This window comes from Oncorhynchus gorbuscha, linkage group LG26 (genome assembly GCF_021184085.1).
Source record: "Oncorhynchus gorbuscha isolate QuinsamMale2020 ecotype Even-year linkage group LG26, OgorEven_v1.0, whole genome shotgun sequence".
NCBI classification, from domain to species: Eukaryota; Metazoa; Chordata; class Actinopteri; order Salmoniformes; family Salmonidae; genus Oncorhynchus; species Oncorhynchus gorbuscha.
The window spans coordinates 10,292,825-10,577,390 of NC_060198.1; the positions used below are offsets into that span (position 1 = coordinate 10,292,825).

The window sequence follows — 284,566 nt, forward strand, 5'->3', positions numbered from 1 at the left end:
CTCAACACAGGTACGTACACACAACAAACAAATGCACACCTCACAGGTACGTACACACAACCAACAGAAATGCACACAACAAACAGAAATGCACACCTCAACACAGGTACGTACACACAACAAACAGAAATGCACACAACAAACAGAAATGCACACCTCAACACAGGTACGTACACACAACAAACAGAAATGCACACCACAACACAGGTACGTACACGCAACCAACAGAAATGCACACAACAAACAGAAATGCACACCTCAACACAGGTACGTACACGCAACCAACAGAAATGCACACAACAAACAGAAATGCACACCTCAACACAGGTACGTACACACAACAAACAGAAATGCACACCTCAACACAGGTACGTACACACAACAAACAGAAATGCACACCTCAACATAGGTACGTACACACAACCAACAGAAATGCAAACCTCAACACAGGTACGTACACACAACAAACAGAAATGCACACATCAACACAGGTACGTACACACAACCAACAGAAATGCACACCTCAACACAGGTACGTACACACAACCAACAGAAATGCACACAACAAACAGAAATGCACACCTCAACACAGGTACGTACACACAACAAACAGAAATGCACACCTCAACACAGGTACGTACACGCAACCAACAGAAATGCACACAACAAACAGAAATGCACACCTCAACACAGGTACGTACACGCAACCAACAGAAATGCACACCTCAACACAGGTACGTACACACAACCAACAGAAATGCACACCTCAACACAGGTACGTACACACAACAAACAGAAATGCACACATCAACACCGGTACGTACACACAACAAACAAATGCACACCTCACAGGTACGTACACACAACCAACAGAAATGCACACAACAAACAGAAATGCACACCTCAACACAGGTACGTACACACAACAAACAGAAATGCACACCTCAACACAGGTATGTACACACAACCAACAGAAATGCACACAACAAACAGAAATGCACACCTCAACACAGGTACGTACACACAACAAACAGAAATGCACACCTCAACACAGGTATGTACACACAACCAACAGAAATGCACACAACAAACAGAAATGCACACCTCAACACAGGTACGTACACACAACAAACAGAAATGCACACATCAACACCGGTACGTACACACAACCAACAGAAATGCACACCTCACAGGTACATACAAACAGAAATGCACACCAACACAGGTACGTACACACAACCAACAGAAATGCACACCTCAACACAGGTACGTACACACAACCAACAGAAATGCACACAACAGAAATGCACACCTCAACACAGGTACGTACACACAACAAACAGAAATGCACACCTCAACACAGGTACGTACACACAACCAACAGAAATGCAAACCTCAACACAGGTACGTACACACAACAAACAGAAATGCACACATCAACACAGGTACGTACACACAACCAACAGAAATGCACACCTCAACACAGGTACGTACACACAACCAACAGAAATGCACACAACAAACAGAAATGCACACCTCAACACAGGTACGTACACACAACAAACAGAAATGCACACCTCAACACAGGTACGTACACGCAACCAACAGAAATGCACACAACAAACAGAAATGCACACCTCAACACAGGTACGTACACGCAACCAACAGAAATGCACACAACAAACAGAAATGCACACCTCAACACAGGTACGTACACACAACCAACAGAAATGCACACCTCAACACAGGTACGTACACACAACAAACAGAAATGCACACATCAACACCGGTACGTACACACAACAAACAAATGCACACCTCACAGGTACGTACACACAACCAACAGAAATGCACACAACAAACAGAAATGCACACCTCAACACAGGTACGTACACACAACAAACAGAAATGCACACCTCAACACAGGTATGTACACACAACCAACAGAAATGCACACAACAAACAGAAATGCACACCTCAACACAGGTACGTACACACAACAAACAGAAATGCACACCTCAACACAGGTATGTACACACAACCAACAGAAATGCACACAACAAACAGAAATGCACACCTCAACACAGGTACGTACACACAACCAACAGAAATGCACACCTCAACACCGGTACGTACACACAACCAACAGAAATGCACACCTCACAGGTACATACAAACAGAAATGCACACCAACACAGGTACGTACACACAACCAACAGAAATGCACACCTCAACACAGGTACGTACACACAACAAACAAATGCACACCTCACAGGTACGTACACACAACCAACAGAAATGCACACCACAACACAGGTACGTACACACAACCAACAGAAATGCACACAACAAACAGAAATGCACACCTCAACACAGGTACGTACACACAACAAACAGAAATGCACACAACAAACAGAAATGCACACCTCAACACAGGTACGTACACACAACAAACAGAAATGCACACCACAACACAGGTACGTACACGCAACCAACAGAAATGCACACAACAAACAGAAATGCACACCTCAACACAGGTACGTACACACAACCAACAGAAATGCACACCACAACACAGGTACGTACACGCAACCAACAGAAATGCACACAACAAACAGAAATGCACACCTCAACACAGGTACGTACACACAACCAACAGAAATGCACACCTCAACACAGGTACGTACACACAACAAACAGAAATGCACACATCAACACCGGTACGTACACACAACCAACAGAAATGCACATCTCACAGGTACATACAAACAGAAATGCACACCAACACAGGTACGTACACACAACCAACAGAAATGCACACCTCAACACAGGTACGTACACGCAACCAACAGAAATGCACACAACAAACAGAAATGCACACCTCAACACAGGTACGTACACGCAACCAACAGAAATGCACACAACAAACAGAAATGCACACCTCAACACAGGTACGTACACGCAACCAACAGAAATGCACACATCAACACCGGTACGTACACACAACCAACAGAAATGCACACCTCACAGGTACAAACAGAAATGCACAGCAACACAGGTACGTACACACAACCAACAGAAATGCACACCTCAACACAGGTACGTACACGCAACCAACAGAAATGCACACAACAAACAGAAATGCACACCTCAACACAGGTACGTACACGCAACCAACAGAAATGCACACAACAAACAGAAATGCACACCTCAACACAGGTACGTACACGCAACCAACAGAAATGCACACAACAAACAAATGCACACCTCAACACAGGTACGTACACACAACAAACAGAAATGCACACCTCAACACAGGTACGTACACACAACAAACAGAAATGCACACCTCAACACAGGTACGTACACACAACCAACAGAAATGCACACCTCAACACAGGTCCCGGGGATCACCCATACGTAGAATGTATGCACACATGACTGTAAGTCGCTTTGGATAAAAGCGTCTGCTAAATGGCATATATTATTTATATATTATGTACTTCAAGCATGCGCCGACCAACTGGCAAGGTCTTCACTGACATGTTCATGCATGTCCTGGTAATCCGTGTGGCCCTGTGAATGTTAACCTGTTTAACGGTCTTACTCACATCGGCAGCGGAGAGCTTGATCACAAAGTCCTCCGGGAAAAGCTGATGCTGTCATGCATGTTTCAGTGTTACTTTCCTCGACGCGAGCATAGAAGTCATTTAGCTTGTCTTGTAGGCTCGTGTCACTGGGCAGCTATCGGCTGTGCTTCTCTTTGTTGTCTGTAATAGTTTGCAAGCCCTGCCTCATCTGACGAGGGTCGGAGCCAGTGTTCAAGGGGTATATCAATCTCCCCAGGGTAGCAGTAATACGTTGAGAGATTGTCCGCAAAGGGTTCCGCCTCTTTCCATCCCCCACTGAAGCTGTTTCATCCAGCTCCTGCCATGTATTTCTGCAGGCATGGGTGTGCTATGGCACCTGGCATCAGCAGAATAATATTGTGTAGAGAGGACTGAGGGTCTTCCAAATATTGAAAGTGCTATTTTGTAAATGTAATCGTTTGATCCACCACGACCATGGTTTCCACTCCGTTTCAATCTGCTGTTGAGCTTCTTCAAATTGATCGACCCTAGCGAGGTCGAACAATGTGGTCTACATTTTGCCTTCATGTCAGAGTGATTAGAGGGACAATGGAGCGCTTGAGTACCAGGCCATTAGCGGTATGACATCGTTAACGAGTTGGGTACGACCAACACGTCGGCGCCTTTTCATGTAGTGGGAGCATAGGAGGAGAGTACCGTCAACGTTCACGTGGAATTTGACTGTGGTCATGACTCATGACTGCCGGTCACCGCAACAACCCTAGTGATGGGTGGTCTCTCTGCTGTGTTCCAGAGGCCATGTGGGCGGTGCTACGTGTCCTTCTGCCTGGAGAGGTTCAAGAGGAAAACCGACGTCCGGGAGCTGCTGAAGGGGAAGGTTAACATTTCAAACCGTGACAATCATTGCTGATGAGCACTTTTTTTGTTTTTGTGAAGAATATTGATAGAATATTGATGATCTAGTGTTAATGTGACTAGTATATTAGTGAAATGAGTGTATGGTTTTCTAAGACTGAAATCTGACCTGTGTGTGTGTGTGTGTGTGTGTGTGTGTGTGTGTGTGTGTGTGTGTGTGTGTGTGTGTGTGTGTGTGTGTGTGTGTGTGTGTGTGTGTGTGTGTGTGTGTGTGTGTGTGTGTGTGTGTGTGTGTGTGTGTGTGTGTGTGTGTTGGCATCCCTCAGAGGCAGGAGAGGCTGCTGGCAGTGCTTCAGCGTGCCCACGACTCCTCACTGCTGAAGGACTTCTACAAGAACTGGGTAAGAAGATGTCTTTTGGCAAGAGTAAATCTAGGACAGCAAGTGTATAAACATAGGCTTTCTAATGTACAAGCACACAGCATAGAAACCAATAGGATACACGAGGTTGACAAACATGTAACGGTTTGCTGTGCCTGTGTCCCTCCATCGGTCGGTTCAGCTGCAGGTCTTACTCTCATCGGGAGACTCGGAGCAGACCGCTGCGGTTGCCATGGCAGCCACCCAGCGCCACAGACAATCTGTGGACGTATGGTGCCTGGCCCTGCAGACGATGGTGCGTCTGGGGAGTGGCGCCACAGGCAAGCTATTCCAGGACGCCCTGACACGTGTGAATCCCAAGGTACACACACACACACACAGTCACTATGGGCTGCTGTGAAAGTGGGGCAGCTCCAACTCTGTCCCAGATAATTTCCTACAGCATATTAACTTCCTCAAATGACTGCTATTCCCTGCTAGAAAGCAGATCCAATATGACTGGAAGGGCTCAATTTAATCAAACCCACAGTGCAGTATTGACATGGTAGTTCCTTTTCCTGCGGTCAAATGACATGATAGAATGGCGTCAGGTACTGTTAAACCCCATTACTAATACCAGGGAGACTTTCCTTACAGGTAAATTCTTCAGGTACTGTTAAACCCCATTACTAATACCAGGGAGACTTTCAGGTACTGTTACAGGTAAATTCTTCAGGTACTGTTAAACCCCATTACTAATACCAGGGAGACTTTCCTTACAGGTAAATTCTTCAGGTACTGTTAAACCCCATTACTAATACCAGGGAGACTTTCCTTACAGGTAAATTCTTCAGGTACTGTTAAACCCCATTACTAATACCAGGGAGACTTTCCTTACAGGTAAATTCTTCAGGTACTGTTAAACCCCATTACTAATACCAGGGAGACTTTCCCCATTACTAATACCAGGGAGACTACAGGTAAATTCTTCAGGTACTGTTAAACCCCATTACTAATACCAGGGAGACTTTCCTTACAGGTAAATTCTTCAGGTACTGTTAAACCCCATTACTAATACCAGGGAGACTTTCCTTACAGGTAAATTCTTCAGGTACTGTTAAACCCCATTACTAATACCAGGGAGACTTTCCTTACAGGTAAATTCTTCAGGTACTGTTAAACCCCATTACTAATACCAGGGAGACTTTCCTTACAGGTAAATTCTTCAGGTACTGTTAAACCCCATTACTAATACCAGGGAGACTTTCCTTACAGGTAAATTCTTCAGGTACTGTTAAACCCCATTACTAATACCAGGAGACTTTCCTTACAGGTAAATTCTTCAGGTACTGTTAAACCCCATTACTAATACCAGGGAGACTTTCCTTACAGGTAAATTCTTCAGGTACTGTTAAACCCCATTACTAATACCAGGGAGACTTTCCTTACAGGTAAATTCTTCAGGTACTGTGAAAACCTGTAACTAATATCAGATAGACTCAAATGACTTTTAGTTGATTTCATGTTCGTAGGCGTTGAACGTCTGTGGGTAGTATGTAGTAGAGTTGGGATGATAAACCAATCAATTATCGACACCAACCATACCGATCCCTTATCGCAGGTATTTTGCTGATATCGTCATGAAAAGTAGCCTATCTTAGAGAAATGTGATAAGATAGTTTGCTAATGTGGGTGATTGTTTATGGGACAATTGATGGCTACAGTCAAACTAGTAGTAGTAGTAGTTTAAAGGAAGAAAAGAAACAAGTGGTGCACATCGTTATAAACGGTTCCAATTTATTGTTATTTTATCAATTCAGGCAATTTATTGCAATATGGCAATATGGCTCTTGTAGATTGTCTTTCATTGTTATGACGGGTGTTGCGCAATATAAGGGGCAGCTCACGGGAAGGGGCTGACTGTGTGATGTAATTATGTAGTCAAAGACATTGTTGATCCGGGGTGTGAGTTGCGAAATAATATGGGCTCAGTGGGATTGTCTCTGGAATGTAAAAAAAAAAAACAACATTTTGACTAAGATTTATGGGGGGGGGGGTATCTTATAAAAATGTTTGGAGCATCAGAGTGTGCAAGCCGTACTTACCGGTAACACATTTTCCAGCCCAGCAACCCATGACTATATTTTATTTGTTAAAAGAGCATCTTACCTGATGTTAACTACCCTGGTCTTGTCTGTTGACAGTCGAGTTTGCCCCTGTGGCAGCTGCAGGTGGAGTGGAGCATGACATCACAGAGCCCAGAGGAAACTGAAGCCCTGTTTCAGGTACAGAACCAAGCCCAACCTCTCAAAAATTACATTAGTTTATCACATTTTAATACAATACCAGTTTGTATTTGTCATAATTCAAAGCACTGTCCAGACAGTGCTTTGACCAAGCTCTTTCTGGTTCTATGTCGTTCTTACCCTCCATTGTGTCAGTGCAAAAGCAGTAGTGCCTCAAAGGCTGCGTTTACATCGGCAGGCCAATTCTGATCGTTTGACCAATCACATCAGATCTTTTTCAGAGCTGTTCTGATTGGTCAAAATACCAATTTATGTAAACGCAGCCATATTTCCCTACATACAATGTTGGATGAGAATTAGTTGTAACAGTAAGTTTTTCCCTCTGCTCTCAGAGAGGTCTGCTGTCTGTGGTTCCTGCCGTTTCCATGGAGATAAAGGAGAAGTACCTTGACTGGTCCTACAGGGCCGGAGGCTACAAGAAAGCCAGGAAGACCTTCACAAGGTACTGAATATTAATATTAATATTATATTATTCATTTCTCACCAGTTCTGCATTGTGAAGGCCAAATCAGTAAAATGACGATTGTAATTCACAGTAGTTATTTTGTACAAGGTATCCTCGTTTAGATGACGACTTATTAATATGCATTTGAGTTCAGCATTTTGAAGAAGGAAAAACAACGTTGGACCTTCTCTTATTTTCCAGTTTGCATGAGAGCCGGCCCTTCTCCAAGGCCTTTTTCACCCGAATGATCCAGATGGAGAAAGATCAAGTGAGTCGAGTCACAATGTATGGGGAAACGAGAACAAATCAAAATCAAATGTATTTATAAAGCCCTTCTTACATCAGCTGATATCTCAGTGCTGTACAGAAACCCAGCCTAAAACCCCAAACATCAAGCAATGCAGGTGTAGAAGCACGGTGGCTAGGAAAAACTCCCTAGGAAGGCCATGACCTAGGAAGAAACCTAGAGAGGAACCAGGCTATGAGGGGTGGCCAGTCCTCTTCTGGCTGTGCCGGGTGGAGATTATAACAGAACATGGCCAAGATGTTCAAATGTTCATAGGTGACCAGCAGGGTCAAATAATAATAATCACAGTGGATGTCGAGGGTGCAACAGGTCAGCACCTCAGGAATAAAGGTCAGGTGGCTTTTCGTAGCCGATCACATTCAGAGTATCTCTACCACTCCTGCTGTCTCTAGAGAGTTGAAAACAGCATGTCTGGGACAGGTAGCACGTCCGGTGAACAGGTCAGGATTCAATAGCCGCAGGCAGAACAGTTGAAACTGGAGCAGCAGCACGGCCAGGTGGACTGGGGACAGCAAGGAGTCATCAGGCCAGGTAGTCCTGAGGCATGGTCCTAGGGCTCAGGTCCTCCGAGAGAGAGAGAAAGAAAGAAAGAGCATACTTAAATTCACACAGGACACCGGATAAGACAGGAGAAATACTCCAGATATAACAGACTGGCCCTAGCCCCCCGACACAAACTACTGCAGCATAAATACTGGAGGCTGAGACAGGAGTGGTCGGGAGACACTATGGCTCCATCTGACGATACCCCTGGACAGGGCCAAACAGGCAGGATATAACCCCACCCACTTTGCCAAAGCACAACGCCCCCCCCACCACTAAAGGGATATCTTCAACCACCAACTTACCATCCTGAGACAAGGCTGAGTATAGCCCACAAAGATCTCTGCCACGGCACAACGCAAGGGGGAGTGCCAACCCAGACAGGAAGATCACGTCAATGACTCAACCCACTCAAGTGACACACCCCTCCCAGGGATGGCATGGAAGAGCACCAGTAAGCCGGTGACTCAGCCCCTGTAATAGGGTTAGAGGCAGAGAATCCCAGCGGAGAGAGGGGAACCGGCCAGGCAGAGACAGCAAGGACGGTTCGTTGCTCCAGTGCCTTTCCGTTCACCTTCCCACTCCTGGACCAGACTACACTCAATCATAGGACCTACTGAAGAGATGAGTCTTCAGTAAAGACTTAAAGGTTGAGACCGAGTTTGCGTCTCTCACATGGGTTGGCAGAAAATATCATAAAAATGGAGCTCTATAGGAGAAAGCCCTGCCTCCAGCTGTTTGTTTCGAAATTCTAGGGACACTAAGGAGGCCTGCGTCTTGTGACCGTAGCGTTTGTGTAGGTATGTACGGCAGGACCAAATCGGAAAGATAGTCCATGCTCAGACAAATATATGTTGCAACCAACCAAGGCATCGTCTCAAACTAGCCTGTTGTTCCAATATTTCCACACATTGTTGTGGCTTTATGTACAAAATGTTGCATAAAGGGTTTAACTTTTCACACTAATGTTAGGATTTTTGTAAGTCTGTTCCCAGATCTGTTTGTGCTGCATAGCCAACGGGCTATGGTCATTGGCAAGGCTGTTGTACTAACTGGAATGGTGTGACTGTTCTTTTAGGAGACTCCCAAGATGAGCAACCTGAGGGACTTCTATGAGAGAGCCCTGAGGGAATTCGGCTCCACAGATGATGGTGAGATTCTGAAAAGCTCATTCCAAGCAGCCCATTTCAAATAAGTCCCACAGGGATTTTTTCATGTCAGTTGCTACACTTAACAACTCAAAGACTTCCAATAGGCCAGTAGAAGAATGAACAAGACATACGTGGTTGGAACTCCAGTTTTGCAGGCTTTTATTCCAGCCCAACATTAACACACCTGAATCAACAGCAACTTTGATTAGCTGATTGAGGTGTTTTAGTATGGCATGAGTATAAACCTTTACTTCCATGTAGTTTTCTGGGATAAAGTAAGTTGAGATGGTCACTCAGGACTGTCTGTGTGGCTTTTCCCCTCCAGATCTGTGGCTGGAGTACATCCGAGAGGAGCTTGGGCCCAGCGGCCAGCCAGAAAGCCGTGGGAAGATCCACTGGAGAGCCATGAAGCTGCTGGAGGGGGAGAGTGTGGAGAGATTCACTGCCCAGTACACCCTGCTGCAGACTGGACACATCTAGAACACACTTCGAGTTCAATTTGTACTTTACATTTCCTTGCATTTTGTATTCAACGTGGTGTTTCATACAAGTTTACAACTTTAATCATTTTATTTTTTGAAGAGTTATGTTAGTGTAAACATCAGTGAAAATAACATTTATTACGTATTTACAAAACATGAATCTTGTCGCTGTTAACTTGAAATGAAAGCATCCCTACAGTCTCCTTGGTCAGGGTGTTTCTACAGTGTTCCATCTGTAGGTCAATATCACACATTGTAGCACATGGGATTATCGTTCTTCTGTTTCAATAACCAGTGCGTCACATGACTACTTAAATACATGTGAGTATTATGAGCATAACGACCCCTGACTTGCTTCCTCAGATTGGAGCCTAGGGATAGCAGTAGATCCACTGACCAACCAGTGCTCTGCAAAACCTTTTATTGATTAGTGTTAACAGATTCAGCTCTATACAAGACATTTATCTGCAGGCAGAACATTGCACTCTCCTGTACCTTAGTACAGACCCCTTGACTTTTTCCACATTTTGTTACATTACAGCCTTATTCAAAAATGTAAATCGTTTTTTTCCCTCAACAATCTACACACAATACCCCATAATGACAAATCAAAAACAGGTGTTTAGAAATTGTTGCTAATTTATACAAAATAAAAGTGAAATATCGCATTTACATAAGTATTCAGACCCTTTACTCAGTACTTTTGTTGAAGCACCTTTGGCAGCGATTACAGACTTGAGTCGTCTTGGGTATGTTATTTGTCACATGCACCGAATACAACAGGTGTAGGTAGACGTTACAGTGAAATGCTTACTTACAAGCCCCTAACCAACAATGCAGTTTAAAAAAATATATGAATAAGAAATAAAAGGAACAAGTAATTAAAGAGCAGCAGTAAAATATGGGGAGTTTCTCCCATTCTTTTCTGCAGATCCTCTCAAGCTCTATCATGTTGGATGGGGAGCGTTGCTGCACAGCTATTTTCAGGTCTCCAGAGATGCTCGATTGGGTTCTGGCTGGGACATTCAAGGACATTCAGACCTGAAGCCACTCCTGCGTTGTTTCTGCTGTGTGCTTAGGGTCGTTGTCTTGTTGGAAGGTGAACTTTCGCCACAGCCTGAGGTCCTGAGTACTCTGGAGCAGGTTTTCATTAAGGATCTCTCTGTACTTTGCTCCGTTCATCTTTGCCTCGATCCTGACTAGTCTCCCGGTCCCTGCCACTGAAAAAACATCCCCACAGCATGATGCTGCCACTACCATGCTTCACCGTTGGGATGGTGCCAGGTTTCCTCCAGATGTGAAACTTTGCATTCAGGCCAAAGAGTTCAATCTCGGTTTCCAGAAGATTTTGTTTCCAGAAGATTTTGTTTCTCATGGTCAGAGTTTTTGGGTGCCTTTTGACACACTCCAAGCGGGCTGTCATGTGCCTTTTACTGAGGAGTGGCTTCCGTCTGGTCACTCTACCACAAAGGCCTGCTTAGTGGAGTGCTACAGAGATGGTTGTCCTTCTGGAAGGTTCTCCCATCTCCACAGAGGTACTCTAGAACTCTGTCAGAGTGACCATTGGGTTCTTGGTCACCTCCCTGACCAGGGCCCTTCTCCCCCGATTGCTCAGTTTGGCGGGGCGGCCAGCTCTAGGAAGAATCTTGGTGGTTCCAAACTTCTTCCATTTAAGAATGATGGAGGCCAGTGTGTTCTTGGGACTTTCAATGCTGTATGAATTTTTTCGGTACCCTTCCCCAGATCTGTGCCTCGACACAATCTTATCTCTGAGCTCTACGGACAATTCCTTTGACCTTATGGCTTGGTTTTTGCTCTGACATGCACTGCCAACTGTGGGATGTTATATAGACAGGTGTGTGCCTTTCCAAATCATGACCAATCAATTGAATTTACCAAAGGTGGACTACTACAAAATAATTTGTAGGGTTAGGGTTAGAAACATCAAGGATTGTCAATGGAAACATGATGCACCTGAGCTCAATTTTCGAGTGTCATAGCAAATGGACTGAATACTTATGTAAATACGGTATGTTTTTCATTTGTTTTTTTATTAACGAAAAACACTAAGAACTTGTATTTGCTATGTCATTCTGGGGTATTGTGAGTAGATTGCTGAGGAAATGTTTTTATTTAATCCATTTTAGAATAAGGCTGAAGGCACTGTATATTCACACAAAGATCCAGGAGATTATTACATGTTGTATTGCCATGGAGGCCTTTGTCACATTTGATTTACCTGAAACATTTCACTGAGGCCCATTTTAGCAATCTGAACAAGATGATAGGGCAAACATTGTGTATTCGTCATATATTTTAGCAAGTGTACAATTTAAATGGATTAAACAACATTCATGGCTTTTTTTAAAGGCCTACAATGTGTTTAATATCATTTTAATGATGAGTGCAAGCATTACTGAAACTGAAGCATTTATAAACAATGTACCAAAACATTCAGGTTGATTCACATTTTACAGGTAAGGATGCCTCTAATTACTCTTTCCAGTGACGTAACCTTCACAGCTGTAGCCATGTTCAACTAACGCCACGGAATGCCACTACAAAGTCTTGCATTACAAGACCATCTACATTTATTTATTTTAGTCATCAAATAAACATGCTTTAAAGTTGTTTTATCAAAGAACATGTACTGTACTAAATGGCATTCATGACGACCAGTGTATTGACCTTTGAATGCTTCACAGAAACTCTCCTCCTACAGAGTAATTCATAGAACCTTGAGGCCAGTTTTCGACAGCAAATAAGGCCTTTTGAGAATACATTCAGCCCGTCCCATGATATTCCACTCTCCCTCACTGGGTGATATAATAGTTAACATCTAAGTGAACGCTTTCATCTTCATGACCAAGACTGGCACCTCATACAATCATGGTATTGAAGAGGGAATCCCCAGTTTACAGTTTTCCCATGCATCATACAGGCGGGATAAGCAATTAGTGCCAACATGAAAACCTATCTAACTAATACTGTTATTCCATCTGGGGAGTGAAACCACTTGAGGCATATTAAGGCAGGAAAACCTATTGATAGTTAGCATCCCTTTAGTGCGCTATTAGATTACAGTCTGCAGGTTGAGGTATCTCTGTGGTTTTAGCATCCCCCACATCCAGAGATGGGCAGTATTCCTGTTACATGTGTTTGAAATGTAAATTACTTTGGAATATTTTGTCATTTGCATTTCACCGGCCTGAACTACAATCCAATGTAGTTTGTAACAAGATACTTTCGAGACCTGTCATTTATATTTTCAAAATGCAAAATCATTTTCTAAACTATTTTTTATTTTATAGTGGTTCAACATTTGGTGGCCCCCTTTCACCCTGCATCGACATCAGAAGTCACGGCACTATGGTGTTATATGAGTGTCTGCTGAGTGAACATGTAAATGTAAAAAAATGTCCACCTGCAAAGCATGGTGGGTATTATTGATGAGCTCCACCCACAAAATGAGGCCAATAATAATACCCAGTGTGCTTTGCACTTGTTCATTTTTACATTTAGGTCATTTAGCAGACATTTATCCATAGCGACTTACAGTCAGTGCATTCAACCAAGGTAGATAAACAACCACATATTACAGTCATAGCAAGTTAAATGTTGTTGCTTTTGTTTCCGTTACTAAGACTATTGTTGTAGTGAAGGCGTGTACTTGCAAATGTATTTTGTATTAAAAAATAAATCATTCTAAATACAATATTTTGCAAAAGTATTTTGTATTTTAGTTTGATACATTGGTCTTTAGAGTAGTGGCCCACCGATTTAATTAGGGCCAATTTCAAGTCTTCATAACAATTGGTAATTAGCATTTATGGACGCCGATGGCATTGCAATCCACGAGGAAATTGTGTGCAGCAAGGAGCCAAGGTAAGTTGCTAGCTAGCATTAAACTTACCTTATAAAAAACAATCAATCTTCACATAATCACTAGTTAGCTACACATGGTTGATGATATTACTACGTTAACGAGCTTGTTCTGCGCTGCATATAATCAATGTGGTGGCTGTTAATTTATCATCGATCACAGCCTACTTCAACCACACAAAACGGGAGATGATTTAACAAAAGCTCATTGCCGAAAAAAGCACAATCTTTGCACAAATGTACCTAACCATAAGCATCAACGCCTTTCTTAAAATCAATACACAGAAGTATATATTTTAAAACCTGCATATTTAGTAATAAGAAATTCATGATAGCAGGCAATATTAACTAGGGAAATTGTGTCACTTCTCTTGCTTTCAGTGCAAGCAGAGTCAGGGTATATGCAACAGTTTGGGCCGCCTGGCTCGTTGCAAACTAATTTGCCAGAATTTTACATAATTATGACATAACATTGAAGGTTGTGCAATGTAACAGCAATATTTAGACTTAGGGTTGCCACCCGTTCAATAAGTCTGACTGAGAGCTGGTAGGCAGCAGCAGGCTAGTAAGCATTCATTCAAACTTTACTGCGTTGGCCAGCAGCTCTTAGCAATGTTGGAGGCACAGCGCTGTTTATGACTTCAAGCCTACTCCCGAGATTAGGCTGGCAATACTAAAGTGCCTATTAAAACATCCAATAGTCAAATGTATATGAAATACAAAATGGTATAGAGAGAAATATTCGACGCGTCATAATTTCTATAATAACTACAACCAAAAACTTCTTGTTGGGAATATTGACCCACCAGCTTTCATATGTTCTGAGCAAGGAACTTAAATGTTAGCTTTTTTACATGGCACATACTGCACTTTTACTTTTTTCTCCAACACTGTGTTTTTGCATTATTTAAACCAAATTGTGTTTGTTTCATTATTTATTTGAGACTAACTGGATTTTATGTATGTATTTTATTAAGTGAAAATAAGTGTTCATTGTTCATTCAGTATTGTTGTAATTGTCATTATTATAAATATATATATATATACCAATAAAAGCCGATACCAATTAATTGGCCGATTTATTTATATATAAATAAGTCGCCCGATTAATTGGTATCTGCTTTTATTGGTCCTCCAATAATCGGTATCGGCGTTGAAAAATCATAATCGGTCGACCTCTACTTTAAAGTAACTTGTATTTGTAAAAAGATACATTTTGATGCATCTTCTGTCCATGTCTTCTTCCATTGGTGCAAAGCGAGTGAAACTATTGACTCACTGAGACACACAGTGTCCAGCAACACCTCCGCAGTAGAATGATACAATTGGCAGTCGAGATAAAGGCCAAATAGTCAAAAACTTTTCTAGTTGCCAAAATCCCTTATTAATCATGTCCTGCCCCATCTCATCCATGTAGGTCTGGATGACTTTCCAGACCCACACTCTCAATGCTTCTGATCACTATGATAATCCAGTGTTGTCCTCAAAACTTGCCTCCTGGGCCCTGCGTGGCTTCTCCTTCCTCACTCCCCCTCAGTGCTTCCTCAACAGTATGTAGGTGAAGAGCACCACCACTCCAGCGGTCAGCGCTGCAATGACACACTGGTGGATGGTGGTGACGGTCTCCAGCGTGTGGATACGCTCCTCCATGGCGCTGGTGTGGATGTAGTCATAGACGGAGGCACTGATGCTCCACACCGCCCACGCGGCATCCACCAGTGTCTTCATAGTGGGGGAGACCATTTGGGTGCTGCAGGGCGCCGCTGGAGCTGGACCCCAGCCTCATCTGCCGCTCACGGGCCCCACTACACGGCCCTCACTGGGGGGAAAGGAGAGATAGGTACGCACAGGGCACACTATTGTGACCTCTGACCCCTTAAATGGAGGTAATAATGGCTAGTTGGAAAGGGGAAACTGAAGTAGCACTACATACAGGCTCTTTGAGCTAGTTCTCCTGACAGGTGATATATCTATGATTGTTCAGGCAACTTATCAATAGGATATTCATTCATCATCCACAACATGTTATGATTGCAGTTTTTTTTTTAGAATAGGTATCATTCTCATCTTTGTCAGAATGACCAGCTGTTATGTAGCCTCCCAGACTAACACCAGCTGACTGACTGACATCAGCGCACAAAGATAGCCTGTTGGTCACTCCTGACAATCTTCATCTTAGTAAATATGGAACTTTGCGATGGAATAAAACGATGCACGTGAAAATCTCATTTGATTAGTGATGAGTTCCCCATGAGAAAACATTTCGAAACTGGGACCAATTTGAATAGCCTATGTGCGAAAATCGAGGCGACACATTCCTAAATGTCTATGGTTGCCAGTGGCATTTAGCAAATATATAACAGGACGGGACAAAGGAAGGAGATAAAATAATGTTGATTTGCGATAATTTACTTGGCCAAAACAAGAGCTTTTATAATTTAAAAAAACGCATCAACATCATCCTTCGGTCGAAACTCAAGCCAAAATTCGCCAGCGTGACATCATGCGACTATTACACACAAACGAATAATACTCACCAAGGAATTGGCAATGTTATGCAAATCGTTGGTGGAATAAGGATGAACATCCGTATCTGTGGTTTATGAAAATGATTATACAGTTTAGAACAAGTCGATGTTGCAACTGTGACATTGCTCCTGCGTAAAATGCGTCATTACGCACAGAAAGTAGGGCGTGCTCTATAGTCCTGTTCATTCTTGTTACGACAATATTCCTCAACTATTTGCCACGTGGAGTCGCACCACACCACCAAAAGAAGTAGGAGCGCAAGGGAAATTATGGGCCAATATAATAATCATATAAAATCGTACTATTGGCTAGTGCCATGCTTACATACAATATAAAATGCCTCTTAATAACGGTCACTATGTATATTAGGGTATAATATGCCAATTTGATGACATTATTATGTGGGTTAAATAAATGTATAATTCGTATGAGAAAGAAACCACAGGAATGTATCCATTTTTCTTTCGTTGTGTTGTCAATAGTGCGCCGACTTCTATGAATGTCTACTCCATCAATATTAGCCTATAACAATATCAGTCAAGTGCTGCGCCCAACCTTGGCAATGGAAACCTATAACTTGGAGACATGTCGAAGTGACGCGCTCAAAATAACCAGGTTACCACTTAGCAGAATCCCATTTTGGGGAGGTCCCAGCACGAGGGCGCAACACCATATATCAAATCCTTTCAGCTCTTGGCGATGTCGTGGTCATATAGCCTACGACTGGGCAATAACATCAGCAAGTCCGTTTACAGAGAATGGATATTTTGAGAACTGTCGGCGGTGCGTAGCGCACCGGGGTAGCTCAGACTGGGAAACATCGCATTTATCCATGAAAAGAAGCTTAGGAGAATCACTGGCACCGTGGCACGAGTGCTACACTGTTGCGTTTTTCTTATTTAGGAGAAAACAACATTTCAAGTTATTTTGAAAGAAAATGGTGCAATTCGTCCCCAAGGATATTATTTCTAAATTTGGGGATTGTGCAATACCAGCGCCACTGATCAAAAAGAGGGGCGGTGGTGGTATGATGAGCAGCAGCGAACTTCAACTTCGCACACATCTCCAATCTCTCCCATACACTCCTCATCAAGCGAGGGTTTTGCGCGAAGTCATCTTGCTGTCCAAGGGATGCGGACGAGACATCACGGATCCTACCGTGTTGCGTGTTTATGCAGAACATGTTTGTGTCTTTGGAGAATATCAGGTAAAGACAACGTTAGCTCAGTCAAACAGTGAATATGAATAGCCTATTATGGTTCTGTAGACTTCCTTGAATTGATTGTTGCGCCTTCTTGTCTGGGTAGGAAGTAGTCGACAATATTGGGACAAATAATTTGTGCCAACTGCGTTTTTGAATAAGATATACTGAATGAATGCTAAACTACCAGGATTTAGGCTATTTTGTTCGTCATATTCATCATGCAATTATAAATCAAGGACAAGCCACAATGCATCACACAATTATAGAGTGCTCTGAAATCAGTGTGTGCCAGAGGCTGGGTCTTTGCGGGCAAGGTGAGTCCTCATTCATTCAACTGGCCTACAAAGTCCCAGTTTCTGACTCATGTGACCAACACGTTCAGAATATATTGCAAGTGAACTGACAAAATATAGGTTCTGTACTTGTGAACAATTTCGCACTAATGCAATTTGGGGAGACGACATGCAATGAACATTCCCCTGAATATGGACTACCTAACCAAGTGTATAACTTTTGGAAAAACGCACAGGCCTTGTTTATGGCCCACACGGTGATTGATATCAAAATATAAATTATAACACACAATATATAGCCTATATTGTTCCTTATTCTAGAAGTGAAGCGGTCAAATTGAGAATGTTTGATCATTGTTATAATAAGAATGTCCTAAGACATGATGACAAGTCAGCAAAACAATTATTTAATACCCTTTTACAACGCCGATCTATAACTACTTTTAGATGACATCACATCAAGTCCATATCTTTTCTACATGTGACACGTGGGCTTAAATCTCTATGACAGGCCTTCATGTGTTCTTCTCAACATTTATCAGGCCTACATCTTGGAAATAGTCTTGGCCCATAAAAAAAACAACGTCTTCGTGCAAAGATGCAATAACTTTTATGACATCTCTTAACGGTTTACTTGAGAATAGTTTGTACGTCTAAGATAAGAGATTAATTCAACTGAGGGGGATACAAAAAGTCCATCTTCTAATAAGCTTAAAGTGTGTTAGTCATAAAAGTAGCAGTGAAGTCAGTTACCAAAATTAGTCTCAGACATATTTTCACCAGCGAATGCCATAGTCCACATACCCCAACAGGGAATTTAGCATCTAAACTCTAAATGCTTTACGTAATTAATATTAGGAATGCTGATGGTGACATCTACATACTCAAATGACACATAGGTAAGACATATGCTGAAGCATGTGTTTTATTTAAAGATTGATGCAATACTATCTAATTATTATACCGTCGAAGTATAATGATCATTGCCATAGTGCTGTATTACAGCCTCTACTATTTAGGCCTACTATCTCACCATCTGGCTAAAATGCATGGCATCAATACATTTCTTTGCGGTGCTGTTTTATAAAGTTTAAGTAGGCGGTGTTCTTCTCGTTCCTTGAACACAGACGTCGTTTATTACAAGCCTGCAGCTCAGTTGAACTATTTTACACATCAGTGTACTTACTTTAACACTTCATTTGTTTGTTATCATCAGTATAAGCACGAAATACAATAAACCATGACGATTAGCATTTGTGAAACATTATCTTCTAACTGGAGAAATGCTATAGAATTTATCCTCAAGAGTGAGCTGAGTTTCAAGTTTAGATCGAGTAAAAATATTTTAAAAACGAATCAAAAAGATGACACCCTCAAACTAAGTGAGAAGTTATCATTAACATTCATATTCTTTGTTTCAGGTCACTTTAAGATATATGTAGGCATATGCTGATTTACATCCTACCACCATAAAGATGAGATGACTCACTCCAAAAACGAAATCAAAAACCCTGCATGACACAACTCCTCCTCAATACCAACCAGGTTAACAGCCAGTACGAATGAGTATGCCAGCATAGAGGGCCTAAGTAGGAAGGCTTGGGAGGCTGGTAAACACAGTCCTGGGCCTGTATTGAATAAGCACCATGGCTATGCTAGATATCTCAGATATCCACCAAGAGTGCTGATTAAAGTTAGGATATAAACCGTGCTCGTTGCAACCGCCTAACAAGCCTTTCTCAATGGAATTTTACATTGGTCCAGGTCCAGTCACTCATCTCGCGACTTTTGCAATAGTCTTTGCAGTCACTTTAACTAGACCATATCAGTCTCTAACCCAGGCTGCAGCTGTAACTAGGCCTGGGCCTACGCTACACGTGTGAGCGTATGCCAGGGAATGCTTGTTCAAGATATGTCAGGCCATTGGATTCGTTTGTTGAGTTTCCAACTTAAACACCGCAATTCCGAAAGCCATAACATATGTAATATATTGTCATTATGTAGTAATTGTGAATACAGCAAACTCCTGTAATTCAACTGGCCTAGGTCGTGTTTACCTTGTCTGCTGCAATAAAGCTGAAGAGCTAATGAACTAGACTAGGGACCCTTCTGAGAAAGACTGACGCTCTGAACTCATTCAACCCCTTTTAAAACGCCTACGCTAATCCCAACAAAACTCAGCCATTATAAATATACAATTCATAAATTGCTTTGTGTGCAAATATGCAGCCCTCTAGCCCCGTCCGTTTAAGCTCAAAAGTCTAATGTGTTGGGCCTATCGACAGGCTGGTTGGTTCCTCTTCCGCCTCTGTTTGTTGTTCCGAACGATCCAGCCACGGTTCTGCTGATACCCAACTAATCCAAGCTGAGAACTCCTCAGCCAGTCCACAAGCCAGTGAACGCTACGGTTCAATCTCAAAATAGTTGGATCAGACATAAGACAGAGGGAGAAAAAGCGAGAGAGAGAGAGAGAGAGAGAGAGAGAGAGCGGGAGGGAGAACGAGAAAAAGGCAGCAAGAAAAGTGAGGGACTTTTAGGGGCAGCTGTGTTTTATTAACCCAGTCATAATGCCCCTAAAAATCCTTATTGCTCTTGCAATGGTCAACAGAATCTCCTATAAGAACAAGTCTCTGCGTTATGGGGCCACGCACTCTTACGGACATGTTACAAGCTCTATGAAATCCATTGGTCACATGGTCAAGTCCCTGAAAGATGTTCAGACGAATCTTGGAACAAATTGGAGGGCATTGAAAATTGAATAGAAAATGCTTATTTATTATTCCCGACTGATGCATTTTGACATTGCGGCCGTCGTCGGGGTGTTTCCCTAACTTGTCAATTAATTAGTCAAACCAATCTAGTTAGATGCAACTCTAGGTAGATGCAACAGGAGTTCTTATCCGAAGTTCACGGCTCGGAAAGCATCACGATACTTTAGATGTGTGGGATGATTCAAGATCACAGCACACCTTGCCCAGACAGAACTATAGACATCTTCATCCTCACTAATGATAGCTGAGTACCGTGCAGGCTGGCCTTAGGATGTAATTATCTCACCGGTCTCCATTGTTTAACATGCAGACAAGTGAGCTATATCTCCTTCAGTTTCTTGACTTTGCGCCAAGGGCCAGACAGAGAGACGGGCGGAGGATTCTGATCTGATCCGGGTTGGGGTGTGGCGGGGTTGGAGAACTGTCTGAGAGGGGGAGGCTGGCTGGAGGAGGAGACGGAGAGGAGTGCTCCTCCGTGGGGGTGAGTCATCGCCTTCGGAGGCTATTCGGTGAGTTTCCTCTGGGAGGATCGCGAATCCTCGGTTGGTCGGTGAATCCGCCGTCCTCCTCGCCACAGCCAGAGAGGAGCTGGGAAGGAAAGTGTGGGGGCCTGGTTGGGCTGATGACTCAGGGCCACGCACCGCACAAGGAGTGAGGGAGGAGGGGGGAGGGAGGAATTACTCCAAGCATGTGGAATCTCATACAGCTATCACAGGACAGACACTGTGCTTCTACTAGGCTCAGAGGCTCTGTCGAAGTCTGTCCTTAGACACAGTGGTAATGGCAGTGGTAAGACGGCTAAGGGCCATTGGTTTCCTTTGAAGAGGAACAGAACAGAGCAGTATATTCCTGTCCTCGCACCTTGAAGCAAAGTCATGCCCCCCTTCTTATTGAATGAATGACTTTCTAGCACAGCAAGTCGGTGCAGGTTTGACGCTTTGCAACTCCAGCAAAGGAATCAAGCATTGCATGCTGTCAAAATATTCCATTTCAAAAGTCTTGAAGATTTGGGAAGTGTATCCGGTGACTGTCTAGATGGGGGGGGGGGGGGGGGTGCTCCTCCAGCTCTGTCATTGGAGAAATCCTTTCGAATAACCAAGCTTAATTGAGTGATGATGACAAACAAGAGAAAGCGAGTGGTGCGAGAACTACCTGTATGACATGCACCATGGACTCTCTATGCGCCCCCTCTAGTGTGAGTCATCAGGCCTAAAGACGCCGAGCTGTGAGTGGTGATTCAGGTGTTGATAAATGGCCAACGGTGGAGGGCTGGTCGGAAGACAGGTGTTGGATGCGTGTATTGTGTGCAGTGTGTGCATATATCGTCATGTGCATGTAATAATAATAATAATATATGCCATTTAGCAGACGCTTTTATCCAAAGCGACTTACAGTCATGTCTTGTGTGATGTGAGTGTGGAGGGGGGGTTATGGTGTGTGTGTCTCCATGAAGGGGGGTTGATGTTGTGTGATGCATGACTCAACAGGAGAGAAGGCCACACCCATGGGACGAGCCCAGGCTCCCTTCAGTGGCGGTATGGGCCTAGATCTCTATGGGTGCCATGATTAAGGTGTCTTGGCCTAACGGATGGAGCTCAAACACTTGAAGAGCCACTCAAATCCTGCACAAACACACCGACACAGGCAGAGAGGCCGGGTGAGAAAGTGGAGCACCCCTTCACCCTCCGCCATATCCCCCTTTATAAACAAACTCTTCCCACCTGATTTCAGCCAACCGGCTACTGAGTCTGAGACCATCTCATAGCAGTGCTGATCTAGGATCAGGTCCCGCCCTGTCCATACAATCATATTCATTATGATCTTTTAAAAGGCAAAAAAAACTGTACCTAGATCTGCACTCCTACTCTGAGACACTTTATGATAGGGACAACCCAGAGTAAATAGAACGACTAAGCCATGGCTTAACCATGTGTTGCATCTCCATAATGGTCATTTCCTCCAGTAATTACTCATCATTAAATGTCTCTCTCCCAATCACCTGGTTAGTGTTTATAATACGGCCTGCCTTGGTAAATCCCCATCATTCTGAAATAGCCTGATTGTGTTTAATTGGAGCGTTCACTAAACAGAGTCCACCCACCAGCATCAACAAATCCAATGTATTTTAACAGCAGGCAACAATTTAATCCGCTTCTATATATCACCATTGTAAACAAACAAGACGCAGAGCACAATGAGCCTGAGTTTAGGAGGAGGAGTTGAAAGGTCAGGTAAACAGTTGTCCCAGGCTTTCCCTGCCTTTTTAATCAGGACTCCCGTCCATTTTTTAAAATCTTGGTTAGATCTCTTGACTTATGGCTGTGTACACTAATGCTGCACGTCATGGCTCTTTAACCCAATGTTTGGTTTGGTTCATATGGACGGGAATGTCAAGTTGCTATTTGGCGTGGAGGCCTGTGCGCTGAGTCGCCGACAAAGCATGGAACGAATCCTTTTTTGTAGGCTAATGGGCGGGCCAACCTTTTCCAGTGTTTGTCACGGTGAGCTTGTTTGCCTATATGCATACCTCATATTCAGTGCTAACTTCAGTGCTTGTGTGTTTCCATTCTGTGAATATAGGACCTCAAAGCCCGAAGTGGTCCTGTCTCAGAGAAAACTGCCTCATTCAGCACAAATATTATGGAAGACCATTTAGATACTTCTCCACCCTCCTTGTCCTCGCCAACCAGCCATGGAGAGGTGCTGACAGATTTGTAGGTGTTTTCTGGCAATTTGGGGTCAACGATGCATGTTAGCAAACCTCGCCGGCTCTCTTAGTTTGCGTTGCAAAACCAGGAGGCCTCCGGCGTGCATTCTGCAATGTCCACAGCACTCCGTTGGGTGACTGGCATGTGTCTGATGTTGCTTTAGATATGGTTGTGGCCGTTGAATGAGGCGTTCACAGTAAACTAATGATGGCAGGGGTCTGTATTGGCAAGAATGCACAAAATCCCTGTCATTCAGTAACTAACAGACCACTTCTACGCTAAAACAGACTTCACAGAGTAAGCCACAGATGCCCAACCGTTCAAATCTCTGCACAGCATGTTGGAAAGGACTAAGGGGAGACAACCTTGCTACCTCAATGGCCTCCTGCAGTCTTCAAGGACTGAGTAGGGCCAGGGAACGTAATGAGATTTTCATGGTTTCAACAGCACAGCATGAAAGGTTACATCTTGAAGACCCACAGTCTAGTCCTCTTTGTCCAGGCTGGCTCAGTTGATAGGACGACATGACCGTCAGGGGAAATCCATCTTCCTCAAAACCCCTCTAAAATTAGTCTTCCGCCCCTCTATCAAAACTGTCAATGGAGCTCCTTCAAATCACAGAGAAAACATGACTGTTCCTCTTTGGTCTTTCTGTTGGCAAACCCCCTTCATCTTGAAGGAGAAGCTAAATCCATTTATAGTCCATTTCAGGGGGAAAATGTTTGTGTGGCACAACTGTTCTACAGGGCCGAACAAAGAGATCTTTTATGTTGGCACTAGATTGATGTCTGTGGATCACAATGTGACAAGGCAGACCTCAGAAGCAGCTAGTGATGTGCCTTCTCATTCTTGGAGCCACTCTCTCATTCCAGGACATGGAAACCCTTGGCCTGGCCATCCATACAACTCCAAAACCAACAGTGCTGCCCATGTGTAAGCAAAGAGGGCAAGTGTTTTTTTCACGTCACCTAAATGTCTTTTTATTTTGTGGACAACATGTTTCGTTGCCCACTTTGCTTTTTGCTATTCCACAAGTCTGTGTCTTGGCCAGTTCCTGTGCACATAGCTCTGCGGGATCTGAGGCGTCACACACTGTGGGGCTGTTTTTTTGGTCATGTGAAGTCTAGAGTTGACACTGGTATTGATCCCCCAATATAGGATCTTTTGACTTCCTTGACTTCCCTTTTAGTTTATAGTGGAGTAAAGTGGCTTTACAGCGTTTCTACATCGAAACCCTGTTTGGACCGGTCATCAACAGGTCGATCTCCAAGGCATTCCTAGTCGATCGCCAAATATTCTGTAAAAAACCCAACAATAAGCCTTGGGTTCTGATTTTTTTCTTTTTTGTCTCACTCTGTTGTTGGAAGGTTCGATTCAGCTGCTCTGCATGCCAGGTATGCGATGTGTTCCCCATTTTGTTTTTACACTGCTGCTACTCGCTGTTTATTATCTATGCATCGTCACTTTCAAATGACCTCGACTAACCTGTGCTCCCGCACATTCACACTGTACCGGTGTCCCCTGTATATAGCCTCACCGATATGCAATTTTCTTGTTATTTTTTTATTTTAATATTTTTTTAATCTTTAGTTTATTTAGTACATATTTTCTTAACTCTATTTCTTGAACTGCATTGTTGTTTGTAAGTAAGAATTTCACTAAGGTCTACTACACCTGTTGTATGTGACAAATAACATTTGATTTGAAGACTGTGTCCCTTTATGGTCAGTGTCAGCGGAGGCCCCTCAGTCGGCTGCTCTCTCCCTCAGCTGAGACTGACCGTCAGATGTAGGCTCCATCAGCCTAGTAAAAAAAGGTACGTGACCACTGCTTTAGATTATTCCGGGTGGTTCCTGCCTTCGTCTTTTAATGTTTATCTTCATCTTCATTGTCTTCATCTTCTCAATAAATAGGTTTTATTCAGTAGCCAACTGTTGCATCAATGCATGCCACCATCTCTAGAATATGGCTGTAGATTTCTTCTGAAGAAGGGAAATATTTATGATGTAACACACCACACAACTGCAGTCTTTTGAAACGTTAGCAGCCTCCGCCACGGCCATTATAGATATATAAAGTTAATAACGAAGTTGTATTGAGTAAACACTCGTCTCCGTTCCCAGAGGGAGAGAGAGAAGAAAATTAATGTAGTGCAGTAAATTTAACTCGACTTTGCCTCGTTCATGAACCCCCCTAAAAAGAACCTGTTCCAACAAGTGAAACACTTTCCAGCTAAGCTAACACCAAGGCCTTTTAACATAACATAAGATAATTGGTTTTCAATTATGAGATACCAATAAAAACCAGGTTAACGCCTCTGTCAAAGGCTGAGAAACGCTTAAAGTGTCAGACATAACCATATAAAGGTGATTTCGCGAAATATTTCGATACATTGCTTTCAGAAAGTATTCGCACATCTTGACTTATTCCACATGTTGTTGTGTTACAGCCTGAATTTAAAATGGATTCATTTGAGATTTTGTGTCACTGGCCTACACATTATACCTCATAATGTCAAAGTGGAGTTTTTTACAAATTTGTACAAATGAATTCAAAATGAAAAGCTCAAATGTCTTTAGTCAAGTATTCAACTGCTTTGTTATGGCAAGCCTAAATAAGTTCAGGAGTAAAAATGTTTTTAACAAGTCACATAATAATTTGTATGGACTCTGTGTGCAATAAGTGTTTAAAATTATTTTTTTATGACTACCTCGTCTCTGTGCCCCACACATACAAATTACCTGTAAGGTCACTCAGTCGAGCAATGAATTTCAAACACACAGATCGGGGAGGTGTTCTAATGCCTCACAAAGTCCATCTAAAAAGCATACATTGAATATCCCTTTGAGCATGGTGAAGTTATTAATTATACTTTGGATGGTGTATCAATACACCCAGTCACTACAAAGACACAGGGGTCATTCATAGCGTAGTTGCCGGAGAGGAAGGAAACTGCTCCAGGACTTCACCATGAGGCCAATGGTGACATTAAAACAGTTACAGAGTTGGCTGTGATAGGAGAACACTGAGGATGGATCAACAACATTGTAGTTACTCCACAATACTAACCTGAATGAAAAGAGTAAAAAGAAGGAAGTCTTCCCGTGTTTACAATGCTCTTATGTCAGGACTAACACTGCCTGGGCTAGATAAACCCCGACTTAGATGGGAGAAAGATCTGGGTATTGATCTTGATGAGGATCTATGGAGTGACCTATGCAGGGATGGTGTTACATCCACATTGAGCTCCAGATACAGACTGATCCAGTTTAATTTCCTCCATCAGCTCTATATCACCCCATCTAGACTGCACAAGTTCAACCCAGATATCTCCTCCCTATGTTTTAGATGTGGCTCAGATGAAGGAACATTCCTCCATTCCACTTGGCAGTGTTCAAAACTACACGGTTTCTGGCAGGGGGTATGCGATACCATATCCTCAATTCACGGGGTTGCATTCCCTTTAGACCCGGAGGTCTGTCTACTGGGTAACTTTACTAACACTAATCTTAGGCAAAGCCATACTATAAAGCTAACAGAAATATTGCTAGCGATTGCCAAGAAATGTATTGCCTTGAAATGGAAATTGGATTCCTCCCTGCCAGTTGCAATGTGGCTTTCGGAAGTTAATAGTTGTATCCCTTTGGAGAAAATCACTTAATGCTTGAGGAATAAGTTAAAGACATTTGACAGAATTTGGCAACCTTTTATTGACTATATGGAGAATCTCCCCCCACATCTCATTGATTGAATCTATATATAATCCTCACATAATGTTTCACACGTAATGTATAATATGTAGTCTACGGCAGGTGATCCAATGTCTCGTTATTTTTTTTTTCTTATTGTATGTTTGTTTATATAATTAGAATTATTATTTCTTTTTGTTACGCTCGTCTGTTAGTCACTTTGTCCTATCGTTGTCTAATATCTTTTCACTTTTGTTTTGAATGTCCTTAATTGGAAAATGCAAAAATATATATTTTTTTTTTAAAAGAAAAAATAAGGAAGCCTGTACAGAACACAAATATTCCAAAACATGCATCCAGTTTGTAATAATGCACTAAAGTAAAACATGTGGCAAAGAAATAATCTTTATGTTCTGAATACAAAGTGTTATGTTTGGGGTAAATACAACATCACTGAGTACCACACTTCATATTTTCAAGCATGGTGGCTGCATCATGTTATGAATATGATTGTCATCAGCAAGGACTAGGGAGTTTCTTCAGGATAAAAATAAACAGAATAGCGATAAGCACAGGCAAAATCCTAGTCCAACGGCTGGCCATTCCTTCCGCCTGGCTACTCCTACCTCGGCCAACAGCTCCAGCCCCCCCGCAGCTCCTCGCCCAAGCCTCTCCATGTTCTCCTTTACCCAAATCCAGATAACAGATGTTCTGAAAGAGCTGCAAAACCTGGACCCGTATAAATCAGCTGGGCTTGACAATCTGGACCCTCTATTTCTGAAACTATCCGCCGCCATTGTCGCAACCCCTATTACCAGCCTGTTCAACCTCTCTTTCATATCGTCTGAGATCCCCAAGGATTGGAAAGCTGCTACAGTCATCCCCCTCTTCAAAGGGGGAGACACCCTGGACCCAAACTGTTACAGACCTATATCCATTCTGCCCTGCCTATCTAAGGTCTTCGAAAGACAAGTCAACAAACAGGTCACTGACCATCTCGAATCCCACCGTACCTTCTCCGCTATGCAATCTGGTTTCCGAGCCGGTCACGGGTGCACCTCAGCCACACTCAAGGTACTAAACGACATCATAACCGCCATCGATAAAAGACAGTACTGTGCAGCCGTCTTCATCGACCTTGCCAAGGCTTTCGAATCTGTCAATCACCAGATTCTTATCGGCAGACTCAGTAGCCTCGGTTTTTCGGATGACTGCCTTGCCTGGTTCACCAATTACTTTGCAGACAGAGTTCAGTGTGTCAAATCGGAGGGCATGCTGTCCGGTCCTCTGGCAGTCTCTATGGGGGTGCCACAGGGTTCAATTCTCAGGCCGACTCTTTTCTCTGTATATATCAATGATGTTGGTCTTGCTGCGGGTGATTCCCTGATCCACCTCTACGCAGACGACACCATTCTATATACTTTCGGCCCGTCATTGGACACTGTGCTATCTAACCTCCAAACGAGCTTCAATGCCATACAACACTCCTTCCGTGGCCTCCAACTGCTCTTAAACGCTAGTAAAACCAAATGCATGCTTTTCAACCGCTCGCTGCCTGCACCCGCATGCTCGACTAGCATCACAACACTGGATGGTTCGAACCTTGAATATGTGGACACCTATAAGTACCTAGGTGTCTGGCTAGACTGCAAACTCTCCTTCCAGACCCAAATCAAACATCTCCAATCGAAAATAAAATCAAGTCGGCTTTCTATTCCGCAACAATGCCTCCTTCACTCACGCTGTCAAGCTTACCCTAGTAAAACTGACTATCCTACCGATCCTCGACTTCGGCGATGTCATCTACAAAATAGCTTCCAATACTCTACTCAGCAAACTGGATGCAGTTTATCACAGTGCCATCCGTTTTGTCACTAAAGCACCTTATACTACCCACCACTGCGACTTGTATGCTCTAGTCGGCTGGCCCTCGCTACATATTCGTCGCCAGACCCACTGGCTCCAGGTCATCTACAAGGCCATGCTAGGTAAAGCTCCGCCTTATCTCAGTTCACTGGTCATGATGGCAACACCCATCCGTAGCACGCGCTCCAGCAGGTGTATCTCACTGATCATCCCTAAAGCCAACACCTCATTCGGCCGCCTTTCGTTCCAGTACTCTGCTGCCTATGACTGGAACGAATTGCAAAAATCGCTGAAGTTGGAGACTTTTATCTCCCTCACCAACTTCAAACATCAGCTATCTGAGCAGCTAACCGATCGCTGCAGCTGTACATAGTCTATTGGTAAATAGCCCACCCATTTTCACCTACCTCATCCCCACAGTTTTTATTTATTTACTTTTCTGCTCTTTTGCACACCAATATCTCTACCTGTACATGATCATCTGATCATTTATCACTCCAGTGTTAATCTGCAATATTGTAATTATTCGCCTACCTCCTCATGCCTTTTGCACACATTGTATATAGGCTCCCCTTTTTTTTCTACTGTGTTATTGACTTGTTAATTGTTTACTCCATGTGCAACTCTGTGTTGTCTGTTCACACTGCTATGCTTTATCTTGGCCAGGTCGCAGTTGCAAATGAGAACTTGTTCTCAACTAGCCTACCTGGTTAAATAAAGGTGAAATAAAAATAAATTTAAAAAAGAACCTGGTTCAGTCTGCTTTACAAAAGACACTGGGAGACAAATTCACCTTTCAGCAGGACAATAACCTAAAACAAGTCCAAATATACACACTGGAGTTGATTACCAACACGACATTGAATGTTCCTGAGTGGCCTAGTTACATTTTTGACTTGTGTTTTTTATTTGACCTTTATTTAACTAGGTAAGTCAGTTAATAACTTAAATCTGCTTGAGAATCTATAGCAAGACTTGAAAATGGCTGTCTAGCAATGACCAACAACCAACTTGACAGAGCTTGAAGAATTATTTTAATAATGTGCAAATATTACACAATCCAGGTGTGCAAAACTCTTAGACTTACACAAACATACTTACCATTGTAATTGCTGCCAACAGCAATTCTAACAGGTATTGACTCAGGGGTGTGAATACTTGTCTAAATTAGATATATCTTTATTTAATTTTCAATACATTTACAAACATTTCTAAAAACATGTTTTCACTTTATCATTATGGGATATTGTGTGTAGATGGGTGAGAATAAAATCTATTGAATCCATTTTGAATTCAGGCTGTAACACAACAAAATGTGGAAGGGTATAGATGAATACTTTCTGAAGATACTGTATATCCGACAGAACACCTTCCCACACACACGCAAGTCGATCCTGGGTGTCTGCTGAGATGTTGACGGGGGATTGGCTGCCGAGGAACAGAGGCTGCAACCAATTAGCATACAGAGTAGTGATATGTGATGTATCCTCAAATGCCCCCCCCCCCCGGTTAACAGAGAGGATAGCATGAACACACCACACTTTCTCTATTCTCTCTCTCTCTCTCTCTAATCTCCGTTCCTTTTTCTCTCTCTTCCTCCTCTCTTTCTCTCTTCCTCCTCAGGTTCAGGTAGTCTAGAGGCCTTGTGATCCGACTGAGCCCCGGCTTTGTGGGATACTCTAGGACGCCAGCATTAAGACAACGAGACAGTCACGGCGGGTCTAGTTCTCCGGAAAGTAGTGAGAATCTTTAAACTACTCTCAAGTCTCATTCAGAGAGAGAGAGAACCCTGTGGTGGGCGTAGGTAAGAGGATGGATGGTTAAATTGGGCGAAGAGAATGAAATGGATTCATTTCTGGTTTGATTTAAAGGCGTAGTAATTAGAGGTGGGAACAGAGTAGTATTTAGCAGCAGAGGTGAGAGAGAAGGGAGGTGAATGCTCAACATTTCCCAATAGAAACTGCATCTAGGCCGGTCATGTGTGTTAAATAGCCATCTGATTGGCTGACTGACTACGGTTATATAGGTCTGTTGTACTGTACAGAGCATTATATAGTCATGAGCTTAGAGAATCAACCAGATGACCATCTCAGTGGGACTCGCCAGGTTAAATAAAGGATAGATCAAATAAATAAAGGTCGGGACTTTCCTCTCATGCAGGCTGCTGTTTGCAATGGTGTGGAGTGGGACATGGGAAGGGATGGCTGGGTGAGATTTATACTAGTAGATTCACAATGGGCTGGAGTGAACTGGTGCTTTTCTCTGCTCTCCTCTCCTCCCATTTTCTATGCAGCTGCCTGGTATGTGGGTCACACTATGATTGTGTGTGTGTACCTCGGCGTGCACCTGTGTGTGTGTGTACCTCGGCGTGTACCTGTGTGTGTGTGTGTGTGTGTGTGTGTGTGTGTGTGTGTGTGTGTGTGTGTGTGTGTGTGTGTGTGTGTGTGTGTGTGTGTGTGTGTGTGTGTGTGTGTGTGTGTGTGTGTGTGTGTGTGTGTGTGTGTGTGTGTGTGTGTGTGTGTGTGTGTGTGTGTGTGTGTGTGTACCTCAGCGTGCACCTGTGTGTGTGTGTGTGTGTGTGTGTACCTCGGCGTGCACCTGTGTGTGTGTGTACCTCGGCGTGCACCTGTGTGTGTGTGTGTGCGTGCGTTCCTTCCTCTATGTGAATGTATCTCTCGCCAGACAGGGGGAGATATTTAAGTGTGACACGCTGCATGGCCTGTTTGCTCCCAGCCGTCAAGAGAAGTGGACACATCCCTCACCCAGGCCAAGGAGGAAGGATGTTTTTGATGAAGTGGAGGGCTGAATTTAGGCCCAGGCATTCTCAGTATCTGTCACCCAACTCCAATAGATCACCTCTCAGTGTGTTGCCTTGAGGAAGTGTGTGTCCATGTTGACTACCTCCCTCCCAGCTACAGGTTGCTTTGAGCTAAGCCCAGTAAATGCACACAGTGCATTCAGAAAGTATTCACACCCCTGACTTATTCCACATTATTTATAGCCGGAATTCAAAATTGATTAAATAGATTTTCTTTTCACCCATCTACACACAATACCCGAAATACTTCCGAAGTGAAAACATGTCTTTAGACATTTTAGCAAATGTATTGAAAATTAAAGGCTTGTTAGAATCACCTTTGGCAGCAACTACAGCTGTGACGTTTTCTGGGTAAGTCTCTAAGAGCTTTGCAAGCCTGAATTGTACAATGTTAGCACATTATTCTTTTTTAAATTCTTCAAGCTCTGTCAAGCTGGTTGTTGATCATTTCTAGACAGCCATTTTCATGTCTTGGCATAGATTTGCTGCCTTATTGCAAACAGGATGCATGTTATGGAATATTTCTATTCTGTACAGGCTTCCTTCTTTCATTCAGGTTAGTATTGCGGAGTAACTACAAAGTTGTTGATCCATCCTCAGTTTTCTCCCATCACAGCTATTAAACTCTGTAACTGTTTTAAAGTCACCATTGGCCTCATGTTGAAATCAATTGAAATTCCATTTTGACATTATTGGGTATCGTGTATCGGCCAGTGACACAAAATCTCAATTGAATCGATTATAAATTCAGGCTGTAACACAACAACATGTGGAAAAAGTAAAGATGTGTCAATACTTTGAAGGCAATGTACACAGTGACACTTGTTTTCCCTTCCGAAAGTGTCCCTATATTTACTTCCCTACTAAATTGGAGTACATCACTTTAAACCTCCAGTATGTATTGAGATGTTTGGATGGACCTTAAAGTCCTCAGGTTGAGGTGGTCATGCACTGTATCCTACAACGTATTTTGAATATGGTAGGGAAACCGACTGTGCTGTATGTATGTTTGAACAATGCAATAACAATGTCATCTGCCTTGTTTAGAGTGGTTTACCAGATGGCTTCCATGGAGTTTCTCAACCTCCACCAAATAGGGAATTGCCATTGACAGCAAGTAAACAACCAGAACACCAACTGCCGCCAACGTAAACATCTTAAGGTAGCATGTGTCTCTGCTACATTCAAAACCACGGCTGCAGTTGTCAGGTAAAAACAACATCCTCCTTACACTACCTCTCAAACGCTTTCACAACACAGACTGTGTTGAATGTTTAATTAACGTTGAATGAATGTATTCACTGTATACATATTATCTGTATAGGCTCGGTTAAAGGTCATAAAGCATCCAATGACGGGTGGAAATGAAGACCACACAGCTTGAAGAGATCAGGTTGAAGAGGGAGGACATATTTAACTTGTGGGTCATAGGTCAAACTCTCCCCCTTTCCATCTCCCCCGCTCTCTTTCACTCTCTATCAAGGCACAAGGCGAGACCCAGATGCAGACACAGGAGGCAGATGGTTGGAGTCTTACAATGTTTAATAATGCAAAGTGGTAGGTGAGAGAATGGTCGTGGACAGGCAAAAAGGTGTAAACCAGATCAGAGTCCAGGAGGTACAGAGTGGCAGACAGGCTTGTGGTCAAGGCAGGCAGAATGGTCAGGCAGGCGGATACAGAAACAGGCAAGGGTCAAAACCAGGAGGAATAGAAAAAGGAGAACTGGAAAAACACGCTGGTTGACTTGACTAAACATACAAAACAAACTGGCACAGAGAGACAGGAAACACAGGGATAAATACACTGGGGAAAATAAGCGACACCTGGAGGGGGTGGAGACAATCACAGGAACAGGTGAAACAGATCAGGGAGTGACAGTACACAGTACATCAGACAGAGGGAGCCCAGTGACAAAGTCCAGAGATATGAGACCAGGGACGATGAGGGACCAGTAGTGACTGAAGGAGGCCAGAAGGAGCTTGCCGTGGAGTCTTGTTCTGAGCACACACTGTGCGTGCGGCGACGAAGGCAGAGATGTCAGGGACCATTGTGGGCCACCTGAAACGTTGTCAGAGGAAGGCTAGTGTACGACGGGACCCTGGATGACAGGTCAGCCTGGAGGAATGAGCCCATTCCAGGACCGGACTGGATTAGGGACAAACAGCCGGTTAACTGGGCCCCCTTCAGGTCCAGGCTGGGAGCGTTGTGGTTCTCAATACCCCAGTGGCAATCCACAGTGGCAGCAAGGCATGAGGTAGGAAGAACGGTTTCAGAGGTCGAGGGTGTGGCAGAGGAACTGTATAGGCGGGAGAGGGCGTCAGGCTTCACATTCTTTGACCCTGGGCGGTAGGAGATGGTGAAGTTAAATCTGATGAACAGGAGGGCCCACCGGCCCTGCCTGGAGTTGAGGCACTTGGCTGTATGGACATATTCCAGGTTTTTATGATCGGTCCATACCAGGAATGGCTGTTCTGCTCCTTCCAGCCAGTACTTCCACTCTTCCAACACCATCTTCACCGCCAGGAGTTCTCGGTTGCTGACATTGTAGTTCCTTTCAGCAGGATTGAGATGGGACTGGACGGCACAGGGATGAAGCTTCTGGTCCTGGGCAGATCGCTGGGACAGGATGGCCCCCACTCCAACATCCGATACGTCCACTTCCACCACAAATTGACGCGAGGGGTCCGGATGGATGAGGATGGGTGCTGTTGTGAACCGATGCTTCAGGTCCACAAAGGCTTTGTCAACAGCTGGAGACCATTTGAACTGTACCTTGGGAGAGGTGAGTGCCAAGAGGGGGGCCGCCAGGGTGCTGTAGTCCCAAATGAAACGGTGGTAGAAGTTTGCAAACCCAAGAAACCGTTGCAACTGCACCCTGGACATTGGTTGAGGCCAATCCACCACTGCTGTCACCTTTCCAGGATCCATCTGAACATTGCCCTCAGCAATGACATATCCCAGAAAGGTTATTGTAGAGCGGTGGAACTCACACTTCTAGGCTTTCACAAACAGTTGGTTCTCCAGGAGGTGCTGAAGGAACAGTCTGACATGAAGAACATGTTCTTGTGCAGATCGGTGGTGGAAAAAAGAGGATGACGTCAAAGTACGCGAACACAAACCGGTTTAGCATGTCCCGAAGCACATCATTGACCAAAGCCTGGAAAACAGCTGGGGCTTTGGTGAGTCCAAATGGCATGACCTGGTACTCATAATGTCCACTGGCTGTGTTGAAGGCTGTCTTCCACTTATCCCCCTCGCGTAGCCGAACCAGGTGGTAGGCATTTCGAAGGTCCAACTTGGAAAATATGGTGGCCCCCTGGAGAGGTTCAAATGCCGAAAAGAAGTGTGGGGGGGGGGGGGTAACAATTCTTGACAGTAATGTCATTAAGTCCCCGCTAGTCAATGCACGGACACAGGGTCTTGTCCTTTATCTCCACAAAGAAAAAGCATGCGCCGGCAGAAGATGCAGACGGACGGACAGCCCCAGTAGCCAGAGAATCCTCTATAGCTTTGGTCTCTGGACCAGACAGAGAATACAATCGACCCCGAGGTGCTGTAATGCCTGGGAGGAGATCAATGAGACAAGCATAAGGACAGTGCGGGGGGAAGGAAGTAGCACGTGCCTTGCTGAACACTTCCAGGAGGACATGGTATTCTGTGGGGATAGCAGACATCCACAGTCTTGCTAACATCCAGAGGAAGGTGACTTGAGGAAGGCTGTGCTGCTTGAAGGCAGTGGAAATGGAAAAATGGGCTCCAACCCAGGATGGAGCTTGTGGTCCAATCCATTGGATTGTGCTTTTGACGCCAGGAAAATCCCAAAACAACCGGAACATGGGGAGATGCAATGAGGAGGAACTGCATTGTCCCACTGTTATTACCAGAAACCCGTAATTGAACGGGCACAGTACTATGGGTGACTTCCCTTATAGAGCAGCCATCCAGTGCCCTAGCATCCGTGAGCACGGAGAGAGGCTTGAGTGTGAATACCATGCTCCGAAGCTATCGTGGCATCCATATGACTCTGGGGCTGATGAATGTCTGTAAGCACTCGGAAAGACTGAGATTGGTCTCCCCACAGCACAAGAGCAAAAAAGGGTGGGCGGGTGATGGGAATTAGGGAACTTCCATTCTGACTCACCATAGTGCTGGTACCCACTAGAGACAAGGGTTTCCTAATAGGGCAGGTAGCTATAAAATGTCCTGCCCCTCCACAGTACAGACAACAGTTATTATTCATCCTTCGTGAGCTTTCCCCAACTGATAACCTAGCTCTTCCCAAAAGCATAGGCTCAGGAGTATCCAACTCACCCGTCGTGGATTCCCGAGAGGGCTCGAGTGGCTTCCAATCCTCTCGTAAGAGCTTGCTTCGGGAAACTTCCAGATTCCCTTGGAGGTGAACGCGCCATAGCGGGTGCGCGAGTGTGCCTGAGACCAGACCGCCTCTCACTCTTGCGGTCCTTTAGGCGTCCATCAATTTTAATGGTAAGGCCAAGAAGGGAGTCGAGATCTATCTGCAATTCCCGAGCAGCTAGCTCATCCTTTACCGCATCAGATAATCCGCACAAAACAAAGTATTGGAAAGAAACTCCGGATTCCAGGCACTCTCGGCGGCCAATGTGCGAAAATCAACCTCGTAGTCTGCCACACTACGGGAGTTGGCGTAAGTCAAGCAATTTACTGGCTGCCTTTCTTCCGGAAACTAGAGACTCAAATACCTTTCTCACTTCTGCCATGAATTCCTCCAGATGACCACAAACGGCAGATTGTTGCTCCCAAACTGCCATAGCCCAGGAGAGCGCCCTTCCCGACATTAGTGTAATAATATACACTATCTTCGACCTGTCTCAAGGAAACGAAGATGGCTCTAGCTCAGAAATAAGCGAGCACTGAGTAAGAACCCCGGCAGGTACCAGGATTCCCTGAATATCGCTCCAGAGGAGGTAAGCGGAGTTCTCGGGGAGCCGGGATGGGCTGTATACACTCACCACAGAAAGGTGAAGAATTACTGGGTGATTGGGGTTTGTCAGAGGTAGCCTCTGAGCCAACTCCCTCATTTGCTCCATAATAGCCTTTAACCCATGTTCGTGGCGTTCCGTCAAGGACCTGAGCCCTTCCAAAGGGCCCTGTAGAGACACCTCATGTCTCCTAATGGTGGCTCCCTGCAGGGAGACAGCGTGGTGGAGCTGGTCCAAGTCTGCTGGGTGAGACTCACAAGGTGAGACCCAGATGCAGACACCGGAGGCAGATGGTTGAAGTCTTACAATGTTGAATCATCCAAAAGGGTAGGCGAGAGAATGGTCGTGGACAGGCAAAAAAAGTCCAAATCGGAGTCCAAGAGGTACAGAGTGGCAGACAGGCTCGTGGTCAAGGCAGGCAGAATGGTCAGGCAGGCGGGTACAGTCCAGAAATAGGCAAGGGTCAAAACCAGGAGGACTAGTGAAAGGAGAATAGCAAAAAGGAGTACGGGAAAACCACACAGGTTGACTAAACATACACACACCTCTTTCTTTCCCTCTACCCCGATCTTTCTCTATCACCCCACCTCTCTCTTTCTTCACCTACATGTATACTCCTCTCTTTTCCTCTTCGGACCCCCTCTCTCTCTCCTTCATTCTCACCCTTTCTCTCTCTCAGCCTGGCTGTTATTTCTCCGTATGTTTTGACTATGTGCTACCTGAGCTGGTCTGTGCTGTGGGCCTGTGGCAGGTCTCTGACAGGCAGCAGTGTTGGAGGGAGGCTTGGTGGTCTGTGTGTGACATGGAGAAGGGCCCACCGGCACCGCAGCAGCCCCGCTGAGGCCAGATCTACAGCTGTCCCACCCTGCCAGGGCCTCTGCTCACAGTCACTGTGAGTTACAACCGTTGCTCCTCACTCACGCACACGCGCGATACACGCTGACAGGCGCGCACACACACACAGAGAGGCGAATGCCCCCCTCTACTAGCAGCCACACACACTGCAGACACAAACTCTGAGGCAATATATATTCCTACCAGGAGCTTAAGCCCTCTCTGAGAAAGCCCATTCCCACTGGGCTTGTTAAAGACAGGCCATGTAGAAAGAGCACATTTAAAGCCCACACATCAAATACAGGGGCAATGTAATGTGTAGCTAATAGCTCTCTGTCCATTCACACCCACACACACACACCTCGTACCAGAGGGCACACACACACACACACACACAGCGTACCAAAGGGCACGCACACACACACACACACACACACACACGCCGTACCAGAGGGCACACACACACGCCGTACCAGAGGGCACACACACACACCCCTTATCAGAGGGCACACACACACACCCCTTATCAGAGGGCACGCACACACACACACCCCTTATCAGAGGGCACGCGCACACACAACCCGTACCAGAGGGCACGCACACAGACACACACCCCGTACCAGAGGGCACATACACACCGTACCAGAGGGCACACACACCCTGTACCAGAGGGCATGCACACGCACACACACACACAATGAATAACCCCCACCAGGGGCCAGACGCACACATAGACGAATGATCCTTAATAGAGGACACACACAAACTCCCAAAGCCCTCAATCACAGGCGTGTACAGGCCCAGCATACATGTTTATGTCCACAGATCAATCCAGCTGATCCAGCAGCAGTCCGACCTTGGCCTTACAGGTCAGCAATGCTCTCTGTCTCTCCATTATTGGTGAGATGTTTGGACACAGCTTGTAGCAGGTTGATGAGGCCAGAACTGATATCGGATTTCATAACCCTATAATGCTATAGCCCAATCATTGAAATGCTACAATTGTCTTGTTGTTTGTTCTACAGCAAGGATAACATCCCCTGAAGGTGTGTGTGTGTTTGTATCTAGTGTAGTCACGTGTGTGTGTGTGTTCATGTTCATGTATGTGTGTGTGTGTGTCTGAATGTAATGCAGTATCTCATGCAACAATCACAGGATGGATTGCTCCTTGGTCCACAGGAGAGGATGGATGGAGAGAAGATAGATGGATGGATAGAGGATAGAGACTAGATATGGATGGAGAGTGGATGGATAGAGAATAGACTAGAGATGGATGGATAGAGGATAGACTAGAGATGGATGGAGAGATGATGGATAGAGAATAGACTATAGATGGATGGAGAGATGATGGATAGAGAATAGATATGGATGGAGAGCGGATGGATAGAGAATAGACTAGAGATGGATGGAGAGAGGATAGACTAGAGATGGATGGAGAGATGATGGATAGAGAATAGACTATAGATGGATGGAGAGATGATGGATAGAGAATAGAAATGGATGGAGAGAGGATGGATAGAGAATAGACTAGAGATGGATGGATAGAGGATAGACTAGAGATGGATGGAGAGAGGATAGACTAGAGATGGATGGAGAGAGGATAGACTAGAGATGGATGGATAGAGGATAGACTAGAGATGGATGGATAGAGGATAGACTAGAGATGGATGGAGAGAGGCATGGGTATGGATGAATGGTGAGTGGAGGACCTGCGGTACTAAAATCCGGCGACCCAGACCACACACACTCACTCACAGGGACCGAACACCACTCACAGATCTGCTCCTTGGTCCACTGCTACCACATGCTAAAACACTTAGATACAACACACACACAAAAAAATTGCAGAATGCAAAATGTGAAGTGCCAAGCACATTCAAAATACATTCCCGAGACACAGACTGCCAGTCAGTCAGAGACATAAACACACGTTCTTGTGTGCGTTGTTGCCATGCGATGGCGATGAGCAGCACATGACATGAATGGGGCGTGGAGCCCAACCTCTTATCAGACAAAGGAGATACACAGAAAGGAGGGGAGGGGGAGGAGGGAGGGGAGGAGGAGGGAGGGGGGGAAGAGGGAGGAGGAGGGTAAGGGGGATGTGCCGCCCCAGACTGCAGTCATGAGGTCTCCATCCCGTTCGGCACGCCGGGTCCCGTGGGTAAAAGGCCATAAAGAAAACGTTCTGCCCGAGCTAAAATCCCCCTCACACAGTCTAGAGTCACAACACACACACAGGAACGGGACTGCGTAAACCAATGCCACTCGCCACCGGAGTACACCTCTGGCTTTGAGTTGAGGACATCCAGACAAGCTATTTCACACACACGCTGTTCATGTGACCCCATAAATTCACTTCCTTTTCTGTATGTCTTGACCCGAAAAGTTGTGTTTGTCAATAAAATGGATGATTTGCGAGTATATATGTTGTGTGGGAGTCATTATTGTGTTCACGCTTCATGCCCTTTCTATGCCATCCTCTCTTTGCATATTCTGACCTTGAATTTAAGCATGAGGAAACGCATGACAGCCAGGTATTCATTTTGGGCTGGAGATCATAGCTGGAGGTGTGTCTACCAATATGCCGTATTCTGCCCCTGACTCAATTCCCTCATAATTCCACCACCTTTACTTGTGAGGAAACCATGAACAAGGCCGAGCACCAGTCGGTTCCAGGTGGAAAAACCTACTACTTCCGATGGAAATAACACCATGCACTATAATGTATAATTGATAAGAGCTAGGTAGATGAGGAATCAGTTTGGAGAAGATTATTACTAATGGCTTTAGATCATTGTTCTTTATGATCGCTGGAGATGAACGTGAAACCAAGTCAAATGGAAGCAAACTGAAAATCATATTAACATGATCTGCATTTTGGCCCCTTTTCCAGAGTGAAGAAGGCTATAAATAGCTGTGCCATTATTCAGTATTTTAATTGTATGTCCTCCTAATTTGCCGGGATGAAATTTGGAGGTCCAAGCTATACAGTTCTGTAGCGCCGAACCTACCGGGTTGATTTATGCGCTCTAGAATGTTTTAATTATATTGCCCGGCTTTTCTCAATTTAAAAAAAACTACTTGTATGTTAAATATTAGCCACTATTGGTAGCCACCGTCAGTTATTTCCACAAACATTTAAAACTTTAGTGTTTGTTTCCTTTAATATGTACATTTGGCATCATTCCTTTACATTCCATTCCGTTTACCTTTCTTTCCTCTGTCACGTGCGTGTAGTTGTTCCTGAGGGTTGCTAGCAATAGTAGATCATATTAAGCTAATGCTGTACAATAATTTGAGACATGTAGCCTAAAGTGCATTCAGAAAGTATTCAGACCCTTGACTTTTAACACATTTAGTTCAATTACAGGCTTATTCTAAAATGAATTATATATATTTGTTTACCCCTCATCAATCTACACACAATACCCCATAATAACAAAGCAAAAGCAGGTTAGACATTTTTGCAAATGTATTACAAATAAAAAAAACAGGCACATGACAGCCCGCTTGGAGACACCTAAAGGACTCTCAGACCATGAGAAGCAAGACTCTCTGGTCTGATGAAACCAATATTGAACTCTTTGGTCTGAATGCCAAGCGTCACGTCTGGAGGAAACCTGGCACCATACCTACGGTGAAGCATGGTGGTGGCAGCTTTTTAAACCTGGAACCTGGCACCATACCTACGGTGAAGCATGGTGGTGGCAGCTTTTTAAACCTGAACACGGATCATGACAACTTGACCATTGTCATTCCAGTTCCATGATTAGTGAGGAATAGGTTATTTATAGGATTTTTGTTCAACCCCTATTGTACACTTTTCAACATTTCATGGTTTGAACAATTTGAATATGGCAACTTTCAAGATGAATCAAACCAATGTATTTTTTTATTCATCAATATATGTAGGTCGTAAAGGCTCTCCAAACCTGTTTTCTTTATGATTCATAAATACTTTCCTAATTCTAAATGATCTACAAGATCAGAGTATTTTTTAATCTACCAATTGGTGTAGAAATATGTCATTGATCCCTAACGTTCCCTCAATTATAATGAGTCTGTCGAGAAAATTCTAATTTAAGTACACCGTATTAGAAGAGTTGGCTTTAGATAAATGTACTGAAAGTCCCATTGAATGAAAACTCCATGAGGAAACTTGTTGGCCAGCAAGTGGGAGGGTTTTCAATGGTTTAATTAAATGTATTCCTCTCCCAAATAACTCCTTGCACGCCTGCATAAGTTAAGTCTGAATAGCAAATAATGTGAAGTGTTTAAGTGAAAATGCATAGGAAAGCCATATAAAATCTGAACCAGGCCCTTTTTCTAACAGAGCTAAACTCTCAATCTCTTATCCTGTGTCAACCTTTTTCTATGCGTGTCTCAGTGAATGTGTTTACATGCACAGTAAGTCGATATTAAAAAAGGTAGAGATGCAAGACTTCGCTCTGACGCGGTATCTGCGCATGATCACGGGTTCGCTTCACGCTCTTACCGAAGTTGAGCCTCCCGCTTCAAAGCTCTTGGTTGTGGAAATTGACCCGCTATGCAGTTTACTTTCTGCATCTACTTCGTATCACGGAGTCTACCTTTAAGCTAATTATGGCAAAACTCAGTTTGGCATAGGTTGCTCTGATTATCGTAAGCCTATTGCAGATGTTTTTCTCCATATCAAATCATGTCTGAGTAACAATGAAGTACCTTACTGTGATTGTTTTCAATTAAAATAGTCCAAAAGAAACAAAAATAGCTCCTTAGCAAAGAGCAATTTTTGGGAGTGGGCAGGGGACTGAACTAGCTGTTATTGGCAGAGCAGTTTGGAACTCTCTTTTTATTGGTCTATTAACTCATTTACCACATAGAGATGTCACAAGGCAGGCCAAAACTCCCCCACCAAAACAGGCTGACATTTCAAGCGGTCTTTTCAAACAGCTGTGACACTAAACTTCACTGTAATTTTCACAGTATTGTGGTGAGGGAGGACGTCACTTAAACATGAACTAATTGCTCACACTTGTGCTTGCTTGCAAGACTCTGCCCGGGACGCTGAGAAACTTTTAAGGCAGAGCCGAGAGCACAGGCTGGTCTTGGCAGGGGAGCTGTGCTTTGATGAATGTTGGGGGATTGCAGACTGTAGCTCAGTGTGGGGGTGGGAGGGGTGGGGGGGTGGTTCTATGTCTCTATTATCACCTGTGGGTCTCTGGACAGTGTGTAGGCTATTGTGCCCCTGCAGTGAATTGCATGTTTGTACAATTAAGCTTTTCATTGGGCTAAGCCCAGTTTGCAGTGAAGTAGCAGTAGATACTTCAGTTCTCCTTAAATGTGCAGTACCAGTCAAAAGTTTGGACACACCAACTCATTCCAGGGTTTTTCTTTATTTTGACTATTAAATGGTGATGGTCGGATTTGCGTTTATCGTCAAAGAAATGAGCGTTACACCGAGGCCTGTGCTCTGGAGCGGGATCGATTTGGAGGTGGAGGGTCTGTCATGGTCTGGAGCGGTGTGTCACAGCATCATCGGACTGAACTTGTTGTCATTGCAGGAAATCTCAACGCTGTGTGTTACAGGGAAGACATCCTCCTCCCTCATGTGGTACCCTTCCTGCAGGCTCATCCTGACATGGCCCTCCAGCATGACAATGCCAAAAGCCATACTGCTCGTTCTGTGCGGGATTTCCTGCAACACAGGAATGATAGTGTTCTGCCATGGCCAGAGAACAGCCCGGATCTCAATCCCATTGAGCACGTCTGAGGCATGTTGGATCAGAGGATGAGGGCTAGGACCATTCCCCCCAGAAATGTCCGGGAACTTGCAAGTGCCTTGTTGGACGAGTGGGGTAACATCTCACAGCAAGATCTGCCAAATCTGGTGCAGTCCATGAGGAGGAGATGCACTGCAGTAATTAATGCAGCTGATGGCCACACCAGATACTGATACTTTTGATTTTGACCCCCCTTTGTTCAGGGACACATTATTCCATTTCTGTTGGTCACATGTCTGTGGAACTTTTCAGTTTATGTCTCAGTTGGTGCATCTTGTTATGTTTATACAAACATTTACACAAAAAAGTGTTGATTAAATCAAAATATACTTAATATGAGATTCTTCAAATAGCCACCCTTTGCCTTGATGACAGCTTTGCACACTATTGGCATTCTCTCAATCAGCTTCATGAGGTAATCACCTGGAATGCATTTCAATTAACAGGTGTGCCTTGTTAAAAGTACATTTGTGGAATTTCCTTCCTTCTTAATGTGTTTTAGCCAGTCAGTTGTGTTGTGACAAGGTAGGGGCGGTATACAGAGATCGCTCTATTTGGTAAAAGACCAAGTCCTTATTATGGCAAGAACAGCTCAAAAAGCAAAGAGAAACGACAGTCCATCATTACTTTAAGACATGAAGGTCAGTCAATACGGAACATTAAGAACTTTGAACTTTTCTTCAAGTGTGGTCGCAAAAACCAAGCGCTACGATGAACCTGGCTCTCATGAGGACCGCCACAGGAAAGGAAGACCCAGAGTGACCTCTGCTGCAGGGGATAAGTTCATTAGAGTTAACAGCCTCAGAAATTACAGCCCAAATAAATGCTTCAAAGTTCAAGTAGCAGACAACATCTCAACATCAATTGTTCAGAGGAGACTGTGTGAATCAGGCCTTCATTTGTTACCTTTATTTAACTAGGCAAGTCAGTTAAGAACAAATTCTTATTTTCAATGACAGCCTAGGAACAGTCGGTTAACTGACTGTTCAGGGGCAGAACGACAGATTTGTACCTTGTCAGCTCAGGGTTTTGAACCTTCCGGTTACTAGTCCAACGCTCTAACTGCTGCAAAGAAACCACTACTAAAGGACACCAATAATAAGAAGAGACTTGCTTGGGCCAAGAAACGCGAGCAATGGACATCAGACCCGTGAAAATCTGTTCTTTGGTTTGAGATTTTTGGTTCCAACCGCTGTTTTTGTGAGACGCAGGTGGACGGATGGTCTCCGCATGTGTGGTTCCCACCGTGAAGCATGGGGGAGGTGGTATGATGGTACTTTGCTGCTGACACAGTATGTGATTTTATTTAGAATTCAAGGTACACTTAACCAGCATGGCTACCACAGCATTCTGCAGCGATACGTCTTCCCATCTGGTTTGCGCTTAGTGGGACTATCATTTGTTTTCCAACAGGACAATGACCCAACACACCTCCAGGCTGTGTATGGGCTATTTGACCAAGACAGAAAGTGATGGAGTGCTGAATCAGATGACCTGGCCTCCACAATCCCCCATCCTCAACCCAATTGAGATGGTTTGGGATGAGTTGGACTGCGGGGTGAAGGAAAAGTAGCCAACAAGTGCTCAGCATATGTGGGAACTCTTTCAAGACTGTTGGAAAAAGCATTCCAGGTGAAGCTGGTTGAGAGAATTCCAAGCGTGTGCAAAGCTATCATCAAGGCAAAGGGTGGCTACTTTGAAGAATCTAAAATATAACACACTTTTTTTGCCTATTACATGAACCATATGTGTTATTTCATAGTTTTGATGTCTTCACCATTCTATAATGTAGAAAATAGTACAAATAAAGGAAAACCCTCGAATTAGTAGATGTGTCAACTTTTGACTGGTACTGTGTATCTCACTAGTGTGTGTGTGTGTGTATGTAGTGTAACTTCATAGCACGTTATCACACTTAATAGCCTGTGTGCCTTACACCTTCAGGTCATTGCAGCCCTCCTGATTGGGTTACAGAGACTTCAGGAATTTAGTAGGTCACCTAGCATTTCATGCACGTCGTCTTGTGAAATGGTGTATTTAATAAAAGTTCATTGTTAGCTGTATCTGTGATGAGTTTTGGTGTGTCCTAACCTCCGCCGCCGGACCATACCGGTCAGACAAAGGGGGTGGCAGCCTCAAGCTACTCTGCTCAATCCAGTACTTGCTCAGAATATATATGATCGCTGTGATGGAACGTTTGTTTTGAATGGCGTTTTTCTGCAGGTAGCCTGATGGGAGTATCAGCTGTCCATGTCAACCAGATTGTAAGGGAAATCAGTCTTCTTGCAAAGCATGTAAACATTTGAATCAAACTATTATTACATCAGAGTATTCACAACGATCATATTATCAAAATGCATGTAAAAATGTACCCAATGAGAGGACAGAGCCTACATCTCATTGAGATGACTCAAAAGTCAACTACACAATATATTTCTCCAAACCAGCTTTTTAATGAATCACAAATACTAAATTATCTACAAGATCAGAGTCTTTTTAAATCTACCAATTGGTGCAGAAATGGAGGGGAATGTGCATATATTTAGATGGCTTCCTGTCATCGATCCCTAACCTTCTGAACCGTTCTCTCAATTAGAAGGGAAACCTTTCTTCTTGCAAAGCATGTCAACATTTGAATCAAACTATTATATTAAAATCAGAGTATTCACAATGATCGCATTATCGAATGCATGTCAAATGTAACCATCCCAAAAGTCAACTCCACACGTGACTGTCTTCATGAATGTGTCTGGTATTGACCTAGTGGAGTAGCAGCAGGAATTGAAAAGAGGGTCAAATCAAATTGAGGGGAAGGGAAGTATACAGTATTGACTGGCTGATCACAAGGCAGAGTCATTGAGAGGAAAAGCCCCAGGCAGGCAACCCAAGCTGGCACCAGGCCAGCCACCCAGAGCCCTTTTATATTTAAGGAACACTTAAAGAAACTGTGTGCAGTACAGGGGACTGGATTCACCAACAGACTGATATGAAAAAGGCCTGATTGTCTGTGTTGTAACTGTACGAAATGGTATTTAACATGGTGGAATCACTTGTCTATGGTAGCTTCTAGCCAGGTGACAAAAGCAGCTGTTGGGTGTGTTAATGTGTTGTTTTGACGCACTACGTGTCATGATGAAGTTAGCGAATAAAGATGTGTTGGAGTCCAGTGTGTACAAAGGTAAACGGCCTTGAGTGTCACGACTTGAGTTTTATGTTATGGGACAGACGCTTTGCTCTCACGGTAATGCATCTAGCCACTCTGCATGAGGTCCCTGTGCGGCGCAAATTAAATGGGGGTTCGGATTAGCTTATCGAGTTGCCCCTTGCACCTCAACACGCACACACAGTAAGAATAAAATGACAGTCGTGGGGGATCTGTGAGGTTTAACAGGGGGACGTGTGAAGAATCGCGTCTAGGTGAGGATTCAGACACCTGCTTCAATGACACAAAACCTGAGATTTCAGCTGCTATGTAAAACCAATGACACTGCATTTCCCATGCAAAGCAGATGAGAGAGAGAGAGGGAGACATCTAGGCTCTGAGGGGAAAAGCAATGTGCTAATCTTCTAACCTTGTCTACTTCCCCATCTCTTTGACTGGGTGACTTCTTCCTACTTATACAGACAAGAGGACTGACACACACACACACACACACACACACACACACACACACACACACACACACACACACACACACACACACACACACACACACACACACACACACACACACACACACACACACACACACACACACACACACACACACACACACACACACACAGTTCAGGTGAATGCATTCAGTTGTACAATTGACTAGGTATCCCCCTTTTCCTTTCACACACACTCTGCTGATGAGTCACCGGCATACCAAGCATGACAAGCACGCTGCATTCTCCGACTACCAAAAGGTCTAACACTTCAGAGTGGAGTTGAAGTGATGCATTAAGTCATGTTTAAATGCATTTCAGGCGACGCGCTTCAGCTGTTACCTTACAGAATCATCTTCCTGGTTCACACAGAGGCCAAACCATCCATTGAGTCTCATTCGCTGTGCTGACTTAGCCTAACTTAGTGCAGTGATACAATGTGGTCTGTAGGTATTAACCATGTGTCCATGCTGAGTGTCCTATAGACTCACAGATTTTGTGATAAAACCTACAGTACTAATAACTCTTAGATGAGTGGGAGGCTGGCGATGAGAGCCCCACCCTGGAGGACCATTCAGACAGTCCACCAGCCCCACCCTGGAGGACCATTCAGACAGTCCACCAGCCCCACCCTGGAGGACCATTCAGACAGTCCACCAGCCCCACCCTGGAGGACCATTCAGACAGTCCACCAGCCCCACCCTGGAGGACCATTCAGACAGTCCACCAGCCCCACCCTGGAGGACCATTCAGACAGTCCACCAGCCCCACCCTGGGGGACCATTCAGACAGCACCAGCCCCACCCTGGAGGACCATTCAGACAGTCCACCAGCCCCACCCTGGAGGACCATTCAGACAGTCCACCAGCCCCACTCTGGAGGACCATTCAGACAGTCCACCAGCCCCACCCTGGGGGACCATTCAGACAGTCCACCAGCCCCACCCTGGAGGACCATTCAGACAGTCCACCAGCCCCACCCTGGAGGACCATTCAGACAGTCCACCAGCCCCACCCTGGAGAACCATTCAGACAGTCCACCAGCCCCACCCTGGAGGACCATTCAGACAGTCCACAAGCCCCACCCTGGAGGACCATTTAGACAGTCCACCAGCCCCACCCTGGAGGACCATTCAGACAGTCCACCAGCCCCACCCTGGAGGACCATTCAGACAGTCCACCAGCCCCACCCTGGAGGACCATTCAGACAGTCCACCAGCCCCACCCTGGAAGACCATTCAGACAGTCCACCAGCCCCACCCTGGAGCTGCATCAGAAGGCCCACTCACTCATACAGGCCAGTGGGACCAGCCCAGGATCGTCAACCATGCAGACACTCCTCGTCTGTACTTCCCCTATCACTACTGCCAGACACAGAGCAGGCCGGCCCCCAGAGAGCTGGAAGATAAAGCAGATAATCGGGAGGCTAAAACCGACGTGTATTCTAAAAACACAGCCTTTGGGACACAACACACTGCTCCGTTGACATTAACATGTAGGTGGACAACAGGCTTGAGTCTCTCCCGGCTGCCTTCTCTTCTCCTCCTCTTCCCATGCGAATGCGTCCAGGATCTGTGTTTATTCTTGATAAGTACATACAGCTGTCAGCATCCAGCGAACAATGTTGGCAGCTCCACATGTGCAACAACAGGCAGGGGACACATTACAGATCCTGTTCTCAGAGGTACTACACTAGCTATCTACTCTACTCCATGTACAGACCTGTGTGTGTGTGTGTGTGTGTGTGTGTGTGTGTGTGTGTGTGTGTGTGTGTGTGTGTGTGTGTGTGTGTGTGTGTGTGTGTGTGTGTGTGTGTGTGTGTGTGTGTGTGTGTGTGACGTCCAAGCCACATTACAGTGTGTGTGTGTGTGTTCGGAGGGTTGAAGTGATTCACAGAAATCATTCAATGGTCATATGACGTGTATCCAGCTCAACTCAATGCTAACTTTTGGTTAGATACGCACTGTAGAATGTAGATTGGCCTACAGATGTTTTGGTTAGATACGCACTGTAGAATGTAGATTGGCCTACAGATGTTTTGGTTAGATATGAACTGTAGAATGCAGATTGGCCTACAGATGTTTTGGTTAGATATGAACTGTAGAATGCAGATTGGCCTACAGATGTTTTGGTTAGATATGAACTGTAGAATGCAGATTGGCCTACAGATGTTTTGGTTAGATATGCACTGTATAATGTAGATTGACCTACAGATGTTTTGGTTAGATATGCACTGTAGAATGTAGATTGGCCTACAGATGTTTTGGTTAGATATGCACTGTAGAATGTAGATTGACCTACAGATGTTTTGGTTAGATATGCACTGTAGAATGTAGATTGACCTACAGATGTTTTGGTTAGATATGCACTGTAGAATGTAGATTGACCTACAGATGTTTTGGTTAGATATGCACTGTAGAATGTAGATTGACCTACAGATGTTTTGGTTAGATATGCACTGTAGAATGTAGATTGGCCTACAGATGTAGGATCTTGATTCAGAATAGAATAAAACTTTGTCCATCCATCTAGGTTGGATGTTGTTGTTCTTTGGCATCACCTTCCATTAAAAGGATCACATACAGTCTCATTTCATACACATTTAAACCAGTCAGTCCATCACATTGCATACACTAAAAACACAAGAGGACATTTGATACATTCACTCACAACTGACCTCTGTCCCAAACTGCACTGGATAAATAAGGACATATACTGACACAATTGAGGAACACAAGGAACCAATAAATGTTAGAACACGTTCTTCTTGGCCATGGGCGCCGGCCAGAGGGAAGTCTCTCAAACGGAGGGTGTAGAGGGTGGGAGGGGTCGGCGGTTTGCTACAGCAGAAAAATAACCCTGTAGCAACAGGAAATGTGAATTATTACATGGATTATAATTAAATGGACATGTTTGTAGGGGTTGATACATTTTTTCATGAGAGAAAATAAACATTTCAAAGTGGAAATTAAACTCCAGAAGCCTTTTTGAACCTCAAATACACACGTTTTAAATGTTCTGCATTGTGATCAAATTAAGATGGTAGTTATATAGTATATGAAAACATATTTTAAAAAATGGTCATCTAAACCCATTTAAGTATAAGAAAACAAACCAGTCATTATTACATTATTCCCACAAAACCTCCGCCTACTATCAATCTAGGCCTCCTCAAAGTAAACATTGTAATATTTTCAAATCCCACATAAATATTACATGAGATTCTGTTATGTTCTGTTAATAGCTGACATGTTCCACTGCTGAACCAGTTGATCAGGAACAGAGAGAGGAGGCCTCGGGTTAAGTCCCAAATGGCACTCCATTCCCTATAAAGTGCACTACTTTTGACCAGGGCCCATATGTCTATGGCTAAAAGTAGTGCACTATATAGGGAATGGGGTGCCATTTGGGACACATACTCAGTGTGTACTCCACTTCATGACATTTCTGTCTACCTGGTAGGAAAGCAGACTGTAAATCAGTCCGGAAAACGATAATGCATGTGATTGGTTCTTGTAAGGTTGGTGCCGACTGCTCAGCGCTAAATAAACTGAGAAGTGAAGTTGTGGGGGTGATGATCTAGGACTTGTCGTGGTGCCATTTAAAGTGATACACCCTCAACTAGAGGTTGACTGATTAATGACTGATACCGAGGAGGATATATTTGTAATATTGACAATTACAACAATACGGATTTTTATTTATTTTTTTTTTTTTAAATGAACAATTAACACTTATTTTAATATAATATAATACATAAATAAAATCTATTTAGTCTCAAATAAATAAGGAAACCAGCTCAATTTGGTTTAAATAATGCAAAAACACAGTGTTGGAGAAGAAAGTAAAAGTGCAATATAATGTCATGTAAAAAAGCTAACATTTAAGTTCCTTGCTCAGAACATGAGAACATATGAAAGCTGGTGGGTCAATATTCCCAGTTCTTCAATATTCCCAGGGAAGAGGTTTTTGGTTGTAGTTATTATAGGAATTATGACGCGTCGACTATTTCTCTCTATACCATTTGTATTTCATATACATTTGACTATTGGATGTTTTAATAGGCACTTTAGTATTGCCAGCCTAATCTCAGGAGTAGACTTGAAGTCATGAAAAGCGTCGCGCCTTCAACATTGCTAAGAGCTGCTGGCAAACGCAGTAAAGTTTGAATGAATGCTTACGAGCCTGCTGCTGCCTACCATCGCTCAGTCAGACTGCTCTATCAAATATCAAATCAGACTTAATTATAATATAATAAACACCGAAATACGAGCCTTTGGTCATTAATATGGTCAAATCCAAGAAACTATCATTTCGAAAACAAAACGTTTACGCTTTCAGTAAAATACGGAACCGTTACGTATTTTATCTAACGGGTGGCAACCCTAAGTCTAAATATTGCTGTTACGTTGCACAACCTTCAATGTTATGTCATAATTATGTAAAATTCTGGCAAATTAGTTTGCAACGAGCCAGGCGGCCCAAACTGTTGCATATACCCTGACTCTGCGTGCAATGAACGCAAGAGAAGTGACACAATTTCCCTAGTTAATATTGCCTGCTAACGTGAATTTCTTTTAACTAAATATGCAGGTTTTAAAATATATACTTCTGTGTATTGATTTTAAGAAAGGCGTTGATGCTTATGGTTAGGTACATTTGTGCAAAGATTGTGCTTCTTTCGGCAATGAGCTTTTGTTAAATCATCACCCGTCACCGCATTGATTATATGCAACGCAGGACAAGCTCGTTAACCTAGTAATATCATCAACCATGTGTAGCTAACTAGTGATTATGTGAAGATTGATTCTTTTTTATAAGTTTAATGCTCGATAGCAACTTACCTTGGCTCCTTGCTGCACTCGCATAACAGGTGGTCAGCCTGCCACACAGTTTCCTTGTGGATTGCAATGTCATTGGCCACAATCGGCGTCCGAATATGACGATTACTGAATGTTATGATTACTTGAAATCGGCCCTAATTAGATCGGCCATGCCGATTAATCGGTCGCCCTCTACCCTCAACTACATCTTATGTAGGCTATACGTTTAAAAGATGCCAGTAGTTATGATCATGACGAAAAGGAAAGGACCTGTTTCACTGCCCGGCTACAATTGAGGGATTAGGGCATTGTGCCATATTTAATGTCAATGATGATGAAAGTGACAAGGCATAAACTATATTGCTCCATTACCCAGACAACTGTGAAAGGGACATCATTCTGGACATCACTGTTTTGCTACAGTAGGAGATCTCCAGTTCCAACACCAGCCCCCATTACCTAATGAAACACACAACTTCACCCCAAGACTTAACTGGGTCACAATCTCCAATCACCCAACTCCTCTCCAATCACATGCGCACACACACAAACATGACACCCTACTCAACAGTCCTGTTTTTTCCGACGGCCACTGCATTGCACACGGAGAGCAGACAGACGGTTTTGCCATCCCTGCTCTTAAAATAGCCCAGTTAGCACACCGGGGTCAGATGGTTTTGAAATGCTGCCGGAGCTGGAGGGGCTGGAAGGACACGTGGAGGGCTTCGAGTGGTCCCGAGGCCTCAAGGAGGAGGTATCGCACTCCAATGACAATGATAGAGAGACTAGAGAGAGATAGGGAGGTATGGGGGGGGCTCTATAAGCTGACGGAGGGAGGAGTGAGGCGAGAGAGGGGAGACTCGAGGAGAGGCTAAGAAAACACCTGTGGCTTTCTCCCTCAGGAGACAGGAGGTGAGCACTCGAAGGTCCTCGACGGGACTAAATATACGACCCACCAGTGGAAACAACATGGCCACTGGTAGTCTGATAAAATGGATGTGGTGAGGGAGGGGAGGAGGGGGGGGACGCCGGCAGGTGGAGAGGGCATTCGCTTCATTGATTATTCATTAGCTTGTCCGATGACAGTGGAATACCTTTCATTTCTGCTTACGGATAAGATCAGGCAGACAACATCCGTAGATAAGTGCAGTGTTCTGAATGTGGTGTTCTAAATAAGGATCCTTCTGGACCTACATCACGCAATGGTGTTTGAGAAAATACTCGGAGAATTGCAGAGTATCACGTGACTAGCTACAGTATGTGCATATCAACTACAACTCACGCTGCGATAAGTCAATCGACAGTATCCAGGCAGTACTGACAGAACTGAAGGGGAAAGCTGTTTGGTGAAATCTACTCTCACTTCATCATCATCCTAGGGACTGAGTTGGGCTATTGATTGGTCAGAAAGTAGGCCAACGCCTACCGTAGCAGGAGAACATGCAGTCTCCTAATGATTTGACCACATCAGTACCCTCCCCCTCCCTCTCCCCTCAGGGCAGCAGTTAGAAGAGAGTGAGTCATGGTAGAGACGGAACAAAAAGAACCATTCAAAACACCCAGTAACACCAGATCAACTCTAGCCAAGAACTCTTAAACCACCCCTCCTCCTCCCTCTATCTCCAGGCAAAACCAGCTCACCAGACTGCTATGGCTGCGGTGAGACCCAGCCAAACCGGATGTCTCTGAGTAACTGTCTCCCCTCCGCCCTCACCATTTTGACTGTTCTTTCTAAAAACCACCATGGAGACAACCCTCCCCTGGAGTCCTGAACCACATCAGAGAATCTTCTGTTATGGCATCCTGGCATTAGAGAGAGGAGAACCATACCAAATACCTTACCCAAATGTTGCTGAATCTTCTAATCTGGGATCAGTTTCCCCTCTCAGATCATATTGAGTAAGATTGTGTGGGCAGGGAGGACCTGATCCTAGATCAGCACTAGATCAAAGAGGAGAAACATACCAGATCCATTACCCAATCAAACTGCAGTCTTGACAGTTTAATTTCTCCCAGTTGGAAGGTACTTCCAAATACTTCCTTCCTAACCAACTAACTAGACCCTCGTCCCACGCATGCTGCCCTCAACGGGTTCCCATTGGTTCCCAGGCAGGCCCACGCTCCAGCTCCATCCACATTTGACAATTTCCCATGGTGACGGACGGCTGAGCGGCTGTGGACCGTAGCCGGACAAATCAGTCAGCTGGAATTTATAGGGATGCATCACAAAAGGGCTCTGGCCTAAAGTAGTGTACATAGGGAATAGTGTGCCATTTGGGACGCATTGTTTGTTTATAGCAATGAATTGGACAAGGATTGACGTCATCTGGTAACACTGACACGTACGAGGATGTTCTTCAGAACACGTACACGTCTACAGGCGCCACTTATTGCAATACATGTGTGTCTATGGTTGATAGGCATTAACTATAAAGACAGGTGCAGAGCCTGTTGTCTTGCAGGAACGCTCACGGTCTAATCACATGTTTCCTCCCACCGGAGACCCGGGTTCAATCCCCATGTCCTCCCTTCTCACCATCTCTCCAACTCGACTTTCTCCCCCTTGTTCCATCTAAATAAAGTGCAAACATACCTAAGGAGAGTTGAATTCCACAGGATAGCCAGTTCATTAGTCAACTTGACCCACAACCTCTAGGGCTCCTTCTTGTGATGATTAGAAGTATGCCTAGAGGGGCCTTCCGAGTGGCACAACGGGCTCAGGCACTGCATCGCAGATCCGGTTTCGATCCCGGGCTGTGTCACAGCCGGCTGTGACTGGGAGACCCATGAGCAGCGCACAATTGGCCCAGCGTTGTCCGGGTTAAGGGAGGGTTTGGCCGGCCAGGATGGCCTTGTCCCATCGCGCTGTCGTGACCCCTGTGGCGGGCCAGGCCCTGCACGCTAACGCGGTTGCCAGGTGCACAGTGTTTCCTCCGACACATTGGTGCGGCTGGCTTCCGGGTTAAGCGAGCAATGTGTCAAGAAGCAGTGTGGCTTGGCGGGGTCGTGTTTCGGAGGACGCATGGCTCTCGGCCTTCGCCTCTCCCGAGTCCGTACGGGAGTTGCAGTGACGGGACAAGACTGTGCCTAACAATTGGATACCACGAAATTGGGGAGAAAAAGGTTAAAAAAAGTCAAATAAATAAATATAAAACAATAAAAAAGTAGGCCTAGGTAGGCAGTGAAACGACGGTTACTAAAGTCGTGATAGAAATGAGTCAAGGAAAGGAGATAAGGAAAGGAAGCGATGCACGACTACTAGAACCCCGTTGCCTGTGGGAGCTCAGTGAGTTGGATCCTCTCAGCGTGTGAATCCAATTCCCAGTCAAATCAGACTTCATTATTCAACACATTTGGCTTGGAAAACCTTAGCGTGGCTCAAGTGGGAATGAAACCCCAGGGAATATGTGCAGTTTCTGTGTGTTTGTATCTGGGAGCAATTATATATGCTTACAGTTATCACCCGACCCGTTCTACCTGCCAAAAGGTAAAAAGCCTGCACGTCTTATTGTAAACGCTGCTAACCAATGAGATGTAGCCGACTATGCAAATAATATTAAATGTACTGTACATAAAGGCCTTTGGGCCTGACTTTGACACAAATCATGCATTCATGCCAATTTTAGCTTTGCATGGAATTTTGTAATGAAAGGTTTGTTGTATTACCAATTTCAATAGACTCAGGTGTGTCTTCTTGCTGGAGATAACTGCTCCGTCTCTTTCTGTATACATGTGATGGCGGTTAGAATGACTGACATGTAACACTGTGCCTGTGTTTGGTAAGCGTTGTTTGAAGGTGTCTGGGGCACGGTGGGTGTGTGTGTGGGGGACGTGAGAGGGATGCTCAGGGGATGACTCACCCTCAACCCTCACGACCCAGACTACACACACCCCCGACGCAAGGGTGGAGTGGAAACCTGTCACATAGGCCTCCAGGAGAAGAGAGAGAGGGTGTATACTGTACCCATTTCTCCAAAAAGTACAATCTTTGTCCCCATGGGCAGTTGCAAACCGTAGACTGGCTTATTAATGGCGGTTTTGGAGCAGTGGCTTCTTCCTTGCTGAGCGGCCTTTCAGGTTATGTTTATATAAGACTCGTTTTACTGTGGATATAGATACTTTTGTACCTGTTTCCTCCAGGATCTTCACAAGGTCCTTTGCTGTTGTTCTGGGATTGATTTGCACCATTCACACCAAAGTACGTTCATCTCTAGGAGACAGAACGAGTCTCCTTCCTGAGCAGTATGATGGCTGTGTGGTCCCATGGTGTTCATACTTGCGTACAATTGTTTGTACAGATGAACGTGGTACCTTCAGACGTTTGGAAATTGCTCCAAGGATGAATCAGTCTGTCTGGTCTACAATTTTTTATTTCTGAGGTCTTGGCTGATTTCTTTTGATTTTCCCATGATGTCAAGCAAAGAGGCACCTAATTTGAAGGTAGGCCTTGAAATACATCCACAGGTACACCTCCAATTGACTCAACTGATGTCAATTAGCCTATCAGAAGCTTCTAAAGTCATGACATCATGTTCTGGAATTTTCCAAGCTGTTTAAAGGCACAGTCAACTTATTGTATGCAAACTTCTGACCCAATGGAATTGTGACACAGTGAATTATAAGTGAAATAATCTGTTTGTAAACAATTGTTGAAAAAATTACATGTGTCATGCACAAAGTAGATGCACTAACCGACTTGCCAAATCTATAGTTTGTTAACAAGAAATTTGTGGAGTGGTTGAAAAACGAGTTTTAATGACACCAACCTAAGTGTATGTAAACTTCCGACTTCAAATGTACATCCAATGACAGTTTGTGAGTAAGTAGACGTTTAAACTAAGCCTGTCTAAATACAATGACAATACAGATGTCTAGTTTAATGACTAAATAGATAGACATAAGTCCTGAACGATTGACATATAGGAGCTCATACATAGGACATATGGATTTAGTAGTCAATATAAACATATCTGTAACAAAGACATGAGTCGGAGTCTCTGTCCCTCTGATTGTTTCACTGTCCCACTGTGAACGAGGTTTGGGAGTGAGACCGAAAAGTGATATGGGGGAGAAAACAAAATGGCCGCCATCTGGGCGTGTTTGATGTTGCTTATCGGTGACTGTGCCATCTCTGGTATGAACTATGAAGGGGATCAAAACTAGGTGGGATGCAAAGTGTGAGAGGAGGAATTGGTGTGTGTGTGTGTGTGTGTGTGTGTGTGTGTGGGGGGGAACGGGCTGAGACGGCTGCAGAACTGCCGTTTGATGAGAGGCTCAGTCGCAGACTTCAAACGAGTGGTTGCTCTCTCCCGCTCTCTGTCTCTCACACAGGGAGTTCCAGCCGCGGTGTGGCCACCATATTAAACACATCCATTCCTGCAGTGCTGCACGTACGTACACAAAGAGAGAGAGAGACAAAACATCACACACACACACAGTAAGTGACATACAGACATGCAATATACAGGAGGCCTTGGTTGACATACAGGACTACATGAGCCAAGTCAGTTCATCACGGACATCAATGTCAACGGTGCTGTGCATGTTCTCTTTTCCCTTGGAACATTTACAGACACACACAATAAATATATTTGACATATATTGGATACGTGCAGTTAAACGGTCCTTCTGTAGCTCAGTTGGTAGAGCATGGCGCTTGTAACGCCAGGGTAGTGGGTTCGATCCCCGGGACCACCCATACGTAGAATGTATGCACACATGACTGTAAGTCGCTTTGGATAAAAGCGTCTGCTAAATGGCATATATTACAATATATTAAACGTGTCGGCTTACAAGGTCAGCCATAGTCGTACGGCAGATCTGGAGCAAATTAGGGTTTAAGTGACTTTCTTAAGGGCACAGATTTTTTTACTTTGTCGGCTCAGGTATTCAAACCAGCAACCTTTCGGTTACTGGCCCAACTCTCTAACCGCTAGGCTACCTGCTGTAGATACCTGCCCAAACATAAGCACTCTGCCAGACATACACACACAAAAACATACTTGTCTCGATGTTGTTCGTTCCTCGAGTACAGTTGTCAAGATGTATCACTGTTATGCGGGGCCATACATACAGTGCATTCAGAAAGTATTCAGACCAGCGATGCAAACTGGTGAGGACCCAAAAAGGTGACTGAAATAAACAAAAAAATCCCTGCCCGGGAGAAATGCAGGTTTGAACTAATTAAACAACGAAGAATATGATCTACACGATCAGTCTTTGTGTGTAAAATAAAAAAAAGTTGTTAATGTGAACCTAACTCGCAGCTAAAACAATTTAAGAAAGCAATCCAATGTTATTTATTGCCTAGACTTTACTGTAAATGACACTCAAGTCTGGAGAAAAAAAAACAATACACTAATATTGCAGTTAGCCATGACAGCCTTTATTATAGAACACCTGTGACCACACACACATCTACATTTTGAAAAAAAAAACATTTTGAAGTAGATTCTTATTCTAACAAAACAGGCATTCTATATTTGCTCTATTATAATTGCCAATAGTAGAAGTTGATCAGGTGCATAAGGCTACGTGTGCAAGAATAACGCTCACAGAGTCAAATTTTTACTAGTACCCCCTTACTCACACACGTGTTACCGTCAAGTTCAACACAACAAAAAACAATATTTTGTCTCCACTGCACAGTATTACATTGTCCACTTTCTGCCTGTGGACATCTGTTCTACAATGTGCCAGCAGAACATGATGCCATTTGTTGGCATAACGGATCTCTTTCAGGCAGAGTACACCTGACACACCCCTTTACATCCACTGTCTTGATAAAGGGAGAAGGTGTGTGGTGCTCCTACAGTGGCATCCAGCTTAAGCCAAAACCAGCTCCAGCTCCACTGGATCCCTAAATCCACTTGTTTAACAAGCAACACCTCATTTCACCTAATGCTCTCATTCTGAAAAGTAACCACATACTGTAGAGGTTAAACATTAGTTCACAGATAGTAGTTTGTTAGCATTTCACACAGATTGCCAAGGTCAGTAAGCAACAAACTCGTTATATAACGGCAAGGAGTCGTATACCAGTTAATATATATATATATTTTTTAACTTAATATTTATTCAACTAGGCAAGTCAGTTAAGAGAAAATTCTTATTTAAAATGACGGCCATTGGGTTGACTGCCTTGTTCAGGGGCAGAACGACAGATTTTTTTTTACCTTGTTAGCTCGGCGATTTGATCTAGCAACATTTCGGTTACTGGCCCAACGCTCTAACCACCTGCCACCCCTATAGCAAATTGGTTAAGTTACTAACGTTAGCTCATCTGATGTAGCTGTCTGACTTTATTAGCCAACTAATGTTCACAACATAAACTCAATTATTTCATCAGTTAAGTTGACTAATGTTGCTCAACATTTCTCACGGAGAATTCGATCCCGCTAGCAAGATACTTAATGCTAACAATACTTGTTCCACCATCCCTTCTCCCTCAACTCAAACTTTCCTAATGCCAGTTGTTTTTTGGTTAAAGCTCACGAAGTACACTTCATCACCTTCTCACCCCTGTCTTTGTGGTCAGGCTTCTCACCTACCTCCTCATCATTGTCCAGGATGTAGCTGGTAAACTGCCATTCCACTCTCCGCTGATACTGTAACTAGCAAATTGGTTGTCTCATCTCTCTTCAGTCGCGTGCTGCATTCTGTTATGCAAACGATTGGCCCCAAACTTTTCTCATCGGATCTACATGAATCACGTAGGTCACCTATTTTGGATTCAAAACGGCGAATTTCGACAAAAGGTGACTCGTTTGCATCCCTGATTCAGACCCCTTGACCTCTTCCACATTTTGAAAGCCTTATTTTAAAATGGATTCAATTAAAAATGTTCCTCAATCTACACACAATACCCCATAATGACAAAGCAAAAACAGGTTTTTGGAAATATTTGCAAATGTTTTAAAAATAGAAAACAGAAATAACTTACTTATATAAGTATTCAGACCCTCTGCGATGAGACTCCAAATTGAGCTCAGGTGCATCCTGTTTCCATTGATTGGAGTCCACCTGTGGTAAATACTAATTGATTGGACATGATTTGGAAAGGCACACACCTGTCTATATAAGGTCCCACAGTAGACAGTGCATGTCAGAGCAAAAGCCAAGCCACGAGGTCGAAGGAATTGTCCGTAGAGCTCGACAGGATTGTGTCGAGGCACAGATCTGGGGAAGGGTACCAAAAAATGTCTGCAGCATTGAAGCATTGTTTTTCAGCGCCAGGGACTGGGAGACTAGTCAGGATCGAGGCAACGATGAACGGAGCAAAGTACAAAGAGATCCTTGATGAAAACCTACTCCAGAGCGCTCAGGACCTCAGATTGGGGCGAAGGTTCACCTTCCAACAGGACAAAGACCCGTAGCACAAGACAACGCAGGAGTGCCAAATCTCAATGTCCTTGAGTGGCCCAGACAGAGTATATTTCTATTTTTTTATACATTTGAAAAGATTTCTAAAAACCTGTTTTTGCTTTGTCATTATGGGGTATTGTATGTCGATTGAGGGGGGTGGGAAACAATTTGAATAATTTTTAGAATAATGCTGTAACATACTTTCTGAATGCACTGTAGATATGGCCACTGTGTGTGTTGACACTATTGTTTATAACCATGAGAGGGATGTGACATGAGGGATGATACCTCGGAACAGAAAACAAAGAGAATGCAATTCCACAAGAACATCGTTGGCCAGCATATTAGGCTTAACGGATCTCAACAAAACCATCTTAAGGGATTTAGCCAACTACTACTACAGCCAATACATTAAACCCCACAGCCAAGAAACGTGTGATCTTCCCATTTAGACCATCTGTGTGGAAGCAGTCGGTTGAGTTACAAGATTTATACCTAAATTTGATGGTTCTGTCTAAATGTCTAATGAAAAACAAAAAAAGGCTTGAGTGTATTCTAAGAAAGAAGGGTGCTGGATTCTTAAAGCAACTCAGGAGAATCCTGAGTAGAGAGCGAGGAAGGGGTGGGTGGGAAAGAGAGGTTTAGGAGAGAAAGTGATCCAGAGAGAGATACAGAGAGAGCAAGAGAGCGAGAGATACAGAGAGAGCGAGAGATACAGAGAGAGCGAGAGATACAGAGAGATACAGAGAGAGCGAGAGATACAGAGAGATACAGAGAGATACAGAGAGATACAGAGAGAGCGAGAGATACAAAGAGAGTGAGAGATACAGAGAGATACAGAGAGAGCGAGAGATACAAAGAGAGTGAGAGATACAGAGAGAGCGAGAGATACAAAGAGAGTGAGAGATACAGAGAGATACAGAGAGCGAGAGATAGAGAAGAGAGATACAGAGAGAGCGAGAGATACAAAGAGAGTGAGAGATACAGAGAGAGCGAGAGATACAAAGAGAGTGAGAGATACAGAGAGAGCGAGAGATACAAAGAGAGTGAGAGATACAGAGAGAGCGAGAGATACAGAGAGAGCGAGAGATACAGAGAGATACAGAGAGAGCGAGAGATACAAAGAGTTACAGAGAGAGCGAGAGATACAGAGAGAGCGAGATATACAGAGAGAGAGAGAGATACAGAGAGATAGAGAGAGCGAGAGATACAAAGAGAGCGAGAGATACAGAGAGAGCGAGAGATACAGAGAGAGCGAGAGATACAGAGAGAGCGAGAGATACAGAGAGAGCGAGAGATACAGAGAGATACAGAGAGAGCGAGAGATACAGAGAGATAGAGATACAAAGAGAGATACAAAGAGAGCGAGAGATACAGAGAGAGCGAGAGATACAGAGAGCGAGAGATACAGAGAGATACAAAGAGAGATACAGAGAGAGAGATACAAAGAGAGCGAGAGATACAAAGAGAGCGAGAGATACAGAGAGAGCGAGAGATACAGAGAGATACAGAGAGAGCGAGAGATACAGAGAGAGCGAGAGATACAGAGAGAGCGAGAGATACAGAAAGAGCGAGAGATACAAAGAGAGCGAGAGATACAGAGAGAGCGAGAGATACAAAGAGAGCGAGAGATACAGAGAGAGCGAGAGATACAGAGAGAGCGAGAGATACAGAGAGATACAGAGAGAGCGAGAGATACAAAGAGAGCGAGAGATACAGAGAGATACAGAGAGAGCGAGAGATACAGAGAGAGCGAGAGATACAGAGAGATACAGAGAGAGCGAGAGATACAGAGAGTTACAGAGATAGAGAGAGCGAGAGATACAGAGAGAGTGAGAGATACAGAGAGAGCGAGAGATACAGAGAGATACAGAGAGAGCGAGAGATACAAAGAGAGCGAGAGATAGAGAGAGCGAGAGATACAGAGAGATACAGAGAGAGCGAGAGATACAGAGAGAGCGAGAGATACAGAGAGAGCGAGAGATACAGAGAGATACAGAGAGAGCGAGAGATACAAAGAGTTACAGAGAGAGCGAGAGATACAGAGAGAGTGAGAGATACAGAGAGAGCGAGAGATACAGAGAGAGCGAGAGATACAAAGAGTTACAGAGAGAGCGAGAGATACAAAGAGTTACAAAGAGAGCGAGAGATACAAAGAGAGCGAGAGATACAGAGAGAGCGAGAGATACAAAGAGAGCGAGAGATACAGAGAGAGAGCGAGAGATACAAAGAGTTACAGAGAGAGCGAGAGATACAGAGAGAGTGAGAGATACAGAGAGAGCGAGAGATACAGAGAGATACAGAGAGAGCGAGAGATACAAAGAGAGCGAGAGATACAAAGAGAGCGAGAGATACAAAGAGAGCGTGAGATACAGAGAGAGCGAGAGATACAGAGAGAGCGAGAGATACAGAGAGAGCGAGAGATACAGAGAGAGCGAGAGATACAGAGAGATACAGAGAGAGCGAGAGATACAGAGAGAGCGAGAGATACAGAGAGATACAGAGAGAGCGAGAGATACAAAGAGAGCGAGAGATACAAAGAGAGCGAGAGATACAAAGAGAGTGAGAGATACAGAGAGAGCGAGAGATACAGAGAGAGCGAGAGATACAGAGAGAGCGAGAGATACAGAGAGATACAGAGAGAGCGAGAGATACAGAGAGAGAGAGAGAGATACAGAGAGATACAGAGAGATACAGAGAGAGCGAGAGATATACAAAGGAATGGGGTGACAGTGTTGTCCATGGAGGCCAGCAGGAGCTGGAGAGGCTATCAAGCCAGAGATGCCAGGGCTAGCACTTTGACATACTAGTGTAGATCCTTGGTCGTGTTCTGTAGGATGAAAACGTTTTGAAACGGAGCTGATCTGACTATTTTATTGTTTTCATTTACAAATCGTTTTGCTATGTCGTGCTCGACCGAACACGTCGTGAACTAGGCCACATGGGCATTGTAGTCCAGTGTAGCCCGGTTTGACCATGTAGACAAAAGAAATCCATACAAGACAACCAATCCACTTCTGTATCCTTAATGGAAGTGCAACTGCATTGGATTTAAAGTCACCCAACTGGCTCACATCCAAAGTACACAAAACATGAACAGACTCACTTGCTGTACCAAAGCTGCAAAGTAAACCCATTAGGAAGCTTTGAGACTTCAGTAAACCCAGTTACACATTTATGCTATTACTTATCAGATCTGGTTATCTGAGAAAGCTTTAGTCCCTATAATCCTAGAAGATTCTACCAAGGAATTCTCCCATCAAATTCAATGTGTTTTCATCCTGCCCAGTGCTTTGGCAGGACGGCCTGCCGGGAGGCAAGCACATTTCTCTGAGTCATCAGAGAGAAGGGGAGGACTGGAGTTCCCCTCTCTCTCTCCATTTCTTTCCCTCTCACACACGTCCAAACTCAACAAGCGCTACAACACACAAACACACACACAGTTAAGCTAACTAAATAAGAGCTGCAACCGACAACAAAGCTAAGCAAGCCAAACCCTATTGTTCCCGACCTCCCGAAGAAGTAAGACTTCCTGAAACACCACAAACAGTCGTTTGTAAGTGAGTGACTAGTGAGTACTCCCAACAGGAGGGTAGGGGGGGGATACATGCCGAAGGGCCGGGTCACATGACAATAAAAACAATCAATAACAAAATACATTTGTGAAATGTCAGATACGGAAGTGATGGTTTGGGGAAAATTGCATCGTTGTGTCCCAGTAAAAGCATAAGCCACTAATTATGATTATGTTTATTCCCTCCATTGAAACCAATCTGGATGATGGGATCTCCTTCTTCGCGGCAGCGTAGCCTAGTGGTTAGAGCGTTGGACTAGTAACCGGAAGGTTGCGAGTTCAAACCCCCGAGCTGACAAGGTACAAATCTGTCGTTCTGCCTCTGAACAGGCAGTTAACCCACTGTTCCCAGGCCGTCATTGAAAATAAGAATATGTTCTTAACTGACTTGCCTGGTTAAATAAAGGTCAAATTTAAAAAATAAAAATAAAAAGAATTACAAAAAAATTGCGTTCTTCCAGTTCAACGTCGGCTGAAGATTTATAGGGGCCGAGCTCTTAATGATGTATAGCAGGGCATGATGTAAGAGAGAACTTAAGTCACAATGACAGACCTATCTTCTCGCTGCATCGGATTGGTTCGGGTATTCCAGGATAAGCCAGGATAAGTAAATCGTGAGACATACTGTAGTAGGAACCTCTCTTTGAAGTAAGAGACCCTGTTTGTGGAACATTTTATTTTGACTATTCTTTTTTTTTTTTTGGTGGTGGTGGTGGTGGGGGGGGCATTTTTGGACGGGGGACACTTGTCTATTTTCTCCACCTGGCTGGAAGCCGGAGGGAAGGAGGTGGGAGGTAGGGGGGAAACTCAAGACTGCGTTTCCTGCTTCCTGGAAACAGTAAAGCAGAGGTCCCCCTCCGACCTGGTCTGTCCATCCATATTCAGTGCCTTCGGAAAGTATTCAGACCCCTTAACTTTTCCCACATTTTTTAAGGTTACAGCCTTATTTTAAAATGTATTAAATTGTCCCCCCTCCCTCAATCTACACACAAAACCCCATTATGTTAAAGCAAAAACAGGTTGAAAAAGTTTTGCAATAAAAATTAAATATCACATTTAGATAAGTATTCAGACCCTTTACTCTGTACTTTGTTGAAGCACCTTTGGCAGTGATATCAGCCTTGAGTCTTCCATTTAAGAATGATGGAGGCCACTGTGTTCTTGGGGGATCTTTTTGGTACCCTTCCCCAGATCTGTGCCACGACAATTCTGTCTCTGAGCTTTACGGACAATTCCTTTGACATCATGGCTTGGTTTTCGCTCTGACTGTCAACTATGGGACTGTGGGACCTTATATAGACAGGTGTGTGCCTTTCCAAATCATGTCCAATCAATTGAATTTAGAAACATCTCAAGGATGATCAATGGAAATAGGATGCACCTGAGCTCAATATAAGTCTCATAGCAAAGGGTCTGAATACTTCTGTAAATAAGGTTTCTGTTTTTAATACATTTGCAGAATAAAAAACATGAGCTGACGCACACCCAGACAAATGTGTTTGTGTGTGTAGGTGCTGTCGAAAGACAAATTGATTGTTTTTAATACATTTGCAAACATTTCTAAAAACCTGTTTTCACTTTGTCATTATGGGGTATTGCCGAGGAAATTGTTTTATTTAATATATTTTAGAATAAGGCTGTAATGTAAGATAATTTGGAAAAAGTCAAGGGGTCTGAATACTTTCAGAAAGGCACTGTATCTATATCGAGAGAGACATTCAGGAGAGAGCGAGAGTGTGTTAGTGTCAGAAAAAGAGAGCCAGAGCACGAGTCGGTGAGATAGCCATAGCCCATGCCCACGGAGATCAGTTACCAGTGGCCCCGCTGACCTCTCGGATGATGAGGAGGTGTGAAGGCCAAACCTCTCAGGTGAACCTACGTTAAACAGTCACACTGACCACATTCCTCACAGCAACACATGAGACCTGGGTTCAAATACTATTCAAAATATTTAACATACTCTAAGCATTTGTTCTAGCCTGGACTGTTCTGGGAAGAATCAAATTGGCCCACTAAGCCAGGCAAGCTCAAACGAGCACAAATAAACTATTTGAAATGATTTCGAATAGTATTTGAACCCAGGTCTATAATTGATACGTGGGGTCTCAAAGGGCATCGGGAGAGAAAAGCATCCGGTGTGTTTCCGAATACCCAAGTACCCCAAGCTTAATCGTGCTAGTGACTCGATAGCTCAGAATTAAAGATGGAGGCAGTTATGTAAGGGCGGAGAGAAAGGGCTAGAATGTTCCTCAGATATCCTTATGAGCAGATGGTGTGAAGTAGTGTCAGACTGAACACTAACTCATGTACACTGCCACCAGCACATACACACTGTGTGTGTAGATAAAACACCCAGTAACGGAGGCCAGAAGGAGAGGAGTGTGGGAGTTTCACTGGTGGTGCCAGGACCTGATGATACAGTAAAGAGAGAGAGAGAGGGGTGGGGGTCAGTTGGTCAAGCAGACAGGGAGAGAGGAGACAGGAAGACATACACAGAGAAAGAGCTACATATAACTTCATCCCTTCCCAGTCAGTGAACATCCTTCCCTCCAACCAGCCTCCCATCTGGCCTTCATTGAGGACGCTTGTCCTTTTCTCTCACACACACACACACACACACACACACACACACACACACACACACACACACACACACACACACAAAGTGCCTGCCTGGCAAAAGGCAAATAGAGTACATTTCAGTGGAAGAAGCCCTGCGATCCCGACTCAGATTTACACGCTGCTACGCACAAGGACTCCAACCAATTTAGGTCTGTCACGACTCCGTTTTATGTCTCAATGCCGTCATTGTGTGGCAGCGAGTGATGTACAAAGGTACTCTAGAGGGCTGAATGGCTGCTTCAAGATGAAATGGAAGTCATAAATAAACACAGGGTGTCGCTTTCATGCTGGGCAGTGGGGCGATGGTCCATTCTTTTCAGAGGTGGTACAGTACTGGAGAGAAATCTGCCAATCTCTTGAAGAGTCTGGGTGGGGTGGGGTAGTGTGTGTAGGCCAACAAAGTGTGCGTGCGTGTGTGAGAGAGAGCTAGTGTGTGTAAGTGTACCAGAGGGAGAGAGAAACTGGGACAGACACCAGTGATTTGAGCTCTTCCCTGAGTCTCCTGCTTTTCCTTTGTTGCAGATCGAGCGAACGAGGTCACCCACTCCTAAGAGCACTCAATCAACCACCAGCGACCTTGCCTGTCCCGGATATACATACACACACACACACTTTACATTTTAGTCACTTAGCAGACGCTTGTATCCAGAGTGACTTACAGGAACAATTAGGGTTAAGTGCCTTGCTCAAAAGCACGCCGACAGATTTTTCACCTAGTCAGCTCAGGGATTCGAACCAGCGACCTTTCGGTTACGCTCTTAGCCGCTAGGCTACCTGCCACACACACGCGGCTCTATTTTAACAAACCTATCGCAATGGTAAATTGAAGCACAGGCGGTAGCGCCATAGGTTCAAGCTATTTTCACTATTACAATTATCGGCACACTTAATGCCGTTGACGCGAAAGGGGTGGGTCTTGATGAATCAACAAGTTGTGGGTGTGTCCAGGCTTGGCCACTCACTGGCCAATCAGAATGTGTTCCATGGCGAAATATGTGGTTGCTTCAAATTGTGTATTTATGGTCTGATGTATAGACTTGACATCAACACCAATTCCAATGTTAGTCTGTTATAGTTGTTAAATGGTTTACAGAAACCAAATAACAAAATGTAGACCTATCTTTGCTAATTACGTTCACTTGAACCCATTTGCAGTCCACATTGCTCCAAGTAATTGCATGGCTTCAACAGCATTCACACTGATATAGGGGCTAGGCCTACTGTAAATTACATTATGGCTGAGCATGGACATACCAAACATTGTCAATAATCAAGATTCAATTATTGATAAAGCTTAAAAAGAGAAGGAATAATTCTAAACAAAACGAAGCAAAAACTTGTTTTAAATATAAGCCGTCTCACCCTAATTTCTCCCTGCGGGCATATAATATTAAAACACAGGCTATGGAGGGTTTTACGCACATCCTAACTAGTAGCTGGACAAAGATCCAATATAAAGAGAAAGGGAGAATGTCCACTCACCTTTTATACTGCTCCCAAATAGACTTATGTTTTATGAACAATAAAATCAGAACCATCTTACAGATCAAATCACATTTACACATCTCCAGAGGTTGCATTGCAAGCGTCATCACTCTAATAGGGTTGGTTGTATTTACATTAGCTGAATATAAATTGATAAAAAAGTCACCTTGTTTTGTAAATCTCTCTCTCTCTAGCGGTCACACCAGGGTAAGCCTACACGAAACACAGCCCTTATTTTAAGTGTTTCTAAAATCCCTTATGGGAAAAATGAATGGTGGAAAAACGAGTGGAACCAATTCCCTGTTTGACCGCTAGGTTTTATGGGTATTATGACACATCGACTCTGGGACTTAATAACCAGCTGGGTTACCACTAAAACTAGCTTTTGGTTGGTCTTAAATATCCCTATCAGCGCAGCCTGAAATGAGCACTTTGGATCATGTTTTTAAGGACACCTCCAATATTTCCACCCTGTCCATCTGAGCGCAGACGAGCTGATATAAGACAGGTAAATTGCCGAACCTGGCGTTAGGGCTGGGAAATGCTAATGCGCCAGTTTTTACATAACTAAATTGCAAACTAACGTGCATTAATGACAGCCTAATGACACACACCTGTGTGCATGCCAGGCTTTCAGTGCGTGCCAAATCACAACAAATCACAATCACAACGCTACCGGCACAGAGGTACCATTCTGCCTGCCTTGTGCCAACTGCCTCCTTTGCTTCCAAAATCTGCCACCTGCCAAAGGCCAGTATAGAAGATACAGTGACACATGAAACGTCCATGTTTATGTTTGCTAGAGCAGTGGTGTTCAATAGACGAGGTGACTTTAACATAGTTGACCTGTTATTGTACTATACGTAGGGCAAGTCATTTTCCCTGGTCACAGTGTGTCAGAGTAGGTTTGCTGATCAAAAGAAACACTGAAAAATAGTCATCGATATTTAGAAAACACAGAATCGCAAACACAATGGTCATAAATCTGAGTGTTGTGTGGTGTGATTTTGTCATGGCCTCCCTGTATGTGTACATTTCCTTCATAGTTTCAGGTCTCATTATTAATGAGGGGGCAAAAATGATCCTAGATCAGCAATCAAAACGGGCACAGGTCACATAACCAGGCTAGGTAAAATTCCATGCCCTGATTACAGTGGAATATATCAAAGTGAAAGCTAGGATTTTTTCCGGACCACACGACCTAAGCAGGAAAAACTGTGGGCCCCGATTGACAACAGTCCATCAGTAAACTTCCGGCGCCGACAGAGATGGCCGCTTCGCGTTCTTAGGCAATTATGCAGTATTTTTTAAATGTATTATTTCTTACACTGTTACCCCAGGAAATCTTAACTCTCATTACATACAGCCGCAAGGAACTATTGGATATCAGAGCAACATCAACTTAACAACATTATGACCAGGAATACAATTTTCCCAAAGTGGATCCTCTGTTTGGTCCACCACCCAAGACAATGAATCGGATCCCAGCAGGCGACCCAAAACAAAGGTGCCGCAGAAGGGGCAGATGGAGCGGTTTTCTGGTCAGGCTCCGTAGTCGGGCCCACCGCTCCAGAGTATACTACTCGCCAATGTCCAGTCTCTTGACAACAAGGTCGACAAAATTCGAGCAAGGGTTGCCTTCCAGAGAGACATCAGAGACTGTAACATTCTCTGTTTCACAGAAACATGGCTCACTCGGGATACATTATCAGTCGGTCCAGCCACCTGGTTTCTTCACGCATCGCACCGACAGAAATAAACATCTCTCTGGTAAGAAGAAGGGCGGGGGTGTATGCCTTATGATTAACGAGTCGTGGTGTGATCATAACAACATTACAGGAATTCAAGTCCTTTTGTTCACCTGACCTAGAATTCCTTACAATCAAATGCCGACCACATTATCTACCAAGAGAATTCTCTTTGATTATAATCACAGTCGTGTACATCCCTCCCAAGTAGACACCTCGACGTCCCTGAAAGAACTTCATTGGACTATGTAAACTGGAAACCACATATCCTGAGGCTGCATTTATTGTAGCTGGGGATTCTGAAAACAAGGCTCCCTAAGTTTTATCAGCATATCGAATGTGCGACCCGGGCTGGGAAAACTCTGGATCATTGTTACTCTAACTTCCACGATACATACAAAGCCTATAGACAGAAACTAAAAACAGGAAACGCCCGTGCTCAGGTCTGTTCAACGCTGGTCCGACCAATCTGATTCCACGCTTCAAGATTGCTTCGATCACATGGACTGGGATATGTTCCGGAAAGCGTTGAACAACAACATTGATGTATACACTGATTTGGTGAGCAAATTTATTAGCAACTGCATCGGTGGTGTTGTACCAAAAGCAACTATTAAAACCTTCACCAACAAGAAACCGTGGATTGATGGCAGCATTCGCGCAAAACTGAAAGCGTGAACCACTGCTTTTAATCAGGGCAAGGCAACCGGAAACATGACCGAATACAAACAGTGTAGCTATTCCTTCCGCAAGGCAATCAAACAAGCTAAGTGTCAGTACAGAGACAAAGTAGAGTAGCAATTCAACAGCTCAGACACGAGAGGAAGGTGGTAGGGTCTACAGTCGATAGACTACAAAAAGAAAACCAGCCCCGTCACGGACCACAATGACAAACTAAACTTCTTTGCTCGCTTTGAGGACAATATAGTGCCACCAAAACCTGCGGACTCTCCTTCACCGGAGCCAACGTGAGTAAAACATTTAAACGTGTTAATCCTCACAAGGCTGCCGGCCCAGACGGCATCCCTAGCCGCGTCCTCAGAGCATGCGCAGACCAGCTGGATGGTGAGTTTACGGACATATCCAATCAATCCCTATCCTAGTATGCCGTTCCCACATGCTTCAAGAGGGCCACCATTGTTCCTGTTCCCAAGAAAGCTAAGCTACCTGAGCTAAACGACTATCGCCCTGTAGCACTCACTTCCATCGTCATGAAGTGCTTTGAGAGACTAGTCAAGGACCATATCACCTCCACCCTACCTGACACCCACTCCAATTGGCTTACCGTCACAATAGGTTCACAGATGACACAATCGCAATCACACTGCCCTAAACCATCTGGACAAGAGGAATACCTATGTAAGAATGCTGTTCATCGACTACAGCATTTAACACCATAGTACCTTCCAAACTCGTCATTAAGCTTGAGACCCTGGGTCTCGACCCCGCCCTGTGCAACTGGGTCCTGGACTTTGAGGGGTCGCCCCCAGGTGGTGAAGGTAGGAAATCTCCACCCTGCTGATCCTCAACACTGGGGCCCCACAAGGGTGTGTTCACAGCTCTCTCCTGTACTCTATGTTCACCCATGACTGCGTGGCCATGCACACCTCCAACTCAATCATCAAATTTGCAGACGACACTACAGTGGTAGGCTTGATTACCAACAACGACAAGACGGCCTACAGGGAGGAGGTGAGGGCCCTCGAATTGTGGTGTCAGGAAATCAACCTCACACTCAATGTCAACAAAACAAAGGAGAGTATTGTTGACATTCGGAAATAGCAGAGGGAGCACCTCCCTATCCACATTGACGGGACAGTAATGGAGAAGGTGGAAAGTTAAGTTCCTCGGCGTACACATCACGGACAAACTGAAATTGTCCACCCACACAGATAGAGTGGTGAAGAAGCCGCAACAGCGCCTCTTCAACCTCAGGAGGCTGAAGAAATTTGGCTTGTCACCAAAAACCCTCAAACTTTTACAAATGCACAATCGAGAGCATCCTGTCGAGCTGTATCACTGCCTGGTACGGCAACTGCTCCGCCCATAACCATAAGGTTCTCCAGAGTAGAGGTCGGCCGAATTAATCGGAATGGCCGATTTCAAGTTTTCATAACAGTCGGAAATCTGTATTTTTGGGCGCCGATTTCCGATTATTAAAAAAAATAAAAATTACATTTACATTTTACATTTAAGTCATTTAGCAGACGCTCTTATCCAGAGCGACTTACAAAAATAATTTGTTTTGTTTTTTATACCTTTCATTTAACTAGGCAAGTAATTTAAGAACACATTCTTATTTTCAATGACTGCCTAGGAACTGTGGGTTAACTGCCTTGTTCAGGGGCAGAACGACAGATTTTCACCTTGTCAGCTCAGAGGTTTCAATCTTGCAAACGCACAGTTAACTAGTCCAACGCTCTAACCATTGCACTCCACGAGTAGCCTGCCTGTTACACGAACGCAGTATAAGCCAAGGTAAATTGCTAGCTAGCATTAAACTTATCAATCATAATCACTAGTTATAACTACTAATCCAGTTTAGCAGGCAATAGTAACCAGGTGAAATCGTGTCATTTCTCTTGCGTCCATTGCATGCAGAGTCAGGGTATATGCAACCGTTTGCCTGGCTCATTGCGAACTAATTTGCCATAATTTTACGTAATTATGACATACATTGAAGGTTGCGCAATGTAACAAGAATATTTAGACTTAGGGATGCCACCCGTTAGATAAAATACCGAACGGTTCCGTATTTCACTGAAATAATAAATGTTTTGTTTTCATATTAAGTCTGATTTGATAGAGCAGTCTGACTGAGCAGCAGCAGGCCCGTAATCATTCATTCAAACAGCACATTCGAGCGTTTTGTCAGCAGCTCTTCGCAAGCATAGCGCTGTTTATGACTTCAAGCCTATCAGCCTAATGGCTGGTGTAACCAATGTGAAATGGCTAGCTAGTTAGCTGGGTGTGCGCTAATACTGTTTCAAACGTCATTCGCTTTTAGATTTGGAGTAGTTATTCCCCTTGCGCTGCAAGGGCCGCGGCTTTTGTGGAGCGATGGGTAACGATGCTTCGATTCTGGCTGTTGTTGATGTGTTCCTGGTTCGAGCCCAGGTAGGGGCGAGGAGGGGGATGGAAGCTATACTGTTACACTGGCAATACTATAGTGCCTATAAGAACATCCAATAGTCAAAGGTATATGAAATACAAATGGTATAGAGAGAAATAGTCCTATAAATACTATATTAACTACAACCGAAAACCTCTTACCTTGGAATATTGAAGTCTCATGTTAAAAGGAACCATCTTTCATATGTTCTCATGTTCTGAGCAAGGAACTTAAACGTTAGCTTTTTTTACATGGCACACATTTTTACATGGCACACATTACTTTCTTCTCCAACACTTTGTTTTTGCATTATTTAAACCAAATTGAACGTTTCATTATTTATTTGAGGCTAAATTGAATTTATTGATGTTTTATATTAAGTTAAAATAAGTGTTAATTCAGTGTTGTTGTAAATGGTCATTGTTACAAAAATAAATAAATTGGCCAATGAATTAGTATCGTTTTTTTTGGTCCTCCAAAAAAAAAAATCGGTATGGGCGTTGAAAACAAATCATAAAACGGTCAACCTCTACTCCAGAGGGTAGTGAGGTTTGCACAATGCATCACCGGGGCAAACTACCTGCCCTCCAAGACACCTACACCACCCGATGTCACAGAAGGCCAAAAATATCATCAAGGACAACAAACACCCGAGCCACTGCCTGTTCACCCCACTATCATCCATAAGGCAAGGTCAGTACAGGTGCATCAAAGCTGGGACCGAGAGACTGAAAAACAGCTTCTATCTCAAGGCCATCAGACTGTTAAACAGCCATCACTAACATTGAGTGGCTGATGCCAACATACTGACTCATCTCTAGCCACTTTAATAATAAAAAATTTGATGTAATAAATGTATCACTAATCACTTTAAATAATGGCACTTTATATAATGTTTACATACCCTACACTACTTATCTCATATGTATATACTGTACTCTATACTAGAGGTCGACCGATTAATCGGAATGGCCGATTAATTGGGGCCAATTTTCAAGTTTTCATAACAATCGGTTATCGGCATTTTTGGACACCGATCATTGCACTTCACGAGGAGACTGCGTGGCAGGCTGACTACCTGTTATGTGAGTGCAGCAAGGAGGCAAGGTAAGGTGCTAGCTAGCAATAAACGTATCTTATAAAAAACAATCAATCTTAACATAATCACTAGTTAAACCAGCAATATCATCAACAATGTGTAGTTAACTAGCTTGTCCTCCGTTGTGTATAATAGATGCGGTGCCTGTTAATTTATCATTGAATCATAGCCTACTTTGCCAAACGGGTGATTTAACAAGTGCATTCGCGAAAAAAGGCACCGTCATTGCACCAATGTGTACCTAACCATAAACATCAACGGCTTTCTTAAAATCAATACACAAGTACATATTTTTTAACCTGCATATTTAGTTAATATTGCCTGCAACATGAATTTCTTTTAACTCAGGAAATTGTGTGTCACTTCTCTTGCGTTCTGTGCAACAGAGTCAGGGTATATGCAGCAGTTTGGGCCGCCTGGCTCGTTGCGACTGTGTGAAGACTATTTGTTCCTAACAAAAACAGCCAACTTCGCCAAACGGGGGATGATTTAACAAAAGCGAATTTGCAAAAAAAGCACAATCGTTGCACGAATGTACATAACCATAAGCATCCATGCCTTTCTTAAAATCAATACACAGAAGTATATTTTCTTAAACCTGCATATTTAGTTAAAAGATATCCAGGTTAGCAGGCAATATTAAACTAGGGAAATTGTGTCACTTCTCTTGCGTTCATTGCACGCAGTCAGGGTATATACAACCGCCTGGCTCGTTGCAAACTAATTTGCCAAAATTGTACATATTTATGACATAACATTGAAGGTTGTGCAATGTAACAGCAATATTTAGACTTAGGGTTGCCACCCGTTCGTTAAAATACGTAACGGTTCCGTATTTTACTGAAAGCGTAAACGTTTTGTTTTTGAAATGATAGTTTCTGGATTTGACCATATTAATGACCTAAGGCTACTATTTCTGTGTGTTATTATGTTATAATTAAGTCTATGATTTGATAGAGCAGTCTGACTGAGCGGTGGTAGGCAGCAGCAGGTGTGTAAGCATTCATTCAAACAGCACTTTTGTGCGTTTGCCAGCAGCTCTTCGCTGTGCTTCAAGCATTGAGCCGTTCATGACTTCAAGCCTATCAACTCCGGAGATTAGGCTGGTGTAACCGATGTGAAATGGCTAGCTAGTTAGCGGGGTGCACGCTAATAACGTTTCAATCGGTGACGTCACTCGCTCTGAGACCTTGAAGTAGTTGTTACCCTTGCTCTGCAAGGGCTGCGATTTTGTGTAGCAATGGGTAACGAGGGTGGCTGTTGTCGATGTATTCCTGGTTCAAGCCCAGGTAGGGGCGAGGAGAGGGACGGAAGCTATACTGTTACACTGGCAATACTAAAGTGCCAATAAGAACGTTCAATAGTCGAAGGTACAGTGGAGCAAAAAAAGTAAATAGTCAGCCACCAATTGTGCAAGTTCTCCCACTTAAAAAGATGAGGCCTGTAATTTTCGTCATAGGTACACTTCAACTATGACAGACAAAATGAGAAAAAAAAATCCATAAAATCACATTACAGGATTTTTAAAGAATTTATTTGCAAATTATGGTGGAAAATAAGTATTTGGTCACCTACAAACAAGCAAGATTTCTGGCTCTCACAGACCTGTAACTTCTTCTTTAAGAGGCTCCTCTGTCCTCCACTCGTTACCTGTATTAATGGTACCTGTTTGAACTTGTTATCAGTATAAAAGACACCTGTCCACAACCTCAAACAGTCACACTCCAAACTCCACTATGGCCAAGACCAAAGAGCTGTCAAAGGACACCAGAAACAAAATTGTAGACCTGCACCAGGCTGGGAAGACTGAATCTGCAATAGGTAAGCAGCTTGGTTTGAAGAAATCAACTGTGGGAGCAATTATTAGGAAATGGAAGACATACAAGACCACTGATAATCTCCCTCCATCTGGGGCCCCACGCAAGATCTCACCCCGTGGGGTCAAAATGATCACAAGAACGGTGAGCAAAAATCCCAGAACCACACAGGGGGACCTAGTGAATGACCCGCAGAGAGCTGGGACCAAAGTAACAAAGCCTACCATCAGTAACACACTACGTCGCCAGAGACTCAAATCCTGCAGTGCCAGACGTGTCCCCCTGCTTAAGCCAGTACATGTCCAGGCCCGTCTGAAGCTTGCTAGAGAGCATTTGGATGATCCAGAAGAAGATTGGGAGAATGTCATATGGTCAGATGAAACCAAAATATAACTTTTTGGTAAAAACTCAACTCGTCGTGTTTGGAGGACAAAAAATGCCGAGTTGCATCCGAAGAACACCATACCTACTGTGAAGCATGGGGGTGGAAACATCATGCTTTGGGGCTGTTTTTCTGCAAAGGGACCAGGACGACTGGTGGGGCCATGAATGGGGCCATGTATCGTGAGATTTTGAATGAAAACCTCCTTCCATCAGCAAGGGCATTGAAGATGAAACGTGGCTGGGTCTTTCAGCATGACAATGATCCCAAACACACTGCCCGGGCAACGAAGGAGTGGCTTCGTAAGAAGCATTTCAAGGTCCTGGAGTGGCCTAGCCTGTCTCAACCCCATAGAAAATCTTTGGAGGGAGTTGAAAGTCCGTGTTGCCTAGCAACAGCCCAAACCATCACTGCTCTAGAGGAGATCTGCATGGAGGAATGGGACAAAATACCAGCAACAGGTGTGTGAAAACCTTGAAGACTTACAGAAAACGTTTGACCTCTGTCATTGCCAACAAAGGGTATATAACAAAGTATTGAGATAAACTTTTGTTATTGACCAAATACTTATTTTCCACCATAATTTGCAAATAAATGAATTAAAAATCCTACAATGTGATTCTGGATTAATTTTTCTCATTTTGTCCGTCATAGTTGAAGTGTACCTATGATGAAAATTACAGGCCTCATCTTTTTAAGTGGGAAAACTTGCACAATTGGTGGCTGATTAAATATTTTTTTTGCCACACTGTATATGAAATACAAATGGTATAGAGAGAAATAGTCCTGTAATAACTACAACCTAAAACTTCTTACCTGGGAATATTGAAGACTCTTTTTAAGAGGAACGACCAGCTTTCATATGTGCAAGGAACTTAAACGTTAGCTTTTTTACATGGCACATATTGCACTTTTACTTTCTTCTCCAACACTTTGTTTTTGCATTATTTAAACCAAATTGAACATGTTTCATTATTTATTTGAGGCTAAATTGATTTGATTGATGTATTATATTAAGTTAAAATAAGTGTTCATTCAGTATTGTTGTAATTGTCATTATTAAAAATAAATAAATAGATAAAAATAAATAATAATCGGTATCGGTGTTGAAAAATCATAATCGCTCGACCTCTACTCTATACAATCTACTGCATCTTGCCTATGCCGTTCGGCCATCGCTCATCTATATATTAATATGTACATATTCTTATTCATTCCTTTACACTTCTGTGTATAAGGTAGTTGTGAAATTGTTAGATTACTTGTTAGATTTACTGCATGGTCGGAACTAGAATCACAAGCATTTCGCAAAAATCGCATTAACATCTGCTAACCATGTGTATGTGACCAATAAAATTGGATTTGATTTGAGTTGTGATTGAGGAAACAGCAAACAGCCGAGCCGCCGCCTGCCAGTGGCCCAGTGCTGACCTGATGATTAACAAAGACTCGTGGCCACAGACATCTCACTGGGCTATCACATGTAACATACCAGTGTTGTGTGCTGTTTAAATCTCTATGGAGGTCGGCCGGCCTAATGGATTCGTAAGCAGCTGTACAGGAGTTAGCTACACACATTGTTTCCACTGAAGAACTGGGCCGTGTTCATGAGGCACCAAACGGAAATAAACCAATTGAAACACGGAGGGACAGCCTGGACTTGCACAATAACAAAATGTGCATTTTCATGCAACAGAACACTTTCTGTTGCATGCCCTACTGAACACGACCCCGGCCAACCCAAAGCCAGTGGATGATCAAACAAACTCCCAAACAAGAGAAGAAAGACGAGTAGAAATGAGGGAGGAAACTGACAGAGCTAGGGGGGTAAGAGAACCAGAGGAAGTTTTTTTTAAATGGCCTGAGAATCCTTGGTAATGGTAGATCAGTGCCTGTGATAAACACTACCGTAATTCATGTAAAAGGCACATTCCTGGTGTTGTGATGTCGAGAGGGTGTTGGAGTCAGGCGGGCCGGCCGGCATGCTTATCACCACTCAGAGTAATGCACAGAATGAGGATGCAGGGTTCTACATTGCGATCAAAGGTTTAAAGACCATGAGACTTGGAGTAGGGAGCTGTACGGCTGACACAGCAGATAACAGGGTAGGAGTGGAGCAGAGGAGGCTGGTGGGGGGAGCTATATGAGGACAGGCTCATTGTGATGGCTGGAATGGAGTCAAACATGTGGTTTCCATATGTTTGAGGTGTTTGATACCGTTCCATTTATTCCATTCCAGCCAATTAAAATGAGCCCATTCTCCTATAGCTCCTCCCACCAGCCTCCTCTGGAGTGGAGATATTGTAGCGATACCAAAGCCACATTAGGAAAAGATCAATAGGATGGGAACAATAGGTTGCACTACATTTGTTAAATATATACCCTGGATTATCAGCTTCATACTAGTCAGTCTCATATGTGGTAAGAATGCTGCTAAAACAGACAGAAACATCAGACATTCATCATGATACAATCCTCATAGATTCACAGTCCTGCTGCTTTGGACTAAAAGTACCCATATGTAACAGCATTAAATGAATATGAAATGAATCCAACAGCTCAACTGAGTGCATGTGCTTCCTGTAGCATCTCTCTCTCTCCCCCCTCTCGAGGTTGACTCTTCAAGGGCTTTGTTTTAGCAGCACCTTGACCCAGACACCACACGGCTGCAGACAAAGACAGAGAGGTGTCACAGGACAGTGCACAGCACAGACACAACAGTATAGCAGCCAGCCAGCCAGGCTACAGCCTACCAGCACTGCATCCCAACAGGCCAGAGGGCACCACCACCACTGATACACTGATACAGCTACACTGCCCCCTTCTGGGCCAGGGGTGGTACTGCAGGCCAGGGGACAGGTGAACAAAGAGAGGGGATTGGTTTTGCATGCATTTCGAGTATAGTATTAGCAGGGTAAGGCTGACACGTTGCAATGCAAGGCACCTAAAAAAAAAGATAACTTCTAAAGTTGATTGTAGGAGCGTTGCTAAAATCAAGGCTATATCTAACTCTATGAGTTATTCCATTTTTAACTTTACTGTTGTTTCACAGTGTGGCAACACTCAGAAACACAGAAGAATTTTAATGGAAGTGACTCAGCAAAACATATCCATGTTCACCAGATGGTGGTGGTGACCTTTAAATTCATCAATACATGTTTGTTTTTTTAAACACCAATAAACAAAAACATTACTTACACAATGACCACAGCGATTAGCTTTGAAACCAGAAAAATCGAAGGGGTTTGTAAATGAACAGGGCTGGCCCACTTGGAAGCCCTCATGGCCAGTGTGTCTGTCCTGTCGCATTGCACCATTTCACTGTCCCACATGGACGTTAGGAAACATCTAACGTCTGTTTGGTCATCGGGTCAGCAATGTGCATGGAGACCTTTGCCAAGGATTTCCACAGACAAAGTAGACATGGAAGCCTAGAGTCAGTCTGTCACCCCAAACCCTGGAATGGATGATGGCATCCCACTGGGTCAAGTCACATTGAATTAAAACCTTTCTTAGGCAGCTCAATTCTGATATTTGTTTCACTAATTGGTCTTTTGACCAATCAGACCAGCTCTAAAACAAAATACCAATTAGTGGGGAAAAAAAGCTTAGAATTAGTTTGCCTGTGTAAACAGCCTTGGACAGTGGTATCTAGTGAATATACTAGTCTCATGTGGCAACTAAACAAGAAAAACTATAAGGTCTAATGAAGTAAGTCGCTCTGGATAAGAGCGTCTGCTAAATGACTTAAATGTAAATGTAAGACCCCACTGAACAAGACTAGGAAGACTAGCCCTTTGGTGGGTTAAGAGACCCCTGCTAAGAGCAATTAACACCATTTTTTTTAAGGACCTCCACATAATGTTCTAGTATCATAAATCCACGTGGCACATCAACACTGTCCTGTAAAGCATGAAACACCCGGAGAATCTCACTGCCAATGCGTACACAGTGGGAAGCCGTTCCTTCCCTTGCTAGAACAAAAGCGCTACCTGCTGCACGCCGACCCGGTAATGACAATATTCTACTTGTAAAATCGCATATTTCATCAGTGGTCAACAACTTTGAGCCAATCAGAGATCACAAACTCCGAAGTGGGGAAGCCAAAAGGAGTGACAACAAAAAGGGATTAGGGCATTTTCTCCACACATTCACAGTTAAATGTCATGAGCCACTCACACTCGCTATGCAATGTATGCTATGGGATCGTAGCTAGCTAAGTGCACAGGTGCAATGCACAACACCAAATACTTCCTCCAAGCTAGCTAACCACTGACATATGGACGTTATAATTAAATCACAATGGATTAGTTTCCATGAAACAGCTGCCCGTGTTAGTACAATGTCCTTAGCTACTTAGCGAATATGTTAACGTTAGCTAGGTAAACATTTGGCTATGGACTGGCACTGGCTGTAGTTTCTTGCCAACTCAAATGGGATTATGGAGAATTAATTATGTTATTTCTTCATCTTTCTAGGGAGTCATCTAGCTGTGTCCATCTGGCTAGTATCAACAAGGGCTTTCTACAACAATCTAGCAAGATAACCAACATTGGGAATCTAGACCATAAACTAAGCAACACACACCGACAAGCATTGCCAAACAACGCTACTGCCACCTCCAGGTTTGGAGTATTTTAACCAGGCTGAGTGGTTGACTACTTCAAGGTCTTTGCTGTGTGAACACAAAAGAGATTGACTGCCAACATTTTGTTCAGGGGTGTTTTGTGTCTAAGCTATAAGTGTACAGAAGGAGCAGTTTGCTGTAGGTCTGTTCTGGTCAGCTCTGGTTGCAACTAGCTACCAACAGCCTCTTCCTGTTCTGTGCTACAGCCTAAACGTGGCTATTAATACCAGATCAACCACCAGGGAGATCACATGGCTATGGCTGCTGAGTCACACAGTGGAAATGATGTGGAGCTGGTGCTGGTTATGTTGCGCCTACCTCGTCACTGATCTCGGTCTTTAAGTTTTCCACTCCTACTAGTTATGGATTGGGTTTGGGGTGGGTAAACTAATCCTAGATCTGTGGTTATAACCAGATTAGTTACCGGACTAAATGACTGGACACTTTGGATGGAGATCACAAAGCAATGGCTGCTGAGTCAGAGGAGAAATATGGATCTGCCTATGAGCCTACCAGGGGAAAATGTCCTTTTCATGCTTAACTCCTTTAAAGCTATGTTCCCATAGGGTATTGAAAACCCTTTTACACGTTATGCTCTTTATATAGCAGTTGATGAACTGACCTTCAGTGCAGCATCACACAGACTAATGACACGGCCCCTTGGAGCAACAACGTTCTCACAGATGATTATAGAAGCACATCAAAACGCAAGTGGTCTGCTTCGATGGCGATTGATCCAATCATAAATAATTGACTTTAAAAAGACGGAGGAGCCTCGTTATAAATTCATCTACAGCAGCTACTGGCACGGAGCAGAGAATTCCAAAGCATTTTATCACCCCTTTATCTTCTAACACCTAGTATCTGAGGACAATGCACACCACTAAGTCATGTTAGATCACATGAATCAGATTGGTTACAATAAATAATTGAATTTTTAGCTTATCAAAAGAACCGTCTTTGTGCATAATGCTTGGGAAAGTCATGTAAATTGGCAAGTGAACGTGTGGGCCTTGTACTCTTACTTTAGAAATGCGTCCTTCCTTCCTTGTTTCCTTGAGGTAAAAGACAGATTTATTAGAAATGGGTTAGGGCTGGAACCGGTTTGCTATTGGATAGGTCTGGACCCGGTTTCCACGATAGCAATGTAATTTAGGCTTAGAAGTGTTTTAACGATGCATCTTTCTTACAAAAACGGCCAAAGACGTAACATGCTTTTACCAAAACAACACGCAGAGAGAACGTTCTAAGTGCGTCGTTGGCGCATGCATCGTTACTGATTGGATCGAAAGAAAGCGAGCCCTGCTCTCGGATCAGCTTTCTCCATTGAAATCTTACCATGACATTATAATTATTTCACAATGCTGACGACGGCTCAGCTCCTAGAGATATTACCAACTGCGGCTGCAATATTGAGGCGGCTTATTCCAATGCTTACCCAATAAATAGGAAAATATATATATACAAATACACAGATTTGTCACATCGTTACGCACGTTAGAATAATAACAAAATCCCCATCAAAATCTGTCAGTTTAAACTAGGGATGTTTTTTTTTTTTTTTGCATTGGATGCTTCTCAATCCACCACATCCGCCGATGGCCACATCTGCGGTGAAAGGTGGCAGAGCTAGAGCTGTGTGTCAGGCCATGGGACATCCCGAAAATCCCGTCTGTAGTGTCTGAACGGTTTGGCCTACAGACTGTTATGAGCCCTATGTGGAAAGATGCCTCTCACGAACACGAGGGTGTCCTTCGTTTTGCTCTATGACCCCCACAAGCGTATTGGGACTCGTCTGAAGTCAGTAGAGCCTATCAGCCAACTTCTGTCTAGCGTCCGAACAGTTTGGGCTCCACACTAACAATACATTTAAGTGTTTTATGAGTGATCTGAGGCAGGCGTTACGATTACAAGCGTTTTCAAGTGCAACGTTGGTGAACAGCTCAGAGATTTAACGATGCTCATACGAAGGTACTAACGATGAACTTAACCTTAAAATGGTTTAGGGAAACCGGGCCCACAGCAAAGTTAGCTCCTTCTTGTTTTCACCAATTCAGATCTGTGATTACTTTCACGAAAGGTAGGAAGGAAGGGAGGGAGGATGGATGCATTTTTTTTAGTATTTGAACAGGGCCTATGAACTGAATGAACTCACTATATAAACCCAGAGCTGCATGGAAAGAATTCAGCGCAATGGAGGTAAATGTAATATTTAACCAACACTGCCACCTAGTGGGCATCTAATGCTACAATTTTCTCTTCTGAACTACTACCACTACAACAAAAACAGTGTGGGAATGATGCATCAGTGTAGAGTTTTGTTGTTAAAATGCATGGTTTATTTGCATTAAATATATATTGGATCTCAAAAGCTGAATTTCATTCCCACTGGGCGCACACTGGTTGAATCAACATGGTTTCCACATCATTTCAATGAAATTACATTGAACCAACTTGGAATAGACGTTGAATTGACATCGGTGCCCAGTGGGTGGTGTCTTACAGGGTGCTGTAGTCATGGCAACCTGACCTCTTGCTCTCCATGGGCTCAGAATCAATCAGGTAAGTCCATTTGAGAATATATCCAAACATACTTATTCTTGCACTGTGCACTCTCCATTTTAACACATATGATTTTAAAGGGAGTGACACTTGAACACATGGGCCTATATCAGTTGATTGCGTTTAAAACAAAAGTATTGAAAAATAAGATTTAAAAAATACAATTTATCTTTTAGTTAAGAGTTAGACTACACATCTATTGAAATGATTCACAAAAAAATATAATGAATTGTTAACATGTAACCCAACTGTCAACGAGGCTACAAATATGCCATCCTAATTCATTAACAAACCAAGGAACAAGTAATACTAACCCTAACACCTGAGAAACCAACTAAAATATCATTCCTAAGAGCTTACGATTAAAGAGTTAACTAATAAAAAGTATATCAGGACACACCGGACCTCAATCCTCTGCGTCGACAAACTGCTCCTCCACGCTGCGGATGATGTGGCGAACCCATTTGATGGGGGCTTGGTGGTGGGTGGCAGGGCTGTAGTCGGTTGCTGTCTGGGGGTGGGGAGGGCAGGGAGTCTGGTTCAGGGTCAACCCCTGTAGGGCCACTCTATCCACATCCTCTGGGCCTGAAAAGAGGAACAGAAGATGCATGGCAATACTGGCTCGTATTCAGTTGGGCAAACTGTAGCAAAACATATTGAAACGGACAACGTAAATCTGTGTCCTCATTGAGGTATTCCCTCCCAGGTTCATTCAGCTCAAAAAGAAAAAAAATTCTCCCTCCTGAACACAGTCCTGAGTCATGTTCTGGAGGAGCAAAACTCTGAATGCTGCAGATATAAATGTGTTGCATTCGAGCGGACATTATTCCCTATTCAGCAGGGCAGAAAAGCATGTCTGTTCTATAACATTGATATCTAAATGTTCTGTAGCGAGCAGCCCATATAGCAAAATGGAAAACAAAACGTCTAACTGAAGAAGTCCTCTAGCACCTGTTTCAGAAAAATGAGTTCTCCAGTGTGGCATTACTGAGCACCACCCTACATGAAAAAGTCCTAAGTAGAGAAATAATACATATATATAAAGTTGCACTGTTAGTGCTGCCAAAACCTTAATGTGTCAACATTTCTATACAAACCAAGAGAACAAGACAAGACTTGATATTAGGTCTGAAATAAATAATGGTCCCTTCCTTGCACTACCAATTGTCTAGTAATATGGATACATTGTTATTGACCTGGGAGTAATGGCAGTAAGTTACATACAGTATAGAGTCCAATATTTGAATCTAACTTGTCCTAGACCACTGGTCACTAACCTTTTCAGAGCTGAGATCACTTTGAGTCAATATGCAGGTGGAGATCTACTGCTCAGATATAATTTTTTGAAACATGACTTAATAAACGTAAGCCTATGCTACATTAACCTATGAGGTTTGTGCAGTAGGCTATAGCCCAATACATTATCACAGCATAGTGGCTATGCTTGAATTGCCCTGCCAATGGCATTAATGTTGTTCTTCTCAGACAATTGTATTATGTTTCAAAACTTGAGGTGTATGATCACACTGGTAATATTAGATAATTGTGTTACTTGTTATGCACAACACCGCTGAGTGAGCATAAATTGAAATAATTCACTTTAAAAATATATATATTTTACTGGACTGATGGTGCCTGCATATTACCGTCTTCCAGCCGATGGCGAAACTCGAGTCTCACTTCATTCTTTCTGCCTCATCCACCAATTCATGGGAGAAGGATAGGGAGAAGCGCGTTTTGTGAGTACTGACGAAAGTGTGGAGTAATAAAAGCAGGGAAGACTTAGGTTGCTGGACCCTGTGGCAAAATAAAACACGAGTCGTTGCTAAAACACAACTTCAGCCAAAAGCACATCAATTGCTGGGTAAAACACATCGAGGAAAGAGCTGCCGCAGACACAGAAATCCGGTCACATGCAGAGCTAACCGAGCTAGAAATGACATTTTATTTGCACTTTTAAATACAATACAGGTAATGTCAAGTCACACACACACATTATATATATATATGTGTGTGTGTGTGTGTGTTTGCTATCGCACTGTTGAATATAACAACAATTATGTTTTGTACGTTACATTTGTTTGTCCAAAATTACATATGTAAATAGGTTTGCTGTTGCACTTTTGAATAAAATGATTCAAAGTTTTATTTTATTGTAATGTCTTTCCCACTCTCGTGATGCGTTCCACATCAAGGTAACAACGGATGACAATTAAGAATGATAGGACAGCCATTTGTCTGGTTCTTCTTACTTTTTGAAGTTAGGAGCACCAGTGCTACAAATAAGACGCAACTTCTGCTTTTGGACGTTAACAAGGCAACACCTCATTTTAAATCCTCCTCCACATTTACTGGATTAGTTGTGCAGAAGAGAACCTCCCCAGACAGTATTATATTTTTCTCGTCAGAACCAGAAAGAAATGCTGCTCAGGCTTCTCTATCGTCTCATGGAAGCTGCACGGTGATCCGAGTTCTGAATGGCCTGCTGTTGGCCGATATATGTGCACTTGATTGGGGTCGCTGAGTAGGCGAAGTTTGTACCTTCAGACACATGCAATGGTTCAAAGGGAATAAGTAGTCTTCCCGGCGCGCAGGGCACCTGAATTAAGTGCACCTACTACAAACCGCGTGAAACAAATAAAACAAACAAAAAACAGGAAAGCAAGGCGATCGATTAGTAATTTCTTGGAGATCGGGGTCGACCGGTTGGTGACCACTGTCCTAGACGGTAGTCCTTGATGTACTATATAAATAGACAAATGAGGAAACGCACAACAGTGGTGAGTTTGGCCATAGAAAGAACAATGTATATGCAAAAAATACCTCATCTCTACTGTAAAATAATGGTGGTGGATTGTTGATGTTATGGGACTATTTTGCTTTCACTGGTCCTGGGGATCTTGTCCCAAATATCATTACATTTTAGCCAAAAACCTGGTTGCTGAAACTTGCCAGCAAGTGGATCTTCCATCAACACAATAACCTCAAGCACAAAATCCATGGTTAATTGACCACAAAATCATAATTTTGCAATGGCCATCTCAGTCTCTGGACTTGAACCTCATTGAAAACCTGTGGTGTGAATTGAAGAGGGAAGTCCATAGGCACAGACAAAGGATATCAAATATCTGGAAATATTATGTATAGAGGAATGTTCTAAGTTCCCTCCCAATGTGTTCTCCAATCTCATAAAACATTTCAGAAAAATTCTCAGTTTCCTTATCCTCAAAAGGAGAGGTTGCAGGAGTATTAAACAGCAGATACAATACATTTGACCCCCCCATCTTTCCCCCCCATTCCGAGCAATTGTATTAGTATAAAATAATACTTTCATACAATATAGCTCAATATTTGTATAAACAATTTTTTTTAAATGTATCTTTTGCTAATTTTTATCAAGGGGTCCAATAATTCCAGACCCCACTGTATCTCTCCCCCTCCTTACCATATGGAGCAAATCCATATGTCTCAAAGCTTCCCATCTCCTCCTCCCAATTTTCTTCCTCATATGATGGCAGAGGTGGGGCTGGTGGCGTTTGTTTTTTTGACTTCTTCCTCCATTTCCACCTATACCTGAAAGGATAGACCTGCTTGTACCTACGCCCTGGAGAAGGGTCCAGTATACCATTGCATGAATATATCTGCTTTCTCTCTGGAATGGTTTTGGCACCAATGCACAAGCCTTGGGGGTTACTCGTTGTCTGGGGCATGGTCCACTGTCACAGGTCTCCCTCAAGAGTTTACTGTAGGCCTGCAGAGAAAAGCATGAACACAGAGAAATGTTGTCATATCAGCTGATAAGCAGTGCTTGACTTGGGCGAGAGCTCGCCAGAGCCGCGCACCTGCACCTCAAATGTTTTATTGTTTGAGCCCCTGTACCTCTTATAGAATATATGTTCAAAATTATTGTTGAGCACCTAAATATAAACAGTTCCAGAACCCATTTCGGTCCAAGTCAAGCACTACTAACGTTTGAAACTTTTGCAAAAGGAAAATGCTCATCAAACGGTGAGCAAAGCTATCGATAGCAACACATTTAAGTAATATATGCTGTGGAAGTTGTCACTGTAATGTCATCTCCTTCCAAAAAAAATTATTGATTGGCGTCGGCCGTTGAACATTTATTTACTTAGAATATGATAAAATTCAGATTTCAACAATAAAAACAAGAGATTCATTCATTTTTGGTTCACTGCATCATTCTACAAAATTCCAGCCGTTAGACAGAGAAAGCTTGCACAATCGATATCACCTTGCTGCTACACATTTTGACGAGGCAAGTTCTCCTTCACTGATAATTAAACCGACATGGATTATAGGCTACATTTGACAAAATACTGCGTGCGACGCTAAATGAGGTCTTCCGGTTGCTAATATATTGATTGTTCGATAGTTAGCCAACGTCGCTTGCTAGCAAGCTCACTTTATTCCAGCATCAATTAACATATACATTTTCCCCCTTTCATGTACACTCAACAGCTCAATGTAACTACATAAACTTGGGTTTCAGAAAGGGCAATTCTAAAAAGAAAATCAAGGTAAGGTAAATTGCTAGCTAATTAACCAAATCCACGTACCTCCCGTGGGCTTCGAATGCAGTGTTAAACGTCAAGCGCACGGTGGAGTCTCCTCTGTTCTGACATCCACGTGGGTTACTGCTTGGTTTATTATTTTGTACCGATTCGTTTTTTTTTCTCAGTCCAATCCTATGTAATTCTCTGTAGGACAACTTATTGAAACATGCATATAATATAATTTAGTGCCCCATTCCCCCATCATAATCTTGAATCAATTGACACAGTATGAATCAGGGGTTTAATGTACGTGTTGAAGTACACTGATCTAGATAATTTCCATCTCTTTGAGAATTCTCTGGGTCCCACAAGTCATTTCTCAGAGCTGAGATTTAGGTCAGCATAGATAGAGGATCTACATCAGGCACACTGCAGATAGAGAGTTATGTCTATACAGGAAATCCCACATTAGGACCACATTTGATCAATTGTAGCAGACCTGTTTTACTGCATTTCTGAATCAATGGCAAACATTATTATTCCTAAAACAGGACCGAGTATTCCTTTCATCATACTGTAAGAAGTTTACATTTTCATTTCTGAAATTAGCATTCATCAGGTTGTAATCATGCCAGGGCAAATCTCTTTATTTACAGCTTAAAGTTGTTTGTACATCACAATTGCAGATAAGACCTCATACCATAAGTAGTAGGCTACTTACAGCCACATACAGTACAGTGCTTCAATGTATATCAGTAACAATGGTATGTGGTAGAGAAATAGGACAACAGAAACAAGGTAACAGAAAATCACAAGATATCACAAGCCCAAGCCATTCTTATTGCCACAATGCCACACCTTGGGCACTTTAAAATCCAACCTCTCAATATCTTGAAGAGTAGGAGACTACATATTTCATTGTGTTGGGAAGTATTTAGGAGCACACAAATGGGAAACGTTTGAGTTTATTTAAAATGTTGCAAGTGAAACTTTGTGACAGTGCTCAACAGGTGATTGGCTGTTGCACTGTCTGAAATTGGTCAACATCACCTCAAACGATAGGAGGGCTTCTACATGATGACGAGGTCAACGCTCAATTTGAAGACATTTCTCAATGTATCTCAACTTAATTTAAATTTGTGTGAAGTGAATCTTTCAAGGTTGTAGAAGTAAACCTTGTAGTGCTAGGTTGGTATGGTATAGAGAAAAGTCATATTTCTCAGTTTATTTAGTGTATAGGAAGACAGGGGGAAACCATATCAACATACTTTGAAAGGATGCAGAAACCAAAGCGATCTTAAAAGCAATGGACACCGCATTCATAGATAGGTTACCGCAGAAACAGAAAAGAATAAAAATATTGCCCCAATGTTTTTAAATAAAAAACCTTGTGCTGTGCCTCCCGAGTGGCGCAGCGGTCTAAGGCATCACTATAGACCCGGGTTCCATCCCAGTCACCAGTTGTACCGTGTTTCCTGTAACACATTGGTGCGGTTGGCTTCTGGGTTAAGCGAGCAGTGTGTCAAGAAGCAGTGAGGTTTGGTAGGGTCATTTTTTGGAGGACTGGCTGTCAACCTTGACCTCTCCCGAGTCCGTATGGGAGTTACAGCAATGGGACAAGACTGTAACTACCAATTGGATATCACGCAATTGGGGAGAAAAAAATACAAAATAAACTTGTGCTGTAACATTTTTATAAACTAGAGTTGATTACCTGGCCATTTCCTGATAGAACTGTATAAAATTGTATTTTTGTGGTCTCATCTGTAAAAGTGTGGTGAGTGGCACAATACAAATCCTAACTAAAGTATCTCTGTACAACATTTACAAGTCATGAACATCATTCAGACAATTGTTTTTAAAGCAACAGTAAAAATATTCATTATTAAGTTGTCTAAACAACATAGCTATATTAAGAAAAAGAAAAATAGATAAGTGTTTTAAAGGCACGAATACCAGAAATGGTGAAAACATGCAAAAATAAGAAAAAACAACATATTTTTGTGCAAGGAAGCAAAACATACGGTTAGAGCAATTTCATTTACAGCAGGTTATCCCCTTTGCCTATCAACATCCTCTCAAATACAGTAGTACAGCAAAGGCCTACTGTATGACATTTGAAAACTGTCTCAACAAAATTTGTACACAAAAACCCATTAGGTTTTAACAGAGAATGTTAGCTACGTGAGACATTCATGATATTTACAGTATACTAGCCAAAGGGCAAACACTACCCATATACTCTGTATAGACTCCAGTATGATTGCTATTCCAGTCTTATTAGTACCAAACTCTAGTCTACAGTAAGTGAACTTCTGATGAATATACTGCAGTATACTACAGTATCTTATATAGAGATGATAGGGATGATTCAATGAGCCAGACTGACATGGCTTAACACCCAGAGGAAATTCATAAAACACATTGAGATGTGGAATAACATAGAGATAAATACTGTATCTATCTCTATGCAGAATGCATTAAGCATTCTGTACATTCACATCCATAGGGTTACATTCGTGTGCTTGTACATTGTTATGCTGTTGACTTGACAGCCCTGTATGCTGGGAGGGTTTGTCTCTTGTTCAGTGTGGATATAGGGAGAGTGGAGTGGCAGTGTCCAACACAGAAATATAAAGCATATAGGCTAATGGGCTAATACCCACATACAAAAATACTACAGTATACTATAAAATACTAGAGTACCTACTATAGAATTCTATAGTAAACTGTAGTATACTATACTACACACTGTACTATTCCTTGATCATGTGTACAGTAGTACTTACTATAGAATGTTATAGTATACTGTAGAAACTATAGTAAATACTATAGTATTAGCCACAAAAAATACTGTAGTAAATACTACAGTATCTTAACTGCATATACCCTGCCCATTCCCCTCCCCCATATCGCAATTTGTACCACCCATAAGTCAGAAAACTACATGCCAAGTATGGACCATGTTGTGTGTTCCCTGCAGGTTATAGAAAAGAGCAGAAGCTCTGAACAATCTGTTTAGACCCCAGTCCTAGCTACAGGTTATGGAAAATTAGCTCTTTTAGTATTTCTCCAGTAGGTTTCCTGAAGGAGAAAGCCTCCATTTCTATGTCAAAGATAATTTTAAAAAACAATGTAGTAAATACTACAGTAATATCTGCAAAAACACTACAGTAAATACTACAATCCACAAAAACAATACATTATTACTATAGTATATACTACAGTTTTCGATTGTTACAGTATTTAATACTACAGTATAATACAGTAACTACTACAATAAATACTACAGTATAATACAGAATACTACAGTAAATACTACAATGAATACTACACTATTCACTGCAGTGTTTTTGCGGACTCCATAAGTCAGAAAAAAAGTCAACAAAACACTACAGTGAATACTATAGTATTTATTCCATAGTATACTATAGTATTTTTTTCATGTGGGTAGCTATAGCAGCTCTATGCAATGGGACATCCTTCATAGCAGATATCCCAGGTCTAACCAACTTATTTAGACAGACTTACCACAGAATGTCTGAGTAGAAAATAATGATGATTAAGAGGAATTGGCATCCGGAAATTCTCAACCAGCCAATTAACAACTCACTGTGTGAGTTAAGGATTCACTATATGGATTTATCATACAGTATTACTCTACACAGATCATACTGTACCGTCATCTCAGAGTTCCCTAGGAAGGCATTCTTCTCTTCTCTTCCCCTGTACTGTACTGACTGATACACTTCACCTGTTCCTTCTTGACTTCACAAAGCCATTCCATCCTCCTGAAAGCATTCCATCACACCAAGGTCTGCTGCCTCTCATTATCACTTCACATGACTGATATCTTCTTGAGTCAAAGCTAATACCTTTTGACATGGAGATGCTTGTACAATACTTTCTCTCTCCTCTCCCTCCTTTCATCTCTTTCTGTCACTCTTCTTACGCACAGAAACACGTGCTGCTTTACTTTCTTCATCAACATGCCTCAACCCACATACCGGTCTTCAGCGATCAAACACAGATCAACTTTAAGGAAGCAGTGGGGATAGGGTTGTCTGGAAGCTAAAGATCTCTGTTTGTCTATCTGCCAGTCTCTCTCTGTTCCTATCTTCCCCTATGGCTACAACACACGCTATTGAAGATCAATAGATTTGTGTTCACATTGTTTACTAGAGTACGTACATCCAGTGTTCAACAACCAGTAATGCCCTACATATTCAAAGCACCTGCCCAGTATAATTATTTTTCCCAGTAATAATTAATCTCGATTGTGTTTAAGACTAAAGATGAGGCTGTGAGAAAAAAATAGAGAACATAGAAGAAAGTGCATGAAGGAGACATGAGGGAGATACCAACATCTGTTGATGAGTCACAGAATAGAACAGAAGTATGATGGCGAAGTACCAAAACTTTAGTAGTCAACACAGAAATTCCCCTATAGCTTGTCGCATATTCATTAGGCCACACCGTAGCAAAACGTTTAGCAACGGAACACAAAAACTAGTGTTTCTAATTGGACAAGTCCAGGTAGTACCTCCCAATTTGTCTGTTTTCTTCTGTTTTGTGCCTAATGAATACACCCAAGTTCACAGTTCCACTCCTGGGGCAGCAGGGGGCAATGATGTCCGGCTGTCCCAGGGCCCACCGTGACTTGTCTTCCTTTCCCTTTCCCGGAGGGGGTTCTAGTCGTGGGTTTCTAGTTGGGGGGTTCTAGTTGGTCTTGATCTCCAAGATGGAGGGGTTGTGGTCCAGGATAGACAAAATTATCTTGTCCATGTACTGCCGCAAACGGAAGTTGATCTCCTCCTGCTCCTTGAGGGCCTCCATCAACTGTGGAGAAATATCAAATGAATGTTATGTTACCATCAGATATGGTGGTGCCATTATCTGGTTATACCAGCTAACCCTGATGTCATGCAGAATGCAACTCTTCAGGTCTTAGACAAGCGTGGTCACCATACCATCAGAACGGTTACACCAGCAATACATTATTTTATGATAGTAATGTAACCTACTGCAGGCCTAAGAACCTGATCACATACATGCCTACTGTCTAAATGCTATGTGTACTATGACCTTAATCAATGGGGTTACTCTTGCATGGTTACTCCGAAATGATCAAACCATCAAATGATGAGCATTAGGAATTAAAAACTCACGTCGTCTCGTGAGGCATTGTCTATCTCGGCAGCCAGCGACTGGGCCTTGGTCTGGGTGGCAAACAGGTTCTTAGCCTCATACAGACTCAGACTGAGGATCTGACCATTCAGGTCGTCGTTCTGTTCCCTCAGTTTCAGGTTCTCCTGTTGGGTGGTGTGGGGAGTGAAGGAGGGAGGAAGGGACAAAGAGGGGAGGGTGGGAGTTTGGGAGAGAGAAGTGGGAGGGGGAAGTAGAGGGAGAGAGGAGGGAAGGAAAGAGAGAGAGAGCGATGAGGGTCATAGTTTGATTTGGCAGACTGAAGCGATGGGTTTAGAGGGGGTCCACAGCTTGATGAGATTCATCTCAATTCTCCAAGCGCCCCACTTCATCCACACTGTTTCAGTAGGCAAGGCCTGTTAGATTAGACTACTGAAGCCTCACACAACTACACCCACGACAAACCATCTCTCGATTTTAACAGCAGCCGACACAGCACACTACATCTACGGTAACATCTACAGGACAGGACACGGGTTATTATGTTTATCAAGGTGTTATGGCACAAACTGTGCCCTGTGTCGACGGGGTGAAGCTCTATAGGCGCTGTATGGTGGTGATATTAGCTGTGGTTAATGGGAAGGGTCAAAGGTTAATGCTCACAAGAAACAACAGTGGGTTTGTTTACCGTCTGACCGTGACGGAGGCGTGCCCCAGCGGATACTACGAGGTGGCGGAGGTCAGAGGTCAGAGGAAAGTCCTGCGAGACAAACCGCTGGACACACAGAGCAGGAGCAAAGAGGAGCACAGGGAGACATGAGAGGGAAGAGACTCATTCATCCCTGTTTGGAATACTATCACATCAGCTAGCTGATCTGCATTCTCTTTTCAACCCTTTCTCAAATATGAAACAGTGCCATTATAAAATAACAGATTTTAAATAGTAACCTATGAGTGTTTTAAATAAGGAGTTTCAGATAAACACCATTTAATCTAAAAGTGTTGAGAAAAGAGAAAAAGGGCATCACATATCTGCCTGACACCAATTAGAGACAGAAGTAATGTTTCTCTTCCAGCCTTGTAGTTTAAACTTTGAATCAAAGCCTGTGACTGCAGAAAATAGTCTGGGTACCAGTCTTTTTAGCTAACATTCCACCCCTTGCCACTCCTGTCATTTGCCAAATGTAACAGCTGAGCAGAGACGGCAACCAGGCTAGTGTGAGAGCGAGAGAAAAAAAAAGAGAGAGAGAGAGAGAGCAAGACAGATCCAGATGAAAGCTGCAGGCAAGGCGAGGCATTGTGATTACTCTCCTAGCATTACTGTCAGTTTGACAGTATGTACTGACCGAAGGCAAGAAAGATGCCTACAGTAGAATATCAAATCTTTACACATGAAGATACCGCAACACTGCATGTCCCCAGCATTAGAGCCTCTTGCCTGCGTTTGCCTCGAGGCTTTGTGGTTTAGTATCATAACGTCTGCCTTGTCTGAGAGGACATCTTAGAAACACTTTCATCTTGATCTCTTATCTCATGTTTATACTCGGTCCGATGCTCCTAACAAGGTTGGGGAACAATAACAATGTAATTTCACTGCTCTTGACAGACAGATATCACTGGTTTTCACTGCCTAGAAATGGCACACTATCTAAAAAGTCGAAAGGACAACACCTACAGTAGATAAGACGCACAGATATGACTAGTGTATGCCACTCTCTATATTGAGAGTGTATTCACAGCATTTGACTATCACACAAAACACTGTTCACTCGCAGACTAGCAAATAGTGTTGGCATATACAATCACATACAGTATACTTAGAGGTGGAATTGAGGGGGGACATGTGTAAAAAAAAATTTTTTTTTTTTAAAACACTGTGCAAAAGATTGTTTTTGAGCCCCGCCTGCTTAATCGCTTGCCCAATTAAATCCTAGCAAATACCCCAAAAGAGGAAGTAACAATGCATTCATATAGAGTTAGCATTGGCCACTAGCTCTCAAGCCCACCTGTTTGAGTCTCTTGACCTCGTGCTCCAGCTCCATCTCTCTGGTCTTGGCGTTGAACTCCGTCAGCCCAGAGGAGGAGCTGCGGCCGCGGCCAGGCTTCTCTGTCTCCAGTTTGAACAGCTGCAGGTGTTCCAGCTCCCGACGAAGGTCCTCAATCAACTGCAGGAGGAGAGAGACAACCAGGGACGATATGCAGTAGCTGTCGTGAAGACTGTTTAGCATAAAGAGTACCTGGGGCAGCCACGTAGACCAGTCTGATGCAGTGGGCAGGACTGGTTTACGTGCAAACGTATTCTATACAAACACTCAGCTACTAGAGACTTCAGAGGAGAGGGAGCGGCATCATGAGCTTTCGTTTCACACTACATGTAAAAGTGTGTATAAGTGTGTGTACACGCAAGTGTGTGTGTACGCGTGTGTGCTATCCCTCCTCCCACCTCCTGCATGGCCTCCCTCTCCTTCTGGAACTCGTGTCTGTTCTGCCTCAGCTTGTCCATCATCTTCCTGTAGAGGTCCATCTCATCCTTTAGCCTCAGACTGGTGTCCTCCAGCTTGTCTGTCATACGCTGCTTCTCCTGACAACACACACGTATAGACACATTCTAATACATGTGATGATTCACAGAGAATAAAGCACGGATAGTTTTTCAAACGTATGCCCGATTCACATTACAGGCCAAAGCCAAGGCAATCTGTTCTGGGCTGGACTGGTTATAGTTTCTGGAACCTTGCTGGGAAGGACCGTGTGAATAGAAAAGACTCAAGCCAGCACAGTGCCGTTTGCGGCGGCCCTATAAGTCATGTACAACAGCTAAGGGAGAGGCAAAATAATACAGCAAGCTAGAGAGGGCGGAGTCACTCAATCTCAAAACTGACCCCGATTACTCAATAACCTCGGCTCTACCCCGAACCTCCAGAGTAGCTCGTCAAAAATTAAAGTCACATGGTGTTCACACAATAAAGGTCCCACAGTATGAATAAGGCATTAGGTTGTTAGGATGTATGCGGTAAGCAAGAACACAGTCAGTCTAATAATGCACAGTGAATAGTCCAGTAAGAAGAAACATTAAAGACACATACCTTAAAATTAACTATAATTTTAATGAATTTACAGTACTATGCATAGTGCAAATACTGCAACAACAACAAAAATACTGCAAAAAACAGCTATTCATACAAATATTCTCTACAGCTGGCTACCCAAACTCCTTGCTCCCTCCAAAGGATAGCTGTGTGTTCTCCTGCTTCAGCACTGACATTAGTTTCTTCTCCGCAATGAGTCTGGATCTGAGTGCCCCCCCAACGATTTTTAGAATTGAGCAACATTCTAGCCATTATGATTGGTTCCGGAAACCAATAGGTTGGGCCCGGAAACCAATAGGTTGGGCCAGAGACAGAATACACGTGGGTAAAGCCGCGGTTTGAACATCCGTCATTGGCTTTGATACAATCAAATCGCTGATGACTTTACAACACCCCTCATTTTGATGTCACCACAAACGACTTCAACGATGGCAGTCTCAGGCTGAAGTATGTAGTGAAAGAATTCAGTTTGAGTCATCAGGCAGCCTGACGTGTATAGCCTCGCAATTAGTTAGTTAGTTAGTGTGACTCTGTTAGGAGTTCACACAATCACACAATCAAATGATCATGCCAACTCCCTTGGATGTTTTCACCAGGCAGGCTGGAAATAGAGGTGTTGATATGAGCCCAGCTGTAGCCTTCACACTTCCAAACGTGTGTGTGTGTGTGTGTGTGTGTGTGTGTGTGTGTGTGTGTGTGTGTGTGTGTGTGTGTGTGTGTGTGTGTGTGTGTGTGTGTGTGTGTGTGTGTGTGTGTGTGTGTGTGTGTGTGTGTGTGTGTGGCTGTAGCAATTGGTCACGTGCTGTTGATGGTTGGGTGTTGATGTTTTTGTAACCAGTTATCGAGGTCTCTGTCTGTGTAGAGATAGTAGTACTGGAACCTACTGTGTCTCTGAGGATGATATACAAGCAAGCACATACCTCGTCCAGTTTCTCTGTCTGAGACTTCAGTCTGCACATGTTCACCGATATATCCCCGTTCTCCTCCTCTAGCTGTTGGACTCTGTAGGGGAAGAAGAGGAACACATTATGATAATTCATCCATGTTTAACATATGTCCGGGTTATTCAAAACAAGGCCACTAACAAAGAGAAATGGAAATTAGCAGTACTGCGGACCTCAAGGTCTGGATTTGGTATCTAACTCAAGGCCTAATCTATGCTATCTACCTAGCTCTATGGACTACACTCTTAGAAGAAAGGGTTCCAAAAGGGTTCTTTGGCTGTCCCCATAGCAGAACCCTTTTTGATTCCAGGTAGAACCCCTTTGGGTTCCATGTAAAAAACCCTCTGTGAAAATGATTCTACATGGACCCCAAAAGGATTTGACTTGCAACCCAAAAGGGTTCTTCAAAGGGTTCTCCTATGTGGACAGCCAAAGAACCCTTTCAAGTTCTAGACAGCACCTTTGTGTACACTTATAGACGTAAATATGTGTATCTACGATGTAGTGTATAAATGATTGAAGTAAGTGTGTGTTACCGGTTGTGTAGCAGCTCTAGCTCTGTGTTCTTGTCTCTCTCCATCTTGCTGTAGGCCTCACGGTGTCGTCTCTGCTCCTCCTCTGTGTTCTGCTCTGCCCGCGCCTCCTGGTCCTTCAACTGCTCCTCCAACTCATGGACCCTGTGAGCGACACACACACGCACACACACAAGCCAGCAGACACGCACATAAACAAACATAACCATCAATGAGATATGCAAAAACATGCTCACACACACATATATATATTTAAGAATAAATGTGTGTGTGCGTGCATTCGTGCATGCATTTGTTTGTGTGTATGTGTATATCTAAGTGTGTATGTGTGTGTGTGTGTGTGCATGGGTGGGCATGCATGTGTGTGTGTAAACCTCCTACCTGTGAACCAGCTGTGTGTTCTCCTGCTTCAGCTTGGACTTGAGATCTCCGTTCATCAGCGTGTCATTCTCCAACTCTGCTACCTTCTTCTCTAGGTAACTCACCTGTGTGTGGGAGAGACAGAGAGAGGAGGAGGGGGAGAGAGAGCGAGAGGTTAAAAGATGTTATATCATTCGTTCATCCAATGTCCTTACATCAGCCAGCACAATCAGCAACAAGCTGTGCCAGAGCCATTCATCTCCATTCACAGCAGAACACAGGTTGACAGTAGCAGCCAATGCAATCAATTTCCCAATTGGTATCCTATCAACTTTCACCTTAATGGAATGGAGTGCAGGTAGTGGAACGGTCACAGACAGAGACAGACACGATAAATGGCAGTCCCTTCCATAGAATTAAACAGAACACAACGTATCTCTACGGTACCTTCTCAGTGATGTCGATGTCACAGGAGTCAATGCTGTCTCGGAACAGGTCCTCCGTGCTGCCGTTACTGCTGCTGAAGTTACTGGTGTGGAGAAGCTGCCTGCAGACAGAGAGAGAGAGGAAGAGAGAGGAAGAGGCTGTTATACAAGACTAAGAAAAAAACAATAAAATCTCTTCCAACTGTGGTAGTCCTAGATCTATCCCTTTTTAGCTTCACCCTATAGGGCATCAATCTGAGCTTTACTGCTGAACCATAATGCAACTGTGTGTCCACTCTTGCAGAGAGAATGCCGCAGGATAGGATGTAAAAGGGACTATAAGCAAAGGGGCTGTGCCAGTGGGGGAGCTGACCATATTGCATAGAGTGCAGACACACACACATCACACACTATTACACTACAAAGACACACAGGCATGCATGCCCATATGTACACACACACACACACACACACACACACACACACACACACACACACACACACACACACACACACACACACACACACACACACACACACACACACACACACACACACACACACACACACACACACACACACACACACACACACACACACACACACACACACACACACTCAAACTGCCACCACAACAGCTAGCCCCACTCTAACTAATGGAATGGCTTCACACCAGCCTCCATTACAGAGACTATTCATTAATAAGAGGAGGAGGAGAAAGGGAGGGAAAGAGTAGGGGAGGAGAGGTAGGGAGTAGGAAAGGCAAGGGAGAGGGGAGAGGAGGAAAGGAAAGGGAGAAAGGAGAGGAGAGGTAGGGAAGAAAGGGAGAGAGGAGAGGAGGTAATGTAGAGAGGAAAGAAAAGGGAGAGAGGAGGAGGGGTAGAGTAGAAGAGAGGGTAGAGTAGAAGAGAGGGAAGAGTAGAAGATAGGGAGAGAGTAGAGAGGGAGAGAGTAGAATATATGGAGAGAAGAGAGGAGAGAGTAGAAGATAGGAAGGGAGAAGAGGAGAGAGTAGAAGAAAGGACAGCGTAGAAGAGAGGAGAGAGTAGAGAGTAGAAGAGAGGAGAGAGTAGAGGAGAGGAGAGTAGAAGAGAGGGAGAGAGAAGAGAGGAGAGAGTAGAAGATAGGGAGAGACGAGGAGAGAGTAGAAGAGAGGGAGAGAGTAGAAGAGAGGAGAGAGTAGAAGAGAGTAGAGGAGGGGAGACAGTAGAAGAGAGGGAGAGAGTAGAGGACAAGAGAAAGGAAAAGAGTGGAGAGGTTGGGGAAAACACTATACACATAGATCAGTGCTGGCAGGCCAATCTCTCTTTGTCAGTTTAATTCACAGGCTAGAGGAGGGAAGTAGGAAAAAGCCCTATAGACACAGACCACAATGAAAGGATATTCATATGATAGGCAAGCTATTCAAAACCTTGAAAATCAACCAATTGTTATGCAGGTGAATGAGGACCCAAAAGCGACTTGGCGAAAACAGAGTTTTTAATCCAGTAAGAAACTTTACAAAACAAAAAGCATAATACTACTCGTAAAGACGAGAACAGACAGGAGACTTGATCGAGAACTGCAGGTTGCCTCGGGAAGGCACTTGAACCTAGCAGACTCAGACACCTGCTCACCACGCAGCATCTGAGGGAAACACGACACGACAGGGCAAAACATAGACACAGCACGGTGAATTATAGATGAGGATCCGACAGGGCAGGTACGGTAAACAAGGAGAGAAATAGGGACTCTAATCAGGGAAAAGGATCGGGAACAGGTGTGGGAAGACTAAATGATGATTAGGGGAATAGGAACAGCTGGGAGCAGGAACGGAACGATAGAGAGAAGAGAGAGCGAGAGAGTGAGAGAGGGAGGGGGAGAGAGAGGGATAGAAAGAGGGAAAGAACCTAATAAGACCAGCAGAGGGAAACGAATAGAAGGAAGCACAGGGACAAGACATGATAATTAATGACAAAACATGACAGTACCCCCCACTCACCGAGCGCCTCCTGGCGCACTCGAGGAGGAATCCTGGCGGCAACGGAGGAAATCATCAATGAGTGAACGGTCCAGCACGTCCCGAGACGGAACCCAACTCCTCTCCTCAGGACCGTAACCCTCCCAATCCACTAAGTATTGGTGACCCCGTCCCCGAGAACGCATGTCCATGATCTTATGTACCTTGTAAATAGGTGCGCTCTCGACAAGGACGGGAGGGGGAGGGAAGACGAACGGGGGTGCGAAGAAAGGGCTTGACACAGGAGACATGGAAGACAGGATGGACGCGACGAAGATGTCGCGGAAGAAGCAGTCACACAGCGACAGGATTGACGACCTGGGAGACACGGAACGGACCAATGAACCGCGGAGTCAACTTACGAGAAGCTGTCGTAAGAGGAAGGTTGCGAGTGGAAAGCCACACTCTCTGGCCGCAACAATACCTTGGACTCTTAATCCTGCGTTTATTGGCGGCTCTCACAGTCTGTGCCCTGTAGCGGCAAAGTGCAGACCTCACCCTCCTCCAGGTGCGCTCACAACGTTGGACAAACGCTTGAGCGGAGGGAACGCTGGACTCGGCAAGCTGGGATGAGAACAGAGGAGGCTGGTAACCCAGACTACTCTGAAACGGAGATAACCCGGTAGAAGACGAAGGAAGCGAGTTGTGAGCGTATTCTGCCCAGGGGAGCTGTTCTGCCCAAGACGCAGGGTTTCTGAAAGAAAGGCTGCGTAGTATGCGACCAATCGTCTGATTGGCCCTCTCTGCTTGACCGTTAGACTGGGGATGAAACCCGGAAGAGAGACTGACGGACGCACCAATCAAACGACAGAACTCCCTCCAAAACTGTGACGTGAATTGCGGGCCTCTGTCTGAAACGGCGTCTAACGGGAGGCCATGAATTCTGAACACATTCTCGATAATGATTTGTGCCGTCTCCTTAGCGGAAGGAAGTTTAGCGATGGGAATGAAATGTGCCGCCTTAGAGAACCTATCGACAACCGTAAGAATCACAGTCTTCCCCGCAGACAAAGGCAGACCGGTAATGAAGTCTAGGGCGATGTGAGACCATGGTCGAGAAGGAATGGGGAGCGGTCTGAGACGACCGGCAGGAGGAGAGTTACCCGACTTAGTCTGCGCGCAGTCCGAACAAGCAGCCACGAAACGGCGCGTGTCACGCTCCTGAGTCGGCCACCAAAAGCGCTGGCGAATAGACGCAAGAGTGCCTCGAACACCGGGATGACCAGCTAACTTGGCAGAGTGAGCCCACTGAAGAACAGCCAGACGAGTGGAAACAGGAACGAAAAGGAGGTTACTAGGACAAGCGCGCGGCGACGCAGTGTGCGTGAGTGCTTGCTTAACCTGTCTTTCAATTCCCCAGACTGTCAACCCGACAACACGCCCATAAGGAAGAATCCCCTCGGGATCAGTAGAAGCCACAGAAGAACTAAACAGACGGGATAAGGCATCAGGCTTGGTGTTCTTGCTACCCGGACGGTAAGAAATCACAAACTCGAAACGAGCGAAAAACAACGCCCAACGAGCTTGACGGGCATTAAGTCGTTTGGCAGAACGGATGTACTCAAGGTTCTTATGGTCTGTCCAAACGACAAAAGGAACGGTCGCCCCCTCCAACCACTGTCGCCATTCGCCTAGGGCTAAGCGGATGGCGAGCAGTTCACGGTTACCCACATCATAGTTGCGCTCAGATGGCGACAGGCGATGAGAAAAATAAGCGCAAGGATGAACCTTATCGTCAGACTGGAAGCGCTGGGATAGAATGGCTCCCACGCCTACCTCTGAAGCGTCAACCTCGACAATGAATTGTCTAGTGACGTCAGGAGTAACGAGGATAGGAGCGGACGTAAAACGTTCTTTTAGAAGATCAAAAGCTCCCTGGGCGGAACCGGACCACTTAAAACACGTCTTGACAGAAGTAAGAGCTGTGAGAGGGGCAGCAACTTGACCGAAATTACGAATGAAACGCCGATAGAAATTAGCGAAACCTAAAAAGCGCTGCAACTCGACACGTGACCTTGGAACGGGCCAATCACTGACAGCTTGGACCTTAGCGGAATCCATCTGAATGCCTTCAGCGGAAATAACGGAACCGAGAAAAGTAACGGAGGAGACATGAAAAGAGCACTTCTCAGCCTTTACGTAGAGACAATTCTCTAAAAGGCGCTGTAGAACACGTCGAACGTGCTGAACATGAATCTCGAGTGACGGTGAAAAAATCAGGATATCGTCAAGATAGACAAAAACAAAGATGTTCAGCATGTCTCTCAGAACATCATTAACTAATGCCTGAAAAACAGCTGGCGCATTGGCGAGACCAAACGGCAGAACCCGGTACTCAAAATGCCCTAACGGAGTGTTAAACGCCGTTTTCCACTCGTCCCCCTCTCTGATGCGCACGAGATGGTAAGCGTTACGAAGGTCCAACTTAGTAAAGCACCTGGCTCCCTGCAGAATCTCGAAGGCTGATGACATAAGGGGAAGCGGATAACGATTCTTAACCGTTATGTCATTCAGCCCTCGATAATCCACGCAGGGGCGCAGAGTACCGTCCTTCTTCTTAACAAAAAGAACCCCGCCCCGGCCGGAGAGGAAGAAGGCACTATGGTACCGGCGTCAAGAGACACAGATAAATAATCCTCGAGAGCCTTACGTTCGGGAGCCGACAGAGAGTATAGTCTACCCCGAGGAGGAGTGGTCCCCGGAAGGAGATCAATACTACAATCATACGACCGGTGAGGAGGAAGGGAGTTGGCTCGGGACCGACTGAAGACCGTGCGCAGATCATGATATTCCTCCGGCACTCCTGTCAAATCGCCAGGTTCCTCCTGAGAAGTGGGGACAGAAGAAATGGGAGGGATGGCAGACATTAAGCACTTCACATGACAAGATACGTTCCAGGATAGGATAGAATTACAAGACCAATTAATAGAAGGATTATGACATACTAGCCAGGGATGACCCAAAACAACAGGTGTGAAAGGTGAACGAAAAATCAAAAAAGAAATAGTCTCACTGTGGTTACCAGATACTGTGAGAGTTAAAGGTAGTGTCTCAAATCTGATACTGGGAAGATGACTACCATCTAAGGCAAACATGGGCGTAGGCTTGTCTAACTGTCTGAAAGGAATGTTATGTTTCCGAACCCATGCTTCGTCCATGAAACAACCCTCAGCCCCAGAGTCAATCAAGGCACTGCATGTAGCACCCGAACCGGTCCAGCGTAGATGGACCGACATAGTAGTACAGGATCTAGATGAAGAGACCTGAGTAGTAGCGCTCACCAGTAGCCCTCCGCTTACTGATGGGCTCTGGCCTCTTACTGGACATGAATTAACAAAATGTCCATCAAATCCGCAATAGACGCACAGGCGGTTGGTGATCCTCCGTTCCCTCTCCTTAGTCGAGATGCGAATCCCTCCCAGCTGCATGGGCTCAGTCTCAGAGCCAGAGGAGGGAGATGGTTGCGATGCGGAGCAGGGAAACACCGTTGATGCGAACTCTCTTCCACGAGCCTGGTGACGAAGATCTACCCGTCGTTCTATGCGGATGGCGAGAGCAATCAAAGAGTCCACACTGGAAGGAACCTCCCGAGAGAGAATCTCATCTTTGACCACTGTGTGGAGTCCCTCCAGAAAACGAGCGAGCAGCGCCGGCTCGTTCCAGTCACTAGAGGCAGCAAGAGTACGAAACTCTATAGAGTAATCCGTTATGGATCGATCACCTTGGCATAGGGAAGCCAGGGCCCTAGAAGCCTCCCCACCAAAAACTGAACGGTCAAAAACCCGAATCATCTCCTCTTTAAAGTTCTGGTAATTGTTAGAACAATCAGCCCTTGCCTCCCAGATAGCTGTGCCCCACTCTCGGGCCCGGCCAGTAAGGAGTGAAATGACGTAAGCAACCCGAGCTCTCTCTCTAGAGTATGTGTTGGGTTGGAGAGAGAACACAATCTCACACTGGGTGAGAAAGGAGCGGCACTCAGTGGGCTGCCCGGAGTAGCAAGGTGGGTTATTAACCCTAGGTTCTGGAGGCTCGGCAGGCCAGGAAGTAACAGGTGGCACGAGACGAAGACTCTGGAACTGTCCAGAGAGGTCGGAAACCTGAGCGGCCAGGTTCTCCACGGCATGGCGAGCAGCAGACAATTCCTGCTCGTGTCTGCCGAGCATGGCTCCTTGGATCTCGACGGCAGTGTTACGAGCCTCTGTAGTCGCTGGGTCCATTCCTTGGTCGGATCCTTCTGTTATGCAGGTGAATGAGGACCCAAAAGCGACTTGGCGAAAACAGAGTTTTTAATCCAGTAAGAAACTTTACAAAACAAAAAGCATAATACTACTCGTAAAGACGAGAACAGACAGGAGACTTGATCGAGAACTGCAGGTTGCCTCGGGAAGGCACTTGAACCTAGCAGACTCAGACACCTGCTCACCACGCAGCATCTGAGGGAAACACGACACGACAGGGCAAAACATAGACACAGCACGGTGAATTATAGATGAGGATCCGACAGGGCAGGTACGGAAAACAAGGAGAGAAATAGGGACTCTAATCAGGGAAAAGGATCGGGAACAGGTGTGGGAAGACTAAATGATGATTAGGGGAATAGGAACAGCTGGGAGCAGGAACGGAACGATAGAGAGAAGAGAGAGCGAGAGAGTGAGAGAGGGAGGGGGAGAGAGAGGGATAGAAAGAGGGAAAGAACCTAATAAGACCAGCAGAGGGAAACGAATAGAAGGGGAAGCACAGGGACAAGACATGATAATTAATGACAAAACATGACACCAATCCTCCAATTGTTAACACAATGGAAAACACAAAAGCTTTATTATCTAAATGTTGAAAGTGTGTGGGCGATGGAGAGAAACACAATGGTGCAGTTTGAGGCCATACGGCGGAGAGTGATGCGGGCACTTGAGATGGGGGGTGTCAGCATGTGGGTCTGGCAGGTGTGATGTAGTTGATGTTTGTGTGATGTTGTCGTTGGTATGAGTATTGTAAAATCATCTATAATAATGCCTCCACTGCATTGTATACAGGTACACTGTATGTACAGTACAAACAAGCATCTTAATTTGATCACCCTGTTCATCAATTTCCTTCATTTGCCCATATTTCCCATTGCTGCAGGTTTATTTCCCTGCTGTGAGAAACTGGTCAAATTCATATCTGTACACAGTAGTAACTGTAGTAGTAAAGTGAACACAGAAGAGGTAGAGAGGTTCAGTATGCTAAAACCATTACCGTATTACTTAGGAAGAATTACCTAGATAGTAGTCTAATACACTGGTTGACATAATGATCACATGACTAACGGACAGGATCAACAAGGAAGTGGCCAACATACAAAAACAAACACACATACATATGGAGATATGACCGACCTGCCAAAGGCTGTGCTGGAGATTTTCCTATTGGGGCTGGAGAAAAAGAGTCAGAAAACATCCCAGTTAGTCTTACCCTTGTCAGATGTCATTGATATATGAGTTTATTAGTTATAACAATGAATTATAGATAGAACAGTTAATTGCTGTTTGATTGGTATTAAGGTAGTATTGTTAATCAGTATTTTTCACAAGAGGAGAAAGAGAGTGTGTTCCAAGTTCCCTTTATAGTGCACTACTTTTGACCAGAGCCCTATAGACCCTGGTCAATAGTAGAGCCCTATAGACCCTGGTCAATAGTAGAGCCCTATAGACCCTGGTCAATAGTAGAGCCCTATAGACCCTGGTCAATAGTAGAGCCCTATAGACACTGGTCAATAGTAGAGCCCTATAGACCCTGGTCAATAGTAGAGCCCTATAGACCCTGGTCAATAGTAGAGCCCTATAGACCCTGGTCAATAGTAGAGCCCTATAGACCCTGGTCAATAGTAGAGCCCTATAGACCCTGGTCAATAGTAGAGCCCTATAGACCCTGGTCAATAGTAGAGCCCTATATAACCTGGTCAATAATAGAGCCCTATATACCCTGGTCAATAGTAGAGCCCTATAGACCCTGGTCAATTGTAGAGCCCTATAGACCCTGGTCAATTATACCCTGGTCAATAGTAGAGCCCTATAGACCCTGGTCAATTGTAGAGCCCTATAGGCCCTGGTCAATAGTAGAGCCCTATAGACCCTGGTCAATAGTAGAGTCCTATAAAGGGAAAAGGGTGCCTTTTACGACACAACCAGAGAGTAGAGCATGAAGGGGATGTCAATGTTAATGAAATAATGTTCCCTGAGGATGCCTATGGGAACAGTAGTTTTGCGGGCTGAGCAATAGTTCAGTCTCAAAGCTTTGTGTCTGCTTCACCATTAAACCAAAGAGAGAAATCTCTCTCAGACACACACAAATTCACGTGTGCACACACACACATTTATGCAATTTCAAGCATCTCCCCAGACTGACTGCATGCTGACAAGAGGCCTTCAATCATCCATCTCTCCATCCCTCTTTTTCTGTCTCCTCCTGTCCCTCATTCAAGGATTGATCTTGTGAAGTCTTCCATCACTCTGCCAGCAACACTTCACTCTCAGCGACTCTGCATCATCCATCTTTGCTTTAATATATCCTTCTCCTACAATCCCTCTCTTTGTCGCTTTTTCCTTCTCTGCATGCCCATTCAACTATTTATCATTCCATGTTCTCTCGCCTCCCTCCTTTCCCTCTCTCACTTCTCACTTTCTCTCACCCACTCTCATTCCCCCTCTCTCCTCCCCATCCTCTCTCCCTCTCCTCCCTTTACTACTCCCCCTGTCTTTACTTGCTCTCCTGCAGAAGGTAGGGGTCTGACTAATTACTGTAAGCCCAGGTATTCATCTTAGTAGAGAATAATCTTTTCAGGCAGAAGAACTGCAGAGTCAGCAGAGACAGAGCAGCAGTTGAATGGAAGACAAAACGATTCCAGAGTCCTCACCACTTCATTACATTCATTACCGAGTTCTCCAGCCTAGGGCCACTACTGCTATAGCTTACATATGATAGGGCTGCAGGTGTGTGTGTGTATGTGTGTGTGTGTCTGTGTACAAGTAAGTTCTATGTGAGATGTGAGTGTGTCAGTCAGTGTGTGTCCATCAAAGCAGGGGTGTGTGTGTGTCTGTTTGATTACAGAGGAAGGGATTAAATCCATAAAGATCACAAAGGATAACATGTCTGAAAATAGACCTTCTACACCTCTCGCTGTACACACGCTGATGATGTGGGTCAATGAATTGTGGCCACCCATTCTGACATTTGGGGATTTACGTAAAAGGCTGGGTGTGCGTGTATGGGCGGGGACAAGATGTTTAAGCCCTTTGTGACATCACCAAAATAAACAGCAGGTCACTATGACAGTATTATCTAACCTATCTTACCTACAGTACAATAGTCAGTCAGGGTAAACATAGTGGACAATAGAAGTGTGTCATTTCCCAGAAGTAATGACCAGCTTCATTTTCTGTGAGAACACATCTCATTCTCAGCGCCAGGAGTTTTCCTGTCCACGTGATCTGACATGACCAAAATCCTGCTCCAGTTCTAGACCCATTCAGTCAGCCGGGCTCTATGCCCGTATGTGTAATGGTGTCTGTGGGTGTCCTGTCCTGTGTTACCTGTTGGCTTTGAGGTTCTTCAGCCTGGCCTCCAGGTCGTTTAGTAGGTTGACCTTCCTACAGCACTGGGAACAGTACACGTCCATCATCTCATTATTGTACAGGTGACGTGTCTTCCTTGGGGTCTGGCCAGCACTACACACACAGATAAAGATAACGCATTAGAGACAGAACACACACACACACACACACACACACACACACACACACACACACACACACACACACACACACACACACACACACACACACACACACACACACACACACACACACACACACACACACACACACACACACACACACACACACACACACACACACACACACACACACACACACAATGTAAATTGTGTATAACTGCCTTAATATTCCTGTACCCCAGGAAGAGTAGCATCTGCCTTAGCATGAATTACTGGGATCATCATAAATACAAAATACAGTAGACACACAAACACATGCAGGTGCAAACACACAGTGCATTGTATTCACACTACACCCATCCCCCCCGCCCGCCTGACCACACTCACAAAACACATTACATGCACGTGCAAACACACAGTTCACTGTATCCCCCCCCCACACACACACACATTGCTGTCTGGGTCTACACATATCACAGAGCACTAATTTAAACACAACTTAGAAGTAGGACAAACCAAAGAAAAGTCCATAGTAAGGAGTTTAGGTACTTGATATTCGGAGCAGGACCAAGAAAGCTGAATAGTGTTGGGAGTAAATCCTCCTTCAAAACAGCTCTATAGATGAAAATTAATCAAGAGAGGCCCTGGGGACCATATAGGCTACGTCTCCAATGGCACCCTGTATGGCACCCTGTATGGTGCACTAATTCTGACCAGGGCCAATAGGTCTCTGTTCAAAAGTAGTGGAATATGTAGGTAATAGGGTACATTGGGACACCATCATACTCAGTTCCAGTCAAGAGTAAAAACTAATGAGTTTGGTACGAGAAGCTCTGAGAGGAGAGAAGCAGACTGAAGTGGTTACACACACTAAAAAATACATGCAAATGCATATTAACATGCACACATACAAACACATACATATGTAACAGTATAGCTTCCGTCCCTCTCCTCGCCCCTACCTGGGCTTGAACTAGGGACCCTCTGACAACAGCCACCCTCGAAGCATCGTTACCCATCGCTCCACAAAAGCCGCGGCCCTTGCAGAGCAAGGGGAACAACTACTTCAAGGTCTCAGAGCGAGTGACGTCACCGATTGAAACTCTATTAGCACGCACCCCGCTAATTAGCTAAGAGGGTAACAGACTTATAGGACAGGAGGTATAAGACTAGACAGTGGGTGTTTTGTGAAAATATAACATTATGCTCTGTGGGGATCATCACCACTTGGATCTGAAATCGTTCAAACTCTTAGCTCTGTGTGTTCGTATTTCTGGGTTGGGTGATGCTGTGCATGTATTTGTCATCTTTCTTTGCACAGTGTTATGCAGATTTCTCTAGTTTATCAGTTTGCCTTTCTGGGTCACATGATATTTGACAGGTAATTGATTATCTTTGTGTTTGTGTTTCTGTCTCATATCATTTCACGTATACGTTTGTATTTCTCGTTGCATATGGTGTTCCCCAACTTTCTGTGGATGTTGTAATGATACTCTATGTAATAGTGTGTCTGTGTAATAGTGTGTCAGGGTCTCCTCTTACCTGGAGGGTACAGAGGAGCCCAGGTCAGAGTAGCCGTTGGTGCGCGTCTCGTCCTCGGGGCAGGGGCTGCTGGGAGTGTAGTCCACGTCCTCTCCCTCTCCATAGTCCTCAAACTGTTCCTCGTTCAGAGAGGCAGAGGAACGCGTCGACAGGTCAGAGGTCACCGATGGGTTTAGCTGACTGCACCTGCAAAAATAGGAAGTAGACTTTCAGGAAGTAACATTCAATAAGTATAAAGTGTCGTAGTGAAAAAAGACAAATTGTACATACATTTTCAATTATACGGGTGACTATTCAGATTCTGACATTGCAGATTTTTTAATAAGATTGCAAATGATATATTTCACAAGGTAGATGAGTTACATTACATGTACATTAACAACTCTAACCTCTACAGTTTTTTATAAAGAGAGTTCACTTATGAAGACACCATATGTTCAACACCACACAAAGATTAACAATTAAAAGAGGTACTCACTTGTCTCCAGGAAAGAAAAGTCCCCCCGGTCCATCCTCCTTGTCTACTCCGCTCCTCTCCCCTTCAGAGACATCTGATCCCGGGTTGCTCTCCACAGCACTGTCCATGTCTAACTCTGCCCTCTCTCTGCCCTCCACCTCTCCTTTCTCCTCTCCCTCTGGGAATAGATGGCACCCAGGCTCGGGGTTAACGGACACCCGCGTGCACATGATGACCGGATGTGCAAGCGCTTTGTCACCACGCTGTAGAAAGAGAGAGATATTTGATTTATTAGGATCCCCATTAGCCGACGCCAATGGTGCTGGCTAGTCTTACCTGGGTCCGAAACAAATAACGAAAAATACATGACAAACAAAATACTTTAACATTTACATACAGAGAGAGAGAGAGGTAAGCAGGACACACACACACACACACACACACACACACACACACACACACACACACACACACACACACACACACACACACACACACACACACACACACACACACACACACACACACACACACACACACACACACACACACACACACACACACACCTTTGTGCAGTCAACAGAACTACAGGACTACGCAAATAGTACTCTCAGACTTTCAGTCAAAATATTGATAGCGTCTAACACTGATAGACACATTTTTAGAGTTTCAGCAAAGGTTAGAGACAGAATACACACACATGTTGGTTATCAGTGAACAGTGAGCTCAGAGCTAAAAATCCAAGTGCTACAACAAATGCTCAAATGAGGTCTTAACTCATTCAAGGTGCTAAGTAAAACATTAAAGGGATTTAAATCAGGCTTGTGGATTCCTTCACTCTGGGAGTCACAGGAGGTCATGTAGGGTATAATCAGCCGAGCCGATATATCGGACCAATATTGGCCTTTTCTAGTTTATCGACTATCTGCTTTGCAGATAGTCCCTCTACATAGCAAAGCTGCTGCTATGCCAGCCGCCACTCACTGCCTGAGCACTGCACAATGCAGAGGAATGTCTAGCTAGGAAAATCAGCAGCAGCAAGCTAGCTCATTCTCCCAACAGAAAGGTTCAGTATTGAGAAATGGATGAATTGACAGTGACCAAAATCAAACTCCTGTTGCAAGTATTAGTTTAGTTAATTCACTAATAACATGGCTTCTGTCGACGTGCCTCGACATGCATGTAATATGCTAAGTAGATAGCTATGTGACCTTTTAGCAAATATAACGAAAACTAACCATTTCATCTGTGTTGTTATATTAGCTACTATGCTAGCTAGCTGGCTAGATAAACAAGGTGCTAAGATAAGATAGGTGCAAAGATCAGGTGCTAAGATCAGATAGGAGCTAATAGCCAACGTAGCTAGCTAACGTTAGCTGGTTATCATTTTGAACATGCACCCTTTTTCAGCAACGAGCCATATCTGACTTGCGGAGTAATGCTTTGACCACACCGACAGTGTTTTGCATTTTGGTACACCAGAATTACATTCATTTCCAATTAAACGCTGCGTTTGCCTTGCAGCATTGCTTTGCAGTGCGTTCGGTGTGCATAAACGGCTTGACAGAAATGGTAGCAGAGGGTGAATGTTGAACTTTTGTTGCATGCATATCCAGCTAATTATGCGTGCTATTTTGCGCATCCACTCTATGTGTTCGAAGCGTAACGTTAGCTATTTACAGTTGTGCTGATCTGACCAGCCGCAATCGAGTGATGCTTCAACGCAAATGCTGTTGATCAGTATGCTAATATAAGTCCCAAATGGAAGACAAACAGATTGTCATCTGTAGCACCATAGACTCCACTGATCAGCCAAAACAAGCTCAATAACTCAATGCATGCACACAATCCTATTGAATATGCATTCACCGGTAGTGTGAGTAGGCCAATGCCTTCTTAATGTGCCCAGTTTATCAAGAGATTTACCATTCGAATACAATTATTACCATTATGCCGTTATGTAGTTAGATTGGTAAAAACAAATTAAAATGTATTGTTTGACTTTAAAATGTATGCATTACTGCATACACGGCTATCTCTGGGACATTTTGTCAACAACATTTAAAAATGTAATTTGATTGAATATCGGCCTAAAATATCGGCCATTGGACTCCTTGACTCCCAAAAAATCAATATCGTCCCTAAAAAAATCGGTATCAATCGTTCTCTATAATAGAGGAACATTACTTTATTTCTACATTCCTGAGAAGTAGGAGGGAGGGAGAGAGAAATTGAGAGAGGTTGGGTAGGGAGAGGGAGGGAGGGAGAGAGAGGGAGGGTAGGGAGGGAGAGAGGGGGGTGAGAGAGAGGTTGGGTAGGAAGAGGGAGGGAGAAAGAGGGGGAGAGAGAGAGAGAGAGGACGGGAGAACGAGAGGGGGAGAGAGAACGAGAGGGGGAGAGGGAGATAGAGAGAGAGGTACAGAGGGCAGACCAATAACACACATGTATATCATCCCACACTGAGCATTAGAGGCTAATAAAGGCATAATTCTCTCTCTCTCCCTGTTGGGCTCCTGAGTGGTGCAGCCGTCTAAGGCACTGAATCTCAGTGCAAGAGGTGTTCCTGGTTCAAATCCAGGCTGCATCACATCCAGCTGTGATTGGGAGTCCCATAGGGTTTGGTCGGGGTAGGCCGTCATTGTAAATAAGAATTTGTTCTTAACTGACTTGCCTACTTAAATAAAGGTTATATTTATTTAATTCCTAACATCACTAGAGCTCTGTTGGAGCCTGTCTGCCTCCCAGAACACACACACACACGCACGTACACACTCGCTATCTGGAAAGCGCACACACATCTTTGTGCAGACTACAGGACAACGCAAATAGTACTGTCAGCCTTATTAACATCACCAGTTAAAACATTGATAGCGTGAAACACTGACAGATACATTCTTAGGCTTTCAGTAAAGGTCAAAACATGTTGGGTGATCAGTGAGCACAAAACCTAAAATGCAAGGTGCTCAAACGTGGTCTTAACTCAAACAAGGTCGTAAGTGAAACACTAAAGGAATTTCAATTAGGCTAGTGGAACCCGTCACTGTGAGAAGACCCAGAGGTCACGGGCGGTATTGAGGTGGGGGGGGGTTAATGATCATGAGACACTTGTCATTCATTCAGTGTCGCTCCAACAGCTCTAATCCAGTCTAATGCTAATAGAAGAACCTTACTTTATCTCTACATGCCTGAGAAGTAGGAGGGAGGGAGAGAGAGAGAGAGAGTGAGTGAGAGAGACGAGGGAGTGAGAGAGACGAGAAAGAGTGAGAGAGAGACGAGAAAGAGGGATGTACAGAGGGCAGCCCAATTACACACAGGTACATCCTACACAGAGCATTAGACAGCTTTAGAGAATAGTAAAGGCAATATCACTCAAGGGCTGTCACCTCTAACTGATCTCTCTCTCTCTCTCTCTCTCTCTCAATACTGGTTGAACTGCTAACGGACGAAAACTCAGGGCTGGAAGCCAAAAGCACTATTCCTAAGTTCACTAAAGCGCTGTTGGAGCATGTCTGCCTCCCAGAACACACACCCAACCCTTGATCGCACATAAACACACAAACACACATACCCGCCCTTCGATCGCACACACACACACACACACACACACACACACACACACACACACACACACACACACACACACACACACACACACACACACACACACACACACACACACACACACACACACACACACACACACACACACACACACACACACACACACACACACACACACACACACAGTCTGTAGGATTAAGGGACAGCAGCAGGGACCCTGAGGCAGGGAGGGCCAGGGACAATACAAGGAGAAAGAGCCTGTTTAGTATTCCATAGAGGACCAAGAGGGGGTCTTCACATCTCCATGCCCCAGGGAATGCCACCCAGCATGGGGTAGAGGCAATAACCTAGGCCCCATCGCACCTCTCGGGATGGAAATATTACACTGCAAGAAAAATTAGCAGTAGTGGAGGCAGAGTGAAGAGTGTCAATTCCTTACAGAAAACGCACAAAAAAAACACACAGTAGAAAGAATTGGTACGATTTTAGGTGAATGGTGTTGATTAACCCGAATTGACACCTGTGGCTGAAGAACTATTTGGGCGTGAGGAAGCCGTTTTGCATAGCCAGTGTGTACAGCGTAGGATCTGGTTAAAGTACAGTTCAGTGTGCAGAAGTTGAGCGACTTCCAAAGGTCTTCTCCCTCAAGACATGAGACTCAGACAGGGCCTCCATTAAGTCTGAATTAAAGTTCAGTTGAGGGCAGATCGACGGACAGAAAGACAGACAAACAAAATGAAGGCACACACACACCCCTTCTGCACACACGCACTCACACACACATATACTCTCACTCACTCACTCACTCACTCACTCACTCACTCACTCACTCACTCACTCACTCACTCACTCACTCACTCACTCACTCACTCACTCACTCACTCACTCACTCACACAAACACGCACGCACACACACACAAAAACCGACAGCCAGACAGCGCCACCCCAGCACTGGTAGTCCAGTACAATAGAGACTGGGACAGTTTGGTCAGGGTGGGTGAATGCCTTTATGCCAGTAAGCAGTTGGTAGCTTAGGTCAGAAGAGACAGGGTAGAGAAGGATGGGGTAGTGGTTTGTTTTGGACAGGGTTCAGCTGGCACTCCTCCAGTCACTCCTTAGCCTTTCTGACAACAGTGGGAACAGGGTGATCAATGGGAGGGGCCGAGGGGTTGTTGTGTGTGTGTGTGTGTGTGTGTGTGTGTGTGTGTGTGTGTGTGTGTGTGTGTGTGTGTGTGTGTGTGTGTGTGTGTGTGTGTGTGTGTGTGTGTGTGTGTGTGTGTGTGTGTGTGTGTGTGTGTGTGTGTGTGTGTGTGTGTGTGTGTGTGTGTAGCAGTGTGTGTATGGAGACCGGCTTCTCTACCGGATCCTTGCACAACAAACTACTCCTGAAAAGCCTGCCGGCCATAACAGCTGAACACCTAGGCTACCTCGGGCTAACACATCACTGTGTTCCCAAAAGTGCACCAGGATGCTGTCAGAGCCATATATATACAGTCTGTGGAGGTTGCCAAATGACCTCACAGCAGCCAGTGGGTGTTATTTGAATGCCAGAGGGTGTTGCACTCTGCTTTAATAATGCCATGTGCCATGTTAGTACAAGATTTATGAGCATCAGAGTATGTACAGTTGATCACCACCTCCCAGGATATGCCCATTCTTGCTCTTCTCTAACATTGATAGCTCTGGATCACTTACTGGAGTTCTCTGTCTCTCTAACTCTCTCCCTCTTTCTCTCTATAACTCTCCCTCTCGCTCTCTCTTTCTGGTTTCCCATTCAAAATCAAGTGAGAGATGGTAAGCCCCCAACAACCTGAGAGATCAAGACCCAGGAGAGACCGAGACCCAGGGGCTCTGGTCTGATTTTCTTATATCCAGGCCAACACGCTTCCACACATCCCAGGTGACGTCAGGGGCTGGAGGGTGTGAGGAGATGTAGAGGGGATGAGGTGATGGAGTGTAAAAAGGCTTCTTTTCTATTCCCTAACTATGTCCTAATGCCACCAATTAAGTTGTGTTGGCATGTGTGTCTCCGTTGGTGTGCGTATGTGTGTGTGCGTAAGCGCGTGTGTGTTTGTGTGCGTGCAGAAGTGTGTGTGTGTGTGTGTGTGTGTGGGGAAGCGGGCAGGTCAAGGAAGGGCAATAACAGCTTCTCTACCTGATCCTCGCGCAACAAACAAACTGATCCTGGAAAGCCTGGCGGCCATAACAACTGAATATCTAGGCTGCGTCTCAAATGGCACCTTGTTCCCTATGTAGTTCACTATATGGGAGTCATTTCGCACATATCCCTAGGATACCTACAGTACACATCTCTATGTTCTTGTTGTGTTCCCAAAAGTGCACCAGGATGCTGTCAGAACCTTATATATAGATGTCTGTGGAGGTTGCCAAATGGCCGCAGAGCAGCCACTGGGTGTTGCCTTGAATGCCAGAGGGGGTTGCACTCTTCTTTATGATGCCATGTTAGCACAGGCTTTATGAGCAGTGTACACTTGGGGGTAGTGTACACTTGATCACTGTCTCCTGCTATATGCCCCTTCTGCCTCTTCCAACTAGAGTCCTCTCCCTCTCTCTCTCAATCTCTCTCGCTCAATGTCTTTCTCTCTCTCTGGTCTCTTTCTCACTCTTTCTCAATCTCTTTCTCTCTCTCTCTAACTTACAATCAACGATTAGGTGGGAGATGGGAAGCCCCCAACCACCTGAGAGAGACCCAAGACCCAGGGGTTCTGGCCTGGTTTCCTTATATCCAGGCCATCACTCATTCCACCCTCTCCCTCTCTTTCTTCCTCCACTTCCACACATCCCAAGTGAGATCAGGGTCTGGAAGGTGGGAAGAGGGGAGAGGTGATGGAGTAGAAGAAGGCTTTTCTATTACCAAAGAGTCCTTGGTATGCCACCAGGCATAATACTTATTTTCCACCATAATTTGCAAATAAATAAATAAAAAATCCTACAATGTGATTTTCTGGATTTTGCTTTCTAATTTTGTCTGTCATAGTTGAAGTGTACCTATGATGAAAATTACAGGCATCTCATCTTTTTAAGTGTGAGAACTTGCACAATTGGTGGCTGACGAAATACTTTTTTGCCCCACTGTAAGTCTTCCATCTCTCCTCTCTCCCATCTCTCCTCTCTCCTCTCCCATCTCTCCTCTCCTCTATCCCATCTCTCCTCTCTCTCCCATTTCTACTCTCCTCTCTCTCATTTCTCCTCACACCCTCAGTCATCGGCCGACCCAGCCTGCCGGACGTCTTTATTAGGCTCATCATGGCCTGCTCACTCATTGGAGAGGGAAAAGCCCATCAGTAAAATCACTGTTATTGATGCTCTGCTACACACAGTAGAGTAGAGCGGCTCCAGCTCTGGGCGATGCAATGCTGTGTTTGTGTCTAAAGACTAAAGAGAGGATCATTCAGAAGGACGCTTCTCAATAGTCTACGCTGTCTTCCTGTCCTCGTCTGCTCACCTCCATCTACACTACAGACATGAAAGCAATTATATTTCAAGGGATGCATATCAATAGTCTAAATATGTCTTCCTCTCCTCATCCCCTTTTCTTTATCTACACTAATATAAAAACACTAGAGGCTCCTACAGACGTGGGATTGTGTGTCACAGGGACAATAGGTGCTAAAGTGAGGTCAGTGTCAGTTGCTGTCATATCACAGGTAGAGGAGAATGAGAGTTACTGAGAGATGATTGCCAGGTGGGTGATAGCACTGCACAAAAAGAGAGAATGAGAAATGGCTCCACATCGGTGGTGCAAGCACTGAGTTACAATATAAAGTGCTTTGGACAGCAGAGAAGCGCTAGATACAGTCATGCCAAATCATTACTATAAACCAGAAGGTGCTCCTGCAGACATTGGGTTTGTGTGCTGCGAGAGAGAGAGAGAACAGCATGGATCTCTGAGTGGAGGATCAGTAGAGCCATCTATTATTCACATCCAGCGCACTAGAGGAGAGGACATGAGAGAGGGAAAAGACAGGGAGAGAGAAAGGAAGAGGAGAGAAAGAAAGGAACTGCTCTTCCCCTCCAGTCACACACCCACTGAGGGAGAACAGAGTGGAGAGATCACAGATGGGATGAGAGAAAGAGGGAGAGAGAGTCAGAGAGAAGGGGGGAGAAACTGAGATAGAGGCATGAGGCTTGACACCAGCTTCACCAGCCATGGGATTGACTTAGACAATGAACAGAAACTTAGAGGGAGGGAGGAAGGGGAAATAGGGTGTCAGTCTAATGACCGTGGGATGTTTAACCTACACGGTGTGGTAATATGGTGTGTCATACCATAGCTCTTGGGTAATGCTGTGGGTGGTATCGGGCATGGTGAAATGCAAAACAAAAAACATACATCATTAATTTGTTATGGCTTCAAGTTTGAACAATAAAGTTGCTGGGCAGACACACTTGCTGGAGCACCTTAACAACAATTACCACTAAGCAACAAACATCTACAGTGCATGTACAAGGTGTGTTTGTGATATTCAACAGTATATCTGTAAAACATTACAGAATCCATCTCAACTAACTTAATGTATGATATTAGTTCCTGTACTAATATCAGTTCATCAGTTACGCAAGAGCATTAGCATCCACATATTCTTAGCTGGACCCACAGTCAAATTATACTCATGCAAATACATGCAAACACTTCTATGCTATTTCCAACATGCTGTCACACAAACCTCCAGAGTTTTTCTTGGAAAAACACTGATGAATATAGTTTGGTCAAGTCAGCAAGTTGATGTTAGTGGGAAAATTACATTTACATTTTAAAGCACCATCTGTTCAGAGTATTTTGAGATAACATGAATATATTAATACACATATGGGATGAATCTAGACTAGATTCATCTGGCTCAAACAGACTTGGGCAGATGTAGCGACTACTTTCACACATGATATCCCACTGGGCCCACACAATGAAATGACGTTGAACCAACGTGGAGAAAGAAAAGAAAGGAAGAGAGCGAGAAAGAGAGAAAGAGAAGGGGAAAAAACTGAGATAGAGTGGGAGGATGTAGAAAGAAATAGAGAGAGAAAGAGAGAGAGAGAAGGGGGAAAAACTGAGAAAGAGTGGGAGGATGAAAGATTAAATTTATAATTGAGGCATGAGGCTTGACACCAGCTTCAACAACCATGGGAATGACTAAGACTCACGATTCCCTAAGTTCCATCTGGCCAACAGAAACTTAGAGGGAGGGGAATCTGAAGACAAGTTTCCTGTCGTGTTGACGCTCCTCTTACTACAGTATGACTATGGTGTAATGGTAATAACTATATAGAGTACTGTGTAATATGGATGCCATACTAGCTCTTGGGTAATGTTTGGTGTTGGACATGGTGAAACGCAAAAAGACAAAACATTCATTATACATTTGTTATGGGTTATAGTTTGAACCATAAAGGTCACTAGGGATAGTCTAAGTTGCTGGAGCACATTATGCACAATTGAGAGCATCCTGTACCGCCTGGTACGGAAACTGCACCGCAGGGCTCTCCAGAGGGTGGTGCGGTGTGCCCAACATACCGCCTGCCCTCAAGGACTCCAACAGCACTTGATGTCATAGGAAGACCAAAAAGATCATCAAGGACATCAACCACCCGAGCCACGGCCTGTTCATCCCGCTATCATCCAGAATGCGAGGTCAGTACAGGTGCATGAAAGCTGGGACCATGAGACTGAAAAATAGCTTCTATCTCAAGGCCATCAGATTGTTAAATAGCCATCACTAGCCGGCTACCACCCGGTTACTCAACCCTGCACCTTAGAGGCTGCTGCCCTATGAACATAGACACGGAATCACTGGTCACTTTAATAATGGAACAGTAGTCACTTTAATAATGTTTACATACTGTTTTACAAATTTTATACGTAGAGTGCATTCAGAAATATTCAGACCCCTTGACTTTTTCACACATTTCGTTACGTTACAGCCTTATTCTAAAACAGATGACATAAATACAAATCCTCATCAATCTAAACCCAATACCCCATAATGACAAAGCGAAAACAGGTTATTAGAAATGTTAGCAAATACATTAAAAATAAAAAACAGAAATATCTTATTTACATAAGTATTCAGACCCTTTTTCATATGAGACTCAAAATTGAGTTCAGTTGCATCCTGTTTCCATAGATCATCCTTGATATGTTTCGACAAGTTGATTGGAGACCACCTGTGGTAAATTCAATTGATTGGACATGATTTGGAAAGGCACACACCTGTCTATGTAATGTCCCACAGTTGACAGTGCATGTCCGAGCAAAAACCAAGCCATGAGGTCGAAGGAATTGTCCGTAGATCTCTGAGACAGGTTTGTGTCGGGGCACAGATCTGGGGAAGGGTACCAAAAATGTCTGCAGCATTGAAGGTCCCCAAGAACACAGTGGACTCCATCATTCTTAAATGGAAGAAGTTTAGAACCACCAAGACAATTCCTAGAGCTGGCCCTCCGGCAAAACTGAGCAATTGGGGAGTGACCAAGAACCCGATGGTTACAATTAATGGACATGTGTTTAGGGGTTGACACATTTTTTGTTTGGATAAGTCAAGTCTGACATGTTAAAGTGGAAATGACTAACTTTAGAAGCCTTCTTAAAACTTGAATACACTACAACTTGCATTTCCCGCTCTCACAACAGTGATCAATTAATATAGTACACCTGCACTGTATATGTATGTGTTATACAACAGTAAAGTACACCTTTATAACACTTCTGAATCATTTCAACTCTAGTTCCCAGTATAATGCAGCATGATATTCAATGATATTCATGCAAATACGTAGTCAAACATGTCCAAGATATTTACAGCATGTTGGCACACAAACCTTGGAAAAAACATTGATAATAGTTTGGAAAAATTCAGCAAGTTAGTGGAAAAGAGACATTTCCATTTTAAAGCACCATCTGTTCAGAGTATGGCGAGATAACATTAATATGTTAACACACACATGGGATGAATTTGGGCTACATTCATCCTGCTCAAACAGAAAGTTGTAGCCTCCACTTTCACACATCTTTCTCTCTCACTCTAATTCTCTCGCAAATGTCATGTAACATTAACAATATTGGAAAGCCTTAAAACACCTCCGATCAACAACTACCTCTTTCCCAGGACTAAGTTCCTTTTAAGTGGAGACAACACTGTTCCTAAGACTAATTAATAAAATGGACTACTTCCTCTCTGATCCTATGTGGTGCTGAAGGTCAATAACATTTGAGCGCTGGACATGTCATTGATCTGCAGCCCAGGTCCAGTAGGCAATCATCTGGATAACCATGCAGTTCACACTACTATTGACTGAGGAAGAAGAAAGAGGATGGGAGATGGTTTAAGAAGCTGCTTCATCATGACTGAACAGTGAGCATGATGCAGGCCAACATCTCACCATAACAACAAGGTATATACGCTATACTATACTATACTTAACGCCTAAGGACAAGTTTTCCACTGGCAATGTTTCCACTCTCTCTTCTCCTTCTACTTAGCCTAAGAGAACGAGACAGAACGAGACATGCGTCGTATTACCTCCTTTCAACTTCCGCATGGGAAATCTGAAAGGATCGTTTAGCTATACCATGTATTCTAGCCTGGCTCCTATCATTTTCCCACCATCTGCATCTCTCTCTCCCGTGGTCCTGAGATGGGAAATATTCAGATAGTCTGGATAATTATTCCTTGGATTAAAGTCTGGATGATCTTTTATGGATATTGGGTATGTTGGAGAGATGAGGGACGGAGAGAGCGAAAGCGAGAGAAAGCGAGCGAGAGAGCGAGAGAAAGAGAGCGAGAGAGAGCAGCAGGTATGAGCAGCCACCCACTGGGACAGACATTGACTGGCGAAATTCAATTTTGTGTGTCAGCAGAAACAGGAGTGGGGGAGAGAGAGAGAGACCAAGAGGGAAGGAAAAAAAGATAGGGAGAGTGAGAGACAGTGAAGGAAAGAGAGAGAGAGAGAGAGAGAGAGAGAGAGAGAGAGAGAGAGAGAGAGAGAGAGAGAGAGAGAGAGAGAGGCATACTGTGGCTTTGCTAGTGTTTCTCTGACTGTGCTTGCGAAGATAAGAACCATATCTCATATTGTTGATGCAATGCAGAGCGCTTTTCAGTCTCTTTATCTCTGTCTTACACTCTAACTCAGCAGCCGGCATTTGATTCAAGTGCTCTCTCCAACACAATGGAGTCTACCTGTGCATTCACTGAACAATATTGCTTTTTAAGTCTATTTTACTGTCCTTTACCAGTAGGCCTATTTGTTAACTGTTTAGTCAGTATGTTTCCTTCTCTGAGTACAGCTGAGGTTATTTCCAGTGTTTCCTATGTGTGTTTTGGATTTTTATGATTCAACCTCTTCCAGCAATGGAGAGACTCTCAGCCCACACAGTCACAGACGGAGTAAAAAACACCTGAGAGTCAGAAGAGAACAGGAACTGATGACTCATAATCTAGCAGCATTCTGTAAAGTAATCACTAGAAGTCTCTATAAGCACTTCAGGTTTCGGCTACTGAGACACACACAGACACAAACAGAAATGCGTGAGGCACGTGCTGACATAAACTATAGACACACACAAACACAAACACTTAGAAATGGACACATACCCTCATACACACAAAATCATAACTGACAGCCGCTCCTGTATACTTGTTCTAGGACACATGTACAGTAGTAGGTCCTCGAGTCTCTCTGTGGACTCAGCTTTTCCAAACCACCATTCATTATGTGCCATTGATCTGTCACGTTTTCAGGGTGTGTGTTTCAAACAAACACACGCTTTATCTTCGACGATAGGAAGGACCCATTTCACACACCCATACCCACCCCAGAGTGTTTCCTGTCCTGTGTTTTCCAGAGTGTCCCTGTATCCCTGTATCAACCCAATTGGCTGTATTGGGTTTCTCAGTAAAAAATGTTCTCCGTTCCTTTGTCCTGGAGAACATTCCTAGTAACCTAATCAGCTACCTGTTCCCTGAAGAGCCAGGTGGGAACAAACATGTGTTTGTGTCTCTGTGCCACACGGGCTGGACGGCCCTGTGGTGACATTTCCCTCAGCTGTTTTTTCTTTCCTCAAGGCAGGACTAAGATTGGGCCGGGGTGTGAGATTTCAAGTTTTATACTGGGGAGTTTCAGGGGTTATGTTGAGTAGGGTATGTGTATGTGTGTGTGTTTTATTTTGTGTGTGTACTGTATGTGTGTGTATGTGTGTGTGTGTGTGTGTGTGTGTGTGTGTGTGTGTGCGTGTGCGTGTGCGTGTGCGTGTGCGTGTGCGTGTGCGTGTGCGTGTGTGTGTGTGCGTGCGTGCGTGCGTGCGTGTGTGCGTGTGTGCATGCGTGTCAGATAGATAAAAGGTATCCTTGGTATGGGTCGGTCATCCTGACTATCTGACAGAGTATTTCAGGAACGCATACTCAAGACAGATAAAGAGAGGGTGAGAGAGCCAATGTAGTCTGTGTAATATCCCCTAGTATCAGTATCAGTGCCCTAGGAGTCATATTACAGTGTCATCAACATGCTGGCCATCCATTTGTCCTCATGGTGTTAAACCTGTTGACATTGAGCAACAAGTGTTGAGCAACTGGGCCCTGGTCATGTTCAAACAAACCAGTTAGAGGCAGTTGTTTCATATCAAAACAAAACCAACCCCGACTACCAGAATAAAGCCCTGATATAGACGCCATAATGGAGACAGGCCATATCAGGGTTCAGAAAAGCCATGCTAAAAATGCCCTTGGAATGGAGAGTGGAAAGTGATAGAGAGGTGCCATGTCTTTAATATAATATTACTTTGGTGCCATGAACTTTAGATAATAAAGTCCATTGTTTTTCTGTGGAGAGAGTGTGTTACCTTCTGTCAGTATTGGCTAGTTATCCATACTATCCAGACTCTCCTCTACATCTAAGGGAAGTGTGGCTTACATCATTTAATAGTATTTAATAGGACAGCACTAACACACAGCAGGTATCACTGACCCAGCCCCTCTCAGCTCCCTTCTATCAGCCTGGTAACACATTCAGTTCTCAGCCGTTAGAATGACCCCCACCAGTAGACACACTTACGGACACAAAAACGCATGCAAGCACACACACATACATACACACATGAACTGTTTAAAGTTCAAGAGGAATTATTGTTTTGAGTGGATTATAGACCATTCATCCTGAGTCAGTGTCTATAATGACCGTGACTATTATCTATACAGATCAAAAATATAAACGCAACATGCAACAATTTAAAAGATTTTACTGAGTTATAGTTCATATTAGGAAATCAGTCAATTTGAATACATTTATTTGACACTAATCTATGGATTTCACATGACTGGGAATACAGATATGCATTTGTTGGTCACATCTACCTTAAAAAAAGGTAGGGGCATGGATCAGACAACCAGTCAGTATCTGGTGTGACCACCGTTTGTCTCATGCAGTTCGACACATCTCCTTTGTATAGAGTTGATCAGGCTGTTGATTGTGGCCTGTGGAATGTTGTCCCACTCCTCTTCAATGGCTGTGTAAAGTTGCTGGATGTTGGCAGGAACTGGAACATGCTGTCATACACGTCGATACAGAACACCCAAAAAATGCTCAATGGGTGACATGTCTGGTGAGTTTGCAGGCCATGGAAGAACTGGGACATTTTTACCTTCCAGGAATTGTGTACAGATCCTTGCGTAATGGGGCCGTACATTATCATGCTGAAACATGAGGTTATGGCAGCGGATGAATGGAATGACAATGGGCCTCAGGATCTCGTCACGGTATCTTTGTGCATTCAAATTGCCATCCATTCAATGCAATTGTGCTTATTGTCTGTAGCTTATGCATACCCATACCATAACCCTACTGCCACCATGGGGCAATCTGTTCACAATGTTGACATCAGCAAACCGCTCGCCCACACGTGGTCTACGGTTGGACTTACTGTCAAATTCTCTAAAAACGACGTTGGATGCAGCTTATGATAGAGAACATTTAATTCTCTGGCAACAGCTCTGGTGGACATTCCTGCAGTCAGCATGCCAATTGCACGCTCCCTCAACTTGAGACATCTGTGGTATTGTGTTATGTGACAAAACTGCACATTTTAGAGTGGCCTTTTATTGTCCCCAGCACAAGGTGCACCTGTGTAATAATCATGCTGTTTAATCAGCTTCTTGATATGACACACCTGTCAGGTGGATGAATTATCTTGGCAAAGGAGAAATGCTCACTAACAGGGAGGTTAACAAATTTGTTCACAACATTTGGGAGAAATAAGCTTTTTGTGCATATGGAACATTTCTGGGATCTTTTATTTCAGCTCTTGAAACATGGGACCAACACTTTACATGCTGCGTTTATATTTTTGTTTAGTGTAGTTATTCCTGCCCAGATCAAAATACTGTCTAATACTGACAGGTAGATCTGGTTTGGACCAAAACGATATAGCTTAGGCCTATCAGCTATCAGAAGAAGAGGACACATCTCATTACGTAATGTTTTGTTACAGAACATGAGCCGTCTTATTCAAACAGATACGGCTAGCCATGTCACATGTCACTGTGAGAGAAACTAGCTATCTATCGTATGATAAACAGACACCTTTCCTCTTTTCTGTGGAACTGAGACCACAATTACAACATGTCAGTAATTATATTGACAAAGTCACAGGTACTGATCCAGGAAACTCAAACATTGTGAAACCCTATCATCCATTCCGACAGCTTGAATGTAAGACTTCTCTTTTTGACACATTGTTGTGTGGGATAAACTTCTCCTTTCTCACTGAACCATAGGCTAAGTTACACAGCCGGAATGGACGAATGGACAACATTAAGCCTCAGCCCATACTGTACACTTAAAAACTCTCTCTCTCTCTCTCTCTCTCTCTCTCTCTCTCTCTCTCTCTCTCTCTCTCTCTCTCTCTCTCTCTCTCTCTCTCTCTCTCTCTCTCTCTCTCTCTCTCTCTCTCTCTCTCTCTCTCTCTCTCTCTCTCTCTCTCTCTCTCTCTCTCTCTCTCTCTCTCTGTGTGTGTGTGTGTGTGTGTGTGTGTGTGTGTGTGTGTGTGTGTGTGTGTGTGTGTGTGTGTGTGTGTGTGTGTGTGTGTGTGTGTGTGTGTGTGTGTGTGTGTGTGTGTGTGTGTGTACAGCCGGTGGCTGGGTGCTGTCTCGGTTCACCCCTCCTCTGATTGTAATGGGATTAATTGAAATCCGGGGCTGGCTGGTCAGAGAGGGAGGCGAGAGATGAAGAGTGAATGGTGATTAATTGCATTTTGTTAAGAGAGATAGACGGTAGCCTACAAACTGTCAGTGGAAGAAAGAGCAAAATAAACTAATGTCTGAAAAAGACAGAGTGACAGAAAGAGAGTGAGAGAGAGAAAGGGTCATACGCAGACACACACAAAACACACACTCTCCGTCACTCACACTGGAACAATGGACTTTGAGCTCTGGTGCTGAACTCTCCACACTCCCAGATCCCCCAACCTCTAACCTCCGCCCCAGATCCTTCTCTCTTATCCTTCTACCCCTCTGTCTCCCTACCCCCGTCCCGTAGCAAAGAGGCTCTGTCTCTTACCCCATCCATTATTTGAGGGGAGCCATGGTGGTCCCCCTGGCCCAACACTCCAACGGCCAAGCCCTCATCTGCAGAAGTCATCCAACTCGCCCCTCAAACCAAGGGCTAAGTCCTCTGCCTTTCTTCTTACACACACAGGTGAAGCCAGATCGGTACAGAAAGTGGCAGGGGTTTAGATAGTCCAAATGGCAGTCTTTTGGAACAGTGTCGTCCAGAAAAAGAGGGAGAGAAAAGGAGGAGAGGAGAGAGTGCTCTTTCAGAGCCTCTAAAACTGTGCTGGCTGGCTTAGCTCCTCTGTGAGAGCACGACTGACACACACTGCAACTACCTCACTGTCTCACACACATGCAGAGATGCAGCAACTCTCTCACACACACTCATTTGTTCGCTCTCCGGCTGGCTCACATTTACACAGAGGGAGCTCAGTTCTGGCAACAGTTGTTGAGATTAGGCCACTCCCCCCTCCTCCCTGGGTTGTTGCTGAGCAACTGAGAGAGAGAGAGAGAGAGAGAGAGAGAGAGAGAGAGAGAGAGAGAGAGAGAGAGAGAGAGAGAGAGAGAGAGAGAGAGAGAGAGAGAGAGAGAGAGAGAGAGAGAGAGAGAGGAAGGAAGAGTGAATGGCGAGAGAAATTGTATTTCATGAGGGAGATAGACTTTGGAAGAGATAAACTAACGTCTAAAAAGACAGAGTCATTGTATTTCAGACTGAGGGAGATAGACGGTAGGCTACAGACTGTCAGTGGAAGAGCAAAATAAACTAACGTCTAAAAAAGACAGAGTGACACACACACAAAACACACACACTCTCCGTCACTCACACACTCCACTGGAACAATGGACTTTGAGATCTGGTGATGAATTCTCCACCGCACCAACCTCCCCAGATCCCCCAACCCCTAAGAGAGGGGAAGGCTGAGGCTTCTCTCCTCCTTCCTTCCCTTCCTGATAGCCTGGGGCTCCCGAGTGGTGCAGTGGTCTAAGGCACTGCATCTCAATACTTGAGGCGTCCCTACAGACCCTGTTTCGATTCCAGGCTGTATCACAACCGGCGGTGATTGGGAGTCCCTTGGGTGGCGCACAATTGGCCTAGCGTCGTCTTGGTTTGGCCGGTTTAGTCCGTCATTATAAACAAGAATTTGTTCTTAACTGATTTGCCTAGTTAAATAAAGGTAATAAAATAAATTAATATTTGAATATATTTAAGTCAACAACAGCGGATCCCAATAGGCCAACACCACAACACAGCTACATCCTTAACACCTCCCTCTCGCATTATCACCTCCCCAATCTCCCCTATACCTCTCCTCCCTAGCTCCCCTCCTCCATGTACTTCTTCCCCCACCTCCCCCTCTCCCAGGGCCCAGCAGCTTAATGTTAAACCCACACAGTCTGAGCCTGCTGAGCCCAACTGCCTCACAACATGTAAGTTGACTTTGGCAGGGGTAGTAGAAGGATAGAGTCAGGCTGTGTCCCAGGGAGGTAGAAGCTATTGGCCAGTCAGTTTTCACCATGATGCTCCAGTACTGCCCGCATCAGAGTGATGGAAGCGGGGAGAACAGGCCGTGGCTCAGGTCCCTGATGATCTTTTTGGCCTTCCTGCAACACCTGGTGTTGTAGATGTCCTGGAGGGCAGACTGTGTGCACCCAATGGTGTGTTCGGCTGTGTGTACCACCCTCTGCAGTGCCTTGCAGTCAGCATGTGGAATTTGATGAATCAGAGTTATCATTTAGAGTGCGGTGCACTTCGTAGGACTCTTTTACCTATACAGCAGCCTTTCTTTTGCAAAATTCAACCAAAGATAGCATCTCACTGTGGTAGCACTAGCACCTGTCTTTGGTAATGCTGTTGTTACTATGGTTTCTTGTGCATCTACCTGCCTGTTGTTATTACTGTGGTGTTAATGGAGGAAAGGAAAGGGAAGGGGGGTATCTAGTCAGTTGCACAACTGAATGCGTTCAACCAAAATTTGTCTTCCTCTTTTAGCCCAACCAATCAGAGAGGTGTCTCCCATACAGGACAGTCGTAAACAAGGTACCCCCCTGTCAACCAAGCTGATCCCCGGGGCTGTTCACTCACAATACACCTTGTCCCTCTGTACTGTGCCAACCTAGTTTCTTTGTGACAATCTTGCTCCAAACAATGGTGACCGTGCCTGGTGTGCCAAGCCAAACCCTGCAGCATTTCAGGGTGGAGAACACTTCTCTTCTCTCTGACTCCTCCTCTATATATTTATCCCTCTATCACCTCTTCCTAACTTTCTTTCTCTCTCTTTTTGTTTCTCAGCTTACTCCATCTCTCACTCTCACTCTACTTCTCAGCCTCTACCTCCCCCTTTCTTCCTGACATCCTCTCATCATATCTGCTTTTGCTTTTTTGCTCCCTTTGTCTTTTTGACTCAAGACTGTCTCCGGGGGTAACTAACATATGTATCAGATCCTCACATCACAGACACTAGATCACCAAGTGCTTGACATGCATATATGGAGAGAGTGGGAAGAGGGATGAAGGGAAGGGGTAAGAGAAGGAGGGAAAGAGAGGGTAATCCAGGCCAGGGGACCCAAATGAAAGCTAATTATGTGGCAAGGAATGCTCCCCTCCCGGCTCTCTCTCTCTCTCTCTCTCTCTCTCTTGCTCACTTACAATCAAAGACTTTGGCTACAGGTCAACCAATTGGCCCACAGCTATTTGTTTATATCCAATTTGTTAGAGGGCTGGCCTTCTCCTTTCACATTCTATTCAGGTCTACCTGGGTGAGACTGGCGTATTGTATTTCAGTTGGCGACATGTAGTAATACTTTGAGGGTAATACTTTCAGATCCAGCATTAATGTGATTTCTTGATGTTATTCACAGAGAGAAGAGTAGAGTGGTTAAACGATTCTCAAGGGGAATGGAACTGTGTATCGGAAGAATAGTGAGGTGAAATATGAATCAAGAGGGAAGAATGAAGTGAGAGGAGATTTGTTGCAAATGATTGTACTGCATTATGCTGTGACTCCAATCACACACGCACATCACATCACACACACATACAGTACACACATGCTTTTCAACCACACAAACTCCCTCCGTCTCGCTGACACACACACACATTCCTTCCAAAGAAAAAGAAATACAAATAGTGTATGTTGCAGAGTTCTGTGGGGACTTGAGAGGCTGCCAGCATTCACTATGCAGCATCAAGACAGAGGAGGGAGAGAGATGGAGGTAGGGGGGAGTGAGAGAGAGAGAGAGTGTGTGTGTGTGTGTGTGTGTGTGTGTGTGTGTGTGTGTGTGTGTGTGTGTGTGTGTGTGTGTGTGTGTGTGTGTGTGTGTGTGTGTGTGTGTGTGTGTGTGTGTGTGTGTGTGTGTGTGTGTGTGTGTGTGTGTGTGTGTGTGTGTGTGTGTGTGTGTGCGTGCGTGCGCGTGTGTGTGTGTGTGTGTGTGTGTGTGTGAGAGAAAGAGAGAGAAAGGGGGTGTGTGAGAGAAAGAGGGAGAGAGCGAGAGAGTGAGGGGAAAAGAGAGTAAGAGAGAGAGAGAGAGAGAGAGAGAGAGAGAGAGAGAGAGAGAGAGAGAGAGAAAAGAGAGAGAGAGAGAGAGAGAGAGAGAGAGAGAGAGAGAGAAGAGAGAGAGAGAGAGAGAGAGAGAGAGAGAGAGAGAGAGAGAGAGAGAGAGAGAGAGAGAGAGAGAGAGAGAGAGAGAGAGAGAGAGAGAGAGAGAGAGAGAGAGAGAGAGAGAGAGAGAGAGAGAGAGAGAGAGAAAGAGAGAGAGAGAGAGAGAGTGGGTGTGAGAGCGAGAGCGAGGAATAGAGAGAGAGTGAGAGGGGTCTTAAGTGGAAGAAAAGACAGGGATACAGTGAGGGGTAACAGACACGGAGTAGCTGTTATGGAGTGGCTGACGTGAATGCCAACAACAGTGCTACTCTCCTACTGCCAAGACGCAGGACTGGGGGAATTCAAACACAACCACGGCCACACACATGCACACACACACACAGTCCGATGTTTCTGCTCTACCAAAGTGGGCAAACCATTTTCCTGTAGACCTATTCTACTTCATATGCAGGGGCATGCAGTATTGAACACAAAACCAACACATTTACCCAAGTGGACTTTAAACAAAATAGTGACCAAATGTGCATTTGTTTTGTTATTTTTTTGTTGGGGTGGTTACAGGTACATTATCCACTTCAAATTATAAGTTTATAAAACCTGTACCCGTTAGTGATGAGCGATTAGTGCTTTTTGACGTCAGTTCGGTTTTGGTACAATTATTTAAAAATAATCACAGTTAGCAAAAAAAATCAACATCACATGCATTACGAAAGAATGAGATTAATATAATTTTAGATCTTTTTAATTGAAATTCCAAAACCTAAAACAGTGGACATTCAATTGGCAAAATATAAAAAATATTCCATTGTGTCCGTCAGGTCCACATTGGGTAGACATCAATAGAAAATAGGAAATTACTATGAAATAATAGAATATTTCAGTTGTGTATATTCCTTTGTTTTGATTTGATGACTTCGTAATTTTTAATTCTTTAAAAATCATATTTCTCATCTCTGCTCAGGTAGTACCAGCCAAACAACATTATATGTGCTCCCCATACTGTACTGTCATCCTATTTAGCTAGACTAGCCTGCCTAACGTATGCTGCAGAGCTGTCTGACTAAATAATTTTACTAGTTCTTCAAAGAAGATAAGGCATACTTTCATGAACTGTCTCTATCCATCTCACTCTTCATTGTGTTGTGTACTTTCCTCTCTCATGCGATCTGTGTACAGTGGGGCAAAAAAGTACTTAGTCAGCCACCAATTGTGCAAGTTCTCCCACTTAAAAAGATGAGAGAGGCCTGTAATTTTCATCATAGGTACACTTCAACTATTACAGACAAAATTAGAAGAAAAAAATCCAGAAAATCACATTGTAGGATTTTTAATAAATTTATTTGCAAATTATGGTGGAAAATAAGTATTTGGTCACCTACAAACAAGCAAGATTTCTGGCTCTCACAGACCTGTAACTTCGTCTTTAAGAGGCTCATCTGTCCTCCATTCGTTACCTGTATTAATGGCACCTGTTTGAACTTGTTATCAGTATAAAGGACACCTGTCCACAACCTCAAACAGTCACACTCCAAACTCCACTATGGCCAAGACTAAAGAGCTGTCAAAGGACACCAGAAACAAAATTGTAGACCTGCACCAGGTTGGGAAGACTGAATCTGCAATAGGTAAGCAGCTTGGTTTGAAGAAATCAACTGTGGGAGCAATTATTAGGAATTGGAAGACATACAAGACCACTGATAATCTCCCTCGATCTGGGGCTCCACGCAAGATCTCACCCCGTGGGGTCAAAATGATCACAAGAACGGTGAGCAAAAATCCCAGAACCACACAGGGGGACCTAGTGAATGACCTGCAGAGAGCTGGGACCAAAGTAACAAAGCCTACCATCAGTAACACACTACGCCGCCAGGGACTCAAATCCTGCAGTGCCAGACGTGTCCCCCTGCTTAAGCCAGTACATGTCCAGGCCCGTTTGCTAGAGAGCATTTGGATGATCCAGAAGAAGATTGGGAGAATATCATATGGTCAAATGAAACCAAAATATAACTTTTTGGTAAAAACTCAACTCGTCGTGTTTGGAGGACAAAGAATGCTGAGTTGCACCCAAAGAACACCATGCCTACTGTGAAGCATGGGGGTGGAAACATCATGCTTTGGGGCTGTTTTTCTGCAAAGGAACCAGGATGACTGATCCATGTAAAGGAAAGAATGAATGGGGCCATGTATTGTGAGATTTTGAGTGAAAACCTCCTTCCATCAGCAAGGGCATTGAAGATGAAACGTGGCTGGGTCTTTCAGCATGACAATGATCCCAAACACACCACCCGGGCAACGAAGGAGTGGCTTCGTAAGAAGCATTTCAAGCTCCTGAAGTGGCCTAGCCAGTCTCCAGATCTCAACCTCATAGAAAATCTTTGGAGGGAGTTGAAAGTCCGTGTTGCCCAGCAACAGCCCCAAAACATCACTGCTCTAGAGGAGATCTGCATGGAGGAATGGGCCAAAATACCAGCAACAGTGTGTGAAAACCTTGTGAAGATTTACAGAAAACGTTTCACCTCTGTCATTGCCAACAAAGGGTATATAACAAAGTATTGAGATAAACTTTTGTTATTGACCAAATACTTATTTTCCACCATAATTTGCAAATAAATTCATTAAAAATCCTACAATGTGATTTTCTGGATTTCTTTTTCTCATTTTGTCTGTCATAGTTGAAGTGTACCTATGATGAAAATTAGAGGCCTCTCTCATCTTTTTAAGTGGGAGAACTTGCACAATTGGTGGCTGACTAAATACTTTTTTGCCCCACTGTAAATGTCTTGGAATGGCCTAGTCAAAGCCTAGACCTCAATCCAATTGAGAATCTGTGTGTATGACTTAAAGATTACTTCACACCATCAGAACCCATCCAACTTGTAGGAGCTGGAGCAGTTTTTCCTTGAACAATGGGCAAAAATCCCAGTGGCTAGATGTGCCAAGCTTATAGAGACATACCACAAGAGACTTGAAGCTGTAATTGCTGCAAAAGGTGGCTCTACAAAGTATTGCATTTGGGGGGTTCTCTGCTGGTGTGCAGTATTTGGGGGGTGGAGGGGGCGAAAAAGTTGCATGCTCAAGTTTTCATTTTTTTGGTCTTATTTCTTGTTTGTTTCACAATAAAAAATATTTTGCATCTTCAAAGTGATAGGAATCAAATGACACCCCCCCCCCCAAAAAAATCTGTTCTTTCCATTTTTTAATAATGGATTTAATGGTGCTATGTGGGATGTTCAAAGTTTCTGTTATTTTTTTATAACCCAACCCTGATCTGTACTTCTCCAGGTCCCTGACCTGTTTGGAGAACTCCTTGGTCTTCATGGTGCCGCTTGCTTGGTGGTGCCCCTTGCTTAGTGGTGTTGCAGACTCTGGGGCTTTTCAGAACAGGTGTATACATACTGAGATCATGTGACAGATCATGTGACACTAAGATTGCACACAGGTGGACTTCATTCAACTAATTATGTGACTTCTGAAGGTAATTAGTAAAGGGGGTGAATACATATGCACGCAACCCTTTTTTCATTTCAGTTATTTTTTTCATTTCACATTGCCAATTTGGACTATTTTGTGTATGTCCATTACATGAAATCCAAATAAAAATACATTTAAATGACAGGCTGTAATACAACAAAATATGAAAAACGCCAAGGGAGATGAATACTTTTGCAAGGCACTGTATGAGGACCAGCTTGGGAATTTAGCCAGGACACCGGGGTTAACACCCCTACTCTTACAATAAGTGCTATGGGATCTTTAGTGACCACAGATGGTCAGAACACCCGTTTAACATCCCATCAGAAAGACGGCACCGTACACAGGGCAATGTCCCCAATCACTGCCCTGGGGCATTGGGATGTTTTTTTAGACCAGAGGAAAGTGCCTCTTACTGGCCCTACAACACCAGCAGCATATGGTCTCCCATCCAGGGACTGAACAGGACCAACCCGGCAAGCCAGCAGTGGGATGCATGGTTCAAAAGGCATATAGACTGGAGAAGGATAAGTTGATATATACCAGAAAAGACCATGCATAACAACTGCAAAACACTCTGCAGAAACTTTAGAGTGACTCACAATAAGTGCATTTGAACACAGAGGCTGGAACAACCACATAATATCAGTCGAGCATCGTAACTCATTAAGAACACAGACAGCATATGTCCCTCTCACATTTCTTATACATTTCTTTAGGCTCTAACAGAATATGCATTCCAAATGGCACCCTAGGCCCTATATAGTGCTCTACTTTTGACCACTACTAGTGTGCTACATATAGAATATGGTGCCATTTGGGATGGAAGCAGAGAAATATGCTGCTATAAATGTTAAAGCAGGGTATATATTTTGCTTATCTGAAACATTTTCAGCATTTTGAAGCCACCATCTGCTACAGTACATGGAGAGAATTAGCAAACACCTACTGCACCACTTTACACAGTGACAAAATGACAACGTAGGCAGAGGTAGAGAGAGAGAGACAGAGAGAAAGAGCAGAGAGAGACAGGGAGAGAAGAGAGAGAGGGGGAGAAATAGGATAAAGAGAGACAGGGAGAGAGATAGAAGAGAGAGAATAAGGAGAAAGGGAGAGAGGGATAGAAAGAAAGAGACGGAGAGAGAGATAGAAGAGAGAATAAGGAGAAAGGGAGAGAGGGACAGAAAGACAGAGACAGAGTTGATATTCCTCTATTGTGTGTGACCGACTGACTTGGTATTTACCTATACATTTGCACTCTCTCTCCAAATTGCTATAGTATGGTCTAGAATGTATATTGCCTGGCCAGACTGCATACCTCCTCCCTCTCCCAAGGTAAGTGGTGTTTCAGAGCAGTTAAGTGCCTCTCGTTTTCAGGGCATGCAGAATCAAGCCTCCACACAGTCCTATTTGCCCTGCCTGTCTCTCTCTCAGGGAATTATCTGCAGACACTACGAAGGAATGAAACGGAGAGACGCACGCAGTCGTACACACACACTAGCGATCAGATCCCGTTGCTGCCGCTCGCCATGAAATATTCAGCTGTTCTCTACCCACAACAGAACGACAGCACACACACACAGCCCTCCTTATAACATACAACTGCAATAGCTGCAGCGTCTATACAAGCGGAGCTTGAAGACATGGTTGGCTGCAAAAACCAGGATCTTGGCCAAAAATCAAAGCTATGGTAAAATCACTATTAACTGCCATGCCACTGTGACTGTACAGCACAAGATGTTATAGGTGATATATAGTCCTAGGCTAGAAAACAGTGCCCCTCTCTAGCGCTAACAGGATAAGTTACCCAGTCCCATTCTGTCTGTGTGACTGATACCAGTACTTCCAGAGTGCCCCAGTACACAGCTATGTTATGGTGAAACCAGGCCACTGGGTTAGTTGCGCCCTCAAGGCACAATTAAAAGAGTTATGTGGAGGTATTGATAACCACTACATGTTCTTCTGCCTTTGTTGGAAAGGTTAGGATCTATTTTATATAGTATATCATGTAGAATGGGAACAGACACAAGCAATAAAAAAATAACACAAAAAACGGTATACTGTCTGACCCTGTACTCCAGTCCACAATATGTTCCAATGCCTCTTTCTCTCTGTACGATATTGGCCATAATAGTGCAAGGCCAAGGGGACAAACATTCACTTTCCCTTGACTTGCTATGATCTAGTCGTGGGACACCATAGCCGTTGGTATGAAGTAGAGGTCGACCGATTAATCGGAATACCTTTTTATTTAACTAGGCAAGTCAGTTAAGAACACATTATTATTTTCAATGACTGCCTAGGAACCGTGGGTTAACTGCCTTGTTCAGGGGTAGAACGACAGATTTTCACCTTGTCAGCTCAGGGGTTCCAATCTTGCAACCGCACAGTTAACAAGTCCAACGCTCTAACCATTGCACTCCACGAGTAGCCTGCCTGTTACGCAAATGCAGTAGAAGCCAAGGTAAATTGCTAGCTAGCATTAAACTTATCTTATAAAAAACAATCAATCATAATCACTAGTTATAACTATTAATCCAGTTTAGCAGGCAATATTAACCAGGTGAAATTGTGTAATTTCTCTTGCGTTCATTGCACACAGAGTCAGGGTATATGCAACAGTTTGCCTGGCTCATTGCGAACTAATTTGCCAGAATTTTACGTAATTATGACATACATTGAAGGTTGTGCAATGTAACAAGAATATTTAGACTTAGGGATGCCACCCGTTAGATAAAATACCGAACCGTTCCATATTTCACTGATATAATAAACTTTTTGTTTTCGAAATGATAGTTTCCGGATTCGATCATATTAATGACCAAAGTCTCGTATTACTGTGTGTTATTATGTTATAATTAAGTCTGATTTGATAGAGCAGTCTGACTGAGCAGCAGCAGGCCCGTAATCATTCATTCAAACAGCACTTTTGTGCGTTTTGCCAGCAGCTCTTCGCAAGTACAGCGCTGTTTATGACTGTAAGCTTATCAGCCTAATGGCTGGTGTAACCAATGTGAAATGGCTAGCTAGTTAGCTGGGTGTGCGCTAATACTGTTTCAAACGTCACTCGCTTTTAGATTTGGAGTAGTTATTCCCCTTGCGCTGCAAGGGCCGCGGCATTTGTGGCGCGATGGGTAACGATGCTTCAAGTGTGGCTGTTGTCGATGTGTTCCTGGTTTGAGCCCAGGTAGGGGCGAGGAGGGAGACGGAAGCTATACTGTTACACTGGCAATACTATAGTGCCTATAAGAACATCCAATAGTCAAAGGTATATGAAATACAAATGGTATAGAGAAATAGTCCTATAAATACTATATTAACTACAACCTAAAACCTCTTACCTTGGAATATTGAAGTCTCATGTTAAAAGGAACCACCAACTTTCATATGTTCTCATGTTCTGAGCAAGGAACTTAAACGTTAGCTTTTTTACATGGCACATATTTTACATGGCACATATTTTTACATGGCACATATTACTTTCTTCTCCAACACTTTGTTTTTGTCACGGATTTCGTCTGGAGATAGAGAGGAGGTCCAAAATGCGGCGGGGTAAGTGTTCGTCATTTTAATAGAAAAAACGGAACACTACAAAACAACAAAGTGACAACCGTGATGCTAATCAAACACTGTGTTAACAAGCATCATAACATAGACAATCACCCACAATGACAAAACAGGCTACCTAAATATGGTTCCCAATCAGAGACAACGACTAACACCTGCTTCTGATTGAGAACCATATCAGGCCAAACACAGAAACAGACAAACTAGACATCCAACATAGAATGCACACTCAGATCACACCCTGACCAAACAAAACTTAGAAACATACATAGCAAACTATGGTCATGGCGTGACAGTACCCCCCCCCAAGGTGCGGACTCCGGCCGCAAAACCTGAACCTATAGGGGAGGGTCTGGGTGGGCATCTGTCTGCGGTGGCGGCTCTGGCACTGGACGTGGCCCCCACTCCACCATAGTCTTAGTCCACTTTAGTAGCGTCCTTTGAGCGGCGACCCTCGCCGCCGACCTAGGACTGGCAACTGAGGCGACTGAGGGGCAGCTCAGGACTGAGGGGTAGCTCAGGACTGAGGGGCAGCTCCGGACTGAGGGGCAGCTCCAGACTGAGGGGCAGCTCCGGACTGAGGGGCAGCTCCGGACTGAGGGGCAGCTCCGGACTGAGGGGCAGCTCTGGACTGAGTGGCAGCTCCGGACTGAGGGGCAGCTCAGGACTGAGGGGTAGCTCCGGACTGAAGGGCAGCTCTGGACTGAAGAGCAGCTCCGGACTGAAAGGCAGCTCCGGACTGAAAGGCAACTCCAGATTGAAGGGCAGCTCCGAACTGACTGACGGCTCTGGTAGCTCCTGGCTGGCTGGCAGCTCCTAGCTGGTTGAAGGCTCTGGCAGCTCCTGGCTGGTTGATGGCTCTGGTGGCTCCTGGCTGGCTGACGGCTCTGGCGGCTTCTGGCTGGCTGGCGGCTCCCGGCTGACTGGCGGTTCAGGACAGACTGGCGGCTCTGGCGGCTCAGGACAAACTGGCGGCTCAGGACAGACTGGCGGCTCTGGCGGCTCAGGACAGACTGGCGGCTCTGGCGGCTCAGGACAGACTGGCGGGTCTGGTGGCTCAGATCAGACTGGCGGCTCAGGACAGACTGGCGGCTCTGTTGGCTCAGGACAGACTGGCGGCTCTGGCGGCTCAGGACAGACGGGAGAGTCTAGCAGCTCTGGACAGACGGGAGACTCTGGCGGCTCAGGACAAACGGAAGACTCTAGCGGCTCAAGACAGACGGAAGACTCTGGCGGCTCAGGACAGACGGGAGACACTGGTGGCTCAGGACAGACGGGAGACTCTGGCGGCTCAGGACAGACGGGAGACTCTGGCAGCACTGGAGAGGAGGAAGCACCTGTAGGCAGAAGACGGAGAGACAGCCTGGTGCAGGGGGCTGCCACCGGAGGGCTGGTGCGTGGAGGTGGCACTGGATAGACCGGACCGTGCAAGCGCAATGGAACTCTTGAGCACCGAGCCTGCCCAACCTTACCTGGTAGCATGCTCCCAGTAGCCAAGCCAGTGCGGCAAGGTGGAATAGCCCACACTGGGCTGTGCTGGCGAATTGGGGACACCATGCGTAAGGCTGGTGCCATGTACGCCGGCCCAAGGAGACGCACTGGAGACCAGATGCGTAGAGCCGGCTTCATGGCACCTGGCTCGATGCCCACTCTAGCCCGGCCGATACGAGGAGCTGGAATGTACCGCACCGGGCTATGCACCCGCACCGGGGACACCGTGCGCTCCACAGTATAACACGGTGCCTGCCTGGTCCCTCTCGCTCTCCGGTAAGCACGGGAAGTTGGCGCAGGTCTCCTACCTGGCTTCGCCACACTCCCCATATGCCAACCCCAATACATTTTTGGGGCTGACTCTCGGGCTTCAATGGAAATGGAAAAATTGTGTGTGTGTGTGTGTGTGTGATCGCTCGGAGTAAGTATGAGTCCGGGTCCCATGTGGTTCAGTTGGTAGAGCATGGCGTTTGCCAGGGTTGTGGGTTTGCTTCCCACGGGGGACCAGTATCAAAAAAAGTATGAAAATGTATGCACTCACTACTGTAAGTCGCTCTGGATAAGAGCGTCTGCTAAATGACTAAAATGTAAAATGTATGAGAGAGAGAAATCCAAATGAAAAGATAGAATGGAGAGAGCACTGCTTGTCAAACTACTAGACATATGAGGACAGGTTGCACATCACTGCTGAAGGGGAAGTGTTAGAAAGGATGTTGAAGACTAGATAGATCACTTCCCCTATTACTGGGGGTTGTTGTGGACAGCAGGCACTTTCTATGTCCAAAATAGCACCCTATGCCCTATATAATAAACTACTTATAGTGCACTTGATAGGGCTTAGGGTGCCATATCAGACAGCAGTCAGTAGCCCTGAGTAAGACCAGTGTGAACTGAACTGAGACCAGCAGAACCAAACACATGATACGCATCACACCATGGCGGTCAATTACACAGACAGACAGACAGACAGACAGACAGACAGACAGACAGACAGGCAGGCAGGCAGGCAGGCAGGCAGACAGGCAGGCAGGCAGGCAGGCAGGCAGGCAGGCAGGCAGGCAGGCAGGCAGGCAGACAGACAGACAGACAGACAGACAGACAGACAGACAGACAGACAGACAGACAGACAGACAGACAGACAGACAGACAGACAGACAGACAGCTAGGGAGCAACCACAAAGTATATGAGCACATACACACATACAGTTGAAGTCGGAAGTTTACATACACCTTAGTCAAATACATTTAAACTCAGTTTTACACAATTCCTGACATTTAATCTTAGTAAAAAATCCCTGTCTTAGGTCAGTTAGGATCACCACTTTATTTTAAGAATGTGAAATGTCAGAATAAGAGTAGAGAGAATGATTTATTTCATCACATTCCCAGTGAGTCAGAAGTTTACTCAATTAGTATTTGGTAACATTGCCTTTAATTGTTTAACTTGGGTCAAACTTTTTGGGTAGCCTTCCACAAGCTTCCCACAATAAGTTGGGTGAATTTTGGCCCATTCCTCCTGACAAAGCTGGTCTAACTGAGTCAGGTTTGTAGGCCTCCTTGCTCACACATGCTTGTTCAGTTCTGCCCACAAATGTTCTATGAGATTGAGGCCATTTTGCCACAACTCTGGAAGTATGCTTTGGTTCATTGTCCATTTGGAAGACTAATTTGCAACCAAGCTTTAACTTCCTGACTGATGTCTTGAGATGTTGCATCAATATATCCACATAATTGTCCTCCCTCTATCCATCTATTTTATGAAGTGCACCAGTCCCTCCTGCAGCAAAGCACCCCCCACAAAATGACGTTGCCACTCCCATGCTTCATGGTTTGGATGGTGTTCTTCGGCTTGCAAGCCTCCCCCTTTTTCCTCCAAACATAACGATGTTCATTATGACCAAACAGTTCTATTTTTGTTTCATCAGACCAGAGTGTGCAGTTGCAAACCGTTGTCTGGCTTTTTTATGGCAGTTTGGGAGCAGTGGCTTCTTCCTTGCTGAGCGGCCTTTCAGGTTATGTTGATATAGGAATCGTTTTACTGTGGATATAGATACTTTTGTACCTGTTTCCTCTAGCATCTTCACAAGGTCCTTTGCTGTTGTTCTGGGATTGATTTGCACTTTTCGTACCAAAGTATGTTTATCTCTAGGAGACAGAATGCATCTCCTTCCTGCGCGGTATGATGGCTGCGTGGTTCCTTGGTGTTTATACTTGCGTACTATTGTTTGTACAGATGAACGTGGTACCTTCAGGCATTTGGAAATTGCTTCCAAGGGTGAACCAGACTTGTGGAGGTCTACCATTATTTTTCTGAGGTCTTGGCTGATTTCTTTAGATTTTCCCATGATGTCAAGCAAAGAGGCACTGAGTTCGAAGGTAGGCCTTGACATTCATCCACAGGTACACCTCCAATTGACCAAATGATGTCAATTAGCCTATCAGAAGCTTCTAAAGCCATGACATAATTTTCTAGAATTTTCCAAGCTGTTTAAAGGCACAGTCAACTTAGTGTATGTAAACTTCTGACCCACTGGAATTGTGATACAATGAATTATAAGTGAAATAATCTGTCTGTAAACAATTGTTGGAAAAATGACTTGTGTCATGCACAAAGTAGATGTCCTAACCGACTTGCCAAAACTATAGTTTGTTAACAAGACATTTGTGGAGTGGTTGAAAAACAAGTTTTAATGACTCCAACCTAAGTATTGTAAACTTCCGACTTCAACTGTATATGCACATGCGCAAACACACAGCTAACCTATATAACCCCGCACACGCACACACACACACACACGTGTATGTGCACACAGGACCACGCACACACACACGCACTCACACACACAGTGTTTTCTCTACTTCCTCTTAGTGAATACAACCCAGTAGCTGGAAGGGGCAAATGAGGCTCCAGTTGGGTCACTGTATGTTGACAGAAATATTTGAGGAAGTCACTAAACTGTAAGCAGAAAGCACACAGACCATAGGAGCAATATGTCTGTTATAACACCGTCTGACCTTCCTCAATTTCAAGTGTGTTATGTTAAGACCACTGCATATTGTGACTACAGTTCTGGCTGGGGTACCGTGTTGAAGAGAAAACTCTGTGCTGAAATAGCCTGCTAGATATATTGGAACTTCCTCTACAGAATAAACTTCCTCTATTGCTGCAGGGAATGATGATACCAAATGGATTGTGTATTCCATACAACATTGTGCTGGTAAAGGCTATGTTTTCCAACCCTCTAACATCTCTTCTGTTATTTCTAAATTGTGGGTGTGAGAAAGAGAAACACTGTGTGAGGTTTAGAGTGAGTCTGCGAGACAGGACGTGTGTTTGTTGGTCTGACCATTGCACAGTGGGAGAATGTGAAGTTCGTAGTATGTCGGAAAGGTTTACAGTGTGTGTGTGTGCGTGTACGTGTGCGTGTGTGAGCGTGAGCGGAGGAAGGCAGCCGGCCAGAACTGAGCTCCTGTGACAGCTCATCTATTCAGCCCCCACATCACAGGAAAATCAGCGACCTAATTAAAGAGAGAGGGAGAGAGAGACAGTGAGAAAGGATGGAACAGACAGGGTATGGATAGATGGAGAGTAGGGTTTCAAAGGGTCGGAAACCTTCTGGTAAATTTCTGGAAATTTAAGTTTTGCTCTATATTCATCAAAAAAGTTAGCTTATAACAGTGATACTTTTTTTGTGGGATACACATAAGGCAATTCTAGGTCTTGTGGCATATTTTGGTTAAACTTTCCCCAATTCAATTGAATTGCAACCCTCTGCATGCACAGTGCATTCTTCCATCACATGTACAGCTGATTCTCAAGATCTTGCACACTAATGAGATGTTATTGAGCCCACACTACTACACTGTCTGAGCCAAGGACTACATGCTTTCTGGTAAGATTTGATTACAATACTGGGTGGGGTGAATATATTTTATATGACATACATGATCATAAATAGTAGCTTACAGCAAAGTGTGTTTTAATAATTTCTAACTTGTGAACCATTTCTGCTAGTTAGTTTTTTCTACCATGTGGGTTTTAGCTTGCTTGAGCCTGCTAACTGTGAGTGTTAATTCACCTGTTAATTCACCTGTTTCCATACAGGTTTCATTTTAAAACATGTATCTTACAAAGGAGTTGTTTAATCTAACTCCTTAACTATTTATCTCTACATGCAATTGCATTTGGGTTTTTTTTACAAAAAAAAATCTAATCTTTACCATCTTTACATGAAAATGCCATGGGCACTATCTGATGTGTGGAGACATTTCACTGCAGCTAATGTAGAAGGAAAAGCTGTGTACATTTGCAAATACTGTGCCAAATCATATGTGAAGAATGCAACAAAGATGCAGAATCATCTGGCAAAGTGCATAAAGTTCCCTCAGCGCTCACAACAAGCAACCTCTGATAAAAGTTCCTCTACTTCTAGTCGAGGTGAAAATGATGAATCAGACACCTTATCGATAGCAACAGCTCATTGTCCTCCTGGAATCTGAAGTTTTTTTTGACTCAATGCAGGAACGTAGTCAGAGAAATGCTGACAAATGTCTTGCTCGAGCTGTGTATGCAACTTGTTCACCTCTGATGCTCACAGGCAATGTGTATTGGAAGAGATTTCTGAATGTTCTTCACCCAGCATACACCCCTCCAACCAGACATGCTTTATCTACTCATTTGCTGGATGCAGAGTTCAACAGCGTTCAAGTAAAGGTGAAGCAAATCATAGAGAAAGCAGACTGTATTGCAATCATCTCTGATGGTGGTCGAATGTTCGTGGGCAAGGAATAATTAACTACATCATCTCCACCCCTCAACCAGCATTCTACAAGAGCACAGACACAAGAGAAAACAGACACACCGGTCTCTACATTGCAAATGAGCTGAAGGGAGTCAATGACCTTGGACCACAAAAGGTATTTGCACTGGTGACAGACAATGCTGCGAACATGAAGGCTGCTTGGTCTAAAGTGGAGGAGTCCTACCCTCACATCACACACATTGGCTGTGCACCTCATGCATTGAATCTGCTCCTCAATGACATCATGGCACTGAAAACAATGGATACACTCTGCAAGAGAGGCAAGGAAATGGTTAGGTATGTAAAGGGTCATTAAGTTATATCAGCAATCTACCTCACCAAGCAAAGTGAGGAGAATAAGAGCACCACATTGAAGCTGCCCAGCAATACCCGTTGGGGTGGGGTTGTCATCATGTTTGACAGTCTCCTGGAGGGGAAGGAGTCTCTCCAAAAAATGGCCATATCACAGTCTGCCGATATGGACAGTCCCATCAAGAGGATCCTCCTGGATGATGTATTTTGGGAGAGAGTGGTGTTGTGTCTTTGGCTATGCCGGATTAAGTGATATGACGTGCTATTCTATAAAACCCTTTCTCTGCAATTAATATTACCTGATTGAGCTAATCATGTAAATGTAATCAACTAGAAAGTCGGGGAACCACAAAATAATATTTATAAAGCTTTTATCTTCAGAATAAACTCTTAAAGACCAAGTAATATATTACATCAATAGCAGTCAATATTAATCATCACCTTATTTCAGTCTCATCTCAAAGTTGTAAATTCTTGGTTATCTTCACGAACCCTGGCTAACAAGTTGAATCAGCAATACAAAATTGGGTTTAATTATTTATTTACTAAATACCTAACTAATCACACAGAATTACATATACACAGAATGAATCAAACCTTGATTACAAATTACGTCATACAAGAAAACGTCCCTGGCGGGCGGAACAAATATGACAGTTAGTTACACAAAGAAAAGGGGCTGGGTTTGAGTGAAAGAGCGAGAAGACTGAGGAACAAAGGGAGAAGTGATGTCTCTATCGTAAATACAGTATCTTATGCATTCTAAATTACCGTCCATTTGGAAAAGGAAAATGCAATAAATATTTACTCTGAGCTGCGCTTCAGTAGGTTGGTGGTAGATGGAAGGCAGTGTTGCCCAACCGAGTCCTTTGTGTCAGGATTTGGCCAGGGTTGTTCCGGTTTTTGGTCACTAGATGCCCCCATTGTGCCTTTTGACCTTTTCTTTTCCCTTGATCCCCATTATTATTTGCACCTGTGCCTCGTTTCCCCTGATTGTATTTAAACCCTTTGTTTTACTCAGTTCTTTGCTCTGTGTTTGTATGTTAGCACCCAGCCCTAGTACTCTGTGAAGTCTTGTTGATCCCGGTGGACTCTCTTGTGGAATTCTGTTTTTTGTTCTTGTTTGTTTGTTTTTAAGTATCTTTTGAGGCTTTTTTGTGCTATACCTTCCACCTTGTGGATTTACCTTTTTGTCTTGGAGGATTACCTTTGTTCTTGTGGAATTCCTTTTGAGGTTGTAGAGTTACATGTTTTCCTGAAGAACTTCACTTTTTACTTCATTAAATACACCGTCTCAAGTACTGCTGTGTCTGCCTCATCTTCTGGGTTATGCTGACTATTCGTGGCTCAGTTGGTTTAGTGACTGTTTCTCACTCCGGAGACCCGGGTTCGTAACCGGGTCCTGACACTTTGTCCTTTGAAGAATGTCTCTGGTGGTAAATTGGATACGTTGTAGTAACGTCATTGTGTGGTAGACAGAATACTCTATCTGTCCTTTCCTAGCCCATGTTTGCAGCTGCTGTTGCTAACTCAACGGCTAGGAGGTATCACTTCTGTAGTGAATAAGAGTTCAAAGTTCATACCATTCACAACCAAAGCTCACGCTGAGGTTGGCTTAGTTCTGTAGTTGACATGTTAGTCCTTTTAACGTATGGACCATCGTCCTCACATCCTCGGAACAGGAGGTTACATTTTCGTCAAGGATTTATATAGTGGAGCGAGAAGGGTGTGTTTGAAAAGTTTTATAACCCATGTCTCTTCACAGGGGCGGGCCACTGATTGAATTACATTTAATCTCTTCACCAATAATTTTATATTCAAACATTTAAATTGAACAACAATTCCATGTGAATCCGATAACTACAATGTGCAGACATTCCACTGTAGAGTTTGTCATCCTATCATTGATGAGAATGTCTCAGATGGCATCATATTCATTAAGTACCACCGCATATGTTCAATTGGTCGGATTACCAGAATATAGTTAATTTCCCCCCACCTTCTGATGTTCCCAGAATCTCTATGTTAACCAAGGGATTTTCAAATGTCACATCAGTCGGGTAGAGAGAGAAAAAAGGGGGGAAGAGGTATTTATGACTATCATAAACCTACCCCCAGGCCAACGTCATGAAAGTGGTAAGCAGCCTGAAACTCCTGGAACCTATAGCAGTAGCCATTGCATGGATTGAGGGAGACAATGCCATTCTGTCTGATGTTCAGACTCTGCTTGCAGATGTAAGAGAATAAATCTGTACTGCCCTGTATTCCGGTTCCGGTTGGAGCGAGTGGTCGCATCTGCACGTCGCTCCAACGGGTAGTATAACTTTTTCATTATATTTCATTATATCACAACGGTTTGATTTGTCTTATCTTAGCAAATTCTTCTCAGCTAGCTACATAGCCGTCTTTGTATCAAAGATAATTGCGTAATTATCGTATTTCGCCGTCCTAACGTAGTCTTCACTAGCCAGCTAGCTAACGTCCACTGATTAGCTGCACTGGAGAAACTATCACACTCAACTGAACGACTTGATTAGTTTAGTGTTAGCTAGCTACATAGCTGTCTTTGCTGTCTTCGTATCATCGTATCCAAGATAATTGTGTTGTTTAGGTTTAGAGTGTGTAGTCTTAGAGTGATTATCTTAATTTACCGAGGTTAGCTAGCCAGCTATTTGTCGTCCTTAACGTAGGTGACTCTGCTAGCTAGCCAACAGCTAGCCAACGCTAGCCAACGTCTTCTGTATAGAACTCAACTACCCGGTCGCACTCACAGGTAGTATCACATTTTCACTTCATTTCATTACAGTACAACGGTTTGATTTGTTTGATCGTAGCTAGCTACTTAGCTAGCTACATAGCCGTCTTTGTATCAAAGATAATTGTGTAGTCTAGAGCGATTTTCTAGGTTCGCTAGCCATCTATTGTCGTTCTTTTAACGCAACGTAACGTAAACAACACTGCTAGCTAGCCTGCTAGCCCCCGAATAGCAACACTGCAGAAACTATTACACTCAACGGAACGACTTGATTAGTGTAGTGTCAACAACGCACCCACTGCCAGCTGGCCTACTTCAGCAGTACTGTATCATTTTAATCATTTTAGTCAATAAGATTCTTGCTACGTAGCTTAACTTTCTGAACATTCGAGACGTGTAGTCCACTTGTCATTCCAATCTCCTTTGCATTAGCGTAGCCTCTTCTGTAGCCTGTCAACTATGTGTCTGTTTATCCCTGTTCTCTCCTCTCTGCACAGACCATACAAACGCTCCTCACCGCGTGGCCGCGGCCACCCTACTCTGGTGGTCCCAGCGCGCACGACCCACGTGGAGTTCCAGGTCTCCGGTAGCCTCTGGAACTGCCAATCTGCGGTCAACAAGGCAGAGTTCATCTCAGCCTATGCCTCCCTCCAGTCCCTCGACTTCTTGGCACTGACGGAAACATGGATCACCACAGACAACACTGCTACTCCTACTGCTCTCTCTTCGTCCGCCCACGTGTTCTCGCACACCCCGAGAGCGTCTGGTCAGCGGGGTGGTGGCACCGGGATCCTCATCTCTCCCAAGTGGTCATTCTCTCTTTCTCCCCTTACCCATCTGTCTATCGCCTCCTTTGAATTCCATGCTGTCACAGTTACTAGCCCTTTCAAGCTTAACATCCTTATCATTTATCGCCCTCCAGGTTCCCTCGGAGAGTTCATCAATGAGCTTGATGCCTTGATAAGCTCCTTTCCTGAGGACGGCTCACCTCTCACAGTTCTGGGCGACTTTAACCTCCCCACGTCTACCTTTGACTCTTTCCTCTCTGCCTCCTTCTTTCCACTCCTCTCCTCTTTTGACCTCACCCTCTCACCTTCCCCCTACTCACAAGGCAGGCAATACGCTCGACCTCATCTTTACTAGATGCTGTTCTTCCACTAACCTCATTGCAACTCCCCTCCAAGTCTCCGACCACTGCCTTGTATCCTTTTCCCTCTCGCTCTCATCCAACACCTCCCACACTGCCCCTACTCGGATGGTATCGAGCCGTCCCAACCTTCGCTCTCTCTCCCCCGCTACTCTCTCCTCTTCCATCCTATCATCTCTTCCCTCCGCTCAAACCTTCTCCCACCTATCTCCTGATTCTGTCTCCTCAACCCTCCTCTCCTCCCTCTCTGCATCCCTTGACTCTCTATGTCCCCTATCCTCCAGGCCGGCTCGGTCCTCCCCTCCCGCTCCGTGGCTCGATGACTCATTGCGAGCTCACAGAACAGGGCTCCGGGCAGCCGAGCGGAAATGGAGGAAAACTCGCCTCCCTGCGGACCTGGCATCCTTTCACTCCCTCCTCTCTACATTTTCCTCCTCTGTCTCTGCTGCTAAAGCCACTTTCTACCACGCTAAATTCCAAGCATCTGCCTCTAACCCTAGGAAGCTCTTTGCCACCTTCTCCTCCCTCCTGAATCCTCCGCCCCCTCCCCCCTCCTCCCTCTCTGCAGATGACTTCGTCAACCATTTTGAAAAGAAGGTCGACGACATCCGATCCTCGTTTGCTAAGTCAAACGACACCGCTGGTTCTGCTCACACTGCCCTACCCTGTGCTCTGACCTCTTTCTCCCCTCTCTCTCCAGATGAAATCTCGCGTCTTGTGACGGCCGGCCGCCCAACAACCTGCCCGCTTGACCCTATCCCCTCCTCTCTTCTCCAGACCATTTCCGGAGACCTCCTCCCTTACCTCACCTCGCTCATCAACTCATCCCTGACCGTTGGCTACGTCCCTTCCGTCTTCAAGAGAGCGAGAGTTGCACCCCTTCTGAAAAAACCTACACTCGATCCCTCCGATGTCAACAATTACAGACCAGTATCCCTTCTTTCTTTTCTCTCCAAAACTCTTGAACGTGCCGTCCTTGGCCAGCTCTCCCGCTATCTCTCTCTGAATGACCTTCTTGATCCAAATCAGTCAGGTTTCAAGACTAGTCATTCAACTGAGACTGCTCTCCTCTGTATCACGGAGGCGCTCCGCACTGCTAAAGCTAACTCTCTCTCCTCTGCTCTCATCCTTCTAGATCTATCGGCTGCCTTCGATACTGTGAACCATCAGATCCTCCTCTCCACCCTCTCCGAGTTGGGCATCTCCGGCGCGGCCCACGCTTGGATTGCGTCCTACCTGACAGGTCGCTCCTACCAGGTGGCGTGGCGAGAATCTGTCTCCTCACCACGCGCTCTCACCACTGGTGTCCCCCAGGGCTCTGTTCTTGGCCCTCTCCTATTCTCGCTATACACCAAGTCACTTGGCTCTGTCATAACCTCACATGGTCTCTCTTATCATTGCTATGCAGACGACACACAATTAATCTTCTCCTTTCCCCCTTCTGATGACCAGGTGGCGAATCGCATCTCTGCATGTCTGGCAGACATATCAGTGTGGATGACGGATCACCACCTCAAGCTGAACCTCGGCAAGACGGAGCTGCTCTTCCTCCCGGGGAAGGACTGCCCGTTCCATGATCTCGCCATCACGGTTGACAACTCCATTGTGTCCTCCTCCCAGAGCGCCAAGAACCTTGGCGTGATCCTGGACAACACCCTGTCGTTCTCAACTAACATCAAGGCGGTGGCCCGTTCCTGTAGGTTCATGCTCTACAACATCCGCAGAGTACGACCCTGCCTCACACAGGAAGCGGCGCAGGTCCTAATCCAGGCACTTGTCATCTCCCGTCTGGATTACTGCAACTCGCTGTTGGCTGGGCTCCCTGCCTGTGCCATTAAACCCCTTCAACTCATCCAGAACGCCGCAGCCCGTCTGGTGTTCAACCTTCCCAAGTTCTCTCACGTCACCCCGCTCCTCCGTTCTCTCCACTGGCTTCCAGTTGAAGCTCGCATCCGCTACAAGACCATGGTGCTTGCCTACGGAGCTGTGAGGGGAACGGCACCTCAGTACCTCCAGGCTCTGATCAGGCCCTACACCCAAACAAGGGCACTGCGTTCATCCACCTCTGGCCTGCTCGCCTCCCTACCACTGAGGAAGTACAGCTCCCGTTCAGCCCAGTCAAAACTGTTCGCTGCTCTGGCCCCCCAATGGTGGAACAAACTCCCTCACGACGCCAGGACAGCGGAGTCAATCACCACCTTCCGGAGACACCTGAAACCCCACCTCTTTAAGGAATACCTAGGATAGGATAAGTAATCCCTCTCACCCCCCCCTTAAGATTTAGATGCACTATTGTAAAGTGACTGTTCCACTGGATGTCATAAGGTGAATGCACCAATTTGTAAGTCGCTCTGGATAAGAGCGTCTGCTAAATGACTTAAATGTAAATGTAATATTTAAATGGAGCATCTAAACTAAACTTTCAGCTCATACAAGGAGAAGACTGATCAGAGATACAGCCAAGAGGCCCATGATCACTCTGGATGAACTGCAGAGATCTACAGCTGAGGTGGGAGACTCTGTCCATAGGACAACAATCAGCCGTATATTGCACAAATCTGGCCTTTATGGAAGAGTGGCAAGAAGAAAGCAATTTCTTAAAGATATCCATAAAAAGTGTTGTTTAAAGTTTGCCATAAGCCACCTGGGAGACACACCAAACATGTGGAAGAAGGTGCTCTGGTCAGATGAAACCAAAATTGAACCTTTTGGCAACAATGCAAAACGTTATGTTTGGCGTAAAAGCAACACAGCTCATCACCCTGAACACACCATCCCCACTGTCAAACATGGTGGTGGCAGCATCATGGTTTGGGCCTGCTTTTCTTCAGCAGGGACAGGGAAGATGGTTAAAATTGATGGGTAGATGGATGGAGCCAAATACAGGACCATTCTGGAAGAAAACCTGATGGAGTCTGCAAAAGACCTGAGACTGGGACGGAGATTTGTATTCCAACAAGACAATGATCCAAAACATAAAGCAAAATCTACAATGGAATGGTTCAAAAATAAACATATCTAGGTGTTAGAATGGCCAAGTCAAAGTCCAGACCTGAATCCAATCGAAAATCTGTGGAAAGAACTGAAAACTGCTGTTCACAAATGCTCTCCATCCAACCTCACTGAGCTCGAGCTGTTTTGCAAGGAGGAATGGGAATAAATTTCAGTCTCTCGATGTGCAAAACTGATAGATAAACAGAAGGTGAACAGAATCACCCCAAGCGACTTCACAGCTGTAATCGCAGCAAAAGGTGGCGCTACAAAGTATTAACTTAAGGGGGCTGAATAATTTTGCACACCCAATTTTTCTTTTTTTTGTTAAAAAAGTTTGAAATATCCAATAAATGTCGTTCCACTTCATGATTGTGTCCCACTTCTTGTTGATTCTTCACAAAAAAAACAGTTTTATATCTTTATGTTTGAAGCCTGAAATGTGGCAAAAGGTCGCAAAGTTCAAGGGGGCCGAATACTTTCGCAAGGCACTGTATATATACATATATATATTTTTAATAATTTGCAATTATCTCTACTTATGATACGGTAAAAGGTTTATGTTTCTGTCTACATATGATATGGTAAATATATCCAATGCAAAAAACACATACATTTGTCACATCCTGACCTTAGTTCCTTTTTTATGTCTCTATTTTGGTTTGGTCAGGGCGTGAGTTGGGGTGGGCATTCTATGTTTTGTTCTATGTTCTGTATTTCTGTGTTTGGCCTGGTATGGTTCCCAATCAGAGGCAACTGTCATTCGTTGTCTCTGATAGAGAACCATACTTGGGTAGCCTGTTCCCACCTCGATTTTCGTTGTTTCACTTTGGTTATTTTGTATTCAGTGTTCAGTTATCTTTCATTAAAATGGACACTTACCACGCTGCGTTTTGGTCCGATCTTTCCTACTCCTAATCAGATGAAGAAGATTGTTTCAACATTTAAATGGTATTAATATTAATTTGCAAATATTTCAGTTAATTCCCATATATTCACATTGTCACGGCCCCTCTGCAGTGCAGGGGCGGTTCCTCCTGCAGGCAGAGGAGGGTCATTAGTGATTGGAGTGACCTGGGCTCAGGGTATTTGAACGGCTTCACTAATCACTCTTGTCTCTCTCTCTCTGCTCCTCCAGGTATGATCCTGTTTTGTTTGTTCCTTTGTAGTTTTGCATATTTTTCACTCAGTCATTCCCACACAAAGATTCACGCATCCCTGCACTTTACATACACCTTACATTATGATACTTTCACACCTCATTCCTTTTTCTTTGTTTAAAGTTAATAGTTTGGTTTATAATAAAGAACCTTTTTGATTGGCGTACACCAATTGTTCGTGTCCCCTCATTTTTGTGCCACAGGCTATTAGCCGGCCTGTGACACCATTAATTCCCATGGAAAGTTTCCACCTCTGAATATTCACCAAAATGTGCAACCCTAATGAAGAGATAGAAAGGGGTTGGAAGCAAACAGAAAAAAGGGCAGTAACAGAAAGGAGCGAGAAAATCAATGAGCAGATGGCAAAAAGAACAACATGCAAGTGTAGCTAAAGAAGCTACAGTGTGAAAGAGAACGATAGATTAGAACAGAGGGAAGGAGGGAGGCTATTGGAAAAATGGGTAGGGTTGGAGGGAGGGAGTTAAAACCTTGGCCTTGGGTTATATCAGATGTGCTGGCTCAGATTTGGGGAGAGTTGGAGAGAGAGGCAAGAATGCTGCCACAAGGACTTTATCCCTTAGAATGTATCCCTTATAGACTTATAACATAGCAGGGCATAGGCATTCACAGACCTACACTGCTGTACTAAGGAGATAAAAGAGATAGAGAAAGGGGGAGATGGAGGAAGACAGACAGACAGACAGACAGACAGACAGACAGACAGACAGACAGACAGACAGACAGACAGACAGACAGACAGACAGAGAGAGAGAGAGAGAGAGAGAGAGAGAGAGAGAGAGAGAGAGAGAGAGAGAGAGAGAGAGAGAGAGAATGAGAGAGAGAGAGAGAATGAGAGAGAGTCAGGTGAGGGAGAAATCGACAGCAGGAGAAAGTCAGAGAGTGATAAGAGAGAAGTCTGGATAACTATTCACTCAAGCTATAGGCATGACAAGTAAAGCCATTCTAGATGAGTGGACTCAGCATGCTACTACAGTGAGGGTCAATGACAGAATGAATCCTATTAGTCACACTTCTCTTTAGGATCAACTCTTCATAGCCAGGGTCTAGTCTCGACCATTGAGTGGTAGAGCTAAGCAAATTACATTTATAGACTTAACACCCTTTAAGCTAAAGTGAACAGAATCAGCCAAACTAGTGGTTACAGTTTCTCCCAATTGCAAAAAACACCATTTTGAAAACTAGGCTGGTTTTATCAAAATACTTAACACAATTCACAAAACCACACACCCAAACTGCAAAATACCTCATATATCCTGCAAAATGAAGCACTGCAACCAAAACTACATCCAGCATGATCAAAATCAAACGTTTGCACGAAATGGCACACACTTCATTCATATAACCAGATTTTTGTCTAACCAACTACACACTGTTGGGCATAATGAAAAGCACTCTCATCTTTAGTATGCTTTGCCATAATACTAAAATAGTTCAAATTGTAGAAAATTCTTCAGATGCACAGAAATATTTGCAGATACACACACATGCTGTTGAAGTATGTGAGTAGGATACCTACTGTTTGTGTGGAAGTATGTGAGTAGGATACCTACTGTTTGTGTGGAAGTATGTGAGTAGGATACCTACTGTTTGTGTGGAAGTATGTGAGTAGGACACCTACTGTTTGTGTGGAAGTATGTGAGTAGGATACCTACTGTTTGTGTGGAAGTATGTGAGTAGGATACCTACTGTTTGTGTGGAAGTATGTGAGTAGGATACCTACTGTTTGTGTGGAAGTATGTGAGTAGGATACGTACTGTCTGTGTGGAAGTATGTGAGTAGGATACGTACTGTCTGTGTGTGGAAGTATGTGCGTAGGATACCTACTGTTTGTGTGGAAGTATGTGCGTAGGATACCAGCTATAAAATGGATGTCTTTGTATAATGGACTTTAGAACGTTCTCTGAATAAACTGTACTCTAAACTGTACTATAAACTGTACTATAAACTGTACTATACACTGTACTATACACTGTACTCTAAACTGTACTCTAAACTGTACTCTAAACTGTACTATACACTGTACTATACACTGTACTCTAAACTGTACTCTAAACTGTACTCTAAACTGTACTCTAAACTGTACTCTAAACTGTACTATACACTGTACTATAAACTGTACTCTAAACTGTACTATGTTTTTGCATAAACTGAGTCTTTGACTAATTATTATTAAAACCAATGGTCGTACAGATCCCGGGTCAGAGCTATTGATTGTCATTTGTTATCATTGGGTTTGAAAATGGTCATGACATCATGCTATTTAATCGTCTTTTTGACATCCCACATCTGTCAGGTGGATGGATAATCTTGGCAAAGGAGAAATGCTCACTAACAGGGATGTAAACAAATGTGTGCGCAAAATTTGAGCAAAATAACACTTTTTTTGTGCCTATGAAACCTTTCTGGGATCTTTTTTTACTTCAGCTCGTGAAACATGGGACCAACACTTTACATGTTGGATGTATATGGTTGTTTTAGTGTAGATACAGAAAGTATTCAGACCCCTAGACATTTCCACAGTTTGTTACATTACAGCCTAATTCTAAATGGTTGTTTTAGTGTAGATACAGAAAGTATTCAGACCCCTAGACATTTCCACAGTTTGTTACATTACAGCCTAATTCTAAATGGTTGTTTTAGTGTAGATACAGAAAGTATTCAGACCCCGAGACATTTCCACAGTTTGTTACATTACAGCCTAATTCTAAATGGTTGTTTTAGTGTAGATACAGAAAGTATTCAGACCCCGAGACATTTCCACAGTTTGTTACATTACAGCCTAATTCTAAATGGTTGTTTTAGTGTAGATACAGAAAGTATTCAGACCCCTAGACATTTCCACAGTTTGTTACATTACAGCCTAATTCTAAATGGTTGTTTTAGTGTAGATACAGAAAGTATTCAGACCCCTAGACATTTCCACAGTTTTACATTACAGCCTAATTCTAAATGGTTGTTTTAGTGTAGATACAGAAAGTATTCAGACCCCTAGACATTTCCACAGTTTGTTACATTACAGCCTAATTCTAAATGGTTGTTTTAGTGTAGATACAGAAAGTATTCAGACCCCTAGACATTTCCACAGTTTGTTACATTACAGCCTAATTCTAAATGGTTGTTTTAGTGTAGATACAGAAAGTATTCAGACCCCGAGACATTTCCACAGTTTGTTACATTACAGCCTAATTCTAAATGGTTGTTTTAGTGTAGATACAGAAAGTATTCAGACCCCTAGACATTTCCACAGTTTGTTACATTACAGCCTAATTCTAAATGGTTGTTTTAGTGTAGATACAGAAAGTATTCAGACCCCTAGACATTTCCACAGTTTGTTACATTACAGCCTAATTCTAAATGGTTGTTTTAGTGTAGATACAGAAAGTATTCAGACCCCTAGACATTTCCACAGTTTGTTACATTACAGCCTAATTCTAAATGGTTGTTTTAGTGTAGATACAGAAAGTATTCAGACCCCTAGACATTTCCACAGTTTGTTACATTACAGCCTAATTCTAAATGGTTGTTTTAGTGTAGATACAGAAAGTATTCAGACCCCTAGACATTTCCACAGTTTGTTACATTACAGCCTAATTCTAAATGGTTGTTTTAGTGTAGATACAGAAAGTATTCAGACCCCTAGACATTTCCACAGTTTGTTACATTACAGCCTAATTCTAAATGGTTGTTTTAGTGTAGATACAGAAAGTATTCAGACCCCTAGACATTTCCACAGTTTGTTACATTACAGCCTAATTCTAAATGGTTGTTTTAGTGTAGATACAGAACGTATTCAGACCCCGAGACATTTCCACAGTTTGTTACATTACAGCCTAATTCTAAATGGTTGTTTTAGTGTAGATACAGAAAGTATTCAGACCCCTAGACATTTCCACAGTTTGTTACATTACAGCCTAATTCTAAATGGTTGTTTTAGTGTAGATACAGAAAGTATTCAGACCCCTAGACATTTCCACAGTTTGTTACATTACAGCCTAATTCTAAATGGTTGTTTTAGTGTAGATACAGAAAGTATTCAGACCCCTAGACATTTCCACAGTTTGTTACATTACAGCCTAATTCTAAATGGTTGTTTTAGTGTAGATACAGAAAGTATTCAGACCCCTAGACATTTCCACAGTTTGTTACATTACAGCCTAATTCTAAATGGTTGTTTTAGTGTAGATACAGAAAGTATTCAGACCCCTAGACATTTCCACAGTTTGTTACATTACAGCCTAATTCTAAATGGTTGTTTTAGTGTAGATACAGAAAGTATTCAGACCCCTAGACATTTCCACAGTTTGTTACATTACAGCCTAATTCTAAATGGTTGTTTTAGTGTAGATACAGAAAGTATTCAGACCCCTAGACATTTCCACAGTTTGTTACATTACAGCCTAATTCTAAATGGTTGTTTTAGTGTAGATACAGAAAGTATTCAGACCCCTAGACATTTCCACAGTTTGTTACATTACAGCCTAATTCTAAATGGTTGTTTTAGTGTAGATACAGAAAGTATTCAGACCCCTAGACATTTCCACAGTTTGTTACATTACAGCCTAATTCTAAATGGTTGTTTTAGTGTAGATACAGAAAGTATTCAGACCCCTAGACATTTCCACAGTTTTACATTACAGCCTAATTCTAAATGGTTGTTTTAGTGTAGATACAGAAAGTATTCAGACCCCTAGACATTTCCACAGTTTGTTACATTACAGCCTAATTCTAAATGGTTGTTTTAGTGTAGATACAGTGCATTCTGAAAGCATGCAGACCCCTAGACATTTCCACAGTTTGTTACATTACAGCCTAATTCTAAATGGTTGTTTTAGTGTAGATACAGTGCATTCTGAAAGCATGCAGACCCCTAGACATTTCCACAGTTTGTTACCTTACAGCCTAATTCTAAAATTTGAAAAATGTTTTATCTGATCAATCTACACACAATATCCAATAATGACAAAGCACTCATTCAAGGGTTTTTCTTATTTAAAAAAAAACTATTTTCTATATTGTAGAATACTAGTGAAGACGTCACAACTATGAAATACCACATATGGAATCACGTAGTAATACAAAGAAGAGTGTCCAACAAATCAAAATATATTTTAGATTCTTAAAAGTAGCCCCACCCCCTTTGCCTTGATGACAGCTTTGCACACTCTTGGCGTTCTCTCAACCATCTTCACCTGGAATGCTTTTTCCAACAGTCTTGGAGGAGTTCCCACATATGCTGAGCACTTGTTGGCTGCTTTTCCTTCACTCTGCCTCATCTCAAACCATCTCAATTGGGCTGAGGCCAGGGGATTGTGGAGGCCAGGTCATCAGATGCAGAACTCCACCACTCTCATTCTTGATAAAATAGCCCTTACTTGGCATTCAGGTCAAAGAGTTCAATCTTGGTTTCACCGGACCAGAGAATCTTGTTTCTCATGGTCTGAGAGTCTTTAGGTGCCTTTTGGCAAACTCCAAGCTGGATGTCATATGCCTTTTTACTGAGGAGTGGCTTCCATCTGGCCACTCTACCATAAAGGCCTGATTGGTTCCTCCTGTGTATAGCCTCCAAATTGACTCTGTACTGGTACCCCCTGTATATAGCCTCCAAATTGACTCTGCACTGGTACCTCCTGTGTATAGCCTCCACATTGACTCTGTACTGGTACCCCCTGTATATAGCCTCCACATTGACTCTGTACTGGTACCTCCTGTATATAGCCTCCACATTGACTCTGTACTGGCACCCCCTGTATATAGCCTCCACATTGACTCTGTACTGGTACCCCCTGTATATAGCCTCCACATCAACTCTGTACTGGTACCCCCTGTATATAGCCTCCACATTGACTCTGTACTAGTACCCTCTGTATATAGCCTCCACATTGACTCTGTACTGGTACCTCCTCTATATAGCCTCCACATTGACTCTGTACTGGTACATAATAAATGTCAGGTCAATCTCTATACACAATTTACAATGTACTCCCTGTTCACCCACGACTGCGTGGCCACGCACGCCTCCAACTCAATCATCAAGTTTGCGGACGACACAACAGTGGTAGGCTTGATTACCAACAACGACGAGACGGCCTACAGGGAGGAGGTGAGGGCCCTCGGAGTGTGGTGTCAGGAAAATAACCTCACACTCAACGTCAACAAAACTAAGGAGATGATTGTGGACTTCAGGAAACAGCAGAGGGAACACCCCCCTATCCACATCGATGGAACAGTAGTGGAGAGGGTAGCTAGTTTTAAGTTCCTCGGCATACACATCACAGACAAACTGAATTGGTCCACTCACACTGACAGCGTCGTGAAGAAGGCGCAGCAGCGCCTATTCAACCTCAGGAGGCTGAAGAAATTCGGCTTGTCACCAAAAGCACTCACAAACTTCTACAGATGCACAATCGAGAGCATCCTGGCGGGCTGTATCACCGCCTGGTACGGCAACTGCTCCGCCCTCAACCGTAAGGCTCTCCAGAGGGTAGTGAGGACTGCACAACGCATCACCGGGGGCAAACTACCTGCCCTCCAGGACACCTACACCACCCGTTGTTACAGGAAGGCCATAAAGATCATCAAGGACATCAACCACCCGAACCACTGCCTGTTCACCCCGCTATCATCCAGAAGGCGAGGTCAGTACAGGTGCATCAAAGCTGGGACCGAGAGACTGAAAAACAGCTTCTATCTCAAGGCCATCAGACTGTTAAACAGCCACCACTAACACTGAGTGGCTGCTGCCAACACACTGTCATTGACACTGACCCAACTCCAGCCATTTTAATAATGGGAATTGATGGGAAATGATGTAAATATATCACTAGCCACTTTAAACAATGCTACCTTATATAATGTTACTTACCCTACATTATTAATCTCATATGCATATGTATATACTGTACTCTACATCATCGACTGCATCCTTATGTAACACATGTATCACTAGCCACTTTAACTATGCCACTTTGTTTACTTTGTCTACACACTCATCTCATATGTAAGTCGCTCTGGATAAGAGCGTCTGCTAAATGACTTAAATGTAAATGTAATGTAAATGTTGAAACATTTTATTTTTTATTTTTCACCAAACAAGTCAGTGCAACATATGCACAGCACATATATTTACATTGGACTGAACCAAAATATGAACACAAAAAAATCAGTAAACTAAAAAAGAAAAGGCAAGAAAAATAATTAGGCAGCATCTTGCTGCACAGCTGGTTCTGGTCACAACGCCTCGTCCACATCACAGGCATTATCTTCCCTTGCCAGACATCAAGGGAAGAAGCGCCTTGAGTGCCTTATCCATCCCTGAATCGCACCCACATCAATCTCATCACATGCCTCTTCCATAGCCTGCACAAGAGGCCTGCGCACAAAGGGCTGCTGGTCGTATACCTTCCACCGACACGCCGAAAATAACTTTTCTATGGGGTTCAGAAATGGTGAGTATGGTGGGAGGTATTGCACGAGAAATGGTGGGTGGTCAGCAAACCAGTTTTGGACTGGGGCTGCACGATGAAATCTCACGTTGTCCCATACTACAACGTACCAGGTTCTTTGATGGTCTGCATCATTCATACGCTCTGGTGGTATGAGAATGTTGTGGAGTCTGTCCAGAAATGTGAGAATATAGGCTGTGTTGCATGGTCCAAGGTTGGCATGAAGGTGGAGGACACCATGCACATTGGAGATGGCAGCGCACATTGTGATGTTCCCACCACGTTGGCCAGGAACATCTATAAAGGCTCTGTGGCCAATTACGTTTCTCCCCCTTCTTCTGCTCTTTGCTAGGTTGAACCCAGCCTCATCTATAAAGATGAACTCATGTGGGATTGCATGAGCATCCATTTCCAGTACTCCCTGAAAACAAAGAACAAAAGCAGTCAATATGGTGTTATCCAGTTAACTGGGAAACAATGTTGCGTGTAGTGTACTGCAGTCAATATTGTACTTACATCCACATATGCTCGTCTGACCTCTTTGTTTCTTTGAGAGTTTCTCTCAAACGGCACCTTGTAAAGTTGTTTCATTCAGATTTGGTTTCACTTGAGAATGCGAGCCAATGTGGACAGACTGACTCGTTGAATGTTGTTGAATATGGTGTTGTCTTGGATGATGTGGCATTGAATTGCTCATAATCTGATTTCATTATTTTCCCAAACCAGGTTTACAATGGCAGCTTCCTGTACCCCGGTGAACATTTGGCCCCTTCCTTCACCATGGGTGCATCTCTCAGTCCTTTAGAAAAAAAAAAAATATATATATAGGGCTTGGGCAATGCAGCCTAAAGATATTTCCCCCACAGTAGAGTCAATTCTACAGGAAATTTGTGCAGTTAGTGTATGACATCAGCCATTCATGAAGTAAACAGGTGTCACCCAACTGATACACTATGACATGGGGTGTACTACATAGTGTGAAAGAAATGTAGGTTACATACCCGTACTCCAGTCAAAATGTCCGGTTGACACAGGCAACAGTAAAATGGCTCAAGTTGAGCTGCACTCTCTGTCCAGCCTCTCGCATTGTCAGCCCATGGTTGATGACATGATCAACTAAGGTTGCTCTGATTTCATTTGAAAGTTGTTGTCTTCTTTGGCCATGAACTCCTTTACCAACTCTACCCCTACCTCTCACTCTTCCTCCCCCTCTCATTCTCAACCTCCCTCTTCCTCTTCCTGTAACAGCTTCCATTTTTGTTGTAAAACAAAAGGTGCTCACCTGTGGTCTTTTCATAGTGATAACTTCCTGATTGAAGTGGTAACATTTAACCATTGAGGTGTTTGGCCAGGTGGCACATGTATTGGCCAATTAGCTCATGTGGTGTCATTTTGAATGGCTGTGTTTTGAAATGGCAAACGTGACTTTATGTCAGATTGTTGTGTCTTATGCAGAGAACCGTGTGAAGTGCATTTAAAAAGTGCCATTTTGAATTGCAAAATGTGTGTAAAGCAGAAAATGCGTTTAGACTTTTGGAGACTTGAGAAGAGTTTTTGCTCTCTGTGTGTTGTGTCAGTTTAAATAATTGTGCTGTGCATGTCATTTTAGTGTGTTAGCAATAGGAAAAAACTGTAATATTACAGTTCAGCAATGTGTGTGTGTGCGCATGTGCGTGTGTTTGTGTGTGTATGTGTGCGTGCCTGGCTGCGCGTGCATGCAAGTGTCTAAGCATTTTGTCCTTTTGCTGACCACCTATCTCACAGTCTTATATTAATTCCAGGACAGTCTGTGATGTGCCTTTAGCTGAGTTCAAGTGTACAGTACTAGGATCCATAGGGAACTGAGAGAGAACACAGTGAAAGTCTGCCAGGAAACAAACAGTAGAAAGTGATGGCAAAGCAAAGGGTTGGGGGTTAGAAACACCCACACACAAATCAATGCACGTAGACACAAGGAAACACACACACTTACATTCCATCCTTCCCTCGGCCGTGTGTGTGTGTGTGTGTGTGTGTGTGTGTGTGTGTGTGTGTGTGTGTGTGTGTGTGTGTGTGTGTGTGTGTGTGTGTGTGTGTGTGTGTGTGTGTGTGTGTGTGTGTGTGTGTGTGTGTGTGTGTGTGTGTGTGTGTGTGTGTGTGTGAAAGAGAGAGAGAAAGAGACAGAGAGAGAGAAAAGGTTGGCAGCAGTCCCAATAAGCGGCCACATTCTCTCCCTCTGGCCAAACAGCAGAAAGAATAGAGAGATACAGTTCCTATAAAACATCACCAAACAAGAACAGCATAGAGGGGTGTGTGTGTGTGTGTGTCTGTGTGTTGTTTACTATATGTGTCACAGGTAGTAGTTGGGTGAGGGAGGATAGCATTTGTGAATAAATTAAAAGGAGAGTTTGGAACGGTGACGATGCTTTGGCATGTGGCAGTGTGTGTGTGTGTGTGTGTGTGTGTGTGTGTGTGTGTGTGTGTGTGTGTGTGTGTGTGTGTGTGTGTGTGTGTGTGTGTGTGTGTGTGTGTGTGTGTGTGTGTGTGTGTGTGTGTGTGTGTGTGTGTGTGTGTGTGTGTGCGGTGCACGCCAGTTTGTGTGTGTGTACAGTACATATGTGTGGCCCAGTGTGTGTCATAGAGAGTCCATGCTTCAGAGTATCTGTCCAGATGCTCTTGGCAAGGGGTGACCTCAGCTCTGCCAGTCAGACAGTCTGGCCCTGTGGCACAAACACACAAACACACAAACACACAAACACACGCCAGTGAAGGGCACACAAACGTCCAAAACACACATGCACTAGCATGCCAAAATCATATACTGACTAGAGGGCATTCAAACTTCCCAAACAGCTAGTGAAAGAGGAGCCACACAAAAGTATGTGGACACCTGCTTGTCGAAAATCTCATTCCAAAATCATTGGCATTAATATGGAGTTGGCCATCCCTTTCCTGCTTCAACAGCCTCCACTCTTCTGGGAAGGCTTTCCATTAGATGTTGGAACATTACTGAGGGGACTTTCTTCCATTCAGCCACAAGAGCATTAGTGAGGTTGGACACTGATGTTGGAAGATTAGGCCTGACAGTTGGCGTTCAACTTCATCCCACAGGTTTTGGATGGAGTTGAGGTCAGGAATCTGTGCAGTCAAGTTCTTCCACACCGATCTCGATAAACCATTTCTGTATGGACTTCGATTTGTGCATGGGGGCATTGTCATGCTGAAACAGGAAAGGGCCTTCCCCAAACTGTTGTCACAAAGTTAGAAGCACAGAATCGTCTAGAAAGTCATTGTATGTTGCAGCGTTAATTTCCTTTCACTGGAACTAAGGGGCCCGAACCATGAAAAACAGCCCCAGACCATTATTCCTCCTTCACCAAACTTTACATTTGGCACTATGCAATCAGGCAGGTACTGTTCTCCAGGCATCCGCCAAACCCAGATTTGTCTGTCGGACTGCCAGATGGTGAAGCATGATTCATCACTCCAGAGTCCACCATTCCAGCCGACGCTTGGCATTTTCCATGGTGATCTTAGGCTTGTGTGTGGCTGCTTGGCCATGGAAACCCATTTCATGAAGCTCCTGACGAACAATTCTCATGCTGACATTGATTCCAGAGGCAGTTTGGAACTCGGTAGTGAGTGTTGCAACCGAGGACAGACAATTTGTATGCGCTTCAGCACTCAGCGGTCCTGTTCTGTGAGCTTGTGTGGCCTACCACTTCGCGGCTGAGCCGTTGTTGCTCCTAGATGTTTCCACTTCACAATAACAGCACTTACAGTTGACCGGGGCAGCTCTAGCAGGGCAGGAATTTTAGGAACTGACTTGTTGGAAAGGTGGCATTCCATGACGGTGCCACGTTGAAAGTCATTGAGCTCTTCAGTACAGGCCATTCTATTGCCAGTGTTTCTCTTAGGAGTTTGCATGACTGTGTGCTCGATTTTATACATCGATCAGCAACGGGTATGGCTGAATAGCCGAATTTGAAGAGGTGTCCACATTTTCCCCTGAATCATTCCATTGCTTATTTTAAATCCAATGTATATTTCAACCTGTATAACTCAGCGTCTCCATTCTCAAGGCTGTAACATGGTAACACTGTACTATTTACTATATTATGATGGTGCTATAAGTGTTGCCTGAAGAACTCAATGCATCTCCTCAGTTATGCTGCATAAAAACAATACTTTTAAAGTGTAGTTGTTCTGTTCTGAATATATATTGAAACTTTACCCCAGGACATATAAATCAAACACATATATGGCACACACACACGCACACGCACACACACACATACACACGTGCACACACACGCACACACACAATGACATTAGCTGAGGTGGGGAAGTAATTTTAAGCCAATGTTGAGTCCTGTATATCAGGCAACACAGCAGAATGTAAAACCTTATTACAGTACCATCATCACACATAATGAGATTAAAGATGCAATCTGTATATACTCTTTAATCTGTGTGTATGAGATAGAGGAGAGAGAGAAGGAGTCCGGGAGTGAAATGGAGAAACAGTATTGCATGTGAAAAATGGAGAAAGAGATAGAAAGAGAAATCGAGAAAATATAATATTGTGTAAGAATAATGCGTAAGAGAATTAGTGAGAGAAACAAAGAGAGGAAGAGGAGGTAGCTGTCGATGGTCATTTGCAGTCCTCCTTGTTAACCACTGACTGTACTGTTTAATGACGCCTGCTCTGTCCTTGGGTGTTATTGAGGGGACTGCTGAGGCCAATGATGTATATAAACCCTGGATTGCTGATGTTATGTATTGGCCATTGAGAGTCTTTGAAGCCACCGGTCGGCAATATTGGGACTCCCAGTAGGAGCAGTCCTCCATAGGCATGAATGGAATTCTAAAGTATTTCTCTTAAATATATTAGATTTTTTTCAAAATGTTCTCCCCCTTTTCTCCCCAATTTCGTCATCTCCAATTGGTAGTTACAGTCTTGTCCCATCACTGCAACTCCGGTACGGACTCGGGAAAGGCGAAGGTCGAGAGGCGTGCGTCCTCCGAAACAACAAACCCGCCAAGCCGCACTGCTTCTTAAAACAATGCTGTAATGGCGTTCGTCTGTTGAAGAAAGAGAGTCGGACCGAAATGCAGCGTGTAGGTTACTCATGACTTTAATGAAAGAATCGCGGTACATGAAATAACTGAAACTAAATACAAAAACAACAGAACGGAACGTGAAACTAATTACAGCCTATCTGGTGACTACAACACAGAGATAGGAACAAACACCCACGAAATACAAAGCGAAACTCAGGCTGCCTAAATACGGTTCCCAAACAGACAACGATAAGCACCTGACTCTAATTGAGAATCGCCTCAGGCAGCCAAGCCTATACCACACCCCTAATCAGCCGCGATCCCAAATAATACAAACCCCAATACGAAACACAACATATAAACCCATGTCACACCCTGGCCTACCCAAACATATAACAAAAACACAAAATACAATGACCAAGGCGTGACAAATGCACGCTTAACACGGAAGCCAACAATGTGTCAGAGGAAACACTGTACACCTGGTGACCATGTCATCGTGAATGCGCCCGGCCCAAAACAGGAGTCACTAGAGCACGATGGGACAAGGACATCCCGGCCAGACAGCTAGCAATTCCTTCGACCGCTGCGCCTCTTGGGAGTCCAACACTTAAGGACAAGGACAAAATTACATGTATTTAAGTATTTTTGTTGTTGAAGTGGGGTCAGTAACATTAGTCATCTTTAAAAAAACTATACTTGAAGGATTTTAAAAATAAAACATTTATTTTAAAAGTTTGCATGAAGCTGTGTGTAATAGAATAAACGTGGCATTTCTATAGCTTCCAAAATATTGTTTACAATGGTGAGGGCGCTGTGGAGGCGCGTGCCAAAACGGAGGGGAGCGCCCCCTTATCAGTCCTCTAGTGTATTTATAAATAATTGGCTGAGCTGGGCTGTCTACAGTACCACCATCCAGACTGGTGACTGCAGCTCTCAGCTGGACGTCTATGGACCATAACCAGTCACAACATCATCATGCCAAAGCCAGTGGAGGATAAGCAGTCTACCTCCTCTTCAATCTCTTCAACTGAGAATTGTTATTCCATCCACCCATCTGCTTTTCAAGCTGGTCATCACTTCATCTCTCTCTCTCGCTCTCTCTCTCTGTGTCTCACCCCCATATTCTCTCCATCCTCATTTTGATTTTCAACTTTCAAACTTTAAGCTGTCTAAAATGCCTCCACTAAAAGTACAACCAAGCATGAGGGTGATGTACTGTACTGAACACATGATAGATCAGCAGCATTCACTATTGATACCATCGATATTTTCATACATGGCTTGGCAAGAGTGGATCCAGAGCTGCAATTCAGCAATATGGTTTTATTTTGAGCGCTTATCTTTGATCCTGGTCAGTGCTGATCTAGGATCAGGTCCCCCCTGTTTATGTAACCTTACTCATTGTGATCTAAAAGGCTAAATGGATCCTAAATTAGCACTCCAACCCTTAATACATACAGCCTCTTGTATTCTGTACAGAAACAGAGTGACAGACTGATAGAAAGGTGTTTTCTCATACCATCACTTAGTGTATATTAATGGGTTCCTATGAGGGCCAGAGGCAAGACGCTGCTCCCATTAATATATTAGTTAGAGAGCTGCTGCTTATCTCTCTCTCTCCCTCTGCCTCTGCCTATCTCTCAATCTCCCTCACAGAATGCACAGAACACAAATAGCTAGTCCCCTTCAGTATGAATGATATGTACATACTGCAGGCTGTGGTACTGGTAGAGGATTTAAATGTTTAACAATGCTTCATATATCACACCAAGGGAATGTGGACGGCGATTTATCAAAGGAGAGTCATCTTGAAATCCCCGTTGAGGAAATAAAGTAAAGGCACTTATGGATCAATTAGTTAACATATAGGGTGGTGTTATCATATGACCAAGTATAATACAGTACAGTGATTTTATAGTCAGATAAAGAAGGGTTATACTGTATGGGCCAGGAGTTATTCCTGACCACGTAATCTTTTCTCTTGGCCCTAGTTATAGTACACAAAAAATATATGCTCTCGAGAGCCTAAAAGGGTTCTTCAGCTGTTACTATAGGAGAAGCCTTTGAAGAACCCTTTTTTGGATCTAGGTAGAACCCTTTTGGTCCAGGTTTCGGTCCTTTTTTTTCAGGTAGAATACTTTTGGGTTCCATGTAGAACCTACCTAGAACCAAAAAGGGTTATCCTATGGGAACCCTCTTGGAATCACTTTTTTCTAAGAGTGTATATGGTATTGGACATTGTTGATTGACTCCTTTGTCTTCTGTTGGCAATCCAATTCCATTGCATTGTGTTAGCTTTTGTGAATCATCGAAAACTCACTACAGTTCTCCCTTTGAAATATACAGTATCATGACAGAGCGCACCGTGTAATTACCATGTCACAGGAACGACACAGTCTTGGTTGTCACAAACAGTGAATCTTCACTTTAAACCACAGCTTGTCATAATGTTTTATCACATCACATTAGAATAGTGGAGGATGTCTGTCATCTAGGAACTTATGGTTTTCAAGTGTAATGAGTTACAGCTCAAAAGATGCAAGCCACCATTTAAAAACCCATAGTGACAGCGGTGTGTGGTATTTTGTTGGGACAGTGTATTGCACTCTGCTTATAAATTGTAATACACTAACCCTAACCCCACCAAAACCCCAATGAGATCATCTTACAGTATCCCTCCCAAGTAGAGGATTAAGGTATGGTGTGGTAACATTTGTTTTGGATTACAGTTTTTCTCAGTCGCTTTGGTGCATTTCTTAGATCAAAAGTGCAATTCTTGATAGTACTTGTACAAATTCCAAATCATCTAGTCACTTGTGCACATCATTAAAGCAATTTCTTATTCCTTTGAACAAATTGCAATTGATAATGTACAAGTGTCAGCTTTTTTCCACATTATCAATTGCTCATGTCATGTTGATCAAAATATAGTAGATGGTTCTCTGTTGAATAGTCTTACCCCTCAAAACATCTAGGCATTAGTTCCTTGAATAAGCCATTACATGCAAAATTGTTGAACTATTTGTCATAAACTGTCAAGCATAGTTTTACACATTTCTATTAGACCTTTTGTACAAAAACGTGAATTGTTGAATCGTGCAGGAGAAATTGACCCTCACGCGTGAAGGAATGTAAAAGTGTTAGTTCAACCAACAATCAACCAGTTGTCTAAATTGCATCTCATGAAGACTCAATTGCCAAGCATATATAGACAGACCACAACATAGAGTTGCAATTTTCCAATAATGGATGGTCCAGGAAACGAACAGGGTCAACAGATAAGAGGAGGAAGAAGAGGAGCAAGGATGCGTGGTGGAAGGCAAAACAGAGGAAGAGGCAGAAGAGGCAGAAGAGGACATAGGCGCATATCAGATGACATAAGGGCCACTATTGTAGACCATGTTGTCAATCATGGCCTTACAATGGCTGAGACGGGTCGAAGGGTGCAGCCGAATATTGGGAGATCAACCGTGTCCTCAGTAGTTAAAATGTTTCGAAGAGAGAACAGGTATGTCCACCAATGTACCGTGCACTGTTACTGTATATAAGCAATATACTGTATACTTCCTACAATGCTTCATATTACAGTAGTCCACTTGTATTTCACAGCATACAGAAATATACTCTATACAGATACATACTGCACCTTACATGCACCCACCTGTATGTTTTACAGTAAAATGTGGGTTTGCATAGTTTTTGTCTATGTGAAAGTGCATCACTGCATTTCCCCACATAGGACTGCAAGATTACCTCAAACCGGTGGCAGAGGACGCCTTTTCACACCTCAACAGGAGGAGGCTATTTGCACCATGGTCCGAGTAAACAATGCCATGAGACTCAGGGAAATACAAAGGACCATTATGGAAGACAACGATGTCTTTGAAAACATCCATACGGTTAGCATCTCAACCATCGACAGGGTGCTGCATAGAAACCAGATGAGTATGAAACAGCTGTACCGTGTACCATTCCAAAGGAATGAGGACAGAGTTAAGGAGCTACGGTACCAGTATGTACAGGTAAAACATATATCTATGGAACTACTTTACAGCAACATTTTATAGTGATACATAGTACAGTAAGCATAAACTGCACACATTTCCATTGTTGTGGAAGGAACATGCAATATATGTACATTTTATGTCACTCTTCCTTACCAAAACAAATTCAACTATGTGTTCTGGGATATAGCGTATAATGGAGTTGGAATCAAGTGAACCCTCTCACAACTTTGTATACGTGGATGAGGCTGGCTTCAACCTGACCAAATGCAGAAGGCGGGGTCGGAACATCATCGGTCACAGAGCTACTGTGGATTTGCCAGGCCAACAGGGAGGAAAAATCACCATGTGTGCTACTATTTCGGAGCATGGTGTCCTAACCAATATCCCCCTTATAGGGCCATACAACACCCAGCATCTACTCAACTTTTTAGAGACTCTCTACAGGTCTCTCATCCCTGATGATGAGAGGGGTCTGCTTAGAGAGGATTTTCCAAAGTATGTGGTCATTTGTGATAATGTGAGTTTGCATCGATCAAACATCATAAGGCAATGGTTTGTGAGCCACCCGAGGATGCTCATATAATTCCTCCCACCTTATTCACCATTCCTTAACCCAATTGAGGAGTTATTTTCAGCATGGAGGTGGAAGGTGTACGATCGTCAGCCATACACACAGATGACCCTGCTGGCTGCAATGGATGCAGCATGTGAGGACATCACAGTAGACGCCTGCAGACGATGGATAAAGCATTCCAAAAGATTCTTTCCACGTTGCATTGGAAGGGAAAATATCCGGTGTGAAGTGGATGAGAATATGTGGGCCGGCCGACAGACAGGAACGTCTGGATGTGTAGAGACAGCACAATAGTGCTGCGGGCAAAGTTGTGCCTTAGGGGTGGTTTCCTGTGTTTCTTTCTAATTTAGTGTTTTCCCTTTGTGCCCCTTGAGTTGTCCAGTCTCTTCAATCAATAACCCACATACAGTAATATGTAAATAGTACTGTTGAAATTGATATATGCCATAGAAGTGCAGCCTTGTGCATTTTCAATACAGTAACTGTCATCCAAACTGTAGCCTAAGTTTACATCAGGCAATACTGTCAAATTACATAGTTACATTGACAACATGCCTAAACATTTTGATGACCTTGTTCGAGAACAATGACTCAATTACGTATCATTCTGATGACACTGACATGATCATTGGCATGAATATTTACTTTTGAGAGATGTACTAAGGATTTATTGTGACTGACTAGCTTTAGAAACATATATATTGTATATTGCAGTTTGTACAAATTGTTCTGAGAAATGCACTTATTATTTTGCAGATGTTAGGGATGATGTGAAAAATGCACCAAAGCGACCGAGAAAAACTGTAACACACAAGGTTAAAACTACTGGGAGCAAGTATAGTGAAGTGCTTTGAAGAAATGTATCGCTGAATTGAATCCATCTCTCACAGTCAAAGACAAACTCAAAGACAATATGTGGGAGAATATTTCAATATTATATGGCTGCCTTGAATATAATAGAATTCCTCTCTTAAAAGAAGGCTTTAATGTAGCATGTCATAAAATAAAAGTGTCAACAGATACCAGCCCATTTCCTTCAGGTAGCCTAATGCTACACACCCCTCATTAGATAAATCACAACACTACAAGCCATGCCATGTCCCTTCACCTTCCATTAGGCTGCATGCCAGCCAGACATCGTGGATCAATACCTTTGACTAGCAATTACCTCTCCATCCATCAGAGAGCGATTTCAGGGTAAGTCCCAAATGCCACCCTACTCCTATATAATGCACTATGGTTCAGTCCCAAATGGCATCCTATTCCTATAATAATGCACTATGGTTCAGTCCCAAATTGCATCCTATTCTCTATAAAGTGCACTACCTTTGCTGATCATCAGTATGTATGGGCTGTGATAACAGTGTGAGTGATGGGGTATGTGTGGGCTGTGATAGCAGGGTGAGTGATGTGGTATGTGTGGGCTGTGATAGCAGGGTGAGTGATGTGGTATGTGTGGGCTGTGTTAGCAGGGTGAGTGATGTGGAATGTGTGGGCTGTGATAGCAGGGTGAGTGATGTGGTATGTGTGGGCTGTGATAGCAGGGTGAGTGATGTGGTATGTGTGGGCTGTGATAGCAGGGTGAGTGATGTGGTATGTGTGGGCTGTGATAGCAGTATAAGTGATGTGGTATGTGTGGGCTGTGATAACAGGGTGAATGATGTGGAATGTGTGGGCTGTGATAGCAGGGTGAGTGATGTGGTATGTGTGGGCTGTGATTGCAGTATGTGTGACATGGTATGTGTGGGCTGTGATAGCAGGGTGGGTGATGTGGAATGTGTGGGCTGTGATAGCAGGGTGAGTGATGTGCTATGTGTGGGCTGTGATAGCAGTATGAGTGATGTGGTATGTGTGGGCTGTGATAACAGGGTGAATGATGTGGAATGTGTGGGCTGTGATAGCAGGGTGAGTGATGTGGTATGTGTGGGCTGTGATAGCAGTATAAGTGATATGGTATGTGTGGGCTGTGATAGCAGGGTGAGTGACATGGTATGTGTGGGCTGTGATAGCAGGGTGAGTGATGTGGAATGTGTGGGCTGTGATAGCAGGGTGAGTGATGTGGTATGTGTGGACTGTGATAGCAGTATAAGTGATATGGTATGTGTGGGCTATGATAGCAGGGTGAGTGATGTGGTATGTGTGTGCTGTGATAGCAGTATGAGTGATGTGGAATGTGTGGGCTGTGATAGCAGGGTGAGTGATGTGGTATGTGTGGGCTGTGATAGCAGGGTGAGTGATGTGGTATGTGTGGGCTGTGATAGCTGGGTGAGTGACATTGTATGTGTGGGCTGTGATAGCAGGGTGAGTGACATTGTATGTGTGGGCTGTGATAGCAGGGTGAGTGATGTGTGCTGCTAGTCAGTCCAGTCCAAACTAGCTTAGGCAATAACTGGTACTGCATATGGTTACAGTGACTTAACATCAACCACTTTAAAGGTTACCTCTAACTATCTATATGCAGACAGAAGAAGACCATTGCTTCAGTTATTCCATGGACTGCACAATTCTGAAGAACTATGGACCCATAAAAGCTATTATCATAGAGATGACTAATAGGATCTCTACGGCTATTATGACAAGCCATAAGTCTGCAGCACAGTATTCTCAATGTGGTTCCTCCTCCCCACGCCTCCTTCACAGTATACTCCAGCAGTGCCCACACAGTAAATATCCCTTCTCTCTCTCTCCCTTTTCTCCCTGTATTTTTCTCTCTCTCTGTATGTCTCTCACACTATTTCTACTGCTCCTTCTCTCCATAACGCTTTATTTATCCTCTCTCTCTGTCTCTCTCTCTCTGTCTTCTTAAATCCGAGCATGAAATGAATGCAGTGGCTGATGGGGCACAGTCCTCCCTCGATTCTCATTTGAAATGATAATGTGGATAGAGTGATGAGAAAAAGAGAGAGAGAGAGAGAGGCGAGAGCGGGAGAGAGCTAGAGAGAGAAAGATAGAAAGAGAGAGGAAAAGGGTGAGAGAGAAAGCACGAAGCAAGGAGAGCGAGAGAGAAAGAGAAAGAGAAAGAGAAAGAGAGAGAGAGAGAGAGAGAGAGAGAGAGAGAGAGAGAGAGAGAGAGAGAGAGAGAGAGAGAGAGAGAGAGAGAGAGAGAGAGAGAGAGAGAGAGACGGACCGACCAACCAACCGAGAGTGGATGTAAAAGCACACGGGAGAGATGGTGCAAGAGAATGAAAGAACAGAGAGCGGGAGAGAGGAAAGAGCGAGGAGGGGGGCGAGATTACACAGTGAATTTCAGAGCTGGTTTTGGGAGCTCCCTCACACACTGTTCTGCTCTGATGTTGAATCACGAAGCTTGCCTGGTGCTCCGGGAATGGAGAGATAATACGCAAAGTTATGAAAAAGATTTGAACTAAATTAAGAGAATAGAGAGACTAGATGAGTTCGACAGGGACAGGAGATTAAGATGAGTAAACCCTGGTGAATTGCCTGGCCTGTCGGCAGCAGAACAAGAAAAGTTAACTAACATGTCTCTTAAACTTCTCTGTGAACCATCACAATGAATGTAGCCTACAATATAAGTCGGTGGTAACTCATATTGTATGTGGCAGAGTCTTGCAGTACAAGCTACATTGAAGATTTATGAGCCGCCATTTGAGTCAATAGTCACTGTTTTAGTGAGCCTACAGCCACCCAGGGTTGGGGAGTAACGGATTACAAACAAACTGTGACTGTAATCCATTACGTTACCAGCAAAAATATTGTAACCCGATTACAGATACTTTTGAAAAACTAGATGATTATTTCTAGGATGCTTGCGAAACCTTTTTTGACACCTTTCTGCTTTCTCAATGGCATTCAAATCAGCATTGAAAAAAGTTTTAATTTGTTCCGCCTGAGCGAGTTCGATCACAAATCAGAGACCCCTATGATGACACACCAAAAGCATTTGAAGGATCCCGGGAAAATAGCAGAAATAGGCTTTTGAAGGCTACAGTCCAAGATATGTCTACCAATGGTGCGACTGCTGTCGGCATCCAAAGATCAGCAAATTTGAATAAAAGTCGCTCTGGATAAGAGCGTCTGCTAAATGACTTAAATGTAAATGTAAATGTAAACTCTTGGAGGTAATGACAACAGCAGTTTAAGCTGCCTATCAATCATTGTTTTTGCAGCCAGGGGTGTATTCGTTACGGAAACTGTTTAGCGATTGAGAACCATCCGGAAGCAAAAAGAGAGTTTCTATTGAACAAATTCTGGTAGGTCCTCCCTATTTCATTCTGTTTCCTTCTGTTTAAACGTTTTGCAACAGAATCAGAGTAATGAATAAGACCCAGTGGACAGCCAGTGAAAAGTGCGCTTTTGCAACAGCTGCATGGTGCGGATCCCAGCCTATGGAATAAAAGGTTGTGCTCAATACTGTGAAAAAGGAGTTTGATTTAAGAAGACCACGAGTGGGGTTTTTATTTTCTTCATGGACAATTATTTGGTAGTGCTCAAAGCATGCCATTCCGAGTGCAAATTTATTTTTTTAACAAAAAATATCAAAAACCAATTAGGCTAATTAGTCCTTGGTTTCTGGGTTGTGCTCAGGTAAAACAATTTGGCTAATCTATATTTCACTATTTCCAAGCTCTATTCCTGAAGATCAAGGGGTATTACATTAATTGGAATGACTGGAAATCTGACAAGACTCCATTGTTGTTTTAATTGAAAAGATAGATTATTGTTCTTCCACACTGATCACAACTAACCATGTCTATATGGACCTTGTTTAGTGCAAGGGGCTATTGTCTGGAACTAAGGGTCCTAGCCCGAACCATGAAAAACAGCCCCAGATCATTATTCCTTCTCCACCAAAATGTTCCGGGCATCCACCAAACCCAGATTTGTCCATCGGACTGCCAGATGGTGAGGCGTGATTCAATACTCCAAATAATGCGTTTCCATTGCTTCAGAGTCCAATGGCAGCGAGCTTTACACCACTCCAGCCGATGCTTGGCATTGCAGAAGTTGATTGTAGGCTTGTGTGCAGCTGCTCGGCCATGGAAACCCATTTCATGAAGCTCCCGACAAACATTGAAAGTCACTGAGCTCTTCAGTAAGGCCATACTACTGCCAATGTTTGTCTATGGAGATTACACGGCTGTGTGCTCAATTTTATACACCTGTCAGCAACGAGTGTGGCTGAAATAGCCAAATGCACTCATTTTAAGGGGTGTCAACATACACTATATATATATAAAAGTATGTCAACTCTAACATAGATTTATCCTGCAATATATGTCTTTCAAATGGTAATATACATTGTTCTAATGCCTCTTAAGCAGGTAGACATTTATTGGGATTAGTTTTGTCCTTGAGGCAGAACTGTGTGATTTCTGCTAGATGGGCCAAATGCAAAGTCAAAATTGTCTATATGATAAAAATGTATGAAAACATAAATGAGCTTTTTGGTCTTATTTAAGGTTAGAGCTAGGCATTAGGGTTAGCAGTGTGTTTAAGGTTAGGATTGTATTACTTTGTGGCTGTGCCAGGTACTAACCTTCGCCTCTTACAGTTTTTCTCAATTGCTAAAACACTAAAACCCATTGGCTGAACAAAGTTCTCAGTTGCCTGGACTCATTTAGCTAATTATGCAGTCTGTTGTCAATACCTTAAACCATTTCACATGGTAAAACACAATTTGCAGATCTCACTTAAGACTTTTCAGCAAAACTCTAAACACATTCTCATTCTCAAAACACATTCTGTACTCTAATGCACATGTCATCCATACTGGTAAACACAAGTGGCAACAATCAAATACAAATAGAGAAGACATGTCATTGATTGAACACAACCACTCAAAATTGATTTAACCTGTTTCAAATGATGTGACACCACCAATATAAGCCAGTTCAGAGAGCAAACAGGTTGTTGAAGGTGGGAAGGAGAAAGTCTGAGAATGGATAGAAGAAACAATATGAGAGGACGAGGACGAGTGTGTATACGAGCTGGGCGACGAGGCGGAAGAGGAGGAGGGCAAGAAAGAGGAGGACGAAGAGGAAGACAAAGAGTGGAAATATCTGATGAAATTCGAGCAACAGTTAAAGACCATGTTCTTGTCCATTGACAGTCTTGAGTGCCATTTGAGATTTCTGACCAATAAGGGAAAGGACATTCAGAGAAGAGAACAGGTACAGTATACTACTGTATTTTTGTAATTGCAAATTTACTGTACTACACTATATGCAGCTGTTTCAATAGACATTTGTAAAGTTAATCACTGTATGTATTGTACTGCATGAATATGTTTTGTAACTGCACAACTACTTTTTGTAGAATTGCAAGGCTGCCACATGCAGGTGGAAGGACAGCTATATTCACTCGGGAGCAAGAGGCCGTTATAGTTGGCATGGTCCTTCAAGATAATGCAATACGACTTAGAGAAATACAGGAACGAGTGATACAGGACAACACACACTTCCAGGGAATCGACAGTGTGAGCATTTCCACAATTGACTGTGTCCTCCATCGTAATAGGATGCGAATGAAACAAGTACACAGAGTACCTTTTGAGCGCAACTCACCAAGGGTGAAAGAACTGCAAGCTCAGTATGTGCAAGTAAGTGTACATTCAGAAACATTTACTGTAATCCAGATTGTCTACAGCACTAACACATACTATGTGAATGACATTACTCTTCAGTACATACAATGTATGTGAATCAGAAGCCTAATTGTACTCTACAGTATAGCACTGTCTCTGTACGACTTACAAAATCCTACATACAGTATATTGTATTTCTACACAGACAATATTTGACTTGGAATCCTTGGACATACCCCATGAGTTCATCTTTGTCGATGAAGCAGGCTTCAATCTAACAAAGAGGAGAAGGAGAGGCCGAAATATGATTGGACGGCGGGCCATTGTTGAAGTCCCTGGTCAACGAAGTGGCAATGTCACAATCTGTGCTGCTATCAGCAACCATGGTGTTCTACATCACCATGTTACACTCGGGCCATATAACACCCAGCACCTTCTAAGATTTATTGCCAATCTAAGAGATATTTTATTTGAGCAGCAGGTTCAAGAGCAGCAGGGTCAAGAGCCAAATGAGAATCCCATTCCCACCTATGTGATAGTGTGGGACAATGTCAGTTTCCACCGAGCTGCTCAGGTAAGGGAATGGTTTAACAGCAATGGGCAGTTTATGAACTTGTACCTCCCTCCATACTCGCCTTTCCTGAATCCAATTGAGGAGGTTTTCTCCTCTTGGAGATGGAAAGTGTATGATAGACAACCCTACGCCAGAGTAAACCTGCTGCAAGCCATGGATTTAGCCTGTGGTGATATAGGTGAGGAATCATGTCAGGGCTGGATACGGCACACAAGAGGCTTCTTCCCCCGTTGCCTCAGGAGGGACAATATTGCTTGTGATGTCAATGAAGGGCTCTGGTCTGACCCAGCCCAAAGACAAGAAGAAGCACATTGATCACGTTTACTCCTTTGATTTTTGTCCCTTTTAGTATTGTATACTGTAGTACAGTGCATTGTAGGCTGTATACTGTACAATGGAAAAATTGTATGGCCCTGAACATTGTGCTTTCCATTTATTAACAGTACTGACTGCTCAATAGATTTTGACTGGTTGTAAGTTCATATCAACAAAGAACAAGAATTACAGTATCACAGAGACAAAGGACAAGTTTGTGAGATGCAGGGTACAGTACTGTAAAAATAGGGGTACAAGGAGGAAGAACAAAAAACAAAATTGCAAAAAGCAAAGCAGAGTAGTAATTTCTGATCAATTTTGAGCTAATATGATAAAACATGTTTTCGTTCATCAAAAACAATGCTGGAAAAATATGAATATTTTTTTTAGATAAAAAATGTACTTCTTCCTGAGAATTGTATGTTTTGAACAATGTGTTATCTATTTTTCGGGGGATTGTTTACTGACTGCTTGAGAGTGTATATCATTTTGCTCACTTTGCTTATGATTTGAGAGCAGTGTTTGATTTTGAACACAGGTAAAACTATTTTGAGGCGAATGTTTCATTTTGCGAGAAGAGTCAGAGGTTATGTAAATATTGCTTGAAGACAAGAGGTTTTGTGTTTAATGTTTTCAGGAAATGGAGCAAGGTTTCAGAAATTGTGTTTTAGCAATTGAAAACTGTAATGGGAAAGTAATCTAAAAGTAACCGAAAATAATCAGATTACATTGCTGAGTTAGGGTAATCCAAGTTACATTACTGATTATAATGTTGGACAAGTAACTAGCAACTGTAAAGGATTACATTTAGAAAGTAGTCTAACCAACCCTGCAACCACCACATATCCTTGCATACCTATTCAAGTAAAAATACTCAATCCATTGAGTTGCATGCTAATCTGCTAGCATGATAATTCCAAAGTGGAATTCATTGCTAATCTTTTGGCATGCTAATTGCACTGGTGGAATGTCAGTGTAATCCATGCAGTCCTAATGAGGACAAGTGTCTTAAGGCAGAGAGGGATATCTCAGCTCAGTGTGGCTCAGAATCAGTACCAGTAAGAGGGGTGTGGAGGGGATTCTTTTGGGGGGCTGAAGTGGGTCTCTGGGGGGTCTAAGTTTCCAGTTTGTCCATGTTTTAAGAACCAATCATGCCCTCAGAACACAGTTGACTCTTTAAAACACCAACAAGCTCAGTCCCTACTCCCTATGCATCAGTAAAGTTTACGGTTCCTTGAACTCTGTTCACTTTATTAGCCATTTTTGGCAATTAGATTGGCTTATTTTGAGCTATTGCAAAGAGACAATGACATGTGCAATCCATACTGACACGGATGACCCGGAATGACCAAACACATAGAGCTACATCATAAACTCTGACGTCTAATAATGTAGAAATGTCTGATATGCGATGCTATGTGGGTACGATACGCAACATTGTACGAGCTCCTATATACCAGTGGCAGTTTTAAACTTCAACAGGAGTGGTGGTAGATATGACTGTTGTTGTTACCCTGCTAGTGCCACTGTGTAGGGGGTCCCACTCTTTTTGCTCTGACCTGATTGTGTAAACCAGGCTTGTCAATTACAGGAGCCTGCTTTCCCCCTGATCTGCTATCTCTCTACCCCTACCTCCCTGCTGCACATCTAGACCAAGCTCTCATCACACACACACACACACACACACACACACACACACACACACACACACACACACACACACACACACACACACACACACACACACACACACACACACAGTCTTTATCACTCTCTCCTCCCCTGCAATGCTCAGCGCACCAGCTTCATCTGTCTCTGTTACCTGCCAAAACAAATTCCCCCAGCCTTCCCCCTGTGTGTGTGTGTGTGTGTGTGTGTGTGTGTGTGTGTGTGTGTGTGTGTGTGTGTGTGTGTGTGTGTGTGTGTGTGTGTGTGTGTGTGTGTGTGTGTGTGTGTGTGTGTGTGTGTGTGTGTGTGTGTGTGTGTGTGTGTGTGTGCACTCGCTCAGCACAGTATCCATTTGAGTGAACAGGCTAATAAATCCTGTGTACCTCCTCTTACACTAATGAGGTGGATGACACACTTCTCCTCCTATCTCTCTCTCTCTCTTAGTTTCTCTCTAGAGGCTGCACTGGAGCACAGGGATTCTGGGATTCTGTCTCCTCACAATGGCAACCAAGTTTTCCCTCTTTAGTCCAGAGCTCAGCTGGAACACTGGATAACAACCCCACTGTCCCAGAAAACTACACTCTCCCACCCAAACTAACCCCCAAAACATCAATACAAAAAAAATGTACACTATCTTGCTCGTCAAGAGAAAAGCTATTCACAATGTACTTACAAATTCCAAACTTGTCCTGCGAATGTATATACGTTCAGCTACAGGTAGAGTCCCTGTTCACCACAACTACCTGTGCCTATACCAGGTATGAGACACCAAACATCTCCCAGCATCTAGTGTAACAGATTGAGTAGACACTAGAGGAGGGAGACGTGAACGTGATCAAATTATACATGACCATCTGACAGTTGGCTGCAAGTCAGCCCCTGGAACTGGAACCATCTTTATCTAGGACCAGGCCAACTCACACATACACACATTTACACACACATACACACCTACATTGAGTGTAGGGTAGTAAGGGAACTCTATAAGTTGGGCCCCGTAACCATTCCACCCATGACCATGGTGATGACATTTTCTCTTTGGAACATGGTACGAACAACAAACTATTCACATGTATCAGGTCAGCTGTAAATCAACCAGACACTATAGCCTCTGTGTGAACGTGTGTGTGTTTGTGTGTGATGGATTTATGGCTTCAACTGTGTGGGAGAATTCAGTCAACTTCAGTTGAACTACTACATATACCACCAGGGTCATACAGTTCCATTGCCTTGTGAATGAGACTACCTTTGTTCAATGACATTTCCAGTGAAGGAGAGAGAGGTATTTTGTAATGTCAGAGTCACTTTACAAAAGCTATTGATGGCAGGAGACGGAAATGTATTAAATTACCCGCTTTGTATATATTTCAAGAGTATATATATATACACTGTATATTTCTCCATGTGGATAATGACATGGCATTTGCAGAGGAAGCCTTGGAAGAAAAACGCTCTCAATCTGGATACTCACAGAGAGGGCTTACATAAAAGGATACACAGACATAATAAAATACAAAAGATGTATGTCTTTATCCTATCCTTTATCCTGTAACTCAGAAATGGAGTGAAAGTACTACTCTGTAACTGTGTAACACTGATGCCATATCAAGATGTGAGAAAACAGAAAAGCAAAACATTCATTAGTTAATACCTACTGACATTAAACCATGGGCATTAACATTGCTTACATAAAAAGAGAGACCCCTGGCCTAGTGTTGTGGTAGGAAGCGTTACCACACTATATCTTGTTTCCCCAGAGATGATCCGGAGAGTGGGACATTACAATGACACATACTGTAACACCTAATATGGGGATCCTCCTTTCCAGTGGAGACCTGGGTTCAAATACATTGAGCATTTGCTCTAGCCTGCCTAGAGTGCCAGATGGAAATTATTTTAAATAATATTTGAACCCAGGTCTGCTCCAGTGTGGTGAAACCTTTGGGGGCATCTCTTGGAAACAATGTTATAGACTGTACACCACTCATGACATAATAAGCCAATTATCTTAGTTTACTGACCTTAAATGAGAGAGAAGCTGTGAAACAAAGGCCATGTCTACAGAATGGGGCTGGGCTGGAGAGAATCTGGGCCAGCTACTGTTACTACTCTTTGGCAATGGAATGGATAAAGTACGCCACCCTCTGGTCACATGAGGTACTTACGCTGAAAAACTACTGAAATTTAACTTGGAAGTAAACTACTAGGCCTACAATAAAATCTAAATAAGTAATGTTAGCAAAGACATACATTTGTAAAGGTATGGTGCAACTATATTTGATGTGATGCCTAAGAAACTCTGACTGTATTTTCACTGTGTAAAAATTCTGGTTCTTTTGTATTAGCTTTTGCTGTTGAGCACTGCCTCCTTGTGAATGAAAAAGAGAAGACACTCAAGCTGACAAGTTGGTTGGATGTCCTTTGGGTGGTGGATCCATTCTTGATACACAGGGGAAACTGTTGAGTGTGAAAAACCGAGCAGTGTTGCAGTTCTTGACACACTTAAACCAGTGTGCCTGGCACCTACTACCATACCCAATTCAAAGGCATTTACATTTTTTGTCTTGCCCTGTGAATGGCACACATACACAATCCACATCTCAAATGTCTCAAGGCTTAAAAATCATTCTACACTGATTGAAGGGGATTTAACAAGTGGCATCAATAAGGGATCAGAGCTTTCACCTGGATTGTTTGTATACTCAGTGTATAAACCTTGACAGCGTCCCAAATGATATCCTATTCCCTTTATAGAGCACTACTTTTGACCAAGGTCCATAGAGCTCTGCTCAAAAGTACTGCACTAAGGAATAGGATGGCATTTGTGAAGCAGACATCCCCTGTTAATCCATTGTGTGAGAGTTTGCCTTGACTCTGGCTAGAGTTTATGTCCGGATTCACGTGCTGACATTAATCTAGGTTTATCCACCACGCAGAGAGATAAAAGACAGTGTAAAAATGTAACCACATTATGGGTTTGATTTGAGATGAAGGGCTTAGAAAGTCAAAGCTCCCATGTTACAAGAAAACAACATAGTTTGAGGGTTTCACGTAACTTTTGACTGAAAAGAGGGGTGTACAACTATAGAGGCTGGCCTGGCGAAGGGCACACACACACACACATTACGTACCTGGTAGTAGTAACCATTGTCGGTCTCATAGGGACGCCGTGTGATACTGCGAGCTCCCAGTGTGGTCTTCAGGATCCCCTCACAGCCTGAAAGAGAGACGGGAGAAGGTGTTCTATACATACTGTATAGAATAACATGGCATTCTTTAACTCCCACTGTCTCTCCATCCCTGGGTCGCTTTTCTTTCCATCAAATGAAATCCTTGATGTGAGACCTTGTTCTTGGTAGCCATTATATTAGCATAAAGTAATGAGACAATCAAGACAGAAAACAACTGCCACAGTTACATGAGGTAGACTAGTTGAGCTCACAATCCATTCCCTGTAAGTATTTAGGAAACGTGCACTTCTGCACGTGTATTTACTTTTCTCCTATCTATAATTCAACACACACATATTCACACAGACAGCGAGCCAATAGTGACACGGGGGGATGAAGGAGTGCGTTGGTATGAATTAATAATTGGTTGGGAGTAGGTTAGAAACTCAGTCTTCGGCTTTGTAAGAGTGAGACATGAGAGCTCAGCTTTAACTTAGAGTGGGAGTGGACTAGTAGCAGTTTAATCTGACTAAAACAGAGCCTTCATCTGTGGTTAATCTGCACCTGACATGACACCACGCATGCACCGTATTAACAACGCAAACTCCCTGTGCCCATACCCTGCCTTAGCGTCACTGCACCATCTGTAGGTTGTGGATTTAGCCCCTGACTGCAGTGGCTGGGCTGGGACCAGAGTAGAGGCAGGTCACTGCTAAGCATGCACACCTGCAGTCAATCAATTACAATGGAGCTCTATGAGTGTTAGATATAAGCCGTTAACGTGTCTGGCCCCAGCAATACACAACAATGTCCTGGCAGGGCTGGTTCCCCACTCATGTGTCCTGGCGGGGCTGGTTCCCCACTCATGTGTCCTGGTTTGCTGGTTCCCCACTCATGTGTCCTGGCGGGGCTGGTTCCCCACTCATGTGTCCTGGTTTGCTGGTTCCCCACTCATGTGTCCTGGCGAGGCTGGTTCCCCACTCATGTGTCCTGGCGAGGCTGGTTCCCCACTCATGTGTCCTGGTTGGCTGGTTCCCCACTCATGTGTCCTGGTTGGCTGGTTCCCCACTCATGTGTCCTGGTTGGCTGGTTCCCCACTCATGTGTCCTGGTTGGCTGGTTCCCCACTCATGTGTCCTGGTTGGCTGGTTCCCCACTCATGTGTCCTGGTTGGCTGGTTCCCCACTCATGTGTCCTGGTTGGCTGGTTCCCCACTCATGTGTCCTGGTTGGCTGGTTCCCCACTCATGTGTCCTGGTTGGCTGGTTCCCCACTCATGTGTCCTGGTTGGCTGGTTCCCCACTCATGTGTCCTGGTTGGCTGGTTCCCCACTCATGTATCCTGGCTAGGCTGGTTCCCCACTCATGTGTCCTGGTTGGCTGGTGTCCACTCATGTATCCTGGTTGGCTGGTTCCCCACTCATGTGTCCTGGTTGGCTGGTGTCCACTCATGTATCCTGGTTGGCTGGTGCCCCACTCATGTGTCCTGGTTGGTTGGTTCCCCACTCATGTGTCCTAGTTGGCTGGTGCCCCACTCATGTGTCCTGGTTGGTTGGTTCCCCACTCATGTGTCCTGGTTGGCTGGTGCCCCACTCATGTGTCCTGGTTGGTTGGTTCCCCACTCATGTGTCCTGGTTGGTTGGTTCCCCACTCATGTGTCCTAGTTGGCTGGTGTCCACTCGTGTGTCCTAGTTGGCAGGTGTCCACTCATGTGTCCTGGTTGGCTAGTTCCCCACTCATGTGTCCTGGTTGGCTGGTGTCCACTCATGTGTCCTGGTTGGCTGGTGTCCACTCATGTGTCCTGGTTGGCTAGTTCCCCACTCATGTGTCCTGGTTGGCTGGTGTCCACTCATGTGTCCTGTTTGGCTGGTGTCCACTCATGTGTCCTAGTTGGCTGGTGTCCACTCGTGTGTCCTGGTTGGCTAGTTCCCCACTCATGTCTCCTGGTTGGCTGGTGTCCACTCATGTGTCCTGGTTGGCTGGTGTCCACTCGTGTGTCCTGGTTGGCTAGTTCCCCACTCATGTCTCCTGGTTGGCTAGTGTCCACTCATGTGTCTTGTTTGGCTGGTTCCCCACTCATGTGTCCTGGCGGGGCTGGTTCCCCACTCTTGTGTCCTGGTTGGCTGGTGCCCCACTCATGTATCCTGGTTGGCTGGTGCCCCACTCATGTGTCCTGGTTGGTTGGTTCCCCACTCATGTGTCCTGGTTGGCTGGTGCCCCACTCATGTGTCCTGGTTGGTTGGTTCCCCACTCATGTGTCCTGGTTGGCTGGTGTCCACTCGTGTGTTCTGGTTGGCTAGTTCCCCACTCATGTGTCCTGGTTGGCTGGTGTCCAGTCGTGTGTCCTGGTTGGCTAGTTCCCCACTCATGTGTCCTGGTTGAAGGTGTCCACTCGTGTGTCCTGGATTGCTAATTCCCCACACATGTGTACTGGTTGGCTGGTGTCCACTCATATGTCCTGGTTGGTTTGTCCACTCACGTGTCCTGGTTGGCTGGTGCCCACTCATATGTCCTGGTTGGTTTGTCCACTCACGTGTCCTGGTTGGCTGGTGCCCACTCATGTGTACTGGTTGGCTGGTGCCCACTCATGTGTACTGGTTGGCTGGTGTCCACTCATGTGTACTGGTTGGCAGAAACAAGTCTTGAGTGTGTAGCAGGGAAAAACAAACTGACCTGGTTTACAGGGACTCTCTCTCTCTAGACAGTCCAAAGAGGAGGCCGGTCGGTCAGTTAGTGCAGTTATGATGAGTTGGCAGAAACCAGCCTTGAGTGTGTAGCAGGGAAAAACAAACTGACCATAGTGAAGATGTTAAGATTCAATCATGGGCAGGATTATCATAATGTCAATGAATGACACACATAGCCCAAAGCAGACTTTTTATTCTCTAAATTGTAGGGCTTCACTTTTGATTGACACTAACTCTCCAGCATCCTTTATGTCTCTCCACTTTCACTTTCTGATGCTGATGCACTCTTTCTTTAACCTGGCTGAAGAGACTCACGTAGTCAGTGAGGGAGAGCTGACACACTGTCTGGACAGGAGGCTGTTGTAAATGCAATATTCAAGCCGAGCTTTGATTGGCTCTCTCAGAAAAAAAATATTCTGGGGGGTTGAGCTAGACTACTTTCTTATGAAAAAGAGTACAATATTGTTTGACCATTTTGTAGGTAGGCTGCGTATGTATGAACATGTGACTTGACTCTCCTCCATGGTAACTATATGGTAACTAGGCAGTAGGAGTTACCCAGCCTCTTCAGTCCCAGCATCTATAACCTGAGTAGGAGGATAACGGCAGAATAGTGTTGCTGGATGATGCTCTTCTGCCTCAGTGGGAAGACACCACATGCATGTATGCACGACACACACGCAAGCAGACACACGCACACACACACACCAGTAAAACTGAATTATGCAGTTGCCGATGGTTGGCTCCCTGTGCATGCCTCTCAGTCCTACCTTTGATAGCCAGCACTCCATGGCAGAATTCCTTGAAGTTGATCCTGCCCTGAGCATTGGGGTCCAAGCATTTGGCCAACTTCTTCACCTGGAGACCATGGGACAGGCAACAAAAGGGTTGAACAAAATAATGAGTCATGGGTTCGGCTTCATACAATACAAAGAGAATCTATGCAAACCTACAGATGAAATTGTCAACAATCTTTTAATGTCTGACTCAGATTCTCCATGTTAAGTTGCTGAAAGCTTTATCTGTCTGTCAGTGTGTGTGTGTGTGTGTGTGTGTGTGTGTGTGTGTGTGTGTGTGTGTGTGTGTGTGTGTGTGTGTGTGTGTGTGTGTGTGTGTGTGTGTGTGTGTGTGTGTGTGTGTGTGTGTGTGTGTGTGTGTGTGTGTGTGTGTGTGTGTGTGTGTGTGTGTGTGTGTGTGTGTGTAACCTGTAGCTGTGAGCCTCCCACCACCACCTGTTCTAACAGTCCCTCTCTGAATCACTACTGAGTCACTACAACACACCTCATGTTGTTATGACCTAGAGCAAAAGTATGGCTCTTTAGACATAGAGGATCTCACTCAACAGGCATATGCATGTTGTACAACACCGCTGCAACCAACCAATACATGTTGCTCCCACCATCAACCCACATCCACATCTTTCAGGTGGGCTGGGGCAGATACACAGAGGTACTGTACTGTGCTCCTGAATTATGCATTTAATGCACTTTAGATGCTGCCTGCAGCTCTTTCAACTACTTTTAGACTGGGGCTGGTACAACGGTGTCATTAAATTGTAAATGCTGGAGATAGAGACCTGCTAGTGACTGAGAATGACCGTGTGAATACCAGAGAGATTGTGTGTGTGTGTGTGTGTGTGTGTGTGTGTGTGTGTGTGTGTGTGTGTGTGTGTGTGTGTGTGTGTGTGTGTGTGTGTGTGTGTGTGTGTGTGTGTGTGTGTGTGTGTGTGTGTGTGTGTGTGTGTGTGTGTGTGTGTGTGTGTGTGTGTGTGTGTGTGTGTGTTCATACATTTGTGTGAGTGTGTCTGAGAATGTGGTGGAAGACAGTTCTTCGACAGACCACACACATACGATGGGTCCTCTCTCCCATCTGTCCAACCTCTGCCATACAGCTGTGCATCACCATCCCTCACTGTGTAAGCCAGCTGTCAGTCAAAACACACAATGGATGGTCACGGCTCCTACACCCTAGTTACTGTCGGCACGGCAACTTGGTCAACAGGAAAATACTGGGTGAAATTAAGGTCATTGCGTTGGATAATTTGGACCAGTGAGTCTGAGTTTTTAGTAGATTAAACTCAGTTCTGCTGGATTAGGAGGAGGAGGGGGTCAGTGTGACTGTGAGTGCATGGATAGAGGGAGTGGACAGGATAGGTCAGAATATGGGAGCAGTGAAAGGATGATGTTGAGGTTATGTGTGGCCAGTGGGACACTGAGAGGTCCAGACAGGTTTAATCTCATCTGCATCATGTTCTGTGTGTGTAACTCAAATCAAATGTATTCATAAAGCCTTTTTAACATCAGCAGTTGTCACAAAGTGTTTATACAGAAACCCAGCCAAAAAAATAAAAAATCAAGCAATGCAGATGTAGAAGCACAGTGGCTAGGAAAAACTCCCTAGAAAGGCAAGAACCTAGAGAGGAACCAGGCTCTGAGGGGTGGCCAGTCCTCTTCTGGTTGTGCCGGATGGAGATTATAAGAGTACATGGCCATTAAGGCCAAATTGTTCTTCAAGATGTTTCAAACGTTCATAGATGATCATCAGTGTCAAATAATATAGTGGCCCATATGTGGTCTAATAAAACTATTGAGGGAAGCTTTGGGGAAATTGTTAAGATGAAAAGATTTAGCTTCATCGAGCTGCCTCTTTCTCAAATGCTCATTTAATTTTGAACTAAGGTAGTTCAAACATTAGAATTCAGGGTCCATATTGACCTATTCACTACATCTGCTGAGAGGAGTGTTGATGCTACATGCATAGTTGAACACCCACACTACCTACTATTAATTTCACCCCTTTTTAACCCCTATCCACATCATCAAGCGGTACCGGAGCACCAAATCTTGGTCCAAAAGGCTCCCCCAAGCCATAAGACTGCTGAACAATTAATCAAATGGACACCCAGACTTTGTTTTTACAATGCTGCTACTCGCTGTTTATCATCTATGCATAGTCACTTTACCAGTACCTACATGTACAAATTACCTCGACTAACCTTTACCCGTGCACATTTACTCAGTACTTGACCCCCTCTATATAGCCTCGTTATTGTTATGTAATTCTACTGTTACTTTTTATTTTTACTTTATTTTATTTAGTAAATATTTTGTTAACTATTTCTTGAACTGTTAAGGGCTTGTAAGTAAGTATTTCACGGTAATGTCTACTACACCTGTTGTATTTGGCGCATGTGACAAATACAATTTGATTTGATTCAATCCATGTACCCACAATCCATGCAAAGCATCCCAAAGGAACCAATCAGAGCTAATGTTCCAGAGAAGTGATAAGCAACAGAACATGGGGGAGCCAGTCAACACTCATATTCCTGCCCTGTGACATACAGTGGAACACAAGGGACTTATGTTCAGATGAACAACAACCTATTTTGGGATGGGCCTTAATTCAGTATCATTGTTTATTATCAACAACAGTTAAAAACATCAACATCGGGAGTATATGGGTTGTCCCGTTAAAACTGGTCAGAGGTCAGTTTATGCTTATCAACCTGTGGGAAGTCGAGTGCATCCATCCCCAACTCACACTCAGAACAGTAGGACACACTGCAGGACAGTGGACTCCTGTAGAGCTATGCAGATCTGCCTGTGTACGCATACTATGGCACCCTATTTTGACCAGGGGGACCAGGACCCATAGGGCTCTGGTCAAAAGTAGTGCACTATATAGGGAATAGGGTGTCATTTCGGACACAACCTATGACTCATTCTTACTGGAAAAAGCAAAGTGGTCTATTACCAACATAATTATATTTACAAAGATACAGAGCACCAATTAAAATGGTTAATTGTTCACATACAGAGAGTGCCAATTCATTGCACACAAGTATTATTCAGACAGAGCAGAGAGGGGTTAGGATAAGATAACGTCTCTTGTGTGCTTTGCTCTGTTTCTATTCTAGGCTATATATATCTGTTTCTGAATCTACACAGGCAGGTCTGCTCACACAATCCCTCAGCCAAGTTCAGCAGAGCACAGCCATGCCACAACAAATGGCAGAAGGCTTGTGTTAAGGCCTAATTTATAACAGAGAAAACTCCTTTACTAAAACAAACCTGTCTGTCTATGTTAATTGCTGTGTTGAGACTGACACGTTATATTAAATATCAATTAATTAGCCGAACCAATATAGCTCTTTATACGCTTCCGTGTATATTAGCCACTGTGTTTTAAACCCATTTCTGTCGTCTAGTTAGTTATCCGATTTAATTTCATATTTACGGTGTTGTTATTAGTCAGCAAGCGGGCTGGTTAAGTTAGCATTAGCCTAGCTAGCTAACATCTCCGACCATGCGGTCACAAAGCTACTCTCCTTCTAATGAAGAGAAGGATATCACAGTAAAACAAGAAGTAGAGAGTGGGGCCTTTACTGTGAAAGAAGACACGTTCAGAGTGAAAGAGGAGGATGGTGTTACAGTGAAAGGAGAGCATGTAGTTTATGGCGCGAAAGAGGAGGGGGAGGAGATGACTGTTACATCGAAAAAGGAGGAAGAAGAGGAACCTGGATATCTGGGACCGGTTTCCCAAACGCATCTTAAGGCATCCAATGGTTCAAACGAAGAATTTAACCATAAGATGGTTTTTAGAAACCATTCCCTGATTAACACTGGTAAGTACTAGAGACACCTGAAACCCCACCTCTTTAAGGAATACCTAGGATAGGATAAGTAATCCCTCTCACCCCACCCCCCCTAAGTTTTAGATGCACTATTGTTAAGTGACTGTCCCACTGGATGTCATAAGGTGAATGCACCAATTTGTAAGTCGCTCTGGATAAGAGCGTCTGCTAAATGACTTAAATGTAAATGTAAATGTAAAAGGCTGATGCAATTGAGAGCTATTGGCTATAGTTCATTAATACTGTCAGAAAAACACAATTAGCCTATTTTCCAGTCTCTCTCTCTCTCAGTAGTTGACCTAATTTCTCTACCACAAAATAACACATTTGGACGAAAATGAGTTTAACTTTTTGGGCCAAAATTAGAGCCCGAATACACGGAATGAGAGTGAAAGGCTGAATCAGATTATCTCACTGGAAAGTGTTACTGAACTCTCCTCCACAGCCACACTGAAAACTAGTTCTAACGTTACTTGAAAATAAAATCTCACGTCTATCTTGTTTTTTAGCATCCAAGTAAATATACCTTCACAGGTGTAAGACACTTTGTTCAGCTTTTGGTACACATTGAACTACGTTTGTTTGCAGTCAACGCTGTAAGAACGATAAAATAAAGCACATATCTACCAAAATGATTTAGCAAGAGCCTGTTCCACTTTATGATAGCCAAACAAAAATGAATCTGTAAGTAAATGTCTATGCATGTGTAATAACAGTTTACACGACACAAAACACAACAAGAAACACAGAAACAAAGCCTTCAAAACGTATAAACAAACGCTACTGTGGCGTACTCCATGAAACACCAGGTGATGCTTGCTTGGAACGTATAATTACCTCGTCTCCTTGGCCGAACTGTGAACCGAGGTCGACGAAATGCTCCACGCGAATGAAACCATCCGAATCCTCGGCGCACACGTCGAACACCTCTTTGAGTTTTCTGAGGAACAGCAATAGCTGCTCCGGGTTGGGAAGTACACTTTCCATCCGAGGTTTGTTGTCCTGAGGTTGAAAACCCGACTTGAACACCGAAGCAGAGGGCGCCATCCCCCAGGCGGGAACCGCCGCTGCGCTGAGCGCGCTCGAGAGCAGTGCGTGCGTGACTTCACACAATCAGTCGAGCGCGAGGACCACTGGATGCTGCGAGTTGGAAGAGGTTGACATAGATACACAAGCGGGAAAAACCTATAAACAGCAGCCAGGATTAAATGGATAAACATATAATGAATAGAACGGTAGAATCACTGACTTGAATGAGGACACCCGTCAGAGTCATTATATTTCCATGCGTTTAATCCTATCCCTATATGCGAAATCCAGACAGATAATTTTTGATAAACCGGGCACTGATGACACGTTGGCTACTGTTAAAAAAATCACCACCAGGGGGCAAAGTTGTTCAAGACATTTTTGTGTCCTGAATGAGCAGCATGCCGCACGTTTCAGTTTTTGATGTCCACGTAACATGCTTTTTATTGTAAATGTCTGCATTATGATTCTGTGAGAATGTCAGTGTTGACCTGTGATATATCTGTGTACAGTACACTATAAAGCAGATACTATACAATACATTTAATAATAGGTCTAAACTACCTAAACCTCAATGTCTATGGTCCCCAATGCGTCTCTCCATACATTCTGCCCCATACTGACTGGTCGAGTCCGTGCACCCCCCAGCATCCATCCGTACCCTGTCTGTTTGTGTTGATGACATCAATACTGGAGTTCCTGTTCAGTGATAAAAAATAACAGTGGCTTTTTAGCATACTTTTCACCCTGCCTCAGCCTTAAAGGTATAGACTTAAAGGAATAGTTTAGTATTTTGTTCATTAGTCCGCTGTTAGTGATAGCTCACCCAAATTACAAAATGGAGTACAAGTCTACGGACAAGGTATGACAGCAACCCATGCTTGGTTTTTGTTTACCTAGTCACTGTCTCCAAATCCTAATTTTTTTGCATGTGTGGCACAAAGGTACTGATATTAGCATTGTTTTGTGCTTACTGACCAAATCACCCTAAAGTATCTCAAATTGATTGTGTAGCTCAGGGAAGTTATTATAGATGATCTGGACATGAAGCGTGAAAAATGCTTTTGACTTGCATTGGATTTGTGCCAATAGTGGAAACAGTGACCACGTAAACAAAACCAAAGCAGTGATTACTGTCTTACCTTGCCCATAGATTGCTAACAGGGTAAGGAAACCAATATGTAATTTTGTAATTTGGGTGAACTATCCCTTTAACACATTCCCAAACATGTCAGCAGCCAAGTTGGTGTGTTTTGCGAACTATCCCTTTCAGTTTATCGACCTCTTGCTAGGGGCTAATAAAATGACTTCCAAATGAAAGAATTTGAAACAATACAAGCCAAGTTAAAATAAAACATCACAAGTAACTAAAAGCAGCAGGCAGGCAGGTCAGCTTTGTATCATGTCAACAACAACAATCACTAGTGCCATTAATAGCTTGGCTACATATTCTCAGTTATGACAAACATACATTTGAATTAGACGTTGTACTGTATTTTACAGTTTTATAGTAAAACATTTCATATTACAGTTTTGGAGTAACGAATCATCATTAAAGATGTATAAGCAATAGTTTTTCGGATTTCACAAACAGCATACAATACATGAATGAATCCCAAACGTACATAATATTGAAGATTATACGCCAATGTTATTCATTAACGTTTATTCTCTATTATTATTATCATTATTATGTATTCATTATTTTTTTTACTGTTGTTGATTACATTATCTCACTTCGCTTTAGCAACAGTGGCTTTGTCGTTCATGCTAATAAAACGTAACTGAATATGGTAAGAGATTAGAGGTCATTTGAAGTGAATTGGTATTGGTCCAGTCATTTCTGAACACGTCTCATTTACAGACAGTGCTCCTTTTAGTACTGCAGTCAGTGGAGACAGGCTATATATGATTACCATTCCCTGCATAGAGAACTACTTTGTGCACTCTATAGGGAATAGTGTGCCATTTGAGACACACATTTCTTTCAATACCACCTCTCACATAAACCTCTGTTTTTAGATGGCTCATCATCCCAACTAAACTGAACGTCACTCTCTATTGCGGAAGAGTTAGTGTCAAGTTCTTTGGATAAGAATACAAATAAATAATGTTAATATCGCGAGTACCCTGCGTTGAGCTAAATGCTCCATTTTATCAGTCTCTTCGTCAAGACGTTTCAGCCCATCCAGGCTTGATGTCACTTATCTTCTAAAGTCACGGTTCTCAGTGCATTGTGGGATGCCTCGGTATCACTCCAGCCCTCATAGAGCCGGGTTGTAGACTTAGTGTACACCCTAGCAAAATGTTTTGCAAAGGATAACCAAAAACAAGTATATCTTGTTAAACAACTTCAGCTTGTCCCTCCCTGTGTCAGACTTCTTTCTTCCATTTGGTGCCTAGTGAATATGACCCTGGTTAGTGTGGGCAAAGCATCATATCACTTCATACAGCAAATAACCCTGTACAGGTCCTTCAAGTTCATGTGTTTCTATTCTACAACACAATGCTGTGTTGTCTGTTTCTCTCTGTCGCTGCTGTGGAGGCCTTAGCAACTCGTGGCTGGGCCCTGTTCATTATGTCATACCGTAACTAAACAAAAATGGCAGGTGGGACTGTAGGCCTCAGTTCAGACCCATGTCGGAGGAACATTCAGGAGTGGATGGATCACCTGTCAATCAAAACCACTCCATTCAAACATACAGTAAGTACTTTACTATTTGGTTGGTTTGCTATTATAGTGCCAGGTTTTCACTGAGAGCCCATTGTAAAAGCTCAGTTCTCTTATTTGAGGCCTGCAGAGAAATACACCCTCAAGGCCCATGGTATTTATTTTAAAAATGTCACCCTTCCCTTGTCAATGTTCTCAGTCAAGTTTGAGGACTCTGTTCCAACAGGATCAAGCTAGTCAATGAACGTATGTGTGTCTCCATACATCCAGTGCTGTGGTGGCAAGGCCACTTCGTTGAGATGGCCGCATTCCTTGCTACACTTGCACGACTGGATGAACATGGCGTCTCTCTGGAAACGCTCACCATCCGGGCACACAAAAGTCACAGGAACGGTGCGCGTACGACGCGGCGAGCAGCAGCGGCCATCCGTACAAGCGCCGCAGTAATTGGGCCGGTAGAGGCGGACACTCTGACACTCGCCATACGACAGACGCATGGGTTCTGAGGCTTTTGGAGTCGGGGAGCACTTCTTGCCCTTCTGTAAAGGGAAGAGAAGGAGGAGGGGGATGAGAGGATGAGAGAGAAAGAGGTAGATAATCAGAGAGAGCAGAGGAAAGTAAGTTTCATGCTGTACTGTCGGGGCACCTGTATTGTTTCAATAAGATGACAAACTTTTGCAGACATCTTTAAAATATCTTTGAATAAATGTCCGGAAGGCCAATGCAACCAAATCATCATGAATTTATCACTTATCACTAACAAAGTGCCAGTACTGAAAACAAAGCAAAAAGTTAATTCAATTATGGTAAAGTTATGAAATTAACTGAACACACACAGTGACAAAACAACGTTTTAAATCAAACTTACTGAAACACATTAATCTTGCACTCAGACAGACAGAGACTTTATTAGTCTGTGGTAAATCAGCGATAATCTCCCAGCCCACAGTAGTTCGTCCCAAATTGTACCCGGTTCCCTACATAGTACACTACTTTTGACCAGAGCTTTATGGGCACTGTCCAGAGCTCTATCGTCCCTGGTCAAAAGTAGTGCACTAAATAGGGAATAGGGTGGCATTTGGGACGTAAGCACTGAGCCAGAGAAACAGAGGATTAATATAGACACACCATCTCCCTGGCTGAGTGCACAGGGCCCAGGCGCCTAGCTATGGACAGTTGCTTGTCAGGAATGCCGTGGGTGGGGTGGAGGGGACTATATTTAAAAGGGCACCACCGCCACTGTGAGTAAATCAACGCTAGTCTGTTCCCACCGGGACGTGCTCCGCAGAGGAAACAGTCTAGGGGGTTGTGGGTTTGTTATCAAAGTGATACCAGATCAGTAGATGATAAGGGAGACATTTTTATTGCCTGGGATGATGATGATGATGAAGATATGTGCAGTCACACTCTTCTCTTGTACTGCATGCTTGTGCTCATACTGATGGACACACACACACACACACACATACACTACACAGTTGCCTATTGCGTTGTCTAAATATAGAATTTACCTTGGGCGGGATGGCTACGTCACCGCAGGGCCGGATGGTGCAGAGGCGCGTCTCTCTATCCAGCTTACACTGGGCGTTGTCGTTGGTGATGCGTGAGGACACTCCCATCCCACAGCTTCGTGAGCACTGGGACCAGTCCGTTGTCTGGACAACACACTTCTCCAACGAATGCTTCCATACTGGGAAGGGTGGGAGGAAGAGGAGCGCGGGAGACAAAGGGGAGGAAGGAAGGGGGTTATATAGGGAGAATATACCACAGAGGGAAGAAATCAGGATATAGGACTGGCTGATGTACAGACAAACATGAGTAACTATCGACCAATAGTCATCAACTATTATACCAAAAATGCTAATAGTGCTAGCGATAATCGCTCAGTGTACATTTACATTTACATTTAAGTCATTTAGCAGACGCTCTTATCCAGAGCGACTTACAAATTGGTGCATTCACCTTATGACATCCAGTGGAACAGTCACTTTACAATAGTGCATGATAAGCTACAGCCAAGTATCTATCATGATCAATAACAATACATTTGGTCAATGTCAAGAGTGGAACAGTTCCTCACCAGGCAGGTGCTTGTACCCTTGTTCATTTTCCCAGCCCTTGCCTCTCTCCACCAGCTCATTGCCCAGTGTGTTATCCGGCTGGTACTGGTCTGGCTGAGGTTTGGGTTGTGTTGGTTGGCGATGTTGCTTGGTGGGGGGAAGGCGCCAGGTACCCTTGTGGCAGTCCACGGTGAAGCAGCACTGCCCTGGCACCCTGACCAGCCGGGGGTAGGGGCAGGAGGGGGTGGCGGGGGGCAGACGGTTGGCACAGAGCAGGGAACAGCCCACGACGCCGTCGATGCAGGTACACTGGTGTTTACAGCCGGCACGGAAATTCTCGCCGTTCTGGTAGATCCTCCCGTTGTACTCACACGTACGACCCTCCTTTCTCGCTGTTAAGAGAGGGAAATGAGGAGAATGCATTGAATTCCATTGAATTCAACTCAGCACAGTACAGTACAGTTAGGTACAGTTAGGTACAGTTCAGTACAACTCAATTCAACTTCATAATTCCTTTAGGGGCAATTTAGATGGATACTAAGACCACTTTGAGGTAGTAACATATATATACACATACATACAGTATACACATATATGTTTACGATGTACAGTATGCAATGTGCTATCATGTAACGAGGGGGTATTTTGGGAACCCTATTTCCATGTCTCTGGAGAGTCTAAATATGAGGATGTGTTTTAAAGTCAAAGTACAAGAACCTCCACTGACAATCCCAGGTATGACCGGGAGGAATTTGCCATATACTCCGGTTACACTAGCTGAAACCCCCTTTACGCAATCCTCCCCTTAACAACCAGCCGTCGGCCACCGCACTCACCCCGGGGAGGCACGAGAGGGGCAATAACCGACACTGACATGGCACACAGACTGTAACCCAGAGAGAACATTCAGATCTCGAGGGAGGTCAGAGGGTCAGAGAAAGGAAGTCTTGCGAGTAAGAATCCAGAAGAGTCTCTATCTCCATATCACGGACATGGCGGAGCCTCCATTCTTAGTCTATGAAGGATTGGAATCTTGGTTTGATGTAGATAGAACTAGTTCCATTTTGGTCTGTGAGATTGAGCTCCATAAGGAATCTACTTAACATCCAAATGTCCTCACCCACTGGGATACAAAGTGTTAAGTCCTGGGGCTGTGGTGACGTTCAACACATGGTTGAGTCCTACAGTCCTACAGTCCTACATGGTTGAGTCCTACTGCACCCTAAGATGCTATCACATAAAAACTCAGCATCAACTAACTACTACACATCACACTTGACAATATATACACATACACTATTTACACCTCATCATAGTTCCAACACTGATCACCTACAACCTACATTACACACTTTGAATCCTAACACTTCTTCAACACACACTTCCAAACGCCCCCACTTCCTCCCCCCTATCACAGCCTTACCCCTGCAGATGCCCTGGGCCAGGGTCACGTCATTGCCGTAGTTGCACTCCAGTCCCTTGTGGTGGTCGCAGGGCATCGTGGGGCTGCAGTCCTGGTTCAGCTGGGAGGCACACACCTTGCAGCACCCGCAGCCGTCGGCCACCGCACTCACCCCGGGGAGGCACGAGAGGGGCATGGCTGGACACTCACACACCGCCGGGCAGCTGGCACCCACCTGGAGGAGGGGGAGGAGAGAGGAAGGGGGGGGGGGGGGGGGGTAGAGGAGAGTTTTAGGTTCGTAGGCATAAACAGAGAGAAGCGTAGGAAAGCAAAGAGATGATTTTTGTAATGTCATTTCTTGCTGTGGTCTGCCTTCATGGGTAAAACACTACCAGTGATAAAGATGCTCAAGGAGTCTATTTCGATCATTTTATGTTCATTGTGAGATGTCAACTGATTATTTAACATGATTATTGTGTCCCATTTGGAGTGGTTTTGAACACTGTTTACAGTGAATGTATATACTTTAACTTCAATGTGAAGTACCAATTTAATTTGCTCATATTATTTCTACCCCTTCACCCTTGTGGATGTTTTGTTTGTCTAGGCAGCTGTTTAAGTGTTGTACCCAATCCCCTGCCAACTCATGATTCAAGTCACAGTACATCACTCTTCCTTGCCAACTTCTTCTTGAAAAAAATCTACAGTATGTAAAAAGTCCCACCCTCAGACAGTCAGGCAAAGTTATTTGACAAGCACAAACATGCCTATATATAAAAAAGAAACAATTCAAGGTAGAACTGGTAGGCTACAAAATCAGTCGGTTACATTTTACACTACAGTGCACTTATAACTGTGATTATTCCTGTAATCACAGTGTAACAAGTATTGCAATTACTCATTAGTACACTGGGTTAGGGGTAAGGATTACTACTGATAAGTACATTGTAACTAATTGTAACAATGAGTAATTACAAAACTGTTACACTGTAATTACACGAGCAGTTACACAGTTGGACTGTCTTGTAAAAGTGTTACCAAATAGTCTGTAGGCGGCAGCAGTTTGAAAATATATATCTTCAGGCAACAGAAAAAACACGGTCTACAAAGTTCTCACTTGTGTCTCTCTAAAATACAATGACTTGTGTATGTCAAACCACCTCCAACTGGGCATTGCAAATAGCCTAAGTGCTCCACTCATCCGTTGCTATTTTGTTGCATGATTTGCACATGATCGAAATCATACCAATTTGACAGCTGCCAAGGTGATACAACTTACCCGACTGGTGACTGCCATTGTCAAGAAAACAAAGATGATACGTTTTGCCATAATTATTGAAAATTCCAATGAAACGTTAGACAGTTGTCAACACAAAAAAACAAGCTCTGATCTTGTTATTAGTCCGCTTTAAGAGAGTTCTGAACTTTTAAAACCTCTTTCAAGAATAGACTACAATCGCACAGTTGCGTTAGATGAAAAGACGTAGTTGAAGTGTAGAGAACGGTTCTTTTTATCCCTTCCTCGAGATCGTCACAGCACTCTAAAAAAAATCATTCAACAGAGAGAGTATGCTGATCTACTTTATACCAACTCGTGAGCTCCGCAGAAACTCTGCCCATGCGTCGCCATATGTCCAGCCAATTATCATTCGGGCAGCGGGCCAGACATTCCAAATGGGTGGAGTTAAGGAGAGGGCTACAAATTAATTAGGGGGCGTGCTTGGGGATGAATACCGTCATTCATAAAAATCCGTAGAGGTAGTCCGTGTTTATTTTATTGGCTGGACGAAAATGTAACCGGTGCTTTTAAGTCACATTTAGTTTTACTGACATTCCACCTTTGTAGCCACCGCTCTGCTAACACCAAGATAAATACACCCGGCTTGCTGGTGAGCGCTGCAGACACTCCCAGTACAGTACAATAATACTTACAGTCGTGGCCAAAAGTTTTGAGAATGACACAAATATTAATTTTCACAAAGTCTGCTGTTTCAGCTTGTATGACGGCAATTTCCATATACTCCAGAATGTTATGAAGAGTAATCAGATGAATTGCAATTAATTGCAAAGTCCCTCTTTGCCATGCAAATGAACTGAATCCCCCAAAAACATTTCCACTGCATCTCAGCCCTACCACAAAAGGACCAGCTGACATCATGTCAGCGATTCTCTCGTTAACACAGGTGTGCGTGTTGACGAGGACAAGGCTGGAGATCACTCTGTCATGCTGGTTGAGTTCAAATAACAGACTGGAAGCTTCAAAAGCTCCACCACCCCGAGAGCTTCTCGTCAGCGGGGTGGTGGCACCGGGATCCTCATCTCTCCCAAGTGGTCATTCTCTCTTTCTCCCCTTACCCATCTGTCTATCGCCTCCTTTGAATTCCATGCTGTCACAGTTACCAGCCCTTTCAAGCTTAACATCCTTATCATTTATCGCCCTCCAGGTTCCCTCGGAGAGTTCATCAATGAGCTTGATGCCTTGATAAGCTCCTTTCCTGAGGACGGCTTACCTCTCACAGTTCTGGGCGACTTTAACCTCCCCACGTCTACCTTTGACTCATTCCTCTCTGCCTCCTTCTTTCCACTCCTCTCCTCTTTTGACCTCACCATCTCACCTTCCCCCCCTACTCACAAGGCAGGCAATACGCTCGACCTCATCTTTACTAGATGCTGTTCTTCCACTAACCTCATTGCAACTCCCCTCCAAGTCTCCGACCACTACCTTGTATCCTTTTCCCTCTCGCTCTCATCCAACACTTCCCACACTGCCCCTACTCGGATGGTATCGCGCCGTCCCAACCTTCGCTCTCTCTCCCCCGCTACTCTCTCCTCTTCCATCCTATCATCTCTTCCCTCTGCTCAAACCTTCTCCAACCTATCTCCTGATTCTGCCTCCTCAACCCTCCTCTCCTCCCGTTCTGCATCCTTTGACTCTCCATGCCCCCTATCCTCCAGGCCGGCTCGGTCCTCCCCTCCCGCTCCGTGGCTCGACGACTCATTGCGAGCTCACAGAACAGGTCTCCGGGCAGCCGAGCGGAAATGGAGGAAAACTCGCCTCCCTGCGGACCTGGCATCCTTTCGCTCCCTCCTCTCTACATTTTCCTCTTCTGTCTCTGCTGCTAAAGCCACTTTCTACCACGCTAAATTCCAAGCTTCTGCCTCTAACCCTAGGAAGCTCTTTGCCACCTTCTCCTCCCTCCTGAATCCTCCTCCCCCTCACCCCCCCCTATCCCTCTCTGCAGATGACTTCGTCAACCATTTTGAAAGGAAGGTCGACGACATCCGATCCTCGTTTGCTAAGTCAAACGACACCGCTGGTTCTGCTCACACTGCCCTACCCTGTGCTCTGACCTCTTTCTCCCCTCTCTCTCCAGATGAAATCTCGCGTCTTGTGACGGCCGGCCGCCCAACAACCTGCCCGCTTGACCCTATCCCCTCCTCTCTTCTCCAGACCATTTCCGGAGACCTTCTCCCTTACCTCACCTCGCTCATCAACTCATCCCTGACCGCTGGCTACGTCCCTTCCGTCTTCAAGAGAGCGAGAGTTGCACCCATTCTGAAAAAACCTACACTCGATCCCTCCGATGTCAACAACTACAGACCAGTATCCCTTCTTTCTTTTCTCTCCAAAACTCTTGAATGTGCCGTCCTTGGCCAGCTCTCCCGCTATCTCTCTCAGAATGACCTTCTTGATCCAAATCAGTCAGGTTTCAAGACTAGTCATTCAACTGAGACTGCTCTTCTCTGTATCACGGAGGCGCTCCGCACTGCTAAAGCTAACTCTCTCTCCTCTGCTCTCATACTTCTAGACCTATCGGCTGCCTTCAATACTGTGAACCATCAGATCCTCCTCTCCACCCTTTCCGAGTTGGGCATCTCCGGCGCGGCCCACGCTTGGATTGCGTCCTACCTGACAGGTCGCTCCTACCAGGTGGCGTGGCGAGAATCTGTCTCCTCACCACGCGCTCTCACCACTGGTGTCCCCCAGGGCTCTGTTCTAGGCCCTCTCCTATTCTCGCTATACACCAAGTCACTTGGCTCTGTCATAACCTCACATGGTCTCTCCTATCATTGCTATGCAGACGACACACAATTAATCTTCTCCTTTCCCCCTTCTGATGACCAGGTGGCGAATCGCATCTCTGCATGTCTGGCAGACATATCAGTGTGGATGACGGATCACCACCTCAAGCTGAACCTCGGCAAGACGGAGCTGCTCTTCCTCCCGGGGAAGGACTGCCCGTTCCATGATCTCGCCATCACGGTTGACAACTCCATTGTGTCCTCCTCCCAGAGCGCTAAGAACCTTGGCGTGATCCTGGACAACACCCTGTCGTTCTCAACTAACATCAAGGCGGTGGCCCATTCCTGTAGGTTCATGCTCTACAACATCCGCAGAGTACGACCCTGCCTCACACAGGAAGCGGCGCAGGTCCTAATCCAGGCACTTGTCATCTCCCGTCTGGATTACTGCAACTCGCTGTTGGCTGGGCTCCCTGCCTGTGCCATTAAACCCCTACAACTCATCCAGAATGCCGCAGCCCGTCTGGTGTTCAACCTTCCCAAGTTCTCTCACATCACCCCGCTCCTCTGCTCACTCCACTGGCTTCCAGTTGAAGCTCGCATCCGCTACAAGACCATGGTGCTTGCCTACGGAGCTGTGAGGGGAACGGCACCTCAGTACCTCCAGGCTCTGATCAGGCCCTACACCCAAACAAGGGCACTGCGTTCATCCACCTCTGGCCTGCTCGCCTCCCTACCACTGAGGAAGTACAGTTCCCGCTCAGCTCAGTCTAAACTGTTCGCTGCTCTGGCCCCCCAATGGTGGAACAAACTCCCTCACGACGCCAGGACAGCGGAGTCAATCACCACCTTCCGGAGACACCTGAAACCCCACCTCTTTAAGGAATACCTAGGATAGGATAAGTAATCCTTCTCACCCCCCCCCCCTTTAAGATTTAGATGCACTATTGTAAAGTGACTGTTCCACTGGATGTCATAAGGTGAATGCACCAATTTGTAAGTCCCTCTGGATAAGAGCGTCTGCTAAATGACTTAAATGTAAATGTAAATGCAAAAGGAGGGGGGTGCTTAGAATCATTGTTCTTCCTCTGTCAATCATGGTTACCTGCAAGGAAACACGTGCCATCATTATTGCTTTGCACAAAAAGGGCTTCACAGGCAAGGATATTGCTGCCAGTAAGATTGCACTTAAATCAACCATTTATCGGATCATCAAGAACTTCAAGGAGAGCGGTTCAATTGTTGTGAAGAAGGCTTCAGGGCGCCCAAGAAAGTCCAGCAAGCACCAGGACCGTCTCTTAAAGTTGATTCAGCTGCGGGATCGGGGCACCACCAGTACAGAGCTTGCTCAGGAATGGCAGCAGGCAGATGTGAGTGCATCTGCACGCACAGTGAGGCGAAGACTTTTGGAGGATGGACTGGTGTCAAGAAGGGCAGCAAAGAAGCCACTTCTTCCCAGGAAAAACATCAGGGACAGACTGATATTCTGCAAAAAGGTCCAGGGATTGGACTGCTGAGGATCATTTTCTCTGATGAATCCCCTTTCCGATTGTTTGGGGCATCTGGAAAAAAGCTTGTCCGGAGAAGACAAGGTGATCGCTACCATCAGTCCTGTGTCATGCCAACAGTAAAGCATCCTGAGACCATTCATGTGTGGGGTTGCTTCTCAGGCAAGGGAGTGGGCTCACTCACAATTTTGCCTAAGAACACAGCCATGAATAAAGAATGGTACCAACACATCCTCCGAGAACAACTTCTCCCAACCATCCAGGAACAGTTTGGTGATGAACAATGCCTTTTCCAGTATGATGGAGCACCTTGCCATAAGGCAAAAGTGATAACTAAGTGGCTCGGGAAACAAAACATCGATATTTTTGGTCCATGGCCAGGAAACTCCCCAGATCTTAATCTCATTGAGAACTTGTGGTCAATCCTCAAGAGGCGGGTGGACAAACAAAAACACACAAATTCTGACAAACTCCAAGCATTGATTATGCAAGAATGGGCTGCCATCAGTCAGAATGTGACCCAGAAGTTAATTGACAGCATGCCAGGGCAGATTGCAGAGGTCTTGAAAAAGAAGGGTCAACACTGCAAATATTGACTCTTAGCATCAACTTCATGTAATTGTCAATAAAAGCCTTTGGCACTTATGAAATGCTTGTAATTATACTTCAGTATTCCATGGTAACATCTGACAAAAATATCTAAAGACAATGAAGCGGAAAACTTTGTGGAAATGAATATTTGTGTCATTCTCAAAACTGATACTAGTGTAACAGTACCAACAAATTTAGGTCAAGGTGAAATGCAAAACATTAAAGTTATATTAATAGTATAGGTATTACACAATTTCAGGGAAGTGAGACCTACTTGTGGCGTAATAAAACCTTGTCCATTTTATGGACTGCACAGATGTGTTTCTTTAATTCCTATGAAGTGTCTACGTCCGCGAAAGAACGGGTACTGTCTGGGTCTTGATTGTTTAAAACGACCCCCATGTCTGCCTAGCTTTCAGTCTTGAATTGGGGTGGTCTGTTCTGACACAGCCATGATGATAGAAGTGTGTGTATTGTAAAGTTAATGGTTAGCCCTGTTTATTACTAAAAGCCCATTTGAGGCCATTGTGCGTCTTCTCCCAGACTCCCACTCAACACTACATTCCCATTTCTCCCATCAAGTTCTTTCTTTGTGGTTAGCTCCTCCCGTGTGCTCTTTCCATTCCTGACACACCTCAAACACACAACCCTTATTTGATGAAAGAATGTATGAAATATGATAGGGAGAATATGCAGGTGAGAACAATTTGAACGGTTAGCAGTCATATTGGTCTCCTATAGACTGCCTATAGCAGCATTGCTATTGATAGCAAAGCTGTTTTGCAACCGTTACTACTCAATAGAGCGTTGTAGTCCACAGAGCTCATATGTAAATAGAATGGCCTCTTTGAACTGGCAGGTGTTTCATTTTTACTCTTTGAGGGGCAGTGGTTCCTTATTTGAGTTGTGATCCACCGAAATCCTTTTGAATGAACCTGGTTCCTCTAGAGTTTTCTTCCTAAGTTCCTTCCTTCTAGGAAGTTTTCCTAGCCACTGTGCTTTTGCTCTTTGGGGTTTTAGGCTGGGTATCTGTAAGGCACTTTGTGACAACTGCTGATGTTTGAATTTGATTGATTGCATTATCAGCGATCCGGAAGGGACTAGCCACAACTTACCAGCTAGTCCTGACACACCATTCGGGAAACACTGCTGTAGGGCGTAGAAGCTCTCTGCATCCCAAATGGAACGCTATTCCCTATATAGTGCACTACTTTTGATCAGAGCCCTGTAGGCCCAGATAAAAAGTATTATAAATAATAATAATAATATATGCCATTTAGCAGACGCTTTTATCCAAAGCGACTTACAGTCATGTGTGCATACATTCTACGTATGGGTGGTCCCGGGGATCGAACCCACTACCCTGGCGTTACAAGCGCCATGCTCTACCAACTGAGCTACAGAAGTAAAGGGAATAGGGTACCATTTGGGATGTATACAATCTGTCTGTCACCAGTGGTAATGATCTGACCACTGGAGACGGAAGTCATGGCCCATCTATTTTAATCCAGGGGTACAGGATTTGAGAGACCTATTTAACCAACGACCACAGGTTTTCGCCACATCACTGAACTGGACGAGACAGACTGGGACATGTTTTTTTTTAAACATGCTTTTTCAAAGACTAAGGCACCAGCCCATTTGAGAACAAGTCAAGTTGGAGGTTATTCCTGGTCTGACAATTGTTGAGGTGACTGTCAGAAGCCCTATGATAAATAGACCACCGGAGCACAATACAATGGCTGTCCCAAATGGCATCCTATGCCCTATGTATCCCCATTTGGGATGCATCTTATGACACAACGGAAGAGAGAAATAGCTGATATTGTGTTTCTAAGGCTAGTCACACAGGTTGAACACAATACAGATAGACAGTACATTAGAGATTGAGGAGCACCATTCTATGGTTGCATCCAAAATGTCTCCCTATTCCCTATGTAGTGCAGTCGTTTTGACCAGAGCTCTATGGGCTTTGGTCAAAAGTAGTCCACTGTGTAGGGAATAGAGTGTGCTTATGACACAACGGAAGAAAGAAACAGCTGATATTGTGTTTCTAAGGCCAGTTACACAGGGTGAACACAAAGCATGGAACTGGATACAGACAAGACAGTGCAGGAGAGAATTAGTGAGTGGCTGAGAGCAGAACGGGGAGAACAAGGAGACCAAAGGAAGCGATGGACAAAGAACTGGGCTGAGAAGATGACTGTGGGAGAAGACTTGCCTGAGAGGGAGAAGAAATGGAGAGAAAGGAGGAGTACAGGGATAGAGGGGGAGAAGAGGAGAAAGGGAGGACAGGTGTTCTGTGGTAACTGAGTTTGTTTTTTCAAGGGGAGGAGGTAGCATACTCCACATATCCTGCTCCACCCCTATATGTGGTGCTACTGACAGCATGGCGTAAGGTACAGTATTTCACACAAAAACAAACTCTGGGGTGAAGTTTCCCCTAGGTACAGACCTAGAATCAGCTTCAACTCCCTAAATCCTAACCTTAACCATTACGGGGAAAGTGCAAAACTGACCCAAGATCAGCATCTATAGGAAACTTGGCCTGGCCGTACCCAGCATATATTATAACCTTTAGATATTAAGATTTCAATGTAGAGGGCTAAATCTATGTTACATAACTTAATTCCACTAATTATCTAAATAACAGTAGACTGAGGAGTAGACTGAGGAGAGAAAATTTAGTAGTCGTATTCTGAAACAGAAAATAAAATAAGTTTGTATGAATGTGAAGAGAAGGGAGGGGGGAGAAGGAAGAGAGAAGGGGCAGAGAAAGAGGAGAAAAGAGAGAAAGAGGAATTTGTTCCTCCTAGTTATTATACACTGATCAAAAATATAAATCCAATGTGCAACAATTTCAAAGATTTTACTGAGTTAGAGTTCATAAAAGGGTATCAGTTAATTGAAATAAATAAATTAGGCCCTAATCTATGGATTTCACATGACTGGGAATACAGATATCCATCTGCTGGTCACAGATAATGTAAAAAGAAGGAATGGCTTGGATCAGAAAACCAGTCAGTATCTGATGTGACCAACATTTGCTTCGTGTGGTGCAACACATCTCCTTCGCATAGAGCTGATCAGGCTGTTGATTGTGGAATCTTGTCCTACTTCTCAATGGCTGTGTAAAGTTTCTGTATATTGGTAGGAACTGGGACGTTCTGTTGTACATGTCGATCCAGAGCATCCCAAACATGCTCAACGGGTGACATGTCTGAGCATCTGCTCGGTTAAGAAGCCTAACTGCAGTCAGATCAAGACAAGCTTCCCTGAGTTTACAGTTTTTACAGAAATTCTTCAGTTGTGCAAACCCAGTTTCATCAGCTGTCCGGGTGGATGGTCTCAGACATTCCTGCAGGTGAAGAAGCCGGATGTGGATGTCCTGGTCGGCCCGTGGTTGTGAAGCCTGTTGGACCTACTGCAAAATTCATTCTCTAAAACGACATCGTGGTTTATGGTAAATTATCCAGCAACAGCTCTGGTGGATATTCCTGCAATCAGCATGCCAATTGCACACTCCCTAAAAAATTGAAACATCTGTGGCATTGTGTTGTGACAAAACTGCACACCTTTTGTCCCAACACAAGGTGGACATGTGTAATAATGCTGTTTTGTTTATTTCAGCTTCTTAATATGTCACACCTTTCAGGTGGATGGATTAGCTTGGCAAAGGAGAAATGCTCACTAGCAGAGATGTAAACAAATTTGTGCACAAAATGAGAAGCGTTGTGTACCTATGGAACATTGGGATCTTTTGTTTCAGCTCATGAACACTTTACCTGTTTAATTTATATTTTTGTTAAATATATGAATAAATAAAAGTTTTTTAAATACATGATCATAGTGCCCCCTACTTGTGACAGGGAAAATTGAATTATATATTCTATAGTGTTAATGTTGGTCTGTCTTCTGACTCATTTCAATTCAACATGGATCTTTCATGTTCAATGATATACTGCAATGTGAAAAGACAACTTCTCGAATTAGTAAGTATTGTTATAAAATTTGGGTAACTTTCCGAACATTCCCAGGGAGGGAAGCAGAGAATCATCCAACGGGGATTTCAGAAAAATTGCCAGAATTTTTCAACCCTATTAGTAAGAAAAAGAAAATATACAGTAACATAACATTGTATAAAACATTTTAATGTCAATTATTTCATTAAGCAAAAATAGAAACAACCACCATTAACAGGGAAAATAACATTAAAACTGCAGCCTCGGGAGGATAGGATAAAAATCAAATAAAAAGTGATGCTTAATGAACTGGGAGAGGCATTTAAAATAGAAATAAAAAATGATTATTTTATTTTCCCTCTCCAAAAAAAGACCAGGACAGAGGGGCACGGACACGTCGTCTTCACTGGTCAGGGAGCGATTTTCATCTGGACTGTTCAACTGAAACGAGAAAAGAGGGAGAGTTTAGTTTATAGCATCAAGCAGTGTACCCACATAAAATGACATGCAGATGCTGGGTACAAAAAAATAGATACCTTCAGAATAAGATAGCTATACAGACCACATACTTGGAATGACTAGGTAATAAACAAATGCTCTGAAGTTGCTCATCAACAATTCCTTTGAGGGAACAATTGCAAGCAGCACTGGCATAATGAAGGATATTACAAAACCCAAAAGAATAAATAAGTGAAAACATGATTGTGTCTGAAATGGCATCATATTCTCTATATAGTGCACTACTTCTAACCAGAGCCTATGTGGCTCTGATCAAAAGTAGTGCCCTACATAGGGAATAGGGTGACATTTAAGACAACGATGGAAAAGCACTGCAGTAGCACATGAAATCCAAATGAGTGCTAGACTAGTTGGATACAGCTTACTGTAGGTAGAGATGTCAATCTCTTCTGGGAGCTCTGCCACGTTGACCTCGAAGCGGTCCTGCACATCGTTCAGGGTCTTGGCGTCAGTCTCGTCGGATACAAAGGTCACGGCCAGACCTTTCGTCCCGAACCTGCCTGCACGGGCCACTCTGTGCAGGTAGGTGTCGGAATCCTCGGGCATGTCGTAGTTGAAGACGATGTTGACACGCTCAATGTCCATCCCTCGGCCAAACAGGTTGGTGGCCACCAGGATCCGCCTTTGGAAGTCCTTGAACTGCTGGTACCGGGAAAGCCTGGGGGAGGAATGAGGGCACCCATAGATTTAGAATAAGTAGAACAGGCATCATACATCCTGCTTCACTCCTGTGGGTACACTGAAACTGTGACCCACAAACATGTTGTCTGAGAGAAAGTTATTGTTAAGTCGATCTGGATAACAGCTTCTGCTACATGACGATTATAGAAAATGTGCAAGTAAATGAGATTCTCAATTTGATTGTGCAACTCCTCATTCGTCTCCTTTTGAAAAAAAGTCAACAGTAAGTGAGGAGAGGAGGAAATGTGCTTGTACGAAATTAGACTCCATTCACACATAATGCAAATGACATTTACAGGGGTGGAATCCCAAATTAAAATGTGTAAAGTAGTAAAAGACATTTAGCTAGACATTGTATGGATAAAAACAATATGCTACTTATTGTTTTAAATATGTGCATGCTTCTCAGAGTAAATAGCTGATTGAAAGGGGAGGGGTAGATCTCAACTTCAGCAAAGGACACTTATGCTTCCTCAGCAGGAGGCGAGGACTACTAACGAATTGACACTCCTCAACCACTTATCGGTTTACGGATAAGAGGACGGAAAATTCAAGGACATTCTTTTGTCCAAATCAGTAATTCCCAATTCCCAAATCTACCCCTAAACCCTATGCACTTATTAATATCTGAGATGACTTGAAGTGTAATATCCTAATATTGCTTATACCAATCAAAACTGCTCAGATTTTAACAAGTGCATAGACTGTAGGGTTTAGCCAGTGATTTTGTCCTCTCCATCAGAACCCACCTCTCCTCCTGGGCCATGCCCCTGTGGATGGCGATTGCAGGGAAGTTCTGCTCCACCAGCAGCTGAGACAGAGCCACACAGCGCTGCACAGACTTCACAAAGATCACCACCTTCAGACAGGGGAGAAAATGGCAGTGAGACACCGAAGACAAACATGGGGCACAAAACCCATGCTGCATCTGATATGGCACCTTGGCTTTACCCTGGTCAAATAAACGTACACTCTGAAGACGAAAAACACAGTGCATAAAACTCACAGGCAGAAAATTTGTCGGTGCATAGACTTAGTTCACTTGAATGAGTAAAATTGTATTTAAACACATGACTTTCAAATCCATGGACAAAATACATTCAAGATTAAAACTAAGTTACATTTTAGCATTCAATTCTCTGTAAAAGACCTCTGTCCGTACCTGGTTGAACTCGAGCACGTCGAGCAGGTCGAAGAGCTTGCGGTTCTTCTCGCTATCCTTCAGCTTGCAGTAGTACTGCTGCAGGCCGTGCAGCGTCAGCTTGGTCTCATCGTCCACAAACACCTCCATGGGCTACAGGAGATATTCATTAAGCACCAAACAGAACACAGGGAGGGACTACCAGGACTTCCAGTGCTAAACATTTTGCTAGTGTGCCCTAATGAATAGAACATGGGGAAAGTGTCAATCTTTGGGACAGTTTTATAAACCTAGCCACATTAAGTGACAAACAGGAGTAAACCACATTCTGTGTTGGTGAATGAAGAACTACAAATGTCATTGTGAACATCAATTACTAGTACTAGAGATGGATGGAACTTTATTTAATGCCAGGACTGTTCCTCCCGAAAATGTCCAGAGCCCCAGACCCAGGTTAAGAGAGGGTCAACTCTGGCCACTTGTGAGACAGACAGTCACGAGCAGGCAAAGCTTAGATGTGCTCAACTGGAACTTTTTACATGAATATTAAGCCATATCCAAAATCCCTTTAAAAAAAAAGGGGGGGCAATCAGCAGTTTCTACATCAATTTTTAGACATTTAAAATTAAAAGAACAACAAATGCCCATGAGCTTAGTTCAACTTCCGTACCCCACCAGAACCCAAAATACAAACCTGTTCCATTCCAATGCTTGTAAACAAAGTAAATGCAAAAATAAGCTATATAGTCTCAAAACATGGTCAAAATGATAATTCTGATATCATTGACGGTCAGTCCTTGCATATAGCTTTACGAATTTCAGAGTGGTTAAATTTCTCCAGACCTATCCCTCCAAAACAGGGGCGAGGAAGATGCTTCATTAATGTTTATACTGCCGATTGCCTCTTCAAAGTGCAATTTAGGGAGATGGGTTCATCTGTGTGTGTGTGTGTGTGTGTGTGTGTGTGTGTGTGTGTGTGTGTGTGTGTGTGTGTGTGTGTGTGTGTGTGTGTGTGTGTGTGTGTGTGTGTGTGTGTGTGTGTGTGTGTGTGTGTGTGTGTGTGTGTGTGTGTGTGTGTGTGTGTGTGTGTGTGAAACTGCAACTAAGTTTCAGAACATGTAGATAACCACGGGTTATGAGAACCCCTTCAACGTACATCCTGCATGAACTTGCGGCAGACAGGACGGATCTCTTTGCTTAGGGTGGCGCTGAACATCATGCACTGCTTCTCGTGGGGTGTGAGCCTGAAGATGTCCTGAACATCACGCCTCATGTCTGAGGAAGACGATAGGAAAAGAATATGGCCGTCACAAAAAAAAGTCAACCCACTCAGCCTGAAATCCGAGGACTACATAAAATGTACATACTTTCCTACGTTTTGGCTAAATCCTTACTTAAGTCACACCATCTATCACATCCTGTTCCAAGATCCACTACTACTTAGTCAGACAGTGTATTAGAAGTGCATTCTAAGTGGTATGCTAGTAGGTACATTGGAACACGTTTTCAATTGGCCGTTCCTCTGTGACGTTTCAACTTACTCCTTGCTCCAGTCACTCACATCTGGCATCAGCCCCCCTGTCCTACTGACCCAGCTGGTCTGGCATCTTGTCACACTCGTCCAGGACAAAGTGCTTCACGTTCTTCAGGTTGAGGGTCTTGTTGCGGATGAGGGCCAGGATGCGGCCTGGCGTTCCCACCACAATGTGGGGGCAGTTCTTCTTCAGCGCATCCTCGTCCTTCTTGATGGACAGGCCCCAGAAGAACACTGCTGCCTTGACGGTAGGCATGTACTTGGAGAAGCGCTCATACTCTTTGCTGATTTGGAAGGCCAGCTCTCGTGTGTGGCACATCACCAGCACAGACACCTGTTAGACAGAGAGAGATGTAGGGGAGGATGTTTAATACAGAGCTCTCTGGATAGCATAGAAACAAAAAGCACACAAGATTATCCAATAGGACAGAACAGCAGTGTAAACAGTGAGATTAAAAGGAGAACAAATTCAGACTGCAATTGGCCCAGCGTCATTAGGGTTTGGCCGGGGTAGGCCGTCATTGTAAATAAGAATTTGTTCTTAACTAACTTGCCTAGTCCAAATAAAGGTTAAATAAAGTTGGCGATTAGACACTTTATGCAAGTATCCCCAGATACAGATTAAGCCTATTCCTAAACTACAAAGCACTCAATGGATTCTCCATGGAAAGCTATTTTTAGTAAAGGAGGGAGGATGTAACAGCACTTCAGTTGTGTGCTTCCACAATGTAGAGATTCATTTCATTATTCAACCACTCACCTGCCCGTCCACAGGCTCAATCTGCTGCAGGGTGGCCAGTACAAACACAGCCGTCTTGCCCATACCAGACTTGGCCTGGCACAGGATGTCCATGCCCAGGATGGCCTGTGGGATGCACTCATGTTGGACTGAAAGACAGAAACGTTACTAGGGAAGTTAGTTAAGAACAAATTCTTATTTACAATGATGGCCTATCAAGAGGCCTCCTGCGGGGATTGGGGCCTGAGATTTAACTTTTTTATTTATTTAAATAAATAAATATATGACAAAACACACATCACTACATATAAAGAGACCTAAGACAACATAGCAAGGCATCAAAACATAACACAGCATGGTAGCAGCACAAAACATTGTACAAACATTGGGCACAGACAAAAGCACAAAGGGCAAGAAGGGTAGACAACACATCACACTGACAGTTGTGGCTGCTTTGTCCATGATTGAGTCTTTGAATGAAGAGATTGAGATAAAACTGTACAGTCACTAGGGGCAGAAAACTGAAGAGAGGAGCGACCCAGGGATGTTTGCGCTTTGGGGACCTTTAACAGAATGTTACTGGCAGAACAGGTGTTGTATGTGGAGTATGAGGGCTGCAGTAGATATCTCAGATAGGGGAGGGGGAGTGAGGCCTAAGAGGGTTTTATAAACAAGCATCAACCAGTGGGTCTTGCGACAGGTATACCGAGATGACCAGTTTAAGTATGATGTGATGCTTGAAGGGGCATACATGTATAACTCATAGTCGGAGTCCCAAATGACACCCTATATATTGTGGATTACTTTTGACCAGGGCCCAGTCACACACAGCACTAGTTTTGAACAAAGCCCTATGGGCCCAGCTCAATAGTAGTACACTATGTCAGGAATAGGGTGCCAGTTGACACACACAGAAAGGACAAAATCAAAAACAGTCCTTGGTTGAAGGTGGGAAATGCCTGTGAGGCTCACCTTCAGAGGGATGTTCAAAGCCACAGTCGACAATGGCGCGGAGCAGCTCTGGTTTGAGCAGGAAGTCTCGGAAGCCGGAGCTGTGGATGGAGACATAAGAGCCCTTTACCTCCTTCTTGCCCGCAGGTGTGGCGGTCTCCGGGGCAACCTGAGGCTCCTCATCCTCTTCATAGTCCAACAGCTCGTTGTCAACGTCGTTCTCTGCCATTCTAGAGAAGGGGTACTTGCGTTAGTTGAAGCTAGGAAAGACTGGAGACTAGTTTGGGGGTGGGCGCTGTATCAACAATACAGTAAATTCAGAAGGTTAATTGAAATGCCAATTCAATAATCTATGTACAAATCCTCACCATATAACCTTAGTTATATTACATTCCCAATTCAGTCATTTCACTTTCTGAATTGAATCCTTGTGAAACATCACAGTCTAGCACAGGGTTTTCCATATTCAGTCCTTGGGACTCCAAGGGGTGCACCCCCCCCCCCCCAACATTACACAGCTGACTCAATCAAAACGTCATGCGTATTTGAATCAGCTGTGTAGTGTTACGTACACCCCCTGAGGTCCCTAGGACCGAGTTTGGGAAACACTCGTCTGACGTGTATTCCTACATAGCATTAGCTAGCTGCTAATAATGCTAGTAAACATCACCGTGGACAGTACGCACAATGGGTTTTGGCCAAATCATTACAATTTACCTAGCTAGAAACAATAATCGGACCAGCGACCACCCTGCAACTCAGTTTACAGTAGTTAGCCAGTTGCCCGATTCAATCCAGTTGAACAAGGAATCATGCCTCACTCTCCGCACAAACAATGGCAGCCGCCTCCTCATTCAAACTTTGTGACAGCAAAGTGCAATAAAGGGAAATATGTTCCAAATGCAAGGTGAATATTCAGAAATAACGTTGGCTCAAATTAATAACGAGCAAGACATTTCTAGGGTCTAACTTGACCTAAAATGTAATTCTCGGAACCAACCTGCGACACACTGCTAGCAGCAGTTAACTGCTAACTGACACGACCGTGCTAGTACTAGCGTTAGCTTGACGCAATGCTAAATGTGTTAGTTAGCTAGCCAGATTGCACAAGGTTTTCGCAAAGATTTTAACAAAAATATACTCGAACATGGCTGCTATTTGTGAGCATTATGGAAAGAAAAATATGTTTCTTATTTACAATTGATGCAGATATTGAAATGACTCAATACTGCACATTTTTTTAAAATGCAATTAAAATCGGCTTCAAGTATCACACTGCTAGCTCGGTTCACAGGGGCAGTATAGAAGCACTGTGCTCGAGTATTCGTGGCCACTATTGGTCCATTTTAAAGGCAATCTCACCAAACCGGCCTGAAAACGAACCGTCTAATTTAATGCCGATCTTGATTTTCAATATCTGCATCAAATGCCGATCTGGATTTCGCCAGCTGCCCTAAACTAAATTGTAGGCATAATTTCTTGTTTGACAACACTGGTATGAAAAAAGTACACTGATAGCCTTATTCAGCAATAATGTAAACATTTATGATTTCTGTCTAATTATAGCTACGTATGACTAGGTTTCCTCATCCAGAAAAAAACTGAATTTAGATTAGATTTATAGGGTACAGTGAAATTCTTAAGATCTGAACTCCAACAGTGCAGGTCAAAAAGATAAGTGAATGAAACAATAATAAGAATATGTGTAACCGGTGCTATACTGCCCCGCTGTAACTCTGCGTTGTGTGTGGTTGATTGAGACTATAGACGTGGACTTTGGAGACCAGGTAGTTTTAATCAAGCAGAACTCACTCTCTGCATCCTGCATCTGCATCCAAAAGGAAATAAAACATTTGTAGAGCACATATGTTCTGAGAATCGTCGCCTCTTTCTCTCTCAGTGCATCAAAATTATTTTCGAATACAAACATTAATAGTCTCTCCTTATTATACATAACATATTTTACAAAGATAAAACCACATACCTGCATCCAAAATGAAATAAAACATTTGTAGAGCACATATGTTCTGCGAATCGTGGCCACTTTCTACAGCAGATACACAATAGGAGGGACTGGGATCTAATTCGAGGAGCTAGCCATGTTCACACATACAATAAATAGCCTGCTAATACCTTAGCTATTAACCACATGTTGAATTCAGAATGTTGATATCCTAAAAAGTACAATTACAAGTGCATCTTAACAATACCATCTACTTATGAGTAACCTCTAAATACACATCATTATTCATGAACAAAACACTGTGTGTATGACTTGGTACTGAAAATAATCAAACTTTTCTGAAGACATAAAAAGCGTGACTACCTCTCTCAGGATACAAAATGATTTGAGCATTCAGGGCAAAATAAGAACACACTCCACTTCAGCCAGGATGCAGTCATGCATAATAACAAATCACAGTGACATACTTAATATATGAACCTGGTGAAATTCACATAGTAATTTAACAACTAATTAATATGCATACTATATACATATTTATTTACAACATTTACAAACCAACAGCCTGCATTCATCCAGTTTGTATAAATTATGATAGATATGTGACATGAAGCTATATTGGGCAATTTGGGCAAAGGCGTAACAATGACTGTCTTGGACAAATAGACATTTGGCTTAAAACATTCATTCATGGGCAATATGTGTGCATGTCCTGATCATATCAGCTTACTACATCTCTCTTCCCTCACCAAACCCATCAATGATTTTATTTATTTGACTATAATATATCAGTTATGGCCAACAGAGGGCAACATTTATCCATAAAATACGATAAAACCTCACTGAATCAAAATGAATTGGGTGACATTGGACATTTTTTAGATATCGTATGTGATCAGTAACAATGCATTCATTTCCCGGAGTGGTCGCTCTGTGCTTTTGTAGTTGACGTAATAATATACGATGGAATATAGAAGACTATGACGTAAACGAACTAAAAAAAAAGGTTCAGTGTGCTACTTTTGCCTCAGTCGAGTTGATGTTTTGCATAGGACAGTCATCCTCATGTTCAAATAAATCGCTTTGAGTGGACAAAGAAGACATTCTGTGTGAGTACAGCATAACTGGCCAAGATGTTGTAAAAAAATGTTTGAAATGTATTTTAAAATGTATTTTTTATTTAAAAAAATGTCAGGTCCAGTCTGAAGGGTGCCTGAAAGCACAATGGATAGAAATCATAAACCGTTGAGAAAAATGATTCTAAAAGTAAGTCTCATAAGTGCTAAAAAAAAATGTTTGTTCATTCTGGGGCTATCCCTCTTGATATGTAATGAAGCTATCTTCTTGGTAGTATAACCTATATGCTGTAAAAACAGATTGATATGATTATAGTTGGAAAAGTGGGCATAATTAATTGAGGGCTAAGGTTAAATGTATTTCCTTATGTTCATATACCCCAGGCTGGGACCCTCCAAGCTAGTGCTGGAGAGCAGGTCCCCCAGACAGACATCACTGACCATGATGGACTAAGGCTGCCAGCCCTGGTAGACTGCCCCATTGACAGCCCCCTAAAGGTAAGAAAACGTCTTATAGTTCTGTTGCAAAACGTCTGGTTGTAACGGAGACCAGTTGGTTGCAATCTAGTAATATGACGTGTTGAAAACCAGTTTACAACGCGATAATAAAGCCATTAAGACACATGGACCACCTACTAAACTCAGCAAAAAAAGAAACGTCCCTTTTTCAGGACCATGTATTTTAAAGATAATTCGTAAAAATCCAAATATCTTCACAGATCTTCATTGTGAAGGGTTTTAACACCGTTTCCCATGCCTGTTCAATGAACCATAAACCATTTCTGAACATGCACCTGTGGAACGGTCGTTAAGACACTAACAGTTTACAGACGGTAGGCAATTAAGGTCACAGTTGTGAAAACTTAGGACACTAAAGAGGCCTTTCTACTGACTCTGAAAAACACCAAAAGAAAGATGCCCAGGGTCCCTGCTCATCTGCATGAGTGTGCCTTAGGCATGCTGTAAGGCGGCATGAGGACTGCAGATGTGGCCAGGGAAATACATTGCAATGTCCGTACTGTGAGACGCCTAAGACAGCGATACAGGTAGACAAGACGGACAGCTGATTGTCATTGCAATGGCAGACCATGTGTAACAACACCTGCACAGGATCGGTACATCTGAACATCACACCTACGGGACAGGTACAGGATGGCAACAACAACTGCCCGAGTTACACCAGGAACGCACAATCCCTCCATCAGTGCTCAGACTGTCCGCAATAGGCTGAGAGAGACTGGACTGAGGGCTTGTAGGCCTGTTGTAAGGCAGGTCCTCACCAGACATTCCAGGCACAACGTCGCCTATGGGCACAAACCCAACCGTCGCTGGACCAGACAGGACTGGCAAAAAGTGCTCTTTACTGACAAGTCGCGGTTTTGTCTCACTAGGGACGATGGTCGGATTTGCGTTTATCGTCGAAAGGAATGAGCATTACACCGAGGCCTGTACTCTGGAGCGGGATCGATTTGGAGGTGGAGGGTCCGTCAAGGTCTGGGGCGGTGTGTCACAGCATCATCGGACTGAGCTTGTTGTCATTGCAGGCAATCTCAACGCTGTGCGTTAAAGGGAAGACTGCCTCCTCCCTCATGTGGTACCCTTCCTCCAGGCTCATCGTGACATGACCCTCCAGCATGACAATGCCACCAGCCATACTGCTCGTTCTGTGCGTGATTTCCTGCAAGACAGGAATGTCAGTGTTCTGCCATGGCCAGCGAACAGCCCGGATCTCAATCCCATTGAGTATGTCTGGGACCTGTTGGATCGGAGGGTGAGGGCTAGGGCCATTCCCCCCAGAAATGTGCAGGAACTTGCAGGTGCCTTGGTGGAAGAGGAAGAGTGGGTTAACATCTCACAGCAAGAACTGCCAAATTTGGTGCAGCCCATGAGGAGGAGATGCACTGCAGTACTTAATGCAGCTGGTGGCCACACCAGTTACTGACTGTTACTTTTGATTTTGACCCCTCCTTTGTTCAGGGACACATTATTCCATTTATGTTAGTCACATGCTTGTGGAACTTGTTCAGTTTATGTCTCAGTTGTTGAATCTTGTTATGTTCATACAAATATTTACACATGTTAAGTTTGCTGAAAATAAACGCAGTTGACAGTGAGAGGACGTTTCTTTTTTTGCTGAGTTTAGTTAGAACTAATAGTTTTGGAATTCAGATTTGAATTCTGATTGTAATTCTAAGGTTATGGTTTATAGTTGGAAAAGTGGGCATAATAATGGAGGGCTTAAGTTATATGTATTTCCTTATGTTCCTATACCCCAGGCTGGGACCCTCCAAGCTAGTGCTAGAGAGCAAGTGCTCCAGACTGATGTCCATTCTGCTGGCCATGATGGACTAAGCCTGCCAGCCCTGGTAGACTGCCTCCAGGATAGCCCTCGAAAGGCAGATGTCCATTCCGCTGGCCATGATGGACTAAGCCTGCCAGCCCTGGTAGACTGCCTCCAGGATAGCCCTCGAAAGGCAGATGTCCATTCCGCTGGCCATGATGGACTAAGCCTGCCAGCCCTGGTAGACTGCCTCCAGGATAGCCCTCGAAAGGCAGATGTCCATTCCGCTGGCCATGATGGACTAAGCCTTGGTAGACTGCCTGGATTGCAATGTCCATTCCGCCTGATGGACTAAGCCTGCCAGCCCTGGTAGACTGCCTCCAGGATAGCCCACGAAAGGTAAGAAACATCTTTTAGTTCTGTTGCAAAACGTCTGGTTGTCACGGAGGCCAGTTGGTTGCAATCTAGTAATACGACGGGTTGAAAACCAGTTTACAACGCGATAATAACGCCATTAAGACACATGGACCACCTACTAGTTAGAACTAATAGTATTGGAATTCAGATTTGAATTCTGATTCTAATTCTAAGGTTAACCCTTATGTGACATGTCACTCAGTACCATCATGCCTATGGTGAAAAATGTGGTTTCTATGGTGATATGATTTCCCCACTGTTGTTATTTGTCTCAGAACCTTGTGCCGAAGCCCCCGCAAGGCCCCAGGCCCAACCGAGAGGCAAATATAGCAAAGACAGAAAAGGCCACAGAGGTTATCAAGGCTAGAAGGTCTAGGGAGGTTAAGTCAGGGGTGAAAGAACTAAGCCGCCAAGTAGTTGGTATGTTGGCACTGCCTCAAACTCTAACTCAAACAACCAGTTACAGTGAGTATTCATCTCCACTTCCAAAATACCTGGATTTATTGATAGAATTCTAAAACGATATATGGTGGAAGGATCCACTAATGTCTACGATCCTCTTTCTGTAGGTGTCCTGCCAGCTATCAAGAAGGGCACTAAAGTTACCCTCCAGTCCTCCAGCTCCCTCTCCGATGACAACAAGGAGGCACTAGGTTAGTTATTATGTTGTTTTTACCGTCTTTTGCACCCGCACATTCCCCTTCTTTCTTTTCTCTTATTGTCAGTAATGATATTTTCATTTTCTCTCCTCTTTTTTTCTTATTTTTCTATACAGTGTTTGGAGACATGTTATGTGTGAAGAATTACTTTAAATCAAATGTCAAAATCATTCTATAGAAGGCCAGGTTTCTGCAGGGTTTCACTACATCCTTGATTGATGAATTAAGGTCACTATAATTAGTAAGAAACTCCTCTAACCTGGTTGTCTAGGTCTTAATTGAAAGGAAAAAACTAATACCCTCAGACACTTAGCCCTCCATGGAATGAGTTTGACAACCCTGTATTAAATAAATTTTGATTTGACTAGGGGCCATCTGCCAGGTCCTGACCACCAGGGTGGGAGACATCCTGAACAGTACCTGCAACGACGATTACAAGGCCAGGCTCATCATCCAGAAAGGTACACTTATAACCTGTTTTGCCCATATGACCAGTAATAACCAGTGTATTACCATTATAGTAAATGTACTAGATACTGCATAGTGTTATACATGGATGTGGCTTTGAACCAGTTCAGAATATGAGTGTGTTTTCTTAGGATTGGATTCCGGTGCCAGGGAAAGGTTCCCTGACTCTCCGTGTTCCTCTTCACCCAAGGACGAAGAGGTTGTAAGTGTCATGACTGTCTCATACCCTAAACCCTCCACCTCAACCCAGGCGGCATGGGCAGCTCCTGCCCAGACTCTGGAAAAAGAGGTGGGGGGGGCTGAGGTCTCCGAGATGAGTGACAGCTCCCTGATGCCCACCAAGAACAGGCAGGACCCCCTGGAGAAGATTCCCTCCCTCCTACCAGGCAAGGAGCACATCCTCCTTTGCAGCACTCCCTGGGCCACCGTCATGAGCCCCCAGACTCTGAAGTTTATTCTCCACGGCATCATGTGCCGACTGGAGGCCTCAGAGTCCACCCAGACAAGGAGGGCCAATGACCCCTTCAGGCTGATGAAGGATCTCTTTGTGGAGGTCCAGCATGCCCTGAAATATGCTGACATCTCTGTCGTCTTTGGCCTGGAGGAGAGCATCCAATTCAGTGGTGAGGATGCGGTGAAGGCCATCGTGAAGACTGCGGCTAAAAGATTGTCCCTGCGTTCGGACTCCAACCGGGCTCAACTGCGTGCCGCACGCTCTGGTAGCGAGGGAGCCATCAGGTGCATGGCGGACACAATCACACAAGTCATAGAGGACTGGAGTTTCGAAGGCCATTTTGGGGCCAGGAGGAGCCGTGGTAGTGGGAGGTCACACTCCTCAACCTCCTCAAGGAGTGACGTCACCCTCACCGAGGAGCTCCTGGCTTGGAGGGAAACCCTAGACGAGGACCTAGAGGAGATGGCTGATGACAGCACTGGTTTGGAAAAGACCAGTGTAAGCTCAGCCATCTCTGAAAAGTCCCAGGTAATTAGCTACCTTTCTGAAAGCATCAAGCCCATCAGCAGCACCCTCTCCACAGACCTCGAGGACATCACCTCCACACAGGTGAGACGGCCAAGAACCAGTAGATCGTTTTGTTATTTGGGCTGTTTGATTGTGAGGCATCGACTCATATCTGTTTCTCTCTCTACTAAGAAGAAAGAGAAGGAAGAAGCTATGAAGAAAGAAGTGAGGAAGTCAGGAAAGAAGAAGCGAGGAAATAACAAGAACCAGAAGAAGAACAAGGTGTCTCCTCTTGGCAATGATAGTAAGTCCTCATTTCTGTCAGTCAACATGTGCATCTGTCTTCAGCACACTATTGTAATGTAAGGACGGGAGACTATGATAAAGTTATCAGGGTCTTATTCATTAGCCACTAAATGGAAGACAGCGGACTAAAACAGGGAGGAACTTTCTTGAACTTGCCAATAACAAATGCTTGTTTTTGTTTTCCGTTTAAAAATAGTTTGCTACTGTGTACCCTAATGAACACGACCCTGATTTCATGCCTTGTTCTCTGTCACCTGTTCAGGTACTGTGGCTGCAGATGAGCCTAAGAAAAAACAGGCTCTCCTCCCGCGGATCACAGCCGCCCTGGCAAAACTATTTTGCTTCCCCTGCAAAAAAAAAAAAAATGCAAAAGTAACTGTGCAGAAGACGAGTTTGGGAAAACCCCGCTGCCACCTCCCCCAACCCACTTTCTAAATAAGCTCTCAAAGCCAACAGAAGAGGGAGGGAGACAACCCCCTCACTCAAACTCATTTTATTACACCCCATTTAATTCAATAAACACAACTTGCAGCTATTTTGATCTTCTTCTTCTTGAGTTTTTGTTTTACAGACCCACCTGCATGCAATAGATTCTTAAGGTCAATTTGCTGTCTACTGTCTACTACAGTATCATTGTTATGAGTATGTTCATGTGCCAGTATGTTATAGGCTATAATAATGCCCTAACCTAATTGCAATTGACATAATAAGTTACATTTGAATAATTCCCTCATTTTATGTATATTTTTAGAGGGGAATAATCTCTAAAGCACTATAGAGTGCCGTCCCTAGTGGGTTGAGTCACTGATGTGATCTTCCTGTCTGGGTTGTCGCCCCCCCTTCGGTTGTGCCGTGGCGGAGATCTTTGTGGGCTATACTCGGCCTTGTCTCAGGATGGTAAGTTGGTGGTTGAAGATATCCCTCTAGTGGTGTGGGGGCTGTGCTTTGGCACAGTGGGTGGGGTTATATCCTTCCTGTTTGGCCCTGTCCGGGGATATCATCGGATGGGGCCACAGTGTCTCCTGACCCCTCCTGTCTCAGCCTCCAGTATTTATGCTGCAGTAGTTTATGTGTCGGGGGGCTAGGGTCAGTTTGTTATATCTGGAGTACTCCTGTCTTATCCGGTGTCCTGTGTGAATTTAAGTATGCTCCCTCTAATTCTCTCTTTCTCTCTCTCTCTCAAAGGACCTGAGCCCTAGGAATATGCCTCAGGACTACCTGGCATGATCACTCCTTGTTGTTCCCAGTCTACCTGGCCGTGAGCTGCTCCAGTTTCAACTGTTCCGTCTGCGGCTATGGAATCCTGACCTGTTCACCGGACGTGCTACCTGTCCCAGACCTATTATTTGACCATGCTGGTCATTTATGAACATTTGAACATCTTGGCCATGTTCTGTTATAATCTCCACCCGGCACAGCCAGAAGAGGACTGGCCACCCATCATTGAAAATAAGAATTTGTTCTTAACTGACTTGCCTGGTTCCTGTTTCTCTAGGTTTCTTCCTAGGGTTTGGCCTTTCTAGGGAGTTTTTCCTAGCCAACGTGCTTCAACACCTGCATTGCTTGCTGTTCGAGGTTTTAGGCTGGGTTTCTGTACAGCACTTTGAGATATCAGCTGATGTAGGAAGGGCTATATGAATGCATTTGATTGATTGATGATTGATTGATGATTGATAGAGCCCGCCACTGTATGCAAGCCACGCCTTCCCGCAGAATAAAGAAGACATGAGTGGATCATTGCGGTGTCACCACAAAGAGTACCTTGATTAAGCCAATTCATTGGCTTTAGACATGCCAATCATGCCTGTGTTGTAATCTGATTGGTGTGTGCACCACCTCACGGCAAATGGTGTAGAAACGCTGAAGCACGCCATTCTGTTTATGATTTACATTGAGGAAGCCTTCATCTTCATCAGAGGTTACTCGGCGAGCGGTGCTGTGCTGATACTGCTTCATTTCTCTCTTGTCGAATTAAGACAGTGGTCTTCATTTTCATATTTCCTGAAAGCGAATAAGCCCCTCAAATGGAAAGGGAAGGCAACCGAAAAAGAAAATAGCCGAAATAGGCTACAAACCGTTATTTTTCTGTAGCCTAGTTTTACGCACAGAAATAAGAGGACACATTGTAGCCTCTTCGCTTGCGCGGCCTCCAATGCATATATCGTTATACAATCGTTGCAATGTTTTGAATAGCCTTCTTCTGTCACATTGCACTGCAAGACATAGGATTGAACTGACATTTTAATTGGTGACAGATACTGGAGCTGAAGCATCATCTGCAGCGCGAGAGCCTGTTGTACAGGTAGCATCCATAGGCATTAGCATTTTGGCCTGAAATCCGCGCTAAGTGCCATCACACAAACCGAAACAGGCAAAAGCCTACTAATTACATCCTCAGCCAGCTCTTTGTAGCCTATACAACGCAGGTTATTTGTCCTTCAGATGTATTCTTTTTGCTAGTGAAGGCATGCTACAGCCGTTAGAATATTGTAGTCAGAAATGGGTGTCCCTTGAGTTGTCTTTACTCCAAAAGATGAGAGCAAAAGATCTCAAACATTTTATTATGGAAGAGGTAAAATGGCTGACTATAAAAAAGTGAAGTATTCTGTCCCAAGCATCTGCATTCAGTCTTTTTGGGGACTACTTTTCAAGGAATAAATTACCTTGCATTTCAGGCTAATAATTGTTAATATTATAAACGCTAGAATAGAACTGACTAGAGACATGCACCACCAAGTGAAAGCGCTGGGTAGATTTCACCAGCACAGGGTGTGTTGAGTGAGAAATCAAGTCATTTCTTTTAACCTTATCTAGGAAATGCACTCACCATACAGAGAGTGAAACACTAACTCTCTAGAAAACAATGACCTGATCTTCACACATCCTCATGACCTTGTTTTGAAATTAAACACTATACTAGATTACCACACACACACGGATGGAACATTTGAACATTACAGCTCAGTAAAAGTGACAGTTGGCATTTACACACAGCTGTGTAAACCTCACTTCCTTCTCATCATCCCTGCTACTTGCTGTTGTTATGGCAATCCATGCTAAGGTGAACTGAATGAATGGTAAACTAATATGCCTTTGTGATGTTGTCAGATTAAGTCTTTGTGTTTTACACCGGCTTGGCTGTGGCGTGCTTCTGCTGTACAAAACTGCTGAATGCCACAGTAAGGACTGTAGTAGGAGGGAGGGATATCATAAACCTGTCCTGATGTCTGTGTCTGTCTGCCTGTCTGTCTCTGCATCTCAGAGGTTCTGTCTATCTGTTCGTGACACCGACTCTCACTGTGGTTGGTTGTAGCGATCAGCAGAGGCCTGCTCTGTGCTAAAGGTTCCACTCCATTATCCTGCTGATGCTGAGATACTGGGAGCAACTCCATGACCTGACATATCAAGTCTAAAACTCCAGTATCCTGCCCTACTGCAGCTACTACAAGCTCCCTTCTAGTCTGTTGTTCATATTATTTTGGAAGCACTTTACATTACAGCACGGAATAAAGCGGAAATGGAATGGCAACTAGTTAAAGTTACTCACAAAGCAAACCAATATTTGCCCAGATACAGGATGCTACAGATCAGTATAACTGTATTGTTTCAGAGACATCACATACTAGAGGGGTGATAATATTACAAAAACAACATTGCAGTGTTTCCCCTAAAATTCCCCAAATGTCTTGGCATGGGGCCCCCAATTGATTTTGTTATAATGTTTGAGTCACTCAGATACACTATACAGTGGGGCAAAAAAGTATTTAGTCAGCCACCAATTGTGCAAGTTCTCCCACTTAAAAAAGATGAGAGAGGCCTGTAATTTCCATCATAGGTACACTTCAACTATGACAGACAAAAAAAAATCCAGAAAATCACATTGTAGGATTTTTTATGAATTTATTTGCAAATGGTGGAAAATAAGTATTTGGTCAATAACAAAAGTTTATCTCAATACTTTGTTATATACCTTTTGTTGGCAATGACAGAGGTCAAACGTATTATGTAAGTCTTCACAAGGTTTTCACACACTATTGCTGGTATTTTGGCCCATTCCTCCATGCAGATCTCCTCTACAGCAGTGATGTTTTGGGGCTGTTGCTGGCCAACATGGACTTTCAACTCCCTCCAAAGATTTTCTATGGGGTTGAGATCTGGAGACTGGCTAGGCCACTCCAGGAGCTTGAAATGCTTCTTACGAAGTCACTCCTTTGTTGCCCGGGCGGTGTGTTTGGGATCATTGTCATGCTGAAAGACCCAGCCACGTTTCATCTTCAATGCCCTTGGTGATGGGAGGTTTTCATCAAAGTCTCATACAATGCCCCATTCATTCTTTCCTTTACACGGATCAAGAAAAACAGCCCCAAAGAATGATGTTTCCACCCCCATGCTTCACAGTAGGTATGGTGTTCTTTGGATGCAACTCAGCATTCTTTGTCCTCCAAACACGATGAGTTGAGTTTTTACCGAAAAGTTATATTTTGGTTTCATCTGACCATATGACATTCTCCCAATCTTCTTCTGGATCATCCAAATGCTCTCTAGCAAACTTCAGATGGGCCTGGACATGTACTGGCTTAAGCAGGGGGACACGTCTGGCACTGCAGGATTTGAGTCCCTGGCGGCGTAGTGTGTTACTGATGGTAGGCTTTGACTGATGGTAGGCTTTGTTACTTTGGTCCCAGCTCTCTGCAGGTCCTTCACTAGGTCCCCCCGTTTGGTTCTGGGATTTTTGCTCACCGTTCTTGTGATCTTTTTGACCCCACGGGGTGAGATCTTTCGTGGAGCCCCAGATCGAGGGAGATTATCAGTGTTCTTGTATGTCTTCCATTTCCTAATAATTGCTCCCACAGTTGATTTCTTCAAACCAAGCTGCTTACCTATTGCAGATTCAGTCTTCCCAGCCTGGTGCAGGTCTAAAATTTTGTTTCTGGTGTCCTTTGACAGCTCCTGGTCTTGGCCATAGTGGAGTTTGGAGTGTGACTGTTTGAGGTTGTGGACAGGTGTCTTTTACACTGATAATAAGTTCAAACAGGTGCCATTAATACAGGTAACGAGTGGAGGACAGAGGAGCCTCTTAAAGAAGGTTCAAGTTTGTGAGAGCCAGAAATATTGCTTGTTTGTAGGTGACCAAATACTTATTTTCCACCATAATTTGCAAATAAATTCATTTAAAAAATTCTGGATTTTTTTCTCATTTTGTCTGTCATAGTTGAAGTGTACCTATAATGGAAATTACAGGCCTCATCTTTTTAAGTGGGAGAGCTGCTCTGAGAGCTAAATACTTTTTGTGCACAATTGGTGGCTGACTAAATATTGTTTTTCCCAACAAGTCAGTTTGTCAAATATCTGCAAATGTAAGTATTGGAAACAAAAACGTCATGTGGACACCAAGCTCAAATTAGTGGATTCGGACAGTCCTCAGTTGCAACATCCTTTCCCAACTGCTGACAGATAATAACTGTTTGTCGGGAGCTTCATGAAAGGGGTTTCCATGGCCGAGCAGCCGCACACAAAGCTAAGATCAGCCAATGCTTTGCATTGCCGCGTAAAGCATTGCCATTGGACTCTGGAGCAGTGGAAACGCATTCTCTTGAGTGATGAATCACGCTTCACCAGCTGGCAGTCCAACCGACAAATCTGGGTTTGGCGGATGCCAGGAGTACACTACCTGCCACAATGCATAGTGCCAACTAATGTTTGGAGGAGGAATAACGAATTGCCTGGGGCTGTTTTTCATGGTTCGGGATAGGCCCTTTAGTTCCAGTGAAGGGAAACCTTAACGCTACTGCATACAATGACATTCTATACGATGCCCTTTCCTGTTTTAGCATGACAATGCCTCCGTGCACAAAGGGAGTTCCAAACAGAAATGGTTTGCAGAGGTTGGTGTGGAAGAACTTGACTGGCCTGCACAGAGCCCTGACCTTAACCACACGCTTTTTTTATTTTGGCTTAATATTGCGGATAGAATGTTGCTTCCAATGTAATTGTCTGCATCATTTCCAATCCCCCATCATTTTTTGGTAAATATATATATCCATACACGCATGCATATATATACACATACACATACCTATATAGACATACATACTTTTTTAAAGAATATACCTTTATTATTATTCCCCGCAAACCCTACCACCGATCCCCCAATTGAAGTAAACTAATAAACACTTCTGCCTCGACCTTCAATCCACACATCCTATACACATTCTACAGACACAGTCTACTCCACAACAGTTCTCACTTGTTTGTTCTTAGTCCTTCCTCTATTTCTGATGTCCATCCAGTTTGATTTCTACTTGTAACTATGCTATTTCACAAAAGCTCCGAACCTATATACATCCTACAGATCCGGTATGCTTTACATTGTTTATCTTGTTATTAGTCCCACCCTTCAGCTCCATTCAACCCTCCCATCTGTCTCTCATCATCATCAACTTCGGATTTCTACTTGCCATATATCCTTCAACTGTGCTGTGATGCTTCACAAAATAACTGAACCTTCCTATTCTCATAGCTTCTACAGATTGTAAATTAAAAATAAACATTTTTGCCAAATTAATAATTATTATATTATTGATTGATTGACTATGGCTTTTCAAATCACCCAGTATTGCTATCTGTAGTGTTAGTTCTAGGCAAATGTTGCAATTCTTCAGCCATTCCTGGACTTGTGACCAAAAATGAGCTACATATGGACAATACCAAAATAAATGATCTAATGACTCTGCCTCCTCACAGCAGATTCTGCAGAGCTGGGAAGATTGTATCCCCCATATATATAACATTCTTATAGTTGCAAGAATTTTGTATGGTAATTTATATTGATAAATTAGAAGTTTTGAATCTGGCGTTGTTTTGCGTATCAATTCATAAACCATGTGCCATGGAATGGGTACATCAAAAATCTCTTCCCAACTATTTTGCAATTTATACGGCACAGCGGTCAGTTGTTTTTGGTCCTTAAATGATATTGGTATATGTTTTTATTTATCACACTTTTCTTTAACCATTTATGTTCTTTAATACAGGGCCGACACACAAGTTCCTTACTTTTTTCCCCTTCTACTTGCCTCTTCCATTTTTATGGTAATGCTGCAATTAATTTGTTGTAATTTTGGGTAGAGCAGACATTTCCATATGTCTGTGTTAGCTGCATGTGTGACATAACTCCACCAGTCCTATTTATGATATCATTCAGTAAAATTATACCTTTTTAAAAAATTTCTTCGATAAATATTTTTTTTAATCAAATAGTATATTTGAATTTAACCACAATATTTGCTGTACTATTTGTTCCGTCCTTTCAGGTGGATTAAACTGAAATTGCAACCAACTTTCTAAGGCTTGTTTAAAAAATAAAGATATTTCTGAGATGATTTCCTTTTCAAACAACCGAAAGTGAGCAGGTGTGATCTGAATAAGGGGGAAAAGGCCCTTCCTGAATATAGGATGAGACATGAGAACCAGTTTGGATTTAAGTATAACTTTTGTATGACTGATGCCTTTAGTGAGAGGTCTAATGCTTTAATATTTAATCATTTCTGCCCACCAAATTCATATTCGTTATATAAATAGGCCCTTGTAATTTTATCTGGTTTGCCGTTCCAAATAAAATTGAATATTTTTTGTTCATATCGTTTAAAAAGCAGGTCACGAGGTGAAGGCAAAACCATAAGCAAATAGGTCAACTGTGATATAACTAAGGAGTTAATCAGGGTGATTTTTCCACAAATAGACAGGTATTTTCCTTTCCAAGGTAGCAAGATCTTATCTATTTTTGCTAACTTTCTATAAAAAATTATTGGAGTGAGATAATTTCTTTCTTTTGGGATTTGTATACAGAGTATGTCCACATCTCCGTCAGACCATTTAATTGGTAAACTACATGGTAATGTAAAATGTGCATTTTTTAGTGATCCAATATGTAATATGGTCCATTTATCATAATTTGGTTTTAATCCAGAGAGGATAGCAAAAGTATCTAGATCCTCCAAGAGGCCGTGGAGAGACTCCAATTGTGGTTTTAAAAGAAAACATGTTTTTGACAGTCCCGGAATTCCAATCCCTTAATATTATTGTTTGATCTAATCTTTGCAGCTAACATTTCGATGGCAATAATAAATAGATATGCCGATAGTGGACAACCTTGTTTTACTCCTCTAGATAGTTTTAAAGTTTCAGAGATGTAGCCATTATTTACTATTTTACACCTAGGGTTACTATACATAACCGTAACCCATTTTATAAGAGATTCCCCAAAATTGAAATATTCTAGGCATTTATATATAAACTCCAGTCGTACTTTATCGAAAGCCTTTTCGAAATCAGATATGAAAACCAGGCCTGGTGTCCCCGATATTTCATAGTGTTCTATTGTTTCCAGTACTTGTCTTATATTATCTCCAATGTATCGTCCATGTTAAAAACCTGTCTGATTAGGATGAATAATATCTGACAATACTTTTTAAATTCTGTGCCAAGCATTTTGCTAGGATTTTTGCATCACAACACTGAAGTGTAAGAGGTCTCCATTTTTTTTAATGGACTGGATCTTTATATGTACCACTTGGGTCCTGTTTCAGTAATAATGATATCAGACCTTCTTGTTGCGTGTCTGATAATCGACCATTTATATAGGAGTGGTTAAAACAAGCCAATAATGGTCCTTTGAGTATACCAAAAAAAGTTTTGTACACTTCCACTGGTATGCCATCCAGGCCTGGAGTTTTCCCATCCTTAAAGGCCCCAATTGCCTCAAGCAGTTCCTCCTCTGTAATTTGGCCTTCACATGAGTGAACAGCTTTGGAATTAATTGGAACACCGACTGCGAGCCAGGTTGAATCGCCCAGCATCATTGCCCGACTTCACTAATGCCTTTGTGGCTGAATGGAAGCAAGTCCCCTCAGCAATATTCCAACATCTAGTGGAAAGCCTTCCCAGAAGAGTGGAGGCTGTTATAGCACCAAAAGGGGGGACCAACTCTATAATAATGCCCATGATTTGAAATGAGATGTTTGACAAGCTTTTGGTCATGAAGTGTAGCATAAGAACACAACACAAGCCATGGCAAAATGTGTAGAATTGCAGGAAACTAGCTTAATTAAACTGTAAAATGCTTTCTTTTCCCCATAGCAAAATGTCTAGAATTGCGAATAGCAGACAAAATTGTTTTAAAAACGGCAACATTTTGTTTCTGCTGCCATGGGAGGGCCTCTTAAAATGTTGGTCGGAAAAGGTGCTGTTGGCCACGCCCAATACCACGCCCCCCTCATCTATTTCTCCACCTGGTCAGGTGAACAGGGCCTTGCCCTTTATTATGATAAACAAGCACGGGCAACCATTTCACCAGAGCGGCTGTCTTGGTTGCACTTATTTTCTAGGATCACTGTTGTCTGGTAATGTACAGGAATGATTCACCTCAGTTCACTGTTCACTCACTCTCTCTGGGAGTATAATTAACATCACCTCTCTATTGGCCCATTCCAGTGTGTGTGGCAAACAATCCAGACCTTTTCTATAACCCCAGAGGGAGGTTTCATGTGGTGTTAATATAGAGCTGAATGAACACACAATCAACTGGTGACACAATGTACTGGGGCTATTGTACCAAAGTGGTACAGGTGTAATAGTAATAGGTCAGATGGTTTATTTTTGACGCCACACTAACTATACTGGTCCCAGATCAGTTTCGATCAGTGCCCCCCGAAAAGAGGATCTGGTTGGTTCATCTACTTTGGGAAAGTGAGGCTTAAACCAATCCCATGGACATACCGTGTATTGTTTATGTGTGCATTTTCTGTTAATGCCTAGGCAGATGCAATGGCATCCGGGGTTATGTTGGTGTACAGTGTTAAATCTGTTTGTAATCCATTTGAGGTTAACGCAGCAATGCTGGTGATCCTTTTAATCTGTATCTTATTGAATCACAGACCTGATCAGGGTCAGATCTAGCCCCTCCGACAATACACTCACTACCATTGCAGAATAAATTATTAGTCACATCGCATTGCTTTGCAATTCCTTTGGAGGGAGGATGGTGGAAGTGTGTATTTTAAAGCCGTGTTCCCCTTGGTATTCATGGAAACGTGATTATCAGGAGGGCGCTTATTGCCTACACTAGGAATTCAGGAAGCAATTCTTCTTCTAAATGTGGTTGTGTTTAGGGAACTTGGGTAGTCTGAGGGAGCTTCACCGGATGATATGATATTAGCTAATTAGCCCAAATGTGTCTGTTCTTCATTCAAGCTTACCATCAAAGCAACTTATTCATTAGATTCATCTCGATTCTAGATAACATCCGCTGTACAGGGCCATGGACCGAAATAATGAATTTCGTACCGAACCTGCCTGCACAGGCCACTCTGTGCAGGTAGGTGTCGGAATCCTCAGGCATGTGGTAGTTGAAGATGATCGCTCAATGTCCATCCCTCGGCCAAACAGGTTGGTGGCCACCAGGATCCGCCTTTGGAAGTCCTTGAACTGCTGGTACTGGGAAAGCCTGGGGGAAGAATGGGGGCACCCATAGATTTAGAATAAGTAGAACAGGCATTATACATCCTGCTTCACTCCTGTGGGTACACTGAAACTGTGACCCACAAACATGTTGTCAGAGAAAGTTCTTGTTAAGTCGATCTGGATAACAGCTTCTGCTACATGACTATTATAGAAAATGTGCAAGTAAATGAGATTCTCAATTTGATTGTGCAACTCCTCATTCCTCTCCTTTTGAAAAAAAGTCAACAGTAACTGAGGAGAGGAGGAAATGTGCTTGTATGAAATTAGACTCCATTCACACATAATGCAAATGACATTTACAGGGGTGGAATCCCAAATTAAAATGTGTAAAGTATTAAAAGACATTTAGCTAGACATTATATGGATAAAAACGATATGCTACTTATCGTTTTAAATATGTGCATGCTTCTCAGAGTAAACAGCTGATTGAAAGGGGAGGGGTAGATCTCAACTTCAGCAAAGGACACTTATGCTTCCTCAGCAGGAGGCAAGGACACCGTTTGCCTACTAACGAATTGACACTCCTCAACCACTTATCGGTTTACGGATAAGATGACGGAAAAGTCGAGGACATTATTTTGTCCAAATCAGTAATTCCTAATGAAAGCCAAGACCCAATCCCAAATCTACCCCTAAAACCTATGCAGTTATTAATATCTGAGATGACTTGAAGTATAAGCAATATCCTAATATTGCTTACACCAATCAAAACTGCTCAGATTTTAACAAGTGCATAGACTGTAGGGTTTAGCCAGTGATTTTGTCCTCTCCATCAGAACCCACCTCTCCTCCTGGGCCATGCCCCTGTGGATGGCGATTGCAGGGAAGTTCTGCTCCACCAGCAGCTGAGACAGAGCCACACAGCGCTGCACAGACTTCACAAAGATCACCACCTTCAGACAGGGGAGAAAATGGCAGTGAGACACCGAAGAGAAACATGGGGCACAAAACCCATGCTGCATCTGATATGGCACCCTGGCTTTACCCTGGTCAAATAAATGTACTCTGAAGACGAAAAACACAGGGCATAAAACTCACAGGCAGAAACTTTGTCGGTGCATAGACTTAGTTCACTTGAATGAGTAAAATTGTATTTAAACACATGACTTTCAAATCCATGGACAAAATACATTCAACTCATTCAGATTAAAACTAAGTTACGTTTTAGCATTCAATTCTCTGAAAAGACCTCTGTCCGTACCTGGTTGAACTCGAGCGCGTCAAGCAGGTCGAAGAGCTTGCGGTTCTTCTCGCCATCCTTCAGCTTGCAGTAGTACTGCTGCAGGCCGTGCAGCGTCAGCTTGGTCTCATGGTCCACAAACACCTCCATGGGCTACAGGAGATATTCCAAACAGAACACAGGGAGGGACTACCAGGACTTCCAGTGCTAAACATTTTGCTAGTGTGCCCTAATGAATAGAACATGGGGAAAGTGTCACTCTTTGGGACAGTTTTATAAACCTAGCCACATTAAGTGAAAAACAGGAGTAAACCACATTCTGTGTTGGTGAATGAAGAACTACAAATGTGATTGTGAACATCAATTACTAGTACTAGAGCTGGATGGAACTTTATTTTTCATTATAGCTGTAATGCCAGGACTGTTCCTCCCGAAAATGTCCAGAGCCCCAGATCCAGGTTAAGAGAGGGTCAACTCTGGCCACTTGTGAGACAGACAGTCACGAGCAGGCAAAGCTTAGATGTGCTAGACTGGAACTTTTTACATGAATATTAAGCCATATCCAAAATCCCTTAAAAAAGGGGGGCAATCAGCAGTTTCCACATGAATTTTTAGACATTTAAAATTAAAAGAATGACAAATGCCCATGAGCTTAGTTCAACTTCCGTACCCCACCAGACCCCAAAATACAAGCTTGTTTCATTCCAATGCTTGTAAACAAAGTAAACGCAAAAATAAACTATATAGTCTCAAAACATGGTCAAAATGATAATTCTGATATCATTGACGGTCAGTCCTTGCATATAGCTCTACGAATTTCAGAGTGGTTAAATTTCTCCAGACCTATCCCTCCAAAACAGGGGCGAGGAAGATGCTTCATTTATGTTTATACTGCCGATTGCCTCTTCAAAGTGCAATTTAGGGAGATGGGTTCATCTGTGTGTGTGTGTGTGTGTGTGTGTGTGTGTGTGTGTGTGTGTGTGTGTGTGTGTGTGTGTGTGTGTGTGTGTGTGTGTGTGTGTGTGTGTGTGTGTGTGTGTGTGTGTGTGTGTGTGTGTGTGTGTAACTGCAACTTTAAGTTTCAGAACATGTACATAGCCACGGGTTATACGAAACCCTTCAACGTACATCCTGCATGAACTTGCGGCAGACGGGATGGATCTCTTTGCTTAGGGTGGCGCTGAACATCATGCACTGCTTCTCGTGGGGTGTGAGCCTGAAGATGTCCTCAACATCACACCTCATGTCTGAGGGAGAGACGATAGGAAAAATATGGCCGTCACAGAAAAAGTAAACCCACTCAGCCTGAAATACGAGGACTACATAAAATGTAAATACTTCCCTACGTTTTGGCTAAATCCTTACTTAAGTCATACTTAAGTGCATTCTAAGTGGTATGCTAGCAGGTACATTGGAACACGTTTTCAATTGACCTTTCCTCTGTGACGTTTCAACTTACTCCTTGCTCCCGTCACTCACATCTGGCATCAGCCCCCCTGTCCTACTGTGGTCTGAATTTGTATCTTGTCACACTCATCCAGGACAAAGTGCTTCACGTTCTTCAGGTTGAGGGTCTTGTTGCGGCCAGGCGTTCCCACCACAATGTGGGGGCAGTTCTTCTTCAGCGCGTCCTCGTCCTTCTTGATGGACAGGCCCCAGAAGAACACGGCTGCCTTGACGGTAGGCATGTACTTGGAGAAGCACTCATACTCTTTGCTGATCAGGAAGGCCAGCTCTCGTGTGTGGCACATCACCAGCACAGACACCTGGTAGACAGAGAGAGAGGTAGGGGAGGATGTTTAATACAGAACTCTCTGGATAGCATAGAAACAAAAAGCACACAAGATTATCCAATAGGACAGAACAGCAGTGTAAACAGTGAGATTAAAAGGAGAACAAATTCAGACTGCAATTGGCCCAGCGTCATTAGGGTTTGGCCGGGGTAGGCCATCATTGTAAATAAAAATGTCTTCCTAACTGACTTGCCTAGTCCAAATAAAGGTTAAATAAAGTTGGCTATTAGACACTTTCTTATGCAAGTATCCCCAGATACAGATTAAGCCTATTCCTAAACTACAAAGCACTCAATGGATTCTCCATGGAAAGCTATTTTTAGTAAAGAAGGGTGGATGTAACAACAATTCAGTTGTGGATTCCACAATGTAGAGATTAATTTCATTATTCAACCACTCACCTGCCCGTCCACAGGCTCAATCTGCTGCAGGGTGGCCAGTACAAACACAGCAGTCTTGCCCATACCTTACTTGGCCTGGCACAGGATGTCCATGCCCAGGATGGCCTGTGGGATGCACTCATGTTGGACTGAAAGACAGAAACGTAACTAGGGAAGTTAGTTAAGAACAAATTCTTATTTGCAATGACGGCCTACCAAGAGGCCTCCTGCAGGGATTGGGGCTTGGGATTTAACATTAAAAAATATATATAGGACAAAACACACATCACTACATAAAGAGAGACCTAAGACAACATAGCAAGGCATCAACACATGACAACAGCACGATAGCAGAACAAATCATTGTACAAACATTGGGCACAGACAACAGCACAAAGGGCAAGAAGGTAGACAACACATCACACTGACAGTTGTGGCTGCTTTGTAAGAGTGTCCATGATTGAGTCTTTGAATGAAGAGATTGAGATAAAACTGTACAGTCACTAGGGGCAGGAAACTGAAGAGAGGAGCGACCCAGAGATGTTTGCACTTTGGGGACCTTTAACAGAATGTTACTGGTAGGGCTGCAGTAGATATCTCAGATAGGGGAGGGGGAGTGAGGCCTAAGAGGGTTTTTATAAATAAGCATCAACCAGTGGGTCTTGCGACAGGTATACAGAGATGACCAGTTTAAGTATGATGTGATGCTTGAAGGGGCATACATGTATAACTCATAGTCGGAGTCCCAAATGACACCCTATATATAGTGGATTACTTTTGACCAGGGCCCAGTCACACACAGCACTAGTTTTGAACAAAGCCCTATGGGGCCAGCTCAATAGTAGTACACTATGTCAGGAATAGGGTTCCATTTGACACACACAGAATGGACAAAGTCAAAAACAGTCCTTGGTTGAAGGTGGGAAGTGCCTGTGAGGCTCACCTTCAGAAGGATGTTCAAAGCCGCAGTCGACAATGGCGCGGAGCAGCTCTAGTTTGAGCAGAAAGTGCCCTTTACCTCCTCCTTGCCCGCAGGTGTGGCGGTCTCCCGGGCAACCTGAGGCTCCTCATCCTCTTCATAGTCCAACAGCTCGTTGTCAACGTCGTTCTCTGCCATTCTAGAGAAGGGGTACTTGCGTTAGTTGAAGCTAGGAAAGACTGGAGACTTGCTGGGGGGGTGGGCGCTGTATCAACAATACAGTAAATTCAGAAGGTTAATTGAAATGCCAATTCAATAATCTATGTACAATTCCTCACCATCTAACCTAAATTTTATATTACATGAGGATTCCAATTCTTGTCATTTCACTTTCTGAATTGAATCCTAGTGAAACATCACTGTCTAGCACAGGGTTTTCCGGTCCTTGGGACTCCAAGGGGTACACGTTTCCCCCCCAACATTACACAGCTGACTCAATCAAAGCTTGATGCTTATTTGAATCAGCTGTGTAGTGCTACGGCAAAAACCAAAACCCCCTGAGGTCCCTAGGACCGAGTTTGGGAAACACTCGTCTAACGTGTATTCCTACATTGCATTGCAATACATTTGGCACATAATCATTACAATTTACCTAGCTAGAAACAAGGATTGGACCAGCGACTACCCTGCAACTCAGTTTACAGTAGTTATCCAGTTGCCCGATTCAATCAAGTTGAACAAGGAATCATGCCTCACTCTCCGCACAAACAATGGCAGCCACCTCCTCATTCAAACTTTGTGACAGCAAAGTGCTATAAAGGGAAATATGTTCCAAATGCAAGGTGAATATTCAGAAATAACGTTGGCTCAAATTAATAACGAGCAAGACATTTCTAGGTTCTAACTTGACCTAAAATGTAATTCTCGGAACCAACCTGCGACACACTGCTAGCAGCAGTTAACTGCTAACTGACACGACCGTGCTAGTACTAGCGTTAGCTTGACGCAATGCTAAATGTGTTAGTTAGCTAGCCAGATTGCACAAGGTTTTCGCAAAGATTTTAACAAAAATATACTCGAACATGGCTGCTATTTGTGAGCATTATGGAAAGAAAAATATGTTTCTTATTTACAATTGAAGCAGATATTGAAATGACACAATACTGCACATTTTTTATGCAATTAAAATCGGCTTCGAGTATCACTGCTCCCTAGGTTCACAGGGACAGTCTAGAAGCACTGTGCTCGTGTATTCGTGGCCACTATTGGTCCATTTTAAAGGCAATCTCACCAAACCGGCCTGAAAACGAACCGTCTAATTTAATGCCGATCTTGATTTTCAATATCTGCATCAAATGCCGATCTGGATTTCGCCAGCTGCCCTAAACTAAATTGTAGGCATAATTTCTTGTTTGACAACACTGGTATGAAAAAAGTACACTGATAGCCTTATTCAGCAATAATGTAAACATTTATGATTTCTGTCAATTAATAGCTACGTATGACTAGGTTTCCTCATCCAGAAAAAAACTGAATTTAGATTAGATTTATAGGGTACAGTGAAATTCTTAAGATCTGAACTCCAACAGTGCAGGTCCAAAAGATAAGTGAATGAAACAATAATAATAATATGCATACTATATACATATTTATTTACAACATTTACAAACCAACAGCCTGCATTCATCCAGTTTGTATAAATTATGATAGATGTGTGACATGAAGCTATATTGGGCAATTTGGGCAAAGGCGTAACAATGACTGTCTTGGACAAATAGACATTTGGCTTAAAACATTTCTTCATTCATGGGCAATATGTGTGCATGCCCTGATCATATCAGCTTACGACATATGTCTTCCCTCACCAAACCCATCAATGATTTGATTTATTTGACCATAATATATCAGTTATGGCCAACAGAGGGCAACATTTATCCATATAATACGATAAAACCTCACTGAACCTAAATTAATTGGGTTACATTGTAAACATTTTTCAGATGTCGTATGTGATCAGAAACAATGCATTAATTTCCCAGAGTGGTCGCTCTGTGCTTTTGTAGTTGACGTCAAAATGTATGATGGAATATAGAATCCTATGACGTAACCGAACTCAAGAAAATGTTCAGTGCGCTACTTTTGCCTCAGTTGAGTTGATGCTTTGCAAAGGACAGTCGTCCTCATGTTCAAATAAATCACTTTGAGTGGACAAAGAAGACATTCTGTGTGAGTACAGCATAACTGGCCAAGATGTTGTAAAAAAAATGTTTGAAATGTATTTTAAAATGTATTTGTTTATTTAAAAAAATGTCAGGTCCAATCTGAAGGGTGCCTGAAAGCACAATGGATAGAAATCATAAACCGTTGAGAAAAATTATTCTAAAAGTAAGTCTCATAAGTGATAAAAAAATGTTTGTTAATTCTGGGGCTATCCCTCTTGATATGTAATGAGGCTATCTTATTGGTAACCTATATGCTGTAAAAACAGATTGATATGACTTATAGTTGGAAGAGTGGGCATAATTAATTTAGGGCTAAGGTTAAATGTATTTCACTATGTTCATATACCCCAGGCTGGGACCCTCCAAGCTAGTGCTGGAGAGCAGGTCCTCCAGACAGACATCACTGACCATGATGGACTAATGCTGCCAGCCCTGGTAGACTGCCCCATTGACAGCCCTCTAAAGGTAAGAAAACGTCTTATAGTTCTGTTGCAAAACGTCTTGTTGTAACGGAGACCAGTTGGTTGCAATCTAGTAATATGACGTGTTGAAAACCAGTTTACAACGCGATAATAAAGCCATTAAGACACATGGATCACCTACTAAACTCAGCAAAAAAAGAAACGTCCCTTTTTCAGGACCATGTATTTTAAAGATAATTCGTAAAAATCCAAATATCTTCACAGATCTTCACTGTGAAGGGGTTTAACACTGTTTCCCATGCTTGTTCAATGAACCATAAACAATTTATGAACATGCACCTGTGAAACGGTCGTTAAGACACTAACAGCTTACAGACGGTAGGCAATTAAGGTCACAGTTGTAAAAACTTAGGACACTAAAGAGGCCTTTCTACTGACTCTGAAAAACACCAAAAGAAAGATGCCCAGGGTCCCTGCTCATCTGCATGAGTGTGCCTTAGGCATGCTGTAAGGCGGCATGAGGACTGCAGATGTGGCCAGGGAAATACATTGCAATGTCCGTACTGTGAGACGCCTAAGACAGCGATACAGGTAGACAAGACGGACAGCTGATTGTCATTGCAATGGCAGACCATGTGTAACAACACCTGCACAGGATCGGTACATCTGAACATCACACCTACGGGACAGGTACAGGATGGCAACAACAACTGCCCGAGTTACACCAGGAACGCACAATCCCTCCATCAGTGCTCAGACTGTCCGCAATAGGCTGAGAGAGACTGGACTGAGGGCTTGTAGGCCTGTTGTAAGGCAGGTCCTCACCAGACATCACCGGGCACCTATAGGCACAAACCCAACCGTCGCTGGACCAGACAGGACTGGCAAAAAGTGCTCTTTACTGACAAGTCGCGGTTTTGTCTCACTAGGGGTAATGGTCAGATTTGCGTTTATCGTCGAAAGGAATGAGCATTACACCGAGGCCTGTACTCTGGAGCGGGATCAATTTGGAGGGGAAGGGTCCCTCAAGGTCTGGGGCGGTGTGTCACAGGATCATCGGACTGAGCTTGTTGTCATTGCAGGCAATCTCAACGCTGTGCGTTAAAGGGAAGACTGCCTCCTCCCTCATGTGGTACCCTTCCTCCAGCATGACAATGCCACCAGCCATACTGCTCGTTCTGTGCGTGATTTCCTGCAAGACAGGAATGTCAGTGTTCTGCAATGGCCAGCGAACAGCCCGGATCTCAATCCCATTGAGTATGTCTGGGACCTGTTGGATCGGAGGGTGAGGGCTAGGGCCATTCCCCCCAGAAATGTGAAGGAACTTGCAGGTGCCTTGGTGGAAGAGTGGGTTAACATCTCACAGCAAGAACTGCCAAATTTGGTGCAGCCCATGAGGAGGAGATGCACTGCAGTACTTAATGCAGCTGGTGGCCACACCAGTTACTGACTGTTACTTTTGATTAACCCCTCCTTTGTTCAGGGACACATTATTCCATTTATGTTAGTCACATGCTTGTGGAACTTGTTCAGTTTATGTCACAGTTGTTGAATCTTGTTATGTTCATACAAATATTTACACATGTTAAGTTTGCTGAAAATAAACGCAGTTGACAGTGAGAGGACGTTTCTTTTTTTGCAGAGTTTAGTTACAACTAATAGTTTTGGAATTCAGATTTGAATTCTGATTGTAATTCTAAGGTTATGGTTTATAGTTGGAAAAGTGGGCATAATAATGGAGGGCTTAAGTTATATGTATTTCCTTATGTTCCTATACCCCAGGCTAGGACCCTCCAAGCTAGTGCTAGAGAGCAAGTGCTCCAGACTGATGTCCATTCTGCTGGCCATGATGGACTAAGCCTGCCAGCCCTGGTAGACTGCATCCAGGATAGCCCTCGAAAGGCAGATGTCCATTCCGCTGGCCATGATGGACTAAGCCTGCCAGCCCTGGTAGACTGCCTCCAGGATAGCCCTCGAAAGGCAGATGTCCATTCCGCTGGCCATGATGGACTAACCTGCCAGCCCTGGTAGACTGCCTCCAGGATAGCCCTCGAAAGGCAGATGTCCATTCCGCTGGCCATGATGGACTAAGCCTGCCAGCCCTGGTAGACTGCCTCCAGGATAGCCCTCGAAAGGCAGATGTCCATTCCGCTGGCCATGATGGACTAAGCCTGCCAGCCCTGGTAGACTGCCTCCAGGATAGCCCTCGAAAGGCAGATGTCCATTCCGCTGGCCATGATGGACTAAGCCTGCCAGCCCTGGTAGACTGCCTCCAGGATAGCCCTCGAAAGGCAGATGTCCATTCCGCTGGCCATGATGGACTAAGCCTGCCAGCCCTGGTAGACTGCCTCCAGGATAGCCCTCGAAAGGCAGATGTCCATTCCGCTGGCCATGATGGACTAAGCCTGCCAGCCCTGGTAGACTGCCTCCAGGATAGCCCACGAAAGGTAAGAAACATCTTTTAGTTCTGTTGCAAAACGTCTGGTTGTCACGGAGGCCAGTTGGTTGCAATCTAGTAATACGACGGGTTGAAAACCAGTTTACAACGCGATAATAACGCCATTAAGACACATGGACCACCTACTAGTTAGAACTAATAGTATTGGAATTCAGATTTGAATTCTGATTCTAATTCTAAGGTTAACCCTTATGTGACATGTCACTCAGTACCATCATGCCTATGGTGAAAAATGTGGTTTCTATGGTGATATGATTTCCCCACTGTTGTTATTTGTCTCAGAACCTTGTGCCGAAGCCCCCGCAAGGCCCCAGGCCCAACCGAGAGGCAAATATAGCAAAGACAGAAAAGGCCACAGAGGTTATCAAGGCTAGAAGGTCTAGGGAGGTTAAGTCAGGGGTGAAAGAACTAAGCCGCCAAGTAGTTGGTATGTTGGCACTGCCTCAAACTCTAACTCAAACAACCAGTTACAGTGAGTATTCATCTCCACTTCCAAAATACCTGGATTTATTGATAGAATTCTAAAACGATATATGGTGGAAGGATCCACTAATGTCTACGATCCTCTTTCTGTAGGTGTCCTGCCAGCTATCAAGAAGGGCACTAAAGTTACCCTCCAGTCCTCCACCTCCCTCACCGATGACAACAAGGAGGCACTAGGTTAGTTATGTTGTTTTTACCGTCTTTTGCACCCGCACATTCCCCTTCTTTCTTTTCTCTTATTGTCAGTAATGGTATTTTCATTTTCTCTCCTCTTTTTTTCTATTTTTTCTATACAGTGTTTGGAGACATGTTATGTGTGAAGAATTACTTTAAATCAAATGTCAAAATCATTCTATAGAAGGCCGGGTTTCTGCAGGGTTTCACTCCACCCTTGATTGATGAATTAAGGTCACTATAATTAGTAAGAAACTCCTCTAACCTGGTTGTCTAGGTCTTAATTGAAAGGAAAAAACTAATACCCTCAGACACTTAGCCCTCCATGGAATGAGTTTGACAACCCTGTATTAAATAAATTTTGATTTGACTAGGGGCCATCTGCCAGGTCCTGACCACCAGGGTGGGAGACAGTACCTGCAACGACGATTACAAGGCCAGGCTCATCATCCAGAAAGGTACACTTATAACCTGTTTTGCCCATATGACCAGTAATAACCAGTGTATTACCATTATAGTAAATGTACTAGATACTGCATAGTGTTATACATGGATGTGGCTTTGAACCAGTTCAGAATATGAGTGTGTTTTCTTAGGATTGGATTCCGGTGCCAGGGAAAGGTTCCCTGACTCTCCGTGTTCCTCTTCACCCAAGGACGAAGAGGTTGTAAGTGTCATGACTGTCTCATACCCTAAACCCTCCACCTCAACCCAGGCGGCATGGGCAGCTCCTGCCCAGACTCTGGAAAAAGAGGTGGGGGGGGGGCTGAGGTCTCCGAGATGAGTGACAGCTCCCTGATGCCCACCAAGAACAGGCAGGACCCCCTGGAGAAGATTCCCTCCCTCCTACCAGGCAAGGAGCACATCCTCCTTTGTAGCACTCCCTGGGCCACCGTCATGAGCCCCCCAGACTCTGAAGTTTATTCTCCACGGCATCATGTGCCGACTGGAGGCCTCAGAGTCCACCCAGACAAGGAGGGCCAATGACCCCTTCAGGCTGATGAAGGATCTCTTTGTGGAGGTCCAGCATGCCCTGAAATATGCTGACATCTCTGTCGTCTTTGGCCTGGAGGAGAGCATCCAATTCAGTGGTGAGGATGCGGTGAAGGCCATCGTGAAGACTGCGGCTAAAAGATTGTCCCTGCGTTCGGACTCCAACCGGGCTCAACTGCGTGCCGCACGCTCTGGTAGCGAGGGAGCCATCAGGTGCATGGCGGACACAATCACACAAGTCATAGAGGACTGGAGTTTCGAAGGCCATTTTGGGGCCAGGAGGAGCCGTGGTAGTGGGAGGTCACACTCCTCAACCTCCTCAAGGAGTGACGTCACCCTCACCGAGGAGCTCCTGGCTTGGAGGGAAACCCTAGACGAGGACCTAGAGGAGATGGCTGATGACAGCACTGGTTTGGAAAAGACCAGTGTAAGCTCAGCCATCTCTGAAAAGTCCCAGGTAATTAGCTACCTTTCTGAAAGCACCAAGCCCATCAGCAGCTCCCTCTCCACAGACCTCGAGGACATCACCTCCACACAGGTGAGACGGCCATGAACCAGTAGATCGTTTAGTTATTTGGGCTGTTTGATTGTGAGGCATCGACTCATGTCTGTTTCTCTCTTTACTAAGAAGAAAGAGAAGGAAGAAGCTATGAAGAAAGAAGTGAGGAAGTCAGGAAAGAAGAAGCGAGGAAATAACAAGAACCAGAAGAAGAACAAGGTGTCTCCTCTTGGCAATGATAGTAAGTCCTCATTTCTGTCAGTCAACATGTGCATCTGTCTTCAGCACACTATTGTAATGTAAGGACGGGAGACTATGATAAAGTTATCAGGGTCTTATTCATTAGCCACTAAATGGAAGACAGCGGACTAAAACAGGGAGGAACTTTCTTGAACTTGCCAATAACAAATGCTTGTTTTTGTTTTCCGTTTAAAAATAGTTTGCTACTGTGTACCCTAATGAACACGACCCTGATTTCATGCCTTGTTCTCTGTCACCTGTTCAGGTACTGTGGCTGCAGATGAGCCTAAGAAAAAACAGGCTCTCCTCCCGCGGATCACAGCCGCCCTGGCAAAACTATTTTGCTTCCCCTGCAAAAAAAAATGCAAAAGTAACTGTGCAGAAGACGAGTTTGGGAAAACCCCGCTGCCACCTCCCCCAACCCACTTTCTAAATAAGCTCTCAAAGCCAACAGAAGAGGGAGGGAGACAACCCCCCCTACTCAAAACTCATTTTATTACACCCCATTTAATTCAATAAACACAACTTGCAGCTATTTTGATCTTCTTCTTCTTGAGTTTTTGTTTTACAGACCCACCTGCATGCAATAGATTCTTAAGGTCAATTTGCTGTCTACTGTCTACTACAGTATCATTGTTATGAGTATGTTATAGCTATAATAATGCCCTAACCTAATTGCAATTGACATAATAAGTTACATTTGAATAATTCCCTCATTTTATGTATATTTTTAGAGGGAATAAATCTCTAAAGCACTATAGAGTGCCGTCCCTAGTGGGTTGAGTCACTGATGTGATCTTCCTGTCTGGGTTGGCGCCCCCCCCTTCGGTTGTGCCGTGGCGGAGATCTTTGTGGGCTATACTCGGCCTTGTCTCAGGATGGTAAGTTGGTGGTTGAAGATATCCCTCTAGTGGTGTGGGGGCTGTGCTTTGGCACAGTGGGTGGGGTTATATCCTTCCTGTTTGGCCCAGTCCGGGGATATCATCGGATGGGGCCACAGTGTCTCCTGACCCCTCCTGTCTCAGCCTCCAGTATTTATGCTGCAGTAGTTTATGTGTCGGGGGGCTAGGGTCAATTTATTATATCTGGAGTACTTCTCCTGTCTTATCCGGTGTCCTGTGTGAATTTAAGTATGCTCCCTCTAATTCTCTTTCTTTCTCTCTCTCTCTCAAAGGACCTGAGCCGAAGGACCATGCCTCAGGACTACCTGGCATGATCACTCCTTGTTGTTCCCAGTCTACCTGGCCGTGAGCTGCTCCAGTTTCAACTGTTCCGTCTGCGGCTATGGAATCCTGACCTGTTCACCGGACGTGCTACCTGTCCCAGACCTATTATTTGACCATGCTGGTCATTTATGAACATTTGAACATCTTGGCCATGTTCTGTTATAATCTCCACCCGGCACAGCCAGAAGAGGACTGGCCACCCCGCATAGCCTGGTTCCTCTCTAGGTTTCTTCCTAGGGAGTTTTTCCTAGCCAACGTGCTTCAACACCTGCATTGCTTGCTGTTTGAGGTTTTAAGGTGGGTTTCTGTACAGCACTTTGAGATACCAGCTGATGTAGGAAGGGCTATATAAATGCATTTGATTGATTGATGATTGATTGATGATTGATAGAGTAAGCCCGCCACTGTATGCAAGACCCGCCTCCCCGCAGAATAAAGAAGACATGAGTGGATCATTGCGGTGTCACCACAAAGGGTACCTTGATTAAGCCAATTCATTGGCTTTAGACATGCCAATCATGCCTGTGTTGTAATCTGATTGGTGTGTGCACCACCTCACGGCAAATGGTGTAGAAACGCTGAAGCACGCCATTCTGTTTATGATTTACATTGAGGAAGCCTTCATCTTCATCAGAGGTTACTCGGCGAGCGGTGCTGTGCTGATACTGCTTCATTTCTCTCTTGTCGAATTAAGACAGTGGTCTTCATTTTCATATTTCCTGAAAGCGAATAAGCCCCTCAAATGGAAAGGGAAGGCAACCGAAAAAGAAAATAGCCGAAATAGGCTACAAACCGTTATTTTTCTGTAGCCTAGTTTTACGCACAGAAATAAGAGGACACATTGTAGCCTCTTCGCTTGCGCGGCCTCCAATGCATATATCGTTATACAATCGTTGCAATGTTTTGAATAGCCTTCTTCTGTCACATTGCACTGCAAGACATAGGATTGAACTGACATTTTAATTGGTGACAGATACTGGAGCTGAAGCATCATCTGCAGCGCGAGAGCCTGTTGTACAGGTAGCATCCATAGGCATTAGCATTTTGGCCTGAAATCTGCGCTAAGTGCCATCACACAAACCGAAACAGGCAAAAGCCTACTAATTACATCCTCAGCCAGCTCTTTGTAGCCTATACAACGCAGGTTATTTGTCCTTCAGATGTATTCTTTTTGCTAGTGAAGGCATGCTACAGCCGTTAGAATATTGTAGTCAGAAATGGGTGTCCCTTGAGTTGTCTTTACTCCAAAAGATGAGAGCAAAAGATCTCAAACATTTTATTATGGAAGAGGTAAAATGGCTGACTATAAAAAAGTGAAGTATTCTGTCCCAAGCATCTGCATTCAGTCTTTTTGGGGACTACTTTTCAAGGAATAAATTACCTTGCATTTCAGGCTAATAATTGTTAATATTATAAACGCTAGAATAGAACTGACTAGAGACATGCACCACCAAGTGAAAGCGCTGGGTAGATTTCACCAGCACAGGGTGTGTTGAGTGAGAAATCAAGTCATTTCTTTTAACCTTATCTAGGAAATGCACTCACCATACAGAGAGTGAAACACTAACTCTCTAGAAAACAATGACCTGATCTTCACACATCCTCATGACCTTGTTTTGAAATTAAACACTATACTAGATTACCACACACACACGGATGGAACATTTGAACATTACAGCTCAGTAAAAGTGACAGTTGGCATTTACACACAGCTGTGTAAACCTCACTTCCTTCTCATCATCCCTGCTACTTGCTGTTATGGCAATCCATGCTAAGGTGAACTGTGAATGAATGGTAAACTAATATGCCTTTGTGATGTTGTCAGATTAAGTCTTTGCGTTTTACACCGGCTTGGCTGTGGCGTGCTTCTGCTGTACAAAACTGCTGAATGCCACAGTAAGGACTGTAGTAGGAGGGAGGGATATCATAAACCTGTCCTGATGTCTGTGTCTGTTTGCCTGTCTGTCTCTGCATCTCAGAGGTTCTGTCTATCTGTTCGTGACACCGACTCTCACACTGTGGTTGGTTGTAGCGATCAGCAGAGGCCTGCTCTGTGCTAAAGGTTCCACTCCATTATCCTGCTGATGCTGAGATACTGGGAGCAACTCCATGACCTGACATATCAAGTCTAAAACTCCAGTATCCTGCCCTACTGCAGCTACTACAAGCTCCCTTCTAGTCTGTTGTTCATATTATTTTGGAAGCACTTCACATTACAGCACGGAATAAAGCGGAAATGGAATGGTAACTAGTTAAAGTTACTCACAAACCAAACCAATATTTGCCCAGATACAGGATGCTACAGATCAGTATAACTGTATTGTTTCAGAGACATCACATACTAGAGGGGTGATAATATTACAAAAACAACATTGCAGTGTTTCCCCTAAAATTCCCCAAATGTCTTGGCATGGGTCCCCCCAATTGATTTTGTTATAACGTTTGAGTCACTCAGATAAACTATACAGTGGGGCAAAAAAGTATTTAGTCAGCCACCAATTGTGCAAGTTCTCCTACTTAAAAAGATGAGAGGCCTGTAATTTCCATCATAGGTACACTTCAACTATGACAGACAAAATTATTTTTTTAAATCCAGAAAATCACATTATAGGATTTTTTATGAATTTATTTGCAAATTATGGTGGAAAATAAGTATTTGGTCAATAACAAAAGTTTATCTCAATACTTTCCGAACCTATATACATCCTACAGATCCGGTATGCTTTACATTGTTTATCTTGTTATTAGTCCCACCCTTCAGTTCCATTCAACCCTCCCATCTGTCTCTCATCATCATCAACTTCAGGATTTCTACTTGCCATATATCCTTCAACTGTGCTGTTTCACAAAATAACTGAACCTTCCTATTCCAATAGCTTCTACAGATTGTAAATTAAAAATAAACATTTTTGCCAAAATAATTATTATATTATTGATTGATTGACTATGGCTTTTCAAATCACCCAGTATTGCTATCTGTAGTGTTAGTTCTAGGCAAATGTTGCAATTCTTCAGCCATTCCTGGACTTGTGACCAAAAATGAGCTACATATGGACAATACCAAAATAAATGATCTAATGACTCTGCCTCCTCACAGCAGATTCTGCAGAGCTGGGAAGATTGTATCCCCCATATATATAACATTCTTATAGTTGCAAGAATTTTGTATGGTAATTTATATTGAAAAATTAGAAGTTTTGAATCCGGCGTTGTTTTGCGTATCAATTCATAAACCATGTGCCATGGAATGGGTACATCAAAAATCTCTTCCCAACTATTTTGCAATTTATATGGCACAGCGGTCAGTTTTTTTTGGTCCTTAAATGATATTGGTATATGTTTTTATTTATCACACTTTTCTTTAACCATTTATGTTCTTTAATACAGGGCCGACATACAAGTTCCTTACTTTTTTCCCCTTCTACTTACCTCTTCCATTTTTATGGTAATGCTGCAATTAATTTGTTGTAATTTTGGGTAGAGCAGACATTTCCATATGTCTTTGTTAGCTGCATGTGTGACATAACTCCACCAGTCCTATTTATGATATCATTCACTACAATTATACCTTTTTAAAAAATGTCTTCGATAAATATTTTTTTTAATCAAATAGTATATTTGAATTTAACCACAATATTTGCTGTACTATTTGTTCCGTCCTTTCAGGTGGATTAAACTGAAATTGCAACCAACTTTCTAAGGCTTGTTTAAAAAATAAAGATATTTCGGAGATTATTTCCTTTTCAAAAAACCGAAAGTGAGCAGGTGTGATCTGAATAAGGGGGAAAAGGCCCTTCCTGAATATAGGATGAGACATGAGAACCAGTTTGGATTTAAGTATAACTTTTGTATGACTGATGCCTTTAGTGAGAGGTCTAATGCTTTAATATTTAATCATTTCTGCCCACCGAATTCATATTCGTTATATAAATAGGCCCTTGTAATTTTATCTGGTTTTCCGTTCCAAATAAAATTGAATATTTTTTGTTCATATCGTTTAAAAAGCAGGTCACGAGGTGAAGGCAAAACCATAAGCAAATAGGTCAACTGTGATATAACTAAGGAGTTAATCAGGGTGATTTTTCCACAAATAGACAGGTATTTTCCTTTCCAAGGTAGCAAGATCTTATCTATTTTTGCTAACTTTCTATAAAATATTATTGGAGTGAGAATTTCTTTCTTTTGGGATTTGTATACCGAGTATGTCCACATCTCCGTCAGACCATTTAATTGGAAAACTACATGGTAATGTAAAGTGTGCATTTTTTAGTGATCCAATATGTAATATGGTCCATTTATCATAATTTGGTTTTAATCCAGAGAGGATAGCAAAAGTATCTAGATCCTCCAAGAGGGCGTCGGGAGACTCCAATTGTGGTTTTAAGAGAAAACATGAATCATCAGCGAACAATGACACCTTCGTTTTTAAGTCCCGGAATTCCAATCCCTTAATATTATTGTTTGATCTAATCTTTGCAGCTAACATTTCGATGGCAATAATAAATAGATATGCCGATAGTGGACAACCTTGTTTTACTCCTCTAGATTAAAACTTTCGGAGATGTAGCCATTATTTACTATTTTACACCTAGGGTTACTATACATAACCATAACCCATTTTATAAGAGATTCCCCAAAATTGAAATATTCTAGGCATTTATATATAAACTGCAGTCGTACTTTATCAAAAGCCTTTTTGAAATCAGCTATGAAAACCAGGCCTGGTGTCCCCGATATTTCATAGTGATCTATTGTTTCCAGTACTTGTCTTATATTATCTCCAATGTATCGTCCATGTTAAAAACCTGTCTGATTAGGATGAATAATATCTGACAATACTTTTAAAATTCTATGTGCCAAGCATTTTGCTAGGATTTTTGCATCACAACACTGAAGTGTAAGAGGTCTCCATTTTTTTTAATGGACTGGATCTTTATATGTACCACTTGGGTCCTGTTTCAGTAATAATGATATCAGACCTTCTTGTTGCGTGTCTAATAATCTACCATTTATATAGGAGTGGTTAAAACAAGCCAATAATGGTCCTTTGAGTATACCAAAAAACTTTTGTATACTTCCACTGGTATGCCATCCAGCCCTGGAGTTTTCCCATCCTTAAATGCCCCAATTGCCTCAAGCAGTTCCTCCTCTGTAATTTGGCCTTCACATGAGTGAACAGCTTTGGAATTAATTGGAACACCGACTGCGAGCCAGGCTTAATCGCCCAGCATCATTGCCCGACTTCACTAATGCTTTTGTGGCTGAATGGAAGCAAGTAGAAAGTCCCCGCAGCAATGTTCCAACATCTAGTGGAAACTCTTCCTAGAAGAGTGGAGGCTGTTATAGCACCAAAAGGGGGACAAACTCTATAATAATGCCCATGATTTGTAATGAGATGTTTGACAAGCTTTTGGTCATGAAGTGTAGCATAAGAACACAACACAAGCCATGGCAAAATGTGTAGAATTGCAGGAAAGTAGCTTAATTAAACTGTAAAATGCTTTCTTTTCCCCATAGCAAAATGTCTAGAATTGCGACATTTTGTTTCTGCTGCCATGGGAGGGCCTCTATAAATGTTGGCCGGAGAAGGCGCTGTTGGCCACGCCCCCCCACATCTATTTCTCCACCTAGTCAGGTGAACAGGGCCTTGCCCTTTATTATGATAAACAAGCCCGGGCAACCATTTCACCAGAGCGGCTGTCTTGGTTGCACTTGTTTTCTAAGATCACTGGTGTCTGGTAATGTACAGGAAGGATTCACCTCAGTTCACTCTCTCTGGGAGTATAATTAACATCACCTCTCTATTGGCCCATTCCAGTGTGTGTGGCAAACAATCCAGACCTTTTCTATAACCCCAGAGGGAGGTTTCATGTGGTGTTAATATAGAGCTGAATGAACACACAATCAACTGGTGACACAATGTACTGGGGCTATTGTACCAAAGTGGTACAGGTGTAATAGTAATAGGTCAGATGGTTTATTTTTGACGCCACACTAACTATACTGGTCCCAGATCAGTTTCGATCAGTGCCCCCCGAAAAGAGGATCTGGTTGGTTCATCTACTTTGGGAAAGTGAGGCTTAAACCAATCCCATGGACATACCGTGTATTGTTTATGTGTGCATTTTCTGTTAATGCCTAGGCAGATGCAATGGCATCCGGGGTTATGTTGGTGTACAGTGTTAAATCTGTTTGTAATCCATTTGAGGTTAACGCAGCAATGCTGGTGATCCTTTTAATCTGTATCTTATTGAATCACAGACCTGATCAGGGTCAGATCTAGCCCCCCTCCGACAATACACTCACTACCATTGCAGAATAAATTATTAATCACATTGCATTGCTTTGCAATTCCATTGGAGGGAGGATGGTGGAAGTGTGTATTTTAAAGCCGTGTTCCCCTTGGTATTCATGGAAACGTGATTATCAGGAGGGCGCTTATTGCCTACACTAGGAATTCAGGAAGCAATTCTTCTTCTAAATGTGGTTGTGTTTAGGGAACTTGGGTAGTCTGAGGGAGCTTCACCGGATGATATGATATTAGCTTATTAGCCCAAATGTGTCTGTTCTTCATTCAAGCTTACCATCAAAGCAACTTATCCATTAGATTCATCTCGATACTAGATAACATCTGCTGTACAGGGCCATGGACTGAAATAATACATTTTGTCCCGAACCTGCCTGCACGGGCCACTCTGTGCAGGTAGGTGTCGGAATCCTCGGGCATGTCGTAGTTGAAGACGATGTTGACGCGCTCAATGTCCATCCCTCGGCCAAACAGGTTGGTGGCCACCAGGATCCGCCTTTGGAAGTCCTTGAACTGCTGGTACCGGGAAAGCCTGGGGGAGGAAGGGGGGCACCCATAGATTTAGAATAAGTAGAACAGGCATTATACATCCTGCTTCACTCCTGTGGGTACACTGAAACTGTGACCCACAAACATGTTGTCTGAGAGAAAGTTCTTGTTAAGTCGATCTGGATAACAGCTTCTGCTACATGACTATTATAGAAAATGTGCAAGTAAATGAGATTCTCAATTTGATTGTGCAACTCCTCATTCCTCTCCTTTTGAAAAAAAGTCAACAGTAACTGAGGAGAGGAGGAAATGTGCTTGTATGAAATTAGACTCCATTCACACATAATGCAGATGACATTTACAGGGGTGGAATCCCAAATTAAAATGTGTAAAGTAATAAAAGACATTTAGCTAGACATTGTATGGGTAAAAACGATATGCTACTTATCGTTTTAAATATGTGCATGCTTCTCAGAGTAAACAGCTGATTGAAAGGGGAGGGGTAGATCTCAACTTCAGCAAAGGACACGTATGCTTCCTCAGCAGGAGGCGAGGACACCGTTTGCCTAACTAACGAATTGACACTCCCTCAACCACTTATCGGTTTACGGATAAGAGGACGGAAAAGTCGAGGACATTCTTTTGTCCAAATCAGTAATTCCCAATGAAAGCCAAGACCCAATCCCAAATCTACCCCTAAACCCTATGCAGTTGTTAATATCTGAGATGACTTGAAGTGTAAGCAATATCCTAATATTGCTTATACCAATCAAAACTGCTCAGATTTTAACAAGTGCATAGACTGTAGGGATTAGCCAGTGATTTTGTCCTCTCCATCAGAACCCACCTCTCCTCCTGGGCCATGCCCCTGTGGATGGCGATTGCAGGGAAGTTCTGCTCCACCAGCAGCTGAGACAGAGCCACACAGCGCTGCACAGACTTCACAAAGATCACCACCTTCAGACAGGGGAGAAAATGGCAGCGAGACACCGAAGAGAAACATGGGGCACAAAACCCATGCTGCATCTGATATGGCACCCTGGCTTTACCCTGGTGAAATAAATGTACACTCTGAAGACGAAAAACACAGGGCATAAAACTCACAGGCAGAAACTTTGTCGGTGCATAGACTTAGTTCACTTGAATGAGTAAAATTGTATTTAAAAACGTGACTTTCAAATCCATGGACAAAATACATTCAACTCACTCAGATTAAAACTAAAATAAATTATGTTTTAGCATTCAATTCTCTGAAAACACCTCTGTCCGTATCTGGTTGAACTTGAGCACGTCGAGCAGATCGAAGAGCTTGCGGTTCTTCTCGCTATCCTTCAGCTTGCAGTAGTACTGCTGCAGGCCGTGCAACGTCAGCTTGGTCTCATGGTCCACAAACACCTCCATGGGCTGCAGGAGATATTCATTAAGCACCAAACAGAACACATGGAGGGACTACCAGGACTTCCAGTGCTAAACATTTTGCTAGTGTGCCCTAATGAATAAAACATGGGGAAAGTGTCACTCTTTGGGACAGTTTTATAAAACTAGCCACATTAAGTGAAAAACAGGAGTAAACCACATTCGGTGTGTTGGTGAATGGAGAACTACAAATGTGATTGTCAACATCAATTACAAGTACTAGAGCTGGATGGAACTTAATTTTTCAATATTCACAGCTTTAATGCCAGGACTGTTCCTCCCGAAAATGTCCAGAGCCCCAGACCCAGGTTAAGAGAGGGTCAACTCTGGCCACTTGTGAGACAGACAGTCACGAGCAGGCAAAGCTTAGATGTGCTAGACTGGAACTTTTTACATGAATATTAAGCCATATCCAAAATCCTTTTAAAAACAAAAAAGGGGGCAATCAGTAGTTTCTACATCAATTTTTAGACATTTAAAATGAAAAGAATAACAAATGCCCATGAGCTTAGTTCAACTTTCATACCCCACCAGAACCCAAAATACAAGCTTGTTTCATTCCAATGCTTGTAAACAAAGTAAACGCAAAAATAAACTATATAGTCTCAAAACATGGTCAAAATGATAATTCTGATATCATTGACGGTCAGTCCTTGCATATAGCTCTACAAATTTCAGAGTGGTTAAATTTCTCCAGACCTATCCCTCCAAAACAGGGGCGAAGAAGATGCTTCATTTATGATTGTACTGCCGATTGCCTATTCAAAGTGCAACTTAGGGAGATGGGTTCATCTGTGTGTGTGTGTGTGTGTGTGTGTGTGTGTGTGTGTGTGTGTGTGTGTGTGTGTGTGTGTGTGTGTGTGTGTGTGTGTGTGTGTGTGTGTGTGTGTGTGTGTGTGTGTGTGTGTGTGTGTGTGTGTGTGTGTGTGTGTGTGTGTGTGTGTGTGTGTGTGTGAAACTGCAACTTTAAGTTTCAGAACATGTACATAACCACGGGTTATAAGAAACCCTTCAACGTACATCCTGCATGAACTTGCGGCAGACAGGACGGATGGATCTCTTTGCTTAGGGTGGCGCTGAACATCATGCACTGCTTCTCGTGGGGTGTGAGCCTGAAGATGTCCTCAACATCACACCTCATGTCTGAGGGAGAGACGATAGGAAAAAATATGGCCGTCACAAAAAAGTCAACCCACTCAGCCTGAAATCTGAGGACTACATAAAATGTAAATACTTTCCTACGTTTTGGCTAAATCCTTACTTAAGTCATCTATCACATCCTGTTCCAAGATGACATTATTAGAAGTGCATTCTAAGTGGTATGCTAGTAGGTACATTGGAACACGTTTTCAATTGACCGTTCCTCTGTGACGTTTCAACTTACTCCTGCTCCCGTCACTCACATCTGGCATCAGCCCCCTGTCCTACTGTGGTCTGAATTTGTATCTTGTCACACTCATCCAGGACAAAGTGCTTCACGTTCTTCAGGTTGAGGGTCTTGTTGCGATGAGGGCCAGGCGTTCCCACCACAATGTGGGGGCAGTTCTTCTTCAGCGTGTCCTCGTCCTTCTTGATGGACAGGCCCCAGAAGAACACGGCTGCCTTGACGGTAGGCATGTACTTGGAGAAGCACTCATACTCTTTGCTGATCAGGAAGGCCAGCTCTCGTGTGTGGCACATCACCAGCACAGACACCTGGTAGACAGAGAGAGAGGTAGGGGAGAATGTTTAATACAGAACTCTCTGGACAGCAGAGAAACAAAAAGCACACAAGATTATGCAAAAGGATAGAACAGCAGTGTAAACAGTGAGATTAAAAGGAGAACAAATTCAGACTGCAATTGGCCCAGCGTCATTAGGGTTTGGCCGGGGTAGGCCATCATTGTAAAATAAAAATGTCTTCTTAACTGACTTGCCTAGTCCAAATAAAGGTTAAATAAAGTTGGCTATTAGACACTTTCTTATGCAAGTATCCCCAGATACAGATTAAGCCTATTCCTAAACTACAAAGCACTCAATGGATTCTCCATGGAAAGCTATTTTTAGTAAAGGAGGGTGGATGTAACAGCAAATCAGTTGTGATTCCACAATGTCATTATTCAACCATTCACCTGCCCGTCCACAGGCTCAATCTGCTGCAGGGTGGCCAGTACAAACACAGCAGTCTTGCCCATACCATACTTGGCCTGGCACAGGATGTCCATGCCCAGGATGGCCTGTGGGATGCACTCATGTTGGACTGAAAGACAGAAACGTAACTAGGGAAGTTAGTTAAGAACAAATTCTTATTTACAATGACGGCCTACCAAGAGGCCTCCTGCGGGGATTGGGGCCTGGGATTTAACATTAAAAAATATATATAGGACAAAACACACATCACTACATAAAGAGAGACTCAAGAAACATAGCAAGGCATCAACACATGACAACACAGCATGGTAGCAGCACAAAACATTGTACAAACATTGGGCACAGACAAAAGCACAAAGGGCAAGAAGGGTAGACAACACATCACACTGACAGTTGTGGCTGCTTTGTCCATGATTGAGTCTTTGAATGAAGAGATTGAGATAAAACTGTACAGTCACTAGGGGCAGAAAACTGAAGAGAGGAGCGACCCAGGGATGTTTGCGCTTTGGGGACCTTTAACAGAATGTTACTGGCAGAACAGGTGTTGTATGTGGAGTATGAGGGCTGCAGTAGATATCTCAGGTAGGGGAGGGGGAGTGAGGCCTAAGAGGGTTTTATAAACAAGCATCAACCAGTGGGTCTTGCGACAGGTATACAGAGATGACCAGTTTGAGTATGATGTGATGCTTGAAGGGGCATACATGTATAACACATAGTCAGAGTCCCAAATGACACCCTATATATTGTGGATTACTTTTGACCAGGGCCCAGTCACACACAGCGCTAGTTTTGAACAAAGCCCTATGGGCCCAGCTCAATAGTAGTACACTATGTCAGGAATAGGGTGCCATTTGACACAGACAGAATGGACAAAGTCAAAAACAGTCCTTGGTTGAAGGTGGGAAGTGCCTGTGAGGCTCACCTTCAGAGGGATGTTCAAAGCCACAGTCGACAATGGCGCGGAGCAGCTCCAGTTTGAGCAGGAAGTCTCGGAAGGCGGAGCTGTGGATGGAGACGTAAGAGCCCTTTACCTCCTTCTTGCCCGGAGGTGTGGCAACCTGAGGCTCCTCATCCTCTTCATAGTCCAACAGCTCGTTGTCAACGTCGTTCTCTGCCATTCTAGAGAAGGGGTACTTGCGTTAGTTGAAGCTAGGAAAGACTGGAGACTAGTTGGGGGGGTGGGCGCTGTATCAACAATACAGTAAATTCAGAAGGTTAATTGAAATGCCAATTCCATCATCTATGTACAATTCCTCACCATCTAACCTAAATTTTATATTACATGAGGATTCCAATTCTTGTCATTTCACTTTCTGAATTGAATCCTAGTGAAACATCACCGTCTAGCACAGGGTTGCCTCACTCTCCGCACAAACAATGGCAGCCACCTCCTCATTCAAACTTTGTAACAGCAAAGTGCAATAAAGGGAAATATGTTCCAAATGCAAGGTGAATATTCAGAAATAACGTTGGCTCAAATTAATAACGAGCAAGACATTTCTAGGGTCTAACTTGACCTAAAATGTAATTCTCGGAACCAACCTGCGACACACTGCTAGCAGCAGTTAACTGCTAACTGACACGACCGTGCTAGTACTAGCGTTAGCTTGACGTAATGCTAAATGTGTTAGTTAGCTAGCCAGATTGCACAAGGTTTTCGCAAAGATTTTAACAAAAATATACCCGAACATGGCTGCTATTTGTGAGCATTATGGAAAGAAAAATATGTTTCTTATTTACAATTGATGCAGATATTGAAATGACTCAATACTGCACATTTTTTATGCAATTAAAATCGGCTTCGAGTATCACTGCTAGCTCGGTTCACAGGGACAGTAAGCACGGTGCTCGTGTATTCGTGGCCACTATTGGTCCATTTTAAAGGCAATCTCACCAAACCGGCCTGAAAACGAACCGTCTAATTTAATGCCGATCTTGATTTTCAATATCTGCATCAAATGCCGATCTGGATTTCGCCAGCTGCCCTAAACTAAATTGTAGGCATAATTTCTTGTTTGACAACACTGGTATGAAAAAAGTACACTGATAGCCTTATTCAGCAATAATGTAAACATTTATGATTTCTGTCAATTATAGCTACGTATGACTAGGTTTCCTCATCCAGAAAAAAACTGAATTTAGATTAGATTTATAGGGTACAGTGAAATTCTTAAGATCTGAACTCCAACAGTGCAGGTCAAAAAGATAAGTGAATGAAACAATAATAAGAATATGTGTAACCGGTGCTATACTGCCCCGCTGTAACTGCGTTGTGTGTGGTTGATTGAGACTATAGACGTGGACTTTGGAGACCAGGTAGTTTTAATCAAGCAGAACTCACTCTCTGCATCCTGCATCTGCATCCAAAAGGAAATAAAACATTTGTAGAGCACATATGTTCTGAGAATCGTCGTTCTGAGAATCGTGCATCAAAATTATTTTCGAATACAAACATTAATAGTCTCTCCTTATTATACATAACATATTTTACAAAGATAAAACCACATACCTGCATCCAAAATGAAATAAAACATTTGTAGAGCACATATGTTCTGCGAATCGTGGCCACTTTCTACAGCAGATACACAATAGGAGGGACTGGGATCATTCGAGGAGCTAGCCATCGTTCACACATACAATAAATAGCCTGCTAATACCTTAGCTATTAACCACATGTTGAATTCAGAATGTTGATATCCTAAAAAGTACAATTACAAGTGCATCTTAACAATACCATCTACTTATGAGTAACCTCTAAATACACATCATTATTCATGAACAAAACACTGTGTGTATGACTTTGTACTGAAAATAATCAAACTTTTCTGAAGACATAAAAAGCGTGACTACCTCTCTCAGGATACAAAATGATTTGAGCACGCAGGGCAAAACGTAAGAACACACTCCACTTCAGCCAGGATGCAGTCATGCATAATAACAAATCAACACGACATACTAATAATATATGAACCTGGTGAAATTCACATAGTACTTTAACAACTGTTACATATGCATACTATATACATATTTATTTACAACATTTACAAACCAACAGCCTGCATTCATCCAGTTTGTAGAAATTATGATAGATATGTGACATGAAGCTATATTGGGCAATTTGAGCAAAGGCGTAACAATGACTGTCTTGGACAAATAGACATTTGGCTTAAAACATTTATTAATTCATGGGCAATATGTGTGCATGCCCTGATCATATCAGTTTACTACATCTGTCTTCCCTCACCAAAACCATCAATGATTTGATTTATTTGACTGTAATATATCAGTTATGGCCAACAGAGGGCAACATTTATCCATATAATACGATAAAACCTCACTGAACCTAATTTAATTGGGTTACATTGTAAACATTTTTCAGGTATCGTTTCTGATCAGAAACAATGCATTCATTTCCCGGAGTGGTCGCTCTGTGCTTTTGTAGTTGACGTCATAATGTAAGACGAGATATAGACGCCTATGACGTAAACGAACTCAAGAAAATGTTCAGAGCGCTACTTTTGCCTCAGTTGAGTTGATGCTTTGCAAAGGACAGTCATCCTCATGTTCAAATAAATCACTTTGAGTGGACAAAGAAGACATTCTGTGTGAGTACAGCATAACTGGCCAAGATGTTGTAAAAAAAATGTTTGAAATGTATTTTAAAATGTATTTGTTTATTTAAAAAAATGTCAGGTCCAATCTGAAGGGTGCCTGAAAGCACAATGGATAGAAATCATAAACCGTTGAGAAAAATGATTCTAAAAGTAAGTCTCATAAGTGATTTAAAAAAAAATGTTTGTTCATTCTGGGGCTATCCCTCTTGATATGTAATGAGGCTATCTTCTTGGTAGTATAACCTATATGCTGTAAAAACAGATTTATATGATTTATAGTTGGAAAAGTGGGCATAATTAATTCAGGGCTAAGGTTAAATGTATTTCCTTATGTTCATATACCCCAGGCTGGGACCCTCCAAGCTAGTGCTGGAGAGCAGGTCCTCCAGACAGACATCACTGACCATGATGGACTAAGGCTGCCAGCCCTGGTAGACTGCCCCATTGACAGCCCCCTAAAGGTAAGAAAACGTCTTATAGTTCTGTTGCAAAACGTCTGGTTGTAATGGAGACCAGTTGGTTGCAATCTAGTAATATGACGTGTTGAAAACCAGTTTACAACGCGATAATAAAGCCATTAAGACACATGGACCAGCTATTAAACTCAGCAAAAAAAGAAACGTCCCTTTTTCAGGACCATGTATTTTAAAGATCATTCGTAAAAATCCAAATATCTTCACAGATCTTCATTGTGAAGGGTTTTAACACTGTTTCCCATGCTTGTTCAATGAACCGTAAACAATTTATGAACATGCACCTGTGGAACGGTCGTTAAGAAACTAACAGCTTACAGACGGTAGGCAATTAAGGTCACAGTTGTGAAATCTTAGGACACTAAGAGGCCTTTCTACTGACTCTGAAAAACACCAAAAGAAAGATGCCCAGGGTCCCTGCTCATCTGCATGAACGTGTAAGGCCTAAGCCATCACACCTGCAGGACAAGGCATGCATCACACCTGCAGGACAAGTACAGGATGGCACAACAACTGCCCGAGTTACACCAGGAACGCACAATCCCTCCATCAGTGCTCAGACTGTCCGCAATAGGCTGAGTGAGACTGGACTGAGGGCTTGTAGGCCTGTTGTAAGGCAGCTCCTCACCAGACATCACCGGGCACAACGTCACCTATAGGCACAAACCCAACCGTCGCTGGACCAGACAGGACTGGCAAAAAGTGCTCTTTACTGACAAGTCACGGTTTTGTCTCACTAGGGGTTATGGTCGGATTTGCGTTTATCGTCGAAAGGAATGAGCATTACACCGAGGCCTGTACTCTGGAGCGGGATCGATTTGGAGGTGGAGGGTCCGTCAAGGTCTGGGGCGGTGTGTCACAGCATCATCGGACTGAGTTTGTAGTCATTGCAGGCAATCTCAACGCTGTGCGTTAAAGGGAAGACTGCCTCCTCCCTCATGTGGTACCCTTCCTCCAGGCTCATCGTGACATGACCCTCCAGCATGACAATGCCACCAGCCATACTGCTCGTTCTGTGCGTGATTTCCTGCAAGACAGGAATGTCAGTGTTCTGCCATGGCCAGCGAACAGCGCGGATTTCAATCCCATTGAGTATGTATGGGACCTGTTGGATCGGATTGTGAGGGCGAGGGCCATTCCCCTCAGAAATGTGCAGGAACTTGCAGGTGCCTTGGTGGAAGAGTGGGATAACATTTTCTTATTTAATTTTTTAAGAGTGGGTTAACATCTCAAGCAAGAACTGCCAAATTTAGTGCAGCCCATGAGGAGCAGATGCACTGCAGTACTTAATGCAGCTGGTTGCCACACCAGTTACTGACTGTTACTTTTGATTGACCCCTCCTTTGTTCAGGGACACATTATTCCATTTCTGTTAGTCACATGTCTGTGGAACTTGTTCAGTTTATGTCTCAGTTGATGAATCTTGTTATGTTCATACAAATATTTACACATTAAGTTTGCTGAAAATAAACGCAGTTGACAGTGAGAGGACGTTTCTTTTTTTTGCTGAGTTTAGTTAGAACTAATAGTTTTGGAATTCAGATTTGAATTCTGATTGTAATTCTAAGGTTATGGTTTATAGCTGGAAAAGTGAGCATAATAATGGAGGCCTTAAGTTCTATGTATTTCCTTATGTTCCTATACCCCAGGCTGGGACCCTCCAAGCTAGTGCTAGAGAGCAAGTGCTCCAGACAGATGTCCATTCGGCTGGCCATGATGGACTGTCCAAGATGGACTAAGCCTGCCAGCCCTGGTAGACTGCCTCCAGGATAGCCCTCGAAAGGCAGATGCCCATTCCGCTGGCCATGATGGACTTAGCCTGCCAGCCCTGGTAGACTGCCTCCAGGATAGCCCTCGAAAGGCAGATGTCCATTCCGCTGGCCATGATGGACTAAGCCTGCCAGCCCTGGTAGACTGCCTCCAGGATAGCCCTCGAAAGGCAGATGTCCATTCCGCTGGCCATGATGGACTAAGCCTGCCAGCCCTGGTAGACTGCCTCCAGGATAGACCCACCACGAAAGGTAAGAAACATCTTTTAGTTTTGTTGCAAAACGTCTGGTTGTCACGGAGGCCAGTTGGTTGCAATCTAGTAATACGACGGGTTGAAAACCAGTTTACAACGCGATAATAACGCCATTAAGACACATGGACCAACTACTAGTTAGAACTAATAGTATTGGAATTCAGATTTTAATTCTGATTCTAATTCTAAGGTTAACCCTTATGTGACATGTCACTCAGTACCATCATGCCTATGGTGAAAAATGTGGTTTCTATGGTGATATGATTTCCCCACTGTTGTTATTTCTCTCAGAACCTTGTACCGAAGCCCCCGCAAGGCCCCAGGCCCAGCCGAGAGGCAAATATAGCAAAGGCAGAAAAGAAGGCCACAGAGGTTATCAAGGCTAGAAGGTCTAGGGAGGCTAAGTCAGGGGTGAAAAAACTAAGCCGCCAAGTAGTTGGTATGTTGGCACTGCCTCAAACTCTAACTCAAACAACCAGTTACAGTGAGTATTCATCTCCACTTCCAAAATAAAAAAGTGAAGTATTCTGTCCCAAGCATCTGCATTCAGTCTTTTTGGGGACTACTTTTCAAGGAATAAATTACCTTGCATTTCAGGCTAATAATTGTTAATATTATAAACGCTAGAATAGAACTGACTAGAGACATGCACCACCAAGTGAAAGCGCTGGGTAGATTTCACCAGCACAGGGTGTGTTGAGTGAGAAATCAAGTCATTTCTTTTAACCTTATCTAGGAAATGCACTCACCATACAGAGAGTGAAACACTAACTCTCTAGAAAACAATGACCTGATCTTCACACATCCTCATGACCTTGTTTTGAAATTAAACACTATACTAGATTACCACACACACACGGATGGAACATTTGAACATTACAGCTCAGTAAAAGTGACAGTTGGCATTTACACACAGCTGTGTAAACCTCACTTCCTTCTCATCATCCCTGCTACTTGCTGTTATGGCAATCCATGCTAAGGTGAACTGTGAATGAATGGTAAACTAATATGCCTTTGTGATGTTGTCAGATTAAGTCTTTGCGTTTTACACCGGCTTGGCTGTGGCGTGCTTCTGCTGTACAAAACTGCTGAATGCCACAGTAAGGACTGTAGTAGGAGGGAGGGATATCATAAACCTGTCCTGATGTCTGTGTCTGTTTGCCTGTCTGTCTCTGCATCTCAGAGGTTCTGTCTATCTGTTCGTGACACCGACTCTCACACTGTGGTTGGTTGTAGCGATCAGCAGAGGCCTGCTCTGTGCTAAAGGTTCCACTCCATTATCCTGCTGATGCTGAGATACTGGGAGCAACTCCATGACCTGACATATCAAGTCTAAAACTCCAGTATCCTGCCCTACTGCAGCTACTACAAGCTCCCTTCTAGTCTGTTGTTCATATTATTTTGGAAGCACTTCACATTACAGCACGGAATAAAGCGGAAATGGAATGGTAACTAGTTAAAGTTACTCACAAACCAAACCAATATTTGCCCAGATACAGGATGCTACAGATCAGTATAACTGTATTGTTTCAGAGACATCACATACTAGAGGGGTGATAATATTACAAAAACAACATTGCAGTGTTTCCCCTAAAATTCCCCAAATGTCTTGGCATGGGTCCCCCCAATTGATTTTGTTATAACGTTTGAGTCACTCAGATAAACTATACAGTGGGGCAAAAAAGTATTTAGTCAGCCACCAATTGTGCAAGTTCTCCTACTTAAAAAGATGAGAGGCCTGTAATTTCCATCATAGGTACACTTCAACTATGACAGACAAAATGATTTTTTTAAATCCAGAAAATCACATTATAGGATTTTTAATGAATTTATTTGCAAATTATGGTGGAAAATAAGTATTTGGTCAATAACAAAAGTTTATCTCAATACTTTGTTTTATACCTTTTGTTGGCAATGACAGAGGTCAAACGTAATTCTGTAAGTCTTCACAAGGTTTTCACACACTGTTGCTGGTATTTTGGCCCATTCCTCCATGCAGATCTCCTCTACAGCAGTGATGTTTTGGGGCTGTTGCTGGCCAACATGGACTTTCAACGCCCTCCAAAGATTTTCTATGGGGTTGAGATCTGGAGACTGGCTAGGCCACTCCAGGAGCTTGAAATGCTTCTTACGAAGCCACTCCTTCGTTGCCCGGGCGGTGTGTTTGGGATCATTGTCATGCTGAAAGACCCAGCCACGTTTCATCTTCAATGCCCTTGGTGATGGGAGGTTTTCACTCAAAGTCTACGATACAATGCCCCATTCATTCTTTCCTTTACACGGATCAGTCGTCCTGGTCCCTTTGCAGAAAAACAGCCCCAAAGAATGATGTTTCCACCCCCATGCTTCACAGTAGGTATGGTGTTCTTTGGATGCAACTCAGCATTCTTTGTCCTCCAAACACGATGAGTTGAGTTTTTACCAAAAAGTTATATTTTGGTTTCATCTGACCATATGACATTCTCCCAATCTTCTTCTGGATCATCCAAATGCTCTCTAGCAAACTTCAGATGGGCCTGGACATGTACTGGCTTAAGCAGGGGGACACGTCTGGCACTGCAGGATTTGAGTCCCTGGCGGCGTAGTGTGTTACTGATGGTAGGCTTTGTTACTTTGGTCCCAGCTCTCTGCAGGTCCTTCACTAGGTCCCCCCGTTTGGTTCTGGGATTTTTGCTCACCGTTCTTGTGATCTTTTTGACCCCACGGGGTGAGATCTTTCGTGGAGCCCCAGATCGAGGGAGATTATCAGTGTTCTTGTATGTCTTCCATTTCCTAATAATTGCTCCCACAGTTGATTTCTTCAAACCAAGCTGCTTACCTATTGCAGATTCAGTCTTCCCAGCCTGGTGCAGGTCTAAAATTTTGTTTCTGGTGTCCTTTGACAGCTCCTGGTCTTGGCCATAGTGGAGTTTGGAGTGTGACTGTTTGAGGTTGTGGACAGGTGTCTTTTACACTGATAACAAGTTCAAACAGGTGCCATTAATACAGGTAACGAGTGGAGGACAGAGGAGCCTCTTAAAGAAGGTACAAGTCTGTGAGAGCCAGAAATCTTGCTTGTTTGTAGGTGACCAAATACTTATTTTCCACCATAATTTGCAAATAAATTCATTAAAAATTTATTTTTCTCATTTTGTCTGTCATAGTTGAAGTGTACCTGTGATGGAAATTACAGGCCTCTCATCTTTTTAAGTGGGAGAACTGGCACAATTGGTGGCTGACTAAATACTTTTTTGCCCCACTGCATATACAAAAGTATGTGGACACCACTTCAAATTAGTGGATTCGGACAGTTCAGCAACATCCTTTGCTGACAGATGTATAAAAATTGAGCACACAGTCATGCAATCTCTGTAGACAAACATTGGCAGTAGAATGGCCTTTATTGATGAGCTCAGTGACATTCAATTTGGCATCATCATAGGATGCCACCTTTCCAACAAGTCAGTTTGTCAAATATCTGCCCTGCTAGAGCTGCCCTGGTTAAATGTAAGTGCTGTTATTGTGAATTGGAAACGTCTAGGAGCAACAACGGCTCAGCCGTGAAGTGGTAGGCCACACAAGCTCCCAGAACGGGAGCGCCGAGTGTTGAAGCACGTAGCGAGTAAAAAATTATCTGTCCTCAGTTGCAACACTCACTACCGAGTTCCCAACTGCCTCTGGAAGCAACGTCAGCATAATAACTGTTTGTCGGGAGCTTCATGAAAGGGGTTTCCATGGCCGAGCAGCCGCACACAAGCCTAAGATCAGCCAATGCTTTGCATTGCGCATGGTGGAGTGGCGTAAAGCTTGCCGCCATTGGACTCTGGAGCAGTGGAAACGCATTCTCTTGAGTGATGAATCACGCTTCACCAGCTGGCAGTCCAACCGACAAATCTGGGTTTGGCGGATGCCAGGAGTACACTACCTGCCACAATGCATAGTGCCAACTAATGTTTGGAGGAGGAATAACAAATTGCCTGGGGCTGTTTTTCATGGTTCGGGATAGGCCCTTTAGTTCCAGTGAAGGGAAACCTTAACGCTACTGCATACAATGACATTCTATACGATGCCCTTTCCTGTTTTAGCATGACAATGCCTCCGTGCACAAAGGGAGTTCCAAACATAAATGGTTTGCAGAGGTTGGTGTGGAAGAACTTGACTGGCCTGCACAGAGCCCTGACCTAAACCACACACTTTTTTTTCTTTTGGCTTAATATTGCGGATAGAATGTTGCTTCCAATGTAATTGTCTGCATCATTTCCAATCCCCCATAATTTTTTGGTAAATATACATATCCATACACGCATGCATATATATACACATACACATACCTATATAGACATACATACTTTTTTAAAGAATATACCTTTATTATTATTCCCCGCAAACCCTACCACCGATCCCCCAATTGAAGTAAACTAATAAACACTTCTGCCTCGACCTTCAATCCACACATCCTATACGCATTCTACAGACACAGTCTACTCCACAACAGTTCTCTCTTGTTTGTTCTTAGTCCTTCCTCTATTTCTGATGTCCATCCAGTTTGATTTCTACTTGTAACTATGCTATTTCACAAAAGCTCCGAACCTATATACATCCTACAGATCCGGTATGCTTTACATTGTTTATCTTGTTATTAGTCCCACCCTTCAGTTCCATTCAACCCTCCCATCTGTCTCTCATCATCATCAACTTCGGATTTCTACTTGCCATATATCCTTCAACTGTGCTGTTTCACAAAATAACTGAACCTTCCTATTCCAATAGCTTCTACAGATTGTAAATTAAAAATAAACATTTTTGCCAAAATAATTATTATATTATTGATTGATTGACTATGGCTTTTCAAATCACCCAGTATTGCTATCTGTAGTGTTAGTTCTAGGCAAATGTTGCAATTCTTCAGCCATTCCTGGACTTGTGACCAAAAATTAGCTACATATGGACAATACCAAAATAAATGATCTAATGACTCTGCCTCCTCACAGCAGATTCTGCAGAGCTGGGAAGATTGTATCCCCCATATATATAACATTCTTATAGTTGCAAGAATTTTGTATGGTAATTTATATTGAAAAATTAGAAGTTTTGAATCCGGCGTTGTTTTGCGTATCAATTCATAAACCATGTGCCATGGAATGGGTACATCAAAAATCTCTTCCCAACTATTTTGCAATTTATATGGCACAGCGGTCAGTTTTTTTTGGTCCTTAAATGATATTGGTATATGTTTTTATTTATCACACTTTTCTTTAACCATTTATGTTCTTTAATACAGGGCCGACATACAAGTTCCTTACTTTTTTTCCCCTTCTACTTACCTCTTCCATTTTTATGGTAATGCTGCAATTAATTTGTTGTAATTTTGGGTAGAGCAGACATTTCCATATGTCTGTGTTAGCTGCATGTGTGACATAACTCCACCAGTCCTATTTATGATATCATTCACTAAAATTATACCTTTTTAAAAAATGTCTTCGATAAATATTTTTTTTAATCAAATAGTATATTTGAATTTAACCACAATATTTGCTGTACTATTTGTTCCGTCCTTTCAGGTGGATTAAACTGAAATTGCAACCAACTTTCTAAGGCTTGTTTAAAAAATAAAGATATTTCTGAGATTATTTCCTTTTCAAAAAACCGAAAGTGAGCAGGTGTGATCTGAATAAGGGGGAAAAGGCCCTTCCTGAATATAGGATGAGACATGAGAACCAGTTTGGATTTAAGTATAACTTTTGTATGACTGATGCCTTTAGTGAGAGGTCTAATGCTTTAATATTTAATCATTTCTGCCCACCGAATTCATATTCGTTATATAAATAGGCCCTTGTAATTTTATCTGGTTTTCCGTTCCAAATAAAATTGAATATTTTTTGTTCATATCGTTTAAAAAGCAGGTCACGAGGTGAAGGCAAAACCATAAGCAAATAGGTCAACTGTGATATAACTAAGGAGTTAATCAGGGTGATTTTTCCACAAATAGACAGGTATTTTCCTTTCCAAGGTAGCAAGATCTTATCTATTTTTGCTAACTTTCTATAAAATATTATTGGAGTGAGAATTTCTTTCTTTTGGGATTTGTATACCGAGTATGTCCACATCTCCGCCAGACCATTTAATTGGAAAACTACATGGTAATGTAAAGTGTGCATTTTTTTAGTGATCCAATATGTAATATGGTCCATTTATCATAATTTGGTTTTAATCCAGAGAGGATAGCAAAAGTATCTAGATCCTCCAAGAGGCCGTCGAGAGACTCCAATTGTGGTTTTAAGAGTTTTTAAGTCCCGGAATTCCAATCCCTTAATATTATTGTTTGATCTAATCTTTGCAGCTAACATTTCGATGGCAATAATAAATAGATATGCCGATAGTGGACAACCTTGTTTTACTCCTCTAGATTAAAACTTTCGGAGATGTAGCCATTATTTACTATTTTACACCTAGGGTTACTATACATAACCATAACCCATTTTATAAGAGATTCCCCAAAATTGAAATATTCTAGGCATTTATATATAAACTGCAGTCGTACTTTATCAAAAGCCTTTTTGAAATCAGCTATGAAAACCAGGCCTGGTGTCCCCGATATTTCATAGTGATCTATTGTTTCCAGTACTTGTCTTATATTATCTCCAATGTATCGTCCATGTTAAAAACCTGTCTGATTAGGATGAATAATATCTGACAATACTTTTAAAATTCTATGTGCCAAGCATTTTGCTAGGATTTTTGCATCACAACACTGAAGTGTAAGAGGTCTCCATTTTTTTTAATGGACTGGATCTTTATATGTACCACTTGGGTCCTGTTTCAGTAATAATGATATCAGACCTTCTTGTTGCGTGTCTAATAATCTACCATTTATATAGGAGTGGTTAAAACAAGCCAATAATGGTCCTTTGAGTATACCAAAAAACTTTTGTATACTTCCACTGGTATGCCATCCAGCCCTGGAGTTTTCCCATCCTTAAATGCCCCAATTGCCTCAAGCAGTTCCTCCTCTGTAATTTGGCCTTCACATGAGTGAACAGCTTTGGAATTAATTGGAACACCGACTGCGAGCCAGGCTTAATCGCCCAGCATCATTGCCCGACTTCACTAATGCTTTTGTGGCTGAATGGAAGCAAGTAGAAAGTCCCCGCAGCAATGTTCCAACATCTAGTGGAAACTCTTCCTAGAAGAGTGGAGGCTGTTATAGCACCAAAAGGGGGACAAACTCTATAATAATGCCCATGATTTGTAATGAGATGTTTGACAAGCTTTTGGTCATGAAGTGTAGCATAAGAACACAACACAAGCCATGGCAAAATGTGTAGAATTGCAGGAAAGTAGCTTAATTAAACTGTAAAATGCTTTCTTTTCCCCATAGCAAAATGTCTAGAATTGCGACATTTTGTTTCTGCTGCCATGGGAGGGCCTCTATAAATGTTGGCCGGAGAAGGCGCTGTTGGCCACGCCCCCCACATCTATTTCTCCACCTAGTCAGGTGAACAGGGCCTTGCCCTTTATTATGATAAACAAGCCCGGGCAACCATTTCACCAGAGCGGTTGTCTTGGTTGCACTTGTTTTCTAAGATCACTGGTGTCTGGTAATGTACAGGAATGATTCACCTCAGTTCACTCTCTCTGGGAGTATAATTAACATCACCTCTCTATTGGCCCATTCCAGTGTGTGGCAAACTATCCAGACCTGTTCTGTAACCCCAGAGGGAGGTTTCATGTGGTGTTAATATAGAGCTGAATGAACACACAATCAACTGGTGACACAATGTACTGAGGCTATTGTACCAAAGTGGCACAGGTGTAATAGTAATAGGTCAGATGGTTTCTTTTTGGCGACACACTAACTATACTGGTCCCAGATCATTTTCGATCAGTGCCCCCGAAAAGAGGATCTGGTTGGTTCATCTACTTTGGGAAAGTGAGGCTTAAACCAATCCCATGGACATACCGTGTATCGTTTATGTGTGTATTTTCTATTAATGCCTAGGCAAATGCAATGGCATCTGGGGTTATGTTGGTGTACAGTGTTAAATCTGTTTGTAATCCATTTGAGGTTAACGCAGCAATGCTGGTGATCCTTTTAATCTGTATCTTATTGAATCACAGACCTGATCAGGGTCAGATCTAGCCCCCCCTCCGACAATACACTCACTACCATTGCAGAATAAATTATTAGTCACATCGCATTGCTTTGCAATTCCTTTGGAGGGAGGATGGTGGAAGTGTGTATTTTAAAGCCGTGTTCCCCTTGGTATTCATGGAAACGTGATTATCAGGAGGGCGCTTATTGCCTACACTAGGAATTCAGGAAGCAATTCTTCTTCTAAATGTGGTTGTGTTTAGGGAACTTGGGTAGTCTGAGGGAGCTTCACCGGATGATATGATATTAGCTAATTAGCCCAAATGTGTCTGTTCTTCATTCAAGCTTACCATCAAAGCAACTTATTCATTAGATTCATCTCGATTCTAGATAACATCCGCTGTACAGGGCCATGGACTGAAATAATGACATTTTCCCGAACCTGCCTGCACAGGCCACTCTGTGCAGGTAGGTGTCGGAATCCTCAGGCATGTGGTAGTTGAAGATGATCGCTCAATGTCCATCCCTCGGCCAAACAGGTTGGTGGCCACCAGGATCCGCCTTTGGAAGTCCTTGAACTGCTGGTACCGGGAAAGCCTGGGGGAGGAAGGGGGGCACCCATAGATTTAGAATAAGTAGAACAGGCATTATACATCCTGCTTCACTCCTGTGGGTACACTGAAACTGTGACCCACAAACATGTTGTCTGAGAGAAAGTTCTTGTTAAGTCGATCTGGATAACAGCTTCTGCTACATGACTATTATAGAAAATGTGCAAGTAAATGAGATTCTCAATTTGATTGTGCAACTCCTCATTCCTCTCCTTTTGAAAAAAAGTCAACAGTAACTGAGGAGAGGAGGAAATGTGCTTGTATGAAATTAGACTCCATTCACACATAATGCAGATGACATTTACAGGGGTGGAATCCCAAATTAAAATGTGTAAAGTAATAAAAGACATTTAGCTAGACATTGTATGGGTAAAAACAATATGCTACTTATCGTTTTAAATATGTGCATGCTTCTCAGAGTAAACAGCTGATTGAAAGGGGAGGGGTAGATCTCAACTTCAGCAAAGGACACGTATGCTTCCTCAGCAGGAGGCGAGGACACCGTTTGCCTAACTAACGAATTGACACTCCCTCAACCACTTATCGGTTTACGGATAAGAGGACGGAAAAGTCGAGGACATTCTTTTGTCCAAATCAGTAATTCCCAATGAAAGCCAAGACCCAATCCCAAATCTACCCCTAAACCCTATGCAGTTGTTAATATCTGAGATGACTTGAAGTGTAAGCAATATCCTAATATTGCTTATACCAATCAAAACTGCTCAGATTTTAACAAGTGCATAGACTGTAGGGATTAGCCAGTGATTTTGTCCTCTCCATCAGAACCCACCTCTCCTCCTGGGCCATGCCCCTGTGGATGGCGATTGCAGGGAAGTTCTGCTCCACCAGCAGCTGAGACAGAGCCACACAGCGCTGCACAGACTTCACAAAGATCACCACCTTCAGACAGGGGAGAAAATGGCAGCGAGACACCGAAGACAAACATGGGGCACAAAACCCATGCTGCATCTGATATGGCACCCTGGCTTTACCCTGGTGAAATAAATGTACACTCTGAAGACGAAAAACACAGGGCATAAAACTCACAGGCAGAAACTTTGTCGGTGCATAGACTTAGTTCACTTGAATGAGTAAAATTGTATTTAAAAACGTGACTTTCAAATCCATGGACAAAATACATTCAACTCACTCAGATTAAAACTAAAATAAATTATGTTTTAGCATTCAACTCTCTGAAAACACCTCTGTCCGTATCTGGTTGAACTTGAGCACGTCGAGCAGATCGAAGAGCTTGCGGTTCTTCTCGCTATCCTTCAGCTTGCAGTAGTACTGCTGCAGGCCGTGCAACGTCAGCTTGGTCTCATGGTCCACAAACACCTCCATGGGCTACAGGAGATATTCATTAAGCACCAAACAGAACACATGGAGGGACTACCAGGACTTCCAGTGCTAAACATTTTGCTAGTGTGCCCTAATGAATAAAACATGGGGAAAGTGTCACTCTTTGGGACAGTTTTATAAAACTAGCCACATTAAGTGAAAAACAGGAGTAAACCACATTCGGTGTGTTGGTGAATGGAAAACTACAAATGTGATTGTCAACATCAATTACAAGTACTAGAGCTGGATGGAACTTAATTTTTCAATATTCACAGCTTTAATGCCAGGACTGTTCCTCCCGAAAATGTCCAGAGCCCCAGACCCAGGTTAAGAGAGGGTCAACTCTGGCCACTTGTGAGACAGACAGTCACGAGCAGGCAAAGCTTAGAGGGGCTAGATTGGAACTTATTACATGAATATTAAGCCATATCCAAAATCCTTTTAAAAACAAAAAAAGGGGGCAATCAGTAGTTTCTACATCAATTTTTAGACATTTAAAATGAAAAGAATAACAAATGCCCATGAGCTTAGTTCAACTTTCATACCCCACCAGAACCCAAAATACAAGCTTGTTTCATTCCAATGCTTGTAAACAAAGTAAACGCAAAAATAAACTATATAGTCTCAAAACACTCATTGACGGTCAGTCCTTGCATATAGCTCTACAAATTTCAGAGTGGTTAAATTTCTCCAGACCTATCCCTCCAAAACAGGGGCGAAGAAGATGCTTCATTAATGATTGTACTGCCGATTGCCTATTCAAAGTGCAACTTAGGGAGATGGGTTCATCTGTGTGTGTGTGTGTGTGTGTGTGTGTGTGTGTGTGTGTGTGTGTGTGTGTGTGTGTGTGTGTGTGTGTGTGTGTGTGTGTGTGTGTGTGTGTGTGTGTGTGTGTGTGTGTGTGTGTGTGTGTGTGTGTGTGTGTGTGTGTGTGTGTGTGTGTGTGTGTGTGTGTAAAACTGCAACTTTAAGTTTCAGAACATGCACATAACCACGGGTTATAAGAAACCCTTCAACGTACACCCTGCATGAACTTGCGGCAGACAGGACGGATCGATCTCTTTGCTTAGGGTGGCGCTGAACATCATGCACTGCTTCTCGTGGGGTGTGAGCCTGAAGATGTCCTGAACATCACACCTCATGTCTGAGGGAGAGACGATAGGAAAATAATATGGCCGCCACAAAAAAAAGTCAACCCACTCAGCCTGAAATCTGAGGACTACATAAAATGTAAATACTTTCCTACGTTTTGGCTAAATCCTTACTTAAGTCACACCATCTATCACATCCTGTTCCAAGATCCACTACTACTTAGTCAGACAGTATATTAGAAGTGCATTCTAAGTGGTATGCTAGTAGGTACATTGGAACACGTTTTCAATTGACCGTTCCTCTGTGACGTTTCAACTTACTCCATGCTCCCGTCACTCACATCTGGCATCAGCCCCCCTGTCCTACTGTGGTCTGAATTTGCATCTTGTCACACTCGTCCAGGACAAAGTGCTTCACGTTCTTCAAGTTGAGGGTCTTGTTGCGGATGAGGGCCAGGCGTTCCCACCACAAAGTGGGGGCAGTTCTTCAGTGTGTCCTCGTCCTTCTTGATGGACAGGCCCCCGAAGACCACGGCTGCCTTGACAGTAGGCATGTACTTGGAGAAGCACTCATACTCTTTGCTGATCAGGAAGGCCAGCTCTCGTGTGTGGCACATCACAAGCACAGACACCTGGTAGACAGAGAGAGAGGTAGGGGAGAATGTTTAATACAGAGCTCTCTGGACAGCAGAGAAACAAAAAGCACACAAGATTATGCAAAAGGATAGAACAGCAGTGTAAACAGTGAGATTAAAAGGAGAACAAATTCAGACTGCAATTGGCCCAGCGTCATTAGGGTTTGGCCGGGGTAGGCCATCATTGTAAAATAAAAATGTGTTCTTAACTGACTTGCCTAGTCCAAATAAAGGTTAAATAAAGTTGGCGATTAGACACTTTCTTTTGCAAGTATCCCCAGATACAGATTAAGCCTATTCCTAAACTACAAAGCACTCAATGGATTCTCCATCGAAAGCTATTTTTAGTAAAGGAGGGAGGATGTAACAGCAAATCAGTTGCTGATTCCACAATGTCATTATTCAACCATTCACCTGCCCGTCCACAGGCTCAATCTGTTGCAGGGTGGCCAGTACAAACACAGCAGTCTTGCCCATACCATACTTGGCCTGGCACAGGATGTCCATGCCCAGGATGGCCTGTGGGATGCACTCATGTTGGACTGAAAGACAGAAACGTAACTAGGGAAGTTAGTTAAGAACAAATTCTTATTTACAATGACGGCCTACCAAGAGGCCTCCTGCGGGGATTGGGGCCTGGGATTTAACATTAAAAAATATATATAGGACAAAACACACATCACTACATAAAGAGAGACTCAAGAAACATAGCAAGGCATCAACACATGACAACACAGCATGGTAGCAGCACAAAACATTGTACAAACATTGGGCACAGACAAAAGCACAAAGGGCAAGAAGGGTAGACAACACATCACACTGACAGTTGTGGCTGCTTTGTCCATGATTGAGTCTTTGAATGAAGAGATTGAGATAAAACTGTACAGTCACTAGGGGCAGAAAACTGAAGAGAGGAGCGACCCAGGGATGTTTGCGCATTGGGGACCTTTAACAGAATGTTACTGGCAGAACAGGTGTTGTATGTGGAGTATGAGGGCTGCAGTAGATATCTCAGGTAGGGGAGGGGGAGTGAGGCCTAAGAGGGTTTTATAAACAAGCATCAACCAGTGGGTCTTGCGACAGGTATACAGAGATGACCAGTTTGAGTATGATGTGATGCTTGAAGGGGCATACATGTATAACACATAGTCAGAGTCCCAAATGACACCCTATATATTGTGGATTACTTTTGACCAGGGCCCAGTCACACACAGCGCTAGTTTTGAACAAAGCCCTATGGGCCCAGCTCAATAGTAGTACACTATGTCAGGAATAGGGTGCCATTTGACACAGACAGAATGGACAAAGTCAAAAACAGTCCTTGGTTGAAGGTGGGAAGTGCCTGTGAGGCTCACCTTCAGAGGGATGTTCAAAGCCACAGTCGACAATGGCGCGGAGCAGCTCCAGTTTGAGCAGGAAGTCTCGGAAGGCGGAGCTGTGGATGGAGACGTAAGAGCCCTTTACCTCCTTCTTGCCCGGAGGTGTGGCAACCTGAGGCTCCTCATCCTCTTCATAGTCCAACAGCTCGTTGTCAACGTCGTTCTCTGCCATTCTAGAGAAGGGGTACTTGCGTTAGTTGAAGCTAGGAAAGACTGGAGACTAGTTGGGGGTGGGCGCTGTATCAACAATACAGTAAATTCAGAAGGTTAATTGAAATGCCAATTCCATCATCTATGTACAATTCCTCACCATCTAACCTTAGTTATATTACATGAGGATTCCAATTCTTGTCATTTCACTTTCTGAATTGAATCCTAGTGAAACATCACCGTCTAGCACAGGGTTGCCTCACTCTCCGCACAAACAATGGCAGCCACCTCCTCATTCAAACTTTGTGACAGCAAAGTGCAATAAAGGGAAATATGTTCCAAATGCAAGGTGAATATTCAGAAATAACGTTGGCTCAAATTAATAACGAGCAAGACATTTCTAGGGTCTAACTTGACCTAAAATGTAATTCTCGGAACCAACCTGCGACACACTGCTAGCAGCAGTTAACTGCTAACTGACACGACCGTGCTAGTACTAGCGTTAGCTTGACGCAATGCTAAATGTGTTAGTTAGCTAGCCAGATTGCACAAGGTTTTCGCAAAGATTTTAACAAAAATATACCCGAACATGGCTGCTATTTGTGAGCATTATGGAAAGAAAAATATGTTTCTTATTTACAATTGATGCAGATATTGAAATGACTCAATACTGCACATTTTTTATGCAATTAAAATCGGCTTCGAGTATCACTGCTAGCTCGGTTCACAGGGACAGTAAGCACGGTGCTCGTGTATTCGTGGCCACTATTGGTCCATTTTAAAGGCAATCTCACCAAACCGGCCTGAAAACGAACCGTCTAATTTAATGCCGATCTTGATTTTCAATATCTGCATCAAATGCCGATCTGGATTTCGCCAGCTGCCCTAAACTAAATTGTAGGCATAATTTCTTGTTTGACAACACTGGTATGAAAAAAGTACACTGATAGCCTTATTCAGCAATAATGTAAACATTTATGATTTCTGTCAATTATAGCTACGTATGACTAGGTTTCCTCATCCAGAAAAAATCTGAATTTAGATTAGATTTATAGGGTACAGTGAAATTCTTAAGATCTGAACTCCAACAGTGCAGGTCGAAAAGATAAGTGAATGAAACAATAATAAGAATATGTGTAACCGGTGCTATACTGCCCCGCTGTAACTCTGCGTTGTGTGTGGTTGATTGAGACTATAGACGTGGACTTTGGAGACCAGGTAGTTTTAATCATCTGCAGCAGAACACTCTCTGCATCCTGCATCTGCATCCAAAATTTGTAGAAATAAAACATTTGTAGAGCATTATACATAACATGATAAAACCACATACCTGCATCCAAAATGAAATAAAACATTTGTAGAGCACATATGTTCTGCGAATCGTGGCCACTTTCTACAGCAGATACACAATAGGAGGGACTGGGATCATTCGAGGAGCTAGCCATCGTTCACACATACAATAAATAGCCTGCTAATACCTTAGCTATTAACCACATGTTGAATTCAGAATGTTGATATCCTAAAAAGTACAATTACAAGTGCATCTTAACAATACCATCTACTTATGAGTAACCTCTAAATACACATCATTATTCATGAACAAAACACTGTGTGTATGACTTTGTACTGAAAATAATCAAACTTTTCTGAAGACATAAAAAGCGTGACTACCTCTCTCAGGATACAAAATGATTTGAGCACGCAGGGCAAAACGTAAGAACACACTCCACTTCAGCCAGGATGCAGTCATGCATAATAACAAATCAACACGACATACTAATAATATATGAACCTGGTGAAATTCACATAGTACTTTAACAACTGTTACATATGCATACTATATACATATTTATTTACAACATTTACAAACCAACAGCCTGCATTCATCCAGTTTGTAGAAATTATGATAGATATGTGACATGAAGCTATATTGGGCAATTTGAGCAAAGGCGTAACAATGACTGTCTTGGACAAATAGACATTTGGCTTAAAACATTTATTAATTCATGGGCAATATGTGTGCATGCCCTGATCATATCAGTTTACTACATCTGTCTTCCCTCACCAAAACCATCAATGATTTGATTTATTTGACTGTAATATATCAGTTATGGCCAACAGAGGGCAACATTTATCCATATAATACGATAAAACCTCACTGAACCTAATTTAATTGGGTTACATTGTAAACATTTTTCAGGTATCGTTTCTGATCAGAAACAATGCATTCATTTCCCGGAGTGGTCGCTCTGTGCTTTTGTAGTTGACGTCATAATGTAAGACGAGATATAGACGCCTATGACGTAAACGAACTCAAGAAAATGTTCAGAGCGCTACTTTTGCCTCAGTTGAGTTGATGCTTTGCAAAGGACAGTCATCCTCATGTTCAAATAAATCACTTTGAGTGGACAAAGAAGACATTCTGTGTGAGTACAGCATAACTGGCCAAGATGTTGTAAAAAAATGTTTGAAATGTATTTTAAAATGTATTTGTTTATTTAAAAAAATGTCAGGTCCAATCTGAAGGGTGCCTGAAAGCACAATGGATAGAAATCATAAACCGTTGAGAAAAATGATTCTAAAAGTAAGTCTCATAAGTGATTTAAAAAAAAATGTTTGTTCATTCTGGGGCTATCCCTCTTGATATGTAATGAGGCTATCTTCTTGGTAGTATAACCTATATGCTGTAAAAACAGATTTATATGATTTATAGTTGGAAAAGTGGGCATAATTAATTCAGGGCTAAGGTTAAATGTATTTCCTTATGTTCATATACCCCAGGCTGGGACCCTCCAAGCTAGTGCTGGAGAGCAGGTCCCCCAGACAGACATCACTGACCATGATGGACTAAGGCTGCCAGCCCTGGTAGACTGCCCCCTTGACAGCCCCCTAAAGGTAAGAAAACGTCTTATAGTTCTGTTGCAAAACGTCTGGTTGTAATGGAGACCAGTTGGTTGCAATCTAGTAATATGACGTGTTGAAAACCAGTTTACAACGCGATAATAAAGCCATTAAGACACATGGACCAGCTATTAAACTCAGCAAAAAAAGAAACGTCCCTTTTTCAGGACCATGTATTTTAAAGATCATTCGTAAAAATCCAAATATCTTCACAGATCTTCATTGTGAAGGGTTTTAACACTGTTTCCCATGCTTGTTCAATGAACCGTAAACAATTTATGAACATGCACCTGTGGAACGGTCGTTAAGAAACTAACAGCTTACAGACGGTAGGCAATTAAGGTCACAGTTGTGAAATCTTAGGACACTAAGAGGCCTTTCTACTGACTCTGAAAAACACCAAAAGAAAGATGCCCAGGGTCCCTGCTCATCTGCATGAACGTGCCTAAGGCATGCATCACACCTGCAGGACAAGTACAGGATGGCAACAACAACTGCCCGAGTTACACCAGGAACGCACAATCCCTCCATCAGTGCTCAGACTGTCCGCAATAGGCTGAGTGAGACTGGACTGAGGGCTTGTAGGCCTGTTGTAAGGCAGCTCCTCACCAGACATCACCGGGCACAACGTCACCTATAGGCACAAACCCAACCGTCGCTGGACCAGACAGGACTGGCAAAAAGTGCTCTTTACTGACAAGTCACGGTTTTGTCTCACTAGGGGTTATGGTCGGATTTGCGTTTATCGTCGAAAGGAATGAGCATTACACCGAGGCCTGTACTCTGGAGCGGGATCGATTTGGAGGTGGAGGGTCCGTCAAGGTCTGGGGCGGTGTGTCACAGCATCATCGGACTGAGTTTGTAGTCATTGCAGGCAATCTCAACGCTGTGCGTTAAAGGGAAGACTGCCTCCTCCCTCATGTGGTACCCTTCCTCCAGGCTCATCGTGACATGACCCTCCAGCATGACAATGCCACCAGCCATACTGCTCGTTCTGTGCGTGATTTCCTGCAAGACAGGAATGTCAGTGTTCTGCCATGGCCAGCGAACAGCGCGGATTTCAATCCCATTGAGTATGTATGGGACCTGTTGGATCGGATTGTGAGGGCGAGGGCCATTCCCCTCAGAAATGTGCAGGAACTTGCAGGTGCCTTGGTGGAAGAGTGGGATAACATTTTCTTATTTAATTTTTTAAGAGTGGGTTAACATCTCACAGCAAGAACTGCCAAATTTAGTGCAGCCCATGAGGAGGAGATGCACTGCAGTACTTAATGCAGCTGGTGGCCACACCAGTTACTGACTGTTACTTTTGATTTTGACCCCTCCTTTGTTCAGGGACACATTATTCCATTTCTGTTAGTCACATGTCTGTGGAACTTGTTCAGTTTATGTCTCAGTTGATGAATCTTGTTATGTTCATACAAATATTTACACATTAAGTTTGCTGAAAATAAACGCAGTTGACAGTGAGAGGACGTTTCTTTTTTTGCTGAGTTTAGTTAGAACTAATAGTTTTGGAATTCAGATTTGAATTCTGATTGTAATTCTAAGGTTATGGTTTATAGCTGGAAAAGTGAGCATAATAATGGAGGCCTTAAGTTCTATGTATTTCCTTATGTTCCTATACCCCAGGCTGGGACCCTCCAAGCTAGTGCTAGAGAGCAAGTGCTCCAGACAGATGTCCATTCGGCTGGCCATGATGGACTAAGCCTGCCAGCCCTGGTAGACTGCCTCCAGGATAGCCCTCGAAAGGCAGATGCCCATTCCGCATGATGGACTTAGCCTGCCAGCCCTGGTAGACTGCCTCCAGGATAGCCCTCGGGCAGATGTCCATTCCGATGATGGACTAAGCCTGCCAGCCCTGGTAGACTGCCTCCAGGATAGCCCTCGAAAGGCAGATGTCCATTCCGCTGCCATGATGGACTAAGCCTGCCAGCCCTGGTAGACTGCCTCCAGGATAGCCCTGGTCGAAAGGTAAGAAACATCTTTTAGTTTTGTTGCAAAACGTCTGGTTGTCACGGAGGCCAGTTGGTTGCAATCTAGTAATACGACGGGTTGAAAACCAGTTTACAACGCGATAATAACGCCATTAAGACACATGGACCACCTACTAGTTAGAACTAATAGTATTGGAATTCAGATTTTAATTCTGATTCTAATTCTAAGGTTAACCCTTATGTGACATGTCACTCAGTACCATCATGCCTATGGTGAAAAATGTGGTTTCTATGGTGATATGATTTCCCCACTGTTGTTATTTGTCTCAGAACCTTGTGCCGAAGCCCCGCAAGGCCCCAGGCCCAGCCGAGAGGCAAATATAGCAAAGGCAGAAAAGAAGGCCACAGAGGTTATCAAGGCTAGAAGGTCTAGGGAGGTTAAGTCAGGGGTGAAAAACTAAGCCGCCAAGTATGTTGGCACTGCCTCAAACTCTAACTCAAACAACCAGTTACAGTGAGTATTCATCTCCACTTCCACATCCCTGCTACTTGCTGTTATGGCAATCCATGCTAAGGTGAACTGTGAATGAATGGTAAACTAATATGCCTTTGTGATGTTGTCAGATTAAGTCTTTGCGTTTTACACCGGCTTGGCTGTGGCGTGCTTCTGCTGTACAAAACTGCTGAATGCCACAGTAAGGACTGTAGTAGGAGGGAGGGATATCATAAACCTGTCCTGATGTCTGTGTCTGTTTGCCTGTCTGTCTCTGCATCTCAGAGGTTCTGTCTATCTGTTCGTGACACCGACTCTCACACTGTGGTTGGTTGTAGCGATCAGCAGAGGCCTGCTCTGTGCTAAAGGTTCCACTCCATTATCCTGCTGATGCTGAGATACTGGGAGCAACTCCATGACCTGACATATCAAGTCTAAAACTCCAGTATCCTGCCCTACTGCAGCTACTACAAGCTCCCTTCTAGTCTGTTGTTCATATTATTTTGGAAGCACTTCACATTACAGCACGGAATAAAGCGGAAATGGAATGGTAACTAGTTAAAGTTACTCACAAACCAAACCAATATTTGCCCAGATACAGGATGCTACAGATCAGTATAACTGTATTGTTTCAGAGACATCACATACTAGAGGGGTGATAATATTACAAAAACAACATTGCAGTGTTTCCCCTAAAATTCCCCAAATGTCTTGGCATGGGTCCCCCCCAATTGATTTTGTTATAACGTTTGAGTCACTCAGATAAACTATACAGTGGGGCAAAAAAGTATTTAGTCAGCCACCAATTGTGCAAGTTCTCCTACTTAAAAAGATGAGAGGCCTGTAATTTCCATCATAGGTACACTTCAACTATGACAGACAAAATTATTTTTTTAAATCCAGAAAATCACATTATAGGATTTTTTATGAATTTATTTGCAAATTATGGTGGAAAATAAGTATTTGGTCAATAACAAAAGTTTATCTCAATACTTTGTTTTATACCTTTTGTTGGCAATGACAGAGGTCAAACGTAATTCTGTAAGTCTTCACAAGGTTTTCACACACTGTTGCTGGTATTTTGGCCCATTCCTCCATGCAGATCTCCTCTACAGCAGTGATGTTTTGGGGCTGTTGCTGGCCAACATGGACTTTCAACGCCCTCCAAAGATTTTCTATGGGGTTGAGATCTGGAGACTGGCTAGGCCACTCCAGGAGCTTGAAATGCTTCTTACGAAGCCACTCCTTCGTTGCCCGGGCGGTGTGTTTGGGATCATTGTCATGCTGAAAGACCCAGCCACGTTTCATCTTCAATGCCCTTGGTGATGGGAGGTTTTCACTCAAAGTCTACGATACAATGCCCCATTCATTCTTTCCTTTACACGGATCAGTCGTCCTGGTCCTTTGCAGAAAAACAGCCCCAAAGAATGATGTTTCCACCCCCATGCTTCACAGTAGGTATGGTGTTCTTTGGATGCAACTCAGCATTCTTTGTCCTCCAAACACGATGAGTTGAGTTTTTACCAAAAAGTTATATTTTGGTTTCATCTGACCATATGACATTCTCCCAATCTTCTTCTGGATCATCCAAATGCTCTCTAGCAAACTTCAGATGGGCCTGGACATGTACTGGCTTAAGCAGGGGGACACGTCTGGCACTGCAGGATTTGAGTCCCTGGCGGCGTAGTGTGTTACTGATGGTAGGCTTTGTTACTTTGGTCCCAGCTCTCTGCAGGTCCTTCACTAGGTCCCCCCGTTTGGTTCTGGGATTTTTGCTCACCGTTCTTGCGATCTTTTTGACCCCACGGGGTGAGATCTTTCGTGGAGCCCCAGATCGAGGGAGATTATCAGTGTTCTTGTATGTCTTCCATTTCCTAATAATTGCTCCCACAGTTGATTTCTTCAAACCAAGCTGCTTACCTATTGCAGATTCAGTCTTCCCAGCCTGGTGCAGGTCTAAAATTTTGTTTCTGGTGTCCTTTGACAGCTCCTGGTCTTGGCCATAGTGGAGTTTGGAGTGTGACTGTTTGAGGTTGTGGACAGGTGTCTTTTACACTGATAACAAGTTCAAACAGGTGCCATTAATACAGGTAACGAGTGGAGGACAGAGGAGCCTCTTAAAGAAGGTACAAGTCTGTGAGAGCCAGAAATCTTGCTTGTTTGTAGGTGACCAAATACTTATTTTCCACCATAATTTGCAAATAAATTCATTAAAAAATTTTTTTTCTCATTTTGTCTGTCATAGTTGAAGTGTACCTGTGATGGAAATTACAGGCCTCATCTTTTTAAGTGGGAGAACTGGCACAATTGGTGGCTGACTAAATATTGTTTTTCCCACTGCATATACAAAAGTATGTGGACACCACTTCAAATTAGTGGATTCGGACAGTTCAGCAACATCCTTTGCTGACAGATGTATAAAAATTGAGCACACAGTCATGCAATCTCTGTAGACAAACATTGGCAGTAGAATGGCCTTTATTGATGAGCTCAGTGACATTCAATTTGGCATCATCATAGGATGCCACCTTTCCAACAAGTCAGTTTGTCAAATATCTGCCCTGCTAGAGCTGCCCTGGTTAAATGTAAGTGCTGTTATTGTGAATTGGAAACGTCTAGGAGCAACAACGGCTCAGCCGTGAAGTGGTAGGCCACACAAGCTCCCAGAACGGGAGCGCCGAGTGTTGAAGCACGTAGCGAGTAAAAAATTATCTGTCCTCAGTTGCAACACTCACTACCGAGTTCCCAACTGCCTCTGGAAGCAACGTCAGCATAATAACTGTTTGTCGGGAGCTTCATGAAAGGGGTTTCCATGGCCGAGCAGCCGCACACAAGCCTAAGATCAGCCAATGCTTTGCATTGCGCATGGTGGAGTGGCGTAAAGCTTGCCGCCATTGGACTCTGGAGCAGTGGAAACGCATTCTCTTGAGTGATGAATCACGCTTCACCAGCTGGCAGTCCAACCGACAAATCTGGGTTTGGCCGATGCCAGGAGTACACTACCTGCCACAATGCATAGTGCCAACTAATGTTTGGAGGAGGAATAACAAATTGCCTGGGGCTGTTTTTCATGGTTCGGGATAGGCCCTTTAGTTCCAGTGAAGGGAAACCTTAACGCTACTGCATACAATGACATTCTATACGATGCCCTTTCCTGTTTTAGCATGACAATGCCTCCGTGCACAAAGGGAGTTCCAAACATAAATGGTTTGCAGAGGTTGGTGTGGAAGAACTTGACTGGCCTGCACAGAGCCCTGACCTAAACCACACACTTTTTTTTTCTTTTGGCTTAATATTGCGGATAGAATGTTGCTTCCAATGTAATTGTCTGCATCATTTCCAATCCCCCATAATTTTTTGGGTAAATATACATATCCATACACGCATGCATATATATACACATACACATACCTATATAGACATACATACTTTTTTAAAGAATATACCTTTATTATTATTCCCCGCAAACCCTACCACCGATCCCCCAATTGAAGTAAACTAATAAACACTTCTGCCTCGACCTTCAATCCACACATCCTATACGCATTCTACAGACACAGTCTACTCCACAACAGTTCTCTCTTGTTTGTTCTTAGTCCTTCCTCTATTTCTGATGTCCATCCAGTTTGATTTCTACTTGTAACTATGCTATTTCACAAAAGCTCCGAACCTATATACATCCTACAGATCCGGTATGCTTTACATTGTTTATCTTGTTATTAGTCCCACCCTTCAGTTCCATTCAACCCTCCCATCTGTCTCTCATCATCATCAACTTCGGATTTCTACTTGCCATATATCCTTCAACTGTGCTGTTTCACAAAATAACTGAACCTTCCTATTCCAATAGCTTCTACAGATTGTAAATTAAAAATAAACATTTTTGCCAAAATAATTATTATATTATTGATTGATTGACTATGGCTTTTCAAATCACCCAGTATTGCTATCTGTAGTGTTAGTTCTAGGCAAATGTTGCAATTCTTCAGCCATTCCTGGACTTGTGACCAAAAATTAGCTACATATGGACAATACCAAAATAAATGATCTAATGACTCTGCCTCCTCACAGCAGATTCTGCAGAGCTGGGAAGATTGTATCCCCCATATATATAACATTCTTATAGTTGCAAGAATTTTGTATGGTAATTTATATTGAAAAATTAGAAGTTTTGAATCCGGCGTTGTTTTGCGTATCAATTCATAAACCATGTGCCATGGAATGGGTACATCAAAAATCTCTTCCCAACTATTTTGCAATTTATATGGCACAGCGGTCAGTTTTTTTTGGTCCTTAAATGATATTGGTATATGTTTTTATTTATCACACTTTTCTTTAACCATTTATGTTCTTTACTACAGGGCCGACATACAAGTTCCTTACTTTTTTCCCCTTCTACTTGCCTCTTCCATTTTTATGGTAATGCTGCAATTAATTTGTTGTAATTTTGGGTAGAGCAGACATTTCCATATGTCTGTGTTAGCTGCATGTGTGACATAACTCCACCAGTCCTATTTATGATATCATTCACTAAAATTATACCTTTTTAAAAAATGTCTTCGATAAATATTTTTTTTAATCAAATAGTATATTTGAATTTAACCACAATATTTGCTGTACTATTTGTTCCGTCCTTTCAGGTGGATTAAACTGAAATTGCAACCAACTTTCTAAGGCTTGTTTAAAAAATAAAGATATTTCTGAGATTATTTCCTTTTCAAAAAACCGAAAGTGAGCAGGTGTGATCTGAATAAGGGGGAAAAGGCCCTTCCTGAATATAGGATGAGACATGAGAACCAGTTTGGATTTAAGTATAACTTTTGTATGACTGATGCCTTTAGTGAGAGGTCTAATGCTTTAATATTTAATCATTTCTGCCCACCGAATTCATATTCGTTATATAAATAGGCCCTTGTAATTTTATCTGGTTTTCCGTTCCAAATAAAATTGAATATTTTTTGTTCATATCGTTTAAAAAGCAGGTCACGAGGTGAAGGCAAAACCATAAGCAAATAGGTCAACTGTGATATAACTAAGGAGTTAATCAGGGTGATTTTTCCACAAATAGACAGGTATTTTCCTTTCCAAGGTAGCAAGATCTTATCTATTTTTGCTAACTTTCTATAAAATATTATTGGAGTGAGAATTTCTTTCTTTTGGGATTTGTATACCGAGTATGTCCACATCTCCGCCAGACCATTTAATTGGAAAACTACATGGTAATGTAAAGTGTGCATTTTTTTAGTGATCCAATATGTAATATGGTCCATTTATCATAATTTGGTTTTAATCCAGAGAGGATAGCAAAAGTATCTAGATCCTCCAAGAGGCCGTCGAGAGACTCCAATTGTGGTTTTAAGAGTTTTTAAGTCCCGAATTCCAATCCCTTAATATTATTGTTTGATCTAATCTTTGCAGCTAACATTTCGATGGCAATAATAAATAGATATGCCGATAGTGGACAACCTTGTTTTACTCCTCTAGATTAAAACTTTCGGAGATGTAGCCATTATTTACTATTTTACACCTAGGGTTACTATACATAACCATAACCCATTTTATAAGAGATTCCCCAAAATTGAAATATTCTAGGCATTTATATATAAACTGCAGTCGTACTTTATCAAAAGCCTTTTTGAAATCAGCTATGAAAACCAGGCCTGGTGTCCCCGATATTTCATAGTGATCTATTGTTTCCAGTACTTGTCTTATATTATCTCCAATGTATCGTCCATGTTAAAAACCTGTCTGATTAGGATGAATAATATCTGACAATACTTTTTAAATTCTATGTGCCAAGCATTTTGCTAGGATTTTTGCATCACAACACTGAAGTGTAAGAGGGTCTCCAATTTTTTAATGGGCTGGATCTTTATATGTACCACTTGGGTCCTGTTTCAGTAATAATGATATCAGACCTTCTTGTTGCGTGTCTGATAATCTACCATTTATATAGGAGTGGTTAAAACAAGCCAATAATGGTCCTTTGAGTATACCAAAAAAAGTTTTGTACACTTCCACTGGTATGCCATCCAGGCCTGGAGTTTTCCCATCCTTAAAGGCCCCAATTGCCTCAAGCAGTTCCTCCTCTGTAATTTGGCCTTCACATGAGTGAACAGCTTTGGAATTAATTGGAACACCGACTGCGAGCCAGGTTGAATCGCCCAGCATCATTGCCCGACTTCACTAATGCTTTTGTGGCTGAATGGAAGCAAGTCCCCGCAGCAATGTTCCAACATCTAGTGGAAACCCTTCCTAGAAGAGTGGAGGCTGTTATAGCACCAAAAGGGGGACAAACTCTATAATAATGCCCATGATTTGTAATGAGATGTTTGACAAGCTTTTGGTCATGAAGTGTAGCATAAGAACACAACACAAGCCATGGCAAAATGTGTAGAATTGCAGGAAAGTAGCTTAATTAAACTGTAAAATGCTTTCTTTTCCCCATAGCAAAATGTCTAGAATTGCGACATTTTGTTTCTGCTGCCATGGGAGGGCCTCTATAAATGTTGGCCGGAGAAGGCGCTGTTGGGCCACGCCAATACCCACGCCCACATCTATTTCTCCACCTAGTCAGGTGAACAGGGCCTTGCCCTTTATTATGATAAACAAGCCCGGGCAACCATTTCACCAGAGCGGCTGTCTTGGTTGCACTTGTTTTCTAAGATCACTGGTGTCTGGTAATGTACAGGAAGGATTCACCTCAGTTCACTCTCTCTGGGAGTATAATTAACATCACCTCTCTATTGGCCCATTCCAGTGTGTGTGGCAAACAATCCAGACCTTTTCTATAACCCCAGAGGGAGGTTTCATGTGGTGTTAATATAGAGCTGAATGAACACACAATCAACTGGTGACACAATGTACTGGGGCTATTGTACCAAAGTGGTACAGGTGTAATAGTAATAGGTCAGATGGTTTATTTTTGACGCCACACTAACTATACTGGTCCCAGATCAGTTTCGATCAGTGCCCCCGAAAAGAGGATCTGGTTGGTTCATCTACTTTGGGAAAGTGAGGCTT

General features: G+C 43.6%; 5 protein-coding genes, 2 long non-coding RNA genes, 1 other non-coding gene and 4 pseudogenes across 11 annotated transcripts; 6 read left to right on the forward strand and 6 right to left on the reverse strand.

Annotated features, from left to right (window-relative positions):
• LOC124016450 overlaps positions 1-10,664 on the forward strand; it is a 25,256-nt pseudogene extending 14,592 nt beyond the window's left edge.
• Positions 10,665-88,351: 77,687 nt separating this feature from the next.
• LOC124015146 (rab11 family-interacting protein 4A-like) lies at positions 88,352-189,165 on the reverse strand. 4 transcript variants are annotated; one of them, XM_046330121.1, is made up of 16 exons: positions 188,868-189,165; positions 184,165-184,252; positions 180,672-180,757; positions 109,958-110,199; positions 109,480-109,665; positions 107,795-107,929; positions 105,602-105,637; positions 98,250-98,349; positions 97,824-97,927; positions 97,446-97,586; positions 96,886-96,967; positions 95,320-95,457; positions 94,883-95,041; positions 93,565-93,651; positions 92,900-93,043; positions 88,352-92,570 (listed from the first exon to the last, which is right to left on the reverse strand). In XM_046330121.1, the coding sequence occupies exons 1-16, from the start codon at positions 189,075-189,077 to the stop codon at positions 92,451-92,453; spliced, it is 2,058 nt and encodes a 685-aa protein (XP_046186077.1). In that variant the 5' UTR covers positions 189,078-189,165; the 3' UTR covers positions 88,352-92,450. The 4 variants fall into 4 exon arrangements, with proteins under 4 accessions (XP_046186077.1, XP_046186078.1, XP_046186080.1 ...); XM_046330122.1 differs by lacking the exon at positions 105,602-105,637; XM_046330124.1 differs by lacking the exon at positions 93,565-93,651.
• LOC124016550 lies at positions 90,779-90,833 on the forward strand. The gene has a single exon (XR_006835364.1). It is a non-coding gene; the product is annotated as a U7 small nuclear RNA (small nuclear RNA).
• Positions 189,166-190,531: 1,366 nt separating the features above from the next.
• LOC124015147 (CCN family member 1-like) lies at positions 190,532-196,815 on the reverse strand. Its single transcript, XM_046330126.1, has 5 exons — positions 196,472-196,815; positions 195,214-195,427; positions 193,811-194,182; positions 193,242-193,420; positions 190,532-192,269 (listed from the first exon to the last, which is right to left on the reverse strand). The coding sequence occupies exons 1-5, from the start codon at positions 196,520-196,522 to the stop codon at positions 191,964-191,966; spliced, it is 1,122 nt and encodes a 373-aa protein (XP_046186082.1). The 5' UTR covers positions 196,523-196,815; the 3' UTR covers positions 190,532-191,963.
• Positions 196,816-205,444: 8,629 nt separating this feature from the next.
• Positions 205,445-211,071, reverse strand: LOC124015402 (ATP-dependent RNA helicase DDX39A-like). Its single transcript, XM_046330572.1, has 8 exons — positions 210,863-211,071; positions 209,912-210,039; positions 209,209-209,485; positions 208,774-208,892; positions 207,639-207,770; positions 207,226-207,335; positions 206,161-206,453; positions 205,445-205,717 (listed from the first exon to the last, which is right to left on the reverse strand). The coding sequence occupies exons 1-8, from the start codon at positions 211,068-211,070 to the stop codon at positions 205,701-205,703; spliced, it is 1,284 nt and encodes a 427-aa protein (XP_046186528.1). The 5' UTR covers position 211,071; the 3' UTR covers positions 205,445-205,700.
• Positions 211,072-213,594: 2,523 nt separating this feature from the next.
• Positions 213,595-214,351, forward strand: LOC124015406. The gene is made up of 3 exons (XR_006835146.1): positions 213,595-213,913; positions 214,000-214,070; positions 214,265-214,351. It is a non-coding gene; the product is annotated as an uncharacterized LOC124015406 (long non-coding RNA).
• A 2,140-nt stretch (positions 214,352-216,491) lies between these two features.
• Positions 216,492-218,857, forward strand: LOC124016435. Its single transcript, XM_046331994.1, has 6 exons — positions 216,492-216,560; positions 216,854-216,998; positions 217,148-217,231; positions 217,606-217,698; positions 217,837-218,768; positions 218,825-218,857. The coding sequence occupies exons 1-6, from the start codon at positions 216,492-216,494 to the stop codon at positions 218,855-218,857; spliced, it is 1,356 nt and encodes a 451-aa protein (XP_046187950.1).
• Positions 218,858-228,955: 10,098 nt separating this feature from the next.
• Positions 228,956-235,050, reverse strand: LOC124015403 (annotated as a pseudogene).
• Positions 235,051-235,718: 668 nt separating this feature from the next.
• Positions 235,719-238,362, forward strand: LOC124015404. The gene is made up of 4 exons (XR_006835145.1): positions 235,719-235,991; positions 236,080-236,150; positions 236,339-236,452; positions 238,192-238,362. It is a non-coding gene; the product is annotated as an uncharacterized LOC124015404 (long non-coding RNA).
• Positions 238,363-238,436: 74 nt separating this feature from the next.
• LOC124016436 lies at positions 238,437-241,775 on the forward strand. Its single transcript, XM_046331995.1, has 7 exons — positions 238,437-238,856; positions 239,150-239,527; positions 239,899-239,982; positions 240,121-240,278; positions 240,435-241,055; positions 241,149-241,257; positions 241,522-241,775. Exons 2-7 carry the CDS (start codon positions 239,401-239,403, stop codon positions 241,773-241,775), a joined length of 1,353 nt encoding a protein of 450 aa, XP_046187951.1. The 5' UTR covers positions 238,437-238,856; positions 239,150-239,400.
• Positions 241,776-249,017: 7,242 nt separating this feature from the next.
• On the reverse strand, positions 249,018-257,153 carry LOC124015702 (annotated as a pseudogene).
• Positions 257,154-267,380: 10,227 nt separating this feature from the next.
• On the reverse strand, positions 267,381-275,361 carry LOC124016437 (annotated as a pseudogene).
• Positions 275,362-284,566: the final 9,205 nt, after the last annotated feature.

Excerpts from the sequence above, each read along its gene's own strand:
- LOC124015147 (XM_046330126.1), bottom strand. The coding sequence starts at position 196,522 with ATGGCAAAACGTATCATCTTTGTTTTCTTGACAATGGCAGTCACCAGT. Across the intron at positions 193,421-193,810 it reads AGGGTACAAGCACCTGCCTG|TATGGAAGCATTCGTTGGAG; the intron begins GTGAGGAACTGT and ends CACCCTTCCCAG. Across the intron at positions 192,270-193,241 it reads ACGTAGCCATCCCGCCCAAG|AAGGGCAAGAAGTGCTCCCC; the intron begins GTAAATTCTATA and ends TTCCCTTTACAG.
- LOC124016436 (XM_046331995.1), top strand. The coding sequence starts at position 239,401 with ATGGTGGAAGGATCCACTAATGTCTACGATCCTCTTTCTGTAGGTGTC. Across the intron at positions 239,528-239,898 it reads TGACAACAAGGAGGCACTAG|GGGCCATCTGCCAGGTCCTG; the intron begins GTTAGTTATGTT and ends TGATTTGACTAG. Across the intron at positions 241,056-241,148 it reads AGGACATCACCTCCACACAG|AAAGAGAAGGAAGAAGCTAT; the intron begins GTGAGACGGCCA and ends TTTACTAAGAAG.
- LOC124015146 (XM_046330121.1), bottom strand. The coding sequence starts at position 189,077 with ATGGCGCCCTCTGCTTCGGTGTTCAAGTCGGGTTTTCAACCTCAGGAC. Across the intron at positions 109,666-109,957 it reads CTTTTCTTTCCTGGAGACAA|GTGCAGTCAGCTAAACCCAT; the intron begins GTGAGTACCTCT and ends CTATTTTTGCAG. Across the intron at positions 92,571-92,899 it reads ACAATGCCTCACGAGACGAC|TTGATGGAGGCCCTCAAGGA; the intron begins GTGAGTTTTTAA and ends ATTTCTCCACAG.
- LOC124016435 (XM_046331994.1), top strand. The coding sequence starts at position 216,492 with ATGTCCATTCCGCCTGATGGACTAAGCCTGCCAGCCCTGGTAGACTGC. Across the intron at positions 217,232-217,605 it reads TGACAACAAGGAGGCACTAG|GGGCCATCTGCCAGGTCCTG; the intron begins GTTAGTTATTAT and ends TGATTTGACTAG. Across the intron at positions 217,699-217,836 it reads CAGGCTCATCATCCAGAAAG|GATTGGATTCCGGTGCCAGG; the intron begins GTACACTTATAA and ends GTGTTTTCTTAG.
- LOC124015402 (XM_046330572.1), bottom strand. The coding sequence starts at position 211,070 with ATGGCAGAGAACGACGTTGACAACGAGCTGTTGGACTATGAAGAGGAT. Across the intron at positions 207,771-208,773 it reads GCCGCAAGTTCATGCAGGAT|CCCATGGAGGTGTTTGTGGA; the intron begins GTACGTTGAAGG and ends TATCTCCTGTAG. Across the intron at positions 207,336-207,638 it reads ACGTGCTCGAGTTCAACCAG|GTGGTGATCTTTGTGAAGTC; the intron begins GTACGGACAGAG and ends CCCTGTCTGAAG.